This window comes from Oncorhynchus clarkii, chromosome 17 (genome assembly GCF_045791955.1).
Source record: "Oncorhynchus clarkii lewisi isolate Uvic-CL-2024 chromosome 17, UVic_Ocla_1.0, whole genome shotgun sequence".
NCBI lineage: Eukaryota > Metazoa > Chordata > Actinopteri > Salmoniformes > Salmonidae > Oncorhynchus > Oncorhynchus clarkii.
This window is the reverse complement of record NC_092163.1, coordinates 53,091,493-53,374,674: the sequence shown is the minus strand read 5'-3', so window position 1 is coordinate 53,374,674 and position 283,182 is coordinate 53,091,493. Positions and strand designations below refer to the sequence as shown.

The window sequence follows — 283,182 nt, the reverse complement described above, 5'->3', positions numbered from 1 at the left end:
GCTGCTGCTGGTGGAAGATGCATTATAAAACCAACACCCTTGCTCCTGAGCCTGAACCTGTGGCAAATAATGTTGGTTTTCCTCTTCTCTTTGGTTGTTATTAAATGCCACATAGCATAATCTCCCTTTCAAGTTACAGGTTTCCCATGAGACCACAACATGATAATAGAATATGATAGAATAAAATAATAACTTATTATTTATCCCCTGAAATACTCAGCACTAAGTGATGGATGAGAGACTGGGCATTTTCTGGTGGGCATCTCTTATCCTACGTTGTTCTCAGAACGCAACCAACTGTGTACATTTATGTTGAGAGCCTTTATCTGTATAAAGTTGCTCTGCATGGGTAAAGCAGTTTGCAAAGTGATAACATATGGATGCCCCCTCCTCTCCATGCTTCCTCCCCTTCATCTCCTCCCTTTTTCCAACCATGCCTGCCTCTTCTTTCTCCTCCCCTTCCCCTAGGCAGGTTGCATGAGCGTGGATGGTGGATGGGAGGTGTGCTTGCCACCAATGCTCTCTTGTGACTCGCCAATCAAAGTGGATATACCTTCTCCTACGAATGCTCCTTTCTTATTTCTCACATGCAGCTGATACCCCCTGCCGTAGGGAAGGCCGGTTCCCAAAAGCAACCCCAGGGACAAAAAAAAGGGCAGCCAACATTGTTCAGATGACAGAGCCAAGTTATAGCATCCCATGGTACACTGCGGTAGAAGTGTCACGGTTTTGTAGGACACTCATCCTTCATTGAGAATCTGGTCTACAGTCACCTCCTCATGGTCCAAACCGGTCACCAAAGTTCAAGCTGTGAAGTTCCTGTAACACCCCAAAATTAGGTTTCATTCAGGCATGAGAATTAATGATTGATCACATTTAAGTTTGTGTAACAGAGCTTCACATTTCCCCACTTGCGAGAATAAAAATAAAGGACTTAATTAACCCATCTGAATGGTCTGCATCTGAGCCCCAACAATTAGCCCACCTAATATCTGAGTCATCTCAATGTAATTTGCTGCATCCAGCCAGTAAGATAATGTCAGTGAACATTGGGTTGTATTTGGGTTGCAGTGATTCCTCTGTGCCAGCTGCCCTGGGGACCTGTGGGACTGTTGGCACAGCTGTGCTGCTGCCCTCTCTATTTAGCATGTGACCCACCAGTCCCATAAGGTTTAGAGCTGCTTGGGTACCAGCCTTAGTGGTCTACCTTCTCATTTCCAGTGATTCCCACAAATCCTTTCCTTCATCCTATCTTTTTTCAATGTATCATCAGTCATTGTCTATCTTTGTAATGTTTTAAGTCATTCTGTCCTGCCTTTTTCTTCAGATCTTGCCCTTGTCTTCCCTTTCTCTCTCCCTCTATTTTCATTCTCATCACCCCATTATCATTACCTCCAGTAGAATCTCTCTCCTCTATGTCTCTTGTCTTATAATAGATTGCAAAGTACCTCTCTCTCCTCTTGTCTTCAGTCCTCTATTTCTCCTGAAATCTCTTTATTTAAAGCCTCTCCTTAGCTGACGTCAGAGCATTCCTCCTGGGATTCAGCCCCACACGTTTCCACCCCTTTCCTGACACAACCATTCACCTTCAGTTGTCTGGACCCTCACGTTTTTTTTAATCTAAAGTGCTCTCGTTCACTACCAGCCCTATGTTTTTTCTTTTCGTTTTGTGTTCCTCCTCACACACTTCCTCTCACGTGCACCGGCACATTCTGCATCTGCGTCAGCGCATCCCTCCAGTACTTTTCCTTCACTGGAGTCTCATTTATATTCCTCCTCCATCCCTCTCTCCCTCCCTCCTTCCCTCCCTCTCTCACCTTGTGTTGCGTTGTCTGGGTCACTTTCAGCTGAAAAGCTGCAATAAAAGCTGCAGAGAAAAGCTGCAATAAAAGCTGCGTTATATATCCTCTTCTACAAAGACTAAAGTTCTCCCGCAGTCCCATCCTTTGCACTTAGCTACTCACAGAAGAAATAACATAAACAGCCACATATTCATAGTACTATCATGTTTATATGATTCACATGAGTAAAATGAGTACGTGCTATATTTTCTGAGGAGCACTTACTGAGATGCGAAGACCCTTTTGATCAAAGTGATTTAACCACAACAAGAGGAGATGGCAGTGTGCAATCAATACATTGATGTTCGAGGACCCTCAATGATACGAGTAGTAGGTGCTCTTAAGTCACCATTGACAAATTGATACTGTTGTGCATGATAAAAAAAGGTTGTTTTCAACACACTGAATGACATGGTCATTCATTATGCTGCTGTAGTAGACCTTGTTCCATGTCTGAAAGAACACACAGGTCTCTAACTTCCTGTCTACCCTACTCTTTCCCAATTTCTTCTTCTCTCATACATTTCTGTTTCCCAGCCTTTTGGCCAGAGCTCCACTGGTGTTGTGCAGGTGTTCAGACAGGGGAGAAAGTGGTCCGGGCTTTTTGTGTAACACCATCCTGAATTAGTGCTGGGCTGATGCTACTGTATGTCTGCGTGTGATACAGGCCTATGCAATATGTTATGATAAGCAATATAAAGCTTGTAGTCCTATATTTCCACAAGGAGTGCTTCAGGAGCTTGAGTGAGAAACAGTAGCCATGCTGCGACAGACAGATGTGTCCGACAGCGACGATCTTTCATGTATGAGTAATCGTTCAGACGTTACAGCCCATTACACAGAGTGACACTTGCCTGTTACTCTACTGTAATTACACTGGAGATTAGATAATCAGTCTGCAGTGTATTCAAATGGTCTATAGGTGTTTTACCAATGGTATAAAGTTTAAACATCCGACCAACCATCCAATCAATCAATCAAATCAATCAATCAATCAATCAAACAACCAATCCAAATCAACATTATTTGATCAAAGTAGTATTTTGAAGCAACCTGTTAAGAACATTTGGGATGCCAGCCATTGTATTTATCAGTTTTATTATCATGAGGCATTGTTTTGATGGAGTTCTGGTATAGGGATATTAGTGTGCACTATGTAAAGGGAGTGCAGGGAATCTGTCGGTGGGCTAGGGTGCAAGAGGTCAGGGCATGTTTTGACCCTGTCGCCATGGACAGGAATAGAAACTCATTCAATTGTGTTTTTGATCCTTATGAGATTTTCTGATGTCTAATTACACAAGTCAGTGTGTGTCACCTTGTTGCAGGTGTGGTCCATAGTGATCTTCACTGACCTTTTAATCACAGGGCTGTTGTAGCCATATCTGAACAGAGCACATGTGTATGAGCAGATGAAAGAGACAAGTCTATACCAGTCGATTGTTATTTTCATGTCTTGCTTGGACTTACAGTGGGGAGAACAAGTATTTGATACACTGCCGATTTTGCAGGTTTTCCTACTTACAAAGCATGTAGAGGTCTGTCATTTTTATCATAGGTACACTTCAACTGTGAGAGACGGAATCTAAAACAAAAATCCAGAAAATCATATTGTATGATTTTTAAGTAATTAATTAGCTTTTTATTGCATGACATAAGTATTTGATCACCCACCAACCAGTAAGAATTCCGGCTCTCACAGACCTGTTAGTTTTTCTTTAAGAAGCCCTCCTGTTCTCTACTCATTACCTGTATTAACTGCACCCGTTTGAACTTGTTACCTGTATAAAAGACACCTGTCCACACACTCAATCAAACAGACTCCAGCCTCTCCACAATGGCCAAGACCAGAGAGCTGTGTAAGGACATCAGGGATAAAATTGTAGACCTGCACAAGGCTGGGATGGGCTACAGGACAATAGGCAAGTACCTTGGTGAGAAGGCAACAACTGTTGGCGCAATTATTCGAAAATGGAAGAAGTTCAAGATGACGGTCAATCACCCTCGGTCTGGGGCTCCATGCAAGAACTCACCTCGTGGGGCATCAATGATCATGAGGAAGGTGAGGGATCAGCCCAGAACTACACGGCAGGACCTGGTCAATGACCTGAAGAGAGCTGGGACCACAGTCTCAAAGAAAATCATTAGTAACACACTACGCCATCATGGATTAAAATCCTGCAGCGCAAGCAAGGTCCCCCTGCTCAAGCCAGCGCATGTCCAGGCCCGTCTGAAGTTTGCCAATGACCATCTGGATGATCCAGAGAAGGAATGGGAGAAGGTCATGTGATCTGATGAGACAAAAATAGAGCTTTATGTCTAAACTCCACTAGCCGTGTTTGGAGGAAGAAGAAGGATGAGTACAACCCCAAGAACACCATCCCAACTGTGAAGCATGGAGGTGGAAACATCATTATTTGGGGTTGCTTTTCTGCAACGGGGACAGGACGACTGCACCATATTGAGGGGAGGATGGATGGGGCCATGTATCGCGAGATCTTGTCCAACAATCTCCTTCCCTCAGTAAGAGCATTGAAGATGGGTCGTGGCTGGGTCTTCCAGCATGACAACGACCCGAAACACACAGCCAGGGCAACTAAGGAGTGGCTCCGTAAGAAGCATCTCAAGGTCCTGGAGTGGCCTAGCCAGTCTCCAGACCTGAACCCAATAGAAAATCTTTGAAGGGAGCTGAATGTCCGTATTGCCCAGCGACAGCCCCGAAACCTGAAGGATCTGGAGAAGGTCTGTATGGCGGAGTGGGCCAAAATCCCTGCTGCAGTGTGTGCAAACCTGGTCAAGAACTACAGGAAACGTATGATCTCTGTAATTGCAAACAAAGGTTTCTGTACCAAAAATTAAGTTCTGCTTTTCTGATGTATCAAATACTTATGTCATGCAATAAAATGCTAATTAATTACTTAAAAATCATACAATGTGATTTTCTGGATTTTTTAGATTCCGTCTCTCACAATTTAAGTGTACCTATGATAAATATTACAGGAAAACCTGCAAAATCGGCAGTGTATCAAATACTTGTTCTCCCCACTGTACATGATGGTGCATGACAGAATACCCTCAGTGCTGTCATATAGGGGAGTAATAGAGCAGTACAGCATAACAATATTTCAAATTCAGTGCATTCAAAATGCATGTAAAGTCATATTGCAAAAAAATGGATGTAACACCGTGAAATATTGATTTGATGCTGTAGTGCTCCTTATTTGACACAGACTTGTTTTTGTTCTGAAAAGGACAGGCCTTAATCCAGCATCATCTTTCAAACACCAGAGTAATAATCAAATGTAGCCTCATGGGTGCCACTGACAGTAAAAACATCCCATAGTTCCAACTCCAGTTAGTTGACATTTCACCTGTAAGTGTTGTGTGCCTCATTTCACCAGTGATCGCTGGCTGCTGTGGTTGCTCCCTTTGAGAAGAGTGATTGCCTGGATGACGGGAGGAGATTTAAAACAGGCACATTTCCCTCTCATACATTCTTTATATAGAGCGTTAAGCCCATATTAACGCTGGGCTGTAGATTGCCATGCAGGGCTTGTCAGGCTATGTAACAGCCTATAGAAGAGATCCACCAGATGGTCTCCCAGAGAGGGGTTTGTAGAGCCCAGAGAGCAACAACACTGTCCTCTCCCTATTTTTTTTACACCATAATCTCCTTAAAACATTCCCATGATGCAGCCAGATATCACACAGCTACTAGGACTATCAATGTGATGTACATGGGAAAACAAATAGACATTTTGTTTATCAGGGCATCAGTGCCACATTGTATTGCTTGAGGGAAACTGCATTTTCTCTGAGCATTTAATTGGCATTCAATCTCTTCATCCAACAGTGTGACACCACCTGGTATAGAGGTCCTGGATGTCAGGAAGCTTGGCCCCAGTGATGTACTGGGCCGTACGCACTACCCTCTGTAGTGCCTTGCGGTCGGAGACCGAGCAGTTGCCATACCAGGTGGGGATGCAACCCATCAGGATGTTCTCGATGGTACAGCTGTATAACTTTTTGAGGATCTGAGGCCACATACCAAATCTTTTCAGTCTCCTGAGGAGGAATAGGCGTTGTCGTGGCCTTTTCACGACTGTCTTGGTGTGTTTGGACCATGATAGTTCGTTGGTGATGTGGACACTCAACCTGCTCCACTACAGACCAGTCGATGAGAATAGGGGCATACTCGGCCCTCCTTTTCCTGTAGTCCACGATCATCTCTTTTGTCTTGATCACATTGAGGGAGCTGTTGTTATCCTGGCACCACACTGTCAGGTCTCTGACCTTCTAATTTGTTACTGCACTGAGCAATCTAAATCTGGGCGATCTACATCAGGCAAATTTTTCACAAAACAAGGTCTGTTGGAACAAAATAACTAGCTGGCTAGTCTAACACAATACCCCATAACACCCCACAAATATAATCAGGTTTCTCCAGAGATGTTCGATCCGGTTCAAGTCAGGGATCTGACTGGGCCAGTCAGGGACATTCAGAGACTTGTCCCGAAGCCACTCCTGCAAATTCTTGGCTGTGTGGTTAGGGTCATTGTCCTGTTGGAAGGTGAGGTCCTGAGGTCCTGAGTGCTCTGAAGCAGGTTTTCATCAAGGATCTCTCTGTACTTTGATCCGTTCATCATTCCCTCGATCCTGACTAGTCTCCCAGTCCCTGCCGCTGAAAAACATCCCCACAGCATGACACTTGGCATTCAGGCCAAAGAGTTAAATCTTGGTTTCATCAGACCAGAAAATCGACCGAGGTCGACCGTTGCATATAATCGATGTGGTGCCTGTTAATTTATCATTGAATCACAGCCTACTTCTACTTCGCCAAACGGGTGATTTAACAAGTGCATTTGCGAAAAAAGCACTGTCGTTGCACCAATGTGTACCTTAAACATCAATGCCTTTCTTAAAATCAATACACAAGTATATATTTTTAAACCTGCATATTTACTTAATATTGCCTGATAACATGAATTTCTTTTAACTAGGAAAATTGTGTCACTTCTCTTGCATTCTGTGCAAGCAGAGTCAGGGTATATGCAGCAATTTAGGCCGCCTGGCTCGTTGCGAACTATGTGAAGACCATTTCTTCCTAACAAAGACCGTAATTAATTTGCCAGAATTTTACGCAATTATGACATAACATTGAAGGGTGTGCAATGTAACAGGAACATTTAGACTAATGGATGCCACCCCTACGGTTCCGTATTTCACTGAAAGAATAAACGTCTTGTTATCGAGATGATAGTTTCCGGATTCTACCATATTAATGACCTAAGGCTCATATTTATGTGTGTTATTATGTTACAACTAAGTCTATGATTTGATAGAGCAGTCTGACTGAGCGGCAGCAGGCTCGTAAGCATTCATTCAAACAGCACTTTCATGCGTTTTGCCAGCAGCTCTTCGTTGTGCGTCAAGCATTGCGCTGTTCATGACTTCAAGCCTATCAACTCCCGAGATTAGGCTTGTGTAACCGATGTGAAATGGCTAGCTAGTTAGCGGGATGCGTGCTAATAGTGTGTCAAACGTCACTCGCTCTGAGACTTGGAGTAGTTATTCCCCTTGCTCTGCATGGGTAACGCTGCTTCGAGGGTGGCTGTTGTCGTTGTGTTCCTGGTTCGAGCCCAGGGAGGAGCGAGGAGAGGGACAGAAGCTATACTGTTACACTGGCAATACTAAAGTGCCTATAAGAACATCCAATAGTCAAAGGTTGATGAAATACAAATGGTATAGAGAGAAATAGTCCTATAAATCCTATAATAACTACAACCTAAAACTTCTTACCTGGGAATATTGAAGACTCATGTTAAAAGGAACCACCAGCTTTCATATGTTCTCATGTTCTGAGCAAGGAACTTAAACATTAGCTTTCTTACATGGCACATATTGCACTTTTACTTTCTTCTCCAACACTTTGTTTTGCCATTATTTATACCAAATTGAACATGTTTCATTATTTATTTGAGGCTAAATTGATTTTATTGATGTATTATATTAAGTTAAAATAAGTGTTCATTCAGTATTGTTGTAATTGTCATTATTACAAATAAATGTAGAAAATCGGCCGATTAATTGGTATTGGCATTTTTTGGTCCTCCAACAATCGGTATCGGCGTTGAAAAATCATAATCGGTCGACCTCTAACTCCAATACCTTGACTTTGTTGTCCTTAAGCCATTTTGCCACAACTTTGGAAGTGTGCTTGGGGTCATTGTCCATTTGGAAGACCCATTTGCGACCAAGCTTTAACTTCCTGAATGATGTCTTGAGATGTTGCTTCAAAATATCCACATACTTTTCCTTCCTCATGATGCCATCTATTTTGTGAAGTGCACTAGTCCCTCCTCCAGCAAAGCACCCCCACAACATGATGCTGCCACCCCCGTGCTTCACGGTTGGGATGGTGTTCTTCAGCTTGCAAGCCTCCCCCTTTTTCCTCCAAACATAACGATGGTCATTATGGCCAAACAGTTCTATTTTTGCTTCATCAGACCAGAGGACATTTCTCCAAAAAGTATGATCTTTGTCGCCATGTGCAGTTGCAAACCGTAGTCTGGCTTTTTTATGGTGGTTCTGGAGCAGTGGCTTCTTCCTTGCTGAGCGGCCTTTCAGGTTATGTCGATATAGGACTCGTTTTACTGTGGATATAGATACTTTTGTACCTGTTTCCTCCAGCATCTTCACAATGTCCTTTGCTGTTGTTCTGGGATAGATTTGTACTTTTTGCACCAAAGTACGTTCATCTCTAGGAGACAGAACGCGTCTCCTTCCTGAGCGGTACCACGGCTGCATGGTCCCATAGTGTTTATACTTGCATACTATTGTTTGTACAGACGAATGTGGTACCTTCAGGCGTTTGGAAATTGCTCCCAAGGATGAACCAGACTTGTGGAGGTCTACCATTTTTGGAGGTCTAGGCTGATTTCTTTTGATTTTCCCATGATGTCAAGCAAAGAGTCACTGAGTTTGAAGGTAGGCCCTGAAAATCATCCACAGGTACACCTCCAATTGACTCAAATGATGTAATTTAGCCTATCAGAAGATTCTAAACCCATGACATAATTTTCCAAGCTGTTTAAAGGCACAGTCAACATAGTGTATGTAAACTTCTGACTCACTGGAATTGTGATACAGTGAGTTATAAGTGAAATAATCTGTCTGTGAACAATTGTTGGATAAATGACTCGTGTCATGCACAAAGTTGATGTCCTAACTGATTTGCCAAAACTATAGTTTGTTAATAAGACATTTGTGGAGTGGTTGAAAAACAAGTTTTAATGACTTCAACTCAATTCTACCGACTTCAACGCTAAATAGCGTTTCAATCGGTGACGTCACTTGCTCTGAGACCTTGAAGTAGTAGTTCCCCTCTGCAAGGGCCGCGGCTTTTGTGGAGCGATGGGTAACGATGCTTCCTGGGTGACTGTTGTTGATGTGTGCAGAGGGTCCCTGGTTCGCGCCCGGGTATGGGCGAGGGACGGTCTAAAGTTACACTGTTACACAGACATAAATCTCTCTGTTCAATATGATTTCTTGAACAGTTGTATGGAACATGGATGTTGTTTCGATATGACAACTCGTAGGCAAGTTCTGAGCTACTGAGCCTATTAAACTGGTCAGCTAAATTCTAGAATGTTTAGCAAGCTGAGTTGCTAGCTAATTTATCCTATTTAGCTAGCTTGCTGTTGCTAGCCAATTGGTCCTGGGATATAAACGTTGAGTTGTTATTTTACCTGAAATGCACAAGGTCCACTACTCCGACAATTAATCCACACATAAAATGGTCAACCGAATCATTTTTAGTCATCTCTCCTCCTTCCAGGCTATTTCTTCTTTGAACTTTATATGGCGATTGGCATCTAACTTTCATAGTTACCATGATGATGGACTGAACTCAGTTCATATTTCAATCATGGGTATAACCAATGAGGAGATGGGAGAGGCATGACTTGCACCGCATTCAGCATCACAAATAGAACTGACTTATATTTTAGTGCTTGGCAACGCAGACGCTCGTTGGGTGCAATAATTGAAGAACATGTATGTTTAAATTTATTTTGCAATTTCTTTAGCAAAATGTCATGCTAGCCAACGTTGCCTACAAGCAAGGGCGCAACTTTGGTTTTAGAAGTGGGGGGTTGTGACTTCCATCAATGTAATTGTCTGCATCATTTCCAATCCCCCATATATTATATTGTAAATTAATATATATATTTTTAAATATATTTTCCTTTATTATTTTTCCCAAACCCTACCATCCCTCCCCCAATTGGTGTAAACTAATGGACAACAACATGTAGGCTTCTACCTCCAGCTTATACATACTATACACATTTTGCAGACACAGTATATTTTACAATAGTTACATTTTGTTTGTTTTTAGTCCCATTCTTCAGCTCCACTCAAACCCTCCCATTTATCTCTGAACACCATCTGGTTTTTATTTCAATTTGCCATGTATTTTGCAACTGTGCTGTGATGTTTCACAAAAGTTCTGAACCTTTCTATTCTCATATATTCTACATATTGTAAATGAAAAATATAAAAAATGTTATTACTATATTATTGATCGATTGACTATTACTTTTTAAATCACCCGGCAGTGCTATTTGCAGAAGGGGACATAACATGGCAGGGGGTCTGGGGTCTTCCCATTTTTTGAGCATCTAAAGGACATTTCCTGCATTTCTACACAATCTAATACAATCCTTCTAGCCATCTCTATTTACAAAAATGTATAAAAAATGCTCACAATCATCAAGCTAGGTAAGAGGTTATTAAATATGTTTAAGTGATTGATAAGACTGAACTAGATCCATGATAATTCAATAATCAATATTGTGTTGCACATTTAACCAATAGCCTAACAAAAGAACAACTCTTACAAATGAAGTACTAAGACCACTTTTGATTGTCTTTAAGACATCCTTTATATAAAATTTCAGCCAGACCGCCCAGCCAACCTGAGCCACCTACACGCCCGACCCCCACCAGTCTAGTCAATAACTCAACTCTCTCCCCAACACAACTTCCTTCCCATATTTTTTTTATGTCTCAAGGGAAAGGTTTGAAAAACAAAAGTCGAATGAAAACAAACACACAGAAACAGTACACTCTCCATATAATTCATATCATAGGTCTAAAAGTGCTTTAGAGCTCTTTTTACTTGCACACAATATAGCTGGGTCACCCCGTCCTAACCCTAGGGGTGTATGGCCCTGTAGCGTCCCAACCCAACACACCCCAATCAGCTTTAGGATCTTAGTAAAACTTTCATTATTGGTGGGCGCCGGAGGAAATGGCTGCCATTTTACATCCACCTAACCAATTGTGCTATTGTGTGTGTTTTTTTAGTGTTATTTGTAACTTATTTTGTACATAATGTTTGTGCCACCGTCTCTTATGACCGAAAATAGCTTCTAGATATCAGGACAGCGATTAATCACCTAGGACTGGAAGAATACTTTTTCTTTAACAAGCCGGACGCGAAGAATTTACTTCATACACCCGACAAGGCCCTCATCCCTGTCATTTGCAGGAGAAAGAGACAGAGATATCAGGGACATAGGTCGAGGTGCCTTGTTAGGATCCGACGCTGAGTGGGTAATCTGCCTTTACCATCGGTCCTGTTAGCCAACGTACAATCATTGGATAATAAAGTAGACGAACTACGCTACAGCTGGCGGACTTTACACTGTATCGACAAGATAGAACAGCAGCCTCTGGTAAGACAAGGGGTGGAGGTCTATGTATACTTGTAAACAACAGCTGGTGCACGAAATCTAATAGTAAGGAAGTCTCATGATAAGCTGTAGACCACACTACTTACGAAGAGAGTTTTCATCTATATTCTTCATAGCTGTATATTTACCACCACAAAATGATGATGGCACGAAGATCGAACTCAATGAGCTGTATATGGCCATAAGCAAACAGGAAAATGTTCATCCAGAGGTTGCTCTCCTAATGGCCAGGGAATTTAATGCAGGGAAACTTAAATCCATTTTTACCTAATATCTTCCAGCATGTTAAATGTGCAACCAGAGGAGAAAAAAAAATCTAGACCACCTTTACTCCACACACAGAGACGCGTACAAAGCTCTCCCTTGCCCTCCATTTGGCAAATCTTACCATAATTCTATCCTCCTGATTCCTGCTTACAAGCAAAAACTAAAGCAGGAGGCACCAGTGACCTGGTCAATAAAAAAGTGGTCAGATGAAGCAGATGCGAAGCTATTGGGGATTCTTCCGATGGCATTGAGGAGTACACCACATCAGTCACTGGCTTCGTCAATTAGTGCATCGATGATGTCGTCCCCACAGTGACTGTACGCAAAAACCAGAAACTTTCTGTCCAAAAATGAAACAAAAAAATGTATCCATGCTTTTGTCACTATTAGATTAGACTACTGCAATGCTCTACTTCCGGCTACCCGGATAAAGCACTAAATAAACTTCAGTTAGTGCTAAACACAGCTGCCAGAATCTTGACTAGAACCAAAAAATGTGATCATATTACTCCAGTGCTAGCATCTCTACACTGGCTTCCTGTTAAGGCAAGGGCTGATTTCAAGGTTTTACTGCTAACCTACAAAGCATTACATGGGCTTGCTCCTCAGCGTTCAACACCATAATGCCCTCAAAGCTCATCACTAAGCTAAGGACCCTGGGACTAAACACCTCCCTCTGCAACTGGATCCTGGTAAGGGTAGGTAACAACACATCCACCACGCTGATCCTCAACACGGGGCCCCGCAGGGGTGTGTGCTCAGTTCCCTCCTGTACTCCCTGTTTACTCATGACTGGATGGCCAAGCACAACTCCAACACCATCATTAAGTTGGCTGATGACACAACAGTGGTAGGCCTGATCACCGACAACGGTGAGACAGTTTATAGGGAGGAGGTCAGAGACCTGGCCGCGTGGTGCCAGGATAACAACCTCTCCCTCAACGTGATCAAGACAAAGGAGATGATTGTGGACTACAGGAAAAGGAGAACCGAGCACGCCCCCATTTTCATAGACGGCGCTGTAGTGGAGCAGGTTGAGAGCTTCAAGTTCCTTGGTGTACACATCACCAACACACTATCATGGTCCAAACACACCCCTCAGGACACTGAAAATATTTGGCATGGGTCCACAGATCCTCAAAAAGTTATACAGCTGCACCATCGGGAGCATCCTGACTGGTTGCATCCCCACCTGGTATGGCTACTGCTCGGCCTCCGAGAGCAAGGCACTACAGAGCGTAGTGACTACGGCCCAGTACATCACTGTGGCCAAGCTTCCTGACATCCAGGACTGCTAGGTCCAAAAGGCTCCTTAACAGCTTTTACCCAAAACCATAAGACTCCCGAACAGCTAATCAAATGGCTACCTAGACTACATGCATTGCCTCCCCCCTCCGCCTATTTTACGCTGCTGCTACTCTCTGTTTGTTAGCTATACATAGTCACTTTAACTCTACCTAAATGTACATATTACCTCAATTACCTCGACTAACCGGTGCCCCTGCACATTGACTCTGTACCGGTACCCCCTGTATACAGCCTCAATACTGTTATTTTACTGCTGCTCTTTAATTATTTGTTACTTGTATTTTTCACTTGACATACTTTTCTTACAACTGCATTGTTGATTAAGAGTTTGTAAGTAAGCATTTCACTGTTGTATTCGACACGTGACAAATAACATTTGATTTGATTTCAGGTGTGTTAGGCCAAGGCCAGAGTGACAACAGTACAGCAGACCCCCAGGGCCAGGACTAAACAGCCCAGCAGCTAGGGATTGCCTAAATAGGTATCTCCCCTGACATGGCCATGTTTTCAACACAGACTATTTTTGTTGTACAGTGTTGTGTCTTTGGCTATGCCGGATGAAGTGATATAACATGCTATTCTATAAAATAATTTCTCCGGAAATAATATTACCTGATTGAGCTAATCATGTAAATGTAATTAACTAGAGAGTCGGGGCACCACAAAATAATATTTATAGAGCTGTTATCTTCCGAATAAACTCTTAAAGACCTAGTCATATTTTACATCAATAGTAGTCAATATTAATCCTCACCTTAATTCAGTCTCATCTGAAAGTTGTAAATTCTTGGTTATCTGCACGAACCACCCTGGCTAACAAGTTGAATCAGAAAAACAAAATTGGGTTTAATTATTTATTTGCTAAATACCTAACTAATCACACAGAATTACACATACACATAATTAATCATAACTTGATTACAAATTACTTCACAAAGGAAAACATCCCTAGCGGGCGGAACAGATAATGCAGCTGGTTACTACACAAAAGAAAAGGGGCTGGGTTTGAGTGAAAGAGCGGGAAGACTGAGGGACACAGGGAGAAGCTGTGCTATCGTAAATACAGTATCTTATGCATTCTAAATTAACGCCCATTTGGAAAAGGAAAATGCAATAAATATTTACCCTGAGCTGCGCTTCAGTAGGTTGGTGGTAAATGGAAGGCCGTGTTGCCCAACCGAGTCCTTTGTCCTTTGAAGAATGTCTCTGCTGGTAAATTGGATAAGTTGTAGTAACGTCGTTGTGTGGTAGACGGGATACTCTGTCTGTTCCTTCCTAACCTGCGTTTGCAGCTGCTGTTGCTAACTCAACGGCTAGGAGGTATCACTTCTGTAGTGAATAAGAGTTCAAAGTTCATACCATTCGCAACCAAAGCTCACGCTGATGTTGGCTTCGTTCTGTAGTTATTATCTGAACCATTCTGACATCGGACCGTTGTCCTCACATCCTCGGAACCGGAGGTTATATTGTCATCAAGGCTTTATATAGGAAGGGAGAGGAGGGCGTGTTAATAGCCCAACTTATGAAAACCCAAATCTAACATTTTAGAAGCTAAAATCACATTTCATCCCATCACGAATAATTTCATATTCAAACATTTAAATTGAACAACAATTCCATGTGAATCCGATAACTCTGATGTGTAGACTTTCCACTGTAGAGTTTATCTCATATTATTATTGATGAGAATCTCTCAGATGACAACCGAACTGACATCATATTCATTAAGTACCACCGCATATGTTCAATTGGTCGGATTACCAGAATATAGTTCATTTCCCCCCACCTTCTGAGATTCCCAGAATCTCTATGTTAACCAAGGTGTTTGTAAATGTAACATCAGTAGGGTAGAGAGAGGAAAAAGGGGGAAAGAGGTATTTATGACTGTCATAAACCTACCCCCTGGCCAACGTCATGACAACAGTATTCCATATAAGGCATCCAAACCTTATGAAAGTTGCACAGTATACCCTTAATCTTAAAACAAATCTAGTGATACTGTACATAACTTGACATTTCGTCCTTACATTGTGGAAGGATACATTGTGGAAATGCATTTATTATCCCCTATAAATGCTAGGTTACACAATTTATTCTATTAACTGTAACAATCTTAGGCGTAGTGGGTGCAGAGTCAGGTGCAGGAGGCAGAAAATTCTGAATAGCTCTTTATTCAGCACCGGGCAAAATAGTATATACAACGAAACTGAGTGTCATAAAACAAATGCCCAAAACAGGAACCAAACCAAGATCGCACTACCACACATACAAAGTGGGAATAAACAAGCTCTCATGAAGAGCAGGCGGGCCTACCGACTTAAATAGCCAAACTAAAAGTCTAAACAAGAAACAGGTGAAGCAAATCAGACCAAACCAACAGAAAAGGGAAAAAGGGATCGGTGGCAGCTAGTAGGCCGGTGATGACGACCACCGAGCACCACCCAAACAGGAAGGGGAGCCACCTTCAGTAGGAGTCGTGACATTAACAGTCTCCAGTATCAACATTTCCAAGCAAACAAAAACAGGGAGAAGGGAAAATCTGTAGAGATGCTGAGATAAAAGTACATACTCTTTGCCAGAATTCAGCCAGCCTTCACAAGACCACAAAATATGCAAAAATGTCCCCTTTTTTCCTTTACACATCCAACCGAATAATACAATTTCTGAGTGCATGATATTCTGTTTCACTGGCATATAGCATGTTCTATGGATGGTCTTAAACTGCAGCAATTTATGTCTGAGATTATCTGAGCATGACTGGGCATTCTAACATAGAGTGACTTTTTCCACATTTTGATATGTTACTGCCTTATTCTAAAATTGATTAAATTGTTTTTTTCCCCCCAACATCAATCTACACACAATGCCCCAGAATGATAAAGCAAAAACAGGTTTTTAATAATTTTTGCTAATATATATATTCTAATGGAAATATCACATTTACATAAGTATTCAGACCCTTTATTCAGTACTTTGTTGGAGCACCTTTGGCAGCGATTACAGCCTCAAGTTTTCTTGGGTATGACGCTACAAGCTTGGCACACCTGCATTTGGGGAGTTTTTCCCATTCTTCTCTGCAGATCCTCTCAAGCTCTGGCAGGTTGGATGGGGAGCATTGCTGCACAGCTATTTTCAGGTCTCTCCAGAGAAGTTTGATCAGGTTTAAGTCCTGGATCTAGCTGGGCCACTCAAAGACATTCAGAGACTTGTCCTGCGTTGCCTTGGCTGTGTGCTTAGGGTTGTTGTCCTGTTGGAAGGTGAACCTTCACCCCAGTCTGAGGTTATGAAAGCTCTGGAGCAGGTTTTCATCAATGATCTCTCTGTATTTTGTTCTGTTCATCTTTTCCTTAATCCTGACTAGTCTCTCAGTCCCTGCCACTGAAAAAGATCCCCACAGCATGATTCTGCCACCATCATGCTTCACTGTAGGGATGGTGCCAGGTTTCCTCCAGACGTGACACTTGGCATTCAGGCCAACGAGTTCAATATTGGTTTCATCAGAACAGAGAATCTTATTTCTCATGCTCTGAGAGTGTTTAGGTGCCTTTTGGCAAACTCCAAGCAGGCTGTCACGTACCTTTTACTGAGGAGGTGCTTCCGTCTGGACGCTCTACCATAAATGCCTGATTGGTGGAGTGCTACAGAGATGGTTGTCCTTCTGGAAAGTTCTTCCATTTAAGAATGATGGAGGCCACTGTGTTCTTGGGGCTTTAATTCTGCAGAAATGTTTTGGTACCCTTCCCCAGATCTGTGCCTCGACACAATCATGTTTCTGCGCTCTACAGACAATTCCTTCAACCTCGTGGTTTGGTTTTTGTTCTGACATGCACTGCCAATTGTGGGACTGTAGGTCTACCCAGCAATTCAAGATGGAACTTTGCATCATTCACTGAATATACTGCAAAATTCACCTGAGCTCCATAAATTGGTCTTCCCTGGCTGTCTGACCCTCTTGGGACCCCTGTCACCATCTAATCCTGCTAAGACATGATGAGCATAGTGTTGTGTACTGACTGCACTAGAGGGCTGCATTTCTGCAGGATACCAGAGATCATTGCGGCACAGTTAGCATTTTTCAAGCTGCAGGCGGGAGCGGGTGTCAGACAGATGAAAATATTTTTGTTGTCCCACAGATTATTTTGAAACGTTCCTCCTTCTGCTTTGTATGTGTTAGCGTACCTATCGTATTAAAAACATGTTTTTTTGCATTAGTCACACACAGAATTCGCTCATGTTCAAGTTCAAGTTCAAGTGCGCCTAGTATGTGTGGCGCTCAACCAACGTTAGTCGAAGTGCAATCATAAAATTGAATCATCATTGAAAAGGAAAAGGCACAATATAGTTTACTACATTGCCTAGAAATAGGTTTAAATGTTGATCACCCATATTTTTCTGTCTGAAAATCTTCCCTCTCCAAAAAGGTAGGCTATAAAAATAGATTAAGAGAAAGTGTAAGTCTCTCCAACTCTGCTCTCTTCAAACTACAGCTAGAATGTTGGCTGATATAGCCCAGTAATACAGATAGCCTAATATAAGGGCCATGTGAGAATCTATGGTCATTTTATTTTATTTTTGCACATTTGATATTGCCTATAGGGCAGAACATTGCTGGGACCCTGGCTGGCAAGTGAGCTGCATCACATATTGTATTGATTCATTTAACTAGGCAGTTAAGAAGACATTCTTATTTTCAATGACAGCCTAGGAACAGTGGGTTAACTGCCATGTTCAGGGGGAGAACGACAGATTTTTACCTTGTCAGCTCGGGGAATCGATCTTGCAACCTTTCGTTTGCTAGTCCAAAGCTCTAACTACTAGATTACCTGCCGCCATATGCCTAAAATAACATTGCGGGACTGCGGTTGGGTTTGGAACCATCAGAAAGAAAGCCAGCAGGTGCTGGCAGAGTGAGGTATGAAAAGCTGTGTCTGAGGGCGGGAGCTGGATGAAGAAATCAGTCCTGTGCAGACCTCTACTTTGCACCATGACAGCGAAGCCTGTAATTTTAGAGCTGTTTATTACAGTGTCAGTGTGAAAAGTAGGGAATTATCTAGGGAAACTGACAGATTAATAACATTAAATTTACATACTGAATAATACAACTCACATTGCACTGAAAAAATATAATTCTTCAATCATTTGGCTGATGGTTTTATTGTTTGATTCAATTCTAGTTTGAGGCAAAAAATAATAGCTAATGTGTAAGCCAACTTTTGGCCAGCTCTCTCTCTAATGGTACATCAACTGGCAAAAGCTTGCCAAGTTCATCTACTTCTGAAGCGTGACAAAACAAAGGCTACAAAACATTTCCATACAAACAACTTCTGTTAGATAGTAATAATAGCCACCTCATATCTGACAGATAACTAGAGGCTAGAGCTGAACTGGCTGTGGAAGCTACTCACTAGCGTAGCTTATTCATTCACCTCAGTCAAGACGGGATGAAACATTTGCTAACGTTACATGTCAGTTACAATACTAGCTCAGGGCAGTGAATAAACACTCGTATTGTATTTTTTCTGATAAGTTAAACAGCAGTTATCTTGCCAGCTACATCAGTCAACTAAAGAGTAGCCAGTTTCAGTTCTGCTTTCTTGTACAACTCAATGAAAGAGCTCAACACTATGTTCAACTCACCTGTGCTGGTCCAGCCAGCCTTCCAGAAGCTTTGACTTCACACAGCCTGTCAGCCCGCTCTGTGGTGTCTGTGTGGTCCTAAATCCAGTCGGATAAACACTCCGAACAGCCTACCTGATTGCTCGGAGGCGTCTGCATGGTCTTAAAGCACACCGTTGCAGTGTTTTGTATCACATTCCAATGATCAAATTTGGGGGACAAAAATGCAATTTCAGAATGTGGGGGGGACATGTCCCCCTCATCCTCAGTGGAAGTTGCGCCCCTGCCTTCAAGTGTGATCTGGGATTTCTATTGGATAAGCAGTTTTAGCCTATCTTCAGACTGTACTGTCTTTGCCAACATGATGAGATTATTATGGACAAAAGAGTGAGATTATTTATTGGAAAGGAGCATCAAGCTCATCACCTTGCACTTTCACTACCCTGTGAAGTTCATCATAATTTATTTCAGGCTTACCCTGGTGTAACGGTTTGATAACTGTGTAAATCTCTCTTGGCGAAAGTGGCATTTGTCAATATATTTGCCTCTATTTACCCTCCAAAAATGTAATTCTAATTATCTGCTAATGTGGCTATCATAAAGAACTACAAATGCCATGAAGATCTGGACGAGACTGCCGAATCGAGGCAAAGGTAAGAATCTCTGGATGAACTATCTAATGTTAGCTAAATTTGGTCATGAATAAATTGGCTACATTTCTTTAAATTGATATGAACTAATAAATACCAGGAACTTTATGTGAATTTTGCTAAACATGAATTTACCATTGATCCTGGTGATACCGTAAATTTGTTCATTCTAAAATCTGCGTAAAAACAATTGTTTTATGCGCATTTTCCTAACAGAGATGTTTCCATCAAATTGACATATAAAAATACCTTTTGCGGTTAAATTACCAAATAAAAAATACAAGTTAAGTGGGTTTCCATCGCATTTTGAACTCTACATATGGTTTTCCCCCCAAAATTTGGGGGGTTATATAGGAAGTGTGCCCATTATGGTATTAGCACGTGCGTTCTAGCCAACAGCAGATAGGGGTACAGTACTGTATCTGCACGCTGGTGGCTAGAGCGCAAATATAGCCTACAGGATGAGATTATCATGCACAAAAACACAAGATTATGTTTGTCTAACAGCAGCCAAGCTTTGATGATTATGTCACCAGAATAAAACCCTTGATATTTATTGGAAAGGAGCATCAAGCTCATCACCTTGCACCACCACCCTGTTAAGTTCATCATAAATTGTTTCATCTGTAGCATAATAAACTTTTTGCTTTTGACAAATTGTACTGGGAGGACCACACAACATGTCTTTGGGTAACCCCAAGTTTACTTTGATATGATGGTTATTATATCAATATTTGTGCATAAAAGCGTTGCCAACGACATTTCTCACATAATTTGTTTCATCGACACAAAGAGATCCCTACTTCTCATGGCATGCACTTTACTTGGATAAAAAAGGTTGGATGGTAACCTGGTTTAGCCTGTGTATGTTTGTCCTTCATTGGACCTTGAGGTGTGTCACAGGAAGTGAGAAAGAAATTACAAGGAGGCCGATGCCCTCAGTGTCCATAGCACTTTATCAGAGGAACCCCTCTGCCCCCTAGTGGTTATTGTGCTTCTCACATCCACCTGGCAAAAGGTTGCTTACGGCAAAAGGAGTAATGCAATTGTATTTGTATGTGAACCAGACATTTTACAATAATAAACTTAAAGTTTACAAATTTGCACAAATGAATGAAAGGGGGTAGATACTGTATCTCCAAAGGCCTGTTCTGTAGCTATAGTGCCTACCCCAACCTCCTGGTTCAACTGTTGCTGTAATTGAGGCATCTGTCTGGCTGTAATGAGGGCATATGACACTGTTATGAATAGGTTTCCTCTTCTCCGCCAGCTGCTCCTCATCACTCCTCCGATGTCTCTCTGGCAGTGCACCAGTACTGGTGCCAGTGACTTTGGCTGCAGCCGTACAGACAGAGAGATTGTGTCCCAAATGGCACCCTATTCCCACATAGTGCACTACTTTTGACCAGAGCTCTATTGCCCCTGGTTAAAAATAGTTCACTATATAGAGGATTTGGGACATAACTCAGGTTCTACCTAAGTAGGCCCCAGAAATAAATGTGCCAGTCCTTGTCAGTCGATTCAGGCCTCATCAACTCCTCTACCACTAACCAGTTCCACCTCGCTCTCCCCCATGTCTTTCATGACTTTGATTGATATTGTACTCTCTTTCACACTCTCTCAAAGAATTTACATCAGTATAGAGCAGATCACTATGAAAACATAAAACAATCTATAAGCTGAGTCTCATTGTAATGTTTTGTTACTACTTTTATTCATCTTATCAGTTTTTATTTTTAAAGCACACATTTTCTTTCATATTTCCTACCATATGCCTTAGCCTACATTCTCAGCCTAATTTTCAAAATCTTCACTAAACAATACAAAAATGTGTTGGAGTTTCTATGGCACAATCTTATTTTTAGCCTGTTGCATTTCCCTCTGATCCAAAAAGGATAGGCCTACTAAAGTATTAACATGTACGTGTCTCATACATAAAGCCTAAGAAAGTAGAGGTTACTGACCTTCCTCACTGTATTTTAGGCCCAGAACCGCACCCATACTGTGTTGAGTGACATGTGTGGAACCAATCGTTCTTCTCTACGCGAGCCGCATTCCACCAATCACCAAAGCTGGGCGGGACTTTTAATGCTGCTCTTCAACATGGCGGATATGTCGCCTATGAGTTGAATTTAAAGCACATTTTACTTACTTAAGTTAGAGACAAAAACAGTAGTAAGATTAAAATATATCGTTTTCAAGGCGGTAACTGCAGTCTAAAAATGAAAGGCAAGGAGCGGTCGCCCGTTAAAAAGCGCTCGCGGATTCTGGACGATATTCGAGACCGGGGAGGAAGCCACCCAACAAGTAAGAAAATGGGAACACTCTCGGCGGCAGGCAGCAACGGGAATAGTTCTGTCAAAAGTGGTGGTTCGGTAAAACGGAGTTTACCGTCTGAAAAGAGAGACTGTCGAGATTTAGACGGACATGTGTCAAATCGAACTGGGAGTAGCCATGGATATGCTAATACAACTGGTTCGAGTAGCAAGCTACACATTAGCATTGCTCTGGACCCCACGACAAGGACCAATTCTCGCGGGGAACCGCGGCCTCTTCCGAGTAACGAAAGTGAGTACAAGACTCTAAAAATTAGCGAGCTGGGCTCTCAGTTGAGCGACGAAGACATTGAAGATGGATTATTTCACGAATTTAAGAAATTTGGGGACGTGAGTGTCAAAATAAGCCGAGTTAACGACGAAAGGGTGGCATTTGTGAATTTCAGAAGGCCCGACGATGCTAAGGCGGCCAAGCACGCACGCGGCAAGTTGGTGCTCTATGACCGCCCTCTAAAAATTGACGCGGTGTACATGAACCGGAGGAGGAGCCGCTCCCCCATCGCAAAAGATCCATATGCAGGAGTTGCAGGACACAGACATTTGCATGTCCAAAGACCCCTTTCACCAACGGGGCTAGGATATAGAGATTTCCGACTGCAACAGCTAGCTTTGGGCCGCCTCCCCCCTCCCCCCTCCCTCCCTAGAGAACTGGAAAGAGAGAGGGAATTTTCTATCTATGAAGCCAGGGCCCGGCCACCCTTCATCCCTGACTGTGCAGCTTTCTGCGAGGAGGACCTCCTCTCCCCTGAAGATGATCAGCGGGCCAACAGGACGTTGTTTCTTGGCAACCTCGATGTCTCAGTGACAGAGAATGACTTGAGGAGGGTGTTTGACAGGTTTGGGTTGATCACAGAGGTGGACATCAAGCGGACATCCGCTCGCGGACAGAACAGCACCTATGGATTCCTAAAGTTCGAGAACCTGGACATGGCTCACCGTGCTAAGATCACCATGTCAGGAAAAGTGGTGTGTCACAACCCTATTAAAATTGGCTATGGCAAAGCGACACCTACAACCAGGCTGTGGGTGGGGGGTCTTGGCCCCTGGGTCCCCCTTGCTGCTCTGGCTAGGGAGTTTGACCGCTTCGGCACCATCAGGACTATAGACTACAGGAAGGGGGACACGTGGGCCTACATCCAGTATGAGAGCCTGGACGCTGCCCAGGCCGCTTGCTCCCACATGCGTGGCTTTCCTCTGGGTGGTCCTGAGAGGAGACTTAGGGTGGACTTTGCTGACACAGAGCTCCGCTACCAGCAACAGTACCTGCAGCCTCTCCCTCTGCCGCCTCACTTTGACCTAGTGGCAGACTCATTTGTCCACCGGCCCACCCTCGAGGCCATCAGAATCAGAGAGAGGAGCCCTCCACCCCCACTCCGCTTCAGGGAAAGGGAACTGTACAATGCAGACTGGGCTGGCCCAGCAGTCTGCGAGAGGGTGCGAGGGGCAGCTTTTGAACCCGTGGAGCACCTGGAGAGGCGTTCACGTGAACCCTGGTCTCTGGAACGGGAGCTGCAGAGCCGAGACCAGGCCCGAAAACGGCGCCTCTTAGAGGATGGGCGTCGCCCGGACCGCTCACCAAACAGCAGTGAACATGGGCGTCGTCGTCATGGCGCCTCTCTGGAGCACAGCCCTGGTGGCAGCAGCCGGGACGGGGGGCGCTACAGCCCCCCACGCTCCGATAGACCCTCTCCCGTCAGAGAGCAGCGGGCCAGCCTAGGCCGTGGCCCTGGGGACAAGCGGCTGCGGACAGACAGCCCAGCCTTACCAGAACGGGACCGCAAACGCAAAGCCAGTGACTCATGCACAAGCCCTGTAAAGAGGGAGGACCGCTCTGATCACCCCTCCTCTTCCATGTCCAGCCTGCAGTCTAAGCAGGGGGCCGGGGGGCAGAAGCTATGTCAGGCCTGGCATGGCGTGCTCCTGCTGAAGAACAGCAGCTTCCCCACCTCCATGCACCTGCTAGAGGGGGACTTAGCTGTGGCAGCCAGACTACTGGTGGAGAGCTCCACTGGTGGTCAGGTGTCCCAGCTAAAGATCACCCAGCGCCTGCGTCTGGACCAGCCCAAGCTGGATGAGGTGTCCCGTCGCATCAAGACTGCAGGCCCCAGCGGCTATTCTGTCCTCTTGGCTGTGCCCGGGAGCTGTGAGGAGGGGCCCCAGGATGTGGGAAGCTCCACCGAGAGGCCTCTAAAGAACCTGGTCTCCTACCTGAAGCAGAAGCAAGCAGCCGGCGTCATCAGCCTGCCTGTGGGTGGCACCCGTGACAAGGACGGCGCAGGAGTTCTTCACGCTTTCCCGCCCTGTGATTTTTCCCAGCAGTTCATGGATGCCTCAGCTAAAGCCCTTGCCAAAACCGAAGAGGACTACCTGGTGATGGTCATTGTCCGAGGAGCCTCATAAAATGAGAATCATTCATGTGTGATGCATTGGTAGCACATTCACACCCACAATGTGTTACGGGATTTAGCTGTCATTGAAACGGAACAGGGTGGGGTTGATAGCTTTCTGTCTTGCTACAAGTAGAACTTCTTGGCAGAACACAATGCTATACTAAGAGTAATTTGGTAATCAAAAATAACAAGCCTTTCAGATATTTTAAGTTGTCAACTCAGCATAGCATGCATTAGCATGTAGCCTGCATTACATTCTATTGGTGGTCTACTATTAATGTGAACAATTTAAATCACAAGAAGTGGATACATTTAATTGAAATTGGTTAAGTCAAAGTAGACTCACCTTTCTCTATTTCTGCAACTAATCTGTAAATCATTCATCTGTAGAGTAATTTATGCATTTTTGTGAATCACAACTACATTGGTTATTGCCTTTTTATTTGGAAAAAATCTGACATCCATTGTATTTGCAAACAATCATTTATCTGGTGTCAAAGTCTTGTTTGCTATTCATTGCAGTAGAACATAAAAGCATGTAAAGATTAATCTGAGATCTGAAAAAAAATCTTAACTACCCTTAGTTATCTCCTCATTTGAATTTCTTACACTTAGTCAGACTGGTAATAGATAAGCCATGCCATATTTTAAGAGCCCTGTGAAGGTGTGTAGTTGTAAGACGATACAGTTTTCCATTTCATTATCAATAATTTCTTAGTAAAATTGGCATCTGCTTTTGTTGATCAATAAGAATATACCAGTCTCTATCAAGCAGCCAATGTAAAAGGTTTTGAAATTCAGTTATTTACAGTTAAAACTCTACCTGGAATATTTTCAAATCAAACATTGCTGTTTGATAAGGTCTTACTTATTTGATCCATAGTTGGGACGATTTTTGTTATTTCTAATCGCCAAAGTGCTCACATTTTCACCTCCTGTATCACCGACTGTTGTCAGTGTATCTTTGCTTGGCACCAATAGCACTCACAGTTAAGTTTGAATTTTCAATTTTGGAAACAATATTTTGTGTGATACATTATAAGAGAATCTAGGATATCAGAGTTTGTTTTACAAGTGTTGCATTGCCCTGTTGACTATATAGACTAATAGTAAAAAAAAAAAACACAAAAAACAAGGCTCATAAGTTTCTTTTGAGTGGTCTAATTTAAAAGTGCCTATTAGTTAGGCAATATCCAAATATTGACTCTATTAGCGTAAATCCAGAATGGTTTTGATTGTCAACAGGTCTATGATCCTTGGGTTCATTCAATAGAGATGATGCCACACAAATTCCATAGAGGGTATTATTTTTTGACTAAATAAGAACTACCACTATTTTCCTGTGCCACTGAGGTCCTTGAGGTCAGGACGTTATCCTGTTTTTTATATTATGAGTAATGTTATTTCCAACAATCATCCCCACAGTTAAATGGTTGAGTTAAGTTTAAGTTAGTATTTTACTATACATAGTAAAGAAGGAAATAAAGCTTCTAAACCAAATGACGATGGCCCCTCATGGCAGTAATATGTGTCCCTTGATGACTTTCCCTTTTGGTTCTGAGAGAACTGTCTGGAAACCATTTAGAGACTGCCTAGCCTTCCAGAAAGCTAGGTGGAGCCATTTCACATAGTCTTTTCAGTTCCACAAACGTGCGTCAACAAGGTGAGAAGGAAAGTAGTTTATCTAAATGGAATTTCTCCAATGAGTTCAATCAGTTATGTCAAATGTATGACTCACTTTTGAAACAGGATACCTTTCTATTTCCTCTCAAGGACCAAGAGTATGTATGTCCCTAAAACATATATAGATTTTAACAATTGGTTTAGTTCAACAGTGTACTTAAATTCTGTTTAGGGTTAAACTAAGGATAAGGTTTGTTGACTGGCATTAAGCATATGTATCAAAATCTCTCCAAATACTACAGTGGAAGTTAATTTACATAATTGTTCATTTTCAATTTGGCCTTTACATTAATTGCCAACTTTATACTTGGGGAACTCACCAGTAGTGTTGTTAATGCCATAGCCTTCTGCTTCTACTTAGAATTCAAAGTGTATTGGCATTTTTACATATAAAAAAAAGACATTTTATTTAAAAATGTATTTTAAGTGAAATTGATTGTATAAAATTATTACTGTATGTATGTTATGGACACTTCAGATTTGAGCAAGGAATACCAGAGTGGATAACACCACCATACCACTGTTGGACACTGGAAAACACCATACGCAAAAATACTCCAGAATGCACAGGGGCAAGGGTCCTTTGCACAGTGGCCCTTTGTGCATTTCCTCAGAATTTACTGCTCGTTGTGTTAATGCTTTGTGATGCCATTTCCCGTGTTTTAAATGGAAAATATGCTTTGTGCTGTGTCCACCTGATTTTTGGAGAAAAAATGGAAACCGCAATTGCACATGCGCCTAAGACGTAGTTGTCAAAAAACACAAAGTGCAGCTTGCACTTCATAGATTTTGTTTCGGTATCAATAAATGTTCTCTTTCGTGGGAAAACAAATGTTTCTGCCTTGGAAGACGACTTTTGTGACCTTTTCTGTTGTGTTGCGAAGGAATTGTCTTTTGCACTTAACTCTGGCCCTGCCTGTGTGAAAAATGGGAACACCTTTCCAGACCAGAAAGGAAAAAGAAAAGTGTTGAGAGCAAGGGAAAGAGCTCAAATCTTTGTGTTGACATCATTGCTCACCATCATTGTTAACACTGCTTTTTGAAGAGTTGCTGATGTTCCAGCTGTTAATGCCCAAACCCCCCCCCCCCCCACACACCTTTTACCTGGCCATCATTACTGTGCCTTTGCTGAGATGTCCCTAGTGTCCCGTTGAAGTGGGAGTGGGGCCCTACTCCTGTGTCATCTCTGGTCCTCGTAGCCGTAGGTGATGAAGCTGTTTTCCAGTGAGCTGTTACAACGGGGGCTGGAGAGAGGCTCACCTCTTGCTGGCTGCTGCTCTGATGGTGGCGCTGTTGTCATCACCTTGGGCCACTGATCCAGTTGTCCCGGGTGTTCCACTGCTCTGCCCACCACACCTCCTGCTGTGTGTCACTTTAGCCAACAGCACACAGTTGGAGTGCCTGTCCTGTCCACTCAACTCTACTGACGAGAACAACCCTGCAGAGCTAGGAGGGTAATGCCTCAAGATCTGTTCCAGCTTAACAAGGAGCCATAGTTTTAATTATTTGTGTATTTGCCAGTTGCTTTGCTCTCCCTGCGTTGAAGCCTGCAGGAATAATATTTTACTGTGTTAGGGTCAGTTTACATTGGTACCCTACCATGGGATGGAGTGACTCGGCACCCAGGCTTTCCACAAACCACCATGTGCCACTCCCAGTGAAAGGAACCTCCCGCCCTGTGCAGGTATCGATGATTTGAATTTATTTAGTTCTAGAGTTTATTCTAAGTGAATATGAAATCAAAATGAAGAGACTGTCATTGGGCTGCCATCAGGGATCCAGAATCCACAGGAGGCACTGCCCAGTTAACAGTCGGCTTAGTGCCAGGATTCCAGGCCTGACTAGCATAGTTGTGGATTTGGTATGTAAACTTTGGTAGGAAATGCAAATCCTGCCTTGCGAGAGACCCACTGTGTGCCACACCCTGGACGGCAACACAAGGCTTCTCAGAGGTTTTGAGCTCTGTCTGTCTATGACAGGAGTGGGCACCTCCCTTCCCCCCACAGACACCTGTCTCTGCTCAGGTAAAGATTGCTGCCAGCCTGAACGACATACTTTGGTACGTATAAACAAAGAACAGTCTGATCCCTTGTTATGAACACCTGAAAATCATTTAATCTGGTATTGTGTACTTAGATGCATTCTATATATGAGGCAAGCAGATAAACCGTTCAATTAGTGATACCTGGTCCATAATAAATGTAATACCATACACTTGTATATATTGCACATAAACGGGTATAGACATCTCCTTAAAGCAATGCCATCAGTATAATAGCACTGGTTACAATTTATTGAAGTGTATTGCTCCATGATCATTTTGTTACACTTTCAAAATGTCTATAGGTCTGTTATACAATTCATTAACAGTGCGTTGTCAATAGTTTTTTCTCCCTGCATGCTGTTTTGTCACAGGCAAATTTAGATTCAAGATATTGCTTAACCAATAGAAGTCCCTCTGATGTGTATGTCACGTACCGGTAAGTTAAATTGAGTATGACGTTTTACTCCGTCAAGTGTAACTGGGGAGTGATAGAAAAATAGCTAGGTCAGGACTATTCCTAAAATCATACACACATCTAATAATATCCTCATAGGCTATATTGTTTTAAAAAATGGTAAAGTATTCAGATGTGCTATTTAACAGCATGCAGGAAGAACAACTGGTAGAGAACAAATGTTAGTTAAAATTAGAACTGCACATTATCAGGGGAGACAGGATCCATTTTGTTTAATGATATGAATGGGTAGGATAGTGTGTTCCCTGCTTATAATGAGTGGGGGAGTGACACACTCTTGAAAACATCAGCTTTTTATGTCTGCAGCATGAGCATAACATTCAGTTTAACAGAAATCTTAGTGATGGAAATATCTGATAACAGGTGCCTGAAGACCTGGTAGTATGCCTGATATGATCAATACTGCTTGTACAACTGCATAAAATGGCAGGGACACATGAAATAATCTCACAGTTGCATTTGACAGATTAGACACAAATGGAAGAACAGCAGCGGACTCATGCCCCCACCTCCAGTTGAGAATAGCAGAAAGGATAGACGTATAAATATACCATGAGTATTGATCATCAGTAGTTGTGTTATGTTGTCAGATCATGCAGCGCCCTTCTTCACTGATGATATTGAATGGGTTTTGATTAATTACTTATTTCACAGTAGATAATGTTGCCTTTGCATTATGAAGAGGTAAGTAGTGACTTTCTCTTAGCCATCACTAGTCCCAGGGGGCTATGAACAGCAAATGCGGTCGTTTAACCATTCACAATACGATTCTATAAGATTTAATCAGCTTTTTTTCTACTATATTATAACACTTAATATGTTTGATACTGATGGCTTTGGTTTATTTAGAACATATCCTTATGATATGTGATATTAAGTTGTTAATTTTTCTCCAGTACAATTTCAGGGGATATCGATGTTTGTATGACATGTTCAAATGGTTTAATGTGCTACATGTGTTTGTTGTTTCTCTGGCCAGTCTTGTCTTTGTGTTAAGGATGTGGCCCGGTTTCAGTCCTCAGCTCATCGATTAATCCTCCAGGAAACCGTTTGCAGCAGGTACTACATCATGCACTGTAGTAAATACACATTAAACCCATACTGCTGTATTATGACCTCCTTTTGTATTCCTCATGAAAGGAGTGAACAGGGATTAATCACGTTTGAGTTTCACAGGAGCAACATTCAGAAAAGGAGGAAATAAAGAAGCTTGCTCCATTAAACTTTCTGCTCTGGAAGAGTCATACAACCTGAAAACAGAACTTTAAAACTACACGGGTCAGAGTTTTACCATAATGTTTTATCTAATTAACAAACATCTGGTTGATACAGTATTAAACAAGGAATTCATCTGACAAGGGATCCACACGTTGGTGAGTACATGTTCTAATGCTGTCAGTGTTTACCATTTAATGTGCATTTAGCCAGAGTCATTATTTACTATTTGAGCTAATTGTAATTTGTACATACCACATTACGTTTCAATTAAAACAATTTGTATAATATTTTTTTAAATAAAGAGTCTTATTTTAAACATGGCTGTTGTTTTTTATTAAGTGTGTTCTCTTTTATTACTTTTGTACATTTGAAGATGAGGTTGAATGATCTAAAGTTATTACAGTTTTGTTGGCATTAAATACAATTTTACGAAATTATAAGACAGTGTACATTATGATGATGTCTGACTTTGTCCTTTAGAGGGCAGAGTTGTCTAAAGAAGTTTGACAATTACCTACATCACTTAGATCTTATTCAGATGCATGTGAAATATCAGAAACGTTATTACTGACATTATCGTGTTTAAAAACACTCTAATCAAGTGATAATCGAATCAAATTGGTGAGACGCGAACAATTCCCATCAGACTCAAGTATGCGGAAAGTACGCTCAGACCTTTATTTGCAGTCATTAAAGTCACTATTCTTTGTATCAAATGGCCATTCATAAATAATATGGATAATTGAAGCCATTAAACTAAAACACACTCATATGTTACATGCTCACATTCTGAAAAGTCAACAGCCCCATTTTACAGAAATCTTTGTGGGAAATGCTGAGTCATGACATACTGTTCCAGTTAATCTATGTGATTTATTATTAACCTGTAACAAGGTGTGACCTACATGTACTGTATATGCATTTTATTAGTGCAGATGTAGATTTATTGTATGCTTGTCTTTCTCATGCAGTTGACAACAGTACACAAATAGAAACACTTGCCACTTCAAATAATTCACGCTGATTGTACAAAACATTAGGAACACCTTCCTAATATTGAGTTGCATCCCCTTTTGCCCTCAGAACAGCCTCAATTTACCGGAGCATGGACTATACAAGGTCTCGAAAGGCCCATCTTGACTCTGAAGATTCCCACAGTTGTCATGTCATGTTGGCTGGGTGTCCTTTGGATGGTGAACCATTCTTGATTCACACAGGAAACTGTTGAGACTGAAAAACCCAACAGAGTTGCAGTTCTTGAAACACTCAAACCTGTGCGCCTGGCACCTACTACCATACCTCATTCAAAGGGACTTCAATCTTTTGTCTTGCCATATACCACACCTCTGGCATTATTGCTTAATTATAAACTGGGTGGTGACAGCCGTTGTATATCAGACCGTATACCACGGGTATGACAAAGCATTTCTTTGTTACTGCTCTAATTAGGTTCAAAAATAGCATGGATGGGCTGATGAGACAGTGGATTGTGCAGTCAGAACAGAGTAAATAGGCATTTTCCCAGGCAATCCGTGTTGCGTCACGCTAAGAACAGCCCTTGGCCGTGGTATATTGGCCATATACCACAAAGACCCGAGACGCCTTATTGCTATTATAAACTGGCTGCCTGACCTCCACTATAAATTGCATTTAGACATTATCTCACATTTCTTTTAGACTAACATTTCGTTTTCAACAGCGGAGATTTGTATAAACCTTGCAAATGTCAGAGAGACAGACAACTTTTTTCAACATTCAAATTCGATCTCCAGATGTCGCATAGTAATGAACTTGTCGGGAAGAGACAGACAGGCAGGCAGCTTTTCTCAGCCAGTCGAAATCATGAATCATTATTTTTTTATGGATATATACAAAGAACTATCAATCGAAAACAGCTAAAACGAAACGAAGTGCAGCTAGTTTGCTGTCTTTCCAGCTTCAGTTTGAAGTGATTGTGTTAGCTGTGTTGTTGGCTTGCTCCTCTGAATAGGTGTCCTGACGAGAGCACGTTTTCTACGCCAGTCGAAATCGCGCATCATCAGCTCATTGTTATGGATGTATGCAAATAAATGTCACTAGAAAACAGTTTAAACAAACGCAAATGCAGCTACTTTGCTGTCATTCTGTTTGCACTGTTTGACGTGACTGTAAGTTAGTCGCAGTTGGCTAGCATGCAAGGGATAAGAATGGTGCCAGTTAGTATGGCAATGGAACATTTAGAACGAACAACTGGGTCGCGTCCATAGATACAGAACAAAAAGACTGAAGTACTGGGTTGCTTCTCTGGCAACCGAACCAATTGAACGAAAGACCAGCCGGTTTGGGGACCAACACAAGATTTGTGTCGCGGTTATATCTTGTGGAAGGAGGAAATTGTATGAATACATTTAGCAACATTTTTTATGAAAATATGTAAATAATTATTTGAATATGGTAACCGGTTGTATAAAAGTGATAATGCCCGAGAAGCCGGTGTTTGGAGGATATATTGGCCCTCAATGAACACCCGTGCCAATATATCCTCCAAACAATGGCTTCTCCCTAACAAATACAGCCACATCACATTCAATCCCCTCAATTTATGCTGTTGAGAAAGGCTTGTACTTCTCATTCTTAAAATGTCACCAACAGCATTTTGAGTAGATGTGTGTGACTGCTTTTTCCCCAGATCTGTGACACCATATCTTTGGCCGGAGTCTGGTGGAGAACACTCATGCAGACATTACCATGGGATGGGATTATGAGTCTGGTCTTCCCCAAGCAGCTGTCAATTAAGGGAGGCACTCCTGTATTTGACAACATTTGGAAACATGGCAAGATCCCCCAAGACGTGTTCTCCATCTAACTGACCAAGTGAGATTTCCCTGGAGGACTGGGTTGTAGATGGCAGTTTGTTAATCCTGGGAGGAACCGACCCCTCCTACTTCACAGGAAGCATCCAATGGATCCCCATCTCTCAACCTACTGGCTACTGGCAGTATAAAGTAGACAGGTAATATTGTGGACGGCTAATGAATGAGTTTATGTGTAACAGAATAAAATATTATCATTGTCCCACAGAAGACACCAACCAAATTCAAACTCATTAAGGATGATCAGTCACTGGTGTTATGCATACTTTTGTTGTTGATGACTCTATAGAATAGTGACGCTATTTGTCTTAAGGTGGCAGGTAGCCTAGTGGTTAGAGCGTTAGGCCAGTAACTGAAAGGTTGGTGGATTGAATCCCCGAGCTGACAAGATAATAATCTGTCGTTCTGCCCCTGAACAAGGCAATTATCCCACTGTTCCTAGGCCGTCATTGTAAATAAGAGTTTGTTCTTAACGGACTTGCCTAGTAAATAAATATGTGCTCTGTCTGTTGCAGTACAATGGGAATACTGTGGCGTGTGCAGCTGGCTGCCAAGCTATGGTTGACTCTGGCACCACTGAGATCATCGGGCCTCCCAGGGATGTCAATGGCTGGGTGGGAGCATACAGGCAGGTTTCACATGATCTCAATCTTATAAATGAACACAGTTTTGTGATGGATATTTGTGTTATGTTTTTCATATGTATAATAACTGAAAAACCCATTTATGGTACTAATGTAAGTGGCTCAGCAAATTTCAGAAAATATTTAGGATACATTTCCTTACTACTTTACAGAGTATCGTGACATGCCTGAGATGACCTTTAACATCAATGGATTCAGCTTCACTCTCCCAGCATCTGCCTATTTTTCCATAGTAAGTATCGCTAAAATGTAGTGTAATGTTTCGTTTGAGCATATATTGAGCGATGCTCAATAAGAAAGCTTAAGCCACACTTTGGTACAGACCTGGCGCCAGAACGAATCATTTGGATGGGCCTTTGATTTCCATAGGGGGGAAAGTTTTTTCACGGGACCTCCTATGTGTGCACGTGCTAGCCCGTTTACAGTTTGTTATGCCTGTAACAGTAGCTTAAAAACCATAGGCAGCTTGTGAGTTTCAAGTTTAGGGAAGCGTACAATTTATCCTTCCATTTCTACTGATCTGCATGCCAGTTATTATTTTTATATGCACATTTTTGTGTAAAAGTTTCATTTCAATAATAACGTTTTCGTTTCTCAAAATCTTTGTCACATTGTTAATCATAAAAATCTGAAGTAAAATGATAAAAATCTAAAAGTTCAAATTAAACTATGGCGAGAGCACTAGCCCCTGCCCTAAACCTACAGTATTAGCCAATGTGTGTTGTTCAATGTCTACATTCCATGAGACTTGAAAAAAAAAAAAAGCATGCAGTGCTTGACAACCTGTTTATCCACTTGTCCTTCAGACGAGGAGGTGACTGAAAATGTTGTTTGATGCAAGAAACCACTTTACAAAATAACATTTATTATTATTCCCATACAATTATTACAGAGAATCAGACAAATTATGCTACGCTCTGCCTATTGGCTACTTAGTTTATTCAAGACTTTCTCAAAATACAACACATCCCTTTTGCGACATTAAAAGGCTCTTTATCTGATTACTTTTCCAAGATGGTGAGAAATGCACACATTTTGTGCTCTTGTAGGAAGCAACCACATTGTTGACTAGAAATGAGCTATAACTGGGTTAATAACTCACTAATTAGCTAAGAATATGAACAAATGTGTGCAAACGTGGCTACATGCAGCTTTCACTTTGATCTCAAGAGCATCTACTGGCAACCGATCATACTGTAGCCTAAACAGCCCAGTTCAAAGTGAATGGCACAGATCCATATATGGCAATGGCTATTTGCATATAGGCCTACTGCAGCTCTGATTGGTTATGGCACACTGGTCTGTGTAAAGTATGGGCCTGAGTGGTGCCTGTCAATGCAATAGAATCCTACTCCAATGCCTACAAGAAAATCTCTTGCACAGTTAGTTTTGCATACTAAATCTTGCATAGTTCATTTTGTTTCGGTATATTATGTTGAAAGTGGCTAATATTGCATTGATTCGATCACAATTCCCACAGTAGAGCAAAACGTTTATAGTGTTAACTAAAAGAGAATACTGTAGAAAGTTGAGTGAAGTTCAGTCTCGTGCTTCTCTGCACCAGCTCATATTTCTTCTGGTTGGCAGTCTGAGTGGAGCTGCTCGCCCGCATGCAGTTGAGGGAACATTGCCTTACAATGTTCTTGCCTTACAATGTTCCAGAGTGGCGCAGCAGTCTAAGGCACTGCATCTCAGTGCAAGAGGGACTCTTCCTGGTTCGAGTCCAGGCTGTATCACATCCGACCGTGATTGGGAGTCCCATAGGGACGAGCCCAGCGTCGTCTGGGTTTGGCTGGGGTAGGCCGTCATTGTAAATAATAATTTGTTCTTAATTGACTTCCCGAGTTAAATAAAAAATAATCATGCTGACCAGACCGCTCCTGCGCATGTTGATTTGTCCACCCACACCAGATGCAATCAGGACAAGCAGGTTGAAATATCAAAACGAACTCTGAACCAACTTGGGGACAGGTCAAAAAGTTTTGAACATTAATGGCAATTTAACTAGCAGGCTTGTTGTTGCTAGCTAAATTGTCCTGGGACATAAATATTGGGTTGTTATTTTACCTGATATGCAAGGTCCTCTACTCCGACAATTAATCCACAGATAAAATGGTCAACTGAGTTTCTTTCTACTAATCTCTCCTCCTTCAGGCTTTTTCTTCTTCTTCTTTGGACTTTATATGGAAGTTGGAAACCAACTGTAAGGTGCATTACCACTACCAACTGGACTAGAGTGTGGACCTCAATTAATCTTTCAATCACCCATGTGGGTATATGCTCCTAAAAACCAATGAGGAGATGGGAGAGGCGGGACTTGCAGTGCGTCAAATGTCACAAATAGAACCAAGTTCTATTTTAGCGCCTGGCTACGCATACGCTCGTTGACGTACTCAAATATTGTGGGTGCAATGATTGAATAACATGTATGTGTACATTTATTTTGCAACGCACGCGACACGAGTGGCGTGGTCAGAATCTCACATGCTGACCAGAGCACCCCCTCGCATGTGTCCGCCATCACGGGCATGTTCATTTTTGTCCACACACCAGACGCGATCAGAACACGCAGGTTGAAATATCAAAACGAACTATGAACCAACTATATTAATTTGGGGACAGGTCGAAAAGCATTAAACATTTATTGTAATTTAGCTAGCTAGCTTGCTGTTGCTAGCTAATTTGTCCTGGGATATAAACATTGGGTTGTTATTTTACCTGAAATGCAGGGTCCCCTACTCCGACAGTTACTCCACAGATAAAAGGGTCAACCGAGTTTGTTTCTAGTAAATGCTCCTCCTTCAGACTTCTTCTTCTTCTTTGGACTTTATATGGCAGTTGGCAACCAACTTTCAGGTGCATTATCACCACCAACTGAAGTGTGGGCCTCAGTTAATCTTTCAATCACCCATGTGGGTATATGTTGCTAAAAACCGTTGAGGAGGACATGGGAGAGGCAGGACTTGCAGAGGGCCAAGAGTCACAAATAGAACCAAGTTCTATTTTAGCGCCTGGCTACACAGGTGATTGTTGACATGTGGGTGCAATGACTGAATAACATGTATGTGCACATTTATTTTTGCAACGCTCGCACACCCGACATGAGCAGTGTGGTCAGCATGTCAGAGGTTCCTGCACCAGTGAGCTTCTGACGTTTCTACTGGATATATGGGATAATCAATCATGATATTTAGATTTTCCAAATACTGAGGAACTATCATTCGCAATGGACATAAATAAAACGGTACATTTTCTTAATTTTTCCTTGGCTTGTATGAGATGAAGAAAAAAATGAGTGGTGTACAAGTTAAGATAATCAGACATTGCCAAATGGATGCACCATATTTTCACCACAACCCTCTACCTTTCTCCTTGATGCAACATTTTAAGATCATACTCAAGACACATTATATTCACACATATTTTAGACGCTTTTCACTGACAGCCGCAACTCAATAAGCTAGACCTATTGCCAAGTGCACTACTCAGTTGGCGGGCTTCCCAAACACACTTGTGTTTTAAAATAATACACAGCTATTTAAAAAAAATAATAAATAATAATGATCGACTGTGGCTAAGTTATGTTCCCTGGGGAAGTATTTTGAATGATTTTATTTAGACAGGAGTAGTTGTATAATTTTGGCGAAATCCAGTATCCTAAAAGTGCACTGTGCACCCGCCACTTTCCTTTCCAAAACGCAAGAGGCTGAAACCAGAGATCGTTATATAAGATGCTCATGTCTCCGCTCTAAAAATGGAAGTCTTTGTCTCAAAGGCGGAAAGGAAGGCGACAAGCTTCGGCCTGCATATTATTCGATAGAAACGCATTGGGCCTATACTGGACAGATTTTGGCTAGAGTGTGCCCTCTCGCTTCGCCTCTTCCTCTCTGCTGTATGTAGCCTATGTACATAATCTGATGCTGTCTGGCCAGAAGTAGTATGACATGCCATAATCTTTTGGTCCAGACAGCATCAGATTGTTTGTCTCTGTCAAATAAATGATCAATATTTCAGTATTTTATTTGGACAGACAAGGAGATACGGTAGGGTGGGCCAGGCCCTCTAAGGCCCGCCCATAACTCCGGTCGCTCAATTTAAAATCACCACAATGTGCCAATGCTATTACTGAAATCTCTATTCCTTGTTGCAATGTAAGGACTCAACATTGTTAAGATCAGAGAGAAACTTTTCCACTAGCCCTGCTGCTATGTGTCCCCTGGCGACCGGTTCATACATAAAACATCCTCAGGCTGCAAAGATGTCGGTTTCCTCCTTAATACTTTTTTCCCCACCACCATGTGGAGTGGCTAATGTTACTTCCTGATGTTGCTGACCATGTTCAGGCAGGGGTAAACAACAGACCCACCCGGTGTGCAACATCCAGAAGTTGGTGGTGAAAAATATTATGCATATTGGCCTCCCGAATGGCGCAGTGGTCTAAGGCACTGCATCGCAGTGCTAGCTGTGCCACTAGAGATTCTCCCGCAACCGAGAGACCCATTGACCCATTGACCCAGTGTCGTCCGGGTCAGGGGAGGGTTTGGCCGGAAGGGATGTCCTTGTCCCATCGCGCTTTAGCAACTCCTGTGTCGGGCCGGGCGCAGTGCACGCTGACACGGTTGCCAGGTGCACGGTGTTTCCTCCGACACATTGGTGCGGCTGGCTTCTGGGATAAGTGGGCATTGTGCCAAGAAGCAATGCGGCTTGGTTGGGTTGTGTTTCGGAGGACGCACGGCTTGACCTTCGCCTCTCAATTGGATACCACGAAATTGGGGAGAAAAAGGGGTAAAAGTACAAAATAATAATAAGTTAAAAAGTTCATATTTTCCGATTTTTTTTCCTTCCACCCACAGACCATTAAATCGAGAAAAGGAGGAAACCGACGCCGTTGCAGCCTGAATGGAGGATGTGTTTCTGTACGAACCTGTCGCTAGGGGACACGAGTGTATCACCGTCTGGGCACATTAAGTCTAGATGATAGTGGACAATCACGCCCACTCGTGGCTGTCCAGGCTACTTTTCCACCTGCAGTTATACTCCGTTTTCTTCTCTCCAGTATGGCTCCAGTTGTAGTACTGGTTTTGCTTGGGACAATGATCAGTGGATCCTGGGTGAGGTCTTCATGAGGCAGTTTTACACAATCTTTAACAGAGACCAGAACTGTGTGGGCTTGGCCCAGGCTGAATCGTTCTGATATTTCTTAATTTGTTTATTTTTGGGGATTTGTGTGTATTGTTTTGTATTGTTAGATATTACTGCACTGTTGGAGCTAGAAACACAAGCATTTCGCTGCACCTGCGATAACATCTGCTAAATATGTGGATGCTGACAACCACGCTGGTGCCCCAACACCACACTGAGACCATGCCTGTCTGCATCTGACTCTCAAAGATTCACCAGGACCGACCATCATTATTCCAGTTCTGTTTACATCTGAAGTGAACTGCAGACAGGTAATGAAAAGTGAACAAGCTCCACTACTGTGCGATTATTCCAATTATGAGAATAAAACAAAGTTAACCTGTATCAGATTTGTGATTTATTAAGTCTATTGTGCTGTTTTGCAAATGTGGTAGTTTGACTATTGACATGGATTCTCGTTCAGATTAACCAGGTTGATTATGGGCCCATTCACAGTGTTAGACTGCATGTTCAGCTAAATCATTCACAATACAGTCCACTAGATGGCATGAAAACCCATAGACTCACAAATACACTATATTATCGGCAGTCATTTCATTAAATCAGGAGGGGGCTTACAGAGAAAGGATGAGTCATCTTCTGAATTCAGTCTACACACACACACACACAACTACATGCCAATCATTGAGCATCAGCAGGCACTGACTGCATGCACCATGCCATCTGTGCCTGCTCGAAATACAGTCATCTTAGATTCAGGTCGTTCTTACATTTCTGCTGCGGGTTGATTGGTTCTAATTATAAACTATGCTTGAATATCTACTACCACACCTCAATACTTCCTATTACTTAACTATTTGTGACAATACATATTGTACAGTATGTTACTGCAAGGCCGTAGACCTAGTTGAATTAAAAATGTGCAGGGATCTTCACATTTGTCATACACTCTCATCCAGAGTGTCTTACTGTAGTACATTTTCATACTGGTCCCCCATTGGATTTGAACCCACAACCCTGGCATTGAAAGAGCCATGCTCTACCAACTGAACCACATGGGACCTAAGCATCTAGCATCTGCTGACATATCACCCAGTTTAATCAAACCTGTCACTTCATTACAAAACCTGGATGATTTTGCTTTTGGTCAGCGTTGCTAAATCAGGGATTACGTCCCAAATAGCACCCTATTCCCTAACCAGAGGCAAATGGGCCCTCGTCAAAGGTAGTGCACTATATAGCCTTTTGGAATGAACCCAGGGTCTTTAGACTTCCCTCTCCAGTCCTCTTGAATCATTAATATAGTAGAAGTCTTCATTTACACTTTAGCAGTATTACATTAGCGGGTTCTGGCACACATGCCTTCATATTATAGAATCTAGATGGAAATATACCTTTACTTCTGCAGATATTGACACTTAATCCATAATGACATCGAGTACAGTAATTCAGATTGGTGATAAACACAAACCCACACAGAAAAACACTGTCCTTCCCTCAGTTTACCTGTAATGAAGTTACCTGTAAATGGCAAAAGGGATGTGATGGTGTGCACCTACAGCCACAAGACAGTGCCAAAGGTAAATGGTCCAAAAGAGGGAGAATAAAAAGCCTGCATCAAATGGTGCCTGAAGAAAGTAAACGGACTGCTCCTCCAGTGAACTGAGTTTTCACCTCAGTGATCCTGTGAGTTCTAACATTTCACCCCCTAGTGATCACAGTACATGTCATTAGGGTAATGTACTGTAGAAAAAGAAGCCAGTGGAGTGGCATGCCATTTGGGCCCGTGAGCAGGCCTGAATATCATGCTTCACTAACACTGGACACTCGCGTCACAATATCGCAAGGAGGGCTGTAATAAAGCATCAATTCTAGGCGATCAGATATTGACAGTAGTGGGAAAAGTACCCATGTGTCATACTTGAGTAAAAGTAAAGATACCTTAATAGAAAATGACTCAAGTAAAAGTTAGTCACCCAGTAAAATACTTGAGTAAGTTTTTGGTTTAAAAGTACATCTAATTGCTAAAATATACTTAAATATCAAAAGTAAAAGTAAATACTATAAATCATTTCAAATATTATATTAAGCAAACCTGAAAACATGATTTTCTTGATTTTTATTTGCAGATTGCCAGGGGCAGACTCCAACACTCATTTATAAATGAAGCATTTTTATATGGGAGTAAAAAGTAGATATTTTCTTTATGAATGTAGTGGAGTCAAAGTAATCAAAAATATAAATAGTAAAGTAGTAAAGTACAATAGTAAATAGTAAAGTACAGATAAACTACTTACCAAAAACAGTACTTACACAGTCGCTAGTGAAAGTCTACACAAGCCCTTGCACAGTCTTCACATGTTGCTGCATGTTGCCCTAAGAGTTGTGCAAAATTGGAAGAATATGATTCCAAATTATTCACAGCTGTAAAGGCTGCTATAGGTGCTTCCACCAAGTATTACCTCTGGGGTGTTAGGACATACGCAATCAATACAACATTTTGTATTTCTTAGTCATTTGGAAAATGTTCTATAAATGTTCTATAATGTGGAGCACATTGTATAGATCGATAGGAAAAAAATCTAATTTAATCTGTTTTTTTTAATACAATTTTAAGGCAGAAAAATGTGAAGACTGTGCAAGGGGTGTGTAAACTTCCACTAGGCACTGTAATAAGTAATTCAAAGTATTTTTACTTAGTTATGTGTCTCTTGAGTACTTCTTTCCAAGAAAAACACAGTATCATCACACTTCATGTTTTGGAAGTTTGAGGTTGTGAATACAGTTGACAGGTACAGTGGATGAACAGGAAGGCATTTGAGAGCATAGCAGAGAGATTCTGACAAAAGTCTGTCATTACAGATTAATGTCTTTGTACTTGACCCAACAATTCATAAGCAGTAAGTAGTAAGTAACACAGACGTACAGTAGGCAAACGCAGAACATCACAAGAAATGGCTACAACAAAGACACATAATACTTTTACACATGTATATAAACAGATAACATTTACTCAGCTGATTCCCTTTGTGAGTGTATAAGAGGTTACACACCGGTTACGCTTGAAATATTTTAACCAATCATTGCTTGGTCAGAGATGATACATTTTTCTTCAGGAGATTATAATACAGAAGAGCCAGAGGTCCAATAGCTTCTACCAGAAATGACCATGTCAATTGTCAAATGTAAGGGTCTTCAAAGCATAACAAGATTATAGGTTATGATAATATTCTCATATAACATTATCTGTCTTTAATTTACAATTCCTCTGCTAGTATGCAAAAGCACATACAGTATCTTGCAACATCTTTATATAATAATGTATACTGTAGGGATACATACTATTAAACATCTGATTAATAGATAGTTAGATAATGTATATACACATACATATGAAACTATATGACCCTGAGCAGGCAGAAACATAGACATGAATGGATTGCTTAAGAAAGTCTTGCTTCTGAAAATGTTAGTGGCACATGTTTTGTTGTGTGTGTTCAGTAACTGCTTTACTGTGAGTTAATAATGGGCCTTTCAGCTTATACTATAGGTTTGAGTATTTGGTCTTAAGAGGTGGGAGTCTGTCTTCAGAGATGTCCCTCTATAACAGCAGCGCAGTAAGCTCCTCCATCAAGGTACTGAAATTACGATGGCACCTGGTTTCAAGTTAAGAGGGCCAGAGATTCTCAGGTTGAAAAGCAGTTAGTCAAGGTTAGGTAATATCTAATGAAGTGTGTTAAGAAACCCCCATAGCATACAACTGGACTGAGTGACTAAACAGAGGTTCAGGTACAAAACAAGAGCTCAAACTTCATTGAGCTCAAACCTGATTTTCAGCTGGGTAACATTAGCATCTGACTGCGTCTTGACCATTTTTTCTGAGCTCATGGTGCTGGCATAATATCAATGACTTTTGTTTATATTATACCTCCTACATCAGTCCTTAATCTTAGTTGTGTCTGTTTAGCAATACAAGAATGACAGCAAAATATCTGTTGTTCCAGTGCTAAGAGTTGTGTTTCCATCCCAAGCTCAACTGTGGCAGGGGTGCTAAGTAGGCTAGCGTTTTAGCTGTACTACTGGCTGCTATTTCTACCATGTTTATAAGACAATCGCCCAGTCTGCATTTGTCCGTTTGCTTAGGGATTTGAACCCATGCCCAGAAGTACTCAGTGGATTTTCACAGCAACTCCCTTTGGTAGGACTCGGCCTGGCTGCAAACAAATATCCTTTCTGTCCCACACTGTCCCATTAGCATCCCCCCCCCCAATAATGACTAAGTGACAGAGACTATTATTAGCCTGGTGATCCAGGCGTCACAGCAGCACAGATGTATTGGAGCAATGTTGAGTCTATTCAAGTGAATACACTTCAATGCTGCTTCTGTTGGTTGCATAAATTCAGCTACAACTCATAACGTATTTGTGCCCCTTGTCACTGGAAAGAATCAACAATATTGGTATTCTAACACAAAGGGATGAAGCATTTGATGAACACATAGATTGCTACAGAATAAATTAGTGAGAATTAATCCTCATTTGGTTGAAAGTTCTTGTTTTATAAAAAGACAAGATAGTGTAATCCCACTACGTAAAGCTACTTACCCTATTGAATATCTACATATGGAAAATGGATAGCCTCCTCCTGCTTCATGAGCAAGTTACAGTCCTACTGAGGCAGCTCAGTCACCCATCCTCCACCCTCCCCCTAGTGTTTTTATGTGGAAGATCCTCCAGTTGAAGCGAAACACCATCTCACACAACAATAGGGGTGTCCGAGTACACAGAGCTCAGAGACTCTGCGTCTGACTTCCTTCTCTGTTCCTGCCTCCCTCTGTCCTCCTCCTGCCACTCCTCATCCTCCTCCCCACATGGGCTCAGTCGCCCATTCTGCTCCAGCAGGCCCTTTGGGTCCAGGTAGGTGACATGCCTGTTAAAGGGAGGCTTGTCAAAGGCACCCCCTCCACCTCCACCTCCGCCCCCCTCCGGGCCTGTGTCCTCATGGGTGGGAGAGACGCTAAGGATGGAGGAGTGAAGGCTGTCCCCCGGGGCTCTCTTGTCCAGGCCCTGGCCCGGGCAGCAGATGCAGCTGCAGGGTGTGAGGTAGAGGTAGATGAGCACCATCATCGCACTGGCCAGACAGCCCACCAATGTGGTGTAGGCCGTCTTCATGCCCTCCTGCCCTCCAGCCTGAGTGGCGTTGTGCACTAACACAGTCACATACAGGGTCTCGTTGAAGGATTCCCCCACTGCGTAACAGGTGTAGATCCCAGAGTCCTCTAGCGTGATGGGGCCGACCTGCAGGCTGCCGTCGCTGAGGACCCTGGAACTCTGGTTACCAGAAGACAACTGCACATTGCCTGGAAGGACCCAGCTCTTCAGCATGTACCTCTGCCTAGTGTCACAGCCCAGTCTTATGAACTGCTCAAGGTAGGCCTCCTCGTCTAAAATGGTCACTGCGCTGCAATTCAGATGGACCTTGTTCAGCTCCAGGGTGAGTGCCTTCTCCTTCTGTGTGCCTGGGAGGAGGCAGGTGTGGTCGTCTCTGAAATCAGTGGCAGAGCTAAGCTCCTGGCGGTGCCAGCGGGACAGCATGCTGTACAGCTCACAGCTGCAGGGCAGCGGGTTGTTGTGGAAGTAGAGGCCATTCTTGATCCAGGCAGGCAGGACCTGGAGCTCCTGTATGGGCAGCAGTTTGAGCCGATTAGTGGACACGTCCAACAGAGTGAGTTTCTCCAGCCGATTCCTCTCTTTGACCAGCTCCAGGGGGAAGCGCTGGATCTGGTTCTGACTGAGGTAGAGCTTCTGCAGGCTGTTGAGGCTGGAGAAGGCAGTGCGGTCAATCTGGGAGATGTAGTTGTTGTAAAGCAGAAGCACCTCCAGGTGTTCCAGGGGCTCGAAGATGAACTCCTCCAGAATTTTCAGGCCATTTGAGGACAGGTCCAGGTAGCGCAACCGTGTGACATATAGGAAGGCCTCGGAAGAGAGGAAGGTGAGGCCGTTGTGGCTGAGCAGGAGGCTGTGCAGCATGCTGAGCTTGACAGGGGTCCATTCAGCTTTCAGTTTACTGATTTGGTTGAAGCTGAGGTCCAGCACAGCAGTGTAGCGAGGAAAAGCCATGGGGATGCTGGTCAGGTTCATCTTGGAGCAGCTAACGATGTTGCTGGCGCACAAACAGGTTTTGTGGCAGGTGACAGATTTTGAGCTGGTTGTTGCTCCTGAAGGCAGTAGGAGACTCAGGACCAGAAGGGCAAAGAGCCCCTTAATAGACACTCCTTCTATGGCACAGCGGGAACCAGAGAGTTTGCCATCCACCATGTCAGGTGCAGGCATGGTAGAGGATGTTGAATGTATTTTTAGATAGGGAATCTTAGTCTTCACAATGCAGAATTTAGACTTCATATGACATACATCCTCAATCGGCCATGTGCTGAAAGAAAATATATTGGAGGTCAGCAGCACATTGCTTCCCTTTACCTTGATATTTGTAGTGTCCCCTGGCTAAAATTATGCCAACACCTAGCAATAACATAAAACAACCACATGACAGTCATAACTCACACACGTGGTCTGTCAAGCATAGTAAATGCGCTACTAAACGGTAATGGATGATCAGAATATCTTACCTGCACTTTAACCATACGCACATGGTAGACTTACCGGGGTGCATTGCACCACAGGACCGCTACAAGTTCCCATAATGAGTTGAACTTCATGCGTCTCAGAACAGATCTCTAATTTCTACGCTTGTTTCATTCACTAACTCATGTTCGACATTGAATACACTGCCTACATTACATCCTACATGTCTAGCCACATTAGCCACAAAAAGCACTGCCGATATCCTATTGCTAAAGAGGAGAGTAGGCTATATATTATTAATAAAGCCAAAACAATTTAAATACTTTTCTATTAGCTGATGCCATGCAACATAGTTTTATTTTCAAAACCTATAGAAACGTTCAACATCCAGGTGACCTCTGCCTAAAATAAATCATCCACAAGCATTATTTTACCTTCTGCTCCCTCTCAAGGCGTAAACTGAAGAAGATCAAAGGCGATATTAAGAAATGTCGCAGGTTTGTACAGCAAATGGACCCAGGACGTCGATGCAAAATAGTAGCCTACCAATTGGCTATACTTCATATAATAAGAAAATGCTATTCGAAGTGATTCTTTAAGAGCGGAGTAGACCACAGCCTATGATGTCAAGCCTTCTATGCCGTATCAGAGAGAGCGAAGCAGCAGCCTTCTGCCGGATGAAGAGCCTTCTGATTGATTACTGGGAGGGCGCTCACGCGATGCACTATTACAAACACAGCACCGACCTCGAGTCAAATCCGTTAGTTTCCACTCCAGTAGCTCAATGCAACATTTGTACGTATTATTATCAAGGAAGGTAGAGTAAAACGATTAAATACAGATTAGGATAAAGGGGTATTAAATTATATTTATTTAGGTTATTTAATTCCCTTCAGACTGTAGGTCTAATAACAGGTACAACATTTACACAGGTGTGTATAAATGTGGCCCCATTGTACTATACCAGTCAGCCTATTTTGGCTTCTTAACTTCGAAAATAGGTATTGCAATATGATGAGAAAAAAAGGAATGTCAACTGAATCAGAATGATAATCTGAGCTAACCTATAGGCCAGGGATGGGCAACCGGCGGCCCGCGGGGCTGCATGCAATGCTTCATTTGTAAATTGGGAGGTGCCTGAACAAAACGTGAGCTGACCTGGGGGGCTCTGAGGTATCGGAACGAATGAAAAAAACAAACAAAAAAACATTTATAATAAAGCATTGCACGCATGTCATTGCTTTTGCGTGCTGACATAGAGCAGAAGAGTAGAATGGCTTGCAGGAGATGCACACATGGGGATAATTAATTTTGGCCTAGGGTCCTGGAAAATGTTTGCCTTATATAAACGCATTAAATGCAATTCTACACAATTTTAGATTACTGGAGACTTTGGCAGAATATTTTTTAATACCTCACAAATTGAGAATCTGAGATGAATAAAAACGACCTTGTCTTGACTCCATCAATAGCCTTGGCCTAGGTGTGTGGAGACACATATTGTACAATATGAGGAGGAAATATAGTCCACTCATCCGCGATGGCCGATGCGCTCGTGCCAAAACCTTATCTCTCTCTTGTTTTACTTTGTAACCATCGTTTTACTTTTCCAGATTAGTCTTCTCTTTTCAGCAGAATCCATTTGCTTTCAAACCTGTGTTTTCCGCGATGTTTGGCTATTTGAAATATTGCAAAAGGCCTGTTTTGGCAACATGCTGTTCACTGACAGATTTGCCGCGCGTTCCAGGCTGTAGGCATGCCTTGTGATTGGGCTACACACAATCTGCAGCTAGGTTATTTTAAAATAATATAAACTATTGCTCCTCTGTAGCTAAATTATAGACCTACTCCCGGTGTAGTATTCTACATGATTTAATTTCTCAACAGACAGCAGTAATTCTATGACTTTGGCAAATATATTTCAATTTCTCAAGGGTGCTGCGGAACCTCCAGCCCCCTTCCCGCATCTACACTCAGAAAAAAAGGTTCCAGAAGGGTTCTGCGGCTGTCCCCATAAGATAACCTTTTTTTGGTTCCAGGTAGAACCTTTTTTTGGTTCCAGGTAGAACCCTCTTTGGTTCCAGGTATAACTTTTTGGGGTTCCATGTGAACCCTCTGTGGAAAAGGTTCTACCTGGAACTAAAGGGGTTCTTCTATGGGGGCAGCTGAATAACCCTTTTTGGTTCTAGATAGAATCATACACTCTTAGAAAAGGGGTGCTAAGGAATAAATGACGAAGTGCAGCGCTGGAGAGAAGATAATTACAGGAGTATGACTATCAAAGCAGAGAGATGGAGGGCGATCACAGAAAGTGAATATCATACTAGTTCTGTGAGATACAGGCGCGCTTCTCTCTCTCACCACAGCATTGGCAACGCATTGATCTATACAGGCTAATGTTGCGCAAACCATAAAACCAGGTAGGCCCAAGACGAATCAAGTCTTAGAATATCAGGCACATTTTCACATTACGTTTTTTAGGGGGAAGGAGAATAACAGAGAAGGCAACTTGTATTAACTTTGATTTTATTATATTTTTTACATTGCAAACAGGGACAATTATTTTTAATGCCAAGAGAGGTACTGATCCTGGCACATGGGTTCCGGAACAAAATGTGCCGGATCCTGTTCAGGCCGGATGCTGCTCGAATTAAGCACTGGCTGCATGTACCACCGTTTGAAGACCCTCGGATCAATAAAAAAAAAAAATAGAAACCGAATACTAGAATAAGGTGCAATTTCGAAATGTGGTTGTGCATCAGCAGTTTTTCTCTTATGTCAGTCACTAAACTATCCCATGTCAGCTAACAGTTTTATGATTGGTAAATTAGTCTAGCTGCCAGCTATTTCAATTGTGTAATTATCGTTGAATTACTGCTTGGGTGGCCCCCATTTATTTATACAGCTAGTCTCATTTCAGATATCATATTAAAAACTGGGTACAGAGGCCCATCAAAGTTAATATTTCATATCTTCTCCCTCCTTTTGCTGTATGGATGTGAGAATCTTATATTTCCATAAATTGATGTCATTGTGGTGTTGTTCTATTGCTAACAGTGAAGGCTTCTGAATAAACCTTGTTAGATGAGTTGTCCTCATTAAAACTGAGGAAGCGCGTTAGTAAGAGGATTGTGCTGCTCAGTTCAAAGCCTGAAGGATAACTACTGTCATATCTGTCCTCAGACCAGTGCTAATTTGATTATCAAATGACGCTTTTTCACATTCTGTGAGGTTCATAGCCAAAATGGGTCCTTGGGGGAGGTTTATCTCCATTGTACAGTGGGACATGCCCGTTTGTCCTAAGTGAAGAACACCTCAAAAATAGTCCAATAAAAAAGAGTTGTGCTTCCATTGCCTTTGAGATGAGACCTCCTCATTGTTAAATCCCCCTGAGCTCTCGCTGTCTGTATAGGAGCTGTCAAAGAGCAAGGTTATCACTATTATGATCCATTTGAACTGTAGATGCCCTGTATCAGGGGGAGTGATGTGTGTTGGTGAAGCAATATGTTGATTTAGGATTGCAAGGAGTGGAAGGTTTAATACAGAGGAATTACGGAGATTCACTGTTCATTGTTTAGCAGATTCAGAAGTGTGACATTAACCAAAGAGCCCTGGTTTAGATTGCATGCAGTTGGCACTCTACGTAGGATTATCCAGTACATTGCCCTGACTTTGGTAATTTACTATAGTGGGGATTTTTTTTATTTCATGTTGCTGAGGAAAAAGGTCTCACTTGAGATGAGTTGACACTACCTCTCTGTTAACTCTCAGCTCACATGGCACAAAAGATGTCACTTGAGCTTTCAGAGTGAAGAATGATGGGAACAGTCTACAGGGCCGGTTGCCATGGAAGCCAAGGTCAGTGATGACTTTCTGCTGCAGAGGCATTGAGGAGCGAGAGCAGAAAGGTGTGTGTGTCATAGCGTGGAAAAGTGACAGATTCTAGGGTCTGGGCAGGAATAGTGAAGTAGACAACAAAAAACATCATTTATTTAACTAAGCAAGTCAGTTAAGAACAAATTCTTATTTTCAATGATGGCCTAGCAACAGTGGGTTAACTTCCTTGTTCAGGAGCAGAACGACAGATTTGTACCTTGTCAGCTCGGGGATTCGATCTTGCAACCTTCCGGTTACTAGTCCAATGCGCTAACCACTAGGCTACGCTGCCGCCCCAGGCATGACTTTCAATAGTCAAGTTTCAACGCATCTTAATTCGTTGTCACAATTCAGTTAGAATGCTTCATTTCCATGTACAATTATCTCTTTACTTTTAACTCCATCGTTTCTCAGACTTAGTCATACAGCAAAATGTCCATTTGCTATGTGCTCTCATCAGACATTTCCCCATCATGCCTCTGGACTGCATCACTTCCTGTGAGAGGCCGACCTGGAACACAAAAACAGGGGGGTTTAAATACACAATTCAAAATCACATGATGCGTTAATCATCCAGTAGGAAGGCTTGACTGTTACACATGCAAAATAGTCACACCAATGACGTGTGTGTGTTTACTTGTGTGCAGCGCAGCGCAGTGCATCCACATGATATCTGTGTATATGTGGGTAATACTTATGTTATTGATTGTTAAAGGGAAGTATAATGCCAGGTGATGGGGGTGTATCCAACAATAGACCATGGTGCTTCTTCTTCTTTCTCCTTCCTCTGTGAAACACATGTGGATTTGTGTATTGTTTCTCTCTTTGTGAATGCATACTACAAATGGAAAGAGAGAAACGTGTGTGTACAATATCCACCATCTTGGTGCAGACTCACTCCCTCCCCCTACATGAAGCTTGATTCCTCCTCATCTCCAGTCACACATTACAGCACTCATCACATTATCCAAATATGACTCATGTATTATGGGGTGCATTCTAAATGATGAGTGTATTTCAGTCACCTCAATTTGATAATGGAAGTGGAGTAGTTGTCCATGTATATCACATTGACATTCTGGCTCAGAAAGGCTTTGAGGAGATGGCTGACATTTTCTTGGAGAACATGCTGAACTGTCAGTTCATCAGGACATTGCTAAGACACTTGAGTCTCTAGACTTGTCATGGACAAAGAAATTATTGTCTGGAAAAAGCCAACAGAGAGCGGTGGTTATTGATTACCTATGGTCACTTTGGATCACCTCAGTTAGGGTGTCTGTCTCTGCTCTTGAGTGAAGACTGTGGGTGGGTTAATATGTTACATCGGACATACTACTGCACTCTATGGATGCCACGCCCAATAATAACCTGCTGTCGGTCCTTGTAAGCTAAACAACACACACATTTTCAGTATGAGAATAGTAGAGATGTGCATCTTTCCTTTTCAAGACGATTTGATACATACACTATATATACACAAAGTATGTGGACACCCCTTCAAATTAGTGGATTTGGCTATTTCAGCCACACCCGTTGCTGACAGGTGTAAAGAAAAAAAAAAAAATCAAGCACACAGCCATGCAATCTCCATAGACAAACATTGCAGCGATTTGGTTGAAAAAAGTTTCTTAAACTGAACGAAACAGGGATAAACATACCTGAATTTGTCCAATTGAAACTAACATTTGATTGTCTGTCACCTTGATTACTCAAAATTCTCTCGACCTGTACACCTACATTGTAAACTTAGGCTAGGTTGTAGCAACCTCATGATGGGTACAGATAAAATTTGAGTATTGTGTAGTAGCCTAAACATATCTATGTTACATTGAGCTTGATGAATGGAAAATGAATGACAGTCAACCAATATGCTGTAATAGAAATTAGGCCATGTTCATAAAACATTTGTATCATACTTCCTCATCTTAAACGGCACTGACCACCACTGGGCCACAGATATTTCCTGGTGTTGTCGGCATGCAAAATTACTTGTAGGTCAATGACTGTCAACTCAGTTACATGTAGTTCGACATTGAAGGAGAGTACACATCAGTGGTCACAAAAGATGGGAGGTATTTTCGGAAGATAGAAAGAATGTAATGAGCAAAACAAATTTTGTGAACCGGCGATTCTTAACGTTTGAATCGATTTTCTGACCGATGCATCTTGCTACATTTGGATCGGTGCAGACTGATACACTTGTATCTTAAACATTTGAATCAGGGACTGATGCGTATCAGTGATTACATCCCTAGAATTGTATTGATTACTTGTCTTCCTAGCGTCACACCCAAAGTGTTTATATGTGTGTGATGGAGTCATGATATGAATCAATCTGATATTATTGAATTTACCATTTGTCTCTGTTCCTGTTGACAAGGACTCTGCCAAGGCCAGTGGTTCCTGCTGTTCTGTTCTTGTCCCTTCAGTGAACCCTCAGAGTGGAGTGAGGTAAGACAGAGGAGGTATCAATCTATTCTGTGCCAAGCACCTATGCTTACACAAATATAGAATATATTGAAAGAGAATTCACCGATAAATTGGTTCACATGGAAAACTAAAGGCATAGAACCCATAAATGACTTAAATAGGAAATACATGTATTTTCATGACAGCATTACAAATTAATGTTGGATTGACCAGTTTAGATATTTTCAAATACATGCAATTTAACAGTTTTATATCACAAAATGTTGATTTGAAATCTTTTGGGCATCAGATTAATCTCGATGGAATACTATTTGAGTCAGAAAATGATATTCATATGGTAGGTTAGCTATACAAAACCTTGCAGAGAGCCTATGCATCTGACATGAATATATTCCCCTGTAATAATGGTATTTTTTGTTTGATAATTATTGTGTTTTTTTCTGTTGTCTAATCTTGGTTTGTATGTGTTTGCATGGCCACATTGTGTGTGCTTTGTGAGTCTTCACATGTGAGAGGTATGTGTGTGTTGAGTACACACTGTTCTGAGCTTTAGGAGGAATCATTTATCACCCTCACTCTCATTACACAAGGTCCACATTGCATTGTGGGAAGGAGTAGTGCCACATTTATTGTGCTGTAAATTGAAAATGAAGGGTTGGATCTCCTTGGGTTTACAAGTCTATGGAGTAGCCTAGGTTCTAACACAGATCTGGTTATAACACACATATGAGTATGTCAGGTACTGTGAAAGGTTTATACTCCTGTCTCATTGCGATATAATGTGTGCAGCGTATCCATTTTACATGAAACCCTGACCATCCCCCACTAACTGAGACACAACTCGGATGCAGCTGCAGCTCCCTGGATATTAGCGTAAGATGTATGGCTCTTCTAATAGCAGTAATGAACCCTGACTGTCTGTCAGTGGGGTAATACTAGGACTAGAGACCGGGACACAAAATGACCCTCTCTCTCTCCCTGTGTCACTGTCACATGGCAGTCACAATATATTGAGTTATTATACGGATAATGGTCATTAACAGGCTGACAAGGGAAAGGTAAATCTATCAATAACCTTTGGGACCTCTAGGAACCTCTACGCTGCAAATGACATACTCTGAAGTGGTTAATTAAACACAATACATGTTAATAGAACTTCCAAAATAAAAAAAAATGCTGTGTAGAATGAATAAGATTGGGCATCAGTTTAGTCATCGGCTGGCCAGTTAGAGGAATCTGTGACCAAGGCTGTGGTTTGGAACAAAGAGTTACCCTAGTAATGGAATTCACCTCTTACTGTCACAACAACAGCCTGACAGCCAATGGGACATGGTGGTGTGTTATTTTGGAGGGGTATCAGGGAGAGGTGTCAGAGTGTTGATCCCATCCCATGGTTGGTTTTGGCAGCAGCCTTGAACATCTAACGTTCTCTGGTAAGTGATGGATGAGACTGGCTGGGCTGGGGTGGTGGCGGTGAAGGAGGCAGGAAAACAGGGTGGTAATACATCTCCCTGCCTAGCACTCCATCAGCCAAATGAGAAGTGACTCAGAAAACGGTGCTCTGCTGCTCACACACACACATCCCTATTCAAAGGTATCAAGGTGTTTTAGCAGGAGATGGTATAAATGTTTGATTTAGGTACTATTATAGATGTAGATACTATTTCTGCAGTACCCTATCCATTATAAAATGGTATACAAAAAAGTTATGATTTATGGTTTTATATAATTGTATTACATTATACAAATCAAATCAAATGTATTTATTTAGTCCTTCGTACATCAGCTGATATCTCAAAGTGCTGTACAGAAACCCAGCCTAAAACCCCAAACAGCAAGCAATGCAGGTGTAGAAGCACGGTGGCTAGGAAAAACTCCCTAGAAAGGCCAAAACCTAGGAAGAAACCTAGAGAGGAACCAGGCTATGTGGGGTGGCCAGTCCTCTTCTGGCTGTGCCGGGTGGAGATTATAACAAAACATGGTCAAGATGTTCAAATGTTCATAAATGACCAGCATGGTCAAATAATAATAAGGCAGAACAGTTGAAACTGGAGCAGCAGCACAGTCAGGTGGACTGGGGACAGCAAGGAGTGGGAGGGGGGGGGCGCCAACCCATACAGGATGACCACATCAGTGACTCAACCCACTCAGGTGACGCACCCCCTCCAGGGACGGCATGAGAGAGCCCCAGTAAGCCAGTGACTCAGCCCCTGTAATAGGGTTAGAGGCAGAGAATCCCAGTGGAAAGAGGGGAACCGGCCAGGCAGAATTAGCAAGGGCGGTTCGTTGCTCCAGAGCCTTTCCGTTCACCCTCCCACTCCTGGGCCAGACTACACTCAATCATATGACCCACTGAAGAGATGAGTCTTCAGTAGAGACTTAAAGGTTGAGACCGTTCCATAAAAATGGAGCTCTATAGGAGAAAGCCCTGCCTCCAGCTGTTTGCTTAGAAATTCTAGGGACAATTAGGAGGCCTGCGTCTTGTGACCGTAGCGTACGTGTAGGTATGTACGGCAGGACCAAATCAGAGAGATAGGTAGGAGCAAGCCCATGTAATGCTTTGTAGGTTAGCAGTAAAACCTTGAAATCAGCCCTTGCTTTGACAGGAAGCCAGTGTAGAGAGGCTAGCACTGGAGTAATATGATCACATTTTTTGGTTCTAGTCAGGATTCTAGCAGCCGTATTTAGCACTAACTGAAGTTTATTTAGTGCTTTATCCGGGTAGCCGGAAAGTAGAGCATTGCAGTAGTCTAACCTAGAAGTGACAAAAGCATGGATTAATTTTTCTGCATCATTTTTGGACAGAAAGTTTCTGATTTTTGCAATGTTACGTAGATGGAAAAAAGCTGTCCTTGAAATTGTCTTGATATGTTCTTCAAAAAAGAGATCAGGGTCCAGAGTAACGCCGATGTCCTTCACAGTTTTATTTGAGACGACTGTACAACCATTAAGATTAATTGTCAGATTCAACAGAAGATCTCTTTGTTTCTTGGGACCTAGAACAAGCATCTCTGTTTTGTCCGAGTTTAAAAGTAGAAAGTTTGCAGCCATCCACTTCCTTATGTCTGAAAAACATTCTTCTAGCAAGGGCAATTTTGGGGCTTCACCATGTTTAATTGAAATGTACAGCTGTGTGTCATCCGCATAGCAGTGAAAGTTAACATTATGTTTTCGAATAACATCCCCAAGAGGTAAAATATATAGTGAAAACAAGTCCTATATTATTCAATGATGTCATTAGAATGATGAAGATAAGGACAACAAAACTTATTTCATTTAACTGTTGAAAGCGAGGAAGGAATGAAGCAACAATAGCAATTGAAAGCGGAGGTAGGCTAACATATTCTGAAAAGGTGTATATATACACTGCTCAAAAAAATAAAGGGAACACTTAAACAACACAATGTAACTCCAAGTCAATCACACTTCGGTGAAATCAAACTGTCCACTTAGGAAGCAACACTGATTGACAATAAGTTTCACATGCTGTTGTGCAAATGGAATAGACAACAGGTGGAAATTATAGGCAATTAGCAAGACACCCCCAATAAAGGAGTGGTTTTGCAGGTGTCTGTCAGCGTATTGTCCAGAGCATGGAGGCGCTACCAGGAGACAGGTCAATACATCAGGAGATGTGAAGGAGGCCGTAGGAGGGCAACAACCCAGCAGCTGGACCGCTACCTCTGCCTTTGTGCAAGGAGGAGCAGGAGGAGCACTGCCAGAGCCCTGCAAAATGACCTCCAGCAGGCCACAAATGTGCATGTGTCTGCTCAAATGGTCAGAAACAGGCTCCATGAGGGTGTTATGAGGGCCCAACGTCCACAGGTGGGGGTTGTGCTTACAGCCCAACACCGTGCAGGACGTTTGGCATTTGCCAGAGAACACCAAGATTGGACAATTTGCCACTGGCACCCTGTGCTCTTCACAGATGAAAGCAGGTTCACACTGAGCACATGTGACAGACGTGACAGAGTCTGGAGACGCTGTGGAGAATGTTCTGCTACCTGCAACATCCTCCAGCATGACCAGTTTGGCGGTGGGTCAGTCATGGTGTGGGGTGGCATTTCTTTTGGGGGCCGCACAGCCCTCCATGTGCTTGCCAGAGGTAGCCTGACTGCCATTAGGTACAGAGATGAGATCCTCAGACCCCTTGTGAGACCATATGCTGGTGCGGTTGGCCCTGGGTTCCTCCTAATGCAAGACAATGCTAGACCTCATGTGGCTGGAGTGTGTCAGCAGTTCCTGCAAGAGGAAGGCATTGATGCTATGTACTGGCCCGCCCGTTCCCTAGACCTGAATCCAATTGAGCACATCTGGGACATCATGTCTCGCTCCATCCACCAACGCCACGTTGCACCACAGACTGTCCAGGAGTTGGCGGATGCTTTAGTCCAGGTCTGGGAGGAGATCCCACAGGAGACCATCCGCCACCTCATCAGGAGCATGCCCAGGCATTGTAGGGAGATCATACAGGCACGTGGAGGCCACACACACTACTGAGCCTCATTTTGACTTGTTTTAAGGACATTACATCAAAGTTGGATCAGCCTGTAGTGTGGTTTTCTACTTTAATTTTGAGTGTGACTCCAAATCCAGACCTCCATGGGTTGATAAATTTGATTTCCATTGATAATTTTTGTGTGATTTTGTTGTCAGCACATTCAACTATGTAAAGAAAAAATAAGAATATAATAATAAGAATATTTCATTCATTCAGATCTAGGATGTGTTATTTTAGTGTTCCCTTTATTTTTTTGAGCAGTGTATATACACGTCAGCCTACTAATTATACAAATAGCCCCTATTATATTTCAAAATTAAAATCAAATTCATTAACCTATACTTGTAACTTTTTAGGCTCCATGTGCTGCACCAGAATCACGTTCTCCCTCTGCTTTATCATGGTTTGAACGATGTGCGTAATTCCAGTCCATATAATACAGTATAATACAATACAGTACAGTAACGCAGTCCACACTCAAAAAGATTAGCCTACTGGAGCTAGTTTAATTTATTTATCCAAGAGAGCACATAGCTAGCTACATCTATGGGATTTTATGTTTTTCAGATGTGCATAATGTGCAGTAGCCTATATCATATATCTATTGGATAACGGCACAGTCATTTGGCCTTTTTTGGGCTTGGGATCATTAAATGTCTTTAATGTAGGGCTCATCAGGCTTAGGTAGCATCAGGTCAGAAGTACAGTACCAGTCAAAAGTTGACACACTAACTAATTTGTTGTGTCTTTGTAGGGCTTTTCTTTATTTTTACTATTTTCTACATTCTAGAATAGTGAAGAGATCTAAACTTTGCAATAACACATATGGAATCATGTAGTAACCAACAAAGTGTTAAAGAAATCTAAATAAAATTGTATATTTGAGATTTTTCACACTCTTGACATTCTCTCAAACAGAGAGGTGGAATGCATTTCAATTAACAGGTGTGCCTTCATAAAAGTTCATTTTGGAATTTATTTCCTTCTTAATGCGTTTAAGCCAATCAGTTGTATCCCCACTGTATAATGCTGAATAGTTTTGTTGATATATTTCAATGTTAAACAAATTATTTTAATCATTAACACTACAATTAAAATGGCTGCTGTAGTTGTGGCTATTTCCAGCAATGCAAAAACTGATGTCAAGGAAAATGAGAACTGGAGAGAGGTTGTGGGTCGAAATGCCCCAAAGGAGACTGTTTTACATATTTTTTATCATGGAGAGAGAAATCCTGACAAAGGAGGAGGCAATAGCCAACCCCATTAAGGAGGAGAAGCTCTACCACAGTCTCATACATGAAATTCATCCAAACCACTTGAGGTCAGTACAGAGAGTACGTGCACTCTGGCGTAAATATATTCTCAGTCAGGAAGCAAGGGCAAAGCTTCTGATCAGAGGAATAACAGTCAGAGAATAATCTGTTCAGTTTGAAGTCGCGCATGGCTGACTAGAACTCAATTCAAGTTACAGTTAAATAATTACCTGAATCAGCAGATGATAGTGTTGTGACTGAGTTTCTGGTGAAAGCTGGATGTAGGGTGGTGGGGAGAGTGATGAGGCGCATGATAAGATATAAGGGTCAATTTACAAACTGCTCCAATGGAGATGGTTTTGTACAGTTGAAGTCGGAAGTTTACATACACTTAGGTTGGAGTCATTAAAACTTGTTTTTTCAACAACTCCACAAATTTCTTGTTAACAAACTATAGTTTTGGCAAGTCGGTTAGGACATCTACTTTGTGCATGACACAGGTAATTTTTCCAACAATTGTGTACAGACAGATTACTTCACTTATAATTCACTGCTGTGGGTCAGAAGTTTACATACACTAAGATGACTGTGCCTTTAATGGCCAAGATGGTGAAGCAGTCAGACGTCTTTGTCCTCATCTTGGCCCGTGTATATATCTTTAATATATTTTTTCTTCACATATCTTTTTTATATTTTTCCTAAACCTCAACTTCAATATACTCTCCTGCAACCCGCCTCATCCAATGTGGTATGAATCTGCTATTTTCTAGTATTTTTCTTTACTTTCGAACCGGAATCCCCCAACAGAAGCTAGCCAGCTAACTAGCTACTAGCTAGTAGTCAGCTAACCAACAGCAACAGGCCCCTCCATCGCGACCTCCTCTGAATGCCCATTTGCTAGCCTGCTAGCCGCGGTCCGCTAGCTGTCTAGAGCATATCGGACTGTTAGCTGAATAGGTCCATTGGCCAATTTCTTGGGCCACAACACCTATTTTGCCAAATGGACTGGGCACCTTTAATACACGGAACCCTACTAATCCATCACGGCTGGTCAGCCGACGGAACCGCACGAGGAGGCTACAACAGACTTCTTCCGTTGCGACGTACCTCTAAGGCCCTTCTGCTAGCTTGCTAGCCCCGGCCTGTCTGAATTGCCAGCCAGCTTAACTACTCAGTGGACCCCTATGATCACTCGACTACGCATGCCTCTCCCTAATGCCAATATGCCTTGTCCATTGCTGTTCTGGTTAGTGATTATTGTCTTATTTCACTGTAGAGCCTCTAGCTCTGCTCAATATGTCTTAGCTAACCCTTCAGTTCCACCTCCCACACATGTGGTGACATCACCTGGTTTAAATGATGTTTCTAGAGACAATATCTCTCTCATCGTCACGCTATGCCTAGGTTTACCTCCACTGTATTCACATCCTACCATACCTTTGTCTGTACATTATGCCTTGAATCTATTCTATCGCGCCCAGAAACCTGCTCTTTTTACTCTCTGTTCTGAAGTTAATGGCCTTTAGCTGTATCCTTATCCTACTCCTCCTCTGTTCCTCTGGTGATGTTGAGGTTAATCCAGGCCCAGCAGTGCCTAGCTCCACTCCCATTCCCCAGGCGCGGAGTGGCAATCTACTGCAGAGATAGCCTGCAGAGTTCTGTCATACTATCCAGGTCTGTGCCCAAACAACTCGAGCTTCTACGTCTAAAAATCCACCTGTCCAGAAACAAGTCTCTCACCGTTGCCGCTTGCTACAGGCCACCCTCTGCCCCCAGCTGTGCCCTGGACACCATATGTGAATTGATTGCCATCCATCTATCTTCAGAGCTAGTGCTGCTAGGTGACCTAAACTGGGTCATGCTTAACACCCCGGCAATCCTACAATCTAAGATTGATTCCCTCAATCTCACACAAATGATCAATGAACCTACCAGGTACAACCCCAAATCCGAAAACACGGGCACCCTCATAGATATCATCCTAACCAACTTGCTCTCCAAATACACCTCTGCTGTCTTCAACCAAGATCTCAGCGATCACTGCCTCATTGCCTGCATTCTTAATGGGTCTGCAGTCAAACGACCACCCCTCATCACTGTCAAACACTCCCTAAAACACTTCAGCGAGCAGGCCTTTCTAATCGAACTGGCCCGGGTATCCTGAAAGGATATTGACCTCATCCGGTCAGTAGAGGATGCCTGGTTAATCTTTAAAAGTGCCTTCCTCACCATCTTAAATAAGCATGCCCCATTCAATTTTTTTTTAAACAGGAACAGATATAGCCCTTGGTTCACTCCAGACCTGACTGCCCTTGACCAGCACAAAAACATCCTGTGGCGTACTGCATTACCATCAAATAGCCCCCGTGATATGCAACTTTTCAGGGAAGTTAGGAACCAATATACACAGGCAGTTAGGAAAGCAAAGGCTAGCTTTTTCAAATGGAAATTTGCATCCTGTAGCACAAACTCCAAAAAGTTCTGGGACACTGTAAAGTCCATGGAGAATAAGAGCACCTCCTCGCAGCTGCCCACTGCATTGAGGCTAGGAAACACTGTCACCACCGATAAATCCACGATAATTGAGAATTTCAATAAGCATTTTTCTACGACTGGCCATGCTTTCCACCTGGCTACCCCTACCCCAGGCAACTGCCCTGCACCCCCCACAGCAACTCGCCCAAGCCTCCCCATTTCTCCTTCACCCAAATCCAGATAGCTGATGTTCTTAAAGAGCTGCAAAATCAGGACCACTACAAATCAGCAGGACTAGACAATCTGGAACCTCTCTTTCTAAAATGATCTGCCGAAATTGTTACAAACCCTATTACTAGCCTGTTCAACCTCCCTTTGTATCGTCTGAGATCCCCAAAAATTGGAAAGCTGCCGCGGTCATCCCCCTCTTCAAAGGGGGAGACACTCTAGACCCAAACTGCTACAGACCCATATCTATCCTACCCTGCCATTCTAAGGTCTTTGAAAGCCAAGTTAACAACCAGATCACTGACCATTTTGAATCCCACCGTACCTTCTCCGCTATGCAATCTGGCTTCCAAGCTGGTCATGGGTGCACCTCAGTCACGCTCAAAGTCCTTAGCAATATTATAACCGCCATAGATAAGAGCCAATACTGTGCAGCCGTATTCATCGACCTGGCCAAGGCTTCGACTCTGTCAAGCACCACATTCTTATTTGGCAGACTCAACAGCCTTGGTTTCTCAAATGACTGCATTGCCTGGTTCACCAACTACTCCTCTGATAGAGTTCAGTGTGTCAAATCGGAGGGCCTGTTGTCCGGACGTCTGGCAGTCTCTATGGGGGTGCCACAGGGTTCAATTCTCGGGCCGTCTCTCTTCTCTGTATACATCAATGATGTCGCTCTTGCTGCTGGTGATTCCCTGATCCACCTCTACGCAGACGACCCCATTCTGTATACTTCTGGCCCTTCTTTGGACACTGTGCTAACTAACCCCCAGACGCGCTTCAATGCCATTCAACTCTCATTCCATGGCCTCCAACTGCTCTTAAATGCAAGTAAAACTAAATGCATGTCTTCAACCGATCGCTGCCTGCACCTGCGCGCCCGTCCAGCATCACTACTCTGGACGGTTCTGACCTAGAATATGTGGACAACTACAAATACTTAGGTGTCTGGTTAGACTATAAACTCTCCTTCCAGACCCACATTAGCATCTCCTATCCAAAATTAAATATAGAACTGGCTTCCTATTTCACAACAAAGCATCCTTCACTCATGCTGCCAAACATACCCTCGTAAAACTGACCATCCTACCAATCCTCGACTTCGGCGATGTCATTTCCAAAATAGCTTCCAACACTCTACTCAACAAATTGGATGCAATCTATCACAGTGCTGTCCATTTTGTCACCAAAGCCCCATATACTACCCACCACTGCGACCTGTACGCTCTCGTTGGCTGGCCCTCGCTTCATACTCGTCACCAAACCCACTGGCTCCAGGTCATCTACAAGTCTTTGCTAGGTAAAGCAGTTCACTGGTCACCATAGCAGCACCCACCCGTAGCACGCGCTCCAGCAGGTATCTTTCACGGGTCACCCCCAAAGCCAGTTCTTCCTTTGGCTGCCTTTCCTTCCAGTTCTCTGCTGCCAATGACTGGAACGAACTACAAAAATCGCTGGAGCTGGAGACTCATATCTCCCCCACTAACTACAAGCACCACCTGTCAGAGCAGCTCACATATCATTGCAACTGTACATAGCCCATCTGTAAATAGCACATCCAACTACCTCATCCTCATACTGTATTTATTTATTTATTTTGCTCCTTTGCACCCCAGTATCTCTAATTGCACATTCATCTTCTGCACATCTATCACTCCAGTGTTTAATTGCTATATAGTAATTACCTCGCCGCTATGACCTATTTTATTGCCTACCTCCCTTTTCTTACCTCATTTGCACACACTGTATATTGCTCCAAAACTGCCATGAAAAGCCAGACTACGGTTTGCAACTGCACATGGGGACAAAGATCGTACTTTTTGGAGAAATGTCCTCTGGTCTGATGAAACAAAAATAGAACTGTTTGGCCATAATATCTACCAAGAGAATTCTCTTCGATTATAATCACAGCCGTATATATCCCCCCCCCAAGCAGACACATCGATGGCTCTGAACGAACTTTATTTAACTCTCTGCAAACTGGAAACGATTTATCCGGAGGCTGCATTCATTGTAGCTGGGGATTTTAACAAGGCTAATCTGAAAACAAGACTCCCTAAATTTTATCAGCATATCGATTGCGCAACCAGGGGTGGAAAGACCTTGGATCATTGTTACTCTAACTTCCGCGACGCATATAAGGCCCTGCCCCGCCCCCCTTTCGGAAAAGCTGACCACGACTCCATTTTGTTGATCCCTGCCTACAGACAGAAACTAAAACAAGAGGCTCCCACGCTGAGGTCTGTCCAACGCTGGTCCGACCAAGCTGACTCCACACTCCAAGACTGCTTCCATCACGTGGACTGGGAGATGTTTCGTATTGCGTCAGATAACAACATTGACGAATACGCCGATTCGGTGTGCGACTTCATTAGAACGTGCGTTGAAGATGTCGTTCCCATAGCAACGATTAAAACATTCCCTAACCAGAAACCGTGGATTGATGGCAGCATTCGTGTGAAACTGAAAGCGCGAACCACTGCTTTTAATCAGGGCAAGGTGTCTGGTAACATGACCGAATACAAACAGTGCAGCTATTCCCTCCGCAAGGCTATCAAACAAGCTAAGCGCCAGTACAGAGACAAAGTAGAATCTCAATTCAACGGCTCAGACACAAGAGGCATGTGGCAGGGTCTACAGTCAATCACGGACTACAGGAAGAAATCCAGCCCAGTCACGGACCAGGATGTCTTGCTCCCAGGCAGACTAAATAACTTTTTTGCCCGCTTTGAGGACAATACAGTGCCACTGACACGGCCTGCAACGAAAACATGCGGTCTCTCCTTCACTGCAGCCGAGGTGAGTAAGACATTTAAACGTGTTAAACCTCGCAAGGCTGCAGGCCCAGACGGCATCCCCAGCCGCGCCCTCAGAGCATGCGCAGACCAGCTGGCCGGTGTGTTTACGGACATATTCAATCAATCCCTATACCAGTCTGCTGTTCCCACATGCTTCAAGAGGGCCACCATTGTTCCTGTTCCCAAGAAAGCTAAGGTAACTGAGCTAAACGACTACCGCCCCGTAGCACTCACATCCGTCATCATGAAGTGCTTTGAGAGACTAGTCAAGGACCATATCACCTCCACCCTACCTGACACCCTAGACCCACTCCAATTTGCTTACCGCCCAAATAGGTCCACAGACGATGCAATCTCAACCACACTGCACACTGCCCTAACCCATCTGGACAAGAGGAATACCTATGTGAGAATGCTGTTCATCGACTACAGCTCGGCATTCAACACCATAGTACCCTCCAAGCTCGTCATCAAGCTCGAGACCCTGGGTCTCGACCCCGCCCTGTGCAACTGGGTACTGGACTTCCTGACGGGCCGCCCCCAGGTGGTGAGGGTAGGCAACAACATCTCCTCTCCGCTGATCCTCAACACTGGGGCCCCACAAGGGTGCGTTCTGAGCCCTCTCCTGTACTCCCTGTTCACCCACGACTGCGTGGCCACGCACGCCTCCAACTCAATCATCAAGTTTGCGGACGACACAACAGTGGTAGGCTTGATTACCAACAATGACGAGACGGCCTACAGGGAGGAGGTGAGGGCCCTCGGAGTGTGGTGTCAGGAAAATAACCTCACACTCAACGTCAACAAAACTAAGGAGATGATTGTGGACTTCAGGAAACAGCAGAGGGAACACCCCTCTAGCCACATCGATGGAACAGTGGTGGAGAGGGTAGCAAGTTTTAAGTTCCTCGGCATACACATCACAGACAAACTGAATTGGTCCACTCACACAGACAGCATCGTGAAGAAGGCGCAGCAGCGCCTCTTCAACCTCAGGAGGCTGAAGAATTTCGGCTTGTCACCAAAAGCACTCACAAACTTCTACAGATGCACAATCGAGAGCATCCTGGCGGGCTGTATCACCGCCTGGTATGGCAACTGCACCGCCCTCAACCGTAAGGCTCTCCAGAGGGTAGTGAGGTCTGCACAACGCATCACCGGGGGCAAACTACCTGCCCTCCAGGACACCTACACCACCCGATGTCACAGGAAGGCCATAAAGATCATCAAGGACATCAACCACCCGAGCCACTGCCTGTTCACCCCGCTATCATCCAGAAGGCGAGGTCAGTACAGGTGCATCAAAGCTGGGACCGAGAGACTGAAAAACAGCTTCTATCTCAAGGCCATCAGACTGTTAAACAGCCACCACTAACACTGAGTGGCTGCTGCCAACACACTGACACTGACTCAACTCCAGCCACTTTAATAATGGGAATTGATGGGAAATGATGTAAATATATCACTAGCCACTTTAAACAATGCTACCTTATATAATGTTACTTACCCTACATTATTCATCTCATATGCATACGTATATACTGTACTCTATATCATCGACTGTATCCTTATGTAATACATGTATCACTAGCCACTTTAAACTATGCCACTTTGTTTACATACTCATCTCATTTGTACATACTGTACTCGATACCATCTACTGTATCTTGCCTATGCTGCTCTGTACCATCACTCATTCATATATCCTTATGTACATATTCTTTATCCCCTTACACTGTGTACAAGACAGTAGTTTTGGAATTGTTAGTTAGATTACTTGTTATTACTGCATTGTCGGAACTAGAAGCACAAGCATTTCGCTACACTCGCATTAACATCTGCTAACCATGTGTATGTGACAAATAAAATTTGATTTGATTTGATTTGAACATCGTTATGCTTGGAGGAAAAATGGTTAGGCTTGCAAGCCCAAGAACACCATCCCAACCGTGAAGCACAGGGGTGGCAGCATCATGTTGTGGGGGTGCTTTGCTGCAGGAGGGACTGGTGCACTTCACAAAATAGATGGCATCATGAGGGAGGAAAATTATGTGTATATTGAAGCAACATCTCAAGACATCAGTCAGGAAGTTAAAGCTTGGTCGCAAATGGGTCTTCTAAATGGACAATGACCCCAAGCATACTTCCAAAGTTGTGGCAAAATGGCTTAAGGACAACAAAGACAAGGTATTGGAGTGGCCATCACAAAGCCCTGACCTCAATCCTATAGAAAATTTGTGGGCAGAACTGAAAAAGCATTGGCGAGCAAGGAGGCCTACAAACCTGCTTCAGTTACACCAGCTCTGTCATGAGGAACATGCCAAAATGCACCCAACTTATTGTGGGAAGCTTGTCGAAGGCTACCCGAAACGTTTCACCCAAGTTAAACAATTTAAAGGCAATACTACCAAATGCTAATTGAGGGTATTTAAACTTCTGACCCACTGGGAATGTAATTAAATAAATAATTCTCTCTACTACGATTCTGACATTTCACATTCTTAAAATAAAGTGGTGATCCTAACTGACCTAAGACAGGGAATTTTTACTAGGATTAAATGTCAAGAATTGTGAAAAACTGAGTTTAAATGTATTTGGCTAAGGTGTATGTACTGTATTTGTTGAAGCAGCACCCATCATTCCTGTAGCACGGTCTGTAAAGATCTTAGTATTTTATGATGGACAAGGTCCTGCGCGTAGACAGGACTGGTGTTACGTCCATCGTTAGAAGGAGACCAAGGTGCAGCATGGTCGGCGTACATTTGACTTTATTTTCATATGACACCCCCCCCAAAAAATAAAAATAAATAAAAATAAAAATAAAAAATCCAAACAAACGTAACGTTCTGCAGGCTCCACAGCAACTATGCAAAAACAAGATCCCACAGACTCAGATGGAAAACAGGCTGCCTAAGTATGATTCCCAATCAGAGACAACGATAGACAGCTGCCTCTGATTGGGAACCATACCCGGCCAACAAAGAAATAGAAAACTAGAATGCCCACCCAAATCAGACCCTGACCTAACCAAATAGAGAAACAAACAGGCTCTCTAAGGTCAGGGCGTGACAACTGGCTGATACAATCCGACGCTAGATGGGGTCAGGAGATAGTAGAGTACAGTCCTACTACATTGGACAACATAAGGTGCATAGAGAGAACTTTTTCACACTATGTGCAGGACAGCAATCCTGTCCCCATGAGTAGGGCAGACGTATCACATATCTCAGCTGAAATGACAGAAAGTGAGACTGAGTTTTATTAAGAGGATAATTCCTCGGCTCCCAAAGACAAAGATAGAGTGAATGAAACATTGGAGTTGGTACCTGGTGAGCCAGAGTCTACAACAGTGATCTCTCATTCCAAGAAAACTAAGAAGAATTAGAAGAAAAATGCTAAAAAATGAAGCTGGGAAAGTGGCTTCTGAGACCAGTGACAATCGTAATCCAAGGTAATGTATTTCTGATCAATTTGATGTTATTTTAATGGACAAAAAATTTGCTTTTCTTTCAAAAACAAGGACATTTCTAAGTGACCCCAAACTTTTGAACTGTAGTGTAAATAAATTATCTCCCACTTGCTTGCCCACAAGTTAGCATTCAGATGATACAGTTCTGTATGTACACAAAAAATAGACAACTAGTTGATAGCCTGTTTGCATGTACTTCTCTAAGAAATCCATTGATTATTCCCAACGAGCTGTTCTTGTTAATGGGGAGAATCTGAAAGTTGTGTCTAACTTCAGGTATCTCGGCGTCATTTTAGACTCCAACTTGACGTTTAAGAAACATGTGAAGAAGGTGGTTAACACGGTCATGTTTGGATTATCCAACTTTAGGTTTATAAGACCTTTCCTTCCTCTGGAGGCCGCCAAACTATATAGTTATCATGCTATGATCTTCTCACAGCTGAGATATTGCCACACAAGTAGGAGCTAATATTCTGAAACCAATTGAATCACTCTACAAACAAACACTTAATTTTTTGGACAACAAACCGAACAGTTACCACCATGGTCATATAGTTTACAAACGTACTTTATTTAGTGTGGACAGCTTTTAGCAGTATGTAGATGCATTGTCTTTAAGATCCTACATGGTCTTGCCCCTCCACCCCTATGCCGGCATATCATGCTCAAAGAAAGCACCTCAAGGATAACAAGGGCAGTAACTAGAGGATGAATATGGTTTCTTGCTTGGACTTCAAGACAACTGGAACGTTCGATAGGAACATTTAGGCCTTTCAAATTCTAACACAGAGTAACTAGCGTTGCCATTGTTTTTCAGACAGGGATGTTATATTAATGATACAATTGTTATCTTTAGTGTTGATAAGCCAATGGATGTGTAACAAAAGCAGGACCCACAAGGAAACTCACACCTGCCCTGCACTATCATTACAGGGTTGCAGCATAACCGCGAGTGGCAGCCTTACTCCTGGAGTCTCTTAGCAGCTATTTTTAGGTCATAAAAAAATAAGTAAAACTAAATAGGTAACCATTTTCAGACCTTTACACTTTAGTTAACAGACTTGGATGAGTTAAGGTGGGTAATATATTTTCTTTATTTTGACTATTTTCTACATTGCAGAATAATGGTGAAGACATCAATAATAGTGAAGACAAGCATTTCACTGTAAGGTTGTATTCTTCATGAATGCCATTTTGGACATGTCAGACAAATCTAATAAGACCAACTACAATCCACACACACTCAAGGCTCTCCAACATATACTCTCTGACTACAACCTCATTGATGCCTTGTGAGCAAATAATCCGAAAACAAGAGTATACTTTCTACTCAAGAAGCATTAAAATCATTCCCACAAATCGATTTCATACTATTATCTATACCTCTAATTTCTTTAATCAATAAAAAATGTTTAGACGTATGAACTTGTCTGGCCAGCATGCTTACTACTGCCAACTTCAAATCTTAGAATCTACTAAGTGCCACAAGAAGTGCCACAAGATGGCATTTCACTGTTTCATTACTACAAAATCTTGCGTTCTATGATCAATTTGAAATTGAATAAAATTAATTCACAATGACGTATAAAAATGTATTTGATGACCCCCGGATTCTATGGGATGTCACCAAAGGTTTTATTAAAAATAAGGCAACTGCATTTGCATCTGGGTTGAATAAATCACAATTACAAAGCATTCTCAACATACACTCTTTTTAGACCAGGTTGTCACGGCTTGACCTTAGTTTTCTTTATTATTTTGGTTAGGTCAGGGTGTGACGAGGGTGATATATGTGTTTTTGTCCTGTCTAGGGTTTTTGTATGTTTATGGGATTGTTTCTCATCTAGGTGTTTTTATGTCTATGGTTGCCTTGATTGGTTCTCAATCAGAGGCAGCTGTTTATCGTTGTCTCTGATTGGGGACCATATTTAGGTAGCCATATTCCTTGAGTATTTCGTGGGTTATTATTCTGTGCCTGTTTCGGCACTCGTTGTATGTAGCGGCACATTCGTTTTGTATAGTTTGTTAAGTGGTCTTTGTTCATTAAAAGAAGAATGTATTCTAATCATGCTGCACTTTGGTCTCCTCTATACAATGAACGTGACACAGGTAGCTATTACTCTTTCCAAGGTCAAGACCGAACTTCATTTATTGATAAATCACAGAGCAGAATTTGCCACCCATCGAGTTGGACTCAACCATTCTTTTCAGCAAGCTATGTAGTAATAATGATAAATTAGCTGATATAGCAACTATTGAATTATAAATGGGAATTACTATCCGAACCCAAATGACTCAAATTCTCCCGCTTCTATAAAGAACTGTACACCTCCAGTGCTTAATCCGTATATTGGGAGATGCGGGAACAAAAAGTGAGCCGAGAGGGGGCTGACCTGGGGGGCTCTGAGGTACCGGAACACATGTCAAAAATTAAATCACCTTTATTATAAAGCAATGCATGCTTATCATCGCTTTGCGTGCTGGAGATTAGTTGAGAGCCTCTTGCAGAAGATGCACACATAGGAGAAAAACAATTAAGCCTAGGATCTGGGAAAAATGTTGCCTTTTATAAACACATTTCATGCAATTCTACATCATTTTAGATGACTGGAGACTTCAGCATAATCTTTTTTAATACCTCACAAATTGGAGAATCTGAGATCAATAAAAATGTCATTGTCTTGAATCCATCAATAGCCTAGGCCTAGGTTTGTGGAGTCACACATTGTACAATTATAAGGAGGAAATTATAGTCCTAATAAAGCTTTCCAGTTTCACTGACTCCCCCAATGATGTGCAGCTCACTCACCCTCGATGGCTGATGTGCTTGTGCCAAAACAAAATGCTCTCTTTTACTTTGTAAAACAATTCTCCTTATGATTGGGCTTCACACAATTTGCAGCTAGGCTATTCAAAAATGAAATAAGCTATTGATCCTCTGTAGCTAAATTATAGACCTACTCCTGGTGTAGTATTCTGAATTACTTCATTTCTTTCTGAACAGACAGCAGTAATTTGATAACTTTGGCAAATGTATTTCAATTTATCAGGGGTGCTGCGGCACCTCTAGCATCCTTCCGCTTGCTACACTCAGAAAAAAGGGTTCCAAAAAGGTTCTTTGTCTGTCCCCAATGGAGAACATTTCTGGGTTCCATGTAGAACCCTCTTTGGAAAGGGTTCTACCTGGAACCAAAAGGAGTTCTCCTATGGGGACATCCGAACAATGCTTTTTGGTTATAGATAGCACCTTTTTTATATAAGTATGATTCTAAAGGAAATAAATTATGAAGTGCATACAGGAGAGATGAGAATTGCAGGAGCATGTCCATCAGAGCATAGAGAGAGATCATATAAAGTGACTCTCATTCTAGTTCTGTGAGAGATACAGGCGCACGCTTCTCTTTCTCGCCACAGCAATGGTCACAAATTGGCTCTATACAGGCTATAATGTTGAACAAACCATAAACCCGGGCCGGCCCAACACAAATACATTTTTAGAACATCAGGCACGTTTTCACATTACGTTTATTAGGGGGCAGGATAATTAGAGAAGGAAACTTGAATTAGCTATGATTTTATTATAATGTTACATTGAAAATGGTGACAATTATTTTTCATGCCAAGAGGTACTGATCCTGGCAAATGGGTTCCCGAACAAAACAGTCCGAAATTGTAAGGTGCCAGATCCTGTTCCGGCAGGATCAGGCTCAAATTAAACACTGTACCCTCTGATTGTAAATCCACCACAAGCCAGACTAAGTTCTTTCTAAAATAATTAAGAACTCTTCTCTCAACAAAGATGCTACCTCGATGGGAGCCCAAATCTCTCTCAATGAACTCAAATGGACATTGGATTGCATGAATAAAGGCAAATCACCTGTATGGGATGGTATTCCTCATGTTTCATGAACTGAAATAAAAAATCCACTAAATTTTCCATACGCACAATAAGCTTTTCTCTAAAATGTTGTGCACAAATTTGTTTACGAACCTGTTAGTGAAGCATTTTTCATTTGCCAAGATAATACATCCACCTGAAAAGTGTGGCATGTCAAGAAGCTGATTAAACAGCATGATCATTACACAGGTGCACCTTGTGCTAAGGACAATAAAAGGCCACTCTAAAATGTGTAGTTTTGTCACACAACACAACGCCATAGATGTCTCAAGTTGAGGGAGCGTGCAATTGGCATGCTGACTGCAGGATTGTCCACCAGAGATGTTGCCAGAGAATTGAATGTTCTCTACCAATGTTTTAGAGAATTTGGCAGTACGTCCAATCTGCCTCACAACCGCAGACCACGTGTAACCACACCAGCCCAGGACCTCCACATCCGACTTCTTCACCTGTGGGATTGTCACCCGGACAGCTGATGAAACTGAGGAGTATTTCTGTCTGTAATAAAGCCCTTTGTAGGGAAAAACTAATTCTGATTGTCTGTGCCTGGCTCCCCAGTAGTCGGGGCCTGGCTCACAAGTGGGTGGGCCTAAAGCCCTCCCAGGCCCACCCTGGCTGCAGGATGGGCCTAAAAGCCCTCCCATGGCTGCACCCCTGCCCAGTCATGTCAAATCCATAGATTAGGGACTAATTAATTAATTTAAATTGACTGATTTCCTTATATGAACTGCAACTCAGTAAAATCTTTTAAATGATTGGTTTTTGCATTTATTTTTGTTCAGGACAAATTGTTGGAATCAGTTAAGTCAACTATTACTCTAAATTATTAACACAGCCATTCACAAAGTTTCATTGTCGAGAGATGTGAATAAGGCAACTCATTTCACTTTTATTTAAATAAGGTCAGGATGCCACCTAGTGTTCTCACTCTTTGATAAACATATGTTAAACTGTTTTCCAAAATGTTGTCATCCTGTCTCGAAACTTACTTACCCAAATTAGTCTACTCTGGACAAAAGCAGGTTTGTTCAAAAACCTTTATCCTCAGATAACCTCCGACTATTACATATCTTAAATGCTTCATCAGAACCAACAGCTCATTGGGCTCTTATCTCTCAGTGCAGAAAAGGTTTTGGTAGACCAGAATGGACATATCTCTGGTCTGTCTTGGAACTTATGAGAATTGGCTCCAATTTCATTAGTATGATTAAAATGCTATATGCCAATCCCTCAGCCAAAATTATAACAGGCAATATCTGCTCTGTTCCCTTCAGAATCACTAGAAGCAGAAGACAAGGTGATCCAATTTCGCCTTTGCTATTTTATTATCCATAGAACCCCTGGTCCAGGCAATTCGTCAATCGATTTCCCTAAAATCTACTGAGCACTTCATCTCATTATACGCAGACAATATTTTACAATATCTAGACAATTAATCTCAAACGCATTGAAGATCATAGATAGATTCAGTTTCATCACAAATTACAGCCCTACTGCCTCTCACGACCCTGGTGGAGGACTCCATCTGTACTTATGTAATCCCAATTGTTTCCCATTGTAAATACTGTGGAGTAAATATATTTCCTTCCTTAGATAAAACCATTGACCGAAACTTTAATAGAACACTGAAATCAATGCAAACCGACCTCAGATGGAATAATATCCCAGTTGCTTTAACAGGCATATATTTTGTCAAAATGAATATGTAGTTCAATGCTTCCCATGGCTCCCCCCCATCTGGCTATTGGGATAAGATTCACAGTGTTGTTTAAAAATGTAAACTCAGCAAAAAAAGAAACATCCTTTTTTCAGGACCTTCTTTCAAAGATAATTAATAAAAATACAAATAACTTCACAGATCTCACTGTAAAGGGTTTAAAGACGGTTTCCCATGCTTGTTCAATGAACCATAAACAATTAATGAACATGCACCTGTGGAAAGGTCGTTAAGACACCAACAGCTTACAGACGGAAGGCAATTAAGGTCACAGTTATGGAAATTTAGGACACTTAGGACATGAAAGAGGCCTTTCTACTGACTCTGAAAAACACCAACGGAAAAGTGCCCAGGGTCCCTGCTCATCTGCGTGAAAGTGCCTTAAGCATGCTGCAAGGAGGCATGAGGACTTGCAATAAATTGCAATGTCCACACTGTGAGACGCCTAAGACAGCGCTACAGGGAGACAGGACGGACAGCTTATCATCCTCGCAGTGGCAGACAACGTGTAACAACAGCTGCACAGGATCGGTACATCCGAACGTCACACCTGCGGGACAGGTACAGGATGGGAACAACAACTGCTCCAGTTACACCAGGAATGCACAATCCCTCCATCAGTGCTCAAGACTGTCCACAATAGGTTGAGAGATTCTGGATTGAGGGCTTGTAGGCCTGTTGTAAGGCAGGTCCTCACCAGACATCACCGGCAACAACGTCGCCTATGGGAACAAACCCACCGTCGCTGGACCAGACAGGACTTGCAAAAGGTGCATTTCACTGACGAGTCGATGGTCGGATTCGCGTTTATCGTTGAAGGAATGAGCGTTACACCGAGGCCTGTACTCTGGAGCGGGATCGATTTGGAGGTGGAGGGTCCATCATGGTCTGAGGCGGTGTGTCACAGCATCATCTGACTGAGCTTGTTGTCATTGCAGGCAATCTCAGCGCTGTGCGTTACAGGGAAGACATTCTCCTCCCTCATGTGGTACCCTTCCTGCAGGCTCATCCTGACATGACCCTCCAGCATGACAATGCCACCAGCCATACTGCTCGTTCTGTGCATGATTTCCTGCAAGACAGGAATGTCAGTGTTCTACCACTGCCAGCAAAGAGCCCGGATCTCAATCCCATTGAGCACAACTGGGACCTGTTGGATCGGAGGGTGAGGTCTAGGGCCATTCCTCCCAGAAATGTCAAGGGAACTTGCAGGTGCCTTGGTGGAAGAGTGGGGTAACATCTCACAGCAAGAACTGGCAAATCTGCTGCAGTCCATGAGGAGATGCACTGCAGTACTTAATGCAGCTGGTGGCTACACCAGATACCGACTGTTACTTTTGATTTTGACCCCCCTTTGTTCAGGGACACATTATTCCATTTCTGTTAGTCACATGTCTGTGGAACTTGTTCAGTTTGTTTCAGTTGTTGAATCTTGTTATGTTCATACAAATAGTTACACATGTTAAGTTTGCTGAAAATAAATGCAGTTGACAGTGAGAACATCTCTTTTTTTTGCTGAGTTCATATGACAAGTTAAACGATCCTGGATAAAATGAGTGGGAAAGACGTAAGAGGGCTATCCATACCAAACTTTAAATTGGCATTAGCATTTCGCCCCATCCTAAATTGGTTTAGACATTATTCTTCTACCACCTGGCTGAGTAGAGAGGGAAATATGTATCCTATTGCCAAGGAAGAGGTGGTCTTCACTGATATCCCTTAAACAATGTATACTTACTAGTAGAAGTTATAACAGAATTATCGACAGTGAGAATGAATGGTGCTAGTCATGGAACAATTGAGGCGTGGACAAATATACAGTGCCTTCAAAGTATTCACACCCTTGACTTCTTCTACATTTTGTTGCGTTAGAGTGTAACGATATTCGTCGTCGTCAGAAGAGGAATCATCGGACCAAAGCGCAGCGTGGTAAGTGTTCATGCTTTCTATTGGAACTGAACACTATAACAAAAATAACAAAGAGAATAACCGAAACTGAAACAGTCCTGTAAGGTACTAAACAGAAATTAACTACCCACAAAACATAGATGGGAAAAAGCTACCTAAGTATGGTTCCCAATCAGAGGCAACGATAGTCAGCTGTCCCTGATTGAGAACCATACCTGGCCAATGCAAAAAAAAATACAAAACATAGAAAAAGGAACATAGAATGCCCACCCAAATCACACCCTGACCAAACCAAAATAGTGACATAAAAAGCTCTCTAAGGTCAGGGCGTGACAGTACCCAGAACATATAGGCTTGTCCACGAGCACAATATTGAATATTTTGGCCAAAATATTTTATTTACACCATCCCAGCAGCTCAAAAGACTCAGGATGGAAGTACATTTTCTTAGAAATATAACTTTGCTCTGTGCTTCTCCGAGCATGCAATTCGTAGCCCATAGCCTATGGATGAATTGATTGAGACCACACTAAATAGCCTACAAGCGCACTTGATATGTCCGCCCAGCGGAGAAGATGAGGGGCGGAAACTAATTCTAAAACACTGAAAAATATTGAATTTCATCAATTACATGACCCTCCCCTGGACTAGATTAAACATTTCTAAAAATCTCCCCCTGACTGAAATGTAAAAAACATGACCCTCCCCCATTTTCCTCCTTTTCCCCATTATGTAAATTTCGAACCATCCCTAATGAGCTGCCTTAAGTCTCTGTCATGCTCTCTTTGTTATCGAATGGACCCAAGCACCCAAGTCAACATGGGAATGAGATTCCGTTTAGGGCAACCAGACACCCAAACTGCCAGCTACACGTAGACATTTGGATTAGCCAATTATGGGACAACTTAATTGGGATGCCCACTTAGGAAAGTCCTCGCCAATGACTGCCTTTGATATAGGAGAGATCAGGTAACACTCAAGGAATGAATCTGTCAATGATTTGTTTACCCAGTAGAATACAAAGCCTGCTGCTTGCAATTCTCTTATGACATAGTCAAACACACTGGTTGTACAACAGCCTTTTTTCTTGGACAGAACATATGTATGATAAGTGTACTAGACCTGACTTTGTCTGACCTCATCTGTGTTAAAATAAGAGACCTAATTATAAACACAGTGGGAAAAACAGCTCATAAAACATAAGTAGCTGTTGAACGGCAAGAAAATGGTTTGATTATACGGCCACACAGTCTTCATGCTCTGACCTAACCCTTTTGAAGGCTGTTTTACATTTGTTCTTCCTCACCCTGTGGGCTGTGGGGGATCAGTATCATATTCAGTCATCAGACACTGTATGGAACCTTCTTTGGAAGTTGATATGTGATATGTAAGAGCCAGACTCTGATTTCCTTCCTCCTTGACCTTCTCCTCCTCTTTCTCCCAGAGAGAGAGGAGATCCATTCTAACTATATTAGTTTGTCAATTAGGATAAATGCAACACTTATTTCCTTTCCTGCCTCTTGTTATAGTGCTCTTGAGTCTTGTGTCCGGAAATTCTTTATTGCCCTGTTTGGTCACACTGAAGAAAGAGCATCTGTTCTTTTCATGGGAATTCAAAATGTTTCTAAGAAAAATATCTGAGAAGAGATCAAAGCATCTCTCTCTCGATTAGCTTTATTGGCATGACGTAACAATATACATATTGCCAAAGCTCTCTCTCTCTCTCTCTCTCTCTCTCTCTCTCTCTCTCTCTCTCTCTCTCTCTCTCAACAAAACAAATACCCTTGTATTACAATGCACTTTTTGAATTGTTTAGTAATTCATAAATCATATCTTACAGTCTAAACAAGCCAGGAAGCTGTTCTTTTAAATCAGTCATTATGCAGTTCACTGATGTCACTGGCCCCTTTGTGTGCGTGTGCGTGCGTTTGTAAGGTTATGTTCAGTGCAATAATTGGTCTTCCTGGTACTGTTGTGACACCTCTTGCACTGCGATGCAGTGCCTTAGACCGCTGAGCCACTCGGGTACCCTTAAACAAGGCACTTAACCATAATTTGATCCAGGGGTGCCGTACTACTATGGCTGACCCTGTAAAACAACACATTTCACTGCACCAGAATGTGACAATAAAAAAAAACATGAAATATCTAAGACTGTAATACCATTCTCCTGTAATAGGCAAAGTTAACAGCTTCTGTAGAGTTATAAGACACTGCCACCCCCTGGTCATTCACATGAAGACTTGAAGTGTAACAATCTACATCTAGGCGAATTGAATGAATAAGGATTTTATCAGTCAATTATTATTTCAGTAGGCCACAAAGGCCACGGCAATGGAACACAAAGGCCACGGCAATGGAACACAAAGGCCACGGCAATGGAACACAAAGGCCACGGCAATGGAACACAAAGGCCACGGCAATGGAACACAAAGGGCAAGGCAATGGAACACAAAGGCCACGGCAATGGAACACAAAGGCCACGGCAATGGAACACAAAGGGCACGGCAATGGAACACAAAGGGCAAGGCAATGGAACACAAAGGGCAAGGCAATGGAACACAAAGGGCAAGGCAATGGAACACAAAGGCCACGGCAATGGAACACAAAGGCCACGGCAATGGAACACAAAGGGCAAGGCAATGGAACACAAAGGGCAAGGCAATGGAACACAAGGCGCCTCGATGCGACACTTTAGCCATCCATCCTTTGAGCATTTCATCATGCAATCATTCTCTCAGTGAATGTTGCTCAATAGCATGTCTATAGGCTAACCATTCTTATAGCACCACCACTACTAAACACTGCCACATTATTCTAGATATTTAGATTGCCAGATTGGTGAATACAGATTGGTGAATACAGCCATAGCAAAACGGCTGTCAGCTCAAGAGGTTTTAATGGTTTAGGTGTCTAGTATCCACACAGGCTGAATATCAGCTCTGACTTTAACACTTTCATCAACCCTCATTAGGTATTAGTGCTTGGTTGATGGTTTGAAGGGTTGTGTGTGTGTGGTGACAAAGTCTTGGTCAACAGTGAGGTAAGACCCCCTCTGTCCCTGACTCCCTGGCAATTCACATCACAGAGCCCTTATCTTTGACTACTTCAAAGGACCACAATTTTACTTGTGGTCTACCATGGGGGTGGTGGAACAGATCAAGTGATATGTGTACATGTTGGTGTGCAAGAAAAAGTATCTGTTCATGTGTCTCTGTCCATATAGTGTTTCTGTATGTTTCACCAGTACAGTTTATATGCTGAGTGTACAAAATATAAGGAACACCTGCTCGTTCTATAACAGACTGACCAGGTGAAAGCTATGATCCCTTACTGATGTCACCTCTTAAATCCACTTCAAATCAGTGTAGATGAAGGGAAGGAGACAGGTTAAAGAAGGATTTTAAGCCTTGAGAAAATTGAGACGTGGAATGTGTGTAGTGTTCCATTCAGAGGGTGAATGGGCAAGACAAAAGATTGAAGTGCCTTTTGAAAGAGGTATTGTGGTAGATGCGAGGCACACTGGTTTTAGTGTGTCAAGAACTGTAGCGCTGCTGGGTTTTTTACGCTCAACAGTTTCCTGTGTTTATGAAGAATGTTCCACCAACCAAAGGACATCCAGATAACTTGAAAAAACTGTGGGAAGCATTGGAGCCAACATCGGCCAGCATCTCTATGGAATGTTGTTGACACCAGTAATTATGCTGCAATAGTTCATGTGTCGGTGGGCTAGGGTCAGTCTGTTGTATCTGGAGAATTTCTCCTGTCTTATCCGGTGTCCTGTGTGAATTTAAGTATGCTCCATCTAATTCTCTCTCTCTCTTCTCTCAGAGGACGTGAGCCCTAGGACCATGCTAATGCCTGATGACTCCTTGCTGTCCCCAGTCCACCTGGTCATGCTGCTGCTCCAGTTTCAACTGTTCTGCCTGCGGCTATGGAACCCTGACCTGTTCACCGGACGTGTTACCTTGTCCCAGACCTGCTGTTTTCGACTCTCTCACTACCGTGCCTGCTGTCTGAATGATCGGCTGTGAAAAGTCAACTGACATTTACTCCTGAGGTGCTGACCTGTTGCACCCTCTACAACCACTGTGATTATTATTATTATTTGACCCTGCTGGTCATCTATGAACGTTTGAACATCTTGGCCATGTACTGTTATAATCTCCACCAGACACAGCCAGAAGAGGACTGGCCACCCCTCAGAGCCTGGTTCCTCTCTAGGTTTCTTCCTAGGTTCCTGCCTTTCTAGGGAGTTTTTCCTAGCAACCGTGCTTCTACATCTGCATTGCTTTCTGTTTGGGGTTTTAGGCTGAGTTTCTGTATAGCACTTTGTGACAGGGCTTGATAAATTCATTTGATTGACTGATTGACCTTGTAGTGTGTCCATGCCCCGACAAATTAAGGCTGTTCTGAGGGTAACGAGGGGGCAACCCAATATTAGGAAGGGGTTCCTAATGTTTTGTACACTAAATGTGTATACACTGTCATGACGTTGGCCTCTTTGGGTATATCAAGCCCCATCCCCCTCTCCCTGCCTCCCCCTTTCCTCCTTCAACCAGGTTGCTGTGGTCAGAAAGACGTCGTAAATTCCTGAGGATATCCTCATGGACACACAGTATAGAGAGAGTAAATTTTCATAGAGAACAAAGCAATTCCTTCCACCTCACAGAACTTGAGGTACGAACAAATTTCATGTTCCGGAGAAAGTATAAAAGATCGGTGAAGAATCCAGCTACGAACTGGTCCGTTTGACACAACTTGGGGAAGCTCATGGGAGACGGTGTGGCCACATTACCATAACTCTGTTTATATAATAGCCTCTGATATGAGGTTTACATCTAATTGTTGTATAAGATGAATGAGTGAGTATGATACCGTTTGTAAAATTGTGTAATATGATTTTGGACTGTTTAATGAAGGAAAACTCCAATCCCCTTTTTGAGTTAACTAAATCAGAGGACCGCCCCTGAGCCCAGTTAGGGTCAGACATCCTGGGACAGCCCTTTTCTGCCTTCCGAATAAAACCACCAGTCGGGTTTTCGATCAGCAGACCGAGCTTACCTCAATTACGAGATGGCTAAACGTTGCTGACCATGTTTCTCTCAATCACGGGAGTACAAAGGTTGTAGACCATTGCTGAATCTTTTAACCATACCACGTGGTTAAACTCTTAGACTATTGATACCGACAGAATAAGAACAAGTCTTTGATATGAATTACTAGTCTGCAGCTAGGAATTCAGTATCATTGAACGCGAAGAACGACAACCGCCGAAACATTCATTCTATAACAAATGAATGAATGTCACTCTGAACTATCCCCTATAACCACGACGGAGAGAGACGGACAATTCTACAAAAGAAACAAACTTTTCACCAGCGATCAAGACGACACACTGAGCGTAAATATATATATATATATTGATTGCAATTGTTCCGGAATGAGTGAGCGTTCATGTGTAAAGGATTAGCATTTCAATTGATAAAATTATCACTTTGTAGTGACTTCTTAGTCGACCCCAACTTCCCCTTTTGTCTAACAAGCCGACATAGCCCACTAGGGCACATTCTCCTATCATTACATTTACCTTGTTTGTTTATGCATTTCTGTGAATTACTTAGTTAGTAGTAAATAAATGATTTAAGACAATTGATGTATGGATGACTCATAGTGAAGACTGGGTTCGTGCAGATAACCAACAATTTACGATGTTTGGAATGAGACTAACGTGAGGTAAAGTCAAAAATTCATTAATTCGAAGACTAATTGATCAGATAAAATATCTGAAAAGTTATTTTAGGAAATGATAACTTTAATCTGAATATTTTTCCTTGGTGCCTCAACTTCCAAGTAATTACGGTTACATGATTAATCAGTATAATCGCGTAATACTAATTACAGAGAATCTTTGATAAAAACTATAAGTCTTCAGTTAATGATAGTAAAGACACACACACACACACACAGGGTATTCGGAAACTATTCAGACCCATTGACTTTTTCCACATTTTGTTACATTTCAGCCTTATTCTAAAATTGATCAAATTGTTTTATTTCACTCTTCAATCTACACACAATACCCCATAATGACGAAGCAAAAACATATTTTTATTTATAAAAATGTGAAACAAAAATATCAGATTTCATAAGTATTCAGACACTTCACTTTGCTGAAGCACCTTTGACAGCAATTACAGCCTTGAGTCTTCTTAGGTATAACACTACCAGCCTGATACACCTGTATTTGGGGAGTTTCTCCTATTCTTCTCTGCAGATCCTCTCAAACTCTGTCAGGTTGGATGGGGAGCACCGCTGCACAGCTATTTTCAGGTCTCTCCAGAGATTCTGGCTGGGCCACTCATGGATGTTCAGAGACATGTCCCAAAGCCACTCCTGCGTTGTCTTGGCTTTGTGCTTAGGGTCGGTGTCCTGTTGCAAGGTAAACTTTTGCTCCAGTCTGAGGTCCTGAACACTCTGGAGCAGGTTTTCATCAAGGATCTTCTCTGTTCATCTTTCCCTTGATCCTGACTAGTCTCCCAGTCCCTGCTGCTGAACAACATCCCCACAGCATGATGCTGACACCACCATGCTTCACTGTAGGGATGGTGCCAGGTTTCCTCCAGAAGTGACGCTTGGCATTCAGGCCAAAGAGTTCAATCTTGTTTCTCATGGTCAGAGTCCTTTAGATGCCTTTTGGCAAACTCCAAGCGGGCTGTCATGTGCCTTTTACTGAGGAGTGGCTTCCGTCTGGCCACTCTACCATAAAGGCCTGATTGGCGGAGTGCTGCTGAGATGGTTGTCCTTCTGGAATGCTCTCCCATCTCCAGAGAGGAACTCTGGAACTCTATCAGAGGGACCATCGGGTTGTTGGTCACCTACCTGACCAAGGGCCTTCTCCCCCGATTGCTCAGTTTGGCCGGGCGGCTAGCTCTAGGAAGAGTCTTGGTGGTTCCAAACTTCTTCCATTTAAGAATGATGAATTCCACTGTGTTCTTGGGAACCTTCAATGCTGCAGACATGTTTTGGTATCCTTCCCCGGATCTGTGCCTCAACACAATCCTGTCTCGGAGCTCTACGAACAATTAATTTGACCTCATGTCTTGGTTTTTGCTCTGACATTTACTGTCAACTGTGGGAACTTATATAGACAGGTGTGTGCCTTTCCAAATAATTTCCATTCAATTGAATTTACCACAGGTGGACTCCAATCAAGTTGTAGAAACATCTCAAGGATGATCAGTGGAAACAGGATGCACCTGCGCTCAATTTCGAGTGTCTTAGCAAACGGTCTGAATACCTATGTAAATAAGGTACTTTTGTTTTTTATTGTTAAGCCCTATTTGGTAAAAGACCAAGTCCGTATTATCGGAAGAACGGCTCAAATAAGCAAAGAGAAACAACAGACCATCATTACTTTTAAGACATGAAGGTCAGTCAATACGGAAAATGTAAAGAACTTTTAAAGTTTTTCAAGTGCAGTCTCAAAAACCACCATACACTATGATGAAACTGGGTCTCATGAGGACCACCACAGGAAAGGAAGACCCAGAGTTACCTCTGCTGCAGAGGATACGTTAATTTAGAGTTAACTGCACCTCAGATTGCAGCCCCAAATAAATGCTCCACAGAGTTCAAGTAACAGACACATCTCAACATCAACTGTTCAGAGGAGACTGCGTGAATCAGGCCTTCATGGTCGAATTGCTGCAAAGAAACCACCACTAATGGACACCAATAAGAAGAAGAGACTTGTTTGGGCCATGAAACACGAGCAATGGACATTAGAACGGTGGAAATCTGTGCTTTGGTCTGATGAGTCCAAAATTGAGATTTTTGGTTCCAACCTCTGTCTTCGTGAGACGCAGAGTAGGTGAACGGATGATCTCCACATGTGTGGTTTCCACCGTGAAGCATGGAGGAGGAGTTGTGATGGTGTGGGGCTGCTTTGCTGGTGACACTGTCTGTGATTTATTTAGAATTCAAGGCACTGTCTAGTATGCTTCAAGGCCCTTTTGAGATCATCAAACAATGTTTGAGAGATGAATGATTATTGTTGGACCCGAATCAATTAGCGCATGACAAGTTAAGTAGTCCTCCAGGACTGTTTCCAGGTATGGGCGTTTAGATTTGTGTTTAGTGGACATATTCCCCACGAAGTGGAGTGGTCGTTCGACGTGATGTGTCATTTCTGTTCGAGGTGAAAGCAGATCAACTTTTAGGGATTTTGAGTGGGCTTGGCTTTAACGAAGCGTTTGACCTTTTTCTTCCTTGTAACGTCCTTGCTATGGGTGTTACTTCCTGCAGACCTGGTGTCGGGTAATTCCCCGTCTAGTTATCTTTTACCCTTCTCTCCAAAATGTCTCGCTTTAGTTCTTCACGTAGTGGAACTTCTGGAGAACATTGGTCTACGTTTTGATCGTCCTTCAACCCTTTGTTACCCGTGTGACCTGACTTTTTGTGGGTAGGGTGCAGGAGCGTAGCGAACAGGTCGATTGTAGCAGTAGTCGTTTTGATGGGGACGTACTTTACAGTTATTTAGACCGTGGAGGTTATTGGAATCGTGGTTTCGTGGTAGAAACCATTGTTGTGAGTCATCTCTCAACTCTCCAATACCTGATAATGCACCCTCTAACTGGAGTGAGTGCTCCAGGTCAAACTTCAAAACCGAGTGGTCAGGGCTCTTAGCGTTGTGAACGTTTGATGCCTCAAAAGCTGTGCTTGCAAGCTCTCTGAGTTTTAAGATAGGCAAGTCAACATGGCTGCAGGGCCCAAGTAGGTAATGAAGGTGGGATACTTGTTCGACAGAAACATTTGTTTAAATGGTAACAGCTCTTCCATTCCTGTTTCAGTGAGTAGGCCTTTCGTTCAAAGTATTCCGCGCCAAGCGGGCGGAGAGCATTAGCTTCCTCCTGTGGTGAAATTCGGGCCCAAAGGCCAAGAGGAGAAGCCAAGCTTTGGCTTTGTTGGTCAAGAGGCACCATATTACTCAGTGCCAAATGGCCAAGAGGAGAAGACTGAGGGACACATGAGGGTGGTAATTTGCCTGTTGTTTTGGCTTGACCCAGCTTGGAATAAATACATCTCATTTGGAAACTTTGCTCTCTGCGCCTGACACCACACCCACCACTCCTAGCTATCGTGACAATCATGGTTTGCAGGTAGAGGTCTTGAGTACGGAGCGAGAGATTCAGTGATGAGATTTCCTCCGCTTGCTTAGAAATCAATATTTCCATCTTCATCACTTGAGTTCTTGAGTTCTGCTGGTTTGTCATCCAACTTAGTCATTGTGTTCATTAACTGATCGTCTTTGGTCTGCAGCATGTTGAGTAGAACATTGTTACTTTGAGTAGTGTTCAACAAAACTGCATGCATGTTATCAAGTTGAGCGCACCTGTTTGTAGATAACTCGTCAGATTTATCTAGTTTGGCGTGGACATCATCATATTTAGTTTTGGCTAAATTGAGTTGTTCCTGCAGCATACGATTTGTTCCTGTAGAAGATGATTTTCTTGAAGAGTTTGTGTTTGTTCATCATAATAAGTTTTTGCAATTACATTTAATTGTTCAGTTTTCAAACGCAGTTCCATAGCTAGCAGAATTTTTCCCTTTTCTGCATTTGTCTTTGGTTTCCCGGTTCTCTCCACCTGTTCCTTTCTGTCTACTGTTACCTGCTCGTGCTTCAGCTGTGCACTGCGGTATTGGACCAATGCCAATCTCGGATGGTAAGACATCAGGGCTAGACTGGAGAGAACCTTTAAGAGGCCTGCACCCTATGGTTGATTTTGGAGAGCGTTGTTGTCTTCTGTTATTCCACTAATGGCATAATTAAGGTTGGTATCGCTGCTGAGGTCAGAGATCAATCCATTTATGGGTGGAGGTTCACTAATTAGCGGGAGAGTGGGGACTACCCCCTCTGATAGCTTGCACATTATTAGAACATTAGGAAAAACATTTTTCCTTTCAAATTTTCCAAAGTTTGGTTTTGGAATGCGTTGGAAGCTGCAAAGACGATTTTAATCTATTTATAAACATTAAATGAACCCTCAATACTGTACCAGTAATGTGGGAGTTGGACATGAATGAATTTGCAAAAGCAAATGATAATGATTAATCATAACTGGATAGGCTATCTGGGAATTAAACTTTACTTAACCTGGGAAGTTGGTTAATCTAGGTTACTATAGCAAAGTTTCAAATGTCTCATTTAATTGGAAGAACCTAGAAAGATATGTTCGACAATTTAACTTATTAATTTGAATGAGACGATGATATCCAAGCAATTGGGATTGTTTGGATTATCATACAAGTAGTTTAAATGTTAGAGTACATTCACCACTAGGTTCACTTCTCCCTAAGGCCGAAGCCACATGGGATTCCAGCTGGAGGCGGGACTTCCGTCATTACTGGGGTTTACTGAATGTGCTTTGCAAAGTAGATTTTACTGATTGATATACTTTAATGATAAATCAAACCTGTATAGGCTGTTTGGGAATTCAACTTTAAATGAACCTGAACCTTGTTGATCTAGGTTAATGTGAAAAGTTTAAATTGTCACAATGTATAAAACCAATCAATTTGGATATTATTTAAAAGATCCACTTGAAAGGTAAATCTGGCAATTTCACTTGTTAGTTCAATTGAATGAGACATCGATATCCAATCAATTGATTGGCTGGATATCCTAAATAAACCTTGTTAAACGTGATCCACATTTGTGTGTCACCTAATTCTTTTTTTTCAGGAAACGTACTGGCGATTCTTCACCACGAGGGGGTTACTGATAGCAGAAAGCTGAAATCAAATGGAAGTGCAAAGGGCAGGACATCCGTCGCGCAAGCCGGAGGAATTTCAACGTAACACAGGAAAAAGAAAAATGCAGTTTTCCCATTGTTAGCTGTAGCATCTAGTGCTAAGCTAATCCTACTTTGTACAGGAATCTCACTTCCAAGCACAAAATAGGGTCCCCTTCACCATGGAAAGGAGGGTTTTACCAGTGACGTCTCACATTAACCCATTCGGCATACTTTGCTAGCATTATGTTGACCGGAGCGACACGGTACATAAATACAGATACTCCTGTGGCCTACGCACACTGGCTTAGTGTGGTAGGCACACAGAACTTTGGCTCGGTCACCGAAGAGATCTCTTTAATTTCTAAAATTATTGGCTCTATGCCCTTGCTCTAGAAATGTATATTGACCGACAGAAATAGTACCGTTTGGCCTAACGGACTAAATCTGGAATTTACAACTCATTGCTCTGACGCTAACGACACATTACTCAAATGGAAACACACACAACCAATATCTGTATACAATGCAGTCTGTTTGTACAATTATTTTTGCACAATTGATATATATATAATTCAAAAGCAAAGTCCAATTCTATCTTAGATTCTTAGATATCTTAGATTAGGATGCTGGCCTGTTATTTTAAATGGACCAACAAAAAAAGCTTTTCTTTCAAAAACAAGGACATTTCTAAGTGACCCCAAACTTTTGAATGGTAGTATATATATATGCTTGCGTGAACAAGAAGCTGGTTCACATTTTTTGCATGCATGAGTAGCCCTGTGTGTTACATTCATGTTTGAATGTGTTTTTTTGTTTGTGCAAGTAATTGTGTTTTGGTATAAGTAATTGCAAGATTGTATTTATGAACGCAGTGCATATTTGTGTGTGCGTATTTATGGCTGGTTATTATTGTCTGTGGGGGCAGTGGGGTTAGCATGCTGGCCTTAGCTATTTCTGACTGGGAATGTGAAGTCTATTTTCAAGGTTGTCATGGAAACCATTGTATTTGCAGTGGCAGTGATTGGTGCTGCCAGGCGAGCAAGAATCTGCTATTTCTGTCATGAGTCAACACCTGACACACACACACACGCGCATGTACAAATGTACACACTCATGTGCATGTACATGCATGCACACACGCACAGACACACACAATCACATACTTTATCTTCCTCACACACCTTTCTAGAACAGCCTTATTTTTTAAATCTCTCTCTCCATCTTCTCTTCCAACAGTATTAGAAATGGCCATAAAGCCTGTGTCACTACTGTGAAACCGTATCTCTGCAGCATAGTGCTGTTGGTGTGGTGAGAGGACACAGTGTCTGTATCTGTGCTCTGGTCCAGCCTGGCTTGTTTTGTGTTTAGAGTGATGACATGATGAAAGTCGTTCAACAGGAAGAGAGACGGGTGCAACCATCATCAGATGATTAGATCACATAATTATGTTAGCATCGGGTTATTATGACAATGCAGAACATTATGATGCATTTCCATTCTGTTGTCATCAGAGGATACAAGGCTGAGCATTATATGAAATGTAAAAGTAATATCAATTGATTTCAATATGATCCGACCTTTGCTAGCAATAGACTGGTGTCATCAGTGCCATGATTGTACCAGCCAGAGAACAAATTCAAATTTAGGGGAGTTGAAAACTGGGGTGCGAATTATATAAATGCTAATGTGCATGAATGACCATCTGCATCCTTTAAACGCAAATGAAAAGCACTTAGAACCCAGCAGCAGCTGTAGACTCATAGCATTGAGAAATATTGCCTGGCAGGGTCTCCATTTCATTGTCTCCCATAGACAGTGGAGTGGAGATGATCTGGCAGTGCAATGAGAGGGAGTGTTTATGAAAACGTCCATCAGCCACTGTCTTCCTCATTTCAGCGAAGATCACCGTGGCAACTTGAGACTAATGCTGCTGTGTTATCCCAGTATGATGGTCTGGGTGGAATGGGTGCTGATGCCTTAACTGAGGACCTGAGCTAATTAATGCCTCTTTGTCTCAGTTGAAACCATAATGTGAGAGGAATCAGAGATTGTTATTGGTAGATGCATTTAACTTATTTATTTCCTTTCTGGCTTCTGACTTGTTTATTGATTGGTTTAACAAATAAATGTATATGTTCTTGTGTGCTGGCCTCCTGTTAACCTTGCTCTCTCCATTAGGAAAGTTATTTGGGATGGCTCATCTCTACTTCCATTAGCTTGTAAGAAAGCGTAGATTTGCTCAAATGTGAAGAAAGGCTGGATGACAGACAAGGCGAAGACAACTGTAATTTGAGGATTTAACAGACAGAAACCTGTGCACAAGTGAGAGTGGTGTTATACTCAGAAGAGTTTGCAACAATCTGCCCCTCCAAGGCCAGGAAGCTTATTAAATACCATCCTATCACTGTTCGTTCTCCAAGTCCCTGGGCACTGGTCAAAATATTAATCAAGGTTGTTGTCGAGACTACTTGGGTCAGTGTGAATCGTATATATTAGCCATATCTACCATTTCAAACCACCAGTGGCTAAATGTGACTTGAGGGGGGGGGGGGGTCATTGGACTTGGGGGGAGTACCAGGTTCCACTTTATGGTGATCTTCACACTGATTCCTTTTCCCTCTGTAATTATCGAAACATTTATTCACAAGACAGGTTGAGTAAATGTTTATGGGGCATGTGGGTATGTGCCATAGAGGTGTGTTTGAATGGGATTGACAAACCATGAGAGAGGTGACACAGCAAAAGGTCACCTGGAGGTCAAGAGGTCAAAGACTCTGGGCTAAGTTCTTTGTGTAATGGAGCGTTTATGAAAAAAAAAACATTTTTATTTTGTCCTGAGAAACAAAACAAAAACCCAACATCTAAATAAGCCATTCTGTTTTTCTTTATTTATATCCATTCATTTAACATTTAACCCTCTGTATGCAAAATTTAAAAAAATGATAGCCAAACTTCAGGGGCACTAAGACCCAGCAGAGAGAGTGGCTCTGGTCCTATGCCTGTGCCTCTGCCTCCCTCTCCATCTCTGCAGTCACTGTGTGTGAGTGTGCAAGAGAGAGGGAGAGAGTGAGTTTATATGTGTGTGAGTGTGCGGTTTACATTAGCAAGTAGAGGGAGACAACATTTGCTCCTTTTCTTTTTTCTCTCTCTCATCCCCTTAAATCTATCACTGTCAACACAGCTACCCTCATCCGGAAAATAACCGAAAGACGAGGCAAAGGCAGAGGAGGACAAGAAGAGCAGTCTGATAAAGAAGGGGAGTGCCATAGCAGCAGTCAGCACCATACACAACGCATGCGGCTGACTGATGTCTATCCTGCATCCCAGCACTGGGAGCTAACCAACCAGCTTAATATCCTTAAAGAGCAGAGAAGAACAGACAGCAGGCTACATCATCACAAAACCTGCTGATCCAGGTACACTGTGGGTTTCTGTCTCTCTCTCTGTCTCTCTCTCCGTCCCTCTCTCTCTTTATTTGTAGTTCTATCTTCCTCCTCTAGTCCTCCTTGAATGTAGAATATATTATGTGATCCAGTCTTGATACTGTAACATGGTGTTGTAATGTTGGGCATGGGTTGGTCCCTTTAGACTGGGAATGTAATAGATGTGTTGTACACAGCACTGGAAAAGGGTGCCTTTAGAATGACACTCAATCCTATGTGTTCCTGCCCTTTCCCTTCTTCTTCCTCCTCCTCTTCATCCTCGTCCTTCCCATCCTCCTCATCCCCCACTCCGATACAATGATAATTGATTTTCTTCCATACTCTGGGACTCTTTTTTTCTCAACAATATCACATACAGTTTAGGCCTATGTCTGGTCTTGATATGTGCTGTAGGTCTGGTCTTGATATGTGCTGTAGGTCTGCTAGCACATATCAAGACCAGACCTAGGCCTAAACTGTATGTGATATTGTTAAGAAAAAAGAGCCCCAGAGTACGGAAGAAAAGCAATTATCATTGTATTGGAGTGGGGGATGAGGAGGATGGGAAGGAAAGGGATAAAGAGGAGGAGGAAGAAGATGAGATACATGAGATACTGTGTCAGGAAGTACGACTGTGCTAAATGGATACAATCAGAATTATTAGGCTACAACTCAGCGTAACCACAAACTTAGAAGACAACCAGAATAACAAGAATATTAAATTCATGAATGAAATCAAAGTGTATTGGTCGGTTTTAGTAGCAGGTTTCATAGCTGAGGGCTGTGGGTGTGGCCAAAGTTGACAGGTGTGCTGAGTTGAGTCTGTCACTCAACAGTCAAAGTGGGGGGATTGCACAATGAGGGACTTCAATTAAGTGCACCGGGCTATGGCCGGTGACGTGAACAGGCTAAAGTGGTGAGGGAGGAATGCCCTTCTCAAATCTAACAGTAATCTGTGCTGCTCTGTTATGTTGTCAACAAGGCAGGCTGCATCATTCAGAAACATTTTCAATTAAATAAATGTTTTAAAATTCAAACAAATTTTCATTGGGAAAGCTGATAAAGCTTTATTATCAAAGCAATCACCCTTGCATGTGAAAACACAGAATCCTATTAATTACTCCACATGCTTAACCTAGGCCTACATCACTTTTGTTTTGAGCCAACTTCGCCGTCGGCCCACACAGGGCACCTGACTCAAGCCCAGGAGGCAGCCCGGTTCCAAAATGAATGCAATCAACGCTAACCCGGTTCAACCGGGGCAGGCCTGGGGCATTAATCAAATAAAAATAGTGCACTTTTCTGACAATGGAAGACTCTAATGCACCATCATATGTTGCTGTATAAATTGATTGGAACTCCCACTGGGAGGTTTATTTGGGGAAAATAGTGTTTATTAAACACTACAGGGACATTGTGGCTTGACACTAAACAGGAGCCATAAAGCCATGGGTGTGGTTTACTCTCTTATTCAATCTCAAAATGTTGCATAGTGGTTCAATTTACACAATACACAGAGATTGTCTTCAACATGTTGAAAACACATTGCAAAATGTCCTCTCCTTTCATCAGGAATTCATTAGGAATTAGTCCCTTCAAACACTGGTTTTGGATTAATGTATTGCCTTTGGATTAGTTTCCCACAGATTTGAGTTGATAAGAATTTGACAAACTGTCACCCTAATGAATTAATCTTAAAATAATACTGGTTGCCATAGAGCTCTGACAGAGTTTGTGTTAGGATTATCTCATAAAACCACGTCCATCTGCAGAAAAACAGTTACATTGTTCTATTGTCCTGTGTCAGCCATTGTGAATTGCAGTAGCTAATGTCCTTCATCCTACTTCTCTGTTCCTAGGAGAAGGCCTGCATTTCTGAGGAGGTTATTAAGGGAGGTTGAGCATTCCCAGGATGACCCAGGCTAACAGGCCCCTTTTACAGAGCTGCTGCTATCTGACCTCCTCCCAGACTGGGCCTCTGGTTCCTGGCCCTGCTCCCTGGCTGTGAAGGATGGGTGATGGGCCTGTGATTGACACCCTCTGTCTACCTTGTCCCGCCATCCGATGGAGCCGTTGTGGAACTCCTCCCTCCCCTTCTCACAGCCCATGCCCAACACCTCAGCCTCTGAGTCACCGGAGAGCGGGGCTTTGTCCCAGTCACTAGCACTGCTCGCCATGCTGCTCATGGACCTGCTGGCCGTGGTGGGCAACGGGGCCGTAATGGCTGTCATCGCCAAGGCCCCACAGCTCCGTAAGTTTGCCTTTGTCTTCCACCTGTGCCTGGTGGACCTGCTGGCAGCCCTGGTGCTGATGCCCCTGGGCATGCTCTCAGGCAGGGCCTTCTTTGGCGAAGCCCTGTGCCGGAGCTACCTCTTCCTCAGTGTGTGCCTGGTCACCGCCGCCATCCTCTCCATCTCAGCCATCAACGTGGAGCGCTACTACTACATCATCCACCCCATGCGCTACGAGGTGAAGATGACCCTGGGCCTGGTGGCCTCAGTCTTGGTGGGGATATGGGTCAAAGCCCTGGCCATGTCAGCCCTGCCGCTGCTGGCCTGGGCCTTACAGGGCGGGAGGACTCCTTTTCTGGAGGGTGTTGGAGTTGGGGGAGGGGGTGAGGGTGTCCCCTCACCCCCAGCTCAGAGTCACAGGCGCTGCTCCTTGCACTGGACGGGGGGTGGGTCGAACCGCATGGCCTTCATGGTCCTGTTCACGTTAGTGTACTTTCTGTGCCCGCTGCTGGTCATCCTGGTGGTGTACTGCAGTATGTTCAAGGTGGCGCGGGTTGCGGCAATGCATCATGGGCCTCTGCCCACCTGGATGGACACGCCCCGCCGCCGGCGCTCTGAGTCGCTCAGCAGCCGCTCCACCATGGTGACCAGCTCAGGAACGGGCACGGGGACAGGGGTGGGGCGCGACACCCCTCACCGCACATTCGGAGGGGGAAAGGCGGCAGCAGTTTTAGCAGCAGTGGGAGGACAGTTCCTGTGCTGCTGGTTGCCCTACTTCTCCTTCCATCTGTACTCAGCTCTGGCCTCTAGCCCTCCAGCCACGCTGGCCCCCCTGGAGGAGGTCGTCACGTGGATCGGCTACTTCTGCTTCACCTCCAACCCTTTCTTCTACGGTTGTCTGAACCGGCAGATCCGCGAGGAGCTTGGCAAGCATGTGCCTTGCCTGTTTCGCCGGGCGACAGAAGAGGAGGACCGACTGCCCAGCCGTGAGGGATCCATAGAGGAGAATTTCCTGCAGTTCCTCCAGGGCACTGGCTGCAACCTAGATCCCCAGGACTCCCACAGCACCTCCAGCCCCAAGGGAGAGGCCTGCCGGCCCCTGGCCCAGCCCCCTCAACCCATTCCTATCGACTTCCGCATCCCAGGACAGATTGCAGAGGAGACCTCAGAATTCCTTGAGCATCACCAGATTAAAAACAACCATATCTTATCAGACAGTTAGGTTTTGTATTTATTTGATGTAAAAACCAACACAAAAAGTTACTTGGATAACAATTACCACAGTAACATAACCACACTCTGGTTTACGTCACAGAGTATTACTACACAATGTTTTGATATTTTCTTTTGATTATATTATTCTTAAAACTCAAAAGTTGTGCAATGGGAAATTGACTGAGAGTTTTGTGGAGTCTGTATTGTCCTGGATCACTTTTTGCAGCTTCACTTTCCATTCTGTAAATGCTGTAATGCTATGGAATTGATCTTCTTTGAGTAATGTTCCCATTGGAATCACTTGCTGGGAAAGGGTCGTGGCATTTTTGGGAGAAAGACAAAATGGCACAACTGTAGCTGCAGGGAACAGGCTAAAATTGCCAGTGATGCCGATATTGGTGTTGTTTGTTAGAATGAGTTTTAAAGATGTAATTCTTTACATACATTTTTTTTCCCACAACGCATTGATAGGGCCAGTATGTTATTAATACAGATATCCCGGTAACACTTTATTTGGATAGTCCATTTGTAGCTCTACAGGCTATATACAGACTATCAGTAACATTTAAAGTAGCTATCTACTAATCTTAACTCTTATCCTAACCCTAAACTTAACCCTTAGCCTAACCTTAACCCTTATTCTACACCTAACCCTAACCGTATCCTTAGCAAGCAGTTGCTTATCAACAGATAGTTTGTTGATAGTATGACCAGGCTATCCAAATAAAGTGTGACCATTATCTCTTCTGAGAATTTCCTTTTGGATTTCAAACCAAACAAGCCCTTGAGCAAAGAGGCTATAGATGACTTTCCTTCTATTAGCATACCTTAAACCATATCAGGATCTATGACTTTCAGAAGACATCCACAAAAAATGTATCTAATATTTAATACTGGCAGATCAATTACTTTTTGAGGAACTGATTTATGACAGCTTATTTATGTAAGCTGCAGAACAAAGACACCAATGTTGGAGTGCAGGAAGTCATGTTTGAAAATAGGAAGTTTTCCTGATCCCTTTACCTCTGTAAAATATCATGACACGGATGTATAGTAGACAGTGAGTGAGTGGTCACCATGTCTCTACGATAAAGATAAGTTGTGCCTTTTAGAGATGATGACAGAGCTACTGTACCGTAATTGTGCCCTGGTTCTGAAGAGGATGCAGGTAGGGTATGAAGTAAGAAGTACCATGGATCAGCCACCTGTTGTTGATAGGTAAACCTCTGAGCAGATACACCCCCCTCTCTGGTGCTTTTCCTTAACACATCATCTGTGTTTTCCCATAAGCAGACCAGGTTTGTTGTGACCACAGTGAGGATGTAGGCAATCTTTTCTTAACTCCTCCTAAACTACTTCTGGTCTGTCAGAAAATTACATTTATGTATCATCTATCTACCATTTAGATAGTACAGTACCCCTCAAATTGACATGGGAAGGTGTTCAGTACATTGGCAGACGTTCAGTTAAGGCAGGAGTATTTTTGTTAACTGATGCACTACATTACATTTCTATACAATTAAGATTTTGACAGATGTCGTTCTACAAATGTAGCTGTGTTTTATGTTTGATTAAAAAAACTAATAGTGAGTTCAACTTAAGCATTTAATTATTGCAAATTATTTATTATTATTAGGTATTATTGATTACTGTATCTTTTGTGATTAATTAACAAAAGACAATGGTGTATTCAAATGGTATACAGTAACTGTCTTTTCAGTGTGTGTTGATTAGCTGTGGAGCAACAGGTTGGAGAATATAATAAACCTAATTATATTTAACAGTCCTGCTCCTCAGGGTTCTCTACCTCAGATACAAGATTGATTTCATTTGAAGGTCAGCACGCAATGTATCGATAGAAAGATATTGTGTAAGTCATGCCACATATTTTTTACTCTATGCTCCCTGGGTTGCTTTCCTTCTGCAGCTGGACAAGGCTTTGTCTGAGAGGCTTGATATGACGCCTGCTTTACGTCTGCTCTCTCTGGTGTCACATTGTGAGGGAATTTAGAGTCGTTTGAGTTGCCCAGAACAGTACTGGACACTTTGAGGTATCATCAGCCCTGTGAAACCATAGACGGTTAACGCAAGAGTACAAAATTAAACATTTTCTTTCTGGCTTCTGACTCATTTATAGATTGTTTTAACAAATAAATGTCTGATATCTTTCTATTTTGGACTTTATGTTTGAATGTGTGCAGGTCTACTGTTAACCTCATCTCTATTTCCATTAGCTTGTTAGGAATCATAGATCTATGTGACGAAATGCTGGATGAAAGACAAGATGAAGATGATTGTAATTTTAGAGGATTTTAGAGGAACAGACCTGTGCACAAGTGAGAGTGGTGTGATACATAGAAGAGCTCACAACAATCTGCCCCTCCAAGGCCAGGAAGCTTTTTAAATACCATCCTATCTCTGTTCGTTCTCCAAGTTCCCGGGCACTGGTCTAAACATTGATCAAGGTTGCTGTTGAGACTACTTGGGTCAGTGTGAATTGTATATTAGCCATCTCTGTCATTTGGGAGTCACCTGCAGTATCGGGATTTACTTTATGGTAACTCCTAACCTCAGAGAGGTCACTAAGGGGCTGAGTTCAGACTTAAAGTGGCCCCAGGAATGTAGTTCTTAACAAGCTGCTGGGTGGAGGGATACTTGAATCGCTCTGTTCCACCCACTCGCTCATCTTTTTCTATACTGTATATGGTAGGTGCCCCTCAATGCTTTGATATACCATTGAAAGAGGGGGAGATATGCAGTTAAAATACTCTAACCTCGGGGCAACATTTCAACTTCAAAGCCAGTAATCTGACCTTCAGGTAAAAGAAAACAGAAAAACAGTCACAAAGGGCACGATGGATACGTTCACATTTCACTCATTATATTTTGAGAGTGATGGATAGACAGTGTGGAGGACAGGGTTTACCAGCATAGGACAAATAGATACTGTTGAAATAATCAGCAGTAACACAATTTACAGTGTAGGAAAGAATATATTATTCTTTAGTTGCAATTAACACTAGAGTGAACGCATCAAATAAAGAGTAGAGTGAACTTCAATGGATAAATCTGATTCTATTGAAGAAGTGTAATACTATGCATGAGATGCCCTGTAGTTTTTTTTACCACTGTCTTGCTGCTGTGTGAACATACTACATTTATGTTGAAAGGCCTCGCATCACACCTCATCCTCAGGAAAGGGCCTCAGTCAACCCACCCCCAGCTTCTCCAGGCTCTGCCATTCCCATGGCAACATATAACCACTGACATTTCTCAGTAGTGGGGGTGGTGGGAGGAGCTTCTCCTGTTGGAATCGTTCACAAGACCTGATCTTTTCACAACCACCAATGGCTAGAGTTCTACATGAAAGCACATTCAGGTTCTGTTGGTTACAATTGTCATTAGTTGTTTGCACTGTACGCACAGTAGTAAGCATAATGGATGTTCAAAAAATAGTAAACGAGTCCAGCTACCCACATGAAAAAATGCTACAGTTTACTACAGAATTCTATAGTAAACTGTAGTATACTATACTACTTACTATAGAATATTGTAGAACAGTTGAAGTCGGAAGTTTACATACACTTATGTCATGACGTTGGCCTGGGGAAAGGGTTATGACAGTCATAAATACCTCTTCCCCCCTTTTTCCTCTCTCTAACCTACTGATGTTACATTTGCAAAACCCTTGGTTAACATAGAGATTCTGGGAACATCAGAAGGTGGGGGGAAATGAATTATTTTCTGGTAATCTGACCAACTGAACATATGCGGTGGTACTTAATGAATATGTGTCAGTTCGGTTGTCATCTGAGACATTGTCATCAATGATAAGATTACATAGAATTGGAATGGAAATGGCGCCACACCAAACTGGAAGTCTTCCGACTAGCTTGGAAAGACAGTACCGTGCAGTATCGAAGAGCCCTTACTGCTGCTCGATCATCCTATTTTTCCAACTTAATTGAGGAAAATAAGAACAATCCTAAATTTATTTTTGATACTGTCGCAAAGCTAACTAAAAAGCAGCATTCCCCAAGTGAGGATGGCTTTCACTTCAGCAGTAAGAAATTAATGAACTTCTTTGAGGAAAAGATCATGATTATTAGAAAGCAAATTACGGACTTTAAATCTGCGTATTCCTTCAAAGCTCAGCTGTCCTGAGTCTGCACAACTCTGCCAGGACCTAGGATCAAGAGAGACACTCAAGTGTTTTAGTACTATATCCCTTGTCACAATGATGAAAATAATCATGGCCTCTAAACCTTCAAGCTGCATACTGGACCCTATTCCAACTAAACTACTGAAAGAGCTGCTTCCTGTGCTTGGCCCTCAAATGTTGAACATAATAAATGGTTCTCTATCCACCGGATGTGTACCAAACTCACTAAAAGTGGCTGTCGGAAAGATATCAGTTTGTCTCTGTGAATGGCTTGTCCTCTGACAAATCAACTGTATATTTCGGTGTTCCTCAAGGTTCCGTTTAAGGACCACTATTGTTTTCACTATCTATTTTACCTCTTGGGGATGTCATTCAAAAACATAACGTTAACTTTCACTGTTATGCGGATGACACAGCTGTACATTTCAATAAAACATGGTGAAGCCCCAAAATTGCCCTCGCTAGAAGCCTGTGTTTCAGACATAAGGAAGTGGATGGCTGCAAACGTTCTACTTTTAAACTCGGACAAAACATAGATGCTTGTTCTAGGTCCCAAGAAACAAAGAGATCTTCTGTTGAATCTGACAATTAATCTTAATGGTTGTACAGTCGTCTCAAATAAAACTGTGAAGGACCTCGGCATTACTCTGCACCCTGATCTCTCTTTTGACGAACATATCAAGACTGTTTCAAGGACAGCTTTTTTCCATCTACGTAACATTGCAAAAATCAGAAACTTTCTGTCCAAAAATGATACAGAAAAATTAATCCATGCTTTTGTTACTTCTAGGTTAGACTACTGCAATGCTCTACTTTCTGGCTACCCGGATAAAGCACTAAATAAACTTCAGTTAGTGCTAAATACGGCTGCTAGAATCCTGACTAGAACCAAAACATTTTATCATATTACTCCAGTGCTAGCCTCCCTACACTGGCTTCCTGTCAAGGCAAGGCCTGATTTCAAGGTTTTACTGCTAACCTACAAAGCATTACATGGGCTTGCTCCTACCTATCTCTCTGATTTGGTCCTGCCGTACATACCTACACGTACACTACGGTCACAAGACGCATGCCTCCTAATTGTCCCTCGAATTTCTAAGCAAACAGCTGGAGGCAGGGCTTTCTCCTATATAGCTCCATTTTTATGGAATGGTCTGCCTACCCATGTGAGACGCAAACTCGGTCTCAACCTTTAAGTCTTTACTGAAGACTCATCTCATCAGTGGGTCATTTGATTTGAGTGTAGTCTGGCCCAGGAGTGTGAAGGTGAACAGAAAGGCTCTGGCGCAACGAACCACCCTTGCGGTCTCTGCCTGGCCGGTTCCTCTCTCTCCACTGGGATTCTCTGCCTTAAACCCTATTACAGGGGCTGAGTCACTGGCTTACTGGTGCTCTTTCATGCCGTCCCTAGGAGGGGTGCATCACTTGAGTGGGTTGAGTCTCTGACATGATCTTCCTGTTTGGGTTGACCCCCCCACCCCCTTGGGTTGTGCCGTGGCGGAGATCTTTGTGGGCTATACTCGGCCTTGTCTCAGGATGGTAAGTTGGTGGTTGAAGATATCCCTCTAGTGGTGTCGGGGCTGTGATTTGGCAAAGTGGGTGGGGTTATATCCTTCTTGTTTGGCCCTGTCCGGGGGTATCATCGGATGGGGCCACATTGTCTCCTGACACCTCCTGTCTCAGCCTCCAGTATTTATGCTGCAGTAGTTTATGTGTCGGGGGGCTAGGGTCAGTTTGTTATATCTGGAGTACTTCTCCTGTCTTATCCGGTGTCCTGTGTGAATTTAAGTATGCTCTCTCTAATTCTCTCTTTCTCTCTTTCTTTCTCTCTCTCGGAGGACCTGAGCCCTAGGACCATGCCTCAGTACTACCTGGCATGATGACTCCTTGCTGTCCCCAGTCCACCTGGCCGTGCTGCTGCTCCAGTTTCAATTGTTGTTTAATTTAATTGTTTGAATATGAAATTATTTTTGATGGGATGAAATGTGATTTTAGCTTCTAAAATGTGAGATTTGGGTTTTCATAAGCTCAATCAGTGGCCCGCCCCTGTGAAGGGACATGGGCTATTAAACTTTTCAAACACGCCCTCCTATATAAGCCCTTGACGACAATATAACCCCCTGTTCCGAGGACGTGAGGACGACGGTCCGATATCAGAATGGTTTAGATAATAACTACAGAACGAAGCCAACATCAGCGTGAGCTTGGGTTGCAAATGGTATGCACTTTGAACTCTTATTCACTACAGAAGTGATACCTCCTAGCCGTTGAGTTAGCAACAGCCGCTGCAAACGAGGGTTAGGAAGGAACAGACAGAGTATCCCGTCTACCACACAACGACGTTACTACAACGTATTCAATTACCAGCAGAGACATTCTTCAAAGGACAAAGGAATCGGTTGGGCATCACGGCCTTCCATCTACCACCAACCTACTGAAGCGCAGCTCAGAGTAAATATTTATTGCATTTTCCTTTTCCAAATGGGCGGTAATTTAGAATGCATAAGATACTGTATTTATGATAGCACAGCTTCGCCATTTGTTCCTCAGTCTTCCCGCTCTTTCACTCAAACCCAGCCCTTTTTCTTTTGTGTAACCAGCTGTCATATCCGTTCCGCCCGCTAGGGACGTTTTCCTTTATGACGTAATTTGTAATCAAGTTATGATTTAAATATGTGTATGTGTAATTCTGTGTGATTAGTTAGGTATTTAGTAAATAAATAATCAAACCCAATTTTGTATTGCTGATTCAACTTGTTAGCCAGGGTTCGTGCAGATAACTAAGAATGTACAACTTTCAGATGAGACTGAATTAAGATGACAATTAATATTGACTGCTATTGATGTAAAATATTACTAGGTCTTTAAGAGTTTATTCGGAAGATAACAGCTCTATAAATATTATTTTGTGGTGCCCCGACTCTCTAGTTAATTACATTTACATGATTAGCTCAATGAGGTAATATTAATTACGGAGAAATGATTTTATAGAATAGCATGTCATATCACTTTATCCGGCATAGCCAAAGACACAACATTTAGGTTGGAGTCATTAAAACTTGTTTTTCAACCACTCCACAAACTTCTTTTTAACAAACTATAGTTTTGGCAAGTCGGTTAGGACATCTACTTTTTGCAATTGTTTACAGAGATTATTTCACTTATAATTCACAGTATCACAATTCCAGTGGGTCAGAAGTTTACATACACTAAGTTGACTGTACCTTTAAACAGCTTGGAAAATTCCAGAAAATGATGTCATGGCTTTAGAAGCTTCTGATAGGCTAATTTACATAATTTGAGTCAATTGGAGGTGTACCTGTGGATGTATTACAAGGCCTACCTTCAAACTCAGTGCCTCTTTGCTTGACATCATGGGAAAATCAAAAAGATATCAGCCAAGACCTCAGAAAACAAATTGTAGACCTCCACAAGTCTGATTCATTCTTTAGAACAATTTCCAAATGCCTGAAGGTACCACGTTCATCTGTACAAACAATAGTAAGTATAAATACCATGGGACCGCGCAGCAGTCATACCACTCAGGAATGAGACACGTTCTGTCTCCTAGAGATTAACGTACTTTGGTGCGAAAAGTGCAAATCAATCCCAGAACAACAGCAAAAGACCTTGTGAAGATGCTGGAGGAAACAGGTACCAAAGCATCAATATCCACAGTAAAACGAGTTCTATATTGACATAACCTGAAAGGCCGCTCAGCAAGATAGAAGCCATTGCTCCAAAACCGCCATAAAAAAAGACAGACTATGGTTTGCAACTGCACATGGGGACAAAGATCGTACTTTTTGGAGAAATGTCCTCTGGTCTGATGAAACAATAATAGAACTGTTTGGCCATAATGACCATCGTTATTTGGAGGAAAAAGGGGGAGGCCTGCAAGCCGAAGAACACCATCCCAACCATGAAGCACAGGGGTGGCAGCATCATGTTGTGGGGGTGCTTTGCTGCAGGAGGGACTAGTGCAAAATAGATGGTGTCATGAGGAAGTAAAATTATGTGGATATATTGAAGCAACATCTCAAGACACCAGTCAGGAAGTTAAAGCTTGGTCACAAATGAGTCTTCCAAATGGACAATGACCCCAAGCATACTTCCAAAGCTGTGGCAAAATGGCTTAAGGACAACAAAGTCAAGGTATTGGAGTGGTTATCACAAAGCCCTGACCTCAATCCTATAGAAAATGTGTGGGAAGAACTGAAAAAGCGTGGGCGAGCAAGGAGGCCTACAAACCTGACTCAGTTACACCAGCTTTGTCAGGAGGAATGGGCCAAAATTCACCCAACTTATTGTGGGAAGCTTGTGGAAGGCTACCCGAAACGTTTGACCCAAGTTAAACAATGTAAAGGCAATGCTACCAAATGCTAATTGAATGTATGTAAACTTCTGACCCACTGGGAATGTGATGAAAGAAATAAAAGCTGAAATAAATCAATCTCTCTACTATGATTCTGACATTTCACATTCTTAAAATAAAGTGGTGATCCTAACTGACCTAAGACAGGGGATTTGTACTAGGATTAAATGTCAGGAATTGTGAAAAACTGAGTTTAAATGTAGTTGGCTAAGGTGTATGTAAACTCCCGACTTCAACTGTATACTGTAGAATACTATAGCAAATACTACAGCATTATCCTCACAAAAAACACTGTAGTAAATACTACAGTAACACAAAAACACTAATGTCCACAAAAACACTAATGTCCACAAAAACACCACGCTTTTTAAACTATAATAAAATCTACAGTATTTAGTTTTCATATGCCCTACCCAATCTCCTCCCCCAAATCACAGTTTGTTCCACCCATAAGTGAGAAACCTACATGCCAAGTATACACCATGTATTGTGTTCCCTACAGGTTATAGAAAAGAGTAGATCTGAACTATCCATTCAGACCCCAGTCCTACCTACAGGTTATGGAAAATGTGCTCTTTTAGTATTTCTACAGAAGGTTTCCTGAAGGAGAAAGCCTCCACTTCTATGTCAAGGATTAGAAATCAAAAACACTATAGTAAATACTACAGTAATGTCTGCAAAAACACTACAGTAAATACTACAGTATACTACAGTGCTCAAAAAACACTACAGTAAATACTACAGTAAACTACAGTCCTCAAAAAACACTACAGTAAATACTACAGTATAGTACAGTCTGCAAAAACACTACACTAATTATTATAGTATATACTACAGTTATTTTACTACATTATTTGAACTATAGTTTACTGTAATACTGCAGTATATACTACAGAGGGGTTGGGTGCTATGTGTTAGTTTTAAGCATTTTTTTAGGGACCCCTGAAAACTCGAAATTCTCCTAGACCCCCTGGTTGAGAATCACTACAATCAATTACTGATAGATATTAACTTCATTTCCCAATAGCCCGGCAATTATTTTCCTCAATTTCCGCGTCACGTGGCTCTGAAAGTAAACATATTTTGCTCTTCTGCGTTATTGTAGGACCAGACAAGTTAGAACAGTTAACAGACAATAGTATTTAGAAGTGTGTGAGTATTTTGAGTCACTGTCAAGGGTGTTTAGATTGTAGCTATTTATTTTTAGTGAAGTTATAACTCAGCTATCTAGCTCAATTTTTACACAGCCAACGCAACGCGGAAAGAACATACAGGTAGTAACGTTATAAAGTGAAGTTTCTAGCTAGCCAATTAAGTTAATGTGGTAACTAATGTTAACTACTTAATTTCTTCGTAGGAATTTTGAATTTCTTGCTCTTCTATCAAAAGTATTCGGCTTCCTCCATGTGCATAGAAAAAGCTAACACATATTTATTTGTATGGTTAACGTGCCAGTTTCACGGCCAACGCCTTTCTCCCTTCCTTTTTTCTCATGCTCGTCGTCGCACACATTTCGTTTGAAAATGTGTCGTAGTTGACAGAATTCTGCGTCAAGCGCTTGACAGACACAGCAATACAATTGTGTAGAATTAGGGATGACATTCTTTCTTTTTTACTGAACACCTTCGTTTTTTCCATTTGGTCGGCTTGTCAAAAGCCAGGTAGATTATAAGAGACATTTTCATAGGTTTTACCTGCTGGGATCAAAATGGGTTGCACACTAAGTGCCGAAGATAAAGCTGCCATGGAGAGGAGTAAAAATATTGATCGGAATCTGAGAGAAGCTGGCGAAAAGGCATCAAGTGAAGTCAAACTGTTGCTTCTAGGTGAGTGTTCATATGTGACTGACATTCGCAGCTAGTATATAAATTATATGAGATCTGGAGAGGGTGTCTAACTGATCGAATTACTGTTATGTATGGCTCATGACTAGCTTTCGAAAACTCTTCTGTAGTTAGGGTTTGAGGTTACATTCGGCCACATTTGGCTCCGTGTGAACTACAATTCCGACGCTATGTTTTAACATGTTGAAAAGTCAATAATCATCGCTTTCAAACCGGTTTTCGAGACATATGCTTTGCCCCTTATCGTTCATATCAGTAATTTAAAAAATACCCCCCCTTGCACACATTTGTTTGAGCTAATTATCGCAAGTGGCCACCTATGGCTTTCATAAACAAGAGATGTAACATGGAGATATGGCCGTGTGGGAACACGTTGTTTGAAACTTTTTTTTCCTGTTTTTTGGAAATGATTTCTCGCTAATTTAAAAAAAAATATGTTCCTTATGTTTCCAAAAACATACCGCAAGTGTTAATGTTTAGAGCAAGCGTCTGGGCTCTTAACAAAACACCCCCAGTCAGAAGATACTATGGTCAATAGGCGCTAAAGCAGTTAGTCATGGCCTACCCAGTGTTCATAGATGCTATCTGGCAATGGTTATGGTGGAACCTACTTTACTCAAATGAAAGCTGTCATTACAATTCAGTCTTCCACAGACTGTATTAAAAAAACACTTTAGCGTTCATGCTTATGATGTAGCCTGATGTTTTCCCCTATATTCTCAGGGCAGGTGCAAAGGCCCCAAAACAGTAGGGGGTTGTAGAACTGTCACAGATGGAATCAGCTGGTTCTGAGCTCTGACTGTGCATGTTTATTGTTGTATCTCTACACATTTAGTAGAGCTAAGGATTTGAAGCTTCTCCTGATCTTATGTCTCCTTTCTTTGCCTCTAAACATTCCACTTCAAGGTGCTGGGGAGTCTGGGAAAAGCACAATTGTAAAGCAGATGAAGTGAGTACATGTTTCAACCGTTTTGTGCACACCCAAAAGAAAATAAGAAACTAGCATTCTGTTTACACCTTTTGACCGATTAGGAACCCATGTGAAGTGCTGTATCAGCTATAAGCCTTTGCAATATGATGTTATCTATGTCACGAGGCCTAGATTAGATGTTGACCGCAAGCACCAGTAAGATGCGCATGTTAACCTTCTCTTCCTGCCCCCAGAATTATCCATGAGGACGGGTACACACAGGAGGAGTGCAGCCAGTACAGAGTGGTGGTTTACAGCAACACCATCCAGTCCATCATCGCCATCATCAGAGCTATGGGCAGGCTGGGCATAGACTTTGGGGACACAGCACGATCAGTGAGTCAGCTTGAAGATTATTTTACATTCCAGTGCTCTTAATTAGTTTAGTAGATTATGTTAGATTCATTTACTATTGTTTCCTTGTAAAATGCCATAGTAAGTGTTGTTTCTATTTATGTTGTTATGACTACAAGGAAGTACATATTTCACAAGAACAGTGTACAGAATGATCTACTGGCTGCAGTGACATTTTGTTCCAAATTGTATTCATCACATGCTTCATAAAAAACAGGTGTGGACTAACACTGAAATGCTTACTTACGGGCCCTTCCCAACAATGCAGAGAGAAACAATAGAAAAGTAAAACACGTAATAATACAGTGAGAAATGGCTATATACAATGAGTACCAGTACTGAGTCGATATGCAGGGGTACGAGGTAATCGAAGTAGATATGTGTGTATGTATATGTATGTATGGTAAACAGTAGCAGCAGTGTATGTGATGAGTCAAAAAAGTTAGTGCAAAAAAGGCTCAATGCCGATTGTCCGGGTAGCTATTTGGTTAACTATTTAGCAGTCTTATGGCTTAGGGGTAGAAGCTTTTCAGGATCCTGTTTGTTCTAAACTTGGGGCATTGGTACCGCTTACCATGCGGTAGCAGAGGACAACAGTCTAGGAACAACATGTATGGTCAGCATGTGAAGTAAATCACTTGAAAACTGACTCTGCACCGAACATGTTGATTTGGGAGTAGGGTTGGGCAGTATACAATATCCTGGTGTATTTTGAAATCCCATCAGTAAAAAAAAAATGTATATACATTTGAATATTAGTACTTTGTTAAATAAATACCTTCTGTCAACTTGTGCACTAGGTAATGAATAAAGCAGACCGTGTTAATAATTTTGCCTGTTAGATTATTTTTCATTATTAAGCTTACTGGTACTAGTTTCACAAAACATATGTTTGAGCCAGTCACATGTGTTTGTTTACAAAGAAACACAACTAGCAAAATGGGCCCTGTCAAAATGGGTACTGTCACTCTGGTAGCGCAACTTAAGTGAGGTGATCAAGTTGCAATTGTATGAAATTCACTACTGTTTCCCAGCTATATATCGTATTAAGTTAACTATCAAATTGTGCCAAATAAAGTGTCCCCAGTTGGGTTTAGCTAAGTGGCTAATGTTAGCTTGCAAGCTCAAGCTTCTTGGTAGCTGCAGGAGAGACAATCCCCTCCTGGATTAAGATCCCTGCTGTTTAATATTTATTTTGTGCGTGCTGCAAACTACGTTTTGAGAGGCTTTGAGATACTGGGTTTTCTTGGTAGTAAATGTTTCCATGAGCTTGTTAGCATTTACCAAGCATCCACTATGGGGATTCCTTAGTACTTGTTAGCATTCTGGTAAATTATGATTTTTGTGGGGGGGTGATAGCGCCCCCTGTGTGCACTACCAGTAATACCATATATCCCAGGACAGCGCAGGCACAGTATGGAAAACTGTATTCCGTCCAACCCTATTTGGGATTTACATTTTTCTGTTGTCATACTGTGTTTCCACGATAGACGAGCGTTGTTGTTTCCTGTTGGTAACTGTGGTTTTCTTTGTTTTGCTGTGTCTCCAGGATGATGCCCGCCAGCTTTTTGCCTTGGCCAGCTCTGCAGAAGAAGGGGTCATGACCCCTGAACTGGCTGGGGTCATCAAGAGGTTATGGCAGGACGGAGGGGTCCAGATCTGCTTTGGCAGGTCTAGAGAATACCAGCTTAACGACTCCGCCTCATAGTAAGAGCATTACAAATCTCTGCTCTAACACAACTTGAATCAAATATTATAACGACTAGAGAACCATTATGACTGATTTGAGGAATATTGGTTATCCTCAAACATGAGAAGCGAGACTGTAATCCAATTGACTGTAATTCATCCAAGGTTAGGGAAAGCCTGATGATCTGAAAATAATATTTGAGTTCCAGAAAATCATTGGAAATAGGGAGAAGTGTAACGAACTTGTACCTAAGGTCTTATGTGACATGTTAATCAGGAGGCTGCGGCCTGGACTAATTTCGTATACATTGAAATGTTTTTCTGTTTTCCACTGCCTCTGTTGGCGCTTGCTTTTCAAAAAAATGTACTGTACTATCAACAGGCTACAGATTTAGTATTTATTAGATTCCCCATTAGCTGCTGACAAGGCAGCAGCTAATCTTCCTGGGGTCCAAACAGGAATTAAACAATAGCCTACATCATAAATAAAATAGTACATCAAACTAGACATTGCATTATACATACAGTATGTACATTACTTCAAATTTACATTATAAAATGTACAATACAACAATACACTATTACAATGTGTGGGTGTGTGAAGAGTATGCCCGGCACAATGACCGTATTATGGATGAAGACCGTCATGAAAAAATGAACGGCAGAACTGTTTAACACTTGAATCACTGGTGTTAGAATCGAGGCTAACGAGCAGTCATTACAGTGTAATAAATACATTTAATATACAGTGCATTCAGAAAGTACCCCTTGACTTTTTTCACATTTTGTTACGTTACGGCCTTATTCTAAGAAAGCCATTCGGCATGTACTTGGTGTCCACGTCAAACTAAAACTTAATTCCAAACTTGTCGGGTTTACTCGCAATATATTGCGCAAAGCAACAAGCCTTTGTTGTGAACAATTGTTAATCAATAGGGATCTTCTCTCCTGGTTTGCAATGCTGTTCTGTACAAACGTCAGATACCATGGCACATTTGTCTGTTTAGATTTCTCGTTTCTGTGTCATCAAAACGGAGGTAATGCATGATCTCTCTGAAGCGATCATGTTACATGATTTGCTGATGTTTTTGCTTGAGCTGTATGGCCTGCCCTCTGTGATGACATTTTGTGCTGATAATCGGCCGTAGCTAGTTCTTCCAATGTTGGGAGAATGGGTGGAGGAGGAGGATCAATGGGGGGGAAGACCATAAAACAAATGACATGCCCTCCGAAAATTTGTTATAGCTCCAGTTCTGTATGTGATATTATGATTCTAACAACGGCAGTGTGTTATTTAGAAAAGTGAAGGACGGAGGCTTGACTGAGTAATTTAATTAATAAGCAGTCAAAATGACTGCTTTAGCAGATCTAGTGTTAAGTATAATTTAGATTTTTTTTATTTATTTTAACGAGCAGCTGACTGAAAAGAGGGTGGCCGGGCATTCGTGTGGTTGAGTCCGTTTCTGCGGTAACGTGGACTCTAACAACGTGACTAAACTTTGTTGCTCCTTGCTGAAACAAGCAAGATGTAGAACACTAAGGTAACCTGCCTAAATTGTAGAACACTAAGGAAACCCGTAGCACTCATGTCCGTAGCCATGAAGTACTTTGAAAGGCTGGTAATGGCTCACATTAACACCATTATCCCAGAAACCCTAGACCCACTCACTCCAATTTGCATACTTCCCAAACAGATCCACAGATGATGCAATCTCTATTGCACTCCACACTGCCCTTTTCCACCTGGACAAAAGGAACACCTACGTGAGAATACTATTAATTGACTACAGCTCAGTGTTCAACACCATAGTGCCCTCAAAGCTCATCACTAAGCTAAAGATCCTGGGACTAAACACCAACTGGATCCTGGACTTCCTGACAGACCGCATCCAGGTGGTAAGGGTAGTTAACAACACATCCTTGATTCAAGTTCCTTGGTGTCCACATCACCAACAAGTTCTCTTGATCCAAACACATCAAGACAGTTGTGAAGACAAAGGCTATTCCCCCTGAGGAAACTAAAAAGATTTGGCATGGGTCCTCGGATCCTCAAAAGTTCTACAGCTGCAACATCGAGAGCATCCTGATGGGTTGCATCACTACCTGGTATGGCAGCAACTGCTTGGCCTCCGACCAGAGGGTAGTGCGTACATCACTTTGGCTAATCTGCCTGCCATCCAGGACCTCTACACCAGATGGTGTCAGAGGAAGGCCCTAAAAATTGTCAAAGACCCCAGCCACCCCAGTCAGACTGTTCTCTCTACTACCGCATGGCAAGCCATACCGGAGCGCCAAGTCTAGGACCAAAAGGCTTCTCAACAGCTTTACCCCCAAGTCATAAGACTCCCGAACAGCTAATAAGATGGCTACCCAGACTATTTGCATTGTCACCCCCCCCCCCCAAACCCTCTTTACGCTGCTGCTACCCTATGTTTATCATATATGCATAGTCACTTTAAACATACATTCATGTACGTACTACCTCAATTAGCCCTCACAAATGACCCCGCACATTGACTACCCAGACTATCTGCATTGTGCCCCACCACCCACCAACCCCTCTTTTACGCTACTGCTACTCTCTGCTCAATTAGCCCGACTAACCGGTGCCTGTATATAGCCTCGCTACTATTATAGCCTCGCTACTGTTATTTTTCACTCTTTTTACTGTTGATTTTTTAAATTTATTTTCTTATCTATTGTTCACCTAATACCTATTTTTTAAACTTAAATGTCGTTGTTGGTTAGAGCCTGTAAGTAAGCATTTCACTGTAAGGTCTACTACACCTGTAGAATTTTGCGCATGTCTGCATCAGCACACATAGAAATAGAATGATGGCAGCACATGCATATTTTTTGCTTTTATATACAGTACCAGTCAAAGTTTGGACACCTACTCATTCAAGGGTTTTTCTTTTTAATATTTTCAACATTGTAGAGTAATAGTGAAGACATCAAAACCTTGAACGAACACAATCATGTAGTAAGCAAAAGAAGTGTTAAACAAATCAAAATACATTTTATTTTTGAGATTCTTCTATGTAGCCACCCTTGGCATTGATGACAGCTATGCACACTCTTGGCATTCTCTCAACCAGTTTTCTTGGAACCTAAAATCTCAAATTTGGACTCCTCAGACCAAAGGACAGATTTCCACTGGTCTAATGTCCGTTGTTCATGTTTCTTGGCCCAAGCAAATCTCTTCTTCTTATTGGTGTCGTTTAGTAGTTGTTGTTTTTTGCAGCAATTCGACCATGAAGGCCTGACTCACGCAGTCTTGAGCTGTTCTTGCCATAATATGGACTTGGACTATTACCACCCCTACCTTGTCACAAATGTGTTATTTTATAGCGTTGATGTCTTCACTATTCTATAATGTAAAAAATAAAGAAAAACCATTGAATGAGTAGGTGTGTCTAAGCTTTTGACTGATACTGTGTGTAATATATAGATATATTATTTAAAACATATTTTATTGCACAGGAGACACCTGTCTGAATTGTGCCTGTCTCAGTGGACTAATCCATTGAGGAGGCTGCTGGAATGCCATGGTCCAAGAAGGGAGTGTGGCTAAGATGCACAAGGCACGTCTCTCTCCATAATGCTCTCTGTCCCGCCATTTCGTGTGCATTCGTTGTTTTGTAACTTCATTGTGTGAATTGTATGCCTTTTGATTGTTACTGTCTATCAATTCCCTATTTACATATATCACCAGTAGTAGCCTACATTTACCGCTAATTCTGATAATTTCTAATCTACAATGTTTGTTTGGTTATGGTCATTTCTGTTTAATGCATTCAATATTATTAGTTGTTTACCGTTCATTGTCAGAGTGGACACGAATGCAGAGCTCACGCGTGTGAGAGTTTGATTATTTCATTCTATTTACGAGTTTATTTTATATCAAATTATTTTGGTTATTTAGCAGACTTTTATATATTTTTATTTATCTGTTGTGAATGACTATTTCCTCAATGTATTTAAAATATTTCCAGCTCTCTCTCTCCCTTTCAATAACCACTCGGCATGAAAGAGAAAGGTTTTAATGATCTGATCCAGTGGAAATATAATAAATACTTCTTATCCCTTGCACAAATAGCCTACAGCTTGGTCTGTCCTGAACTCACTGGCACCTGAATTTTGTACATTTTCACCCCAAATTCTTATTATCGAAATGCCTCTCAGGTCATTTGAATAGGTTTTTCTAAGTAAAATGTCATTTATTTCTATAAAACGCAAAATATGTTCTCCATAAATCAAAACATTTATACTAATTGAAGTTTACATTATAATATTTATTACGTTAAGTGTCTAACTTTTTTCAAGTTGCTGTAAAACTAATCTTTATCATTTTATTCACGCATCATGTAGAGGAGCAGTCCTTAGATGAGCAGAAGTTCATTTAATTTCTTCACTTATATGCCTTCAGAATGAGAATCTTATTCTCAAACACCCCCTTTATGACTCTTGACATACCGAAATGACAAAATCTCAAATTGGGAAAACTTACCATACCAACATGGAGCCATGAATGGGGCTTCAGCAATGTGGTCTTTTTTTTGTGTGCTCATTATAGTGGCCGTCTCTTATTACTTGTAGATTGAGCTACTGGCCTCTAATTACCGAAACACACTTCTCATTACCGCATATTTTTTTAGGTCCGTTTCAGTAATGATATCTTTCATTTCAGCAAATTATAATAAGCTAATTCTAACATATAGTTTGCTGTGCTGGTAACTTTATTTACTAGGACCACTCCTTTACATCTATTGTATAGCATTTTTGTTAAACATCCGTTATTTGATTAAATAGGGGTTGTCAATTAAAAATTGTGTTTATACACTCATATTTCTTAACTTAAGGCCACAATCTGGAGTTTGATTCCGCAAAGCGCAACCCGCCGTCCAGGCTGTATCACATCCTCGCTGTGATTGAGAATCCCATAGGGCAGCGCACAATTGGCCCAACCTCGTAGGTCGTCATTGTAAATAAGAATTTGTTCTTAACTGACCAGCCGAGTTAAATAAAAAAATGAATGTACTTTAAAGGAGGACATCCCCCATTTTGACGTGTACCTGTACCTTTGTTATGACAAGCCTAAGTAAGTTTAGGAGTAAAAATTTGTATAACAAGTCACATAAGTTGCATGGACTCTGTGCGCAATAGTGTTCAACGTGACTACCTCATCTCTGTCCCCAACATATACAATTATCTCTAAGGTCCCTCAGTTGAGGAGTGAATTTCAAGTACAGATTCAACCAAAAAAGACCAGGGAGGTTTTCCAATGCCTCGCAAAGAAGGGCACCTATTGGTAGATGGGTAAAAATAAAAAAGCAGACGTTGAATATCCCTTTGAGCATGGTGAAGTTATTAATTACACTTTGGATGGTGTATCAATACATCCAGTCACCACAAAAATACAGGCATCCGGAGAGGAAGGAAACAACCCCGGGATTTCACCATGAGACCAATTGTGACTTTAAAACAGTTAGAGTTTAATGGCAGTGATTGGAGAATTGAGAATAGATCAACAACATTGTAGTTACTCCACAATACAAACCTAATTGTCAGTGAAAATAATTTAAGGCTGTACATAATAAAAATATTCCAAAACATTCATCCTGTTTGCAACAAGGCACTAAAGTAATACTGCAAAAATGTGGCAACGCAATTCACTTTTTTTCTTGAATAATAACTGAATGGAGCTAAGCACAGACAAAATCCTAGAGAAAAACATTTCCACTAGAAACTGGGAGATGAATTCACCTTTCAGCAGGACAATAGTCTAAAACACAAGGCCATATCTACACTGAAGTTGCTTACCAAGAAGACAGTGAATGTTACTGAGTGGCAGAGTTACAATTTTGACTTAAATCTTCTTGAAATCCATGGCATGACTTGAAAAATGCTTGTCTCGCAATGATGAAAACAACCAATTTGACAGAGCTTGAATAATTTTGAAAATAATAATGGGCAAATGTTGCCCAATCCAGGTGTGTAAAGCTCTTCGAGACTTACCCAGAAAGAATCACGGCTGTAATCACTGCCAGTGGTGATTCTAACAAGTATTGACTCAGGGGGTTGAATACATTCTAATCAAGATAGTTCCTTTCGAAAGTGTTCAGACCCCTTGACTTTTTACACATTTAGTTACGTTACAGCCTTATTCTAAAATTTGTGATTTAAAAAAAAATGTCCATCCACATACAATACCCCATAATGACAAATGAACAGAAATACCTTATTTACTTAAGTATTCAGACCCTTTTCTGTGAGATTCGACATTGCGCTCAGATGCATCCTGTTTCCATTGATTATCCTTGATGTTTCTACAACTTATATTGATTGGACATGATTTGGAAAGGTACACATCTGTCTATTATAAGGTCCCACAGTTGACCGTGCATGTCGGAACAAAAACCAAGCCATGAGGTCGAAGGAAGTCTCCGTAGAGCTACGAGACAGGGTTGTGTCAACGGATCTGGGGAAGCGTACCAAAACATTTCTGCAGGCACCTAAAGGGCTCTGACCATGAGAAACAAGATTCTCTGGTCTGATGAAACCAAGATTGAACTCTTTGGCCTGAATGCTAAGTGTCACGCCTGGAGGAAACCTGGCACCATCCCTACGGTGAAGCATGGTGGTGGCAGCATCATGCTGTGGGGATTTTCTTTAGCAGCAGGGACTGGGATTCTAGTCAGGATCGAGGGAAAGATGAATGGAGCAAAGTACAGAGATCCTTGACGAAAACCTGCTCCAGTGCTTAGGACCTCAGACTGGGGTGAAGGTTTACCTTCCAACAGGACAACAATCCTAAGCATACAGCCAAGACAACGCAGGAGAGGCTTTGGGACGTCGCTGAATGTACATGAGTGGCCCAGCCAGATCCAGGAAATTAACCCGATCGAACATCTCTTGAGAGACTTGAAAATAGCTGTGCAGCACCGCTCCCCATCCAACCTGACAGAGCTTCAGAGGATCTGCAGAGAATAACTGGAGAAACTCCCCAAATACAGTTGTGCCAAGCTTGTAGCATCATACTCAAGGCTGTAATTGCTGAGTAAAGGGTCTGAATAGTTTATGTAAATGTCATATTTCAGTTATTTAATACATTTCAACATTTTTCTAAAAACCTGTTTTTCTTTGTCATTATGTGGTATTGTGTGCAAATGATTTTTATTTAAAAAAAAATAATTTTAGAATAAGGCTGTAATGTAACAAAGTGGAAATAGTTAAGGGGTCTGAATACTTTTCAAATGCACTGTGTTCGTGTTTTATTTTACAAATGTTCGATTTTTTTTCTTCCACTTTGACATGAGTATTTGGTGTAAACAATTTAAAAAAATACAATTAAATTAATTTTCATCCCACTTTGTAACACAACAAAATGTGGAAAAAAACAAGGGGTGTGAATACTTTCTGAAGAAACTGTATTTAGAAGTTTTAGGCATATCATGTTGTGCCATTTGCCTGTAGAATCCCATTCAATTTAGAAATGCATCTAAAATACATTAGAACCACACATCCATGTCCTAATACATCAATATTACCTGTAAATTCCTAAATTCCTTTTTTTTAAAGGCACATTTTTATGCTGAAGTGACCTGTTGAAAATACATGCACGTAATTACAGTACTTATCCTAAAATAATGGTATTTAGTCAGTTGCATTAAGATCAGTGATTTTAGATTTATGCAAGTCATTTGGGATTGACAAATGAAAGTTTGATGTTTTGGAATACTGAATCTCTAATAGAGCTCAGTACAGTTTTTGAATGGTAAACTAGGAAACGCTCATTACCCAAACATGCATTCTCACAAACCTGCTTTTCTGTAATGCACCAATATTTTGGAAATATTAGGAAAAATAAAATGTTTGCGTTTCGTAATTTTTGCTTAATCTGATAGTGTGCCTTTTTGTTATTTTTATCCAAGTATGTGTACATAAAAATAACAAGTAATTATTACCAAAAAACTATATTCAGGAAAGGTTGTGTTATGAGAAATTACTAAGTACATGTTAAGTGTCATGTTTAACTCAGGCTTTTTCATTAAGTTAGCGATGTTAAAACTTATTAGAAAGGGATTTGTTTTATCTTTTTGAACTTAATGATAATTCTTGCTAGGGTAGTTGTGGACATTGTGGTAAAATGCATAATATATGTGCAATAAACATAACAATGATTATGAAATAGATACATACAGATCCTAATCTTAGTGAGCCAAGAGGAATTATGGTGGAAAATATTTTGTCAATTTCTTTTGGGTCAAGTGTCAGTTTTGTGAGAATTTTCCATATAATTACTCTGAGTTTGTTTTGGGAATAGTTTTCTTTGTTTCTTTGTATTCCTCCCATATTGGCTTAATTTGTTCACTTGCATTGTTGTTCACATCCATGGTTGATCCAAAACCAGAACTTCTATTACATGTGTTAGCTCATCAATTTGAAATGGCATTATCCAACAATTGGTAACTAGTAGTGTATGTAAGTAATTCATGTTAAGTCAGTTTCCTTTTCTTCCTCTTCAGTTACCTGAATGACCTGGACAGGATATCCCAGCAGAACTACGTGCCCACGCAGCAGGATGTCCTGCGCACCAGAGTCAAGACCACCGGCATTGTGGAGACACACTTCACATTCAAGGACCTCTACTTCAAGTCAGTAAGCTGTTAACACAGCACTCCGTGCGCCGACTTACACTAATAATACCTGAGGACCTTCGTCCCTACAGTTAGTGATTCACTATTGTAGAAAATCGCAAAGCTGTCTGTACAACCCCCTAGTGACCACAATTTACTGTAGAAGTGTTGTCTTTCTCTCTCCCACTCATTCCCTTTTTTTTATGTCCTCTCTCTTCTCTCAATTTCTCATGTTATTTCTCTCTGCCTGAATCTCTGTGGCTGCAGGATGTTTGATGTGGGGGGTCAGAGGTCTGAGAGGAAGAAGTGGATCCACTGCTTCGAGGGAGTCACAGCCATCATCTTCTGTGTTGCGCTCAGTGACTATGACCTGGTGTTGGCTGAGGATGAGGAGATGGTGAGTGGGACAGGGCATAAACTCTAGATCTATAGTCCTGTGGTAATGACATGATACTCTTTATCAAAAGAAATCGCCCACACGCTAACCCTAACACTGCTCATCTCTCCACAGAACCGTATGCATGAGAGCATGAAGCTGTTTGACTCCATCTGCAACAACAAGTGGTTCACGGGCACCTCAGTCATCCTCTTTCTCAACAAGAAGGATCTGTTTGAGGACAAGATCCAGAAGAGCCCCCTCACTATCTGCTACCCAGAGTACTCCGGTACATATTTAACCCTTTACACTCATTGGAATTGGCCTGTATGGATAGGGATACATTTAAATGTTTCTTACAGAATAAATATGAAAAGCCTATGCACAACCATTTAAACAATTGAAAGGAAACAGTTTGTAGATTATGGAAAAATTATTAGACTAAAGGTAGGGACACAACAGTTCACCTGACACAAGACTGAATTCTAACAAGCCGCTGTTGATTTGATGTGCGTTATACATTTTCTGTACTTTTCGCCGCATTTGTGGAGAGTACATTCAGTAACATGATAAGAATATTCCTGGAAAATGTGGGGTAGATACAACACAAAACAAAAATACAATTGTTTGAGTGAGAGGACTAACTGGCGTCTCCAAGTGGCCACACAACTCTCCAGAGTGTGCACAGTTCCTAAGTCATTCGAGTTGTGGCTGAAAGACGACGTGAATAACATACAGCTGGCGAGTTATATACTGTATCGGCAGGATAGAACCGCAACCTCTGATAAGGCAGGTGGTGATGGTCTATGTATATTTGTAAACAACAGCTGGTGCATGATATCTAAGGAAGTCTCGGTTTTGCCCACCTGAGGTAGAGTATCTCATGATAAGCTGTAGACCACACTATCTACCTAGAGTTTTCATATATATTCTTCGTAGCTGTCTATTTACCACCACAAACCGATGCTGGCACTAAGATTGCACTCAATGAGCTGTATACGGCCATAAGCTAACAGGAAATGCTCATCCAGAGGCGGCGCTCCTAGTGGCCAGGGACTTTAACGCAGGGAAACTTATATCCGTTTTACCTAATTTCTACCAGCATGTTAAATGTGCAACCAGAGGGGAAAAAACTCTAGACCACCTTTACTGAACACACAGGGATGAACACACCTCGCCCTCCTTTTGGCAAATCTGACCATAATTCTATCCTCCAGGTTCTTGCTTACAAGCAAAAGCTGAAGCACTAGTGACTCGGTCAATAAAAAAAGTGGCCAGATGAAGTAGATGCTAAGCTACAGGACTATTTTGCTAGCACAGACTGGAATATGTTCCTGGATTCTTCCGATGGCATTGAGGAGTACACCACATCATTCACTGGCTTTATCAATAAGGGCATCGATGACATTGTCCCCACAGTGACTGTACGTACATACCCCAACCAGAATCCATGGATTACAGGAAACATCCGCACTGAGCGGATGTTTCGGTAGATCTGACGCTTTCCAGGAGCAGGACTCGAACCAGGAAGCTTATAAGAAATCCCGCTATGCCCTTCGACGAACCATCAAGCAGGCAAAGCGTAAATACAGGACTAAGATCGAATCAAACGACACCGGCTCCGACTCTCGTCGGGTGTGTCAGGGCTTGCAAACTATTAGACTACAAAGGGAAGCACAGCAGCAAGCTTCCCAGTGACACGAGCCTACCAGACAAGCTAAATGACTTCTATGCTCGCTTTGTGGCAAGTAACACTGAAACATGCATGAGCGCATCAGCTGTTCTGGACGACGTGAGTAAGACCTTCAAACACGTCTACATTCACAAGGCCAGATGGATTACCAGGACGTGTACTCCGAGCATGCGCTGACCAACTGGCAAGTGTCTTCACTGACATTTTCAACCTCTCCCTGTCTGAGTCTGTAATTCCAACATGTTTCAAGCAGACCACCATAGTCCTTGTGCCCAAGATCACTAAGGTAACCTGCCTAAATGACTATCTACCCGTAGCACTTATGTCTGTAGCCATGAGTGCTTTGAAAGGCTGGTCATAACTCACATCAACACCATTATCCCAGAAACCCTAGACCCACTCCAATTTGCATACCGCCCCAACAGATCTACAGGTGACGTAATCTCTATTGCACTCTACACTGCCCTTTCCCACCTGGACAAAAGGAACACCTATGTGAGAATGCTGTTCTTTGACTACTGCTCAGCATTCAACACCATAGTGCCCTCAAAGCTCATCACAAAGCTTAACACCCTGGGACTAAACACCTCCCTCTGCAACTTGATTCTGGACTAACTGATGGGCCGCCCCCAGGTGGTAAGGGTAGGTAACAACACATCCGCCACGCTGATCCTCAACATGGGGGCCCCTCAGGGGTGTGTGCTCAGTTCCCTCCTGTACTCCATGTTTACTCATGACTGCATGGCCAGGCACAACTCCCAACCAGCATTAAGTTTGCCGATGACACAGCAGTGGTAGGCCTGATCACTGACAACGACGAGACACCTTATAGAGAGGAGGTCAGAGACCTGGCTGTGTGGTGCCAGGACAACAACCGCTCTCTCAAGGTGATCAAGACAAAGGAGATAATTGTGGACTACAGGAAAAGGAGGACCCGAGCATGCCCCGATTCTCATTAACGGGGCTGTAGTGGAGCAGGTTGAGCACTTCAAGTTCCTTGGTGTCCACATCAACAAGCTATCTTGGTCCAAACACACCAAGACCGTTGTGAAGAGGGCACGACAAAGCCTTTTCCCCCTCGGGAAACTAAAGAAATTGGGCATGGGTCCTCAAATCCTCAAAAGGTTCTACAGCTGCACCATCGAGAGCATCCTAACTGGTTGCATCACTGCCTGGTATGGCAACTGCTCGGGCAACGACTGCAATGCACTACAGAGGGGAGTGCGTACGGCCAGTACGTCACTGGGGCCAAGCTTCCTGCCATCCAGGACCTCTGTACCAGGCGGTGTCAGAGGGAGGCCGTAAAAATTGTCAGACTCCAGCCACCCTAGTCATGGACTGTTCTCTCTGCTACCGCACGGCAAGCGGTACCGGAGCGCCAAGTCTATTTCCAAAATGCTTCTTACCAGCTTCTACCCCAAGCCATAAGACTCCTGAACAGCTAATCAAATGGCTACCCAGACTATTTGCATTGCCCCCCCTCCCTCTTTTACACTGATGCAACTCCATGTTTATTATCTATGCATATTCACATCAACTGTATGTACATGTCGGTAGAGTTAGTCAGAAGTTTACATACACCTTAGTCAAATACATTTAAACTCAGTTTTTCACAATTCCTGACATTTACTCCTAGTAAAAAAATAAATATATATTTTTTTAAAGTCTTAGGTCAGTTAGGATCACCACTTTTATTTTAAGAATGTAAAATATCAGAATAGAGGTTTATTTATTTCAGAGTTTTATTTCGCTCATCACATTCCCAGTGGGTCAGAAGTTTACATACACTCAATTAGTATTTGGCAGCATTGCCTTGGGTCAAACGTTTTGGGGAGCCTTCCACAAGCTTCCCACAATAAGTTGGGTGAATTTTGTCCCATTCCTCCTGACCGAGCTGGATGATAGCGGGGTGAACAGGCAGTGGCTCGGGTGGTTGTTGTCCTTGATGATCTTTTTGGCCTTCCTGTGACATCGGGTGGTGTAGGTGTCCTGGAGGTCCAGTAGTTTGCCCCCGGTGATGCGTTGTGCAGACCTCACTACCCTCTGGAGAGCCTTATGGTTGTGGGCGGAGCAGTTGCCATACCAGGTGGTGATACAGCCTGACAGGATGCTCTCTATTGTGCATCTGTAGAAGTTTGTGAGTGCTTTTTGGACAAGCCAAATTTCTTCAGCCTCCTGAGGTTGAAGAGGCGCTGCTGCGCCTTCTTCACCACGCTGTCTGTGTGGGTGGACCAATTCAGTTTGTCCGTGATGTGTACGCCGAGGAACTTAACTTACTACCCTCCACTACTGTCCCGTCGATGTGGATATAGGGGTGCTCCCTCTGCTGTTTCCTGAAGTCCACTATCATCTCCTTTGTTTTGTTAATGTTGAGTGTGAGGTTATTTTCTCCGAGGGCCCTCACCTCCTCCCTGTAGGCCGTCTCGTCGTTGTTGGTAATCAAGTCTACCACTGTAGTGTCGTCCACAAACTTGATGATTTGAGTTGGAGGCGTGCATGGCCACGCAGTCGTGGGTGAACAGGGAGCACAGGAGAGGGCTCAGAACGCACCCTTGTGGGGCCCCAGTGTTGAGGATCAGCGGGGTGGAGATTAGATTGTTACCTACCCTCACCACCTGGGGGCGGCCCGTCAGGAAGTCCAGTAACCAGTTGCACAGGGCGGGGTCAAGACCCAGGGTCTCGAGCTTGATGATGAGTTTGGAGGGCACTATGGTGTTAAATGCTGAGCTGTAGTCGATGAACAGCATTCTCACATAGGTATTGCTCTTGTCCAGATGGGTTAGTGCAGTGTGCAGTGTGGTTGCGATGGCGTCGTCTGTGGACCTATTGGGGCGGTAAGCAAATTTTAGTGGGTCTTGGGTGTCAGGTAGGGAGGAGGTGATATGGTCCTTGACTAGTCTCTCAAAGCACTTCATGATGACGGAAGTGAGTGCTACGGGGCGGTAGTCATTTAGCTCAGTTACCTTAGCTTTCTTTGGAACAGGAACAATGGTGGCCCTCTTGAAGCATGTGGGAACAGCAGACTGGGATAAGGATTGATTGAATATGTCTGTAAACACACCAGCAAGCTGGTCTGCGCATGCTCTGAGGACGCAGCTGGGGATGCCGTCTGGGCCTGCAGCCTTGCGAGGGTTAACACGTTTAAATGTTTTACTCACGTCGGTTGCAGTGAAGGAGAGTCTGCAGGTTTTGGTAAAGTTATCTAGTCTGTCTGGGAGCAAGACATCCTGGTCTGTGACGTGGCTGATTTTCTTTTTGTAATCCGTGATTGACTGTAGACCATGCCACATACCTCTTGTACTTCCGGCGCCGACAGAGATGGCCACCTCGCTTCGCGATCCTAGGAAACTATGCAGTGTTTTGTTTTTTTACGTGTTATTTCTTACATTGGTACCCCAGGTAATCTTCGGTTTCATTACATACAGTCGGGAGGAACTACTGAATATAAGAGCAACGTCAACTCACCATCATTACGTCCAGGAATATAACTTCCCCGAAGCGGATCCTGTGTTCTGCCTTCCACCCAGGACAATGGATCGGATCCCAGCCGGCGACCCAAAACAACAAAGTCGTAAAGGGGGCAAACGAAGCGGTCTTCTGGTCAGGTCCCGGAGACGGGCACATCGCACACCTCTCCCTAGCATACTACTTGCCAATGTCCAGTCTCTTGACAACAAGGTTGATGAAATCCGAGCAAGGGTAGCATTCCAGAGAGACATCCGAGATGCAAGGGTAGCATTCTTTGCTTCACGGAAACATGGCTCACTCGAGAGACTATCGGAGTCGGTGCAGCCAGCTGGTTTCTTTGCGCATTGCGCCGACAGAAACAAGCACCCTATGATTAACGAGATGTGGTGTGATCATAACAACATACAGGAAATCAAGTCCTTCTGTTCACCTGACTTAGAATTCCCCACAATCAAATGTCAACCGCATTATCTACCAAGGGAATTCTCTTCGATTATAATCACAGCCGTATATATTCCCCCCCAAGCAGACACATTGATGACCCTGGACAAACTTTATTTGACTCTATGTAACCTGGAAAGCACATATCCTGAGGCTGCATTCATTGTAGCTGGGGATTTTAACAAGGCTAATCTGAAAACAAGACTCCCTAAAGTCTATCAGCATATCGATTGCGCAACCAGGGCTGGTAAAACCCTGGATCATTGTTATTCTAACTTCCGCGATGCATAGAAGGCCCTCCCGCGCCCTCCTTTCGGAAAAGCTGACCACGACTCCATTTTGTTGCGTCCAGCCTACAGACAGAGACTAAAACAAGAAGCTCCCGCGCTCAGGTCTGTTCAACGTTGGTCCGAGCGAGTTCATTAGAAAGTGCATTGACGATGTTATACCCACAGCAACGATTAAAACATTCCCAAACCAGAAACCGTGGATTGATGGCAGCATTCGCGCGAAACTGAAGGCACGAACCACTGCTTTTAACCAGGGCAAGGTGACCGGAAACTTGACCGAATACAAACAGTGTAGCTATTCCCTCCGCAAGGCAATCAAACAAAGTAGAGTCGCAATTCAATCAGAGGCACTGAGTTTGAAGGTAGGCCTTGAAATGCATCCACAGGTACACCTCAGAATCTTCTAAAGCCATGACATCATTTTCTGACATTTTTCCTACCTGTTTAACGGCACAGTCAACTTAGTGTATGTGAACTTCTGACCCACTGGAATTGTGATACATTGAATTATAAGTGAAATAATCTGTCTGTAAACAATTGTAGGAAAAATTACGTGTCAATCAAAAAATAGATCTCCTAACCGACTTGCCAAAAACTATAGTTTGTTAACTAGAACTTTGTGGAGTGGTTGAAAAACGAGTTTTATTGACTCCAACCTAAGTGTATGTAAACTTCCGACTTCAACTGTATTACCTCAATTACCCCGACTAACTGGTGCCCCCGCACATTGACTCTGTACCGGTTCCCCCTTTTATATAGCCTCGCTATTGCTATTTTACTGCTGCTCATTAAATATTTTATACTTATTTTTACTTATCTATTTTTTACTTACCACGCATTTTTCTTAAGTACATTGTTGTTTAAAGGCTTGTAAGTAAGCATTTCACTAAGGTCTACACTTGTTCTATTTGGTGTATGTGACAAGCAACATTTGATTTTCAAAGCACTTTTATGACTCAAAGAAGAGTCTTCAACTAAGGTGTTTTTTTTTTTTAGATATCCTAGCTATGCAGTTGAGGAACTAGAGCAAGCACACTTGTAGTTTTTGTTTGGAACACATCCCTGCATCCCCGCCATCACACAATTACTGTTGTTTATGCAACCCAAAAACGATCCATTATGAATCACAACGGTGCTCAAGTTCACAACGGCTGTCTGTCAAAACCTATACAGCACTGTGAAGCACAGTCTGAGCACTGATGTCATGTTTAGCGTGTTACTGTGCAGCCACTGCGTACCAATGTTAAGGCACTTATCAGTACCAAAATCTTCCATTTTCCATTTGTGTACGAGTGTAAAGGGCTACTAATACAGTCTTTGACATTTCAGAGATATACAGGTGGATATTTAGGAATCAGCATCCTATAAAACAGCACAAAGCACAATTTCCTGTGTGATTGTTATAGTAACCGCAGTGCATTTGCACACAGTGGATTCTTTTTTGAGATGTTTGAGGAATGAGTTATACCTCTATTATGAAATATTAGCTTGTGCAATATGGGAGGAGCTTCATGGCACACTTTGCTGAAGCAGGATATTTGAGTTTAGCAAGTTTTTAGTCTATAGTAGGAAATGACTAGTTTGCTCAAAGCAATGTATTAATTAAGTCACACATATATTGCATGTCCTTGTGAGAATAATTGCATAAATTATATTGAAAACATATTCCCCTCTGCTCTAGGTTCAAACGTATTCAAAGAGGCGTCAACCTACATTCAGTGTCAGTTTGAGGACTTGAACAAGCGTAAGGATACAAAGGAGATCTACACCCATTTCACTTGTGCTACTGACACTAAGAACGTGCAGTTTGTCTTTGACTCTGTCACTGACGTCATCATTAAAGCCAACCTGAAGGAGGTCGGCTTGTACTGAGACTCCTGCAACATCATCTGTCTTGTCATCATCGGGGCTGGAGTGTTTAGGAATCACACATTTACAGGTGTAAATCAATCATTGCCTTTTTGACAGTTAGACCATATACAGGATGGGTTTTTAGACCATAAACTGTTGCCATAATGTATGAATCCTTGGATATTTCAAAACAAGATTACATGGAGCACTTATGTGGTTTTGGTTTTCTATCTTTTTGCTCTTATGGATTCCTTAGCTATGGACTGATTTTCTGTAAAATGTCTTTAAAACATTCTGCACTTTTTAGGCTTTCAGCATTCACTGTAAAGGGTTCAAATGTATTAATTACATTGTAAATGTTGAATAAGGGATCACAACTATTATGCATTTTCTAATTTTGACAACTTATCTTTATAACTGTATACACTGAGGGTACAAAACATTAGGAGCACCTTCCTAATATTGAGTGCACCCCCTTTTGCCCTCGGAATAGCCTCAATTTGTTGGCGTATGGACTCTACAAGGTGTTCCACATGGATGCTGGCCCATGTTGACACCAATACTTCCACAATTGTCAAGTTGGCTGGATGTCCTTTAACCTTTAAGTGATGGGCCATTCTTAATACACACGGGAAACTGTTGAGTGAAAAACCCAGCAGTGTTGCAGTTCTTGGCACACTACTACCATACCCTGTTCAAAAGCACTTAAATATTTTGTCTTCCCATTCACCCTCTGAATGGCACATAGACAATCCATTTCTCAATTGTCTCAAGGCTTAAAAATCCTTCTTTAACCTGTCTCCTCCCCTTCATCTACACTGATTTGAAGTGGATTAAACAAGTGATCAATAAGCGATCATAGCATTCACCTGGTCAGTCTGTCATGGAAAGAGTAGATGTTCCTAGTGTTTTGTACACTTAGTGTAAATGGTCATTGCTCAACCTAAATTGTTGTTGTGGAATTGTGTCCTCTAGTGTTAATCAGTATTCTCGTGGGGATTTTAATGTGCTGAATTCTGATTGTTTTAATATATCACCATTCAGATCGTTACATAACACTGAAGTATTATACTAGCTCTTAGCAGACTGTAAGACATCACTTAATGTTTTAAAACCACTTTTAAAGAAAACATTTTTTTTTTTAATGGTTGCCTTAACTTGTTTTATGTTATTTTGGATATAACTATTTTGTATAAAGATTATTATGGCCTTTCGCTGAAGACAATGGCCTTAATATAAGCTAAAAGTATTTGCCTGGAAGCCATTTTAAATGCTCCTCCTTTTGAAAACATGCTTTTTATTTTTTATTTTACCAGGTGAGTTGACTGAAAATATATTCTTATTTATAGCAAAGGCCTGGAGAAAGTTACAGAAGTTCAGAGGACTAATTCCCCCATTATGTCGATCACAAAAGTTGTTTTGTTGAGATCACGAGAAACTATATAAATGGGAGTAGACGTATTGATTAACAGTATGACTGAGGTGGCAGAGCCCACAGTGGATCAGCGCATACATTTTTTATGATTGCTACACTAAAGGATGGTACATTTAATACTAACCTCATGCTTTCATTTGTGTTTTGAGCTCATTATCCGTTTATAAGTTAGCTTGATAACATTCTATGTTACCTTGAGCTAAAAGCTCATGTGGCAGCTAAGCCCTCATGGTGCATTTAAGCCCTGAACGATGCCTGACAGGCACCTCTGTCTCCCAGGCTGTATGCCACATCAAAGACCACAGCCAATCGCATGCAAGCAACAATGCAGCTAACTTGGCTAGTCTTGTGAGCGAGTTAGCTAGGTAGTCTTGTTATCTATGCTGGTTGTTAGCTTGCATAACTGACGTGTGTATAATTGTAAGGGGCACTTTGTTTTATGGATAATATTTACCATTACAGAGTGGGTGAGCTCTAATCCTGACAGGCTGATCAGATTCAAAAGTAGCCTCAGTCTGAAACATCAGGATGCTGACTTGTAGGTTGTTTCATAGATAAAACTCCTTCTGTTTCATAGGTGAAGTTCCTTGCCTGCAGCAATTGGTGCATAATGCATATGATCAAGAGTGGGTGCACTCTATTCCTGGCCAGCCGATCAAATTCAGTAGTAGTGTCTGAGGCTGATCAGTCAGGATGCTGCCTTGTAGGCTGTCTGCAAGGAACCTTACATATGAAACCGCCTACAAGGCAGCATCCTGATTTATCAGCCTCTAAGGCTGAAATTGAATCTGATCAGCCTGTCAGGAATGGACGTCACTCACTGTAAATGTTATATTAAATTACCTTTTTATAATTATACACATCAGTTATGCAATATAACAAGTTAGGTAGCTAGCTAACAGGACTACCTAGCTAACTAGCTAGCTCACAAGACTAGCCTAGTTAGTTGCGTTGTTCCTTGCATGAGATTGGCTGTGGTCTTCAGGGGGGCACGCAGCCTGGGAGATGCCGCTGCCTGTTAGGCAGCATTCAGGGCGTAAATGCCCCGCATTACCTTCAACGCAGCCACAGGGCTCCTTGATAAGGTGGCTATCGTGCATCTGCACATATGAATGGATGATGTGTGCTACTTTTGGTGATCTCGACAAAACAACTTTTGTTATGTAGAAATCATGAGATAAATACATAAGTCATGATCTCGGCATAAGGAGGGAATTGTATTTTTATTCATATGTCCTCTGGGCTTCTGTAGAAAGTTACAAAAAACATGAATAAAAATACATAGTTAACCTACAAAATATATAAGCAAGCAAAAAACAATTGCTATTTGGACATTTGAACAGTTGTCTAAATTGAACGAATGTTCCTTGCATTAAAATGGAATGTGGCCCAAACTTGTCTTTTAATTATTCAATAGTGTCAATTACAATCATAAGATTGTAAAAGACTTGACTTATTATACCAGTAATTATCATAGTGTCATAGAAATGTTTGTTTGCATTGTATATCTCTCCACAAGGTTATATGAGTCAGTGGTTGACAACACCACCTGCAATGGGGGTTATGTCATACAACACACATTTAAGTCTTAGGCCTAACAAAGTTAATTTATTGTTTAACGGATGCCCCGTTTCACATTTCATCCCCAAAATGTTTTGGGGTGGGACAATTGGGCTCCCGAGTGGTGCAGCGGTCTAAGGCACTGTATCTCAGTGCTAAACGCGTCACTACAGTCCCTGGTTCGAATCCAGGCTGTATCACATCCGGCCATGATTGGGAGTCCCATAGGGTGGCGCACAATTAGCCCAGCGTCGTCCGGGTTTGGCCGGGGTAGGCTGTCGTTGTAAATAATAATTTCTTAACTGACTTGCCTTGTTAAATAAAGGTTAAATACATTTAAAATTGTGATTCATATGAATTTAATATTTTAAATGATTCACTTTGCCCTTGTAGTATTCGATTCGGTTGAAGCGTGGTTAATCGCAAACAGTAATTTTAGGAAAAAAGATGACCTGTAGCCTTCCTTTTGGATTATGTGCTTGACTTGGACAGGAGTTCACCGGAGCTGAGCTGAGTACCAGCACCTCAAATGTTCTAATGCTTGAGCTCTTGTTCGTCTTTATAGAATTTTAGTTCAATAGTATTGTAGGTATCCTGCACCTAAATGGTAACAGTCCAAGTCGAGCATTCATTATGTGGCTACAAAACTTAACATCAATGTAGTTCATTAGAGGGGGACCCTGACCAGGACTCAAACTGTGGTCCCTGTGAGTGTGAATTTCAAAACCATTATACAAAAAGGCAAACTGTCTTGGTAAGGTGTTTGTATTAATGTTGTTTTTTTTTATTTTTTACAAGGGGTTGAAATTTTATTTTACATGTTCATATTTTTATTTGCTCGCTCACCTCACATTTTTTTTAAAAGTATTCCTTTAAACAGTAAATCAACTTTGTGTGACCTTTAGGTCATATCACATATCTTTGTAAAAAAAAATACAAAGAATGATGACATGCAGAAATGGCAGTTGCTATGTATACATTTTTATTTTGAATGTTTATCTTTCACAAGTCAGTTACAGGTTCATTTGTCAGTAGTCAAAATGGAATATACATGCACATCACTAAACATGTCACTGATGTTGAACATTTTCATAACGTATTTGAATATTAATGTTTAAGGTCCCCTATTTACAAAATACATTGCTAACTTGTTTTGATGGTACTTTTTTCTTAAATTTCAGCTATTTGAACTCGCTGATTGAAATTAGCTGAATAACTTTTTACTGTGTTACATCTGGTGCGAAACAGTAAGCATATCCAAACAGAACTAAATATAAACATTAAAAATCATTGGGCAAGAACAGTGTAATTGGAAAGGACTTCACTCTGACCATGTTGAGTAAGATGGATCTCTTCAAAATGTATCCTTTCATAAGTTTATCAATTGGATTCCATGAGCAGCTTTCTACACTTTCTTCAACACAAACCATTTAAGAGCCAGAAATAACCCCAGAATATCTAATAAAGTACCTATATCAAACGTGTTCATTCGGTTGTTCTTCTGACTTCTTATCCACATTTCCATCTAAAGGACATCGTCCACATTGTCTCCGTGAGGAACATGTCGCCATCTTTGTTCGATTTGTTGGACATGTGTGTTGACTCCCTTTGGAGTAAGTTAGGGGCTGTTTTCTTAGTATTTGCCTTCATTACCCATAATTTAGGGTGTTGGGAGTTAGGAATGAAGGGATAGTGTAGAATTGAAGAGTCTTATGACATTACAAAGCCTTCTGTTGTGCCTTCTGTTCCTACTGCTCAACTTCAACATGAATCCAAATGAAGGGAAGAGGGGAAAAATACAATCTGTGAGGAAGAAAGTTTTTTTTTAAATTAGGCAAAAAAAAGAACATAAAAGAATAAGATGCTGAATTCCAAATTGAACCTACCCTTGAGGCACTTTAAATCTGAAAAGATTGGATGGGTGTATCCATCATGGTGAAAATTTCACCTAGTCTGAGGCAAGTCTATTATCTGATTTGTCCAAATCTAGTAGAAGTGTCTGTACAGGCTAGGCCTCGATTTGGAATTCAAGAACCAACGCAATAACTACTGTACCTCTTTGTGTATCTGCTTAGAACAGACCGCAAGATTTTAGGTTCTCTTTGATAATGATGTCTGTCACGGCTCCGAACACAATCTCCACGTTCTTTGTATCCGTGGCGCAGGTCAAGTGGGAATAGATTTCTTTGACACCCTTCTTCATGTTCAGCTCCTCAAACTGCTTCTTGATGTAGTCACTGGCATCATCATATGTGTTGGGGCCTAGTGGTAGAGAAAGTGGGCAGCTTATAAAGTGGTTCTTATTTGTTTAAAGTTGTAGGTGATGAAATTGACAGTACCTATTCTGTTTATCTTGCTGCTACTTCATATTGCAGAAGAAGAGACAGAACGTTTCCATCATTCCTGCTCGTGGGAAATCGTACTATGCTGTTTTTACTTGTGGTTACTCTTACCATCGTAGTCGGGGAAGCAGATGCTGAGGTGGACCTTTTTGATCTTCTCTTCAAAAAGATCCTTCTTGTTGAGGAAGAGCACAATGGAGGTGGTGGCGAAGAACCTGTGGTTGCAGATACTGTTGAACAAGTGGAGAGACTCATGCATACGGTTCTGTGGAGAAGTGTACAAAAGTTAGGTTAAGTGCCAACAATCTCTGTTTCATCAATCCTCCCTCAGGCTGGATTAGTATAATAACTACTCTAAACCAAAGATATGATCTTGCTTCCTATTTTGGGCCCTTGACTATCACACAAACACAACTCTACATGTCTTCTGTGCTTGAACTGGGGTGGTGGTATCAGGCATAGGACTGTGACGCAATCATAATGTTTAGTCATCTGAGCTATGTCCTTAGGGACTTTAACATGTGATGGGATAGTAGAGTTATTTAACCTTGTGACTGAATAATCCATTGTTTACTTCAAAGTCAGACTGGAGAAAATACTCTTCAGTTAGAATCAGAAATCATGATGCTCTTTCAATCTTACCAAATGGATCACAGCATTAAAAAGAGAACTGGAAGTAAACAGTACAAAAGTACAGAATTTGGGCATAAAAGGCCACAACTGTTACAAACTAATGGACCTTTCAGAGGTCAACTGTAGAACCAAACCCACCACTTCATCGTCCTCTACGAGCACCATGTCATAAGCACTGAGGGCTCCGCAGAAGATGATGCAGGTTACACCCTCGAAACAATGGATCCACTTCTTTCTCTCCGACCGCTGGCCGCCCACATCAAACATCCTGTCAGAAGAGAGGTTAAAGAAGTGAGATGTTAACATCTGACTGTACAGACTTAACCGGTGATTGTGCAAAATCAAACCCAAGATCAAAGGGAATTAACACGCTACAAGGATGTATGGGAGATCCACTATTGGCCGCTTGTGGTCTCCCATGCTTGGCAAACATTCCCTCACCTGAAATGCAGCTCTTTGCAGGAGAACTGCTCCTCGATGATACCGGTTGTCTTGACTCGAGAACGCAGCACGTCTTGCTCATTGGGCAGGTAATCAGACTTTGTGATTCTGTCCAATTCTCCAAGGTAGCTGTTTAGCGAGATTTCAGTTTAGCATACATCCATACCCCCAGACCCACATAATCACTCTCACACGTACCAGCAAAGATATGACTGTCATGACAGACTATAACAGTTGCTGTGACACTCACTAGCCAGCAGAGTCATTGAGCTGATACTCGGCTGCTCTCTCGAAGGAGGCCTGGACACCACTGTCACTCCACAGCCTCTTGATGACATCAGCCAGCTCAGGGGGCATGGAGCCCTCTTCAATGGAGTCTGACAGGTTGGACAGCTTCTGCCCATCTTCCTGCACCATGAAGTCAAATGGTGAGTTTTACCGCTACTAAAACTTAAATTTCCTTCCATTCTAAAGTAGCTAATTCGCTAAGCTAACAATGTATTATTGTTCTTTCTATTGGAATAACGTGCAATTACCGAAACTTCTGCTGGTGTGTCAATGTCTATCAGTGTGTGTCATTGTCTGTTTGGAGGATCAGAAGAGGTTAAAGATGCAGAGTGGGACTCACACTTCCTTTTGGTGATCCAAAGTCAATGGACAGCATCTCCATGCCTCTGATGATGGCCAGAGCAGACTGCAGGATGTTACCATAGATGATCGCCCTGAACTCCAATTGTTCTTCTTTGGTATAACCACCTTGATGGAGAATTCTACCCAACATAAGAGGAAGAAAACAGTTGGGTTGTAATTATAGTTTCAAATACAACTGACATTATGCACTCCCCTACGTATTTATTTGGACAGTGAAGATAACTTTTCATTTGGCTCTACTCCAGCATTTTGGATTTGATATCAAATGTTATATATGAGGTGACAGTACAGAATGTCACTTTTTAATTGAGAGTATATTCATACATATCTGGTTTACAGTAAAGAAATGAAAGCATGTTATGTATCTAGTCCTCCCATTTGATGGTATTTGGACAAATTCACTTATATTGACCACATGTTACTTGTGTCTTTACAAACTTGTTGGATACATTTGCAGTTTGTTTTGGTTGTGTTTTGGATTGTTGTGCCCAAAAGCAATGAATGGTAAATAATGTATTGTGTCATTTTGGAGTCACTTTTATTGTAAATAAGAATATAATATGTTTCTAAACACTTCTACATTAATGTGGATGCTACCATGATTACGCACAATCATGAATGATGAGTGAATAATGATGAGTGAAAAAGAAGCATAAATATTATTCCCCACCAAAAATATGAACCTTCCCTGTTATTGGTAATGGCGAGAGGTATGTTTTGGTGGCATGATCTTTGTGCATCTGTAACTCTGACACACAACCAAAACAAACTGCAAATGCAAGTTTGTAGTCACAAGCTTAATGTAGTCATTGCGTGCTAGGAATATTGGACCAAATGCTAAACTTTTGACTAAATGCGATACACTGTAAGTGAATTTGTCCAAATACACTACATGACCAAAGCTGGTCAAACATCTCATTCCAAAATCATGGGCATTAATATGGAGTTGGTCCCCCCTCCCCTTTGCTGCCACAACAGCATCCACTCTTCTGGGAAGGTTTTTCCACTAGACGTTGGAACATTGCTGCGGGGACTTCAATTCAGCCACAAGAACATTAGTGAGGTCAGGCACTGATATGGGGGGATTTAGGCCTGGCTTGCAGTTGGCATTCCAATTCATCCCAAAGGTGTTCAATGAGGTTGAGGTCAGGGCTCTGTGCAGGCCAGTCAAGTTTTTCCACACCGATCTTGACAAACCATTTCTGTATGGACCTCGCCTTGTGCACAGGGGCATTGTCATGCGGAAAGACGAAAGGGCCTTCCCCAACTGTTGCCTCAAAGTTGGAAGCACAGAATCGTCTAGAATGTCATTGTATGCTACAGTGTTAAGATGTTCCTTCACTGGATCTAAAGGGCCTACCCCAAACCATGAAAAACAGTCTCAGACCATTATTCCTCCTCCACCAAACTTTACAGTTGGCACTATGCATTCGGGCAGGTAGCATTCTCCTGGCATCTGCCAAACCAAAATCTGTTTGTCGGACTGCAAGATGGTGACGCGCGATTCATCACTCCAGAGAACGCGTATCCACTGCTCCAGAGTCCAATGGCAGCGAGCTTTACACCACTCCAGCCGACGCTTAGCATTGCGCATTGGGATCTTAAACTTGTATCCGCCTGCTTGGCCATGGAAACCCATTTCATAAGCTCCCGACGGACAGTTTTTGTGCTATTGTTGCGTCGAGAGGCAGTTTGGAACTCTGTAGTGAGTGTTACAGATGATTTTTACACGCTTCAGCACTCTGCAGTCCCGTTCTGTGAGCTTCTGTGGCCTACCACTTCGCGGCTGAGCCGTTGTTGCTCCTAGACGTTTCCACTTCACAATAACAGCACTTACAGTTGACCATGGCAGCTCTAGCAGGGCATACATTTTACGAGCTGACTTGTTGGAAAGGTGGCATTCTATGACGGTGCCGTGTTGAAAGTAACTGAACTCTTCAGCAAGGCCATTCTACTTCCAATGTTTTCTATGGAGATTGCATGACTGTGTGCTTGATTTTATACACATGTCAGCAACAGGTGTGGCTGAAATAGTCAAATTCAGTCATTTGAAGGGGTGTCCACATACTTTTGTGTGTATATATAGTGTACTTATGAAACCTTCAAATGTGGGGACTCGATACATAAAGTGCATTCATTTCTAAAAAGGTATGAAAATACCTGAAAATAAAAGGTGAAATCCTGTACTGCCGCCTCATATATTTAAAATGCTGGAGTATAGAGCCAAATTAAACGTTTATCTTCACTGTCCAAATAAATACACTGCTCAAAAAAATAAAGGGAACACTTAAACAACACAATGTAACTCCAAGTCAATCACACTTCTGTGAAATCAAACTGTCCACTTAGGAAGAAACACTGATTGACAATACATTTCACATGCTGTTGTGCAAATGGAACAGGGGGAAATTATAGGCATTTAGCAAGACACCCCCAATAAAGGAGTGGTTCTGCAAGTGGTGACCAGACCACTTCTCAGTTTCTATGCTTCCTGGCTGATGTTTTGGTCACTTTTGAATGTTGGCGGTGCTTTCACTCTAGTGGTAGCATGAGACGGAGTCTACAACCCACACAAGTGGCTCAGGTCGTGCAGCTCATCCAGGATGGAACATCAATGCGAGCTGTGGCAAGAAGGTTTGCTGTGTCTGTCAGCGTAGTGTCCAGAGCATGGAGGCGCTACCAGGAGACAGGCCAGTACATCAGGAGACGTGGAGGAGACCGTAGGAGGGCAACAACCCAGCAGCAGGACCGTTACCTCCGCCTTTGTGCAAGGAGGAGCAGGAGGAGCACTGCCAGAGCCCTGCAAAATGACCTCCAGCAGGCCACAAATGTGCATGTGTCTGCTCAAACGGTCAGAAACAGACTCCATGAGGGTGGTATGAGGGCCCGACGTCCACAAGTGGGGGTTGTGCTTACAGCCCAACACTTTGCAGGACGTTTGGCATTTGCCAGAGAACACCTCTCTGCTCTTCACAGATGAAAACAGGTTCTCACTGAGCACGTGACAGACGTGACAGAGTCTGGAGACGCCGTGGAGAACGTTCTGCTGCCTGCAATATCCTCCAACATTACCGGTTTGGCGGTGGGTCAGTCATGGTGTGGGGTGGCATTTCTTTGGGGGGCTGCACAGCCCTCCATGTGCTCGCCAGAGGTAGCCTGACTGCCATTAGGTACCGAGATGAGATCCTCAGACCCCTTGTGAGACCATATGCTGGTGCGGTTGGCCCTGGGTTCCTCCTAATGCAAGACAATGCTAGACCTCATGTGGCTGGAGTGTGTCAGCAGTTCCTGCAAGAGGAAGGCATTGATGCTATGGACTGGCCCGCCCGTTCCCCAGACCTGAATCCAATTGAGCACATCTGGGACATCATGTCTCGCTCCATCCACCAACGCCACGTTGCACCACAGACTGTCCAGGAGTTGGCGGATGCTTTAGTCCAGGTCTGGCAGGAGATCCCTCAGGAGACCATCCGCCACCTCATCAGGAGCATGCCCAGGCGTTGTAGGGAGGTCATACAGGCACGTGTAGGCCACACACACTACTGAGCTTCATTTTGACTTGTTTTAAGGACATTACATCAAAGTTGGATCAGACTGTAGTGTGGTTTTCCACTTTAATTTTGAGTGTGACTCCAAATCCAGACCTCCATGGGTTGATAAATTTGATTTCCATTGAGAATTTTTGTGTGATTTTGTTGTCAGCACATTCAACTATGTAAAGAAAAAAGTATTTAATAAGAATATTTCATTAATTCAGATCTAGGATGTGTTATTTTAGTGTTCCCTTTATTTTTTTGAGCAGTGTACATACCAACAATCACTAGTGGCAAGAACTGGTACTTGTTGCATGTTTCAGCAAGTGTTTTGTTCTGTAAGGGTACATGTCAATTGCAGCCACCACAATCTATTATATTATGGTTAATTATGTTGTGATTATGAGCTATTAACTTAGTCCATCTTGTTGAACACCCAGTTTACACCTTTTAGAGTGATGTTACAGTATTTGAACAAGGTTGCCTGCATGTGAGTGAGGAGGAATGAGAGATACAATGCATTTGTTTTGTTATACTTACTTCATCTGCTTAACAATTGTGCTCTTCCCAGACTCACCAGCACCTGGTGAAACAAATTAAGAAGTAGATATGTTACAAGGGCTTTCCCATGTTGGGGCAGCAGGGTAGCCTAGTGGTTAGAGCGTTGGACTAGTAACGGGAAGGTTGCAAGTTCAAACCCCCAAGCACAATCTGTTGTTCTGCCCCTGAACAGGCAGTTAACCCGCTGTTCCTAGGCCATCATTGAAAATAAGAATTTGTTCTTAACTGACTTGCCTAGTTAAATAAAGGTACAATTTTTTTTTTTTAAATGTACAAACACATCATCATCATTCACCCTGTAGTTTGGTTAAAGGGAACCCAAGGGCCGAAACATAGCATGAGCAAAGAGATTCATAATGATGGCACATAGTGAAAGAGGAACGTCAGCAGTTGCCCCTCCCCTCCACTGCCACAGATCCAGTGCTTTTAGACACACACACAAGCATTCAGTGGTGTTGCAAAAGTGACAGTTACAGTTCTTTCACATCCGTTCTATCATGATCTTCTGTTTTGTGTTTAGCTTTGTTTCTGCATGTTGTTGTTGCATTTGTACCATTGCATATCCTATAGGACATTTCCCATCACACACTACACTAACAGCTTAGCCCATTTCTCTGCATGAACTGTAACAACAAACTTAGTTGGGGAGGAATAGGAACAGAGTAAACAAGTTCTGGGCCGTAGGGCAGACTTAGATGAGCAGTGAATTTTAATGTAATAATACCAGTAAGCAAATTTCACTCTGGGTTTATATCAAATGAGATTGTCACCACGAGCTGATTTGTTGTTCCACACGCCACCTCAAGGGGGCCATCTAAGATTCCTGACTATTTTGAATTGGGCGTATGAAAGGGTTAATGGCTAATGTGATTGACATCTGTCCCAATGGTTTAGCAGAGGCCAGTGACCTTATTAGCTCAGGCCTAAATGGAGGGATTTGAGAGGCCTTGGGTAAGGAGGCCTGAGGTTGAAAAGCCTCTCAGAGGATTGTCCGATAAGCGAAGACGTCACTGCTCTGTCTTCTTGACCTCATGTCAGTTATCACAACTGTTTAATTTCTGCAGGATGGTTGGTTTTCCTTTACACTCTGTTGCTGATTCTTCTCTTACTTATGTGTAGGTAAAGGTTTAAGGCATTAACCAGAAGTCTCCCAGTAGGCAAAATTATGTTGAAAAGACGTTTTTTCCAGACGTTGAAGTTTGGTACATTTTAGGTTCTGAACAAAGGATAGGCAACTTTGATGGGGGTGGGGGACGCCAGGAAAACTCCTCATGAGGAGCCGCAGTGGCTCGCGGGTCTGTGTACCAGCATTCATACCCACACATGTAGTCAGAGCCAGCCCTATAGCCTTTTGGGGGCACTAAGTGGAATTTTGTTTACCTCTCCACCTTGTGAGCAAAACATTTTAGTGGACCCTCTCTTGACAGTGTAGGGACAAAATTGAGTTAATTTCCTGCAATTCTACACAGTTTGCCATGGGGCGGAGATATATTTTTGCAGTTTTACAGCATTTATTTTGCAATTATACACGTTGCCATAGAGTGGAGAGCCATTTTTCCATTTTTTAAAATATTATATCTGAGTGAAAGTGACTAACAAAATCAATGAGGCCCGTCGGTCGGTAATTCGACCATGATTACTACGTTTAGATAGCCGGCTAGACTAAAATGTTTAGCTAACTGAGTGACTCTCAGTGACTGACATAACAATAGGAAAACTCTGATGCACAACCAAATTTCAAAATTGCATCTGTATTCTACTATTAGGGCAGCAGGTAGCCTAGCGGTTAGAGAGTTGGGACAGTAACAGAAAGGTTGCTGGTTTGAATACGAGAGGTGAAAAATCTATGTGCCTTTGAGCAAGGCTCCAGGGGTGCAGTACTACTATGGCTGACCCTTTAAAACAACGCATTTTACTGCACCTATCCAATATATGTGACAATAAAACAGCCGGTTGCCCATCCTTTAAATAAAAGGTGAAAATATGTTTTTTCCTGACGTTGAAATCAGGTTAATTTTCAGTTCTGAATGAAAGTTGAAAAGTTTAGACACACCGACTCATTCCAGGGTTTTTCTTTATTTGTACTATTTTCTACATTGTAGAGTAATAGTGAAGACATTAAAACTATGAAATAACACATATGGAATCATGTGGTAACCAAAAAAGTGTTAAACAAATAAAAATATATCTTATATTTGAGAGTCTTCAAAGTAGCCACCCTTTGCCTTGATGACAGCTTTGCAACACTATTGGCATTCTCTCAACCAGCTTCATGAGGTAGTCACTTGGAATGCATTTCAATTAACAGGTGTGCCTTGTTGAAATGTAATTTGTGGAATTTCTTTCTTTCTTATTGCATTTGAGCCAATCAGTTGTGTTGTGCCAATGTAGGGGTGGTATACGGAAGATAGCCCTATTTGGTAAAAGACCAAGTCCATATTATGTCAAGAACAGCTCAAAAAAATCAAAGAGAAATGACAGACCATCATTACTTTAAAACTTGAAGGTCAGTCAATCCGGAAAATGTCCAAAACTTTGCAGTCGCAAAAACCATAAAGTGCTGTGATGAAACTGGATCTCATGAGGACCACCACAGGAAAGGAAGACCCAGAGTTACATCTGCTGCAGAGGATAAGTTCATTAGAGTTACCAGCCTCAGAAATTGCAGACCAAATAAATGTTTCACAGAGTTCAAGTAACAGACACATCTCAACATCAACTGTTCAGAGGAGAATCAGGCCTTCATGGTCGAATTGCTGCAATGAAACCACTACTAAAGGGCAATGGACATTAAACCGGTGGAAATCTGTCCTTTTGGTCTGATGAGTCCAAATTTGAGATTTTTGGTTCCAACCGCCGTGTTTTTGTGAGACGCAGAGTAGGTGAACGGATGATCTCCACATGTGTGGTTCCCACTGTGAAGCATGGAGGAGGAGGTGTGATGGTGTGGAGGTGCTTTTCTGGTGACACTGTCTGTGATTTATTTAGAATTCAAGGCACACTTAACCACCATGGCTACCACAGCATTCTGCTGCAATACGCCATGCCATCTGGTTTACACTTATTGGGGAAATCATTTATTTTGCAACAGGACAGTGACCCAACACACTCCTCCAGGCTGTTTAAGGGCTATTTGACCAAGAAGGAGAGTGATGGAGTGCTGCATCAGATGACCTGGCCTCCACAATCACCCAACCTCAACCCAATTGAGAGGGTTTGGTATGAGTTGGACCGCAGAGTGAAGGAATAAGTGCTCACCATATGTGGGAACTCCTTCAAGACTGTTGGAAAAGCATTCTTCATGAAGCTGGTTGAGAGAATGCCAATAATGTGCAAATCTGTCATCAAGGCAAAGGGTGGCTACTTTGAAGAATCTAAAATCTAAAATATATTTTGATTTATTGAACACTTTTTTGGTTACTACATGAATGTTATTTCATAGTTTTGATGTCTTCACTATTATTTACAATGTAGGAAATTTACAATGACAAATTTCCACTGCACAATGAAGTAAGCATTATATCACAATAATTATTTTAAAATCCATAAAGGAAAGAGGAGCCAACTGAAGATCAAAAGCTTTAAAACTGGCAACGACGATGTTCAAAGTTAGTCCTAAGACCTAACTCTCAAGTCCTCCTGAATGGCTCTTTTGATGTTGTCAGCACAATGTGTCGATAATGAAAGGTGGCTGGCTTTTACTGATTGGCTCTCCTTTGTGTCTTTCTCACAAACACCCACAGTCACACACTGCCCCTGAGCTCCACCCCCTTCTATTACAACAGTTGGATTTTCAACAAAAAAACATTTGAGAGAACCAATCAAACCCGTCACAGATTTTCTGAACAAATATTGCATTAACAAATGTTAATGTGTGTCACAACTCTTCCTGCGCTGTGAGTGACATGGGTCAAGTCAGCCAGGCTAGTTCAAAGTAGTCCAACCAATGGAATTATCCAACAGACCACTTCAACTACAATAACATTCTTAGCAACAGTTACAGATCTTTTTTTTGTTGTCGCTATGATTGTGATATGTTGTTGTTTATCTACCTTGGTTGAATGCACTCTGCATAAGAGCGTCTGCTGAATGGCCAAAATGTAAAAACAAACACTTGCAGACTTTGCTGGGTATTATTCTAATAAACTCTGCACCCAAACAAATACAAATGTGAAATCTGAACAGATAGATGTTTAGGTTATGTTTCAGGAGCTTGAACAGCCCAGTACAGCAAAGTAGAGTACAGTATGGTACAGGACAGTAGTTTTATTCAGTAGAGTACGGTAAAGTAGGGCACAATGCAGTACAGTTTAATTCAGTAGAGTACAGTTTAGTTCAGTAGAGTACATTAGAGTAGAGCGCATTATACTGTACTTTGCTGTTCTGAACTTTACTGTACTTCACTCTGCTGTGCTCTATTGTACTGTACACTATACTTAGATGTTATCTATTGTACTGTAATGTACTGTAATGTACTGTGCTCTACTGTACTGTGTTGTCCAAACTTGTGAAATTTGGTTAAGATTCAGTCCAGTCCGACGTTGAAATCAAGGCTGTTCGGACCACACAAAGTAAAAGACCGCCGGTCCGGACAGGACCAAAACAAGATGTCCAAAAAACGTGTGTCGGTCTGTGCTTAGGGGACTGTCTCTGCAACACAACTCCACTAATCCATGCTTTATTTGTGCCAAATGGCTGTAAGCAATTGCCTCTCTGATTTCATAGTTGTTTTGATGGTCTCTTGAGGTTCCATGTTTCCCAAAAAGCCAAATATATTTTAATCCTGTAAAAACACTTCACCATCAATTTTGTTGTAAAACTGCTTTAGATAAACAGAGACCTAGTTTAAACTCATACCTAACTCTTGAATCCCTACCTCCCAATGAAAGAAAAGACCGTAATGAGCTGACACAGAAATAAACTGTTGGCCTAATAATACTGTAAATACTAATCTGTCATTGATACCTGAAGCATCTCTCAACTTCAGCTTAGAACCAGAAGATGGCACCGTGTATCAAATAAAGTGGCTCACCCATGAAGCTACAGAAAATGTCCTTCTGCCAAGGCAATGTTCAATTGCTTATTTCTTTTTAAGCAAGAGTTGAGTAGTCACTGTTCTTGCACCCAAGACACACATCATACACTAAGCTCTGACAGCAAATGTTGTTGAATATGACAAAAGTAATACAGATGTTTCACATTTCATTCAAAATACAGAACAACTCTGTGTTTAGTAATTGTTACTCCATAGTTCTGCCAGAGAGTTGGCTGTGTTGCATCTGTGTTGTGTTCTGCAGGAGCAACAGGAGACATGAGGTTTGATGGCATTAAATTGCTGTTTTTCGTCCACAGAGCCTCAACTCACAATGTTATGGTTGCAGTACTGCCAACTGGATTGTGGGTCAGTCATTTCACAGGACTTCACTTTTGCAATGTGTCAATATTTGACCAATTGCTTCAGCTGCCACAGTATCTCATTTGTTTAGTTTAAAATGTGGACCATGGCCCCTATTTACTGTTAGTGAGGGGTGTAGACAGGGGTTATGGTGTATAGGATGTAACATCTGCAGCTTTGAGCTGTTGTAAACTCAGGTGGATGTTCTGGCTCCATTATTGTAAATGCATGATCTATGGCCCAGATAGTAATTGGCTCTTGTAATTTATCCTAATGAGCTTTGTTGCTGCTAGCTCTGGTTACTCTGATGGTTGACCCAACTGAGTTTCTCTGGAAGTCCTCTGTTGACTCTAGTCCTCTGTTGACTATAGTCTGCAACCTTTTAGTGGCTTGGTACTTGTTGTATTTGGCTCCTCAGAATTGCAGTATTGATGTATTTGGCCCTTGTCAATTAGCTTGGCCCTTACTTTTTTGTCTCTGTGACATTATTAATTAGCATTTGATTATGCATTTTTTAAGGTGGGGCCATGTTGTAACCCAGTGCTAGAGAAATGATTACAGGGAGTCTAAGTGGCAGGAAAGAAAGCATAATTGGGTTACCATGATCCTATGAGAAAAGCTTACTAAATCCTGCCCCTGAACTCTCACAAAGCTATTTATAACCAGAGCTCATGACACGTATCTACGGCTCATTGTTTTACATACTCTATTGAAAAAATGCATCTGATATGTCAACATTCATAACCTTGGCCACTTATACAGAAATATATAAATATATAAGCCTGGTTTCATAACCTATGAAGACAACATAGGGCTCTTCCAATCCTTTCAGAACCAAACATTACCACTAATCTGATTCCTTGCTAGGTAGTGCTCCATATTTTACACTTTCCAGACCTTTCTCAGAATCAAAATGTATTTTGATGTCACTAATATAGAAAAAGACTTACAACTTCCCTTCTAGTAGCCTAGTTATGAATCAACACGTTCCATTTCAGGGGAACTTACTCACCTATTAACTTTATTGCTGCTGAGAAACATTAAATTATCCCATACACCCTATACTACAGTAACGACTGTCATACAGATTATGTCAGTATGAGAGAACTTGTTGTTTCGGTCAATAGAAATGGTATTGCCTTTTACTATGTTGTTTTTTTACACCTCTGACCTCACAAGCTCATGATTTCTCATCTCAGTCTTGAGGTAACAGCAGCAGCCACTCTGGGCTTATCTGATTTAATGTAAGCTACTTTCAGCTTGACATGTTTATCTGTTTGCATCCATTATAGTGACATGGGTCACGTTGAATGTGCAAATATAGTAAATGTGCAAAGACAGAACACCAATACAGTATATAACAGATTATGAACTACTTTAATAACTTTTACTGTTAAACTCTTTTCATATATACCGGAGACTTAGATACAATGTCAGGATCAACGCTAGAGTCCTGATTGAATAGCCCGTTTTTTAATGTACCATTTCAGCATTGGCAAGTTTCCACAAGTCTGGAAGTGTTACACAAATGGAAAAGCGTATTACATTTATCCAAATTCTGATAATTTCAGAGGTGCTTCCCACAAAAGCCTCTATTTAGCTACTGAAAATGTTCCAGAATGACCTTGAGAAAAGAGCTCCACCGATCAAGTGACCATATCAAAGTGTTAAAGACTTCACAACAACTATGTCAACTTCACCAGTGAATATTCACAACTGTTGTCATTAGTGTAACCTACCAATGTAAATCTTATATTATGCTTATGCTCATAAAGGTTTGCTATGGCTGATGCTTAAGCTCATACAGGTTGGTATGACTGCCTCATCGCAAAAACTCAAATGTTTACATAATGTAAACTTAAACTATTTGTAACTTTTATTGCTGTGAAATTTCCAATACAATGCCCCCCCACTCCGACAAGAAAAAAAGCGGTGTGACCATTTCTCCAAAAACAGGGCACATACTGTAGTTGCATACTTTCTCATGCTAACAGACCATAAGCCAGTTGAGTGTTCCATTCTACTTTTCTGCACTTTCAGAAGAAGCCCCACAAGCACAACAGCTCCTTACCAAGCAGCAGAAGCTTGACTGTCTTGGATTCTTTGTCCGCATCCTCCGCCAGCTGCTTTTCCAGCTCCTTGGACTTTGCGGCTAATGCCTTGTCTTCGACACTTCCTCCGGCTCCCATTTTTTACTTTTTTTTATCACTCTTTCAAGCCAAGATCCTGTGTGGTACGGAAATGCGGCCGGCCGCTCCCGGCGTCTGAGGGGTACACTGGGAGACCGGGACAGAGGGAGGCAGAGGTGGGGGCTGGGAACAGGGGATCCTGGCCTCAGTCCGTGGTTGGTGACTGGAGGAAGAGGGCACCGGAGATGTATACTGACACACAGTCAGACAATCACTGCTTGGGGACTAAGTGAAGCTGTCCTCTCTGGTGTTAGCCCTCCCTAATTCCCCTACGCTAAACCTGACATCTTGCCGTCAGGTTGGGATTGGGTAGGGCTTTTTCTGGCGTTCCCATGGGAACCGTTAGATCCAATTAGGATGAAGCAGAGGGCAAAAGTGAAGGTTAAAAATGGCAAACTCCATTGGATTTAGAAAGAGATGGGTGGATTAGAAATAGAGAACATATGGATGTTCCAAGTTGACTTCCTCTTGCACAATTTAGCTCGCCCAGCTTCTGTCAAGTATGACTCAAAAATAGATGGTGTCAAGTGTTCTTTTTGTTCCATGGCCAGTGAAAATTGGCATGCAAATCTGAGCCATGAATATACGTTATTTGTCACTTTGTGATTTGACTGTGAAAGCCGTGTGATCATAAGGCATTTCTACAACGTAAGACCTTATCTTTGTGACTATGCTGGTGAAGGATGGAGAGTTTAACAGGCATCAGGTCTCGTTTCCTGGCACGGGTTGAGTGATCCGTTGAGGATAGAACGCATTAAACAACAGTGTTGCCTTTCTGGTCAAGCTCTACCACTTACAATAAATCATACGTCACTGGCCTTTTGCACTCAGATGAGGAGAGAGACAATGTGAACAGAGGGAGATTTCACTCATCTCAGAAAACTGTGTCATGGGTCAGCACAGAGATTTACTGTACTCAGCAGTGTGCCTTCTGTGCTTGCATGTGCCTAATTGATAGATCTGTTCTTTATAGATCTATTTTGTCAGGAATTTTCATCTCCAATAACTTTGCATGTAGTGAACTCCAAAGTGGATTACCTCTGCGACAAAACAAAAGAGCCATGAACAGCTAGCTACTGTTTGACTGGGCTTGGTTGTAACAGAGTAACAAAGGCCATTCTAATGTAAAAATGCTTTATACACCTGATATAGCGTTTCATACTTTATATGAACAAACTCAAATGGAGTGGCGCTGTAGTTGTGGTTAACCAACTAGGTAGGTGGCTCTAACTGTGCTGAATGAAGACAAAAAGCCAGATATTGGCCCTTCCACCTGCAGATACTATGAGATTGCTCAACGTGCAGTGAAAGAGAGAAAAAGAAAGATAGAGAGATTGGTCTCATGGCTAGAACCGGGTTGCTAATTAGGGCATCCTCCAATTCCGTTGTCCCTTTCTAATTCTGACCCTTCGATCTTTGACTATATGCTACCTACTTTATCATGGGATTGGCCTGGTGTAGCTGATCTGTTGACAAGATTATCCAGAGGCCCCTGTTAAATCTTGGGCCACAGCTTAGGCCAGCAGATGGCCACTTACTGTGAGAGGGGCGCTGGTTGAGAGGTGCTGGGGTGTGCAGTGCAGTGCTGGTGGTACAGTAGCAGGGAACAAGTGTAATGATACTAGTCCACCCCTCTTTCAGAATAGCTCTTCCCTCTCTGCTCACCTGAGTGACTAGTCGGCCAGTCAGACCCTTGAAAGTAAGTAGGAAGTAAGAGGGTGATTGGATAAATGCACATCCAACTGTCCCCAGAACACTGTTCAGTATGAACTACTTGAGTTAATCTGAGAGTGACTGAGGTTGACACTCTAGACAAGTTTTAAATATGTTCATTCACATCTCATCCAACTCTTGGATGAAAAAAGTGTGTCACTATGTGCAGGCTACAACATATATAGACTATAAATAGACAATATTTTGTGTGTGTCTTTCTGCCCTACTTGTATAAGTGGGAGAAATGCCTGGGAAAGTATTACAGAGCCTTTAAGTGAGTGAGGAAGAGTGGATGAATAAACTTTCTTACTATTCTAGCCTCAGGATTCTGGCCTCATTCTGTGCAATATGAATTACTGTCCATCTGAGGGCGTTTGAGGTGGATTGAGGTGCAGCGATGTCATCCATTGGCAGCTTTATATCTGGCACACCTGACTCGTGGTTGTGTATTCTACATCACTATTAACTTTTTTTTTTCTTCTCGTAATTTTTTCTTCTTATGTTTTTTACCCCGTTGTCTCCCCAATTTCGTGGTATCCAATTGGTAGTTACAGTCTTGTCTCATTGCTGCAATTCCCGTACAGACTCGTGAGAGGAGAAGGTTGAGTGCCTTGCGTCCTCCGAAATCAACCCAACCCAGAAGCACTGATTCTTGACACAATGCCCACTTAACCAGGAAGCCAGCCACACCAATGTGTCAGAGGAAACACCGTACACCTGGCGACCGTGTCAGCGTGCACTGCACCCGGCCCGCCACAGGAGTCGCTAGTGCGTGATGGGACAAGAACATCTATGCCGGCCAAACCCTCCCCTAACCCGGACGACGCTGGGTTAATTGTGCGCCACCCCATGGGTCTCCCGGTCGCGGCCGGCTGCGACAGAGCCTCGACTCAAACCCAGAATCTCTAGTGGCACAGCTAGCACTGTGATGCAGTGCCTTAGACCACTGTGCCACTCGGGAGGCCCACTATGAACATTTTAAGATATTTTGGGGCATACTGCAATTATATTTTATCCAGGTATGGTCATGCGAAATTGTCCAAGACCCCATTGAGGTGTTTGGCAGGCATATTGGGAAAGTCTTCTGTGGGTTAATGAGTGAATTCTGTGATGACCCTGTATCTACAATTTTTTTTAAAGCCCTGTTCTAGCTGTTTGTGTGAAATCTGGTGCCTCTATCATCAAAGTTACAATCCAAAAACAGCTGCCCCATGACATGGAATTTTATGGCTAAGCTTCCAACATTCTAATGTCAATGGCACAATATGAATAATTTTTAAACAATAGTTGTAGCTGATGCTTTGAAAATTGGTTATACATTTGGAAAGTATTCAAACCACTTCACTTTTTCCACATGTTGTTACATTACAGCCTTATTCTTTTTTTTTCTTTTTTTTTTTACCCCTTTTCTCTCCAATTTCGATCTTGTCTCATCGCTGCAACTACTCAACGGCCTCAGGATGCGAAGGTCGAGTTATTCGATATGAGACATGACCCGCAAAACCCCTCTTCTTAACACCTGCCCGCTTAACCCGGAAGCCAGCCGTACCAATATGTCGGAGGAAACACTGTCAACTTACAACACAGGTCAGCCTGCAGGCGCCCGGCCCGCCACAAGCAGTTGCTAGAGCACGATGATCCAAGCAAAGCCCCCCCGGCCAACGCAGGAGTGGCTTCGGGACAAGTCTCTGAATGTCCTTGAGTGGCCCAGCCAGAGCCCGGATTTGAACCCGATCAAACATCTCTGGAGCGACCTGGCAGAGCTTGAGAGGATCTGCAGAGAATAATGGGAGAAGCCCCCCAAATACAGGTGTGCCAAGCTAGTAGCGTCATACCCAAGAAGACTCATGGGTGTAATCGCTGCCAAAGGTGCTTCAACAAAGTACTGAGTAAAGAGTCAGAATACTTATGTAAATGTGATATTTCCTTTTTTATTTTCTTTATATAAATTGAGGAAAAAAACGATTTAATCTATTTTAGAATAAGGCTGTAATTTAACAAAATGTGGAAAAGGTATAGGTGTCTGAATACTTTCCGAATGCACTGTATTATATATAACATGAAAGCTAATGTCATAACCTTTCAGAACCACTTATCAAACAAAGTTTAAAATGTATCAGCATTTTTGTTTTAAAGCCACGGACTACTAGTAGGACTACTTGACTTCTGACCTGTGCACAACTAATTAACACGGCCCCTTTAAAACTTTCTCCACTTTTTTCTGTATGTGATTTATTTTATTTTACATGACGTCAAAACCGCTAATACATTTCCCCGTCAAAAGTGCAGCCAAATGGTAATGTGTGCAGTTTTCAGTCACACACGAAACAAACAAAAACACACATCTTATTGTTTAGTTAACATAGCTATCTGATATGACATATACATTCGGTGGGGGAAATATATTTACTCAAGAAAATAGATGTGTCTATAGCTAGACAATAAATTCACATTTCTGGATATTTCCACATTCTCTTATGACTGGTCAGTTGGAGCTAACAAAACTAGCTCGCTAGCAAGCTAAGTTAGTTACCAGTGAGAAGTTGTTAGAAGGCTGTACTCCGGACGTCTGAGAAAAACAACAACTGTCAGCTACAGTAAGGTTACCAGTTGTTTCCTAGGGCAAGGCAAGCTACAGCGACTATCTGTATCACCTCTTCGAGCGAAGACTGGGGTCGCAACAATGGCAGGTGGTAAGTAGATAGCTAGCTAAACCAGTGTTTTTCTAACCACGTGTTGATGTCAGAACTTATATGACCAATCCTCTTGAGGTATTTGGTATGTGACTTAATGTATTGTGGCTAGCTAAACAATGTAAAATAAACAGTTCGTTATTTTCATGAGTACAGTAGTAGCTAAGTTAGCTTATAAATGTAAAAGATCTAGAGAGCCACATTGGACAGAACAGAAGCTGTTAACGTTATTTGTAAATCAAATGTGTGGCACACTTAGCTACCTGGACAGCGCAGGACAGTTGGCTTATTACATGATTGTAGCATTTCTATACTGTCAGTATTTGACTTCAGCAGTACCAAGCCATCACATATTGAAGTTGCATTGTTTCAGTAAAAGCGTTACTGCAGTGCACCCATATCAGTAATTGAGGATTTTTATGAGAGTTGATTTTCTTGTAGTGACTAGACTGTTATGCATGGATATGTACACTGATACACAATGACAGTAGTAACTCATATTGAACGTTTAGCTACAAACGCTGGTGTAACAGTGGAAAAACACTGCCGACTTTGCACTCAGTCTGTCTATCATCTCTAGGCCTCAGTGTTATGTCACTGGTACAAGGGAGGTGAAATTAACTTATTTTCAGGAAAAGGGGGGCTGTAATTTTACATGACTGACTCAGGGTGAGGGCGGTGTGCAGCTCTGCAAACAAATCTGCAATACCCTGAGCTTTGCAGAAAAAAAACAAGAAGAGCCAGCAGTCTGGTCTCAATTTTACTGCTAGGGTGTCCAGGAAGGAAGCCTGACCGGCAGAGCCTGAAACAAAAGCACAGAAGAATGAGTAAGAACCTGAGGAATTTCCCAACAACAATCTTCCCATTCTTGGGGTAAGGGCTGTAAGATTGCGTTGCCATCATTTGTCTTGGTTGCCTGTCATAGACTTGGGGCTTTTTGGTAAAGTTTTTTTTTTCCCTGGGAAAAAAAATGTAGGCCTCAATTTTTAGTGGTGTAGCTGCACCACAGAGAGGGCGAGAAGTCAGTCCTCAAACTTCTTATGGCTGGAGGCAGTATTGAGTAGCTTGGATGAATAAGGTGCCCAGAGTAAACTGCCTGCTACTCAGTCCCAGTTGCTAATATATGCATATCATTAGTATATTAAAAAACATATAGAAAACATTCTGGAGTTTCTAAAACTGTTTGAATGATGCCTGTGAGTATAACAGAACTCATATGGTAGGCAAAAACCTGAGAAAAAAATCCAACCAGGAAGTGGGAAGGAATTCTCCGGTTGGAACATTATTGAAGATTTATGTTAAAAACATCCTAAAGATTGATTCTATACACCGTTTGACATGTTTCTACGGACTGTAACGGAACTTTTTGACATTTCGTCTGCTCCTAGTGAACGCACTTCGTGAGTTTGGATTTGTTTAGTTATTAAGAGTATTTCTGTAAATTTATGTGGCTCTCTGTAAAATCACCGGATGTTTTTGGAACTACTGAACATAACGCGCCAATGTATACTGAGATTTTTTTTATATAAATATGAACTTTATCGAACAAAACATACATGTATTGTGTAACATGAAGTCCTATGAGTGTCATCTGATGAAGATCATCAAAGGTTAGTGGTTCATTTTATCTCTATTTCTGATTTTTGTGACTCCTCTCTTTGGCTGGAAAAATGGCTGTGTTTTTCTGTGACTTGGCTCTGACCTAACATAATAGTTTGTGGTGCTTTCGACCGTAAAGCCTATTTGAGATCAGACACTGTGGTGGGATTAACAAGAAGTGTATCTTTAAAGTGGTGTGAAATACTTCAATGTTTGAGGAATTTTAATTTTGGATTTCTGTTGTTCTGAATTTGGCGCCCTGCACTTTCAATGGCTGTTGTCATATCAATCCCTGTAGCGGGACCTCAGCCCTAAGAAGTAAAACAGTTTTTTTTTAAATGGGTCAGATTTATTGGAATTTTGCAGACAGCCTGCAGTAGTTGTTTTTGTCTTCCACTGAAACCACCCTTTTACTGTGTTGGCAGTTGTGGCCACACAGTCTGAATGATATTTTTATGTATATTTTACAGTTGTATTGACAAGTGACTGTAAAATTATAGATTGTCACATACATTTATACAAACCTGATGAATTGTGTGTATTAGTTTAGGTGTCAGCAATTGCGTGTCAAGTCCAAAATGTCTATCAGAGGTAAACCTTGCATCAAAGTTGGTGAAGATATGGGATACTGATTTTCACTGAAGAACGTTATGTCCTTTGATGTAGTTGTGTCTTCATACCACTAGATGGTGGTCTTTACTTAGTATTCCCTCAGTATATCATTACCTCAGTTCCAGTGAAATGCTTACCTACGGTCCTTTTCCAACAATGCAGAGTTAAAGATAAAGATAAAATATATAAAAAATTGTGACACGAGGAATAAATACTTAGGCTGTCAAACAATTAAAATAATGAAGATTGAATGGCATGGCTGACCTTGTAAAACAACACATTTCATTGCACCTATCCGGTGTATGTGACAGTAAAACATGATTATTAATCCCCCAAAAATAGTTGCTCAAATGTTGCCCTAAAGAAAGATTTTTCAATTTAAAAAGCAGTACATTGAGTTACAGGTATATTATGCTTTGACTGTAAGGGCCAGAAACACAAAATGATTTACATCAGAATGTTTTAATAGCATTTTCACCATAAACAACACAAAAGTCACTATAACATACAGCTAGCTGTAAATGCTCCTAATGTTTAAGTAGGCCTACTCCCTCCTATCAAAGTTCTTAAGATTAACACTTGTGTACACACACACACACACACACACACAACCACACACAACCACACATACACACACACTTTAAGTACTGTTAAAGCTTCAGGAGCTTCAGGTGTTCTAAATGAGTGTGCCAAGAGCTAGCTCTATTGATACAAATAACTTTTAAACTTGTCCAACAATGTTATGAAAACACTGTAACTATCTGTGCTGTTCAGATAACTTTATACATATAGGAGGCTTACACACTCTCCCTCCCTCCCACACCCTCTCTCACTTACACCCGCTCTCACACACACACACAATCATACACACCCCACTCTTTTATTTGTATTTTTTAGGGGATAGATCAGCTTTAATATTGCAGATAGATTGTAGCTTCCACCATAAACACCCCACTCTTGCATATGCAGCCTACATTTGAAGCATCTTTGAGTAGCCTATTCCATTTCAGCATCTTTGAGTAGCCTATTCCATTTCAGCATCTTTGAGTAGCCTATTCCATTTCAGCATCTTTGAGTAGCCTATTCCAAACACTTGTCAAGTTACCAGGTTGCTAGCTAGCTATAACTTTGACATCCCTAGTGAATACACAATGAATAAATAATAACAATAACGAGTAAAAACTACATAGTCGATGGAGTACCAGTAACGAGTCGATGTACAGGGGTACGAGGTAATTGAGGTATCTATCAAATTGTATACAATTTTATGTCACATTTTTGGGGCCTTCCTCTGACACCACATGGTATAGAGATCCTGGATGGCAGGGAGCTCGTTCGCACTACCCTCTGTAACGCCTTGCGGTCGGATGTCAAGCAGTTGCCATACCAAGCGTTGATGCAGCCCGTCAAGATGCTCTCAATGGTTCAGCTGTATAACGTTTTTGAGGATCTGAGGGCCCATGCCAAATCTTTTAAGCCTCCTGAGGGGGAAGAGGCGTTGTCGTGCCTTCTTCACGACTGTGTTGGTGTGTCTGGACCATGTTGATTCCTAAGTGATGTGGACACCAAGGTACTTGAAGCTCTCGATCCGCTCCACTACAGCCCTGTCGAGGTGGATGGGGGTGTGCCCTCCATTTCCTGTAGTCCACAATCAGCTTCTTTGTCTTGTTGAGGGAGAGTTGCGAGGATAACAAAAGACTCCACTATGCAAGTTACCATTTGAATAGAATGTTAATGATGTCACTGTGACAACTGTTGATAGATGTAGCTGCTAAATTTTCTCTGGCTATCTACTCCAATTATAGAGCACTCTCGTCTGCGTGTGCCAGAGCGCAGAATAACTGACGAATTTCCGAACACTCAACACCCGTTGAATATGGCTGGTGTCAGTAAACATTGGCAAAAAAACTTACATTGTTGCCAGCAGCACAGTTGCAGTCACCAACACTCTAGATAACATACAAAAACAGCCTAACCAGCTCTGTTAGGGTGAGTACAATGTTCAGAGTAAGCTGTTCTCTCATTTGTGTCTGGAAGTAAGCTAGTTAGCTTGGGTGCTTGACTTCTGTTAGGACAGAACGCTCAGATCAACCCTTAGAGATAGGTGGAGCTAATGCTTAAGAGGGTGTGAATGATGCTGAAGGGGTATAGACAAAGAAGAGCTCTCCAGTAGGTGTACCAAAACATTCAAAAGCCATTTTCTCTTTCTTTTTTGTGCAAGTTCTCCCACTTAAAAAGATGAGAGGCCTGTAATTTTCATCATAGGTACACTTCAACTATGACAGACAAAATTAGTAAAAAAATCCAGAAAATCCCATTGTAGGATTTTTATTGAATTTATTTGCAAATTATGGTGGAAAATAAGTATTTGGTCAATAACAAAAGTTTCTCAATACTTTGTTATATACCCTTTGTTGGCAATGACAGAGGTCAAACGTCTTCACAAGGTTTTCACACACTGTTGCTGGTATTTTGGCCCATTCCTCCATGCAGATCTCCTCTAGAGCAGTGATGTTTTGGGGCTGTTGCTGGGCAACACGGACTTTCAACTCCCTCCAAAGATTTTCTATGGGGTTGAGATCTGGAGCCTGGCTAGGCCACTCCAGGACCTTGAAATGCTTCTTACGAAGCCACTCCTTCGTTGCCCGGGCGGTGTGTTTGGGATCATTGTCAGTGTCATGCTGAAAGACCCAGACACGTTTTCACTCAAAATCTCACGGTACATGGCTCCATTCATTCTTTCCTTTACACGGATCAGTCGTCCTGGTCCCTTTGCAGAAAAACAGACCCAAAGCATGATGTTTCCACCCCATGCTTCACAGTAGGCATGGTGTTCTTTGGATGCAACTCAGCATTCTTTGTCCTCCAAACACGACGAGTTGAGTTTTTACCAAAGTGTTCTATTTTGGTTTCATCTGACCATATGACATTCTCCCAATCTTCTTCTGGATCATCCATATGCTCTCTAGCAAACTTCAGACGGGCCTGGACATGTACTGGCTTAACCTGTTGCGACGACCAAACCCGGATCCGGGATTCTATTTATAGACCTAAGCTCATTACCATAACGCAACGTTAACTATTCATGAAAATCGCAAATGAAATGAAATAAATATGCTATCTCTCAAGCTTAGCCTTTTGTTAACAACACTGTCATCTCAGATTTTCAAAATATGCTTTTCAACCATAGGAAAACAATCATTTGTGTAACAGTAGCTAGCTAGCGTAGCATTTAGCGTTAGCATTAGCGTTAGCATTTAGCAGGCAACTATCACAAAAACAAGTAAAGCCTTCAAATAAAATAACTTACCTTTGAAGAACTTCTGATGTTTTCAATGAGGAGACTCTCAGTTAGATAGCAGATGCTCAGTTTTTCCAAAAAGATTCTTTGTGTATTAGAAATAGCTCCGTTTTGTACATCACATTTGGCTACCAAAAAAAAAAAAAAAAAAAAAAACGAAAATTCAGCCCTCAAAACGCGAACTTTTTTCCAAATTAGCTCCATAATATCGACTGAAACATGGCAAACGTGGTTTAGAATCAATCCTCAAGGTGTTTTTCCACATATCTCTTCAATGATATATCCTTTGTGGAAGCCTGGTTTCTCCTTGCTCTCAAATGGAAAAATAATTGCACCTGGCTTTTACGCTCCAATTTCGACGCAGGGACACCAGGCGGACACTTGGAAAATGTAGTCTCTTATGGTCAATCTTCCAATGATATGCCTACAAATACGTCACAATGCTGCTAACACCTTGGGGGATGAAACAGAAAGTGTAGGCTCATTCCTTGCGCAATCACAGCCATATAAGGAGACAATGGAAAACAGAGCTTCAGAAATTCTGCTCATTTCCTGGTTGACGCATCATCTTGGTTTCGCCTGTAGAATGAGTTCTGGGGCACTTACAGACAATATCTTTGCAGATTCTGAAACTTCAGAGTGTTTTCTTTCAAAAACTGTCAAGAATATGCATAGTCGAGCATCTTTTCGTGACAAAATATCGCGCTTAAAACGGGAACGTTTTTTATCCAAAAATGAAATAGCGCCCCTAGAGATCAAAGAGGTTAAGCAGGGGGACACGTCTGGCACTGCAGGATTTGAGTCCCTGGCGGCGTAGTGTGTTACTGATGGTAGGCTTTGTTACTTTGGTCCCAGCTCTCTGCAGGTCATTCACTAGGTCCCCCCGTGTTGTTCCGGCTTTTTTGCTCACCGTTCTTGAGATCATTTTGACCCCACGGGGTGAGATCTTGCGTGGAACCCCAGATCGAGGGAGATTATCAGTGGTCTTGTATGTCTTCCATTTCCTAATAATTTCTCCCACAGTTGATTTCTTCAAACCAAGCTGCTTACCTATTGCAGATTCAGTCTTCCCAGCCTGGTGCAGGTCTACAATTTTGTTTCTGGTGTCCTTTGACAGCTCTTTGGTCTTGGCCATAGTGGAGTTTGGAGTGTGACCGTTTGAGGTTGTGGACAGGTGTCTTTTATACTGATAACAAGTTCAAACAGGTGCCATTAATACGAGTAACGAGTGGAGAACAGAGGAGCCTCTTAAAGAAGAAGTTACAGGTCTGTGAGAGCCAGAAATCTTTCTTGTTTGTAAGTGACCAAATACTTATTTTCCACCATAATTTGCAAATAAATTCATCAAAAATCCTACAATGTGATTTTCTGGATTTTTTTCCCTCTCATTTTGTCTGTCATAGTTGAAGTGTACCTATGATGACAATTACAGGCCTCTCTCATCTTTTTAAGTGGAACTTGCAATTGGTGGCTGACTAAATACTTTTTTGCCCCACTGTATGGCCCTGCTGACAGCTGGTGATTTATGACCTTGTGTTGAAGGGGAGAGAGGCTGATAAGATCTCAACTGGGGATTTGGCTGACTGAAGGCCCGTTTGACAGAGAAACATCAGATTTATGTTCATGAATTATGAAAAATATTAATAACCTTCCACCTATGAGGCCACTAGAGGGTACTTTTGGTCACTGACTGCAGGAAAATACAAGGTCGTGCACGAGCAATGAGGATGATTTCAATTGGTATTTATGGTGTGCTTTTTCCGCAAAGTTTTTTTGAAATCTGACACAGCGTTTGCATTAAGAAGTCTATCTTTAATTCTGTGAATAACACTTGTTTCTTATATCAGTGTTTATTATGAGTATTTCTGTAAATTGATGTGGCTCTCTGCAAAATCACTGGATGTTTTGGAAGCAAAACATTACTGAACGTAACGCGCCAATGTAAACTGAGATTTTTGGGATATAAATATGCACTTTATCGAACAAAACATACATGTCCTTTGAGTGTCATCTGATGAAGATCATAAAAGGTTAGTGGTTCATTTTAGTGATTGATTAATTAATTAATTTTCTGCTTTTTGTGACTCCTCTCTTTGGCTGGAAAAATGGCTGTGTGTGTTTTTGTGACTTGGCTCTGACCTAACATAATCATATGTTGTGCTTTCGCTGTAAAGCATTTTTAAAATCGGACACGATGGGTAGATTAACAAGAAGTGTATTTTTAATTTGGTGTATTCACTTGTTAATGTGTGAAAGTTACATATTTCTAAAAAAATATTTTTGAATTTTGCGCGCTGCCTTTTCAGTGGAATGTTGTCGAGGGGTGCAGCTAGCGGAACCACTAGCCATAAGAAGTTTAATTAACAGGTCAACATTCACAAAGCCATGGGGCCAGACGGATTACCAGGATGTGTACTCAAAGCATGCGTGGACCAACTGGCAAGTGTCATTCTCAAAACCTTTGGCCACAACTGTATATACAGTGTATGTGGATACCCCTTCAAATTAGTGGATTTGGCTATTTCAGCCAAACCTGTTGCTGACAGGTGTATACAATTGAGCACACAGCCATGCAATCTCCATGCAATGCAATATTGCACTTGTGATTTCATGAATATGAATATTCTTTAGTCATATTATTTGACTGTTGCGCTATTCATCGGTTTCTAACGAAAATGATCTCGCGACAGGGATGGGTAGCATCAAGAAGTTAAAGATGTGTGGGTTTTTGGTAACGGAATTACAAGGCACAAGGCAATATTTGTTAAATTTACAGAAGGAATATAATTTGATATTATTGGCACCTGTCTTTTCTTCAACGTTATAGTTTTTTTTAATGTATTTCTAATACCCTTTAAGTTTTTTTTCCTGGTAGATGTTGTCTAAGATTCCTTTTCTATCTGTTTGACCAGAAATCAAAGCCTTTGTTTATTCCTCATTTCTAGGATATAAAATGATTGAAAGATTTATATTCAGTACCAGTCAAAAGTTTGGATTCATCTACTCATTCCAGGGGTTTTCTTTATTTTTACTCTTTTCTACATTGTAGAATAATAGTGAAGACATCAAAACTATGAAATAACACATTAATCCTGTGTTAAACAAATCAAAATAATATTTTATATTTGAAATTCTTCAAAGTAGCCACCCTTTGCCTTGACGACATATTTGCACACTCTTGGCATTCTTTCAACCATCTTCACCTGGAATGCTTTTCCAACAGTCTTGAAGGAGTTCCCAAATATGCTGAGCTCTTGTTGGCTGCTTTTCCTTCATTCTGCGGTCCAACTCATCCCAAACCATCTCAATTGGGTTGAGGTCGGGTGATTGTGGAGGCAGGTCATCTGATGCAGCACTCCATCACTCTCAATCTTGGTCAAATAGGCCTTACACAGCCTGGAGGTGTGTTGGGTAATTGTCCGGTTGAAAAACAAATGACGGTCCCATTAAGCGCAAACCAGATGGGATGGCGTATCGCTGTGGTAGCCATACTGGTTATATGTGCCTTGAATTCTAAATAAATCAGTGTCACCAGCAAAGCACCATCACACCTTCTCCTCCATGCTTCAGGGTGGGAACCACACATGTGGAGATCATCTGTTCACCTACTCTACATCTCACAAAGACACAGCGGTTGGAACCAAAAATCTCAAATTTGGACTCACCGGACCGAAGGACAGATTTCCACTGGTCTAATGTCCATTGTTCATGTTTCTTGACCCAAGCAAGTATCTTCTTCTTATTGGTGTCCTTTAGTAGTGGTTTCTTTACATCAGTTCGACCATGAAGTCCTGACTCACGCAGTCTCTTCTGAACAGTTGATGTTGAGATATGTCTGTGACTTGAACTCTGTGAAGCATTTATTTGGGCTGCAATTTCTGAGGCTCGTAACTCCAATGAACTTATCCTCTGCAGTAGAGGTAACTCTGGTTCTTCCTTTCCTGTGGTGGTCCTCATGAGAGCCAGTTTCATCATAGCGATTGATGCGACTGCACTTTAAGAAACTTTCAAAGTCCTTGAAATGTTCCGTATTAACTGACCTTAATGTCTTAAAATAATGATGGACTGTCGTTACTCTTTGTTTATTTGAGCTGTTCTTTCCATAATATGGACTTTGTCTTTTACCAAATAGGGCTATCTTCTGTATACCACCCCTACCATGTCACAACACAACTGATTGGATCAAACGCATGAAGAAGGAAAGAAATGCTACAAATTAACTTTTAACAAGGCACACCTGTTAATTGAAATTCATTCCAGGTAACTACCTCATGAAGCTGGTTTAGAGAATGCCAAGCGTGTGCAAAGTTGTCATTAAGGCAAAGGTTGGCTACTTCGATTTGTTTAACACTTTTTTTGTTTCTACGTGATTCCATATGTGTTATTTCATAGTTTTGATGTCTTCACTGTTATTTTACAATGTAGGAAAAAGAAGGAAAAAAAATCTACATAAGAAAAACTCTGGAATGAGTAGGTGTGCCCAAACTTTTAACTGGTACTGTATATTCAGTGTGTCACCCAATTTGATGTGCTCCTATTAATTTCACATGTTGGTGGTCATGGGTTCTTTTAGGTGCAAATGTTCTCATGCGTACTGTATTTCACTTGAATTGCAGTGCAGCCTTGATAACCTACCATTCTATTTTAAGGATTTGCTATTTTGCTTGTCTTTTATGGATTTATTATACCTTTTCTAGGGCAGGCGTTCCGCTAGCGGAACCCCTCCACAACATTCCGCTGAAAAGGCACCGCGTGAAATTCAAAAATATTTTTCAGAAATATGTAACTTTCACACATTAACAAATGCAATAGAGCAAATGAAAGAGAAACATCTTGTTAATCTACCCATCATGTCCGATTTAAAAAATGCTTTACAGCAAAAGCACAACATATGATTATGTTAGGTCAGAGCCAAGTCACAAAAACACACACAGCCATTTTTCCAGCCAAAGAGAGGAGTCACAAACAGCAGAAATATAGATAAAATTAATCACTAACATTTGATGATCTTCATCAGATGACACTCATAGGACATCATGTTACACAATACATGTATGTTTTGGTAATGTGCATATTTATATCCAAAAATCTCAGTTTACATTGGCGCGTTACGTGCAGTAATGTTTTGATTCCATAACATCTGGTGATTTTGCAGAAATACTCATAATAAACATTGATAAAAGATACAACTGTTATTCACAGAATTAAAGATAGACTTCTCCTTAATGCAACCGCTGTGTCAGATTTCAAAAAAACTTTACTGAAAAAGCATAATCTGAGAACGGCGCTCAGAACCCAAAACAGCCAGAGGAATATCCGCCATTTTGGAGTCAACAGAAGTTAGAAATTACACCATAAATATTCACTTACCTTTGATGATCTTCATCAGAAGGCACTCCCAGGAATCCCAGTTCGACAATAAATTACTGATTTGTTCCATAAAGTCCATAATTTATGTCCAAATAGCCACTTGTTGTTAGCGTGTTCAGCCCAGTAATCCATCTTCATGAGGCGCAGGCACTTCGTCCAGACAAACAATCTAAAAGTTCCGTTACAGACCTTTAGAAACATGTCAAAATATGTATGGAATCAATCTTTAGGATGTTTTTAACATAAAACATCAATAATGTTCCAAGAAAAGCACTGGAACGAGAGGTAACTCTGTCGGGAGCGCGTGTCATGAGACCAAGGCACTCTGCCAGACCACTGACTCAAAGAGGTCTCATGAGCCCCACCTTTATAGTAGAATCCTCATTCAAGTTTTAAAGACGGTTGACATCTAGTGGAAGTGCAACTTGATCCATATCTCAATGTGTATTCGGTAGTCCAAGCTTTGAAAAACTACAAACTTCAGATGTCCCACTTCCTGGTTGGATTTTTCTCAGGTTTTCGCCTGCCATATGAGTTCTGTTATACTCACAGACATCATTCAAACAGTTTTAGAAACTTCGGAGTGTTTTCTATCCAATACTAAGAATAATATGCATATATTAGCATCTGGGACAGAGTAGGAGGCAGTTCACTCTGGGCCCCTATCTCAAAAGAGTTTACCAGGTAGGCCAGTTGAGAACATGTTCTCATATACAACTGCAACCTGGCCAAGATAAAGCAAAGCAGTGCGACACAAACAACACAGAGTTACACATGGGATAAACAAATGTACAGTCAATAACACAATAGACAAATCTACATACAGTGTGTGAAAATGTAGTAAGATTAGGGAGGTACAGTAAGGCAATAAATAGGCCATTGTGGCATAATAATTACAATTTAGCATTAACACTGGAGTGATAGATGTGTAAGTAGAGATACTGGGGTGCAAAGGAGCAAAAAAATAAATAACAATATGGGGATGAGGTAGTTGGGTGGGCTATTTACACATGGGTTGTGTACAGGTGCAATGATCGGTAAGCTGCTCTGACAGCTGATGCTTGAAGTTAGTGAGGGAGATACGTCTCCAACTTCAGTGATTTTTGCAATTCGTTCCAGTCATTGGCAGCAGAGAACTGGAAGGAAAGGCGGCCAAAGTAGGAGTTGGCTTTGGGGATGACCATTGAAATATACCTGCTGTAGCACATGCCACGGGTGGGTATTGCTATGGTGACCAGTGAGCTGAGATAAGGTGGGGCTTTACCTAGCAAAGGCTTATAGATGACCTGGAACCAGTGGGTTTGGTGACGAATATGAAGTGAGGGCCAGCCAATGAGAGCATACAGGTCGCAGTGGTGGGTAGTATATGGGGCTTTGGTGACAAAACGGATGGCACTGTGATAGACTACATCCAGTGTTGGAGGCTATTTTATAAATGACATCGCCAAAGTCAAGTAGGGGTAGGATAGTCAGTTTTACGAGGGTGTTTGGCAGAATGAGTGAAGGATGCTTTGTTGCGAAATATGAAGCTGATTCTAGATTCCATTTTGGATTGGAGATGCTTAATGTGAGTCTGGAAGGAGAGTCTAACCAGACACCTACTGATTTGTAGTTGTGTGAATTCAGACACGTAGGTATTTGTATCTGTGTGAATTACTCAGTCTTGTGTATCTTATTGCTGATAGTTATTTGGTTACAATATTGGTTGATGTTGACATCAACATTTTCTGTAAACTACATTACATTATCCATTTTTCTCTGGCACTCGAATGAGGTAATACGTCTTTCATTGCTTGCACGTCTCAGTAGCTTGCAGGACACGGGACATGAGGGTGATTTGGTACTAGATCACAGTTTGTTGACATGGCAGGAAGTTTGGAGCATGTCATGGACTGCTGAGTTGGCCTGCCTGCCTGGGAAAGGTATCTGGCTTCTGCTCTGTTGTCACAGGATATTTATAATCCATAATTTCGGGCATGCAGAATTTCAGGAAAGCAGCTTGTGAGCCCACTAGTCTGCTTATAAGCACTCTGTGCTGGATGTTCCTACATCACCTTTAATGATCTAATTTGTCTTTCAGCTGTGTCCTCCATTAATTTTTTGGGTGATTTGTTAATTATCTGATCTACAGTGCTTGATTTGGGATGAAAGAAGTGCAGCAGTTGTCTTTTTCCAAGTCTGTCCATTAGACTATGTTCACCGAAATTCATTACTGACATTATTCTTTAAAGACTAGGGCTGGTCGGTATTACGAATTTTAGAATATACTGGAATTGATGCACGGACCAGTTTGGGTTTTTACTTTATCTTCTGTAACAGTATTTGAATGTTTGGTTTGTTGAATGTGATATGCCGTCTGTAATGTACATTTTTATAGTTTCATTTTGTGTTTCTTACGTCTGCAAACAGCTAGTTTTTCTTTTCTTAGGGCGTAAATTGGGCGTAAATCTTGTTAGCCGCTAATTGTTAGCTGTTGGTGCTAATCACTAATGAGGCTGCAATGAAAACTAATGGGACTGTAGAAACTGTGTTGGTATCAAAAACTGGGGTGTGAATTACATTCTATTCAAGCGTTGATTGACATGGTAATGGCCCGATAGTATTGGAGAAAAGTTGAAAACACGGATTCTGTTAAATTGTGACGTGTCATGACGTAACGTACAGTACGCATAGTGCAACTCATTCTGTGTCATACAGCCTTTCTCTAACAGGTGTGCACTTCTCTCGCAGATTATAAACAAGAAAGGGACAGGGTAAGGGGGATATCTAGTCAATTGTACAACTGAATGCATTCATCACTGCAAGCCATCATGACTGTCAAAAGCCGTGACAGCCGCTGTTTACTTTTGAAGATAACTTTAGCTCCGCCCTAAAAAACTGATTTCAAATTCAACACAAACCTTCAAATAGGTATGTAATGACACATTATATAAACTCTATATAGTGTTTTTAAAAACACTATATAGGTGAAAACACTTATAGAGAGACGTTGTGGAGACTTGGAGTGGTTGTTCCCCTTGCTCTGCAAGGGCCGTGGCTCTTGTGGAGCGATGGGTAACGCTGCTTCGAGGGTGGCTGTTGTCGATGTGTTCCTGGTTCGAGCCCAGGTAGGGGCGAGGAGAGGGACGGAAGCTATACTGTGCCTATAAGAACATCCAATAGTCAAAGGTATATGAAATACAAATCGTATAGAGAGAAATTGTCCTATAATTCCTATAATAACTACAACCTAAAACTTCTTACCTGGGAATATTGAAGACGCCTGTTAAAAGGAACCACCAGCTTACATATGTTCCATGTTCTGAGCAAGGAACTTAAACTTGAGCTTTTTTACATGGCACATATTTCACTTTTACTTTCTTCTCCAACACTTGGTTTTTGCATTATTTAAACCAAATTGAAAATTTATTTGAGGCTAAATTGATTTTATTGATGTATTATATTAAGTTAAAATAAGTGTTCATTCAGTATTGTTGTAATTGTCATTATTACAAATGTATATTTTTTTGTATCGGCCGATTAATCGGTATCGGATTTTTTGGGGGGGTCCTCCAATAATCGGTATCGGCGTTGAAAAATCATAATCGGTCGACCTCTATTTACAATGGTATTCATGTTACAGTGGAAATATATATTTTTGGGGGGCGCTAACATAAGGTCAATTGTATGTTACAGCGCAATGAACAAAAGTGCATTAGCTAACTATAGCTAGCTAATAAATGTACTGAGTCAGAGCAAACGTAATTAGCTATACAGCCTGATAATACCAGTGATGGTGTAGACCTAAATCAGCATGTTGTTTGTGCAATAGTATCTTCTAAATCAGTATGTGAAGCAAGAATATGTTAGCTACATGAAGAAGTTAAGAGAACATTCAATGTAGCCAAAGATTATAGGGTCGCCTAGGAAACCGTTATCAACACTTTGGTTTTTACACTGCCACAATAACTCCTCCCTGGCATTTTTATTCATTGTCATGTCAAACAACAATGTATTCAAAGTGCCCACTATTATATTCTAACTATAGAATTAGAATAATAATTATATTTCCATGATTCCAACAGTTCACCCAAGTGTTTTGCTCTAAATCGCAAGTCAAATCGCAATTGCAACAGTTGGTTAAAAATAAGGCCTAGATTATTTGCCCATATCATGCAGCCCAATGTGGAAGTGTGGAAATGATCTGAAATTAGTGCAGGAAATGCAGAAATGTATAAAAAATACTGAAAATGATTTTGGGTTGAATTGAACAATATAAAATTCAGAATGGAGAAAGACCAGTTGAAATCACTTAGAATGTACAGTGCATTAGGAGAGTATTCAGAGTCCTTTAATTTTTTCCACGTGTTGTTACTTTACAGCCTTATTCAAAAAATGTATAATTGTTTTTTTCCCTCATCAATCTACACACAATACCCAATGGCGATATATTACATTTACATATGTATGCAGACCCTTCACACAGTACTTTGTTGAAGCACCTTTGGTAGCGATTTCCGCCTCGAATCTTCTTTGGTATGATTCTACATGCTTGGCACACCTGTATTTGGGGAGTTTCTCCGATTCTTTTCTGCAGATCCTCTCAAGCTCTGCCAGGTTTGATGGGGAGCGTTGCTGTACAGCTATTTTCGGGTCTCTCCAGAAATGTTTGATCTGGTTCAAGTCCAGGCTCTGGCTGGGCCACTCAAGGACATTCAGAGACTTGTCCCAAAGCCACTCCTGCGTTGTCTTGGCTGTGTGCTTATGGTCGTTGTCCTTTTGGAAGGTGAACCTTCCCCCCCAGTCTGAGGTCCTGAGCACTCTGGAGCAGGTTTTCATCAAGAATCTATCTGTACTTTGCACTGTTCATCTTTCCCTTGATTCTAACTAGTCTCCCAGTCCCTGTCGCTGAAAAACATCCCCACAACATGATGCTGCCAACACCATGCTTCACCGTAGGGATGGTGCCAGGTTTTCTCTAGACGTGACACTTGGCATTCAGGCCAAAAAGTCCTTTAGGTGCCTTTTGGGAAACTCCAAGCGGGCTGTCATGTATCTTTTGCTGAGACGTGGCTACCATACATGCCTGATTGGTGGAGTGCTGCAGAGATGGTTGTCCTTCTGGAAAGTTCTCCCATCTCCCCAGAGGAACTCTGGAGCTCTGTCAGAGTGACCATCGGGTCCTTGGTCACCTCCCTGACCAAGGCCCTTCTCCCCCGATTGCTCAGTTTGGGCTGGCGGCAAATTCTAGGAAGAGTTTTGGTGGTTCCAGACCTCTTCCATTTAAGAATGATGGAGGCCACTGTGTTCTTGGGGACTTTCAATGCTGCAGACATTTTTTGTTACCCTTCCCCAGATCTGTGCCTCGACACAATCCTGTCTCAGAGACCTACGGACAATTTTTTTCTACCTCATGGCTTGGTTTTTGCTCTGACGTGCACTGTGCAACTGTGGGACCTTATATAAACAGGTGTGTGCCTTCCCAAATCATATCCAATCAATTGAATTTACCACAGGTGGACTCCGATCAAGTTGAAGAAACAGCTCAAGGATGATCCGTGGAAACAGGATGGATCTGAGCTCAATCTTGAGTCTTATAGCAAAGGGTCTGAATACTTGTAAATAAGGTATTTCTGTTTTAAGTTGGTAATAAATGTGCAAAGATTTCTAAAAGCTTATTTTTGCTTCGTCATTATGGAATATTGTGTGCAGATTGCGGAAAAACATTGATTTAATCAATTTTAGAATCAGGCTGTAATGTAACAACATGTGGAGAAAAGGGAAGCGGTCTGACTACTTGATATCACTGTTTGTGTTGCCACCCTAGAGTCCCACACTACTCATAAAGCAAATTTATAACTATTTTTATTATTGAAAAACATAAAATACCGTTATACCGTCCAATTGTTTTAAAATACTGTGATGTGATATTTTGGCCATATTGCCCAGCCCTAATAGAGACCTTTTAAGGGTTCATACACATTTTCCATGACTTTCTATGACTTTTAACCACATTTTCATTACTATTATTATAGCCTACATGACAAGGTAAGCATTATTGACACTGCAAGGCTGCTGTCTGGTCCTTTTTAGGCTGCTGTCTGGACCTACCATCTGCTGTTGTGCCCTTGACCCAACACAAAGTAGACCTGCACATGTTGTCAACATGTGGTCAACCCTCCATCTGGAGAGCTCCTGGGTGTCCAGGCTTGGCTTTTGAAGCACCTAAGTCTGCTTATAAATGTCCTGATGAGCACCTTATGTTTAGGCTACAATGTGGTTAGACCAGGGCTTGAACAAAAGCCTGCACAACCTGTAGCTATCTTGGAGGATGGTTGCCAGACTTGATATGAAAGCTTGCACAATTACAACCAATTACTTTTGGTTTTATGAAATGATTCCCTCTTTCAATGAATCAGGGATTAAATGGACAAGGAAAGGTAGGTTACTTCAAAGCAAGGTATCTAACCAGACATGTTTATATACAGTGCCTTGCGAAAGTATTCGGCCCCCTTGAACTTTGCGACCTTTTGCCACATTTCAGGCTTCAAACATAAAGATATAAAACTGTATTTTTTTGTGAATAATCAACAACAAGTGGGACACAATCGTGAAGTGGAACGACATTTATTGGATATTTGTTTTTAACAAATCAAAAACTGAAAAATTGGGCGTGCAAAATTATTCAGCCCCCTTAAGTTAATACTTTGTAGCGCCACCTTTTGCTGCGATTACAGCTGTAAGTCGCTTGGGGTATGTCTCTATCAGTTTTGCACATCGAGAGACTGAAATTTTTTCCCATTCCTCCTTGCAAAACAGCTCGAGCTCAGTGAGGTTGGATGGAGAGCATTTGTGAACAGCAGTTTTCAGTTCTTTCCACAGATTCTCGATTGGATTCAGGTCTGGACTTTGACTTGGCCATTCTAACACCTGGATATGTTTATTTTTGAACCATTCCATTGTAGATTTTGCTTTATGTTTTGGATCATTGTCTTGTTGGAAGACAAATCTCCGTCCCAGTCTCAGGTCTTTTGCAGACTCCATCAGGTTTTCTTCCAGAATGGTCCTGTATTTGGCTCCATCCATCTTCCCATCAATTTTAACCATCTTCCCTGTCCCTGCTGAAGAAAAGCAGGCCTAAACCATGATGCTGCCACCACCATGTTTGACAGTGGGGATGGTGTGTTCAGCTGTGTTGCTTTTACGCCAAACATAACGTTTTGCATTGTTGCCAAAAAGTTCAATTTTGGTTTCATCTGACCAGAGCACCTTCTTCCACATGTTTGGTGTGTCTCCCAGGTGGCTTGTGGCAAACTTTAAACGACACTTTTTATGGATATCTTTAAGAAATGGCTTTCTTCTTGCCACTCTTCCATAAAGGCCAGATTTGTGCAATATACGACTGATTGTTGTCCTATGGACAGAGTCTCCCACCTCAGCTGTAGAACTCTGCAGTTCATCCAGAGTGATCATGGGCCTCTTGGCTGCATCTCTGATCAGTCTTCTCCTTGTATGAGTTGAAAGTTTAGAGGGACGGCCAGGTCTTGGTAGATTTGCAGTGGTCTGATACTCCTTCCATTTCAATATTATCGCTTGCACAGTGCTCCTTGGGATGTTTAAAGCTTGGGAAATCTTTTTGTATCCAAATCCGGCTTTAAACTTCTTCACAACAGTATCTCGGACCTGCCTGGTGTGTTCCTTGTTCTTCATGATGCTCTCTGCGCTTTTAACGGACCTCTAAGACTATCACAGTGCAGGTGCATTTATACGGAGACTTGATTACACACAGGTGGATTGTATTTATCATCATTAGTCATTTAGGTCAACATTGGATCATTCAGAGATCCTCACTGAACTTCTGGAGAGAGTTTGCTGCACTGAAAGTAAAGGGGCTGAATAATTTTGCACGCCCAATTTTTCAGTTTTTGATTTGTTAAAAAAGTTTGAAATATCCAATAAATCTCGTTCCACTTCATGATTGTGTCCCACTTGTTGTTGATTCTTCACAAAAAAATACAGTTTTATATCTTTATGTTTGAAGCCTGAAATGTGGCAAAAGGTCGCAAAGTTCAAGGGGGTCGAATACTTTCGCAAGGCACTGTACTTGTACTTTTACTTTTGAAACTTAATTATATTTTAGCAATAACATTTACTTATGATACTTCAGTATATTTAAAACCAAATGCTTTTAGACTTTTACTCAAGTAGAATTTTACTGGGTGACTTTCACTTTTACTTTAGTCATTTTCTATTAAGGTATATTTACTTTTGCTCATGACAGTTGGTTGCTTTTTCCACCACTGCTTGCAAGTTTTATTTTGAATTGGTGTTCAAAATAAGTTTAGTTCGTCTGTCTGTCATTATCTTATACCTGCTGCTGAAATGTCACGCTCTCTCTCCTCAGGCAACGGCCCACTGGCACACACAAACACACACTGAAGTGTCATTCCGATGATGGCTGATATGTAGATGTTTAAGTGATTGATAATATTTAAGTGTGCCTTCATGAATTACATTGACAAAAAATATTAAACTAATTTCCATAACTTTTCATGACCTTTACAAACTCTCACTTGACAACTTGGAACAGCGCATCATACTTATTCAGGCTGATGAATGTCCACTCTTTATTGCTATTCAATGCAGATTCCGCCTTCATTCCGCTTTGATCAAACTTTATTACCTCGGTGTGTGAAAACTAGGACAGCGATAGGCTACTTTGTTTTATAGATGAGCCAGTACGCAATTCCCCAAAAATTAGAAGTGCCTGAACTCCGCTTCGGCCCAAGTCGAGCACTGCCGATCTAAGATATTTGTCATCGATTTCTATTTTTAGAAGACCGGAAAAACGTTCTGTCGTGTGCTCTCGATGGTGCTGCTGTCCTGTACCATGTTTGCTGTGGTGTAGTTGTGTGTCTCACTCAGGGCCTGCTGCCTATCACACTTACTGCGCTGAAAACTCTGAACTGCAATGCCCTCCTCCACCGTTGTCTTTCTCCGCATTGGCTCTCGGCAGCTCGTTCCACGGTTGCTGGGGCAACCGAGGAGGATGCGACCCAGCGTGGCAGGGCGAAGCCTTGGGCTGCGTTGTGTCCGGGCCCCGTGTTGCCTGACCTGGGGCTAGGTGGGGGGAGGAGCCAGCCCTGCAGATGGGTTTCCACAGGCCCTGCATGGGCCTTGCCGTCCAGCTGCAACAAAAGCCCCCCCTAATGTTAAAGCTAGCGCCAGCGTCACAGCTGCGCCTCTCTGCCTCTGCCGGCTGTTCTGCAGCTCTGCCTCACTCTGCTTTGGCTGTCACAGGAGCACAGGCAGCAAGATGTCATCCTCCTCCAGCGAGGGCCAAGGGAAGCCCAAATCCCCACTGCGCAAGAGGGGGAGTCTGCAGAGCACCACCAGCCCTGGTGAGTGGAGGGGTACGGGTGCAGTGGGGTCCCAGAGAGGGGAGTAAGGGAAAGCGGGGGTTAAACGGGAGGAGTTGGAGGTGTGGATTTGCATTTGGAGTCGAACGGACACATATGCTAGTGCAGTTGTGTGAAGGCACTCAATGTTATTACAGTAGAATGGGAAAGATAAAGAAAAACTGTGGAAATATGAATTTTCCTTCTCTGGTAGTCCAGTTTTTGGGGGATTCATTTGTTGATTAGGTCTATTATCTAATGGGAGTTTTGCATGCACTTTCAATTGTCCTTTATTTCACTGACTGTGTGAAGAGGATGTTGGACTGTAAAAGGGATTTTTTTCTTTCTACATTTTTCTCCCATTTGAAAGCAACCATGCTTAGTTTATGCATGGTTAATCATGGAATATGGTTTGTTTGATTGTTTCTAATAGTCCAATCAAGGTTGTTAATTCACCAACAGCTAAACATTTTGATCTACAGCAGGAGGTCAACAACATTTTATTTTATCAGAGCGTTAAAGCTAGAATCCTTATTGGTGAAACTGCCATGCAATATTACAACAACAAAGAAGTTACTGCCAACTACAAACTCTGTTTTTTTCACTCGGACATCATTGCTTGCGCTATCGAACAGCAGAAAATGTACTGCACAGTGGAGGCTGCTGAGAGGAGAATGGCTCATAATAATGGCTAGAACGGAATGAATGGAATGGCATCAAACACATGTATTTGTTACCATTCCACTAATTCCGTTCCAGCCATTACCACGAGCCCGTTCTCCCTAATTAAGGAGCCACTAACATCCTGTGGCACTGCCATTTTTTTCCCCATGAAGCTCCTCACCTCTGCTTCTTCAACAAAACAAAAACAATATATTTGAGATATTCGACAAGCATGTGTCCACATGCTTTTGATCGTATAGTGTATTTTCCCCATTTCAGTTTTGGCCTTTGGAACTGTGAAAGATAGTATCAGCTGAGAACGTTTGAGGAGCACAGATAAGTAAACAATAGTCAAGTTTTGCATCGGTCAAACTCATGTCAAATTGAATCACTCACTCCACTCTGTGTGGCCAGTATGGTTTATTAGAGGACAGCTTGGCTGGAAATGGGACAGAACAACTTCCAGCCTCTCCATATATCCACCCAGTGGGCTTGGATAGGGCACAGCAATAGGGCCCATTTATTTCCTATATCTCATCACAGCCCTCACCATGACAATGGCCCCTTTGGCTGTTTGGCCAAGCCATGCTATGTCACACACACAGGGGAATTTTTATGTAGAAGAACTGAGAAGCTCAGACATTCTACTCCAAAATGAATGGAAAATATAGTTGCAAGCAGCCATGCCGAGGTTCAAGCTTTGGCCCAATAGCGCCACCATCGGGACAAATTCCACACATTTCCCTAGGATGAGCTACTTCTGTACTACTTGCCATGCTTGCCAAATATCAGAACTCCACATCGAACAGATCATGCAATATGCTTTTAATGTATTTTGGACCAATCTTGACAGTGTTTGGAACATGTGTACCAAGTAGGGTTTGGTGATATTACGATAGTATTGATATCGAAGATGATTGGCAGCCATTGTTGATGGTGACGACACCGTGATGTGACACATTGCAGTAAAGAGCTGACTGGGCATCCCACAGCAGGGCCATGCCAAGTGGCCTATTCCTTTGCTATAGCCTGCATAAGCTATTTCAATACATAGGTTGTAACCAATTTGCAGAATGTGTGACGATGTAGACAGAGCTAAGATTTTCACCAAAGAAGCGCAAAATATCCATTGAGGAAATATGTTAGATTTTTTTCCCCCCCTCAATGTCAAAAGAATCTGGGCCATATAGCCAAAGCCCATTTAGATTTTTTTTAGACCGGACACTCCGGTGTCTAATTATTTAAAAAATATATATTTTCTCTCCATTTTATATGAATACGACTTTGAATACGAGTTTTTATGCATGCTGGCTTTCTCCCATCGCACTACTTCTTGATCAAACAATGAATTCATCTAACAGAGTTCTCAGAATGTTTTAAGTTGTTTGTGAATAACCTAAAAACATGATAGGCCTAAGGTAATAATGACAAAGGTAGAACAAACAATAGCAAGATATTAAAATATAACGAGTAGTGAGATGATAGCTTTCAAAGTTTGCATTTTCAATCACTTGTTATTGCGCCACCATATGGCCAATTGGCATGGCATTGCATGAAAGGGTGTGGCCACAGAGTTTCTAAACCGAGAGGGGCAACATCGCAAGACTTCCAGGAACGCTTGCGAAACAGACCAAGCAGACCAGTTTGGGGTTTGAGAAGTCAATGAGAGAAGTGAAAATAATTCCTTAGTTGTTAATTTTCTCAGAATCTGAAGGCACAACCTAGATTCAAACCAATGTCTTAAGTAGTTGAACATGTTATTACTCCAACTTTGTGAAAGTGACAAACTGACACATTTTCGTCAAAAACAACATTATATCGAATTAGTGCCTTTGATGGCCTACACATGGGCAGTTCGGAGCAAGACGTCTGTTAGACCTGATGACCATGAGCTTATCTAGTTATCGCTTACGAGTGTGATCGGGATTTCTAGGGAGAAACCACTTCTCCAATATCTTCATACTGTACTGTCTTTGGTGTGGCCCTTGGCCCTTGCACCCTCCTACGCCTTACCATCTCATTGGAATTTGCATATAAAAAAGAAAATTGGCAGAACCGGAATAATAATAACCAATGCCAACAAATACGAAGATGGGAACCAATATACACAGGCAGTTAGGAAAGCAACTCGCCCAAACCTCCCCCATTTCTCCTTCACCAAAATCCAGATAGCTGATGTTCTGAAAGAGTAGCAAAATCTGAACCACTACAAATCAGCTGGGCTAGACAATCTGGACCCTCTCTTTCTAAAAGTATCCGCCGCAATTTTTGTAACCCCTATTACTATCCTGTTCAACCTCTCTTTCGTATCATCTGAGATCCCCAAAGGTTGGAAAGCTGCCACGGTCATCCCCCTCTTCAAAAGGGGAGACACTCTAGACCCACACTGCTACAGACCTATATCTATCCTACCCTGCCTTTCTAAGGTCTTTGAAAGCCAAGTTAACAAACAGATCACCGACCATTTAGAATCCCACTGTACCTTCTCCGCTATGCAATCTGGTTTCCAAGCTGGTCATGGGTGCACCTCAGCCACGCTCAAGGTCCTAAACGACATTATAACCTCCATCGATAAAAGGCAATACTGTGCAGCCGTATTCATCGACCTGGCCAAGGCTTTCGACACTGTCAATCACCACATTCTTATCGGCAGACTCAACAGCCTTGGTTTCTCAAATGACTGCCTTGCCTGGTTCACCAACTACTTCTCAGAGTTCAGTGTGTCAAATCGGAGGGCCTATTGCCGGACATCTGGCAGTCTCTATGGGGGTGCCACAGGGTTCAATTCTCGGGCCGACTCCCTTCTCTGTATACATCAATGATGTCGCTCTTGCTGCTGGTGATTCTCTGATCCACCTCTACGCAGACGACACCATTCTGTATACTTCTGGCCTTTCTTTCGACACTGTGTTAACTAACCTCCATATGAGCGTCAATGCCATACAACACTCCTTCCGTTGCCTCCAACTGCTCTGAAATGATCACTGCCCGCACCTGCCCGCCTGTCCAGCATCACTACTCTGGACGGTTCTGACTTATGTGGACAATTACAAATAGCTAGGTGTCTGGTTAGACTGTAAACTCTCCTTCCAGACTCACATTAAGCATCTCCAATCCAAAATGTAATCTAGAATTGGCTTCCTATTTCGCAACAATGCATCCTTCACTCATGCTGCCAAACATACCCTCGTAAAACTGACTATCCAACCGATCCTTGACTTCGGCGATGTCATTTACAAAATAGCCTCCAACACTCTAGTCAGCAAATTGGATGCAGTCTATCCGTTTTGTCACCAAAGCCTATATAGTACCCATCACTGCGACCTGTATGCTCTCGTTGGCTGGCCCTCGCTTCATATTCGCCGCCAAACCCACTGGCTCCAGGTCATCTATAAGTCTTTGCTAGACCTTATCTCAGCTCACTGGTCACCATAGCAGCACCCACCCGTGGCACTCACTCCAGCAGGTATATTTCACTGGTCACATATTGGACCATGCATATAGCCTATGCATGGTCCATATTATCAGGTACACTATTATCAATAAGCATTATCACCTGTAGCCCATCTGATGCAGCATAGTCGCTATAAATACAGTGGGGCAAAAAGGTATTTAGTCAGCCACCAATTGTGCAAGTTCTCCCAGTTAAAAAGATGAGAGAGGCCTGTAATTTTCATCATAGGTACACTTCAACTATGACAGACAAAATGAGAAAAACATTCCAGAAAATCCCATTGTAGGATTTTTTATGAATTTATTTTATTATTTGCAAAAAAAAAGATCACAAGAACGGTGAGCAAAAATCCCAGAACCACACAGAGGAACCTAGTGAATGACCTGCAGCGATCTGGGACCAAAGTAACAAAGCCTACCATCAGTAACACACTACGCCGCCAGGAACTCAAATCCGGCAGTGCCAGACGTGTCCCCCTGCTTAAGCCAGTACATGTCCAGGCCCGTCTGAAGTTTGCTAGAGAGCATTCGGATGATCCAGAAGAAGATTGTGAGAATGTCATATGGTCAGATGAAACCAAAATATAACTTTTTGTTAAAAACTCAACTCGTCGTGTTTGGAGGACAAAGAATGCTGAGTTGCATTCAAAGAACACCATACCTACTGTGAAGCATGGGGGTGGAAACATCATGCGTTGGGGCTGTTTTTCTGCAAAGGGACCAGGACGACTGATCCGTGTAAAGGAAAGAATGAATGGGGCCATGTATCGTGAGATTTTGAGTGAAAACCTCCTTCCATCAGCAAGGGCATTGAAGATGAAACGTGGCTGGGTCTTTCAGCATGACAATGATCCCAAACACACCGCCCGGGCAATGAAGGAGTGGTTTCGTAAGAAGCATTTCAAGGTCCTGAAGTGGCCTAGCCAGTCTCCAGATCTCAACCCCATAGAAAATCTTTGGAGGGAGTTGAAAGTCCGTGTTGCCCAGCAACAGCCCCAAAACATCACTGCTCTAGAGGAGATCTGCATGGAGGAATGGGCCAAAATACCAGCAACAGTGTATGAAAACCTTGTGACGACTTAGAGAAAACGTTTGACCTCAGTCATTGCCAACAAAAGGTATATAACAGTAAGTATTGAGATAAACTTTTGTTATTGACCAAATACTTATTTTCCACCATAATTTGCAAATAAATTCATTAAAAATCCTACAATGTGATTTTCTGGATTTTTTTTCTAATTTTGTCTGTCATAGTTGAAGTGTACCTATGATGAAAATTACAGGCCTCTCTCATCTTTTTAAGTGGGAGAACTTGCACAATTGGTGGCTGACTAAATACTTTTTTGCCCCACTGTAAATACACTGAAGCATGGGGTTGTCCATTTGCATGTAGCCTTTTGGGCTAATCATTATCTAGATCCCAAATGTGATCTTTTAACTAGTGAGCATCCTATTGGTACATTTTATGCATAAACACAGTGAATAATGTTGGCCTACCTGTTAGGGTAACTTGGGGTAAACCGCCACCTGGGTAACACACCTGTACTTCTCACAGTAACCACTTCATGTCACCCCCCCCCCCCCCCCCCCAACACTTTGGTTGCCACTAATCTTGCTCAACTAAAAATATCCAAGAAATGTAAGTCAATACCCCAAAAAGATTCTGAAGTATGGTCGTGTTTTAACATAAATTACCCTACAATTGACGTGTTAGATTTAGCTCCACTCTCCGCTAGGCACTCACAGCGAATTGCAAAGCGGTAAAGTAACCATGCCACTGGTAAAAACTCAGGGTTTGAAAATTGTGCAGTTTACACATATTTAGGAGTTTAGAAATAAATAATGGAAAGCTGGGATCCCCCTCTTTTTAACAAATACCATTAAAACGGCTGTTGTCCCCATGAATGCAATAATTTCTGTGCATGAACTGCTTGTCAGAATGCATGTTTCCCTCCCTATGGCACTCTTTACTTGAATGCACTTCGAGAGGAATATTTTAGATAAAATGTTCTACTATGGGGTTGTCTGATTTTTCTAGTCATTACTTGTTTTGTTTGCAGAGAAAAAAGTTCATGTGGACTGTTGTAGCATCTTGAAAATGTGCCTCGGTTGAAATATTTGTTAATGTTCCATATTGTGGGTGCGTGGCGGCAATGATTTTGCCATAGCGCAGCGCCACATCTTAAATGACTGCAGCAGACACACTGCTTCATGGACTCCTGAGTGATGCAGCGGTCTAAGGGACTGCATCTCAGTGCAAGAGGTGTCACTACAGTCCTTGGTTCGAATCCAGGCTGTATCACATCCGGCCGGGATTAGGAGTCTCATAGGGCGGCACACAATTGGCCCAGTGTCGACCGGGTTTGGCCGGGGTAGGCCGTCATTATAAATAAGAATTTGTTCTTAACTGACTTGCCTAGTTACTATACCGGAGTATGCAGTGTACACAAGGGGTGCTATTTTTTCAACAACAAAAAAAGGATTAAAAAAAAGTTTAATATGTAGAAGGGTTCTTGATCCAGGAGGGGATTGATTGTCTCTGCTGTAACCAAGAAGCTTAATCTTAAAAGCTATCTACTTAGTTAGCAAGTAATCAAACCAAATGCATTGCTGGAGCCCTGAGCTGGAGATAACTATCTGTGATGTGCCAAATAAATTAACTAATCCAAGATAAATTAGCTTTAGGGCGCCCCAAACTAAAAATGTATAGTTTTATTTTTTGTTGTTGACAGTATTGAAAATCATACTGTCGGTAATTCAAAATTCACCAGGATACAGTATATGTTATACCGCCTAAGCCTGCAGTACATGACACCAACTTCATTGTTATTGAGTGAAATTGAGTTAAATTTCATATGTTAAGTTTCAAATTGATCAGTACTTGGTAGGCATTTTAAAGCAGTGAAGCATGGTTATCTACACACAACATAAAGAGTGAAGTCAGCACTCAGCCAGCACTTACAGTAGCCTACACAGAAACTCTGTGCCAAGAACCCTGGCCAGTTAAACAATTAACAACTCATACTGCTGTGTGTATGCTGTTGTCACCAGAGCATCTATTTTCCCCAGCCTCAGAATGTACCATCCTATTAGCCAGCATGAATGTTGGATGGCTAGAGAGATGCAGCCAGGTCAGTGGATCACAGAGGCAGTAACTCACAAGGAAACTCAGGCTGTGGTGTGTGCGCACTGTGCTGAGGTAGCCTGTCTCTGCTGCAGTAATAAATAACTTAGAGCTCTCTCCTCCAGTGCAGTCATTTAAGTCCCCTTGATTAGCCGCTTGGCTGAGCCCTTTCCCACCCTCTGCCATAGGAGGCACATCCACCCATTTTAGAGCTTCACACACCAAATAACTATCATGGTGAAGGGAGGTACACACAGCATCTAGTTAGGGAGATCTTAACTGCCATATTACTACAATAAAGGATGCACACATGCAGTTGGACCTTAAACAGTTTTAGGTGCCAATTGATTGTTGTGGAAAACACACATAATGTTACTTTATAGGCCACACTCTGCCCCCCCCTATTATGCTTTGCAAGATGTCATTATTTAAGTGCTTTTTGGTTTGATACAAATATTCACAGGCGTACTCATGTTTTTTTTGTAGCTAGGCCGAAAATTATTGGATAAGATTTGTTCTGATGGTAAAGCCCTTCTGCTGTTTACATGTAGTTTTTCTATGTCTCATGAATCCCTAGCCTACATACTGCCTGAATGCAGCTGCCTTCCACTGGGGCCTCATCAGACCACTGCAGCACATGACGCCAGCAGATATCTGGATTCAACCAATAAATATACTGTATGAAGTGATTTACAGTGCATTCGGAGAGTATTTAGACCCTTTGACTTTTTCCACATATTGTTACGTTATAGCCTTGTTCTAAAATTGACTAAATTGCTTTTTTCCCTTAGCAATCTACACACAGTACCCCATAATGACAATGCAAATACAGGTTTTTAGAGATTATTGCAAATTTATTAAAAATGAAACTGATATCACATTTACACATTTACATTTGCTCTGTTCATCTTTCCCTCGATCCTGAGTAGTCTCCCAGTCCCTGCCACTGAAAAACATCCCCACAGCATGATGCTGCCAACACCATGCTTCACCATAGGGATGGGGCCAGGTTTCCTCACAATCCTGCGTTGCTGTACAGCTATTTTCGGGTCTCTCCAGAAATGTTTGATCTGGTTCAAGTCCAGGCTCTGGCTGGGCCACTCAAGGACATTCAGAGACTTGTCCCAAAGCCACTCCTGCGTTGTCTTGGCTGTGTGCTTATGGTCGTTGTCCTGTTGGGAGGTGAACCTTCCCCCCAGTCTGAGGTCCTGAGCGCTCTGGAGCAGGTTTTCATCAACTTTTCACTGTTCATCTTTCCCTTGATTCTAACTAGTCTCCCAGTCCCTGCCGCTGAAAAACATCCCCACAACATGATGCTGCCAACACCATGCTTCCCCGTAGGGATGGTGCCAGGTTTTCTCTAGACGTGAAGCTTGGCATTCAGGCCAAAAGGTCCTTTAGGTGCCTTTTGGCAAACTCCAAGCGGGCTGTCATGTACCTTTTACTGAGAAGTGGCTTGTGTCTGGCCACTCTACCATAAATGCCTGATTGGTGGAGTGCTGCAGAGATGGTTGTCCTTCTGGAAAGTTCTCCCATCTCCCCAGAGGAACTCTGGAGCTCTGTCAGTGACCATCGGGTCCTTGGTCACCTCCCTGACCAAGGCCCTTCTACCCCGATTGCTCCGTTTGGGCTGGCGGCAAATTCTAGGAAGAGTTTTGGTGGTTCCAGACCTCTTCCATTTAAGAATGATGGAGGCCACTGTGTTCTTGGGGACCTTCAATGCTGCAGAAATGTTTTGGTACCCTTCCCCAGATCTGTGCCTCAACACAATCCTGTCTCGGAGTTCTACGGACAATTCCTTTGAACTCATGGCTTGGTTTTTTCTCTGACATGCACTGTCAACTGTGGGACCTTATACAGACAGGTGTGTGCCTTTACAAATCATGTACAATCAATTGAATTTACCACAGGTAGTCTTCAATCAAGTTGTAGAAACTTCTCAAAGATGATCAATGGAAACAGGATGTATCTGAGCTCAATTTTGAGTCTCATAGCAAAGGGTCTGAATACTTATGTAAATAAGGTAATACATTTGCAAAGATTTCTAAAAACCTATTTTGTCATTATGGGGTATTGTGTGCAGATTGATGAGGAATAAGGCTGTAACGTAACAAAATGTAGAAAATTGGATGGGGTCTGAATACTTTCCGAATGCACTGTATATAATGTCCTACAGTATTTCCCCAGGGGGCTGGGGGAAAAAAAACACTCCAGCATATCATTACTCTCCCCCTGTTGTCATACACTTCCAGCTTTTTAAAAGCAGCTGTGGGATCGAATTAGGATTTTTATTTGGATGGTTTTTGCTTTTGTCATCTCCGGTTCCATTGTTTTAATGTTCACATTAAAAACACACTAGCCTAATTCTCATCGTACTATGGTTTTAAATATTCAAATCTGTTGTTGTTACGTAACGTCCCAACACCTCATTTTTGTTAGGCTTATAGTGATGACCAGTTTATGGTAGGTTAACATTAATCATTAAAACCTAACTAACCATCACTAAGCAAACCCTTGGTTATCAGTAGAGCTGTTGGTGTCCCTTTCTCCTCTCCCTGGCCCTCTGGTCTCCATACTGTAGTGTACCGTACAGTATAACAGCTTGTTTATCACCCCATGGACTTTGACCTACTACAAGGATGTGCCCCTCTCTCCTAGCTCAGTAAGAAAGGAAGGATAGAAACGTGATTGGAGAATCAGGGAGTGACTCCCACTTTTAACTCCTCTGCATAAATGCCAGTGTGTGTTTGTGTAACAGCGTGTGTTGAAAAGTGACATAGTAAGTGACAGTTTTTTATTGCCACGGAGAGGCACTGTAGCGCAGTCTTCGTTGTGACTTAACAGTTTAGTTTGTGCAGTTTCTTACCCTAGCTATCGAGAACTTTCTGTCTCTCACGATTGGAGCAGTGCTGTTGTGACAAAGGGTCTTCCACAAAGAGATAAGGTAGGACAAACATTATTATATATTTTTCCTAACAAAGCAACACATAGGCTATCTATGATACATTAATTTATGATGGAATCTTGAACTGTAATATAGTTTGCCCTGGCTTGACATCATCAATGTGTTTGCTGTCATGGGACTGATCCTTTGTGCATGTTCAAATCATCTATAAGTGGCTTTGTTAAGCTTCACAATCAATTGTATATACTTATGGATGATTTGGACATGATGTGCGAAAAATGCTTATCGGTCCAATGACTTGAATGGTATTGTGGCACAAATATTCATGAACCCCTTGAGTGATTGATTGATTGGTTGAGCCTTCTTTAGTCGCTCTGAGCCCTTACCAAAACACAAAACATAGCAGACAATTTCTCTCGCCTAGTCGGATCTGAAACCCCCTTTTGCCCTCAGAACAGCCTCAATTCTTCAGGGCATGGACTCTACAAGGTGCCGAAAGCGCTCCACAGGGATGCTGGCCCATGTTAACACCCAATGCTTCCCACAGTTGTGTCAAGTTGGCTGGATGTCCTTTGGGTGGTGGACCATTCTTGATCACACAGGAAACTGTTGAGCGTGAAAAACCCAGCAGCAATGCAGTTCTTGACACAAACTGGTGTGCCTGGCACCTACTACCATACCCCGTTTAAAGGCACATGAGTATTTTGTCTTGCCCAGTCACCCTCTGAATGGGACACACACAATCCATGTCTCAAGGCTTAAAAATCATTATTTAACCTGTCTCCTCCCTTTCATCTACACTGATTGAAGTGGATTAAACAAGTGACATCAATAAGGGGACATAGCTTTCACCTGGAATCACCTGGTCAGTCTATGTCATGGAAAGAGCAGGTGTCCATAATGTTTTGTAATCTTCAGAAATGACTTAGTCCAAACAAAATAACTAGATCTTTACAATTATGGTGAAACTTCGAGGATTTATTTGAATAAGTTGGTTGAAATCTTCCTAGAGTTGACACAGTGTTGACGAAATGCTGAATTTTGGCACTTTAGCAAGCCTTTATTTATATTTAAAAAAAATCAGATTTATTGAATTATTGATGTGGTATATATTAAAAGGCACTTAATTTAATTAAAATTCAATATTGGTTCATCATTTCCACTTAAAATATCAAAGGGACACAAAAGACACCCTTTTCGTGGAATGACCCATTTACCCCCTCACAATAGAAGTGTACAATAGAATTGGGACATTTGTTAACTTACAATGTCCTGTACATCAACTCACTTACTCAATCACTTTTCCACCTATTCACTCATTCTTGCACACTGACTCACACAGGGGTGGGATATCACGTTTACTGCTCCTCACTCAGCTCACTGAGTAAACTGAACATTCCTGCAAGCCAAGGGCAGTTGTGGTCAGGGTCATATATCAGATACCCACTGTGTGGAGAGTCAGATTCTCTATAATACAGGTCAGGACTCTGTGAATGTGTATATTTACGGTACATGAGTGACAATTAAAAGCATAGGTGTTGTTTCCTGTTTGTGTCGCCTTCCAATGTGTGTTTGTGTCCCTATACTGCTGTACTGTGCTATCTGCCAACAGCACAGCCTCTAAATCAGTGCCCAGCCAGTCCTGCCAAGACTGAGCTGCCTCATAAACATCATCCATCATTGGAGAGGCTCTGAAAGACCGCAGATGATTGAGTTGGGGGGTTAAACGGGGGTCAAGGGAGACCTCTCTTAGCCCTCCTAGTCGAGATAAGGAGTTGTTTACAGCCCCTCTCTCTGATCTCAGACACATTCAGGAATGACCCTGCCGCCAGCTCAAGGTGGCCGGCTGAGCTGAATGGTTTAATATCCTGAGTTAAGAGCTATGGCGCAGTGTACGTTATGTGTAATGCGACTCTGGGCTGGGCTCTCTCTTTGCTATATTCAGATGCTGTGAGAGCTGGGCTAATTAGCATTAGTGGCTGGTGAGTGGTGGAGTGAGGGCTGGATCATAAGAGATGGGAGGGAGAAGAGGAGCAGGGACTCTTGGGTAGCCTGGGACAGTAAGCGTGTGATTTTAGGGGAAGCGTAGACGATAGGGGTGTAACGGTTCACCAAACCCATGGTTTGCTATGTATTGCGGTTTTGGGTTCACAGTTCGGTTTCGGTACAGCGGGAAAATTAAATGCCATTCCAATGTTCAGCTTTCACAATGTTCAGCATTGTCTTTTGTAACCGGATTCTTATGTTGGGGCTCTCAAGTTTCCCCTCTAATGCTGCGTTTGTAACCATGTGGGAGGTGGGAATTTACCGGTTGTGAAGTCGTAAATACCAGTTCAAATGAAATTTTATTGGTCACATATAGAGGTCGACCGATTATGATTTTTAACACTGATACCGAATATTGGAGGACCAAAAAAATCCGATACCGATTAATTGCCCGATTTAAAATAAAATAAAATGTATTTGTAATAATGACCATTGCAACAATACTAAATGAACACTTATTTTAACTTAATATAATACATCAATAAAATCAATTTAGCCTCAAATAAATAATGAAACATGTTCAATTTGGTTTAAATAATGCAAAAACAAAGTGTTGGAAAAGAAAGTAAAAGTGCAATATGTGCCATGTAAGAAAGCTGATGTTTAAGTTCCTCAGAACATGAGAACATATGAAAGCTGGTGGTTCCTTTTAACATGAGTCTTCAATATTCCCAGGTAAGAAGTTTTAGGTTGTAGTTATTATAGGAATTATAGGACTATTTCTCTCTATACCATTTGTATTTCATTAACCTTTGACTATTGGATGTTCTTATAGGCACTTTAGTATTGCCAGTGTAACAGTATAGGTTCCGTCCCTCTCCTCGCTCCTCCCTGGGCTCGAACCAGGAACACAACGACAACAGCGACCTGCCTCTCTCTCGTTGCACTCCACAAGGAGACTGCCTGTTATGCTAATGCAGTAAGCCAAGGAAAGTTGCTAGCTAGCGTTAAACGTATCTTGTAAAAAACAATCAATCATAATCACTAGTTAACTACACATGGTTGATGATTACTATATATTATCTAGCGTGTCCTGCTTTGCATATAATCTGACTGAGCATACAAGCATCTAAGTATCTGACTGAGCGGTGGTAGGCAGAAGCAGGCGCGTAAACATTCATTCAAACAGCACTTTCGTGCCTTTTGCCAGCAGCTCTTCGTTGTGCGTCAAGCATTGCACTGTTTATGACTTCAAGCCTATCAACTCCCGAAATGAGGCTTGTGTAACCGAAGTGAAATGGCTAGCTAGTTAGCGCGCGCTAATTTTCGTTGTGTTCCTGGTTTGAGCCCAGGGAGCAGTGAGGAGCGGGACGGAAGCTATACTGTTACACTGGCAATACTAAAGTGCCTATAAGAACAGCCAATAGTCAAAGGTTAATGAAATACAAATGGTATAGAGGGAAATAGTGCTATAATTCCTATAATAATTACAACCTAAAACTTCTTACCTGGGAATATTGAAGACTCATGTTAAAAGGATCCACCAGCTTTCATATGTTCTCATGTTCTGAGCAAGGAACTGAAACGTTAGCTTTCTTACATGGCACATATTGCACTTTTACTTTCTTCTCCATCACTTTGTTTTTGCATTATTTAAACCAAATTGAACATGTTTCATTATTTACTTGAGGCTAAATTGATTTTATTGATGTATTATATTAAGTTAAAATAAGTGTTCATTCAGTATTGTTGCAATTGTCATTATTACAACTAAATTTAATGAAAATCGGCCGATTAATCGGTATCGGCTTTTTTGGTCCTCCAATAATTGGTATCGGTGTTGAAAAATCATAATCGGTCGACCTCTAATTCTTAATATAATCTTGTCTTTACATATACTAAATAATGTGTTAAATTTGTTTTGATTTAGAATAGACAATTATCATGCACCTGTCTCTAAACGGGGGAAAAAATATATGTCATCTATGCACTTAAATAGCAAATGGAGGACGCTTTTCCTGTGGTTCATTTTCATGCCAGCCAGGTAAGCTATACTCCTGTTGTAATGCGAAGCAATGTGCTTAATATTAGGAAAGTTGAGATATACAGTGCCTTGCGAAAGTATTCGCCCCCCTTGAACTTTGCAACCTTTTGCCACATTTCAGGCTTCAAACATAAAGATATAAAACTGTATTTTTTTGTGAAGAATCAACAACAAGTGGGACACAATCATGAAGTGGAACGACATTTATTGGATATTTCAAACTTTTTTAACAAATCAAAAACTGAAAAATTGGGCGTGCAAAATGATTCAGCCCCCTTAAGTTAATACTTTGTAGCGCCACCTTTTGCTGCGATTACAGCTGTAAGTCGCTTGGGGTATGTCTCTATCAGTTTTGCACATCGAGAGACTGAAATTTTTTCCCATTCCTCCTTGCAAAACAGCTCGAGCTCAGTGAGGTTGGTTGGTTCTTTCCACAGATTCTCGATTGGATTCAGGTCTGGACTTTGACTTGGCCATTCTAACACCTGGATATGTTTATTTTTGAACCATTCCATTGTAGATTTTGCTTTATGTTTTGGATCATTGTCTTGTTGGAAGACAAATCTCCATCCCAGTCTCAGGTCTTTTGCAGACTCCATCAGGTTTTCTTCCAGAATGGTCCTGTATTTGGCTCCATCCATCTTCCCATCAATTTTAACCATCTTCCCTGTCCCTGCTGAAGAAAAGCAGGCCCAAACCATGATGCTGCCACCACCACGTTTGACAGTGGGGATGGTGTGTTCAGCTGTGTTGCTTTTACGCCAAACATAACGTTTTGCATTGTTGCCAAAAAGTTCAATTTTGGTTTCATCTGACCAGAGCACCTTCTTCCACATGTTTGGTGTGTCTCCCAGGTGGCTTGTGGCAAACTTTAAACAACACTTTTTATGGATATCTTTAAGAAATGGCTTTCTTCTTGCCACTCTTCCATAAAGGCCAGATTTGTACAATATACGACTGATTGTTGTCCTATGGACAGAGTCTCCCACCTCAGCTGTAGATCTCTGCAGTTCATCCAGAGTGATCATGGGCCTCTTGGCTGCATCTCGGATCAGTCTTCTCCTTGTATGAGCTGAAAGTTTAGAGGGACGGCCAGGTCTTGGTAGATTTTCAGTGGTCTGATACTCCTTCCATTTCAATATTATCGCTTGCACAGTGCTCCTTGGGATGTTTAAAGCTTGGGAAATCTTTTTGTATCCAAATCCGGCTTTAAACTTCTTCACAACAGTATCTCGGACCTGCCTGGTGTGTTCCTTGTTCTTCATGATGCTCTCTGCGCTTTTAACGGACCTCTGAGACTATCACAGTGCAGGTGCATTTATACGGAGACTTGATTACACACAGGTGGATTGTATTTATCATCATTAGTCATTTAGGTCAACATTGGATCATTCAGAGATCCTCACTGAACTTCTGGAGAGAGTTTGCTGCACTGAAAGTAAAGGGGCTTGATGATTCATGATTGTGTCCCACTTGTTGTTGATTCTTCACAAAAAAATACAGTTTTATATCTTTATGTTTGAAGCCTGAAATGTGGCAAAAGGTCGCAAAGTTCAAGGGGGCCGAATACTTTTGCAAGGCACTGTAAAAATAAAAGGCCTAGCTTATAGAAAGCTGATAGGATCCTCCTCTTTTTAATAGAAGCCAACACTCTGTTTTCTCACGCAATTTCATAGCCTATAGAAATGTTGCGCAACATGAGCTCATGGCTCTCATTAAGTGTTTGATTCGATTTTCAATTACATTTGCATTGATGTCAGAGTGATTAGAGGGACACTAGAGTGCAGAGTACCAGGCAGTTAGCAAATTTGGCCATCTGCAGCATCAGAGCTTTGAGAAGCCTTATTACCGTAACTAAACGGCCATGTGGAATTTGACTGCCTTCATGACTCGTATTCCCGCCCGTGTGGCGGGAATACAGTCACCGTAAGAGCCCCAATCACATACATATATTTAGCAGATGTTATTGTGGGTGAAGTGAAATGCTTGTGCTTAAGAGCTAGAAGCAGAGCTGTCATGTCTGTGGGCACCATCTTGCTCAAACCCAGGATGCATTGATGTGATTTGAAATCGTTTAGAAATGCTGATTGGCTAATGGTGAACAATATGTAAACTAAAAGTACAGCTATCATGCTTGTAAGCAAATTATAGAGCTAAAAAAAACACGTGAATAGATCATCTTTTGTTTTTGCATTTAATTGCAGAAAATGCTGTTGTACAAGCCATTTCCATAATAGGGGATGCCAGAGGTCACCATGTGGGAGAAGTGGGTGCTCAGGATGAGAGACGAGTTTCCCACTAGTAATTACACGTTTGAGGTAGGGCTGGGCGATATGGCCTAAAAGTAATATATTTTTTAATATCCATTTTTTTCAGAGGTTTGTATAATTCACAATATATATTAAAGTTAGTGATGGAGATTACATACACTTAGGTTGGAGTCATTAAAACTTGTTTTTCAACCACTCCCAAAAAATTATTGTTAACAAACAATAGTTTTGGTAAGTTGGTTAGGACATCTACTTTTTGCATGACACAAGTCATTTTTCCAACAATTGTTTACAGACAGATTATTTCACTTATAATTCACTGTATCATGGATGTTGACCGGGGTATGGGTAGCCAGGTGGAAAGCATGGCCAGCCATAGAAAAATGCTTATTGAAATGGTCAATTATTGGGGATTTATCGGTGGTGAAAGTGTTTCCTAGCCTCAGTGCAGTGGGCAGCTGGGAGGAGGTGCTCTTATTCTCCATGGACTTTATAGTGTCCCAGAACTTTTTGGAGTTTTTGCTACAGGATGCACATTTCTGTTGAAAAAGCTAGCCTTAGCTTTCCTAACTGCCTGTGTATATTGGTTCCTAACTTCCCTGAAAAGTTTTATATCGTGGGGGCTATTCGATGCTAATGCAGTACTCCACAGGATGTTTTTGTGCTGGTGAAGGGCAGTCAGGTCTGGAGTGAACCAAGGGCTATATCTGTTCCTGTTTTTTTTAACGGGGCATGCTTATTTAAGATGGTGAGCAAAGCACTTTTAAAGAATAACCAGGCATCCTTTCCTGACAGAATGATAAGGCTGTAACGTAACAAAATGTGATGAATATTCTTTCGAACGCACTGTACGCAAGAATCGGAATGCATGATTTGCCATCAGTACTTGAAAACTTGTGAATAAAACAGTAAATACATTATGCTCCGTACATGCATACGATATGCTACAATAGAAACGACAACACAATATACAGAAAATAAGGCACTTAATAGGAATGCACAAGTTAATATTTGTCAGGAGAACAATAATGAAGGCAATGCGAGCGCCAGCCAGAAAATGTGCCAGGGAGAAAAAGTTTGTGCAAGAGTGTGCAAATGTCTATATACTTGATCTGGGGAAACACTGGGGGGCTCTCGTCGGAGAGAGAAGTTTTGTCCTGCTCAGTAAAGCCTTGAACATAAATTGTCCGCAACAGTGAAATGGGCTACTTCTATGTGAATTAATGAGGAGGCGGAACATACCTCAATTCAAACTGTTGTTAGAAAATACAACTTTGTTAGAAAATAATTTGAATATTGACAAGTTGAAACATAGCCTATAGATAATCAGCAGGCAATATACTGTACACAGGCACCATTTTTGATTCCACTAAATGATGCAAAATTATCTTATAAGCATGACCAGTCAAATGTATTTACATCCACTGGTGTTTCCATCAATGAATAGACTAGAAAGCATTATTTTGCAATGGGCGTTTTTTGTCTTCTGGACAATTGGATCACGTCAATTTTATTTATCGGCTTTCCTATTTATTTATTTTCGGACAAAAGCCAGCTATTACCGGCTAACGGAAACCCTCGGACAAATATACACTGGAGTTGCTTACCAAGACGACATTGAATGTTCCCGAGGGGCCTAGTTACAGTTTTGACCTATATCAGCTTGAAAGTATATGGCAAGACTTGAAAATGGCTGTCTAGCAATGATCACCCACCAACTTGACAGATCTTGAAGAATTGTATATATTATACAATCCATGTGTGCAAAACTCTTAGACTTACCCAGAAAGACTCACAGCTATAATCGCTGCCAATGGTGATTCTGACATGTATCGACTCAGGCGGTTGATACTTATCTAATCAAGACAGTGTTTTATTTTTTATGAATTTTGTACAAAATGTTCTTCCACTTGGACATTAGAGTATTTTGTGTAGATTGTTGATAAAAAATGACAATTAAATCCATTTTAAATGACACTTTGTAACACAACAAAATGTAGAAAAAGATCAAGGGTTGTGAATACTTTCTGAAGACAATGTATGTACACTACATGATCAAAAGAATGTGGACACTTGCTAGTCGAACATCTCATTCCAAAGTCATGTGCATGAATATGTAGTTGGTCCCCCCCTTTGCTGCTATAACAGCCTCCACTCTTCTAGGAAGGCTTTCCACTAGATAGATGTTGGAACATTGCTGCGGGGACTTGCTTCCATTCAGCCACAAGAGTATTAGTGAGGTCAGGCACTAATGTTGGGGATCGATTAGGCCTGACTCGCAGTCAGCGTTCCAATTCATCCCAAAGGTGTTCAATGAGGTTGAGGTCAGGGCTCTGCAGACCAGTCAAGTTCTTCCACACTGATCCCGACAAACCATTTTCCTTGCTTCCTCGCTTTGTGCACGAGGGAATTGTCATGCTGAAACAGCGAAGGGCCTTTCCCAAACTGTTGACACAAAGTTGGAAGGACAGAATAGTCTAGAATGTCATTATATTTTGTAGCATTTAGATTTCCCAAACTGAAATTAGGGGGCCTAGCCCAAACCATGAAAAACAGCCCCAGGCTTGTGTGGCCTACCACTACGAGGCTGAGCCGTTGTTGTTCCTAGAAGTTTCCAATTCACAATAACAGCACTTACAGTTGACCAGGGCAGCTCTAGCAGGGCAGAAATTTGACGAACGGACTTGTTTGAAAGGTGGCATCCTATGACGGTGCCACGTTAAAAGTCACTGAGCTCTTCCGTGAGGCCATTCTACTGTCAGTGTTTGTCTATAGAGATTGCATGAATGTGTGCTAGATTATATACACCAGTCAGCAACGGGTGTGGCTTAAGCCAAATCCACTAATTTGAAGGGGTGTCCACATACTTTTTGTGTGTATATACAGTAACAGTCAAAAGTTTGGACACACCTACTCATTCAAGGGTTTTTCTTTATTTTTACTATTTTCGACATTGTAGAATAATAGTGACAACATCAAAACAATGAAATAACACATATGGAATCATGTAGTAAGCTAAAATATGTTAAACAAATCAATATAAACAGTTGAAGTCGGAAGTTTGCATACACTTTTGCCAAATACAGTTAAACTCAGTTTTTCACAATTCCGGACATTTAATCCTAGTAAAAATTCCCTGTTTTAGGTCAATTAGGAATGGAATCATGTAGTCACCAAAAAAGTGTTAAACATATTTTAGATTCTTCAAAGTAGCCACCCTTTGCCTCGATGACAGCTTTGCACACTCTTGGTATTCTCTCAACCAGCTTCATGAGGAATGCTTTTCCAACAGTCTTGAAGGTGTTCCCACATATGCTGAGCACTCGTTGGCTGTCTTTCCTTCACTCTGGGGTCCAGGTCATCTGATGCAGCACTCCATCACTCTCCTTCTTGGTCAAATAACCCTTACACAGCCTCGAGGTGTGTGTTGGTTCATTGTCCTGTTGAATAATAAATGATAGTCTCACTAAGCGCAAACCAGATGGAATGGCGTATCGATGCAGAATGCTGTGATAGCCATGCTGGTTAAGTGTGCCTTGAATTCTAAATAAATCCCAGACAGTGTCACCAGCAAAGCACATCTCACCTCCTCCTCAATTCTTCATGGTGGGAACCACACATGCGGAGATCATCCGTTCACCTACTCTGCGTCTCACAAAGACACGGCGGTTGGAACCAAAAATCTCAAATTTGAACTCATCAGACCAAAGGACAGTTTTCCACCGGTCTAATGTCCATTGTTCGTGTTTCTTGGCCCAAGTGGTTTCTTTGCAGCAATGCAACCATGAAGGCCTGATTCACACAGTCTTCTCTGAACAGTTGATGTATCTGTGACTTGAACTCTATGAAGCATTTGTGACACGCCACCTGGATTTGGACTTACAGTGCCTTGCAAAAGTATTCGGCCCCCTTGAACTTTGCGACCTTTTGCCACATTTCAGGCTTCAAACATAAAGATATAAAACTGTATTTTTTTGTGAAGAATCAACAACAAGTGGGACACAATCATGAAGTGGAACGAGATTTATTGGATATTTAAAACTTTTTTAACAAATCAAAAACTGAAAAATTGGGCGTGCAAAATTATTCAGCCCCTTTACTTTCAGTGCAGCAAACTCTCTCCAGAAGTTCAGTGAGGATCTCTGAATGATCCAATGTTGACCTAAATGACTAATGATGATAAATACAATCCACCTGTGTGTAATCAAGTCTCCGTATAAATGCACCTGCACTGTGATAGTCTCAGAGGTCCGTTAAAAGCGCAGAGAGCATCATGAAGAACAAGGAACACACCAGGCAGGTCCGAGATACTGTTGTGAAGAAGTTTAAAGCCGGATTTGGATACAAAAAGATTTCCCAAGCTTTAAACATCCCAAGGAGCACTGTGCAAGCGATAATATTGAAATGGAAGGAGTATCAGACCACTGCAAATCTACCAAGACCTGGCCGTCCCTCTAAACTTTCAGCTCATACAAGGAGAAGACTGATCAGAGATGCAGCCAAGAGGCCCATGGTCACTCTGGATGAACTGCAGAGATCTACAGCTGAGGTGGGAGACTCTGTCCATAGGACAACAATCAGTCGTATATTGCACAAATCTGGCCTTTATGGAAGAGTGGCAAGAAGAAAGCCATTTCTTTAAGATATCCATAAAAAGTGTTGGTTAAAGTTTGCCACAAGCCACCTGGGAGACACACCAAACATGTGAAAGAAGGTGCTCTGGTCAGATGAAACCAAAATTGAACTTTGTGGCAACAATCCAAAACGTTATGTTTGGCGTAAAAGCAACACAGCTCATCACCCTGAACACACCATCCCCACTGTCAAACATGGTGGTGGCAGCATCATGGTTTGGGCCTGCTTTTCTTCAGCAGGGACAGGGAAGATGGTTAAAATTGATGGGAAGATGGATGGAGCCAAATACAGGACCATTCTGGAAGAAAACCTGATGGAGTCTGCAAAAGACCTGAGACTGGGGCGTAGATTTGTCTTCCAACAAGACAATGATCCAAAACATAAAGCAAAATCTACAATGGAATGGTTCAAAAATAAACATATCCAGGTGTTAGAATGGCCAAGTCAAAGTCCAGACCTGAATCCAATCGAGAATCTGTGGAAAGAACTGAAAACTGCTGTTCACAAATGCTCTCCATCCAACCTCACTGAGCTCGAGCTGTTTTGCAAGGAGGAATGGGAAAAAATGTCAGTCTCTCGATGTGCAAAACTGATAGAGACATACCCCAAGCGACTTACAGCTGTAATCGCAGCAAAAGGTGGCGCTACAAAGTATTAACTTAAAGGGGCTGAATCATTTTGCACGCCCAATTTTTCAGTTTTTGATTTGTTAAAAAAGTTTTAAATATCCAATAAATGTCGTTACACTTCATGATTGTGTCCCACTTGTTGTTGATTCTTCACAAAAAAATCCAGTTTTATATCTTTATGTTTGAAGCCTGAAAAGGTTGCAAAGTTCAAGGGGGCCGAATACTTTCGCAAGGCACTGTAACTCTACAGGATTGGTTTGTCCCCTACGGGACGGTTGAGCTAACATAGGCTAATGCGATTAGCCTGAGGTTGTAAGTAACAGAACATTTCCTAGGACATAGACATATCTGATATTGGCAGAAAGCTTAAATTCTTGTTAATCTAACTGCTCTGTCCAATTTACAGTAGCTATTACAGTAAAATAATACAATGCTATTGTTTGAGGGGAATGCACAGTTATGAACTTGACAAGTTATTAATAAACCAATTAGGCACATTTGGGTAGTCTTGATACAAAATGTTGAACATAAATGCAATGGTTAATTGGATTAGTCCAACACTTTGCACATACCCAGCTGCCATCTAGACCTGACCTAAAATAAATAATGGATTTATTGTGATGTATATTCAGTTAAATTGAGACTTTTTTTAAATGTAGATGTTTCAAAGGCGCGCATCAGCGGCTTGTATATGTGGAGGCCTCGAGATGCTAAACGTGTTTATGTAAATTGCAGTCAATTATTGTGAGACTGACAATCTTTTGCATGACAATAACTGGCTGTCAAAATGTCATGATTGCCACAGCCCTTCTCACAACTTGCTTTAATTTCAGGTTTGATCATAGAAGCATTGGGAGTAACATAAGACCATAGTAGCCTATACAGTTTTATATATTTTATGATGCCTCTTGCACTGAGATGCAGTGTCATAGACCACTCCTGCCACTCGGGAGCCCACAGTTGGATGCTACTATTAAATGTTTTGAAATCCCGTCTTCGAAAAAGCTGAAGGATCTTGACAGGCACACCTTGGCAAGGAGTCATTTCAACATTTCGTGTAGAACAGAAGTGAAGAGTTTCTGTCAGACAAGCCCTCCGTCATTCCTTTGTTGTGCAAGCCCCCATCCCCCCTGTCCATACTGATTGGCTCATCAATAAGTGAACAAGCCCCAGAGCAGGAGGTTCTCCTCTGTGTCTCACTCTTCCTTTCTTTCATTTCACTAACTCTCTATCCATTTTTCCTAATGATTTCGCCTTTGCTATCCTCCTCACTGTTATTTTTGCTTTTTCTCTCTTTGTACTCTGTTCCTTGTCTCTGCCTCTCTTTTGAGTTATTACTCTCAGTAATGTGACATTATGTAGGCCTATTGTCAACAGTGACAGTAAAACTAACAACTAACATGCCCTGTGTATACTATCTTCATGAAATCCAGCCACTAAAGGCCTGCCCTATCACTCAACCATCATGAAGCTACTTTCTTTGAGCATGTTTATTTTCAGTGGGGTGAGATGGGATGCTTTGCTTGCTAGTGCTTACTCTCTTTTTGCGTAAATACTGTGTTTCCTTCTGCTATGGCGCATTTTCTGCACCAATAATTAACAAGGATTTATGGAGATGTGGTTTTGTTGGCCCAGCTCTATTGCATCACAAGCTACGCCCTCTAACCACACAGCGAGAGGGGCGTATTGTATCCCCGTATCCTGTGCGCTCCCAATGTCACGTGCCAAGGATGTACGTCATGGGAAAGTTTGGAAGACCAGTACTGTGTGTGTGTGTGTGTGTGTGTGTGTGTCTGAAAGTTTGAGGAAAGGCATATCTAGGTCAGCTTTCTTTTTCAGTTAACATCTGGTGCATTCTGGAGTAGGGATTTCAGTGGAGGGTTGTGAAGGGTTTGGGTGAAGAATCCTGTTTTAGTTTAGAAAAAGGACAATTTCTAGTATTGTCAACTTTGTCAGATCTTCACACAGATGACAATCATCAAGCCCTCAATGTCCTATCTCGTAGTGTGTCATAACTCATAAAATGGGTTTCTCAGACAATATTTTTCTCTTGTATCAAGAGTAATTCAATAAAATTGAGTAATCAGTTGACTTAGCAACCAGTGTGAAACCAATCTCCCAGATATCAGATTTATATTGCATTACATAACACAAGCCAGATTAGGGTCACCCTACCTGTGTTACCCCCAGAAGAACTGAAAAAAACAGTACCTTGTAATGCTATGATTTCACTTGGAAAGGCCCATCACTGCCTTTTAGGGATGTCGTTTTACGACGACATGATTCAGTGCTTCAGTGTGTGTCAGTGTGACATAGACCTGGAGGAAACAGTAAGAGTTTGGGTTCTGGCAGGACAGAACATGACTCAAGCCAGTTATTGTAGGTTAGCTCAACTTTTGTGCAATTATATGTATTTATACTTGCAGGTTTTGCACAAAAAACAGGAACTGTCCGGAACCCCAGACCCTTGTCTAGACGTGTTGTTTGTCTGGTCTGTGCCTGTGTCTCTCTGCTTAGGTTTATATGCTTATCTGTGGGGATTGTGTGTGTGTAGGGCAGGGGGGTCAAACTCATTCCCTGGAGGGCATAGTGTCTGCAGGTTTTCTATTCAATTAAGCCCTAGACAACCAGGTGTGGGGAGTTCCTTACTAATTAGTGACCTTAATTCATCAATCAAGTACAAGGGAGGAGCAAAAACCTGCAGACACTCGGCCCTCTTTGGAATGAGCTTGACACACGTGCATTAGGGGGCCCACCCACGGTGCTCAGAATGACAGGAATCACATTTAGATTGTGATAATGCATCTTAACAGAACATGTTACTCATGTAATGAAGCAGCCAATAAAACTTCATTTTCAAACATTTGCCAAAATGCAATACCTGGGAAAACACCATTCAAAACAGCGCACCTGACAGTGGTTCCATATGTGGCAGAGATGAAAATCTATGGTAGAAACTTAGAAAGAAGGGAATCTAAAGATGCAACAACTATTATCGGTTTCAAAATGGATGTTTTGAGAATGGATACTGCCTCCTGCTCACATTGTAAAGTGGTGGGTGACACACTGATAGCCTGTTGCCTGCACTTGAATAGGGAATAGGAAGTGAGCTTCAATTACCAGTTGAGAAAAAAAAAATAGCAGCTCTTTTCAATCGTGCACCAAAACAGTTTTTAACATGCGATTGCATTTCGAATTCTTATGAATGGGCTTATAAAAGCATGTTTTACTCCAGCAGCAACCAGCTGAGGAGCTGCAGGAGAACTCCTGATCAAAATTGTCTATGTATGCTGTGCGCGTGTGATAGTTGTGTTGGATAAATAAGATACATGATGACTAATGAAAATACACACAGGCCATTTTAATTTCACTAAATTCAGCCAATTAACCTATAGACCGATTAGCATGACGGTCAGATATATTTACATCGACTGGTATTTCCATCAATGAATAAAAAGCATTCTTTTGCGATCAGATTTTGGCCTGCTACAGTTTTATTTATCGGCTTTTCATTTTTTTAATCTGCCAAAAGCCGTTAAATAGAAACCCTGGTGTGTGTGTGACCTTGTGTCTTCCTTCTCTGCTATGAGTGGAATTTCCATCTGTTGTCATTTTCACTCCCGTCACTTAGTCCTTAGCTTCTCATTCTAACAAGATTCACTACATGCTTATACTCTTAGCCTTGCCTAAAGACAGGTCAGATAATAAAGGGGTGAGAATAGAAAGACTCCTACAGAGTTCCAGCAGTGTTCTAGGGAGGGATGACCCAGCCTGAAACAGGCTTCCCTTTAACAGCAGTCATGTGAGGAAGGAAGCAAGAAATACCCACTTCCCCCTGCCTGCTGGCCTGCCTGGCTCCTTACAGGCTGCATTAGAGCAGAGGGCTGTCTAAATACTGGTGTACAAGTGTACTCACTCCTATCCCATCATATATACTGTAGACCACTGTGTAGAGTAAGCTACAGTACCAGTCAAAGTTTTGGACACACCTACTCATTCAAGGGTTTTTCTTTATTTGTACTATTTTTGACATTGTAGAATAATAGTCAAATAACATCAAAACTATGAAATACCACATATGGAATCATGTAGTAACCAAAAATATGTTAAACAACTCAATATATATATTAGATTTTAGATTATTCTAAGTAGCCACCCTTTGCCTTGATGACAGCTTTGTACACTCTTTGCATTCTCTCAGCCAGCTTCATGAGGAATGCTTTTCCAACCGTCTTGAATGAGTTCCCACCTATGCTGAGCAGTTGTTGGCTGCTTTTCCTTCACTCTGCGGTCCAACTCATCCCAAACCATCTCATTTGGGTTGAGGTCAGGTGATTGTAGAGGCCAGGTCATCTGATGCATCACTCTCCTTGGTCAAATAGCCCTTACACACCCTGGAGTTGTGTTTTGGGTCATTATCCTGATTAAAATAAATGATAGTCCCACTAAACACAAACCAGGTGGGATGGCGTATCGCTGCAGAATGCTTTGGTAGCCAGGCTGGGTAAGTGTGCCTTAAATTCTAAATACATCATCGACAGTGTCACCATCACACCTCCTCCTCTTCCATGCTTCACGGTGGGAACCACATATGCAGAGATAATCTGTTCACTTACTCTGCGTCTCAGAAAGAGACGGCGGACTCAGACATTTGGACTCATCAGACCAAAGGATAGATTTCCACCGGTCTAATGTCCATTGCTCGTGTTTCATGGCCCGAGCAAGGCTCTTCATCTTATTGGTGTCCTTTAGTAGTGGTTTCTTTTCAGCAATTCGACCATGAAGTCCTGATTCACGCAGTCTCTTCTGAACAGTTGATGTTGAGATGTGTCTCTTACTTGAACTCATTTATTGAAGCATTTATTCGGGCTGCAATCTGAGGTGCATTTAACTCTAATTAACTTATCCTCTGCAGCAGAGGTAACTCTGGTTCTTCCTTTCCTGTGGTGGTCGTTGTGAGTGCCAGTTTCATCATAGCGCTTGATGGTTTTTGCGACTGCACTTGAAGAAACTTTCAAAGTTCTTCAAATGTTCCATATTGACTGACCTTTATGTCTTAAAGTAATGATGGTCTGTCTTTTCTCTTTGCTTATTTGAGCTGTTCTTGCCATAATATGGACTTTTACCAAAGAGGGCTATCTTCTGTATACCGCCTCTACCTTGTCACAGCACATCTAATTGGCTCAAACGCATTCAGAAGGAAAAAAAGCTGTCATCAAGGCAAAGGGTAGCTACTTTGACGAATCTCAAATATAAAACATATTTTGATTTGGTTAACACTTTTTTGGTTACCACATTATTCCATGTGTGCTATTTCATAGTGTAGATATCTTTACTATTATTCTGCAATGTAGAAAATAGTAAAAAATAAAGAAAACCCTTGAATTAGTAGGTGTGTCCAAACTTTTGACTGGTACTGTATATGGAAATTCTAAAAGGTGTTCACTGTTCACATTTGCAGAATCTTAAATATAAGCTATGTACACATTCCGGCACTATAGGCTACTTTCTATTCATGCAGACTAAACCAAATACTCATGAATGTAAAGAACACAAAGAAACAAACTACTTTCATATAATTTAGGCTACATATGAACACACAGCATGCGGTAATGCTGTGATGAGTATGGGGAGGGAGATAAACTGAAGAGGAGGAGAGAAGGAGTGGTGAGAGAAACCCATCCTTCTCCATTTTACAACACAATGAAGTGGTGCAGCCCGTCTCCCACCCCTTTACGCCACGTGGTACGATCCAGACCAGTGTCGGAGGTATTTAAATCCTGGAGCCTGAAGCTTGTGCTGTTCGTGTACAGAAAACCGTCCTAATCCAGGAAGCAGCACAGACACAGAGACAGAGAGGAGGGGGGAAGGAGAGGAAAAACATACTCAGTGCAAAACGTGACCGAGAGGGAAAAAGAGACCGTGATAAGAGGATCAGAGAGCGAGAGAAGACACAGTGAATCCCGCTGCTGCAGCATATGTGAGGGTGAGGGCACCCTGTCGCTCTCTGTCATCACTCTCTCTCCACGTCTTCTGTGTCGGCGGGGGAGGGAGCAGCAGCCGTCCTGTCCCGGGCCTGGTGGCATGTCCCAGCATCCCACAGGCGCTCACGCAAGCCCACCGCACGCACCTCCACCACGACCGTGAGGTACTTTAACCGCAACCACACCAAGAGAGATGAGTCTTGTGTTTATGTTCCCTCAGAGTGATGATGTAGCCAGCTATCTTATCCTTAGTGAATAACATGGCCATGTTGTTAGTGTGCTAGTTGTGTGGTGGAGTCAGTTTCTATATTGTACCTTGCTCCACTACTTCTGAGACAGGAGCGGGATATACACACATACACATTGAAAACACAACACACATGGAGGCACCATCAGTCGATAGAGCAGGAAACTGCCCGGCCGGTCTGTCGCTAGTATTGCCGGTCTCAGTCTCTCGACTGGGGTGACGCTGTGTGTGACTCCACAGGGCTGTATGTGTTTTGGTGACGGTAGATCTCCTAAGAGAGATCTTAGTGACCTGTGTGTGATGACAGCTGATATTCGTGACATAAGTAAAGTTGCAATGACCTTTCAAAAGTCCTCCATTCATGTAACGATCGTCGTTGGTGGAAGGAAGAGTGGACCAAAGTGCAGCGTGGAAAGTGTTCATGATATTTATTTTCAAGAAACACTCAAACAAAAATAACAAATCCAAAAACGAAAGCGAACAGTTCCATCAGGCACAGACACTAAACAGAAAATAACACCCCACAAATCCCAAATGAAAAATAACAACTTATATATGATCCCCAATCAGAGACAACGATAGACAGCTGCCTCTGATTGGGAACCACACTCGGGAAAAAACAACAAAGAAATAGAAAACAGATTTTCCCACCCGAGTCACACCCTGACCTAACCAAACATAGAGAATAAATAAGGATCTCTAAGGTCAGGGCGTGACAGTACCCCACCCAAAGGTGCGGACTCCGGCCGCAAACGTGAACCTATGGTGGGCACATGTAGATGACATGTTGTCTTTATATGTAGATTATATTTTGGTTTTATATTTCATATTTGATTGATGATTAGGCCTATGACTTTTGATTCCACTTTGGCTACCTTGCACCATATTGCCCTCTCTTGCTATATCTTAAACTTTATGCCCTTGTGCAGATCTTCTCTCTAAACAATATTCATGATAGTTTGAATGAGTTGAGTAAACTACACTGTTGTTAGCTTCTCAGTCTGTACTGTACTGTCCCTGGAAGACTCTCCACATAGTTCACCTAGATCCAGTCCACTTTGTACCACTGGTCAACTAATCATCCAAACCTCTGATTAGTGAATCAGGTGTGCTGGTGGTGGAATACATGACATGAACTGGTTAGGGGGAGGACAGGTTTGAGAAGATAAAGACTAAATGGACTTTTCTGACCAACATCCCATTGACAGCCTGTCTGGCCAAAACTTAAAACGGACTCTAACCTAACCTAGAGACAGCAGGTGTGGTAGAGAGAGAGAGAGAGTCGAAAACCGCAGGTCCGGGACAAGGTAGCACGTCCGGTGAACAGGTCAGGGTTCCATAGCCGCAAGCAGAACAGTTGAATCTGGAGCAGCAGCACGACCAGGTGGACTGGAGACAGCAAGGAGTCATCAGGCCAGGTAGTCCTGACGCATGGTCCTAGGGCTCAGGTCCACCGAGAGAAGCGAGAGAGAGAGAGAGAGAATTAGATAGAGCATACTTAAATTCACCCAGGACACCGGATAAGACAGGAGAAATACTCCAGATATAACAAACTGACCCTAGCCTCCCGACACATTAAAGTATTGCAGCATAATTACTGGAGCCTGAGACAGGTGGGGTCTTGTGACACTGTGGCCCTGTCCGACTAGTTCCCCGGACAGGGCCAACCAGGCAGGATATAACCCCACCCACTTTGCCAAAGCACAGCCCCCACACCACTAGAGGAATATCTTCAACCACCAACTTACTACCCTGAGACAAAGATTTCCCCCACGGCACGACCCCGAGGGGGGCGCCAACCCGGGGGGGCGCCAACCCGGACAGGAAGATTATGTCAGAGACTCAACTAGGCGTTGACCGATTTATGATGTTTCAACGCCATGCTTCACAGTATGTATGGTGTTCTTTGGATGCAACTCAGCATTCTTTGTCCTCCAAACACGACGAGTTGAGTTTTTACCAAAAAGTTATATTTTGGTTTCATCTGACCATATGACATTCTCCCAATCTTCTTCTGGATCATCCAAATGCTCTCTAGCAAACTTCAGACGGGCCTGGACATGTACTGGCTTAAGCAGGGGGACACGTCTGGCACTGCAGGATTTGAGTCCCTGGCGGCGTAGTGTGTTACTGATGGTAGGCTTTGTTACTTTGGTCCCAGCTCTCTGCAGGTCATTCACTAGGTCCCCCCGTGTGGTTCTGGGATTTTTGCTCACTCTTCTTGTAATAATTATGACCCCATGGGGTGAGATCTTGCGTGGAGCCCCAGATCGAGGGAGATTATCAGTGATTTTATATGTCTTCCATTTCCTAATAATTGCTCCCACAGTTGATTTCTTCAAACCAAGCTGCTTACCTATTGCAGATTCAGTCTTCCCAGCCTGGTGCAGGTCAACAATTTTGTTTCTGGTGTCCTTTGACAGCTCTTTGGTCTTGGCCATAGTGGAGTTTGGAGTGTGACTGTTTGAGGTTGTGGACAGGTGTCTTTTATACTGATAACAAGTTCAAACAGGTGCCATTAATACAGGTAACGAGTGGAGGGCAGAGGAGCCTCTTAAAGAAGAAGTTACAGGTCTGTGAGAGCCAGAAATCTTACTTGTTTGTAGGTGACCAAATACTTCCACCATAATTTGCAAATAAATTCATTAAAAATCCTACAATGTGATTTTCTGGATTTTTTTTCTTCTCATTTTGTCTTTCAAAGTTGAAGTGTACCTATGATGAAAATTAATTTAATTTTTAAGTGGGAGAACTTGCACAATTGGTGGCTGACTAAATACTTTTTTGCCCCACTGTATATCCACATAATTTTCCTCCCTCACGATGCCATCTATTTTATGTAGTGCACCAGTCCCTCCTGCAGCAAAGCACCACCACAACATGATGCTGCCACCATGTGCTTCACAGTTGGGATGGTGTTCTTTGGCTTGCAAGCCTCCCCCTTTTTCCTCCAAACATAACAATGGTCATTATGGCCAAACAGTTAGATTTCTGTTTCATCAGACCAGAGGACATTTCTCCAAAAAGTACAATTTTTGGTCCCATGTGCAGTTGCAAACAGTAGTCTGGCTTTTTTATGGTGGTTTGGAGCAGAGGCTTCTTCCTTGCTGAGTAGCCTTCAGGTTATGTCGATATAGGACTTGTTTTACTGTGGATATAGATACCTTTGTACTGGTTTATTCTAGCATCTTCACAAGGTCCTTTGCTGTTGTTCTGGGATTGATTTGCACTTTTCCCACCAAAGTGCGTGACAGAATGTGTCTCCTTCCTGAGCGGTATGACGGCTGCGTGGTCCCATGGTGTGTATATTTGCTTGTTAGGTCTGTATTGTTTGTACAGATGAACATGGTACCTTCAGGCATTTGGAAATTTGTATTTCAAGGTACGCCTTGAAATACATCCACAGGTAAACCTCCAATTGACTCAAATGATGTCAATTAGCCTATCGGAAGCTTCTATTGCCATGACATAATTTTCTGGAATTTTCCAAGCAGATTAAAGGCACAGTCAACTTAGTGTATGTAAACTTCTGATCCACTGGTATTGTGATACAGTGAATTATAAGTGAAATAATCTGTCTATAAACAATTGTTGTAAAAATTACTTGTGTCATGCACAAAGTAGATGTCGTTACCGACTTGCCAAAGCTATAGTTTGTTAACAAGAAATTTGTGGAGTGGTTGAAAAATGAGTTTTACTGACTCCAACTTAAGTGGGTTAGAAGTTGACATACACTAAGTTGACTGTGCCTTCTAAACAGCTTGGAATATTCCAGGAAATGTCATGGCTTTAGAAGCTTCCGATAGGCTAATTGATATCATTTGAGTCATTTGGAGGTGTACCTGTGGATGTATTTCAAGACCTACCTTCAAACTCAGTGCCTCTTTGCTTCACATTATGGGAAAATCTAAAGAAATCAGCCAAGACCTCGGACAATTGTAGACCTCCACAAGTCTGGTTCATCCTTGGGAGCAAGTTTCAAACGCCTGAAGGTACCATGTTTATCTGTACAAACAATGGTATGCAAGTATAAACACCATGGGACCACGCAGCCGTCATGCTGCTCAGGAAGGAGACGCGTTCTGTCTCCTAGAGATTTTATTTTTATTTTATTTTTTATTTCACCTTTATTTAACCAGGTAGGCTAGTTGAGAACAAGTTCTCATTTGCAACTGCGACCTGGCCAAGATAAAGCGTAGCAATTCGACACATACAACAACCCGGAGTTACACATGGAATAAACAAAACATACAGTCAATAATACAGTAGAACAAAGTAAAATAAAAAGTCTATATACAGTGAGTGCAAATGAGGTAAGTTAATGAAATAAATAGGCCATGGTGGCGAAGTAATTACAATATAGCAATTAAACACTGGAATGGTAGATCGGCAGAAGATGAATGTGCAGTTAGAGATACTGGGGTGCAAAGGAGCAAAATAAATAAATACCAGTATGGGGATGAGGTAGGTAGATAGATGGGCTATGTACAGGTGCAGTGATCTGTAAGCTGCTCTGACAGCTGACGCTTAAATCTAGTGAGGGAGATGTGAGTCTCCAGCTTCAGAGATTTTTGCAATTCGTTCCAGTCATGGGCAGCAGTGAACTGGAAATGAATGAGATGAAAGTGCTTTGGTGCGAAAAGTGCAAATCAATCCTAGAACAACAGCAAAGGACCTTGAGAAGATGCTGGAGGAAACAGGTACAAAGGTATCTATATCCACAGTAAAACGAGTCCTATATCGACATAACCTGAAAGGCCGCTCAGCAAGGAAGAAGCCACTACTCCAAAAGCGCCATAAAAAAGCAAGACTACTGTTTGCAACTGCACAATGGGGACAAAGATCATACTTTTTGGAAAAATGTCCTCTGGTCTGATGAAACAGAAATAGAACTGTTTGGCGATAATGACCATCGTTATGTTTGGAGGAAAAAGGGGGAGGCTTGCAATCCGAAGAACACCATCCCAACTGTGAAGTACGGGGGTGGCATCATGTTGTAGGGGTGCTTTGCTGCAGGAGGGACTGGTGCACTTCATAAAATAGATGGCATCATGAGGGAGGAAAATTATGTGGATATGTTGAAGCAACATCTTAAGTCATCAGTCAGAAAATTAAAGCTTGGTCACAAATGGGTCTTCCAAATGGACAATGACCCCAAACATACTTCCAAAGTTGTGGCAAAATGCCTTAAGGACAACAAAGTCAAGGTATTGAAGTGGCCATCACACAGCCCTGACCTCAATCATATAGAACATTTGTGGGCAGAACTGAAAAGTGTGTGCGAGCAAAGAGGCTTACAAACCTGACTCAGTTACACCAGCTCTGTCAGGAGGAATGGGCCAAAATTCACCCAACTTATTGTGGGAAGCTTGTGGAAGGCTACTCAAAACGTTTGACCCAAGTTAAACAATTTAAAGGCAATGCTGCCTAATACTAATTGAGTGTATGTAAACTTCTGACCCACTGGGAATGTGATGAAAGAAATTAAATCTTAAATAAATCTTTCTCTCTACTATTATTCTGACATTTCACATTCTTAAAATAAAGTGGTGATCCTAACTGACCTAAGACAGGGAATATTAACTCAGATTAAATGTCAGGAATTGTGAAAATCTTCCGACTTCAACTGTATATCAATTGGTCGTTTTCTTTCACTCATGCTTTAAACTGTGGAATATCAACAGTTACAGCAAACTCTACAAGTAGATCTGGGAAATATCAGGGAGTGGGTTTTCAGGAACAAACTTGTTTTGAACGCCAAGAAAATCAAGGTTATGTTGGTCTGTTCCACCAGGAAAAGGCCAACACAGCATGGGGATGCAATTAAGTATGGGGGGAGTACAAATTGAGGAAGTGGCAGAAACCAAACTACTTGGGGTTACACCTAGACAATTGCTTATCATGGTCATTTCAAATAACTCATCTATGTAAAAACAATTAATGTAAAAAAATTAAATGCATGCATGATCAGAAGGATAGCTAAATATTTACCGGGAAAGCATTAATTGAGAGTCAGGGGAAATACTGTTCTGTGGTCTGGGGACATGCATCAGCAAGGGAAATTAGGAGGCTGCAGATTGCACAGAACAAAGCAGCAATGATTGTTTTAAGGTGATGTGATTATTATGTTGTAGTCATGCACAATGCTCTTAGTTGGTCATCATTCAACAAGACAATTGAAAAAAATATGCTTATTTTATTTCACAATGTACACCATTTAAAACGGCTTAACTCCATTCACATCAGTATTCAATTGGTAAGAGACAGACATCCAGTCAATACTAGGAATAGATTGTTCACCATCTGTGTTATCCCAGCAGAAAAGAGAAATAGGCAAAATAACATTTTGATTCAGAGCAATAAAGAAATATAATCATTTTTCTGAGCAAACCAGAAACCTTTCAATATATACATTCAATCAATACTTTAGAACCTTTTAAATATAAAACATTGGAGGTTGTGCAGGACTATGGCAGATGAAGGAAGCAAACTATCATTTCAGATTGTTAAAGTATTTATCTGGTCAATATGTCAGTGTATTATGCCTGTTGTGTGTAACAGTGTTATATGTGATTTGTATTATAAATTGGATTTTAATGTTTAAGGACATTTGGAAGATTAGTCCAAATGAGGACTAAAAGAGATCCTAATAAAATAAAATCCTCTTGCGTTGTGAATGAATTAGATGAGGGTATCTGAATTTACAGTCATATCACTGTTTATTCTGTGCATCATACTTTTTACTAGGACTATATCGTAGTTTGCATGAAGCACAGTAGTCTATTTTTCTGCTTTCTGAGATCACTATAGCTCCTTTAAAACTAGCCCCTCTCTGTTCTTATCCAGAACAACCACTAACTAGGCTTTGAACTGCTGTATAGTGTTGTGTGTTCTAAATCAGGGTCACCCATATTACAACTCCTATCCTCTGGGCCACTGTGTCTGCAGTCTGCACTAGTTTTATTACACCATTACTTTGTAGTAGCCCACCACCCCAGTGATGTACAGTGCATTCGGAATGTATTCAGACCCCTTAACTTTTTCCACATTTTGTTACATTATAGCTGTCACGAGTTACTAAGAGTGGAAGGTAGGAGTCAGGCTCAGAGAACAGAGGGTTCAATAATAGATTATTTATTTCTCCGGCACAAAAAAGGGTCACGCCAAACACAGGGCGCAGAAACACTGACCAGCCCAAACACACAGGGCAAAATGATCCGGAGAAAAAATACATCCACAACCGACAGCGAACACAAAATAATCACCCACAAACCTAAGCGGGCCTAACAGGCTTAAATAGACCAGAAATCAAGAAACACAAAAGAAACAGGTGCAACTAATAAGACTTAACCAACAGACAAGGGAAAAGGGATCGGTGGCGGCTAGTAGACCGGCGACGACGACCGCCGAGCACCGCCCGAACAGGCAGGGGAGCCACCTTCGGCGGGAGTCGTGACAACAGCCTTATTCTAAAATGGATAAAATAAAATAAAAAAATCCCAATCTATACGCAATACCCCATAATGACGAAGCGAAAATAAATTGAGATTTTTTTTGCAAATGTAATTAAAAAAAATAAAATAAGTATATATATAATAATATACAGTTGAAGTCGGCAGTTTACATACACCTTAGCCAAATACATTTAAACTCAGTTTTTCACAATTCCTAACATTTAATCTGAGCAAAAATTCCCTGTCTTAGGTCAGTTAGGATCACCACTTTATTTTAAGAATGTGAAATGTCAGAATAATAGTAGAGAGAATTATTTATTTCAGATTTTTTCTTTCATCACGTTCCCAGTGGGTCAGAAGTTTACATACACTCAATTAGTATTTGGCAGCATTGCCTTTACATTGTTTAACTTGGGTCAAACATTTTGGGTAGTCTTCCACAAGCTTCCCACAGTATATTGGGTGAATTTCGGCCCATTCCCCCTGACAGAGCTGGTGTAAATGAGTCAGGTGTTTAGGCCTCCTTGCTCGCACACGCTTTTTCAGTTCTGCCCACACATTTTCTATAGGATTGAGGTCAGGGCTTTGTGATGGCCACTCCAATACCTTGACTTTTGTTGTCCTTAAGCCATTTTGCCACAACTTTGGAAGTATGTTTGGGCTCATTGTCCATTTGGAAGACCCATTTGCGACCAAGTTTGAACTTCCTGACTGATGTTGCTTCAATATAGCCACATCATTTTTCTTCTCATCATGCATTCTATTTTGTGTAGTGCACCAGTCCCTCCTGCAGCAAAGCACCCCCACAACATGATGCTGCCACCCCCGTGCTTCACGGTTGGGATGGTGTTCTTCGGCTTGCAAGCCTCCCCCTTTTTCCTCCGAACATAACGATGGTCATAATGGCCAAACAGTTCTATTTCTGTTTCATCAGACCAGAGGACATTTCTCCAGAAAGTACGATCTTTGTCCCCATGTGCAGTTGCAAACCGTAGTCTGGCTTTTTTATGGCGGTTTTGGAGCAGTGGCTTCTCTCTTGCTGAGCGGCCTTTCAGGTTATGTCGATATAGGACTCGTTTTACTGTGTATATAGATCATTTTGTACCTATTTCCTCCAGCATCTTCACAAGGTCCTTTGCTGTTGTTCTGGGATTGATTTGCCCTTTCGCACCAAAGCACGTTCATCTCTAGGAGACAGAATGCGTCTCCTTCCTGAGCTGTATGACGGCTGCGTGGTCCCATAGTGTTTATACTTGCGTACTATTGTTTGTACAGATGAACGTGGTACCTTCAGTCGTTTGGAAATTGCTCCCAAGGATGAACCAGACTTGTGGAGGTCTAGAATTTTTTTTCTGAGGTCTTGGCTGATTTATTTAGATTTTCTCATGATGTCAAGCAAAGAGGCACTGAGTTTGAAGGTAGGCCTTGAAACACATCCACAGGTACACCTCCAATTGACTCAAATTATGTCAATTAGCCTATCAGAAGCTTCTAAAGCCATGGCATGATTTTCTGGAATTTTACAAGCTGGTTAAAGGCACAGTCAACTTAGTGTATTTAAACTTCTGACCCACTGGAATTGTGATACAGTGAATTATAAGTGAAATAATCTGTCTGTAAACAATTGTTGGAAAAAGTTACTTGTCATGCACAAAGTAGATGTCCTAACCGACGTTCCAAAACTAGTTTGTTAACAAGAAATTTGTGGAGTTGTTGAAAAACAAGTTTTAATGACTCCAACCTAAGTGTTTGTAAACGTCCGACTTCAACTGTATATATACCTTATTTACATAAGTATTCAGACCCTTTGCTATGAGACTCGAAATTTAGCTTATGTGCATCCTGTTTCTGTTGATCATCCTTGAGATGGTTCTACAACTTGAGTCCACCTGCGGCTCACATCTTTCTAAATGAGGTCCCACAGTTGACAGTGCATGTCAGAGCAGCAACTAAGCCATGAGGTCGAAGGAATTGTCCGTAGAGCTCTGAGACAGGATTGTGTAGAGGCACAGATCTGGGGAAGGGTACCAAAAATTGTCTGTAGCATTGAAGATCCCAAAGAACACAGTGTCCTTCATAATTCTTTAATGGAAGAGGTTTGGAACCATCAAGACTCTTCCCAGAGCTGGCCGGCTGGCCAAACTGAGCAATCGGGGGAGAAGGGCCTTGGTCACGGATGTGACCGAGAATCCGATGGTCACTCTGACAGCGCTCCAGAGTTTCTCTGTGGAGATGGAAGAACCTTCCAGAAGGTCAACCATCTCTGCAGCACTCCACCAATCAGGCTTTTATGGTAGAGTGGCCTGATGGAAGCCACTCCTCAGTTAAAGGCACATGACAGCCCGCTCGGAGTTTGCCTAAAGGCACCTAAAGGACTATCTGACCATGAGAAACAAGATTATCTGGTCTGATGAAACCAATATGTAATTATTTGGCCTGAATGGCAAGCGTCACGTCTGGAGGAAGAAGGCTTTAACAACAACAAAAAACTTGTATTATTTTTCTTAATCTTTTATTTTAATTGTATTTTTTTTTAAATGTATTATTATTATATATTTTAACTTATTTTTTAAAACTTTTTTTAAGCCTGTCACATCTGTGAATGTGGAATGTGTTTTGTTGGTTGATTGAAAAACAAGAAAACTTAATAAAACTTAAACTTAAATTGAAAAAAAAAGAATAAGGCTATAACGTAGCAAAATGTGGAAAAACTAAAGGGGTCTGAATACTTTCCGAATGCCCTGCCGACCTAGTGTTGTTCGTATGAGAGAGCCTGCAGTAAACACTTACAATGGGCCTGTCTGCCTGTGGTGTTGTGAAAGTGTTGCGTTTCCCCTCTGATATAAAATATAATAAATAAAGTCCCATAAATTACAAATATAATACCAAATCCCGTTTAGGGGACGTAGTACAATCAAGTGTGCTGAGGTGGTAGTACCATCAACCACTGCAGTCCTGTCTAAATCTGCCTACTTAGACATGTTGCTTTACCCCAGAAGTCTAGCAGCATAGTTGAAGGCTTTCAGTTCCAGTAGATGTCAGTGGGTTGCTTTGCTTTAGTCTCCCAGTAGGCCTAGTTCTGTGATGAGATGCATGTGATGACATGTATTATCTGAAATAGTCCCATAGAATTATACCTACGGAGGAGCGGCTTCTATGGATAAACTTTGAATGTCTTTGAACTTCAGAGTTGGCTTAACGTTGGACCAGGGAAGCTAGCTAGCTGACAAGCTTGTGTGTGCAGAACGGCACCAGAATTAAAAACACGTCTTACCTTTTTGTATTTAATAAATCCAATGTGAAATGTGATAACTATAGTATGCCTAACTAGCATTGAAAAAGTGAATCCATTCTTCTCGAATTAAAAATCTCACTCCCTATCTTCTGAATCACACTTGTAGCGTCAGTAGGCCACAGCTATGCTTCACTGTGGGAAATCCATTGGAGAGAACATCATGATGATACGAGTATTTTGATAGAATATAGTTTATTATCATTGAATAAATGTAATGTGCATAGGGTGAATCTGACTGTGCTGATGATGACATAGTGGCCATGCTTAGCACTACTGAATGAGCCCGTTGTATTAATATGATACATGGAGGAATGGTACTGTTTGTGTTTAGCCTTATTCAATAATACTGTGTATTACAGAGTACATATGACTGTAGTGTGGTGGTGATGATACTGACATGAATGGACAGTCACTGTAATGGAGGCCAGAGTCTGTATGTCTGTGTTTGTGATGAGTCCAGTTGCTCTGGCATCTTTCATGGGGTGATTAGGCGTAGCAGAGCATGCTGTGGGACACACTCATTTACAGGGCTTGTCTGTCTTAAAATGTAACCCTCTGCATCTCAGGAGTCCCCTCCAGTATAAAGGCCTTATGGGATCATCATGCCAAAGCAGCATTCTCTGAAAACACACACACACAGTTTAGCAAACTATCACGTGGCTCTTGAGCTCATCGCTCATCTTTTGGTTACTAATCTCTCTCTCTCTCTCTGTATTCAATGGGACATACACAGTGGGGTCTTTGTTCTCTGCCTGCCTGCCTGCCAGTGTAGTGTGTACTCTCTCACCCAGCAGCGTCCGTCTCAGGGGAAGGTTCTGTTATTGTGCTCCTCCCCTCAACCTCTCCTCCCCTCTCTCCAGACCAGGTCTCCATGGCAACGGGTGTCTGGCATCTGACAACATTTATCTTGTTATTGAGCATCCATCTGAATGACCCTTAGGGTGGGCTATATACCACAAAGACTACTGCCACACACACAGACACCACTCCTCCTGCTGCTGCCTGACACACAATGCAGTGGGCAGCCAACAGAGACACGGCTCAAAGGGCCAGCAGTGCTGTGGAGAGACTAACACACCACTGAAGCTGTCATACTGTAGGGAAGCTCCTCTGTGCTGTATGCAGAGCACAACACTGCTGCTGAGAGACGAGGCTGTAGTTGAGAGAGAAGAAGGCCGGAGTGGAGTATACTAGTGTAGTCCCATGTTGGAGGTGATGGCACAAGAGTTGTGGCTGTGAAATATCAGACAGTGTTTAAATGTTGCAAATCCATGCAATAACAACTCACTCCGTCTGCCTCTCCCTCCCTGTTGTTTAACTTTGTTTTTTTCTTTTTTGTTATGTTTATTATTTGTTGTTTAACACTGCCTCTCTCTCTCTATCTTCCTCTCCACCGCTCTCCCTCCATCTAGATCTGCGTGGTGTAGCAGGGCAGGCCAAGCCCCTGAATCCTCAGCGCTCCCTCCCTGGGACACCCATCAGTCACACACTCAAACACTTCCCCATCAACCTGCGTACATCCATGGACGGAAAGTACAAGGAGATCGCTGAGGTGAGAGCACAGTGACACAGTGGTGTCAACAGTGGTGTAAAGTACTTCAGTAAAAATACTTTGAAGTACTACTTAAGTAGTTTTTTGGTGTATCTGTACTTTACTTTAGTATTTACAGTGGGGCAAAAAAGTATTTAGTCAGCCACCAATTGTGCAAGTTCTCCCACTTAAAAAGATGAGAGGCCTGTAATTTTCATCATTAGGTACACTTCAACTATGACAGACAAAATGAGGGAAAAAAAATCACATTGTAGGATTTTTAATTAATTAATTTGCACATTTTGGTGGAAAATATGTATTTGGTCAATAACAAAGTTTATCTCAATACTTTGTTATATACCCTTTGTTGGCAATGACAGAGGTCAAACGTTTTCTGTAAGTCTTCACAAGGTTTTCACACACTGTTGCTGGTATTTTGTCCCATTCCTCCATGCAGATCTCCTCTAGTGCAGTGATGTTTTGGGGCTGTTGCTGGGCAACACGGACTTTCAACTCCCTCCAAAGATTTTCTATGGGGTTGAGATCTGGAGACTGACTAGGCCACTCCAGGACCTTGAAATGCTTCTTACGAAGCTACTCCTTCGTTGCCCGGGCGGTGTGTTTGGGATCATTGTCATGCTGAAAGACCCAGCCACGTTTCATCTTCAATGCCCTTGCTGATGGAAGGAGGTTTTCACTCAAAATCTCACGATACATGGCCCCATTCATTCTTTCCTTTACACGGATCAGTCGTCCTGGTCCCTTTGCAGAAAAACAGCCCCAAAGCATGATGTTTCCACCCCCATGCTTCACAGTAGGTATGGTGTTCTTTGGATGCAACTCAGCATTCTTTGTCCTCCAAACACGATGAGTTGAGTTTTTACCAAAAAGTTATATTTTGATTTCATCTGACCATATGACATTCTCCCAATCTTCTTCTGGATCATCCAAATGCTCTCTAGCAAACTTCAGACGGGCCTGGACATGTACTGGCTTAAGCAGGGGGACACGTCTGGCACTGCAGGATTTGAGTCCCTGGCAGCGTAGTGTGTTACTGATGGTAGGCTTTGTTACTTTGGTCCCAGCTCTCTGCAGGTCATTCACTAGGTCCCCCCATGTGGTTCTGGGATTTTTGCTCACTGTTCATGTGATCATTTTAGATTTTAGATCGAGGGAGATTATCAGTGGTTTTATATGTCTTCCATTTCCTAATAATTGCTCCCACAGTTGATTTCTTCAAACCAAGCTGCTTACCTATTGCAAATTCAGTCTTCCCAGCCTGGTGCAGGTCTACAATTTTGTTTCTGGTGTCCTTTGACAGCTCTTTGGTCTTGGCCATAGTGGAGTTTGGAGTGTGACTGTTTGAGGTTGTGGACAGGTGTCTTTTATACTGATAACAAGTTCAAACAGGTGCCATTAATACAGGTAACGAGTGGATGGCAGAGGAGCCTCTTAAAGAAGAAGTTACAGGTCATTGAGAGCCAGAAATCTTACTTGTTTGTAGGTGACCAAATACTTATTTTCCACCATCATTTGCAAATAAATTCATTAAAAATCCTACAATGTGATTTTCTGGATTTTTTTCTTCTCATTTATGTCTGTCATAGTTGAAGTGTACCTATGATGAAAATTACAGGCCGCTCATCTTTTTAAGTGGGAGAACTTGCACAATTGGTGGCTGACTAAATACTTTTTTGCCCCACTGTATATTTTTGACAACGTTTACTTAACTACATTCCTAAAGAAAATGATGTACTTTTTACTCCATACATTTTCTCTGACACCCAAAAGTATTCATTACATTTTGAATGCTTAGCAGGACAGGAAAATGGTGCAATTCACACACTTATCAAGAGAACATCCCTACTGGCTCTGATCTGGCGGACTTACTAAACACATGCTTCGTTCGTAAATTATGTCTGAGTGTTGGAGTGTGCCGCTGGCTATCCGTGATTTTGAAAAACAAGAAAATGGTGCTGTCTGGTTTGAATTTGAAGTTATTTGTACTTTTACTATTACATTTCCTTTTGATACTTAAGTATATTTAAAACCGAATACTTTTAGAATTTTACTCAAGTAGGGTTTTACTGGGTGTCATTTACTTTTACTTTAGTCATTTTCTATTAAGGTATCTTTCCTTTTACTAAAGTATGACAATTGAGTACTTTTTCCACCACTGTCAAGCACTTTCCAAATACGTGTGTGTGTGTGGTGTGTGGTGTGTGTGTGTGTGTGTGTGTGTTTGCGTGCGACTGCATGTGTTGGATGTTTGTGTCGGTGTTAAATGTTCATGATGTTTATGTAAGTTTGTGTATTGTAATGTTAAGTAAACTCTTCCTGTGTGTGTAATGTGTGTGTGTTCTAATGTTTATTTGACTCTCTGTGTATCTCTCAGGAGCTGTTCACTCGTAGCCTGACGGAGAGTGAGATGCGCACCGCTCCTTATGAGTTCCCTGAGGACAGCCCCATCGAGCAGCTGGAGGAGAGACGCCAACGCCTGGAGAGGCAGATCAGCCAGGACATCAAGTAGGGACACACACAGCAGCAGACATGCACACTCACATACACACCAACACAACTCCCCCGTACACACCCAAACACCCTCCATATACCCACAGGCACACAAGCACCGTCAACAGCTTCCATCATGTCGCTTTTAAGCAGGCCAGCTGACTAACATAAGTAAACAGCTAATGGAGTCAGTCAGTAGCATTCGCATCCTGGTGTTCCAGCCTGTTCCACCCACAGGAGAAGGGGGGGGGGGGGGGTTCTGTCTGGGTTGATGGGGTGTGATGGCCTGTGCCACTGAGCCAATCTCAGGGGGGATCTGACACACTTAGGCATCCTTGCTCCACTCACCGCAGCAGGGTCATGTGACCAAGGTATACCAAGGTATACTGTCTGTTCCACTGCTAACTGATCATGTTTCTCTGTTTGTCCCATTTCATCTGACCACCCTTCACACCCTGATCCCCTTTGTGTGTGTCATGTGCGTTACTGTTGTTCTCTTGTGTGTTTTGTTTGTGTAACTGGATTTGAATCCTCTCTGTCTTTCTTTCTGTGCTTGTGTGTTTAAATGTGTGTATGTGCCGCCCCCCTCCCCCTTCCTTGTGCTTTGTCTTACCTGTACCCCTCTGACCTGGCCTTGCTGCCATGCACTCCGCACCACGCCAGGCTTGAGCCAGAGATCCTGCTCCGCATCAAACAGGAGTTCATGAAAATTGACAGCGCTGCCGACCTAGAGTGAGTGAGCTGTACTTTCAGTCTCTCTCTCTATCTTTTGCCTTTTCCTAACAATCTTGTGAATGCATAAGTTAAAGTTTTTACCTGTACGTATGTACAGTCCTTGGCGCTCATTTTCTGAAGAGTTTAATTTTAAATGTATCATTTTGTTATATATTGAGAATGTTCCACTCCAACAGCAAAATATGAGTTCCCTGTGTGCTGCCCCCTACTGATGATGTATAGTCATCACAGGTGATGTTGAGTCATTTTATTTATTTAACCTTTATTTGACTAGGCAAGTCAGTTTAGAACAAATTCTTATTTACAATGACGGCCTACCCCGGACAAGGCTGTGCCAATTGTTTGCCGCCCTATGGGACTCCCAATCAAGGCTGGATGTGATGCAGCCTGGATTCAAACCAGGTACTGTAGCGACACCTCTTGCACTGAGATGCAGTGTCATAGACCACTGCGCCACTCAGGAATCCCTCTGAGGTGCAGGGCTGATATTCAGTCCAAAAAGATCATGAAACAACTTATTTCTTCAATAACATCTCAGTAGTCTGTTACACTTTAATAAAGTACTGCAAATTACTTTAGAAGGTAATCTTATTAATAATTCTATTGAGTGATGCCGCGTAAAACAATTGGTGAATTAGCCGCCTCCTGTAAGGCTGTATCTGTATAGCAAACGTAGCCTATCTGACAAGGATGTCGGTGTTGTAGCATGCCACCAGCATATCTCCTTCTCTCTCTCTCTGGTGCTAGGCCAAAGGTTATCTTCCTTTATACAGTACCATTCAAATGTTTGGACACACCTACTCATTCAAGGGTTTTTCTTTATTTTACTATTTTCTACATTGTTGAATAATAGTGAAGACATCAAAACTATGAAGTATCACATATGGAATTTTAAAAAAGCATTACATATATTTTTGATTTTAGATTCTTCAAAGTAGCCACCCTTTGCCTTGATGACAGCTTTGCGCACTATTGGCATTCTTTCAACCAGCTTCATGAGGAATACTTTTCCAACAGTCTTGAAGGAGTTCCCACATATGCTGAGCACTTGTTGGCTGCTTTTCCTTCACTCTGCGGTCTAACTCATCTCATCTGATGCAGCACTCCATCACTCTCTTTCTTGGTCAAATAGCCCTTACACACCTTGTAGGTGTGTTGGAACATTGGGGTGGCAGGTAGCCTAGTGGTTAGAGCTTTGGACTAGTAACCGAAAGGTTGCAAGATCGAATCTCCAAGCTGTCGTTCTGCCCCTGAACAAGGCAGTTAACCCACTGTTCCTAGGCTGTCATTGAAAATAAGAATTTGTTCTTAAGTGACTTGCCTAGTTAAATAAAGGTTTAAAAAAAAAATCTAATTGTCCTGTTGAAAAACAGATGATAGTCGCACTAACCGCGCAAACCAGATGGGATGGTAGAATGCTGTGGTAGCCATGCTGGTTAAGTGTGCCTTGAATTCTAAATACTGTATATCACAGACAGGGTCACTGTGGGAACCACACATGCATAGATCATCTAGGGTTTTCACCTACTCTGTGTCTCACAAAGACATTGGTCACATTTGGACTCAAGGACAGATTTTCACCGGTCTAATGTCCATTGCTCGTGTTTCTTGGCCCAAGCAAGTCTCTTCTTATTGGTGTCCTTTAGTAGTGGTTTCTTTGCAGCATTTTGACCATGAAGTCCTGATTCATGCAGTCTCCTCTGAACAGTCAATTTTGAGATGTGTCTGTTACTTGAAACCTTTGAAGCATTTATTTGGGCTGCAATCTGAGGTTCAGTTAATTCTGATGAATTTATCCTCTGCAGCAGAGGTAACTCTGGATCTTCATTTTCTATGGCGATCCTCGTGAGAGCTAGTTACATCATAGCGCTTGATGGTTTTTGCGACTGCATTTGAAGAAACTTTCAAAGTTCTTGACATTTTCCGGATTGACTGACCATCATGTCTTAAAGTAATGATGGACTGTTGTTTCTCTTTGCTTATTTGAGCTGTTCTTGCCATAATATCGACTAGGTCTTTTACCAAATAGGGCTATCTTCTGAATACCAACCCTGCCTTGACACAACACAATTGGCTCAAAAGCATTCAGAAGGAAAGAAATTCCACAAATTAACTTTTAACAAGGCACACCTGTATATTGAAATGCATTCCAGGTGACAACCTCATGAAGCTGGTTGAGAGAATGCCAAGAGTATGCAAAGCTGTCATCAAGGCAAAGGGTGGCTACTTTGAAGAATCTCAAATGTAAAATATGTTTTGATTTGTTTAACACTTTTTTGATTCCATATGTGTTATTTCATAGTTTTGATGTCTTCACTATTATTCTACAATTATTCTCTAACCCTGAAGCTTATAAGAAATCCCGCCATGCCCGCCGACGAACCATCAAACAGGTAAAGCGTCAATACAGGACTAAGATTTAATTGTACTACACCGGCTCCAACGCTCATCGGATGTGGCAGAGCTTACAAACTAGTACAGACTACAAAGGGAAGCACAGCCGCGAGCTCCCCAGTGACACGAGCCTACCAGACAAGCTAAATTACTTCTATGCTTGCTTCGAGGCAAGTAACACTGAACCATGCATGAGAGCATCAGCTGTTCCGGACGACTGTGTGATCACACTCTCCTTAGCCGATGTGAGTAAGACCTTTAAACAGGTCAACATGGATTACCAGGACGTGTAGTCCGAGCATGCGCTGACAAACTGGCAAGTGTCTCACTGACATTTTTAACCTGTCTATATCTGAGTCTGTAATACCAACATATTTCAAGCAGACCAACATAGTCCCTGTGCCCAAGAACACTAAGGTAACCTTCTCAAGGACTACCGACCTGTAACACTCTGTAGCCATGAAGTGCTTTGAAAGGCTGGTCATGGCTCACATGAACACCATTAAACCCAAGACCCACTCCAATTTGCATACCGCCCCAACAGATCCACAGATGATGCAATCTCTATTGCACTCAACTTCTTTGACTACAGCTCAGCGTTCAACACCATAGTGCCCTCAAAGCTCATCACTAAGCTAAGGACCTTAGGAATAAAACACTTCGCTCTGCAACTGGATCCTGGACTTCCTGGCAGGCTGCTCCCAGGTGGTAAGGGTAGGTAACAACACATCCGCCACGCTGATCCTCAACACTTGGGCCCCTCAGGTGCGTGCTCAGTCCCCTCCTGTACTCCCTGTTCACTCATGACTGCATGGCCAGGCACGACTCTAACACCATCATCAAGTTTGCCGATGACACAACAATGGTAGGCCTGATCACTAACAACAATGAGACAGCCTATAGGGAGGAGGTCAGAGACCTGGCCGTGTGGTGCCAGGACAACAACCTCTCCCTCTATGTGATCAAGAAAAAGGAGATGATTGTGGACTACAGGAAAAGGAGGACCAAGCACGCCCCCATTCTCATCGACGGGGCTGCAGTGGAGCAGGTTGAGAGCTTCAAGTTCCTTGGCATCCACATCACCAACAAACTATCATGGTCCAAACACACATAGACAGTAATGAAGAGGGCACGACAAATCCTATTCCCCCTCAGGAGACTGAAAAGATTTGGCATGGGTCCTCAGATCCTCAAAAGGTTCTACAGCTGCACCATCGTGAGCATCCTGACTGGTTGCAACTGCTTGGCCACTTCAGAGGGTAGTGCGTACAGCCCAGTACATCACTGGGGCCAAGCTCCCTGCCATCCAGGACCTCTATACCATGCTGTGTCAGAGGAAGGCCCTAAAAATTGTCAAAGACTCAAGCCACCCTAGTCATGGACTGTTCTCTCTGCTACCGCACGGCAAGCAATACCGGAGTGCCAAGTCTAGGTCCAAGAGGCTTCTTAACAGGGCTACCCAGACTCCTCTTTTACGCTGCTGCTACTCTCTGTTTATTATCTATGCATAGTTACTTTAACTCTACCTACATGTGCATATTACCTCAATTACCTCAACTAACCGGTGTCCCCACACATTGATTCCGTACCTCCTGTATATAGCCTTGCTATTGTTATGTTACTGCTGCTGTTTAATTATTTGTTAGTTTTGTTTTCTCTTTTTTTTCTAAAAACTTCTTAAAGCATTGTTAGTTAAGGGCTTGTAAGTAAGCATTTCACTGTAACCTGTTGTATTTGGCGCATGTGACACATTTGATTTGATTTGACAATGTAGAAAATATTAAAAATAAAGAAAACTCTTTAATGAGTAAGTGAGTCCAAACCTTTGACTGGTACTCTATGTATATTTGATATAGGCTTGAAGTCATAAACAGCGCAATGCTTGAAGCATTGCGAAGAGCTGCTGGCAAACGCAGTGAAGTGCTGTTTGAATGAATGCTTACGAGCCTGCTGCTGCCTACCACCGCTCAGTCAGACTGCTCTATCAAATCATAGACTTAATTATAATATAATAACACACAGAAATACGAGCCTTAGGTCATTAATATGGTCAAATCCGGAAACTATCATTTTGGGGAAAAAAAAAACGTTTATTCTTTCAGTGAAATACAGAACCGTTCCGTATTTTATCTAATGGGTGGCATCCATATGTCTAAATATTGCTGTTACATTGCACAACGTTCAATGTTATGTTATAATTACGTAAAATTCTGGCAAATTTGTTCGCAACGAGCCAGGCGGCCCAAACTGTTGCATATACCCTGACTCTGCGTGCAATGAACGCAAGAGAAGTGACACAATTTCCCTAGTTTAATATTGCCTGCTAACATTTATTTTAACTAAATATGCAGGTTTTAAATAAAAAAAATAGACTTCTGTGTATTGATTTTAAGAAAGGCATTGATGTTTATGGTTAGGTACATTCGTGCAACGATTGTGCTTTTTTCGCAAATGTGCTTTTGTTAAATCATCCCCCGTTTGGCGAAGTTGGCTGTCTTTGTTAGGAAGAAATAGTCTTCACACAGTTCTCAACGAGCCAGTCGGCCCAAACTGCTGCATATACCCTGACTCTGTTGCACAGAACGCAAGAGAAGTGACACAATTTCCCTAGTTAAAAGAAATTCATGTTAGCAGGCAATATTGACTAAATATGCAGGTTTAAAAATATATATACTTGTGTATTGATTTAAAGAAAAGCATTGATGTTTATGGTTAGGTACACATTGGTGCAACGACAGTGCTTTTTTCACGAATGCACTTGTTAAATCACCCGTTTGGCTGTGATTCAATTATAAATTTGCAGGCACCGCATCGATTATATGCAATGCAGGACAAGCTAGATAAACTAGTAATATCATCAACCATGTGTAGTTAACTAGGGATTATGTTAAGATTGATTGTTTTTTATAAGATACGTTTAATACTAGCTAGCAACTTACCTTGGCTCCTTGCTGCACTCCTTCCTGTAATGTAATCGGCCATGATCGGTGTCCAAAAATGCCGATTACTGATTGTTATGAAAACTTGAAATCAGCCCTAATTAATCGGTCGACCTCCCTGTACATATGTCCAACTAAACCTGCCAATAAAGTATTGATTCATATATTTTCATAGGTGCTTTGCAAAACTATTTACATGAGATTTCTATTTCCCTACGTCATACCTCAACCCCATGCTCTCTCCTATCCTAATCTTTTCTTTACCCCTTCTCTCTCCCTGTAGGTTTATGAATGAGCTGGGTGGTGTGGACAGGACGGATGATGGCTGGATGAAGGAGAGAGTATTACCGATGGAGCGAGAGTACCAGCGTGTCTCAATATCAGGGGAGGAGAAGTGTGGGGTGAGAGCCGCTGACTAAACAACTTGATATAATAAATCCAGTCACAGTCCATCCTGATCAGTGTTTTATCATGCAGTGGTTTCTCATTCCAAGTACTAGTTGGTTGGTCTCTCAGTGTGCCACATGCTTACTGTGAAAGGTAAACCAATTCAGTCAACAAGTCTATTGAGGTGGGTTTGGTAGTGCTTGGACTTATTTATTTAGGCAGTTGGATATACAGAGGAAGTAGTTCAGAAATGAGAGCCTGGACCGGGTAGTGAACCCCGGTCTCCAGTGGGGACAGCATGTTGTCTAGAATTGTGCAATTGTTACCCACTCAGCCACACTCTTAATCAATGTAGACTATGCCTGACTTGTACCGTTCTGCCCTGACCAGGTGCCCTTCACAGACCTGGTAGATGCAGCTAAATGTGTGGTAAAGGCCCTGTTCATCAGGGAGAAGTACATTGCTCTGTCCATTCAGAACTTCTGTAAGACCACTGCCCGTGAGCTGGGAGAGCTGGGAGAGAAGCCCCTGGACCTACGCATCTATGAGGAGATCCCTGAGACCCCCGTTGATGCAGGTATGACATACTCACACACCTGACACATTTGGTATGACACAAACTGAGACACACAGGGCATAGCTGTAGGGTTTCTGCCCCTTTCTTCTTTAGCAAATGAGTTACTTTGTGAAATTGTAAATGAAAATGAAGTTGTGATGTATAATAGTATGGTGAACTTTTCTCCCTTCCCCGCTGTCTCCCACAGATGCTCCAGTCCACCCCCCTGTCTCAGAGACTCACCCCTATGAAAACCAGGACACCAAGAACATGCCTGCAGACACAGGGTACAGCTGTAAGATGGTGGATGGGGTCATGCATGTCTACACCAAGAAGAGCCCCATGGAGAAGTGGGTTTGTGTTTGAGTCTGCTTGTTTTCAGTTTTTGGTGTAAAGTGTGTGATGGGCTAGTCTGCTTCTACGTGTGTGTAAGAGAGAGTGTGTAACCGAAATTCTCCATCCTCATTTCCAGGAGTACAGAGTTGGACCTGCCTTACCCAGACCTGAAGGAGTACATCGCTGACATGAATGTCATGATGGCTCTCATCATTAACGGACCAGTGTGAGTGTTACTGGTTACTGGCCTTACAGTTAACATTAGTCACATCTGTTGTCTCATTAGTATCTGTGTATGTCAAAACTGTGCAAATTCTGTGTACACATGTCAAGAGTGAGACATATATATGTGTGTGTGTGTGTGTGTGTGTGTGTGTGTGTGTGTGTGTGTGTGTGTGTGTGTGTGTGTGTGTGTGTGTGTGTGTGTGTGTGTGTGTGTGTGTGCAGAAAGTCGTTCTGCTACCGCCGGCTGCAATACCTGAGCTCTAAGTTCCAGATGCACATCCTGCTGAACGAGATGAAGGAGCTGGCAGCCCAGAAGAAGGTTCCTCACCGCGACTTCTACAACATCCGCAAGGTGACACACAACAACACTGACACCACAACACTACAGCATCCAACAGCTTCTTAATCTACAACATCTCTATAAAACCTGCAAAGTGTTCAATATCAGTTAGTCACTCCACATTGTTGGAGTGAAATATATCTGGAAGTAGTCTCCCACTTTTTCCTTGGTGTAGTGACCAATGAAGATACACCACTGCTAAGTGCTAACTAACTCAGGCTTTTTGTTTTGTCTTTCTGGCATCCATCCTCAACATCTCATTGTTGTTGACCCTGTCTCTCCCTCTTCCCCCAGGTGGACACCCACATCCATGCCTCATCTTGTATGAACCAGAAGCACCTGCTGCGCTTTATCAAGCGAGCCATGAAGAAGTACCCTGGGGAGATAGTCCACATGGAGCATGGGCGGGGACAGACCCTCATGGAGGTGTTTGAGAGCATGAACCTGACTGCCTTTGACCTGAGTGTGGACACACTGGACATGCACGCGGTGAGGAGCAGGGGAAGAGGGGAGGGGGAAAGAGAATTGTTAGAGAGGGAGGGGTAGGAGAATTGTTTAAAGAGGGAGGGGTAGGAGAATTGGGGGAAGAAGAGTGGCATCGTAAGTGTCACCTATCTATTCTCAGGACCGCAACACGTTCCATCGCTTCGACAAGTTCAATGCCAAATACAACCCCATTGGAGAATCCATCCTGAGAGAGATCTTCATCAAGACAGACAACCACATCGAGGGCAAATACTTTGGCCACATGATCAAGGTCTGAAACCATCCCATGCTACCTTAAACAGCCATACAAACAGTGGTGTTTGTGTTAGTTCACCCCACATAGTTATGCACATTGATATTAAGAGAAAATGTGGCCTTGAAGTCTTAATTCACAGACATTAATACAATGATATTGATGTCTCTAATGCGTTGTTGGTGTTCCATCAGGAGGTGATGGCTGACCTAGAGGAGAGTAAGTACCAGAATGTGGAGCTGCGTCTGTCCATCTACGGCCGCTCCCGGGACGAATGGGACAAGCTGGCCCAGTGGGCCGTCAAACACCAAGTCTACTCTGACAACGTGCGCTGGCTCATCCAAGTGCCCCGCCTTTTGTGAGTAGTACCTCTACCTACTACAGCATCAACAAAGCAGTTATACACATCTACCTTTTATCAGCTTTTCTTGGACGTAAACCTCTCCTTGTATTTGTGACAAGTATTATCTTTGAATGAATACTGTGAATGAATGTGAATGATAATAATCTTCCATATGATTAACCCTCCTCTGACTGCAGTGATGTGTACCGCACCAAGAAGCAGCTGGCTAACTTCCAGGAGATGATGGAGAACATCTTCATGCCTCTGTTTGAGGTCACCATTAACCCCCGCAGCCACCCTGAGCTGCACCTCTTCCTCCAGCATGTGAGTCACTCACATAGCACTACAGTCAACAAAGTAGGATTCTCCCCTTCCCTACACCTAACATATCCAGACACTTGAGATGCATTTTCTTCCGGTCAGAAAGGACTTAGGGCCCCACCTCATTCATACACTCCAGGTACTGTTTTACCGTAACTTATTGTTGTATAACTAACTGTATGTTGTCAGGTGGTGGGCTTTGACAGTGTGGATGACGAGTCCAAGCCGGAGCACCACATCTTCAACATGGACAGCCCCCTGCCAGCCGACTGGACAGAGGAGGACAACCCTCCCTACTCCTACTACCTCTACTACACCTACGCCAACATGGCCGTGCTCAACCACCTGCGCAGGTACCAGGCTGCTTAACGAACCTCAGCACAAAGACGACTTTAAAAAATAAATAAAGGCCCAGTGCAGTCAAAAACTAGATTTTCATGTGTTTTATATATACACTACCGTTCAAAAGTTTGGGATCACTTAGAAATGTCCTTGTTTTCTCAATTAAAATAACATCAAATTGATCAGAAATACAGAATAGACGTTGTTAATGTTGTAAATGACTATTGTAGCTGGAAACGGTAGATTTTTTTTAATGGAATATCTACATAGGCGTACAGAGGCCCATTATCAGCAACCATCACTCCTGTGTTCCAATGGCACGTTGTGTTAGCTAATCGAAGGATGCTGGCCTTGTAGGCAGAGTTGCAAAGAAAAAGCCATATCTCAGACTGGCCAACAAAAATAAAAGATTAAAATGGGCAAAAGAGGAACCCTGCCTAGAAGGCCAGCATCCCGGATTCGCCACTTCACTGTTGACGTTGAGACTGATGTTTTGCGAAAACTATTTAATGAAGCTGCCAGTTGAGGACTTGTGAGGCTTCTGTTTCTTAAACTAGACACTAATGTACTTGCCCTCTTGCTCAGTTGTGCACCGGGTCCTCCCACTCCTCTTTCTATTCTGGTTAGTGCCAGTTTGCGCTGTTCTGTGAAGGGAGTAGTACACAGCGTTGTACCAGATCTTCAGTTTCTTGGCAATTTCTCGCATGGAATAGCCTTCATTTCTCAGAACAAGAATAGACTGACGAGTTTCAGAAGAAAGGTCTTTGTTTCTGGCCATTTTGAGCCTGTAATCGAACCCACAAATGCTGATGCTCCAGATACTCAACTAGTCTAAAGGCCAGTTTTATTGCTTCTTTAATGAGGACAACAGTTTTCAGCTGTGGTAACATATTTGCAAAAGGGTTTTCTAATGATCAATTAGCCTTTTAAAATGATAAACTTGGCTTAGCTAACGCAACGTGCCATTGGAACACAGGAGTGATGGATGTTCAAATAAAATGTATTTGTCACATACACATGGTTAGCAGATGTTAATGCGAGTGTAGCGAAATGCTTGTGCTTCTAGTTCCGACAATGCCGTAATAACCAACGAGTAATCTAACCTAACAATTCCAAAACGACTACCTTATACACACAAGTGTAAAGGGATAAAGAATATGTACATAAATATATATGAATGAGTGATGGTACAGAACAGCATAGGCAAGATGCAGTAGATGGTATCGAGTACAGTATATACATATGAGATGAGTAATGTAGGGTATGTAAACAAAGTGGCATAGTTTAAAGTGGCTAGTGATACATGTATTACATAAAGATGCAGTAGATGATATAGGTAACAGTATATACATATACATGTGAGATGATTAATGTAGGGTATGTAAACATTATATTAAGTAGCATTGTTTAAAGTGGCTAGTGATATATTTTACATCAATTTTCATCAATTCCCATTATTAAAGTGGCTGGAGTTGAGTCAGTGTGTTGGCAGCAGCCACTCAATGTTAGTGGTGGCTGTTTAACAGTCTGATGGCCTTGAGATAGAAGCTCTTTTTCAGTCTCTCGGTTCCTGCTTTGATGCACCTGTACTGACCTCGCCTTCTGGATGATAGCAGGGTGAACAGGCAGTGGCTCGGGTGGTTGTTGTCCTTGATGATCTTTATGGCCATCCTGTGACATCGGGTGGTGTAGGTGTCCTGGAGGGCAAGTAGTTTGCCCCTGGTGACGCGTTGTGCAGACCTCACTACCCTCTGGAGAGCCTTACGGTTGTGGGCGGAGCAGTTGCCGTACCAGGCGGTGATACAGCCCGACAGGATGCTCTCGATTGTGCATCTGTAGAAGTTTGTGAGTGCTTTTTGTGACAAGCCAAATTTCTGAGGTTGAAGAGGCCTTCTTCACGACGCTGTCTGTGTGGGTGGACCAATTCAGTTTGTCCGTGATGTGTATGCCAAGGAACTTAAAACTTACTACCCTCTCCACTACTGTCCCATCGATGTGGATAGGGGGGTGCTCCCTCTGCTGTTTCCTGAAGTCCACAATCATCTCTTTTGTTTTGTTGACGTTGAGTGTGAGGTTATTTTCCTGACACCACACTCCGAGGGCCCTCACCTCCTCCCTGTAGGCCGTCTCGTCGTTGTTGGTAATCAAGCCTACCACTGTGGTGTCGTCCGCAAACTTGATGATTGAGTTGGAGGCGTGCATGGCCACGCAGTCATGGGTGAACAGGGAGTACAGGAGAGGGCTCAGAACGCACCCTTGTGGGGCCCCAGTGTTGAGGATCAGCGGGGTGGAGATGTTGTTACCTACCCTCACCACCTGGGGGGCGGCCCGTCAGGAAGTCCAGTACCCAGTTGCACAGGGCGGGGTCGAGACCCAGGGTCTCGAGCTTGATGACGAGTTTGGAGGGTACCATGGTGTTAAATGCTGAGCTGTAGTCGATGAACAGCATTCTCACATAGGTATTCCTCTTGTCCAGATGGGTTAGGGCAGTGTGCAGTGTGGTTGAGATTGCATCGTCTGTGGACCTATTTGGGCGGTAAGCAAATTGGAGTGGGTCTAGGGTGTCAGGTAGGGTGGAGGTGATATGGTCCTTGACTAGTCTTTCAAAGCACTTCATGATGACGGAAGTGAGTGCTACGGGGCGGTAGTTGTTTAGCTCAGTTTCCTTAGCTTTCTTGGGAACAGGGACAATGGTGGCCCTCTTGAAGCATGTGGGAACAGCAGACTGGGGTAAGGATTGATTGAATATGTCCGTAAACACACCAGCCAGCTGGTCTGCGCATGCTCTGAGGACGCGGCTGGGGATGCCGTCTGGGCCTGCATCCTTGCGAGGGTTAACACGTTGAAATGTTTTCCTCACGTCGGCTGCAGTGAAGGAGAGTCCGCAGGTTTTGGTTGCGGGCCGTGTCAGTGGCACTGTATTGTCTTCAAAGCAGGCAAAAGTTTTATTTATTCTGCCTGGGAGCAAGACATCCTGGTCCGTGACGGGGCTGGATTTCTTTTTGTAATCCGTGATTGACTGTAGACCCTGCAACATACCTCTTGTGTCTGAGCCGTTGAATTGTGACTCTACTTTGTCTCTATACTGACGCTTAGCTTGTTTGATTGCCTTGCGGAGGGAATCGCTACACTGTTTGTATTCGGTCATGTTTCCGGTCACCTTTCCCTGGTTAAAAGCAGTGGTTCGCGCTTTCAGTTTCACACGAATGCTGCCATCAATCCACGGTTTCTGGTTTGGGAATGTTTTAATCGTTGCTATGGGAACGACATCATAAATGCACTTTCTAATGAACTCGCTCACCGAATCAGCGTATTCGTCAATGTTGTTGTTGGACGCAATGCGGAACATATCCCAGTCCGCGTGATCGAAGCAGTCTTGAAGCGTGGAATCAGATTGGTCGGACCAGCGTTGAACAGACCTGAGCGCGGGAGCTTCTTGTTTTAGTTTCTGTCTGTAGGCAGGAAGCAACGAAATGGAGTCGTGGTCAGCTTTTCCGAAAGGAGGGCGGGGGAGGGCCTTATATGCGTCGCGGAAGTTAGAATAGCAATGATCCAAGGTTTTACCAGCCCTGGTTGCGCAATCGATATGCTGATACAATTTAGGGAGTCTTGTTTTCAGATTAGCCTTGTTAAAATCCCCAGCTACAATGAATGCAGCCTCAGGATATGTGGTTTCCAGTTTGCAAAGAGTCAAATAAAGTTTATTCAGGGCCATCGATGTGTCTGCTTGGGGGGGAATATATACGGCTGTGATTATAATCGAAGAGAATTCCCTTGGTAGATAATGCGGACGACATTTGATTGTGAGGAATTCTAAGTCAGGTAAAGAGAAGGACTTGAGTTCCTGTATGTTGTTGTGGTCACACCATGTCTCGTTAATCATAAGGCATACGCCCCCGCCCCTCTTCTTACCAGAAAGATGTTTGTTTCTGTCGGCGCGATGCGTGAAGAAACCAGCTGGCTGCACCGATTCCGTTAGCGTCTCTCGAGTGAGCCATGTTTCCATGAAGCAACTGATGTCCCTTGATAATTGGCCCCTGTACGCCTATGTAGATATTCCATAAAAAAATCTGCCGTTTCCAGCTACAATAGTCATTTACAACATTAACAATGTCTACACTGTATTTCTGATCCATTTGATGTTATTTTAATGGACAAAAAAAATAATAATTCTTTCAAAACAAGGACATTTCTAAGTGACCCCAAACTTTTGAACGGTAGTGTATACTGAACAAAAATGTAAACATGTATAAAGTGTTGGTCCCATGTTTCATGAGCTGAAATAAAAGATCCCAGAAATGCTCCATATGCACAAAAAGCTTATTTCTCTCAAATTTAGTGCACAAATTTGGCTACATCCCTGTTAGTGAGATTTTCTCCTTTGCCAAGATAATCCATCCACCTGACAGGTGTGGCATATCAAGAAGCTGAACAAACAGCATAATCATTACACAGGTGCACATTGTGCTGGGGAAAATAAAAGGCCACTCTAAAATGTGCAGCTTTGTCACACAACACAATGCCACAGATACAGTGCCTTGCGAAAGTATTCGGCCCCCTTGAACTTTGCGACCTTTTGCCACATTTCAGGCTTCAAACATAAAGATATAAAACTGTATTTTTTTGTGAAGAATCAACAACAAGTGGGACACAATCATGAAGTGGAACGACATTTATTGGATATTTCAAACTTTTTTAACAAATCAAAAACTGAAAAATTGGGCGTGCAAAATTATTCAGCCCCCTTAAGTTAATACTTTGTAGCGCCACCTTTTGCTGCGATTACAGCTGTAAGTCGCTTGGGGTATGTCTCTATCAGTTTTGCACATCGAGAGACTGAATTTTTTTTCCATTCCTCCTTGCAAAACAGCTCGAGCTCAGTGAGGTTGGATGGAGAGCATTTGTGAACAGCAGTTTTCAGTTCTTTCCACAGATTCTCGATTGGATTCAGGTCTGGACTTTGACTTGGCCATTCTAACACCTGAATATGTTTATTTTTGAACCATTCCATTGTAGATTTTGCTTTATGTTTTGGATCATTGTCTTGTTGGAAGACAAATCTCCGCCCCAGTCTCAGGTCTTTTGCAGACTCCATCAGGTTTTCTTCCAGAATGGTCCTGTATTTGGCTCCATCCATCTTCCCATCAATTTGAACCATCTTCCCTGTCCCTGCTGAAGAAAAGCAGGCCCAAACCATGATGCTGCCACCACCATGTTTGACAGTGGGGATGGTGTGTTCAGCTGTGTTGCTTTTACGCCAAACATAACGTTTTGCATTGTTGCCAAAAAGTTCAATTTTGGTTTCATCTGACCAGAGCACCTTCTTCCACATGTTTGGTGTGTCTCCCAGGTGGCTTGTGACAAACGACACTTTTTATGGATATCTTTAAGAAATGGCTTTCTTCTTGCCACTCTTCCATAAAGGCCAGATTTGTGCAATATATGACTGATTGTTGTCCTATGGACAGAGTCTCCCACCTCAGCTGTAGATCTCTGCAGTTCATCCAGAGTGATCATGGGCCTCTTGGCTGCATCTCCGATCAGTCTTCTCCTTATATGAGCTGAAAGTTTAGAGGGACGGCCAGGTCTTGGTAGATTTGCAGTGGCCTGATACTCCTTCCATTTCAATATTATCGCTTGCACAGTGCTCCTTGGGATGTTTAAAGCTTGGGAAATCTTTTTGTATCCAAATCCGGCTTTAAACTTCTACACAACAGTATCTCGGACCTGCCTGGTGTGTTCCTTGTTCTTCATGATGCTCTCTGCGCTTTTAACGGACCTCTGACTATCACAGTGCAGGTGCATTTATACGGAGACTTGATTACACACAGGTGGATTGTATTTATCATCATTAGTTATTTAGGTCAACATTGGATCATTCAGAGATCCTCACTGAACTTCTGGAGAGAGTTTGCTGCACTGAAAGTAAAGGGGCTGAATAATTTTGCACGCACAATTTTCAGTTTTTGAATTGTTAAAAAAGTTTGAAATATCCAATAAATGTCGTTCCACTTCATGATTGTGTCCCACTTGTTGTTGATTCTTCACAAAAAATACAGATTTATATCTTTATGTTTGAAGCCTGAAATGTGGCAAAAGGTCGCAAAGTTCAAGGGGGCCGAATACTTTCGCAAGGCACTGTATCTAAAGTTTTTGGGGAGCGTGCAATTGACTGCAGGAATGTCCACCGGAGCTTTAGCCAGAGAATTTAATGTTAATTTCCCTACCATAAGCCGCCTCCAACGTCGTTTTGAAGAATTTGGCAGTACGCCCAACTGGCCTCACAACCGCAGAGCACATGTAACCACGTCAGCCAGGGACCTCCACATCCGGCTTCTTCTCCAGCTGGATCGTCTGAAACCAGCCATCCGGACAGAAGATGAAACTGCGGAGTATTTCTGTCTGTAATAAAGCCTTTTTGTGGGGAAAAAGTCATTCTAAATGGCTGGGCCTAGCTCCCCAGTGGGTGGGCCTATGGCCTCCCAGGTCCACGCATGGCTGCAACCCTGCCCAGTCATGTGAAATCCATAGATTAGGGCCTAATTAATTAATTTCAATTGACTGATTTCCTTATATGAACTGTAACTCAGTAAAATCCTAAAAATTGTTACATGTTGCGTTCATTTTTGTTCAGTGTATATATACACGCTATGAGGTTGGAATAATACTGTACAATTGTGGAAATTATGATAATGCCCTTTTATTGTAACAGCTGCTTGAAAAGGCTGTCTGAAATTTCAACTTGTTTGGTGTGATGGAGTTTTGATCTGCCTGGTGACATCACCAAATGAATGAATAAATTAATGAATAGACCAATAAGAAACAGAGTTCCTAACCTCTCTGCCAATAACAATAACAGCTAGCTTTCAGTGTTCTTCTCCCCACTCCCAGACAGCCCTAGCAAGATTCTTGCTTGAGAAATTGCTCTTTGCTAAAAAGCTATTTTGGTTTCTTTTTTACCATGAAAATAATCACAGTGAGGTTCTTAATTGTTACCCAGAAATTATTTGATATTGAGATAAAAACGGCTGCATTGGACCTTTAATAACATAAATGATGAATGAGTCGCATGAAAACATTAAGGATTGTTAATGAATATACTTTATGAAGCTAATATGTGTTTGCTTGTGACATGCAGGAGGCGTGGCTTCCACACGTTTGTGCTGCGCCCTCACTGCGGGGAGGCGGGGCCTGTCCACCACCTGGTGTCGGGTTTCATGCTTTCAGAGAACATCTCCCACGGGCTGCTGCTCAGGAAGGTTAGTCAGCACACACGTCGTCTCCCATAGCGACGCCACACTACCATGGCAACAACACGACTGACAGATAGTAGAGTTCAGTTCATAGGTGACCTCTGAAGGTTTGATTGATTGATTTATTAAATTATGTCTTGGTTTTGGGACTTTGCTCACCAGGTTACTTCAGCAAATTTAAGAGAATTCAGAAGAACAATCAGACACTTTCCCCTTGAATACTGCAGTTGTGCATTTAACAAGATAGACTATATCATATGGCATCTCTTTCCTCCTCATGTCCCCAGGCACCAGTGCTGCAGTACCTGTACTACCTGGCTCAGATTGGCATTGCCATGTCCCCCCTGAGCAACAACAGCCTGTTCCTCAGCTACCACCGCAACCCCCTGCCTGAGTATCTGTCCAGAGGCCTCATGGTCTCTCTGTCCACTGACGACCCCCTACAGTTCCACTTCACCAAGGTCAGTGCACAGGGGAGTGGTGTCAAGACACACACACACACATACACAAACACACACAGAGGCAAAACAATTCACACTACAACTGCAATGGTGAGTCAGTACAGTCAATCAGTACAATTCATTGAATGTTTCTTTGTATTTTGTGTGTGTTTGTCCTCAGGAGCCTCTGATGGAGGAGTACAGCATCGCCACACAGGTGTGGAAGCTCAGCTCCTGTGACATGTGTGAGCTGGCCAGGAACAGCGTCCTTATGAGCGGCTTCTCCCACAAGGTATCTGCTTCCTCTCCTCTCATCCACAGCCATTTTGTGCCAAGTGCTCTGCTCTGATCTTCTTTCTTATCTCCAGGCAAAAAGCTACTGGCTTGGGCCCAAATACAGCAAAGAGGGCCCGGAGAGCAATGACATCCGTCGCACCAACGTCCCGGACATCCGCGTGGCATACCGCAGTGAGACCCTGCTGGAGGAGCTCAACCTCATCACCCACGCTGTGCGCACCAAGGAGCTGGACAACATCGACGAGGAGGACACCCTCTCCATGGCTCCCATCGGGGCAGAAGGACGCTAAATCAACAACTCCTCTCTATTGCTCCCTGGATAGGTTTTATTTCATATTGGAGGAGATTTTCTGATCTTCGATCTGTTCCTGGGTCACTTCCTCTGTCACTTTTATCTCCTGACCCTCCATACATTCACACCCCAAGTGATTTCCTTTGTCATGTGACCCTGCATGGGAAGGAAGATCCCACAGTTTGCCTGTGATTTAATGACATGTTTGTACCCATCACTGATATATCACACACACACACACACACACACACTTATTGCGGTTTTCCTGTCCTAAAAGCTGCTTATCTTCCATCACACAGTGATGCTGCTTTAACCTTAACATCTAGTGTAATATTAACATCTAGTGTAATATTAACATCTAGTGTAATATTATCATCTAGACATCTAGTGTAATATTATCATCTAGTGTAATATTAACATCTAGTGTAATATTAACATCTACTGCAATATTATCATCTAGACATCTAGTGTAATATTATCATCTAGTGTAATATTAACATCTAGTGTAATATTAACATCTAGTGTAATATTATCATCTCGTGTAGTATTAACATCTTGCATAATATTTTCATAATGGTTATAACTTTTGAAGTAGGAAAACAGATACAACTTAGCAGCAATATTATGAGTGTATTATCCATGGGTCATCTTACCTCACTACACAATGCATAGGTTCCACACTACATTGTTCCAACAACACCTGTTCCGCACTGAGAGGAACAGTCGCATGTAACTTAGAGATGCATGGAAACCATGGTAACACTTTTCTAAAGTACGGACGTACTGAGTTTAAAAAACAAACAAAGGACCAAATCTGCGTGGTCTAGAAGCAGAAGTTGTGCACAATTCCAGTTTGTGTGTGCTGCTGGGTATCTGCTGGCTTTCATCTGTTTCTGGCTTCAGGAAGTTTCTAGTGCTTTAATAGCTAAAGGAGTCCTCTCAGCTAGTCTCCGTGATCTAAATCAGCTCTAACTAAAAAGCAAGCAGGACATCCAGCAGAGACACTGCAGCAGCCCTCAGGACATGGAGCTGTGCTGTGACTGTGGTCTACTGCAAACATTCCATTCAATTAACTTTAAGATATATGTTATTTTCACATTAGTTATAGAATATGCAGCCAAAAAGAGTCGATGTATACTATTCCAGTACAGATGCATGATGTGTACAGGGTATATATATATATATATACATACAGTGGGGCAAAAAAGTATTTAGTCAGCCACCAATTGTGCAAGTTCCCCCACTTAAAAAGATGAGAGAGGCCTGTAATTTTCATCATAGGTACACTTCAACTATGACAGACAAAATGAGAGAAAAAAAATCCAGAAAATCACATTGTAGGATTTTTAATGAATTTATTTGCAAATTGTGGTGGAAAATAAGTATACTATGTCGGTTATTAGTTCATTGTATGCAGTGCCCTGTATGCTCCATACCAGACTTACCAGTGCCTTTTGATTTTAGGCACTAGCTAGCCTGTCACAGTCCAAGCTGTTCTCATGTTCTGCTGCAACGCCTCAGTCCTCATCACCAACAACAACAACAACCGCAGCATCTGTTCTCTTCATGCATTAGCATTTTTGCTGAACTAACATCAAGATGATGCCATTGGGACTGAAACCATGCAGCATGTTAAAGTACCTTCTCCCTTACCTACCCAGACCTTCCAGTGAAGTGGAAGAAACCGTTTTACCAATGCTCTGCTTTGGCTGCATTTCCACCGTGCATCTTATGTTGTGAATGCCTGCATGGAGCCCTGCAACAGGAGTGGCTGAAAAGCTGTTTAAAGTGAGATGTAACGTGAAAAAGCAGCACATGAGAATCCAAGTAAGCTGAACGACTGTCATGTATGAAGTATGTGTGCAGTCAATGATTGTTGTTAGTTTGAGTTCTGCAAAACAAACTCATTCAGCTTGTCATCCCTATGGCAATGCTCAAACCGTGCAGGGACACGTTTGCATGGTTGTCATCGGGAACAAATGAGCTCATCCCCACCACCATGGTTGTCATGGTCACCAAAACAAGTACACACCTATCCCCATTATCTTGCCCAAAGACAAAGAGCCTCTTCTATGCCCGATTCAAACTGTGGGCATTCATCTTGGATATTGTTATAACTGTTCTAATTGTACACTCCTATTAGATGCCAAGACTGTTCCAGTGGAATAAGTGGGCCCAAGTTGTAAATGTTCACCATGCATTGCATACCATATCTACCAGGCCATTTTAAAAACTTAAGATCTAAGCGTGATATATACAGTAAGGCCTAGATTCAAGCAGATCAAGTGTTAACCGGCGACAGCCGACACACACATAGCTGATGTTTTGGCATCGGAAGTGGAACTGCGTTGGAGCTGTCAAATCGGTGAGCAGCTGCTCTTTATCATTGTCACGAAGCCACACCCGTCCCACTCTCGTTAAGTTCAGAACAAGAAAGTGTAGTCTATATAGAAATAATGACGCACAAATAGAAAATCATCATCAAGGTGTAGATTATATCTCACATTCCAGTGTTCTAACTTCTAAACAAGGCTGCATGGGATTTCTCTTAATGTGACTCCGTGCAGCCAATGGCAATGTCCGCTTTAGCAATAATGCCAAGAGCCGCTTGTGGATTTGACAGCTCTAACGCAGTTCTGACACCGGTCAAACAACAGCTATGCGGATGTCGGCTAAAGCGGATCTAATTGAATAGACCCTAAATATTTGAGAAACCAGATATTTTAGGAGAAATTGTATGCATTAATCTCAATCCTGGGATGCTGATCTGCAGCTCCTCAACAGTGAGGTGTTTCACTGTGAAGGGGTGGCATGTGTTGGACATATTGAGTTGAGTTGGCCTCAGAGTTGAATTTAATATATAAAGTGTATTTTTCTTAAAGGCTATAGAGATAAACTGTTTATATAAAGAGTATATCAATATTTAGATTGCAAACTTTGTTTCGTTGCTGTAGATCATTATAAACTGGGGTTATTAAAGCTGAAAGATGTATTTTGTTATCATAATTATTGGCCTTGACTTTCACAGAATTTTACAATTGGACTTTTGTCCAAAGTGACTTACATTTTACATATGTGTGGTCACAGCAATCAGACCCACTACCTTGGCCTTACAAGCGCCATTATCTACCAACTGAGCTACAAAGAACCATGTATATTCTTTTCTTATTTGATATTTTCATTGTTTGTTTTTCTGGTTGATTGTTGTGTTAGGACTGTTGAACTCGGTTTAATTTAGCATGTAGCTCTGTCTCAATAGAGTATCGAGTGAAGGTGATCAAGTTAACCAGGGTCATTTGGAAGGGTCTTCAGAAATGGTAGTACCAAGAGCCATATTGGGTATCCATCCCTGCCATTTATCTCAACCAGAGCTGCCTATGTAATCTGGCTATACATTCCCACCAAAACACCCACTCAGACATTGTAATCCTTCCCACAAACATACAGCCATAGACTGGACCGTTGTTACTCTTTGATTGATACAAACAAGGCTTTTAAGACAACCAACAACCATTTACTATAGCTTTTGATTTGATTCTTTAAAATAGTATTTTGCAGGGAATTAGAGGATGCATGTATAATTTAAGGGTTTATGTCTCCGTGTGTAGAGTAGGATGTGTGTAATTGTTGATAAAGGATCAGACATCCATTTTCAGGTCCAGGTATGGCTCACTAAGGGACTCAACGACACAGTTTCCAGTTCCGTTGACCTTACCTTTTCATTTCCATCCATCCATTAAAGATTGTCCATCAGAGTTCACATATCTGTTCTGTCAAACCTCACCAACTCCTGTTGTTTGTCTCTATCTGTACAATCAGTTTAGTTCCTTTGTTTGTTTATAAAATACAATGCTAGGGAACCTATTGGTTCTACTGTAGCATACCATAACTCAGAGACCATATGTTGTATTCTCAAACTTCACTAAACACAGACATGTAATTCTGTCCCAATCGAAAGACCACACAAAGTTCAATGCCGTTTTGAGTCCAAAATGCTGTTCTCTTGCAACGGGTTTCAGTAGTGCAAAGAGTCTTGGGTAATAGTAATAGACACTGTGTTGTCATCACAGAACACAAACCAGTTAATCAGTCAATCCTCACACTGCGAGTTTAGTTCTTTGTTCAATCGATTTTCTCATTGAAGAATTGCCTAGTATTCTTTTCACTTCATAATGTTGAATTCAAACAATTAGATTTTCACTTGTGATTATTTTGTGCTCAATTCATGTTTTCCTTATTAGACATTTTCATGTTTTTACATGAAAGGTTCTCTGCACGTTTTTTATATTGACATGGTTTTCATTGTCTTTTTATTTGTTGGATTTAGGGCTCTGTTCAATCTGTGTTGCTGAAGTGTTACAGATTGCGTGATATCAATTTAAAGGTCATATCTGATTGAGCTGACATATGCAGTGTTTACTGTGAATGCAGTCTCCGCTTACGCAGGAACATTACCTTTACATTTCAATCACGCTGTAACGCTGCAACGTGGATTGAATAGAGCCCTTAGTGTACTGTAGTCACTATCATGGCTTTAAATGAATGCCAATGTTTTACAGACTATGGTATAATGTCTGATGATTGAAATAAAGCATGTTTATTCATCTAATGTGTTGTCTGGTGTCATACATTTTTTTCTTTAATGAGTCAGCTTATTGACTCATTTAGTCAACTAATATAGTTGATTTACAGTCAAAAGTTTGGACACCTACTCAAGGGTTTTTGTTTATTTTTACTATGTTCTACATTGTGGAATAATAAGACATCAAAACGATGAAATAACACATATGGAATCATGTAGCAAACTAAAAAAGTGTTAAACAAATCAAAATAGATTTTAGATTCTTCAAAGTAGCTACCCTCTGCCTTGATAACAGCTTTGCATACTTTTGAAATTGTCTCAACCAGCTTCATAAAGAATGCTTTTCCAACAGTCTTGAAGGAGTTCCCACATATGCTGAGCACTTGTTGGCTGCTTATCCTTCACTCTGCGGTCCAACTCATCCCAAACCATCTCAATTGGCTTGAGGTCGGGTGATTGTGGAGGCCAAGTTATCTAATGCAGCACTCCATCACTATCCTTGGTCAAATAGCCCTTACACAGCCTGGAGGTGTGTTGGGTCATTGTCCTGTTGAAAAACAAATGATAGTCCCACTAAGCGCAAACCAGATGGGATGCCGTATCGCTGCAGAATGCTGTGGTAGCCATGCTGGTTAAGTGTGCCTTGAATTCTAAATAAATCACAGAAAGTCACCAGCAAAGCACCCCCACGCCATCACACCTCCTCCATGCTTCATGGTGGGAACCACACATGCAGAGATCATCTGTTCACCTACTCTGCGTCTCGTAAAGACACAGTGGTTGGAACCAAAAATCTCAAATTTGGACTAGTCTAATGTCCATTGCTCATGTTTCTCGGCCTAAGCAATTCTTCTTATTATTGGTGTCCTTTAGTAGTGGTTTCTTTGCAGCAATTTGAGCATGAAGGCCTGATTAAATCAGTCTCCTCTCAACAGCTGATGTTGAGATGTGTCTGTTACTTGCACTCTGTGAAGCATTTATTTGGACTGCAATCTGAGGTGCAGTTAATTCTAATGAAGGTATCCTCTGCAGCAGAAGTAACTCTGGGTCTTCTTTTCCTGTGGCTGTCCTCTTGATAGCCAATTTCATCATAGCGCTTGATGGATTTTGCTGCTTTATGTCTTAAAGTAATGATGGACTGTCATTTCTCTTTGCTTATTTGAGCTGTTCTTGCCATAATATGTACTTGGTCTTTTACCAAATAGGGTTATCGTCTGTATATCACCCCTACCTTGCTCAAACGCATGAAGAAGGAAAGAAATTCCACAAACTCACTTTTGAACATATTTTGATTTGTTTAACACTTTTTTGGTTACTACATGATTCCATATGTGTTATTTAATAGTTTTGATGTCTTCACTGTTATTCTACAATGTAGAAAATAGTAAAAATAAAGAAAAACCCTGGAATGAGCAGGTGTGTCCAAACCTTTGACTGGTACTGTACTGTATGTGGATAGACAGTTCCAACATTGAGATACATGCTTAGATTATAGAGACTGACTTGATTTGATATAATGTGATTTACTCATTGAAGTGTACATACATAGCACTACCGAAGTAAAATATATGTCAGTTGATTACATTACATCAACAACACGATACTATACAGAAAAAGTATTGTAACACTTAACATTAATTTATGCATGTAGAAATGGTGACTTTAATAAAATCCTCAAGATCAATCATAGAATCAAGTGGCATCAACACTGGTTTTATAGAATACATATGGTTAAATATAGTACTGAAGTTAACAGCTGACACAGAATATATATATATATATATATAGAGAGAGACTCTTTCTTTAAATATTGGATTATTAAATGGAACAAAAAAATATAGAGTTTTGATACTTCCACGCTACATACTTTTAAATAAACTCAGCTTACTCAGTGTTTTCAGTAGTTATAATCAGAATTTTTCTATTGCACAGCGAAAAGGGATAAAACTTAAAAGTCACGACACATTTGTGACTCTCTGGTCCTCCCGTCTCCTCCCCTCCTAAGGCTCTATGGGCCTTACCTCACTGGCAAGCTGGAGTGGAAAGAAAAAAACCAAGGTCAGGAATAGGACTGGGATTTAGAAATCAGCTTGTTACATGTCATGTACAATAATATAAATCAACAGTTGTACAGTTAAAGCCAGGGTGGTGTGGGACCTACAGCCATGGTAGACTTGATGTTCTGGAGCTGGAAGAAAACCCGCCCCCCCTCCTCAGGACACACTATCTTCAGCTCTTCTCTCGTCATCCCCAGGAGCATAGAGCCACTCAGCACACCCAGACAGCGCACCGTGCTGATAGACAGAGAGAGGGAGGGAAGGAGAGAAAGTGAAGGAGACATTTTTACAAATCTGGGAAAAGAGAATACTTATCCTGTCATTTCTCATACTCACTTGTGATTGACTACAGTCGTTGTAAATTACATGTATGCCTACAGTGATCACTAAGCTATAACTATTGTGATTGGGAGTTTGAGTGCTCTTACATTTTACTGAAGCCCTTATACTCTAGCCAGGCCTTCACTTGGTCAGGCTTGGACCTCTTGGTTAGGGAGGGAGGACCACTGGTTTCCTGACAGGGGGGATAAGGTCTCTATAATGACATACTCATACAGTAAACACCATACACATGGAGCATACACAGCAGGCTTTCCAGTATGAAGTTTTGCTGAGTGTTGGGGTATCTTGCCTGCTTTTCCTGCTCCTTGTCCTGTGACTCCAGTACATTGTTGGGTATGAAGCCCTCCTCTCCTCTGTCGCTCCTTACTCGCCACCATTTCTTTGACATGTCCAGTAGCTGTGGATGCACAGAGGACATACTGTACACACTCTTGTGTCAAAACCTCCTATTGGGCGGGCGGGCAGACAGACTTCAGAGTGCTGTTAACATGTAGTAGTGTTGAGTAGGCTCACCTGAACCACCTCTCCCTTGGAGATGCTCAGCTCTCTGTTGTTCCTTGCCGTGAAGTCATACATCACACGCATGTAACTGGAGTTTGGCACATCTGGACTGAAAACACATACATAGATCTATAGACGCACACAGACCAGCATGTATCCATAATAATTTCATGGCTTTTAAATTGTATATAATACTTTGATAATGCATACCGTGATGGTGGAGGCTTGAATGGGGCCGACCTCTACAGGGGAAAAGTTTGGAAGAACTTATTGAATAAAACCTTATTGGAATTACCCAGCCGGTACAGAACTATAAGATGCAGCTCACTGGGCAAATACCTTTTCAGTGGTGGAGCGTGGACTCTGACTCTGACTCTGTTTCTGACTCTGCTGCCCTCTCTCAGGCTCTCTCCCTGGGAAAGAGCGGGTCAACTCCAGGGGCTGCCAACCATCATAGAACTCCAGAGTGTAGGTAGGGATGTCCTCATCATCCTCTAGCCATTTTGTACTGTTAAGACATCAGGGATACAGGGAGCCCTTGTCAAAATGTATGGAAGTACACAGAGCACCACTGACTGACAGTAACTCCCCATTCCCAGATACCCATTGTTGAGTGGTGTGGTGCATGTGTCCCACCTGGGGACGTTCCAGGCGTCTCCCAGCGACTGCCACAGCTGGTCCTCCTCAGGAGTGGCCTCCTCACTCAGCAGACGGATACACTCAGGCTTTAGCAGGGGCGCCACAATGGTGGGGGGCAGCTCCTCAGGGCTGTGGGACACCACCTGGAGAAGGGAGGGGGTAGCGGTAGGCGGTCAGGTAACTGGGTTTTAACTGTTTTAGCAGTTGATTCTACAGCAGCACTTGCCACTAAGGGTGGGAAACAAGCCTTCTGAACTCATTGATAGGAAGATGTATCATGTACTGTCAATTATTTTAGGCTGGTTCAAAACACTACTTTGAAAATGGTTCATGGGTGGGTCAAGAGCTGCGTAGAAAACAAAGATGGAGTAAGCAGTAGGAGTAACTTACAAATGCCAGGGTGGAGAAGAGGCAGTGGACAAATTCCGGAGCACTGGGATGACTAATCTTTCCATTGAGCTCCCCCTGTCCCAGTGAACAGACCAAAGGTACTTGATTAAGCTCTCAGATTAAATGACTAGCATGTATTACATCACGAGTGTACAACACAACAAGCAAAATAGCTGAGATATTTTGATACACACCAGAAGGTTGAACCCGCATTTGATTTTCTGGAGACAGGTTTCAAATTCCTCTGGTGGTGGCATGCCTTTAATGCCTTGGAAATGAAACAAAAAACAAATGGCATCAAAATACAAAAACCTCAGATCAGTTTCCCCACTGCCACTGCCGTCTTGCACCTCAATGTGGGATATCCCCAGGGGTTCAGGTGGGGGAGCCAAGATAAATGTTAAGGTTATTCCAAATTAAAGGCTCTGCATGGTCAATCCGTTGTCTGCAGAAATCAGTGTATTCATACCTCTTGTGCTTCACAGAGCAGAGCAGTTGAGTTTGTGTTTATACAGGACTTCCCGCCCCCAACATACCGCCCCCACCTACCGTCAACCAATCATGTCATTGCAGAGCTATACGGAGCCCTCTGCTTTGTTACAAAATGTGGGAGATCCTTACTTTGGTTTATCATACCTTTAAATGTATACCCGTACGGTATCTCTGGCTCCACTGGTGTAGCCTTCTTTGGAATAAGGAGAAACACACACCTTTATCCTTATTCTTTTTCTTTTTCTTCTTCTCGGCTTTGGCTGCTGCAGCAGCGACTTTGCCCATAAAGATCTCAATGTCATTGAAAATATGATTCACGATGTCCTGTAGAAAAACAAAGAACATGTTATACAATATCCATATGCAAACCACTACATTCACCTTAAAGGGCAAATCTGCAGTTGCTACATCAATTTCTGGACTTATGATATATATATCTATTGATTCTTGAAGAATATCATTTACAAATGCCTCATGAGCTTAGTTCAACTGCCGCACCCCTTCAGGACCCACAATATAAGCTTGTTACGCCAATGTTTTTAAACAAAATAAATGTAAACAAACACTGTATGGCCTCAAAACATGCTTAAAACTATTATTTTGATATCACGGATGGACAGTCCTTGCATCCATAGCTCTGTCTATGAATTTGAGAGTGGTTACTTTTCTCCCACCCCATCCATCAGCTTTTTACAGGAACAGTGGCAGGACAAATGCATTGTTATTGTTTCAACTGCTGATTGCCCCTTTAAGCTAAAATCCACAGTACTGCTAACATTAATAATATAATGATAGAGGCAGAGCACTGACCACATTCCTATTAGTCTCTGTGTATGGGCGTGGAGGAGAGACAAGGGCTGGCTCAGGCTCAGGCTCCTCCTCCATAAAGAGGTGTTGAACTGGGGTTTCCTTCCTGGGAGGGAGGGGCTCTTCTCTGGGCATGGGCGGTGTAGGCGTAGGTACAGGTGTAAGATCTTCATCTATTGAACACATAGGAGTGAAACAGGTTGGTTTCCCACTTCCCATAGATTTAGAAATACAGTATTTATTGTTTTCAAGATATTTGACCAAACAAACCTTGACTAAAGCTATTTATCTGTCATTAACACAGGAAACAAACCCTTGAGCTAATAGTCTCAGTTTTTTTTTTTTTTACAGTGATCTAGGCAAGCCCATCTGACCTCACAAGTTACAACCTTAGTCCTCTTGATCAATGGTTTCCTATAACTACTTTGGGTTGGAGTATGCCATTGTTTTACCATAGTCCGGAGCGCTCCATTGAGCTGAGGGATCTTCGGGAGGAGTCCATTCTCTCTGCTCAGTTGGTGGGTCAGCATTCTGAAGATTCCTAACAATTTGATGGCCAGCCATAACTTCCAGATTGCTCCTGCTAGAGATAAAAAGAGGGTTACCCAAAGAAAATGAGCACATACTAAGGTAAGCTACACCGTTTTAAAAGCACTGTTGTTGTTTTGGACTGTTTTGTTGTTACCTGTTGTTGCTGTGATTGTTAACGTCATCTCTCTGGTGAGGGAACACTCTCTCTAGGTCCCGTTTTATGAAATCGGCCTGAAATAAATCACTAACATCCATTTGCACAGCCATTTTGAAACATGAGAGAAACATAATGGTCCTAATACAGTCTGGAGACAGGTTCAGGGATGCATAACATTCTCCTCACCCTGAGGTCCTCACACTGGAAAATGAAGACACTGGTGGTCCTCTTGCTGTGGTCCTTGACGGTCGCAGTCAGCAGGGAGTTGTACACACAGCTGTCCATCACAGCCTTTAGCTCCGTGATGCTGCTCAGAGCCAGGGACTCCAGCTCCTCCTGAACCCCACACAGGAAGAGGGGAGAGGGGGAGAGGGAGAGAAAATAGTAGGTCAGGAATCAAAAACCCCTTGGATTTCTTCACATTTTGTTGCGTTATAAAGTGGGATTGAAATAGATTTGTTGTGATTTTTTTGTCATTGATCTACGCAAAATACTCCATAATGTCAAAGTGAAAAGCAAGTTACACATACTTGTACAAATGTACAATTGTTAAATAACTCAAATATAGTAGTTGCATAAGCATTCCCCCCTTTGTTTAGGCAAGACTAAATTAGGGCTTTATTCAATACACATCGCGGAAGTTCAGCGTTACAGCGTGAGTGAAATTTAAAGGCTTTAGAGTAGACTACATTTACAGTAAAAGCTGCATGTCGGCTCAATCATAAAATTACCTGTTCATATCTATTGCGGAATCTGTAATGGTTCAGCATTACAGATTAAATACAGCGCTTAGTTCAGGAGTAAAATGTTCCTTAACAAATCACATAATAAGTTACATGGAGTCACTGTGTGAAATAATAGGGGTTGACATGATTTTTGAATGACTACCCCCGCCTCTGTCCCCCATACATACAGCATCTGTAAGGTCCCTCATTCAAGTATTGAGTTTAAAGCACAGATTCAACTACAAAGACCAGGGTGATTTTCAAAGCCTCATAAAGAAGGGCAGTGATTGGTAGATGGGTAACAATAAATATATCAGACATTGAATATCACTTTAAGCATGGTCAAGTTAATAATTATGCTGTGGAGGATGTATTAAACCCCCCAGACACATCAAAGATACAGTCAACCTTCTGAACTGAGCTGCAGGACAAGAAGGAACTTGTTCAGGGATGTCACCATGAGGCCATTGGTGATTTTAAAACAGCTACAGAGTTCATTGGCTGTAATGGGAGGAAATTATGACCTAAATGGCAGAGTGGAAAGATTCAAGAACAATGCAAATATACAGAATAAACTATGCCACAAGGCACTAGAGTAATACTGCAAAAAATATGTTTGGTGCAAATCCAACACATCACTGAGTAACTGCCTCAGTGATGGTGGCTACATCATGGTATGGATATGCTTGACATTGGCAAAGACTGGGGATAAAAATTAAATGGGATAAAATAAATGGCATGGAGATAAATGTAAAGGGCTTAATATGGTTTTATTCCAGCCACTAGGTGGTACTCGGATGAAGCCCATGGGGAAATAAAGAAGACAATATTATAATCTCATAGAAAGGGAATACATTTGGAGGCACTGCTGAGATTTATTTTCATGTTAGCACCGGCTCCTATTCTTTGAACGGACAACGAGTGAGAGACGTTGGGAGAGTAGCTAGCCAGCTAACGTTAGCGGGCTGACCACCAAACGGATTGGAGCTATCTTGCCATTGCCTGCATTGTTGTTGTTGCCACGTGAGTAGGACAATATGAGTTGAGAGGGAAACGTTGTTGGAGAAAATCGAACAGAGTTTATGGACTTTAAGTGAAGACAATTGTTGTTGTCGAATAGGAGGTGTAGATGACTCTGCAGTAAAAGGAAAGAGCCATTGCACATTACTGCGCAAACTGATTGAGGATTACTGTGAGAATGAGGATTTAATGGAATCAGAGGATGAGAGAATGTCTTGGTAGCTTCAACCGAAAGAATAAATCAAAAGAATATCGGACTCGGAGGATGCTGCGAAAGGTCTGCCGACAAGTTCCAGCCATTCAGTGCCAATGACGCAAATGGACAGTGAACCCAGCGGAGAGAAAGGAGCTGCGGCAGGACGAAAAGAGGTGGGAGGGCCTCCTCAACTCAGCTTCAACAGCCTAGAACATCAGATTGAAAATGGACTGAGAAAAGGATACAGTGAATTAGAAATGATAGAAGCAGTAATCAAAGCTGTGAGCCCAGGGTTTAAGATGAGGAGTTATCTGGAGGGAAAAACAGACATGACACTCTACACTCTAGGGCACATCTTGAGGACACATTATGCAGAGAAGGATGCTACTCAAATGTATCACAAGTTGACTAAAGCAACACAAGAGCCGGGAGAGTCTGCCTTGGACTTCCTAGTCCAAGTCTTCGACATGAGACAGAAAGTGTTATTAGCCTCAGCTCGTGCCCAGTCAGGACAGGAATATGGCACAGTTAGTCAAGAGCCAATGCCTGCAGGCCATTGTTATTGGATTAACAAATGGTAACATCAGGGCAGAGATGAGCATCTCCAGAGTATTAAATGCAAATGGCCAAGGGCAATGAAACCGAACGCATGCAAAAGGCCAGGATTTCACGTAAGTTCACACCCATATGAGTTAATGCAGTACAGAGTGAGGATAACGGGGAGGAATGTGCACAGGCAGAGCCCCCACTGACCACTGTCCGAAAACAAAATAAATACAATCCCCTCCTGAGTAAAAATTGATGAAGCAATCAAAGAACTGACCTGTCAGGTAGCATCATTAGCACAGTCAGTACAGGGACAGGGTGACAGTTCAACAGAAATCGCTACAATAGAAAATCAAATACAACCAACAGAGAAAAAAAAAATGCAAAAGTTGTTATGGACTGGTCAACAGACTTGCCAGCATTGCTACAAAGACTCTATTCAATCTGCATCAGCACTCAGAGTACACAGAGGAATGCTTGCTCACAGCATGCAGACGTGACATTGTCAAACAAAATGGATTCGTCCCTGTATCCCAAGAGAGGCCCCCTTCAATGACGAAATTGTGGGCCTGGACAAACAAAGTCAAGTCATGAAAACATCAAATTGCCCATCTTGAAAAGTTGAAATTGCAGTAGTGAATACTACCAAACATGACAAACAGGGATAGGAACCTAACAGAGAGTGGTAGCGTGTCACCCAGTTCCTGTGCCCAGTGGAGAAAAGGTTACTGTAGCACAGACTCATGACAAATCCCCACTGGAGCCTGGCCCTGACACCAGTCACATAGAGTGGTGGGACACACCTGTAAATGTACAGCACTTGAGCCAAGAACAACAAGAATTAGTCAAACAGATGCTCAGATAGGAATCAGCCATTTTTGCCTAAGATGACATGGACATAGGGTGCATTGAAAATCTCCAAATGCCGATAACCTTGACTGATAACATACCAGTGGCAGAGGTTCAATGGTGTGCCACGCCCCTTGTATGCTGAGGTGAAAAGCCAACTCCAGGGGCTCCTGAATAAAAACTTAATCAGGATGTCAACATCATCATTACCATCACCTCTGGTCTGTGTACGGAAAAGGATGGGTGTTTAAGACTTTGTGTTGATTACAGGGGATTGAAAAAGAAGACTGTTCTAGACAGGCATTCCATACCCCGTATACAGGAAATACTTGATGGTTTAGGAGGAAACTCATGGTTTACAGTTTTAAAGGATAGGCATACCACCAAGGCCTTGTGGGAGAGGAGTCCAGAAGATACACTGCTCCTTGGGCCTTATGTCAATGGAACAGAATTCCCTTTGGCTTATCAAACAGTCCCTCTGTCTTCCAACGAAGCATGGAGGAAAGTTTAGAGGGTATAAGAGATCTGTATACCATATTTGGATGATGTGCTTATTTTTACGTACTCAGGCAGCAAAATCAATGGGGTATTAAACTCAGGGCTGATAAGTGTGACCTATTCAAGATTGAGGTCCATTATTTAGGAAAAATTATTTATACTAATGGTTACAGAATGGATACTAAATCAATTGTAGCAGTGCAATAACTGGGAAACATGTGAGAGAGCTGGGGAAACTACTGGGGTTTCTAGGGTACTACATGGGCTGAAAGTGAGAACTTCTCACAACACGCAAAATGTCTCTATGACTTACTAGCAGTGAAGTTGGAGACCCCAGCATCTGGGAAGTGAAGGACCTAGATAGCTATGCGGCCGGGACAGGCTCTGCTCCACCAGAAAGTTATATGGGAGGATGCCCACCAGAGAGCATTAGAACACTTGGTGAGTGTGTTGACTAATCCACCTGTGCATGCTTACCCAGATTTCAAGGCCTCTGAAGAGGGATTGGGAGGTGTGTTATACCAACAACAAAGTGGCAAACTGATTCATTGGATATTGCTCCAGCACTATCACACAAGCAGAGAGAAACCATCACCTTCACTGGAATTCTTGGCCCTAAAATGGGCAGCGACTGAGCAGTTCCGAGATGACCTATTTTATGCTCGCTCTGTGATAGTGTACAGGGATAATAGCCCCTTGACATAGGTACTAACTACAGCGAGACTGAATGCCACCGGTCATCACTGGGTGGCGGAGCTGTCAGACTTCAATTGCACACTGAAGTAGTGTCCTGGAAAGGTAAACATTGACGCAGACTTTCTGTCACGCTCTCCTTTGCATGCTGAACATTACATGGAAGAATGCACCGAGAGACACTCACCTGAGATGGTAAAAGCAACACAGTAATGTTCAGCCACAACAGCATGACTGTTAAACTTGGATATCCGCGGTCACACTAAGGCCATCAGTGCAAGAGGAGCTGTCATGGTGGGGGGGGAACAGTTACAGACCGGCAGTCTCCACACCATCTCATGCAGGCTCAGTTAAAGGATGCGGCTGTATCTGGAACCTTGGAACGATAAAGGCAAAGGACTAAGCCTAAACCAACAGAATGACAACAAGAGTGATGCGAAATCACAGTTACTGCAAGAGTGGAACAGGCTCCATATCTCACCAGAGGGATTACTACAAAGGAAAACAACAAAAAGGACACAAATTGTTGTACCAAGTCAATACATAACACTAATTTAATGAGTACTTTCACACTAAAATGGCCCGTCTAGGAACAGAAAGAGTGTTGAACTTAGCACGAGAACAGAAAGAGTGTTGAACTTAGCACGAGAACAGAAAGAGTGTTGAACTTAGCACGAGAACAGAAAGAGTGTTGAACTTAGCACAAGAACAGAAAGAGTGTTGAACTTAGCACGAGAACAGAAAGAGTGTTGAACTTAGCACGAGAACAGAAAGAGTGTTGAACTTAGCACGAGAACATAAAGAGTGTTGAACTTAGCACGAGAACAGAAAGAGTGTTGAACTTAGCACGAGAACAGAAAGAGTGTTGAACTTAGCACGAGAACAGAAAGAGTGTTGAACTTAGCACGAGAACAGAAAGAGTGTTGAACTTAGCACGAGAACAGAAAGAGTGTTGAACTTAGCACGAGAACAGAAAGAGTGTTGAACTTAGCACGAGAACGCTTTTATTGGCCATGTGTTCAACATGACATTGAACACTTTATCACAAGTGTGTAAATGTATCAAACACAAGAAACCCAGTGTAATAACTAGGGCCCCAATGTAACATGTACAGTCTACAGCTCCTTTCCAGATGACTTCAATTGACTATGAGCATGAGGAGAAAAGTAGAGAGGGCTATGAGTACATTTGAGTTATTTTAGATAACTTTACAAAATGTGCACAAGCCTACCCCACCAGAAATGAGTCAGGGAAAACTGCACCAAAAAACCTTGAGAGATTTTCCCCACAGTTTGGCTTCAGAAATTTGAAAAGAATAATGGGCAAATGTTGCACAATCCAGGTGTGTAAAGCTCTTAGGGACTTACCCAGAAAGACTCACAGCTGTTATCGCCGCCAAAGGTGATTCTAACATGTATTGACTCGGGGTGAATCCTTCATTCATTTTCTTTTTTTTATATATAGAATATTTCTTCCACTTTGACATTACAGAGTGTTTTAGGTAAAAAATGAAAATTAAATCAATTTTAATCCCACTTTGTAACACAATCAAATGTAATGAAATCCAAGGGTAGTAAATACCTGTGACACCTCCTGTATGATCTTTCTCTAATCTACAACACTCAATGTCTGTTAGTAAACTGTGGGTATAGCTATGCTCATCCAATGTTTTATTGCCAAGTATAAAGTGTGTGCACCAACCTTAGTCTCGATGTCTGTTAGCAGCAGGTTCCCATCCCGCACCTCCAGGACCATGTCCTGCCCCCAGACCCGGCCCATCCCATCCAGCAGCTTTAGCCTCTCAACACAGTCATTCACATCACACACCTCCCTACCATCCAGGTCACAGGTGAACAGATGCTGGAGAACAGACACACACAGGGGTTATACATGCATTTGGAATCACAGAAAAAGCTGCATAGCTATTGTGATCAAACGCAGATCATTATCAATGTAAATGATTAGCATAGTACAATCACTATATTGGATTAACCAAAACAATACCTCTACTCTGTACTGGAATTTGTTCATCATCTTGGTGATAGAGTCCGCATACTCCTTCCTCTGCACTGATGGGGCACATGGGATGATTAACATCTTATGCATAGTTGCGTTTCACAAAACATTCACCTATAATAAACAATGCTTTAGGTAATCAGTTTCAACTGCTCCAGGTCAATATTATGGTTTTCTCTTTACTTACTGTATATTGACTTGGCACTTGGTATGGACAAATTTGATATCTGTGATAACCGATCATCCACTGAAAGACCACTGCCACAAGAAAATTGAGAAAATAGCATAATAGAGATTTGATTTCAGAGACTAAATATTCAAGAGTAAACAAGAAATAAACACATACAAATAGGTTATAACTACAGTGCAAGCTCCAGAGAACACCTACTTGGACTGGACGGACTGGACAGATCCTGCGTAACTGCTAGAGTCCAAGCCATAGGGACTGTACATCCTGGAACCCCTGGGTCACACACCTGTAACATGAGGAGACAGAGATACAGAAAACACACACAAACATTTCGGCACAAATATCAACCACAAGAGCATAATACAGTGATAACTACTGCTGCCAACATAACTGGTACTTCACCTACCTTATTGGCCAGTGATACAGTAACATAATAACAATCACCTACCATTGTTGTTATTATCATGAGTTATTATACAGGATGTGTTATGAATAGGGTTGCAAAGCTACCGTTTAATTGACAGGAATCTTCAGTTATTTTAGCAAATAACAGGTAATATATGACAATCGATGGTAACTTTGGTCATTTATACTTGAATAACTTTTAAAAATCTATTCATACATTGTATTATTTTATTTATATCTGTGTCCATACTGTCCTAGAGTTTCTAGTGGATAGACCATATGGTTAAAGAGAAAATTAGGAAGCCTAATTAATGAAAAAAGCTTCTAATCAACAATGGCATTATTAACTCTCCAATGATTGACTTTTTTCACAACTGCCATCAGTTTGGCGCTAAAATATTTACAACAAAGACATACTAACGTAGCAACAACAAAAAAAAGTGTGGAAAAATATATATAATGAATATTTCATGCTGAAACCCTCATATTAAACACCAATGGTATTCACTAATTTGATGGTTTATATTTTGGATGTTTGACAGCTTTGTCATTCTATTATTATACCTTTATCATATTATTTGATTATTTGATATATTTTACATGTGATGAGACCACACCGAGGGCCAGAGATAATTGCAGACACCTGTAATAATCTGAAGTACCCAAAAAGGCCACTAGATGTCATCTGATAAAATAAAAACCTTGAAAGTTACCAAAGTTTGGTAACAAAGGTTTCCAGTAATATACCCTCCCTTTGAAAACCTAGCTATGAATGAGTAACATTAGTGTCCAGAGCTGAGCTGAAGCATGATGACAAACCTCTTAGTCATCACACCTCAGAAACCCTGCGCTTAGTCAGTCATTATGTTATAAAAGGCTGTATAGTGGACTGTAGTCAAACACAATGCAAATAGCCCGGGTAGTGTTGGGGTTCGTTCCTTGTTCCTTGTCAATCATTGGCTCATGGGGAAATTAGCATTCAGACAATATCTTTAATTAAACAAATCAAAAACCTTTATTAATGCAATTGCAAACAGAAGTTGAAAACAGGAACATAGCACGCATGTTTCCGAGTAAGTTCTGCAAAATAGTTAAAGGTCCAAGTTATTTTATTATGCCCGAAGTCCAGCCTTAGTGATGTCACGGCCTACGTCATTACCTTCTACTCATGAGACCAAGCCCATGCATACACAGCAATACAAACAAGAGTTTCAGTGCTATCTAAAGGCTCAGCAGTAAATGTCCATTCTCCAAGTTGATTTATAGTGGACTGTCTGACTAGTCTCTTATCTCTTTCACTCCCCTGCAGGGTTCTTTCTCAGTCACACATCTCTCAGTTTCTTTATAAGAGGCAGAGACTAGAAAAGACTGTGGAACAATATTAAACCTTATAATTAATATATATATTGTTAATCTGTAGTCTAGGACCCTATAAATGTAAGGAGGGAGGGGTCTTATGACCCTTCCCCTTCTATTAATACAACATAAGCATAACCAATTATTATAATACATCAAACATTCGGTACAGCCCCTATCATGACCCCAAGGTGAACCCAACAGTAGCCATTTGACTACCTGTTCAGGAGTCTTATGGCTTGAGGGTAAAAGCTGTTGCGGTAGCAGAGAGGACAGTCTGTGACTGGGGTGACTGGGGTCTTTGACAATTTTTAGGGCCTTCCTCTGACACCGCCTGGTATAGAGGTCCTGAATGGCAGGCAGTTTAGCCCCAGTGATGTACTGGGTCATACGCACAACCTCTGTAGCGACTTGCGGTCGGAGGCCGAGCAGTTGCCGTTCCAGGCAGTGATGCAACCAGTCAGGATGCTCTCGATGTTGCAGCTGTAGAACCTTCTGAGGATCTGAGGACCCATGCCAAATATTTTCAGTCTCCTGAGGGGGAATAGGTTTGGCGTGTGATGAGAATGGGGGTGAGAATGGGGGCGTGCTCAGTCCTCCTTTTCCTGTAGTCCACAATCATCTCCTTTGTCTTGATTACGTTGAGGGATAGGTTGTTATTCTGGCACCACCCGGCCAGGTCCCTGACCTCCTCCCTATAGGCTGTCTTGTCGTTGATCAGGCCTACCACTGTTGTGTCGTCTGCAAACTTAATGATGGTGTTGGAGTCGTCGCTGCCCATGCAGTCGTGGGTGAACAGGGAGTACAAGAGGGGACAGAGCACGCACCCCTGAGGGGCTCCATTGTTGAGGATCAGAGTGGCAGATGTGTTGTTACCTACCCTCATCACCTGGGAGCAGCCCGTCAGGAAGTCCAGGAACCAGTTGCAGAGGGAGGTGTTCAGTCCCAGGATCCTTAGCTTAGTGATGAGCTTTTAGGGCACTATGGTGTTGAACACTGAGCCGTAGTCAATGAATAGCATTCTCACATAGCTGTTCCTTTTGTCCAGGTGGGAAAGGGCAGTGTACAGTGCAATAGAGATTGCATCATCTGTGGATCTGTTTGAGCGGTATGCAAATTGGAGTGGGTCTAGGGTTTCTGGGATAATGGTGTTGGAGTGAGCCATGACCAGCCTTTCAAAGCACTTCATGGCTACGGGTCTGTATTCATTTAGGCAGGTTAACTTAGTGTTCTTGGGTACAGGGACTATGGTGGTCTGCTTAAAACATGTTGGTATTACAGACTCAATCAGGGACATGTTGAAAATGTCAGTGAAGACACCTGCCAGTTGGTCAGCACATGCCTGGAGCACACGTCCTGGTAATCCGTCTGGCCCAGCGGCCTTGTGAATGTTGACCTGTTTAAAGGTCTTACTCATGTCGGCTACAGAGAGCGTGATCACACAGTCATCCAGATCAGCTGATGCTCTCATGTATGCCTCAGTGTTGCTTGCCTCGAAGCGAGCATAGAAGTGATTTAGCTCAGCTGGTAGGCTCGTGTCACTGGGCAGCTCGCGACTGTGCTTCCCTTTGTAGTCTGTAATAGTTTGCAGGCCCTTCCATATCCAACGAGTGTCGGAGCCGGTGTAGAATCTTAGTCCTGTATTGATGCTTTGCCTGTTTGATGGTTCGTCGGAGGGAATAGCAGGATTTGTTATAAGCTTCCAGGTTAGAGTTCCGCACCTTAAAGGGGGTAGCTCTACTCATTAGCTCAGTGCGAATGTTGCCTGTAATCCATGGCTTCTGGTTGGGGTATGTACGTACAGTCACTGTGGGGACAACATCCTTGATGCACTTATTGATAAAGCCAGTGACTGATGTGGTGTACTCCTCAATGCCATCGGAAGAATCCCGGAACATGTTCCAGTCTGTGATAGCAAAACAGTCCTGTAGTTTAGCATCTGCTTCATTTGACCACTTTTTTATAGACCAAGTCACTGGTGATTCCTGCTTTAATTTTTGCTTGTAAGCAGGAATCAGGAGGATAGAATTATGGTCAGATTTGCCCAATTGAGGGCGAGGGAGAGCTTTGTAAGCGTCTCTGTGTGTGGAGTAAAGGTGATCTAGAAAATGTTTCCCTCTGGTTGCGCATTTAACATGCTGATAGAAATGAGGTAAAACTGATTTAAGTTTCCCTTAAAGTCCCCGGCCACTAGGAGCGCCGCCTCTGGGTGAGCGGTTTCCTGTTTGCTTATTTCCTTAGTCATAGCCTAAATCATGTTTAGTCATTTACAGTATATTAGTTGTGCCCTATTGCAATTTTTCCCAATGGACAACAACTTGAAACCAAAAACCTCAATGCTCTTTGAACTTCTGTGATACCTTCATTTATATGATTGAGATGTGCAAACACACATGAACAGTGTAAACAACAAAACTCCATTACATTTCCCATCTGCCCCACCGGTTGAAACAAGAGCAACGCAAGCAGCTGAAAATGTTGCTATTGTTTTAAGTAAAGTCAATGATTGAACAATTAATCCGTGACAAATGTTAGAGGATGGTTTATCATGGTTAAACTATGGATTGACAGCAAGGAACACATCATATTTTTCAGTCATCAATTTCAGTCTTTATTAGGGCTAGCTACATAGTTTAGAAATAATTCAACTTACAGCAGGGGAAAGGACCCTATACGCAGTAGAAATAAGTACTCACACCCTAGTTCAGCTAAAATAAAACTAAATGTTTCAATCAGCACCATATATTTAATAGAAATGTACAGCTCTGTATCCTATTGGCTGGGTTAACCAGTGTCTCCCTCTAATGAATTACACACAATAATAACAAAAGTCAGTCTTGTAATAAAGTCGGTAATAGAATTCTAAATTCAGCTCAAAGACTTTACTTTTCAGACTAATTGCTTTTATGTAACACTGGAAAACACTCATTGCCCTTTTCATCATGTAAACATTAGCCGATCAACCCCTCAGCAGGAAGTACACTGAAAAAAACATAGGCCTACCTATGGTTTATCGATGTTCGAGGTACCTTACCTGTTGTGTCCGGCAATGTATTTTCTGTGTTATTTATGGATAAATCTATTTCTCTCTTCTCCAGATACCGTTCATATTCCAGGCCTGGGGTTTCTATTGCGGAACTCTGAACAAATACTACCAAGACTTCGTCATAAAAGACAGGGGCAAAGTCCAGATTCAAAAGTGCATTGATCCATAGAACTGAAAGCATCCAATAAGGGTGTTACTGTTCAACTGAGTGTCAAATTCCTTATGGGAGAAGATGCCAAAATCGTAGTAATTTATACTCAGGTCCAGGGCAAGGGTTGTGGGTGTGCCTGGTACTCAGGACGGCATCCCCACAGAGCAAAGGTCTCTGACAAGGAGGGATCCTGGACCCTCCCATACAAAGTCCTGTAAATCACTCCTGTTATCAATCTGTTGTCAGTATGTTAGCTACAAGTTATTCAGACCCATTCACTTTTTCCACATTTTGTTACGTTACAGCCTTATTCTAAAATGTATTAAATAAAAATGTTGCCTCGTCAATCTACGCACAATATCCCATAATGACAAAGCAAAAACAGGTTTGTATAACTGTTTACATATTTATTACAAATAAAAAACTGAAATACCTTATTTACATAAGTATTCAGACCCTTTGCTATGAGACTGGAAATTGAGGTCAGGAGAATCCTGTTTCCATTGATCATCCTTGAGATGTTTCTACAACTTGATTGGAGTCCACCTGCGACAAATTCAATTGATTGGACATGATTTGGAAAGGCACACATCTGTCTACATAAGGTCCCACAGTTGACAGGACATGTCAGAGCAAAAACCAAGCCATGAAGTCAAGGGAATTGTCCGTAGAGCTCTGAGAAGGGATTGTGTCAAGTAACAGATCTGGGGAAGGGTAACAAAATATTTCTGCAGCATTGAAGGTCCCCAAGAACACAGTGGCCTCCAACATTCTTAAATGGAAGAAGTTTGGAACCATCCTGGAGCAGGCCGCCCATCCAAACTTAGCAATCGGGACAGAGCTCCAGAGTTCCTCTGTGGAGAAGTGAGAACCTTTCAAAAGGACAACCATCTCTGCAGCACTCCACCAATCAGGCCTTTATGGTAGAGTGGCCAGACGGAGGTCACTCCTCAGTAAAAGGCACATGACAGCCCACTTGGAGTATGACAAAAGGCACCTAAAGAACTCAGACCATGAAAAACAAGATGAAACCAAGATTGAATGCCTGAATGCCAATTGTCATGTCTGGAGGAAACCTGGCACCATCCCTACGGTGAAGTATGGTGTAGGCAGAATCATGCTGTGGGGATGTTTTTCAGCGGCAGGGACCGAGAGACTAGTCAGGATCGAGGGAAAGATGAACGTAGCAAAGTACAGAGAGATCCTTGATGAAAACCTGCTCCAGAGCGCTCAGGACCTCAGACTGGGACATCAGACTGAGGGGAAGGTTCACCTTCCAACAGGACAATAACCATAAGCACACAGCCAAGACAACACAGGAGTGGCTTCGGGACAGATTTCAGTTTTCAAATTTTTATCTATTTGCAAAACTTTCTAAAAACCTCTTTTTGCTTTGCCATTATGGGGTATTGTGTGTAGATTAATGAGGATTATTTTGTTTTTTTTATCAATTTTACAATAAATAATAATAATAAATGTGGAAAAAGTCAAGGGGTCTGAATACTTTCCAAATGCACTGTACATCAGAGTCAGTTGAGAACAACCTGGAATTGGGAAATGTGGCTCAAAGTTTGTATATATTCTAAACAAATACCTTCAAATAAAATGTATTTGTCACATACACATGGTTAGCAGATGTTAATGTGAGTAATGCAGTAATAACCAACGAGTAATCTAACCTAACAATTTCACAACAACTATCTTATACACACAAGTGTAAAGGGATGAATAATATGTACATAAAAATATATGAATGAGTGATGGTACAGAGCGACATAGGCAAGATGCAGTAGATGGTATCGAGTACAGTATATACATATGAGATGAGTAATGTAGGGTATGTAAGCATATAAAGTGGCATTGTTTAAAGTGGCTAGTGATACATGTATTACATAAAGATGGCAAGATGCAGTAGATGGTATAGAGTACAGTATATACATATGAGATGAGTAATGTAGGGTATGTAAACATTGTATTAAGTGGCATTGTTTAAAGTTGCTAGTGATACATTTTTTACATACATTTTTCAATTATTAAAGTGGCTGGATTTGAGTCAGTATGTTGGCAGCAGCCACTCAATGTTAGTGGGGGCTGTTTAACAGTCTGGTGGCCTTGAAATATAAGCAGTTTTTCAGTCTCTCTGCCCCTGCTTTGATGCACCTGTACTGACCTCGCCTTCTGGATGATGGCGGGTTGAACAGGCAGTGGCTCGGGTGGTTGTTGTCCTTGATGATCTTTATGGCCTTTCTGTGACATCGGGTGGTGTAGGTGTCCTGGAGGTCAGGAAGTTTGCCCCCGGTGATCCGTTGTGCAGACCTCACTACCCTCTGGAGAGCCTTACGGTTGTGGGCGGAGCAGTTGCCATACCAGGCAGTGATACAGCACGACAGGATGCTCTCGATTGTGCATCTGTAAAAGTTTGTGAGTGCATTTGGTGACAAGCCGAATTTCTTCAGCCTCCTGAGGTTGAAGAGGCGCTGCTGCGCCTTCTTCACCACGCTGTCTGTGTGGGTGGACCAATTCAGTTTGTCCGTGATGTGTACGCCGAGGAACTTAAAACTTACTACCCTCTCCACTACTGTCCAATCAATGTGGATAGGGGGGTGCTCCCTCTGCTGTTTCCTGAAGTCCACGATCATCTCCTTTGTTTTGTTGACGTTGAGTGTGAGGTTATTTTCCTGACACTACACTCCGAGGGCCCTCACCTCCTCCCTGTAGGCCATCTCGTCGTTGTTGGTAATCAAGCCTACCACTGTAGTGTCGTCTGCAAACTTGATGATTGAGTTGGAGGCGTGCATGGCCACGCAGTCGTGGGTGAACAGGGAGTACAGGAGAGGGCTCAGAACGCACCCCTGTGGTGCCCCAGTGTTGAGGATCAGCGGGGTGGAGATGTTGTTACCTACCCTCACCACCTGGGGGGGCGGCCCGTCAGGAAGTCCAGTACCCAGTTGCACAGGGCGGGGTCGAGACCCAGGGTCGAGACGCTGGATGACGAGTTTGGAGAATGCTATGGTGTTAAATGCTGAGCTGTAATCAATGAACATCATTCTCACATAGGTATTCCTCTTGTCCAGATGGGTTAGGGCAGTGTGCAGCGTGGTTGCGATTGCGTTGTCTGTGGACCTATTGGGGCGGTAAGCAAATTGGAGTGGGTCTAGGGTGTCAGGTAGGGTGGAGGTGATGTGGTCCTTGACTAGTCTCTCAAAGCACTTCATGATGATGGAAGTGAGTGCTACGGGGCGGTAGTCGTTTAGCTCAGTTACCTTAGCTTTCTTGGGAACAGGAACAATGGTGGCCCTCTTGAAGCATGTGGGAAAAGCAGACTGGGATAAGGATTGATTGAATATGTCCGTAAACACACCAGCCAGCTGGTCTGCGCATGCTCTGAGGACGCGGTTGGGGATGCCGTCTGGGCCTGCAGCCTTGCGAGGGTTAACACGTTTAAATGTTTTCCTCACGTCGGCTGCAGTGAAGGAGAGTCCGCAGGTTTTGGTAGCGGGCCGTGTCAGTGGCACTGTATTGTCCTCAAAGCGAGTAAAGAAGTTGTTTAGTCTGTCTGGGAGCAACACATCCTGGTCCGCAACGGGGCTGGTTTTCTTTTTGTAATCCGTGATTGACTGTAGACCCTGCCACATACCTCTTGTGTCTGAGCCGTTGTATTGCGACTCTACTTTGTCTCTGTACTGACGCTTAGCTTGTTTGATTGCCTTGCAGAGGGAATCGCTACACTGTTTGTTTTCGGCCATGTTTCTGGTCACTTTGCCCTGGTTAAATGCAGTGGTTCGTGCTTTCAGTTTTGCGCGAATGCTGCCATCAATCCACTGTTTCTGGTTTGGGAATGTTTTAATAGTTGCTATGGGTACGACATCGCCGATGCACTTGCTAATAAACTCGCTCACTGAATCAGCGTATTCGTCAATGTTGTTGTTTGACGCAGTGCGGAACATATCCCAATCCATGTGATCGAAGCAATCTTGAAGCGTGGAATCAGATTGGTCAGACCAGCGTTGAACAGACCTGAGCGCGGGAGCTTCCTGTTTTAGTTTCTGTCTATAGGCAGGGAGCAACTAAATGGAGTCATGGTCAGCTTTTCCGAAAGGAGGGCGGGGGAGGGCCTTATATGCGTTGCGGAAGTTAGAATAACAATGATCCAGGGTTTTACCAGCCCTGGTAGCACAATCGATATGCTGATAGATTTAGGGAGTCTTGTTTTCAGATTAGCCTTGTTAAAATTCCCAGCTACAATGAATGCAGCCTCAGGATATGTGGTTTCCAGTTTGCATAGAGTTAAATAAAGTTTGTTCAGGGCCATCGATGTGTCTGCTTGGGGGGGGGAATATATGCGGCTTTGATTATAATCGAAGAGAATTATCTTGGTAGATAATGCGGTCGAGATTTGATCGTGAGGAATTCTAAGTCAGGTGAACAGAAGGACTTGAGTTCCTGTACGTTGTTATGATCACACCACGTCTCGTTAATCATACCCCCCCACCCCTCTTCTTAAGCTTGGGCTTATCACTTGCCACAGTACCACTACATTCTGCAGACCTACAACTCTCCCACACCACATCTCAAAATGTGAGTTTCCTACCACTGTCACTTCTCTTATGCTTTTCCCATTTGTGATGCCAGTGTGAGGATGCAATGTGAGGGGTCATTATAGAGGAACAGCAGTGTGGTTTCTCTCATTTCCTGTTGAAAAGAGAGTCAGAAGTAACAGTTAGTGAATTCAAAGAAGACAGACGTTGAGACGATAGAGAGACAATAGGCTGTTAGCTTCATTGAATGTGTTCAGGTTTGTTTTTGCTACTCCTATGATCACACTCACAAGGCTTCATGTTTTGTGATTTTGGTCATGTATCTGCCTCCTGGTGTTTCTGATGTTGTTAGTGATCCGTCTCTCAGCTTTGAGTCAGCAGGCTTCTCAGCAGCCTTCCCGTACACTTCAGCTAGTTTCTGATTATGGTGAAGCTTCACATACATAAAGTAGGACTTTATACCGCAGGTGTTTGAATGTCACGCTTCATTTCTTTAATTTAATTCATACCGAAAGTCATGCTTTCTTTCTTAATTTATCTCAGCTCAAAGCTAAATGCACTGCATATATGAGAACCATATATACACATTAGCCATGTGACATAATAATACACATGACCTGTATGACATAATAATGCACATTACCTGTATGACATAATAATGCACATTACCTGTATGACATAATAATGCACATTACCTGTATGACATAATAATACACATGACTTGTATGACATAATAATACACATGACCTGTATGACATAATAATGCACATTACCTGTATGACATAATAATACACATGACTTGTATCACATAATAATACACATTACCTGTATCACATAATAATACACATTACCTATATGACATAATAATAATACACATTACCTGTATGACATTGTGTTATTATATGTCTGTTATACACAAATACTGGAATATTTGGTTTTGTCAAACACAAAAAAGGTGTGTCACAGTTGGAAAACTGTTTCATCAGGCATCGTGGATCACCTCACCACCACAAGGGAGTGGAGGGCAAAACAAAACAGGGCATCATCACTCTGGCTTCTCACAGACATTCTCTCACACTTCACAGAAACCAACACTAAGGAAGTGTATGGATATCAGAGATAGAGGTCAAATATAGAACTCTTATTTTGGTATTTCAATTTCAACATGTGTTTTTGGCTTTGAGTTTGTTGGTGAACTTCATCGTCTTCCTCTTTCCCTGTCAGTAGTTCAACAGGAGAAGAGTGGCCTAGTAAGCAATCAGCTCCACCAAATGAATGCTTTCTGTCAGACAGAGTAAGCACAGTAAGCGACTGACCTTTACATGAAGACACTAATCTGTTGAACTGCTTATCTGTCATGTATAACACTTTGACCTCTGACCCCCACTCCCTATCATTCACAGGCATGGCTATATCACCGTGAATGGGGCAGTAAGTAACTCTGATGTACTAGATCTCTGTACTAGATTTCAATGTATTTTTCTCATTCAAATATGAGCCACAGCAATGAGTCACAGTTTCCATCTACATTATCATTCATCATTCTGACAAAACACATCACTATCAGTTGTGTTGCATAGCAACGTACAGTTGATGTTATGATATTTGAACTCTTGTGGGTGTATGAGACATACATGGTTCACCACCCATAATAACAATATACTGTATATGATCTCCCTCCTTGCTCCACGTTGGGAATATACTTTATGCTTATTGTGAAAACGCCCTCCCTCTCTCTCTGTCTCTCTCTCCGTCCTCTATCTAGGACCTCCTTCAACTTGCAGAGTATGTACAGGTGTGGAATCCTGCTCTGCTGACTCCTTACTAATGCAAAGAAGCTAACATATTTGAATCTAGAATGACAATCCATATAATTGAGACATACCTTTTAGTCCGAACCTCAACATCACTTGTATTATGGTGTATCTCTTTCCATAGGAGGCTCTGTGGCAAGAGGATTCTCTGAAACAGAAGCTGTCTCTACTGCAGCACACCACCTCTACTATACTGCTCTCACAGGACAATGTCTGGAAGGTTAGGACCTGGATCTCTTATACACTGATGTGATGTCCACAAATGTCCCTCTACCTTTGCCCATGTCACAATCATACTCATGTATGCACATTGAATTACTGTATTTCTGTACCATATTCTGTTTCATGAAGGGACTGCCATAAAGTTTGGACAGTAGGTTAATGTTCTGAGCAACTGTTGTGTTGTGACATAGGGTCCTTAAGGTGTCTGGTCCATCACTTCTCTAAATTAGGTAATACTGTGTTTGGTTCAGTGATCTAGTTTAAGACAGGCTGTGGTTTCAGAGACGAGTTCACAGCGTTTCCACCATTATTCTACTGGAGGAGCTGTGGTCTGTGGTATTTTGTGTGTCTACCCTGCATTGTGTCACTGAGAAGCTGATAGAGAAACACGAGAAGTGTACAGAGAGAAATGAAATGGCACAGGAGGCGTTTGCCACCATCTACTAGTTGTTATCTGCTTTTCGGTCTTTCTACCTGACTGTCAGTATGTTTCATCTCTCTCACACGTCTCATCTTTCTCTACCCTCACAGATCTGTTGTAAAGAGGACAAGATGAAGGGAAAGATTTGGGCACTAGAGTCACAGCTGAGGATCTGTGGACAGGTGTGTTCAGGAACACCGTCTGTACCTATTACTTACAGTATATGGCTCATACAAAATCGCCACCAGGCTGAAATCACAAAGAGCAATCATCATTTTGCTGTCTAGGGATGGAGCCAAGATGCTACTGCTACAGTCAGAGCAGCAGAGGCAGGAGGTGGAGGAGATGGCTGTAGCCGTGCTCCAGAGGGTCACTGACCAGACTAACAAGGCCCAGGACAGGGCTCACAGCCTGGAGGTAAGGGGTCAGACAGGGCTGCATTCTGGATCACGCAAAATAGCACTGTGTTCTATTACAGTCAATGATTAATTACATTTTTGTGACTCCATTTGAGAAATAAGAGATTTCGAATTAATAAGAAGGGACATCTTAGGACAGTTTCACCGCATGTGTATTTTGTGTGTCCCCAGATGGCACTGCAGTCAGCACAGGTTCAGTCATCACAGTGGAGAGAGCGCTATGAGGAGGAGAGGATCAAATGCACCCAGATGAGGAAGTCTCTGGTGCAGAACATAGACAATATAAACATATTACAGAGCCAGCTCGAGGTACACACACACACACATATATATATGTATTTCTGGATTGAATGGGCAAATGACATAACACAATAATATATGCCTATAAAGTATCTAAAAGCTGTCTTCGGATATCAAACAGCATTACAGATAAGTATGAAAACAGTTACACATGTCAAAATGGGGGATATCCTCCTTTAAATGGCGGGGTTGCTCTTTGCTGAAACAAACTCCAAATTATGGCTTTAAGTAAATTAAATGGGGTTTATTATTTCTTGACAAATCTTTCTTAATCAAATAACTGGTGTTTAAAAAGTCATAGATGACTTATCCTAGTAAATAAGTTCCCAGCATAGCACACCCATTGACTATACATTAGAATGACCGTATTATCATTACCGATATTATGGTTCTCATTACCGAAATGGACCTGAAAATAACATGGTATTGAGGAATGTGTGTTTTAGTAATGAGATGCCCTTAGTTTAATGTGCAAATAATATGAGACAGACATTATGAGTCAGCAAAAAATTGACCCCACCACTGAAGTCTATTCATGCTACCATGGTTGTAAGGTTATGGTCCTCTGACTTTTTTCCAATTTGGGCTTTTTAGCCGTTTCGGTAATGAGAAGGTCAAATGGGGTAACGGGGGTGTTTGAGTATAAGAACCTCATTCTGAATGCATATAAGGGAATATATTAAATTATCTTGTGCTCATCTAATAACTACTCCTCTAGATCAGTGGTACCCAAACTGTGGGATGCGCCATGTTGTATTAGCAAAAAGGCACAAGCCCATAGTTTGTGTTACAATGTTTGAGTCACTCAAATATCACATAAATACACATTAGACATGGCAAAAGGCATAGCAAAATGTATAGAATTGCAAGAGAATTAGCTTTAAAATTGCAAAATGTTCTCATAACAAAATATGGAGAATTGCAGGAAATAAGCTTTAAAACCTGGAAAAACATTGCTTGTGCCCATGGAAATAGACGTGGGGGGCGTGGGATGTTCCCATTGCCTGATTGAAAATGTTTGGGAATCCCATGGGTGAATTTATAAACTATTTGGAGTTTTTACAGGAACTTGAAAAAGTGTTATGTTGATGACAAATGTTCACAAACACTGTGTTTTTACATAATAAATATTCCAGTTTAATGTTATTATAGTTAAAACTACTATATAATAGTTTAATATTAAAGTTAAATTAGTATAGCCTTATTATGATTTATGGACACACTTTTTGTGTTTTATTCAAATAAGCTGGGTTTCTCTAAAGTAAAATTGCATAAAATTACACGAGAATTGAATCCGGACGCTGTCACGTTCTGACCTTTATTTCCTTTTTTAAAAATGTATTTAGTATGGTCAGGGCGTGAGTTGGGTGGGCAGTCTATGTTTGTTTTTCTATGTTTTGGGGCATTTCTTTGTTTCGGCCTAGTATGGTTCTCAATCAGAGGCAGTTGTCATTAGTTGTCTCTGATTGAGAATCATACTTAGGTAGCCTGGGTTGCACTGTTTGTTTGTGGGTGATTGTCTATGTTGATGGCTTGTTTCAGCACAGTCCATATGATTAGCTTCACGGTTGTTATTTTGTTTACTGGTTTTGTATAGTTTTCAGTGTTCAGTACTTTCTTTATTAAAGATTTACCATGGACACTTACCACGCCGCATATTGGTCCTCTGATCCTTTTCGCCTCTCCTCTTCAGATGAAGAGGAGGACGACCGTGACAGACGCATTTTGGTAATGATAATTTGGAGTGAAAATGTACAAACTTTAGGCGAAAATGTACCACATATTTAAAATAAGACACCGTGCCATAAACTAGGCATCTTAGTCTTTAGAATGTTAGTCGACTTTTGCAGATCCATCATTGTTTTGTAACTCAATTTGCTACTGACATGGTTAAAACTGGTTTCATGAGAATCCCCCCCCCCCCACACACACACAGCACTGACCTGTTGTTAGAGTGACATAAGATATCTACATACAGTACCATCATGTATTTCCCTGTGCATCCATCCAGGGAGTGATAGGACAGGAGGCCCCTGAAAAGCCAGCTGCTGCAGCACTGAGGCTGAGCTCCATCTTAACATGAGCCTTCTAGAGCACAACCTGCACACCTGCAGCAGGAAGACACCAAGAAACAGCAGGAGATTGTCAAAGGACGGCAACAGGACTCCGTAAGTGTAGTATATTACACACCCACTTGCAGAAAAAAACTGTTGGATTGTGTTACTGTAGTAGTAGGTAAAGGAGTTTCAACTTCTATTTTAACCATGATATTTATTGGTCTATAAATGTGTTAAACTCATCACTAGAGCATCCCTTAGATGAGCAGATTCATCCAGCTATGTCACACCACAGCAACATAAAGCAAAGCATGATGGAAACCAACATCCATAGGTGAGGTCCGAATATGTCTACAATTCACTTTCTCATCTTAGTCATGTCAAACCCAGAGCACCAGCGTATCAAATCAATTTATATAGCCCTTCTTACATCAGCTGATATCTCAAAGTGCTGTACAGAAACCCAGCCTAAAACCCCAAACAGCAAGCAATGCAGGTGTAGAAGCACGGTGGCTAGAAAAAACTCCCTTGAAAGGCCAAAACCTAGGAAGAAACATTTATGTCAATGTTTGTCAACCTGGCTTCATGCTGTATGTCTCCAACATGTTTATTGGCTCTGCTTGCTTTTAGTCCTATATTATCTTGATACTGATGGAATCGTCCTTTTTTTCCAACAAGAGACGCTGTTGTCCCTGGTTTATCCTGCTGTCTCTGTTCCTGGTAGTCACGTGGCAGCCATTTTGACGTTGTTATTGGCCGATATCCCCACAAGAAGGAAACAGCTGTGGGACCTTTACCAAGTACTTCAAGAACACACAGAGAAGTATCTCTATGACATTACCTCAGCATTGCCATAGGCCCATATGACAAGACCTGGGAACTGGACAAAACTCTGAAGAACTTGCTCTGAGAGTTTTGGGAAATATGTTTATTGCATTTTACTTTTAAATGTTTTCTGTATAGCTCAGTCAACATTATAGCGAAGGATATTTAGCATCCATTGAAAATGTAATCTTGAAGTAAATGTGTATTTCTAATGCATTTTATGGTTACTGCATCATGTTCATGCATATGTGTTTCATCCTTCTATAATAATCAAATACATATGGTGTCAGTATATTAACACACAACCACTTTAATAACTAGACAGTAAAACTGACAAAATACCAGTGAATAAAACACTTGCAGGTATAACTGTCAATTTGAATGAAACCCTTTTTCATTACTGAATACATTTCATTTCGGATTCCCTTCATTTAAAAAAAATCTGATCACTTGCCTAGTTATGGGCGTTTTTCAAAATATATACAAATCATTAGGATAAAAGGTATTGAAAAATGAAATGCTATCTAAGCATAAGACTCCATTTACTCTCAAAAGTGCAGCGACACCACTTATACTAATTTCATGGACCAAAACATATGGTTTAAATTCCATAAAATTATAAATGGAGGCTATACATGGTGATAAGGTCTATCAGAAAATAAACAATCCATTTGGTTCACCGAATCCTCTACCTTGACCTGATCTTATCTACTAGTATTAGCATAAACAAACCAGTAAAGGGTATAGGATATATCTTGCAGGAACAGTTAGAATGGATCTCAGCAGTCATGATGAGATACAAATGTATAATAACCAATAGAAAGGAAATAACTATTAAAGTGTGTATCATAAAAGTTCACATAATGGATTAACCACTTGCATGTTTTTTCTCCAAAAGAAAAAAATATATAAATATCTGCCTTTAGCACTCAAACATATTCTTCATGGGTTAAATACAGGTAGTAGACAAAATGACATGAGCAACAAGGACCAGGACACAGCTTGATAACTGACTGGTATTTTGTAACATGGGGTCAAGGGTTATGCCTGTAACTCATTGACTATGTTCAATGTTGCCTTGCAGCTGACAGGACTTTTGCCCATAATGCCATCCAATGCTCCTCTAATTCTGCCTATATTGAGTACAAGGCCACGGGGCTTTACAACTGCAGACAGACACTATCCATGTTTTACTGACTGCCACAGTAGTAGTCTTACAGTGCCTGTTTAGCAGCATTTACCACAATATATACATGGCTCCTCTCAGAGAACATAATAGCAAAAGAAAGGGAAAAGGCTAAATTGAATCAATCCCTCTCCCTTTTCCTATTCGGATTAACAGCCTCTATAAACATAAGTACTAGCTTGCTGACGACAGGTCTTCACATAACCCAGCAGTAGAGGCAGCAGTAAGGAGACAGTGTCCAGACAGAGCTGTGTATGAGACTGACTGGCCTGGTAGGGCCATGGTGGACTGGGTAGCTTCACTGGGCGTGCAGGGCCTGGGGCAGGCTCATACCAGCCCCCAGGGGCAGAGCCTGAGGCCAGCCCTCCTGGCCCTGGTGGGTCTGCAGCAGGCGGTACAGCTGCTTCAGGTGGGTAACGATGTTGTCCTTGATGTCCGGGATGGAGATCTGCAGGCGGACGCTGCCGCTGTCGAAGGAGCGCATGCAGTCACCTGAGAACATCTCAGTGATCATACGTGCTACCACAGGGATGATCTGGGTGGGAGCAGAGGGCCAAAGACGAGTCAGTTACAGTGAAGGGACTCAACAGCAAAACACAAATGTTAAAACAATGAAAAACAAATGTTTCATTCGTTTTCTATGAATCATTGCCTGCACCGTCTCATACCTGCACCATGATGAGCTTCCTCTCCCTGGGTCTGCTGTCAGGCCACTCCTCTCCAAAGCACAGGTTGATGTCGAACTGAGGAAGGCTGGCCGACTGGCCCCTCTGATGGGCTATTACACCTGCACACATCAAACAATCACAAACAATCACATCACATAGCAAACTTTAGAACACCTTCCTAATATTGAGTTGCATCCCCTTTTGCCCTCAGAACAGCCTCAATTCGTCAGGGCATGGACTCTACAAGGTGTTGAAAGCATTCCACAGGGATGCTGGCCCTTGTTGACTCCAATTCTTCCCACAGTTGTGTCAAGTTGGCTGGATGTCCTTTAGATGGTGGACCATTCTTGATACACACAGGAAACTGTTGAGCATGAAAAAACCAGCAGCGTTGCAGTTCTTGACACACTCCAACCATTGTGCCTGGCACCTACTACCTAATACCTGTTCAAAGGCACTTCAATATTTTGTCTTGCCCATTTACCCTCTAAATGACACACATACACAATCTTTGTCTCAATTGTCTCAAGGCTTAAAAATACATATTTAACCTGTCTCCTCCCCTTCATCTACACTGATTGACGTGGTTTTAACAAGTGACATCAATAAGGGATCATGGCTTTCACCTGGTAAGTCTGTCAGGGAAAGTACAGGTGTTCCTAATGTTTTGTCCACTCAGTACATGCCCTACTATCACACTACCTCCTAAGGGCCCAGCCTAATAGAATATATAAATATCGATAAGCAAGAAGCTTTGAGAAGAGTGGTATAAAACATTGTTGCTGTAAGAAGGTTAGAGTCCATCTATGCTAAAATGGTCAGTAGGATCGGAGTCAGTACTTACCGCTAAGAAACGACTCCAGACAGAACAGCTTAACCTTCCTCTGCCTCTCTATGAGGTTGGGTGCATTGGGGTTGGGTGCACAGGGGCCTGACCAGTACACCTTGCACTGGCAGAGGCGGACGGCATAGATGTCATGGCCACTGACCTCCAGGATGAGGCCTCGGTCCATGACGTCCAGCAGGCGGTTGGTGAAGACCCTCTGCTTGTCGTTGGCGATGTGCTCGGTAGAGGGGAACCTCAGCTGCTCCAGGCTGATAGGGCCAAACAGCTCTTCCTGGTTGACCATGGGGCCCAGGTCCCCGTAAAACAGCCTGCAGCCCTGGGGATTACTGACTGTCATGGCTGGACACACCTCCTTACCCCGGTACTGGAACTGCACCTCCAGGTCTGTCACTGAGGGAGAAAGAGACAAAAAACACATGTAGATTTAATAAGAGAGGTACTCTTATTAGTTGGTCTGTATTAGTAAACTCCTGTGATACTATATACAATCAATGTATGCAGTCCTATATTTATCTAATGGAGGAGTTAGTGTGTAGTAGTGTACTCACTGGGCAAGGAGCTGATCCACATCTCTGGCGAGGCGAACATCATGTCAGGCATGGGAGGGGAAGGCATGTCAAGTGGAGGAGGGGGCGCCATCTCCTCAGGGGAGGGCTGCATCTCCACATCCAAAGGCTCCTCTTTTGGCCACGGCTTAACCTCCTCTTTGGGCCACACTTCAACTGATGGGGGGCAGCTGGGGGGGTGGAGGGGTGATACTGACCCCGGAGGAGACCACATTAGAGTGGGGCTGGTGCCTGGTCGTTACAGGGGAAAACAAAGCATGATTAGATGACATGTCAAAAACAATACAGGGATATTGATATCAAAACAAGGGGTAAGACAGACAAAAGGGCACTAGGCAGTTGTTTTTGGACCAAGCAAACTGGAAAACATTATCTGGATGCTAGATCTGATCTGTTGTGTGGTTTAGGACAAATGACATGGTAAACATCACAGAAAAACAGTATTAGTGAGGGACAAATAAGAGAGATAAGAGATAATTGACATGACTAACCATTGGATGTTGGATAAGGAGGAAGGGGCTCTGGAGTATCTGGTTCATCTTCATCACAGTCATTTGGCGTCCAGGACCCAGAGTCTGAGGATCCTGATGTGAGAGAGATGAAGAGAAAATGAAAAAAGAGCAAGGGATTCCAAATCCCAATCTAAGCTTCAAAGCTGCTACCATTGGCCATCATTTTAAATAATAAATTGTTCTTAACTGACTTGCCTAGTTAAATAAAATGTTTTTTTTAAATACATAAAATTGACTAACATCATTGTTGTTAAACTGTACTTTAAAAAATGTCAATTAAAGTAATTCAAGAGTTTTTCTTTATTTTTTACTATTTTCTACATTGTAGAATAATAGTGAAGACATCAAAAGTATGAAATAACACATATGGAATCATGTAGTAACCTAAAAAGTGTTAAACAAATCAAAATCTATTTTATATTTGAGATTCTTCAAAGTAGCCAACCTTTGCATTCTATCAAGGAGCTTCATGAGGTAGCAGAGGTAACTCTGGGACTTCCTTTCTTGTGGCAGTCCTCATGAGAGCCAGTTTCATCATAGGGCTTGATGATTTTTGCTACTGCACTTGAATAAACTTTCAAAAGTTCTTGACATTTTCCAGATTGTTACCTTCATGTCTTAAAGTAATGATTTGCTTATTTGAGCTGTTCTAACCATAATATGGACTTGGTATTTTACCAAATAGGGCTATCTTCTGTATAAAAACACTACCTTGTTACAACACAACTGATTGGCTCAAACACATTAAGAAGGAAAGAAATTCCACAAATTAACTTTTAACAAGGCACACCTGTTAATTGAAATGCATTCCAGGTGACTACCTCATGAATTTGGTTGATAGAATGTCAAGAGTGTGCAAAGCTGTCATCAAGGCAAAGGGGTGGTGGCTACTTTGAAGAATGTCAAATCTAAAATATATTTTGATTTGTTTAACACTTTTTAGGTTACTACATGATTCCATGCGTGTTATTTCATAGTTTTGATGTCTTCACTATTATTGTACAATGTAGAAAATAGTACAAATAAAGAAAAACCCTGGAATGAGTCGGTGTGTCCAAACTTTTGACTGGTACTGTATTTGTATGTCATCCATGGACATTTACCTGGGTTACTGAGGGGCTGTGGGATGTCACAGACATCGTAGATCTTCAGGGGGTTCATGGGGACTTCTTTGGTGCCATCGTAGACAAGGTTGAACTCTCTGCTCTTGTTGAGGGCACAGCGGAGCTGGGCTTTCCACTTGGCAGGGTCAGGGTCATCAATACCCTCCTGGAACTTTCCTGTCTCCACTGCCCAGGCCTGATACAAGGAGAGAGGGGACAGATGAAGAATACCTTTTTTAAGTAATGTTTTACATTTTTTTTTATTCTGAGCAGTAGATCTCAGCCTGCATTTTGACTCAGAAAGTGATCTCAGCTCAGAAAAGGTTGGTGACCACTGACCTACATGTATTGTTTCACAAGCTGTAACAGATATCTGCTTTACTAACCTTAAAGATTGTGTTCTCTTCCTCATGCTGGGGGGTGTGGCGCGTAGCGTGTTTCCAGGGGACCCTGAAGCGCTTGTTGTCTCGATCGATCCACACCAGACCTGGGTAGAGCCCACTGTCCACCTGGGCCACTAGCCAGGGCTTGAGCCGAACACGCCGTGGGGTCACCGCCATGCTTTCAATCTGGGGAGGAGGCCACCATGGGAGGGTTAGATATCTACTATCCATATGGTATACTTATATGGATATCCTGACCAAGATATTTAAAAACGTTAAAAAAAACGTAAAAACGTAAACGTAAACTGTACTAAGAAAACAGTGAGCTGTACGGTCATGATTTAGCTGGCACATCTTGATTGAGGCAGGCACTCACATGATGACCAAGATTACATGGCTATCAAGATTCAAAACAGACTTGGGCCACTAAGTACATAATCATGGTTGGTTTTATGATACTCCTGTTGTGTCTGCAGGACATGTTTCACAGGTCTGTTGAGTATGGAAATAAAGCCATGTCCAATGTTCCTACATTAACTTACCCAAAAACCATAACCATAAAATGACATTTACAGTAAAGCAATGACTTTACTGGCTTTTGTTGTGATAAACCTTTGACTTTTGTTGATGCTTAGTTGCAACCCCTCGCTCGCTCTTACTGTAAATTTGAGCAACATATGAAATACCAGTAAAATAGGCTACTTTTCACGGATAAATTGTTAGTAATGATTTCTAATAACCATCTAGTTACGAACTTTAAACTATTTCAAGGTTGCAAACTAACTAAATGTAGGCGGCCGCTGCGAAACGTACCTGCAGTTGAACGTGACCAGGAAGTAGGCTACTTTCTATCCGGGAGAAAGTAGAACCTCAATCAATTTCAGGGAAATATTATTCTCCAAAACGTTGGAATTTGTATGTCCTTGGCAATCCAGGTAAAAGTAGACTGTATGACTCACGTATACTTCTTAAGCATGCGAGAACAATTCTGATAATCTTGTCCCCATTAGTTCAGGCCACCCCTTTTCGACTCCCTTCCCGAAACTCAGGTAGAGCTGTGACGTCACAGACGTTTCATTCTTGGCACCCGGCACACCTTTCCAGCTGGTGAAAAAACCCAGCTTACTTTCGGTGGAGCCTTCTTGTGACCATGATGACCAAATGACTCACAATATTTGTTAGAATGTTGTTGCCATAGGTTCTTTAAATTAGCCATATAAAAACCATTAAGACTATTATGCTGTAAAATGATGTAATTATGTTTGTTGTTTTCAAAAGCAATTTGAAATAAGCAGTTTGGAGCGCAGGCATTTTATTATAGCCTAATTAAAATATGTTAATTTAGTTTTACGCATTTACCCTGTCATTGTAACAAGTACATTATGATAATTTCTACGATACACACTTGTTAATGGTGCAGTCACACCCAGAAACTGCCCACGGGCCTTTTCCCAATGTGTGCGTGCGAGCAGTCTTCACCGCACGAGGCGCTCTTGTCTTGAGGACTTCCCTGAAGTTTCCCAGTTTCCTTACGTGTGCATATATTTATAGGCCAGTGAGATCAGATAGCCTGTGTGTGTGTGTGTGTGTGTGTGTGTGTGTGTGTGAGAGAGTTTTCAAGATTAAGGATTTAAGACTGATGGTCAATTGAAAATACAACTGAAAAAGCATTATTAGCAAAGAACACATTTTGCCATTCAATTGAAAATATGTGTTATTTACTTTATTCAAACATGTGAAGTCTATACAATATTTTTTTGTTGGTATTTTGCAATTTAGCTTTGGATGTCATTACAGTGGTCTCAACCAATGACTGATAGGCTACAATTCTTCATATGTCAGGGTTGGTGGCAGGTGAGGGACATCCCATGTTTTTGATGTTGCTCTGCACATAGTCTCAAAGCTCCTGTCTCTCTGTAATGCATTGAAATGGCCAAACAAGGAACAGATTGTTCAGGGCCAAAACATTTCACTGACATCATAGGCAATTGAGGTTGGCCTCCAAACCAAGTCTATTGTGTACTTTAGAATTTGAGATGGTGATACAGAAAGGGGAATCTCACCGAGAAACAGGGGCAAAGTGAAGCACGGGAACCAAATATTGGATTGTGTCTCTATTAAGAAATAGGCTACTTAAAACATGAAAACCATCTACAGACTATGCAAACACATTTTATCTAGATTCATGATGAAGTCAAGTCACTGAAGCCACTCACACAGTATGTCTGTTTAATTTCAGAGGTGGAATCAGAGAATTCCTCATGAATGCAATCACTCCAGACAACAGAATTGTACAAACAGATGTATCATACACACATATGATATGATTGTTCATAGACAAAATGTAATATTAGTTATTTACTTCTGATTGGTAAAGCAGTGCTACACATACTAACCATATATACAAGCAAGTGTACTTTGATTGGACATGGATGAGTACCCCACTTTTACAAAAGTTGTGTAGGTGACAACAGAGGCAGTCATTACTGTATGCAACATTTGGATACGCCCATGTAGGATAACGGGTTCAGCTCACGAAACAGACAAAAATGTTAAAATATACTAATATGATTGGTATACATTTTGGTTATCCCTCGCTCTCTCTGGGTCAAGTTTTTAACATTGCAACAAGGCCTAAAGAAAGAACCAGACCCCTAATGCTTTGCTTTTCTTGCTGTAGGTGATCTTTGTCTAATCAATGGATCCCCTCTCTCTATTCAATTAAAGAGCTTTATTGGCAAGGGAAACATATGTTTACCTTGCCAAAGCAAGTGAAATAAACAATAAAAAATGTACAGTAAACATTACACTTACAAAAGCTCCAAAAGAATAAAGACATTTAAAATGTCATAAATGTCTATATACAGTGTTGTAATGATATGCAAATAGTTCAAGTACAAAAGGGAAAATAAATAAACATCTCTCTGTCTCGTTAATACTTGACATAAGTCTGGATGCCATCCATGAACTCCTCCAGGGACAGCTCACCTGACAGACACACACACACCTTATTGATAGGCACATATACCATATCTACATGAAAGTCATGAAAAGTAAACACTGTGGCACTAATAGAATGTGGAACCTGTACATTGAGGCGAAGAATCTTACCATCTCCATTGATGTCGATCTTGTCAAACACAATGTTGGTAAAGTCCTCGGCTGACATCTCATACTTTACTTCATTGATGGCACGGATGGACTAGTATGGAAGCAGGATACTCACAAAAAAAAGGGTTGAGCCTTCTACAAAAAGGCTCCAAAACATTTATCAATGTACTGTATATGGCAACATGTATGCCTTTAACATTATATACTATACTCTAGTCTAGTTAAAATACTTGTGCTAAAGAGGGAGGCTTGCTCGGCTGGTGCTAGCACATGTGCAGATCAAATGCACCGCTGGAACGCAGATTAAGGTGTTCTAATAATTCTGAAGATTGCTCAGAAAACCAGCTGTTTTAATCTTGATTAAGATCAGCAGAGTAAGGTGTTGACATGACTATTGCATAATCTGCCTATTGCCATAATCAGTTTAATATCAAATTATTTGTGTGCATGTAAACATACTCAATGTGTCAGTTGAGTTTGGCTCCTTACATCCATACATTTTTGGGGATTGTGAATGGATTTTCCCGAATATATTCTGATATCCATAGAACACAGGTGTTGTCGCCTGTCTGTGTAAAAGGACTGTACTCAAGCATTGGCAAGATGGTGATCCCTGGATTTTCTTTCAGGTGGGATACGCCTGGGCAGAGTCCATTGAGGGAACTGGTTCAAACAGACGCCTCCTTGACAGGCTGGGGAGCAGTATTGTGGGGGAGGGCGGCCAGTGGGACATGGAGCCCCAGCTGGTCCAAACTCCACATCAACATGCTGGAGTTGAGAGCAGTTCAACTTTCTCCCACAACTGTGGGACAAACATGTGCTGGTACAGACAGCACCACAGTGGTAGAGTACATAATCCACCAAGGGGTTCTGGGTTCCATCCACTGCCACCAGATGGCATATACCCTTCTGCTGTGTCTACAGAATCTGGCCTCACTAAGAGTTGTACACCTCCCAGGGATTCTGAACACATTAAGGCAGACATGCTGTCCAAGGAAGGCCCTCCGGAAGGAGAGTGGCGCCTACATCCCAGAATAGTGAGTTGCATGTGGGGATTCTTTGGGGAAGCGGAGGTGGATTCGTTTGGCTCAGAGAGGAACCCACAGTGCCCCCTCTGGTTCTTGATATCCAACCCCCCCGGACCACTCAGTCTAGATGCCTTTGCCAACGAGTGGCTGAGAAAGAGGCTACACGCCTTCCCCCGGATCCCGCTGATTCCAGCAATTTTGGACAGAATCAGGGAAGCGAGCCACATGGTCCTTCTGATTGCCCCGAGATGCCACTGGTTCAGCACAATACTGTCACTCCTAGTGGGGACAGCATTGGAACTACCTCGGAGGCCGGGCCTATTGTCACAGGCGGAGAGCACATTGTGGAGGGCGGAGGGCACGAAAATTGTCTAATTTAGATCTTGAGCCCTCTGTTGTTAACATCATACAGAGTGACAGGACCCCCTCCACCACGTCAACCTATGACACGAGGTGACGGGTCCTGCCAGTGGTGTGCGGAGCAGGGGGTTGAGGCAGAATCTTGCGGCATAGGATCTTTGTTCCAGCTCTTGAGGTCTTTGTTTGATGCTGGCAGGGCTTTATCTACACTTAAGGTATATGTAGCAGCCATATCAGCATGTCATGATGAAGAGTAGGATGGGCCGCTTGGCAGCCACCCGCTCATGGCCAGGTTTCTTAAGGTAGTCCGTCGATTACGCCCCTCAAGAGCCCCCTCAGTTCCCAAATGTGATTTGAATCTGGTTCTTGGAGTACTATCCAGACCTCCCTTCCAACCAAAAGACTTGAAACATCTCTCTCTTAAGACAGCATTTCTGGTGGCCATCGCCTCTACCAAGAGGGTTGGCGAGCTCCATGCTTTGCCTATTAATAATGAGTGTTATCGGCTAGGGCCGGGTAAGGCGAGCGTTACCCTGCGGCCTAATCCCGCCTTCCTACCAAAGGTCCCGCCCCCAGGTCATGTGAACAGGGAAATGGTGCTAACAGCCTTATCCACCTCCATGCCCCCTGGGGCTCATGTTGATGTACGCACTCTGTGTCCTGTGAGATCCCTAAACAAGTACATGGAGCGGAATCAGGTGATCCGTCACTCTGATCAACTGTTTGTTTGCTTTGTAGATACAGGGAAAGCCTCTCTCAAAGTGGATTGTAGAAATTATCCTGCAAGTTGTAGTTTTGCAAACCGTTGCTATAGTTCAGGTATTGCATTACTTAATTTACTTAATTTTGAAATAACAATAACAAAACTATTAACTCGCTAGCCAGCTTGCATGCTCTCTGTTTTCCCACTCTGCTCTCCAACTTAAGCCACCCTCCCATTAGTTCCTTGAACCAACATTTCTTAGCACTACCATAACATACTTGATTGATTACATATGTCCTGAGACCTAAACTAAGTAAGATATGGTTTACTGTGTCATGATACTGAGAATCAAACTGAATAATAGCACCATTTTGCCACATAAATTACCCCTTTCTTTTCTATAGGTATGTTGGATGCTGCACTGGATTGAATCAAGGAGCTAGAGCCCCAAGTCCAACAGCTCTCTGTTCACCATCTCCAGCTCCAAAGATTCTGTGCACCCAATGAGGACTGAGGTTCTATACCCGGTTCCACTCAGAGGTCTTCATGGTGTTCTGGGAGTCCATTGCCCCCTCTGCCTCCAGGTTAATCTAGGCCCAGAAGGCTGGAATGGGAAGCGCATCACCAAGCCCCAACAGAAAGCTGCCACTCATTGGCAAGTTTTTTTCTTTACTGCTGTCGAGTAGCAGCTGGGCTGAAGGAGGTGTTGGCGGACATCTTTAGTGTGAGTGTCCCTACAGTGCTTTACTGCCGTCGAGTAGCAGCTGGGTTGAAGGAGGTTTTGGCGGACATCTTTGGTGTGAGTGTCCCTACAGTGAGCTGCGTTAAAATAACCTGGATCTATATCTTGTCTTGGGCTCTGTGCCCATTTGGATGTCCAGGAAGCAGGTGCAGGATACCATGCCTGACAAGTACAAGGTGTTCTGTCCAGAGGTCAGAGTTATCATGGACTGCACAGAGCTGAGATGTGCCAACCTCTCCTCTCTGACATTACAGTCAGAGACTTTTTCATCGTACAAAAACCACACCACCTTTATTAAGGGCCTGATTTGGATTGCACCAAGCTTATCACTGGATCCATCTCTGATCAGGAGATCACGTGTCTCTCTGGAATCCCCAAGCTGTTTGAGCCTGGTGATGGATGCATAGCAGACAAGGGGTACATCATAGATAGGATGCAGTCAGATGTGGGGGCAACACTCATCATTCCCCCAATCAAAAGAGAAACTGCTAACATGGAAGGACACTGAGTGAACACAAGCTATTTCGCATCTGAGAGTGCTAGTGGAGAGTCATTAGGAGGGTGAAGAAGTACCATATCTGGGACATGATTATCCCACTCATTCTGGCAGGCTCTGTCAACTGTGGACGAACTGCTGCTTAATGAACTACCAGGGCCCTCTGGATCTCAAGGGTGATAAGCAAATATGTGAAAATATGCTCAAGCAAGGCAGTGCAAACACACAATACAAATCAATGAGTGATTTAAGTTCAATTAATTTGGTTATTATAAATAACAGCTTTATACCTACATGTACATGTGTTTTTTTGTGATTATTATAAATTGATCTATTAGACAAGACATGAATTTGGGAAAATGTGTATATTGAATATGTCGTTTTTATGAATAAGATGGGTGTTTTGGGGTTTAGTGTTTGGATAATTCATTAATCTATTAGAGAACATCCTTTTTTAATTTAAAGATTTTATTCAATAAATACATTTGATTATTCATTCAGTGACCTGTTATATTAAGCCGGTCATAAAATAACAAATATCAAACAATTCAATTAGTTGAATCATTGCTTACATTTACATTTTAGTCATTTAGCAGATGCTCTTATCCAGTGACTTCCAGTAGTGAGTGCATACGTTTTCATTCTTTCACGACGTACTGGTCCCCCTGTGGGAATCAAACCCACAACCCTAGCATTGCAAGCGTCATGTTCAACCAACTGAGCCACACGTGATAGACAAACAAGATCACACAATTCATTCATTCAAATAATTTACTCTACATACAATTTTGATTAGTTAAATACATTACATTACATTACATGTACATTGCCTTGGGCAACAATGTTACAGTGGCCTGCCAAGTGGGATTGGCTCACCTGCTACACTACATCTTAAAGTACACATCCATGTAGGTGTAGAAGTAGTCAAGTTTCTCTCATCTCTGCTATCAAAGCATCATCTCTCAACTCTCTCTACTGTAATATCACTTCTAGTGCTTGTAACAAAGTCGCATCAATCTAAACCGGTTACAGCCAGTTGGCCCTGGACTTGCCAGTGATATTTGTGGCTGTGATTGAGCTTGGCCGGGCCATTGACAAACTTAATGTGCTTCGCATCAGTTACACTCAACATCAGGGCACTTGATCTCGGCTAGCCTGAAGGGTGGCGCTGCAGAAGGGTCATAAACTTTCCCGTCAGGGTATGCCCCAAGATAGGGTGCATCTGGGTTCACAATGAAATCACAAGGTTTGACCGAGACATTAAACAATTCAGAGTAGTTCTATAGAACCTCTGGCTCAAACCCCTTTCTCATAGCTTCGGTTTGCCGCTCACTTTTAAGCATTCTCATGGCTAGGGCATGGCGAGATGACACCCCACGCAAGTGGCATGCCTCACTAAACCGGGTAGCAGTCACACGTGGTTTCCTAATTTCTTCCATAGTGGATGGGCAGACTGCTCGACTGTGCCATTCTCAATAGTAGATGACAATGATGGTGGCTCCTTTAAGCTCTCCATGTTGTAAAACTGAGTGCAAGTAGGGACAAAGTTTAAATGACTGTTTATTTTACTGGGAGTTGGGGGAAAGCAGGAGCATCTGAATGCATTAGAATCTCTGGTGACAGTAAGGGGACACTGATATGACAGCACTGGACCAAATTGAGAGTAATTTCTTCCAATCCATGCAACACCTTGGCAATGACAGGCTGTGGTCTCATGCTCCTCAAACTTGGTCCAGCAGACAGCACTGTCATGTCAGGAAGGGTCCCTGAAACACAAAAAAGAAGCATAGACAAGAAATTAATGTCAGCCAAGATTGTAAACTTTAGCCAATGTGTGAGCGTAAGACAATTGTAACTCACCATGGATTCCTTGGTAAAGAGTGGATTTTATGCCACTCCTGCCTGATGTCCTTGGCTTCCTCACAAGCATTTCATCAGTGGGCTCCGGTCAAAAAAAATTAAGATTCAGGATGAATGTAAAACAATGTGCAGTAATATGAGTTTACAAAAATGCTAAATGTGTCTTCTCTATGACAATTTGAAAAATGATCTCAATTTCAAAACTTGGCCTGTGCCACGACTGCAGTACCCATGTGCAAGGCAATGGTGGTGGCACGGTCTTCAACCCCATTGTGGTGTAATGTGCAGTTTGAAAGAGTAGAGGCACCAGATTGCACAAAGCTCTCCCAGCTGCACATGAACAGAAGTGGTTTACAATGACGGGCTCCTTGGGTGCTTGCAATGTAGGGAAAAAATGTATCACATAGTTGTTCAAGAACAGTGTATGACATCTGCAGCAGCAAGGTCATGGTTCCTTCTCTTCAATTCTCACATTAAAATGGAACTGACCAACTGTAATAAAAGTTTACTATACTACATTTGAATGTTATGTTGACAACAATCAATTCATGTTTACTAGTAAGTTAACATTGCTACTCTTAACGTTACTGAGATTTGTCTAGCGAGCTACATTGCTAGCTAGAAACAAATAATAGATTACAGTGGCTGGACAAATAGTTAACGTTAATTAGTTAGCTAGCTACGTGTGACAAATATAAAGGCGTTGCAGTTGACGTATGACGCCTCCTGGTGGCCATATTGCATTAATTCTTCCGACAAATACAGCCGTGTGGATACCCCAAACTACATGATAACAGCAAAGATGTTTTAATTATATCTGTGATAACAGTGCCTAAAACGAGTTGATTCATTACCACGGTCATTTTCCGTGGAGTATCGGGCTGCTCTAACGAGGCAGGAAAGACAACGGGAAAAAATATGTTTACAGATTCCCTGCAATCATGAAACATTATAGGTGATATGAGAAGACTCAAGAACTGTCAGAAAAGAAGAAGAAACAAGTTTGCCAGTCAAGACCTGAACCCAGACAGCTGTCAGTACAGGGTCTGCTACAATCATTTCATCACTGGTAAGTCAAGTCTGATCGATTTCGAGTTTAGTTTAGCTGTTATGCTAACCAGGTGTTAACAACAACAGTGACCTAACCAAAATTTGCTAGCTAGCTAGCTAGAGATAGCTTGTAGACCAGCTAATGTTAATAGCATGTGTCACGAGATTATATATTTTTTTACCAAAGAAATGGATTGCATGCCTATCATCGCATGTGCAGACTAATGTAAGGCTACTATTCCTAATGTGATGAGTACATTGGATAGTGATAATTTAGGCTATCAATTTAAGCTATCAATAAGCAAGTAATGGCATAGGCTATATCAGAGATGTTTATTTGCTTTGCACAGGAACAATGTGGCCTTTGATAAACATTTCATGCAAATCTACTACACTTTATATGACCGGAGACATTAACATATGCTTTCTTTTAATACGATAGTAGCCTAGGCCTACTCTACTGACACTGACAACAGATCAATAAAAAAAACCTTCCCTTGAATGCAACCAATCTAGGCCGAAAAGTGGACCTGGCTAGAAGGGATCCAGTTTGTGTTAAATTAAGATCAAAAGTCTTTCTGGGGGTGCATTTTAGCTAACCCTAACCCTTTTCCAAACCTAATTCTCCTAACCAGCAACGTTAATTCTCCTAATCTGCTACGAAATATCAAATATTACTTAATTTGACAAAAGCTGGATCCCTTCTAGCCATGACCATGAAAATGGGAGACGCAAATTGTACAATATGACATCCATATAGCCTGGAGAACATAATTTTCCAAAAAACTCCAGTGGTTATCATATATTCACATAATAACCCATTGAGAATTTGTTGAACATTTTACTCATAAGAGGGAAAATATATGGAAATAGGACAACCTGCTGTGTGACTATTGGCTGTTCCAGCCCAACAATAGATTTAATCTTTATATGACACTAAAACACCTGTATGAATTAAACACAACCAAACACTTAAGTGATGGTACAGGTGCCCCGAAGAAGTGATATTTTAACATCAGAAGTGCTTTTCATTTGTTTATGTACTAATTGAGGTTCACCAGCTGACCTATCAAGTAGAGGTCGACCGATTATGATTTTTCAAAGCTGATACCGATTTTTGAAGGACCAAAAAAAAAAGCTGATACCGATTAATCGGCCGATTTAAAAAACATTTATTTGTAACAATGACAATTACAACAATACTGAATGAACACTTATTTTAACTTAATATAATACATCAATAAAATCAATTTAGCCTCAAATAAATAATGAAACATGTTCAATTTGGATTAAATAATGCATAAACAAAGTGTTGGAGAAGAAAGTAAAAGTGCAATATGTAACAAAGCTAACGTTTAAGTTCCTTGCTCAGAACATGAGAACATATGAAAGCTGGTGGTTCCTTTTAACACGAGTCTTCAATATTCCCAGGTAAGAAGTTTTAGGTTGTAGTTGTTATAGGAATTATAGGACTATTTCGCTCTATACGATCTGCATTTCATATACCTTTTGACTATTGGATGTTCTTATAGGCACTTTATTATTGCCAGTGTAACCGTATAGCTTCCATCCCTCTCCTCGCCCCTACCTGGGCTCGAACCAGGAACACATCGACAACAGCCACCCTCGAAGCAGCGTTACCCATACAGAGCAAGGGGAACAACCACTCCAAGTCTCAGAGCGAGTGATGTTTGAAACGCTATTAGCGCACACCCCGCTAACTAGCTAGCCATTTCACATCGGTTACACCAGCCTAGTCTCGGGAGTTGACAGGCTTGAAGTCATAAACAGCTCAATGCTTGAAGCACAGCGAAGAGCTTCTGGCAAAACGCACAAAAGTGCTGTTTGAATGAATGCTTACGAGCCTGCTGGTGCCTACCACTGCTCAGTCAGACTGCTCTATCAAATCATAGACTTAATTATAACATAATAACGCACAGAAATACGAGCCTTAGGTCATTAAGATGGTCGAATCCGGAAACTATCATCTCGAAAACAAGACCTTTATTCTGTCAGTGAAATACTGAACCGTTCCGTATTTTATCTAACGGGTGGCATCCATAAGTCTAAATATTCCTGTTACATTGCACAACCTTCAATCTTATGTCATAATTACGTAAAATTCTGGCAAATTAGGTGGCCCAAACTGTTGCATATACATTGACTCTGTGTGCAATGAACGCAAGACAAGTGACACAATTTCACCTGGTTAATATTGCCTGCTAACGTGGATTTCTTTTAGCTAAATATGCAGGTTTAAAAATATATACTTCTGTGTATTGATTTTAAGAAAGGCATTGATGTTTATGGTTAGGTACAGTCGTGCAACGATTGTGCTTTTTTCCCAAATGCGCTTTTGTTAAATCATCCCCCGTTTGGCGAAGTTGGCTGTCTTTGTTAGGAAGAAATAGTCTTCACAGTTCACAACGAGTCATGTTTGCAGGCAATATTAACTAAATATGCAGGTTTAAAAATATATACTTGTGTATTGATTTTAAGAAAGGCATGGATGTTTATGGTTAGGTACACATTGGAGCAAGACAGTCCTTTTTCGCAAATATGCACCGCATCGATTATATGCAATGCAGGACACGCTAGATAAACTAGTAATATCATCAACCATGTGTAGTTAACTAGTGATTATGATTTATTGCTTGTTTTTTATAATATAAGTTTAATGCTAGCTAGCAACTTACCTTGGCTTCTTACTGCATTCGCGTAATAGGCAGTCTCCTCGTGGAGTGCAATGTAATCAGGTGGTTAGAGCGTTGGACTATTAACCGAAAGGTTGCAAGATCGAATCCCCGAGCTGACAAGGTAAAAATCTGTCATTCTGCCCCTGAACAAGGCAGTTAACCCACCGTTCCTAGGCCGTCATTGAAAATAAGAATGTGTTGTTCTTAACTGACTTGCTTAGTTAAATAAAGGATAAATAAAGGTGTAAATATTTTTTGGGGCCAAATTGGTGTCCAAAAATACAGATTTCCGATGAAAACTTGAAATCGGCCCTAATTAATCGGCCATTACAATTAATCTGTCGACCTCTACTATCAAGACACCCATGTCGACTGGAATCCCACTGTGAAAATGAGCAATGCTGCAGAATCATCAGCTTCTACTTCTACTACTTCGTCCTTTTCCAGAAATGAAAGGAGGCACCCCTCAGTTTTACAAGATGGTTGTCATATGCTGTGCTTTGAACTTCCTGAATGATTATTTTGTGCCATTTGAGTAGAGCACCTTGTTGTCATGACAAAAGTGCCCCCTTAAACCGTATATATAAAATGTCATTTGGAACGTGTAAACAACTATTGTTTATGATATGGTAAACATACTGTACTTTAATAAATTGGCTATATATTGTATATGGGTGAAATTAAAAGTATGTTTTAATCTCTGCTTTGCCTAGCCCCATTGAATAAAAAGTAGTTCTTATAGCCCAACTATTTTATTTATTTTACAGTTTAAACACATTTAGCATAGACAATGTAATTGTTGTGGTAGTCTTAGGCAAACCATCTTCATTATCACATTAGCACCTCCAAGTGCCACTCAGACCTGGTAGAAATGTATCTGACATTGACCTTTGTGGTAGTAGTTGTGTTCATGTTTTAAGATAATCATCCCATAATTTCCTGCTTCCAGACATTTCACCAACTAGATTACAAGGGTTGGATTTGCACTGACCTATCATGTCAGCACAAGGCATGTACAAAATCCAGTATATTAATTAGCCCCAAATACATTGTCTACTGGTATTGTTTTTACAGGGTTGGCCTGCTCCAGTTGTAATAGGTTTATACATTGTGTGTGAGTTTTAAACTGTATTTTTGTTCACAAAATATGCTTACATAGGTACACTTATAATCCATGGTATTGAAGGATGTACCCTCATTCTCTCGGACAGTCATTGGGACCTCTTCATCTGCAGACAGGGTTTTTTAAGTCTCTCTGTACCTGAGGACAGAAAACATCAAAGAAACAGGCTACATTATACTCTACTTAGAAAGCACTGAATATTATGTTGCTATATATCTCTGTCCTTATAGTTTTTCTCCCTAGGGACTGTAACTGGAGAATATTTTCATAATGTCCTCCCACAAAGGTACAGTGCCTTGCGAAAGTATTCGGCCCCCTTGAACTTTGCGACCTTTTGCCACATTTCAGGCTTCAAACATAAAGATATAAAACTGTATTTTTTTGTGAAGAATCAACAACAAGTGGGACACAATCATGAAGTGGAACTACATTTATTGGATATTTCAAACTTTTTTAACAAATCAAAAACTGAAAAATTGGGCGAGCAAAATTATTCAGCCCCCTTAAGTTAATACTTTGTAGCGCCACCTTTTGCTGCGATTACAGCTGTAAGTCGCTTGGGGTATGTCTCTATCAGTTTTGCACATCGAGAGACTGAAATTCTTTCCCATTCCTCCTTGCAAAACAGCTCGAGCTCAGTGAGGTTGGATGGAGAGCATTTGTGAACAGCAGTTTTCAGTTCTTTCCACAGATTCTCGATTGGATTCAGGTCTGGACTTTGACTTGGCCATTCTAACACCTGGATATGTATATTTTTGAACCATTCCATTGTAGATTTTGCTTTATGTTTTGGATCATTGTCTTGTTGGAAGACAAATCTCCGTCCCAGTCTCAGGTCTTTTGCAGACTCCATCAGGTTTTCTTCCAGAATGGTCCTGTATTTGGCTCCATCCATCTTCCCATCAATTTTAACCATCTTCCCTGTCCCTGCTGAAGAAAAGCAGGCCCAAACCATGATGCTGCCACCACCATGTTTGACAGTGGGGATGGTGTGTTCAGCTGGGTTGCTTTTACGCCAAACATAACGTTTTGCATTGTTGCCAAAAAGTTCAATTTTGGTTTCATCTGACCAGAGCACCTTCTTCCACATGTTTGGTGTGTCTCCCAGGTGGCTTGTGGCAAACTTTAAACAACACTTTTTAAGGATATCTTTAAGAAATGGCTTTCTTCTTGCCACTCTTCCATAAAGGCCAGATTTGTGCAATATACGTTGTTTGTTGTTGTCCTATGGACAGAGTCTCCCACCTCAGCTGTAGATCTCTGCAGTTCATCCAGAGTGATCATGGGCCTCTTGGCTGCATCTCTGATCAGTCTTCTCCTTGTATGAGCTGAAAGTTTAGAGGGACGGCCAGGTCTTGGTAGATTTGCAGTGGACTGATACTCCTTCCATTTCAATATTATCGCTTGCACATTGCTCCTTGGGATGTTTAAAGCTTGGGAAATCATTTTGTATCCAAATCCGGCTTTAAACTTCTTCACAACAGTATCTCGGACCTGCCTGGTGTGTTCCTTGTTCTTCATGATGCTCTCTGCGCTTTTAACGGACCTCTGAGACTATCACAGTGCAGGTGCATTTATACGGAGACTTGATTACACACAGGTGGATTGTATTTATCATCATTAGTCATTTAGGTCAACATTGGATCATTCAGAGATCCTCACTAAACTTCTGGAGAGAGTTTGCTGCACTGAAAGTAAAGGGGCTGAATAATTTTGCACACCCAATTTTTCAGTTTTTGATTTGTTAAAAAAGTTTGAAATATCCAATAAATGTCGTTCCACTTCATGATTGTGTCCCACTTGTTGTTGATCCTTCACAAAAAAATACAGTTTTATATCTTTATGTTTGAAGCCTGAAATGTGGCATAAGGTCGCAAAGTTCAAGGGGGCCGAATACTTTCGCAAGGCACTGTACCTGCCCTATCCAGAGTAGCCTACTCTCCCTTCTCCGACAGCTGGAACTGCTAGCGAATCCTTTCACCCTCTTCCATTGGCTGTTACTGTTATAGCTAGGTATCTAGCCACAATTGCATTTAGAGTTACAACGATAAATACTTAAGATAGCTGGCTAACTAGATACTATGAAGCTAGCAAGCTGGTGTTATTTAATTAACTTAGCTAGATATACAGTATGTAAAGTTAGCTAACTAGACGAACAAGACGTTACGTAGCAGCTCATTTTAGTTAGCCTGAGGCAGCACACTAAGTTTCTGTAGCAAGCTAGCTAGCTAATAATACATAGTTTTAATCATTTTCAAAATATATTTACTCACTAGAATAGGTTCTCCCACTGCCTCCGTTTTCTGGGTCCTTAGAAAAATGAATTACTATAATGGTCAATGTTTCCAGTGGTAGCACAACCCAGCCAGCCATGTGAACAGTTGAAGGGCTTCCAACAGACTGACTTTGGTCTTTCAACATGGCGTCTGATGCGGTTGCTAGGTGATTTGTGACACAAAAGCAAGCCCTCTAATAAGTCACGTTAGCGCTAACCAATTTGGTAATGTCTTAGCTACTGTTAGCTTGCTAGCAAAGTTGGCTAGTTAGCTATCTATCTCAACTGGTCGCTTCAAGTACTAACTTACATTGATAGTTGAATATATATTGTTTGTGGAAGAACTTGTATCCTTATCAAGTTTAGATCTCTTCACCTGGGAATGTTCGTAAACGATATTAGCCACATCACTCATGGCAAATTGAGCAGTGACTGGGTAAACTCGATGTTCGAATTTCGAGACTACAGACGACAACCGGATATCGTCATACATTCCTTGTCGTGGGAGGACGTTTTCTATTGGGGGCGTGAAAAAAAGCCTCTGGATGTTGGCGGGAACTGAAACACGCTGTCGTACACGGCAGCCCAGAGCATCCCAAACATGCTCAATGGGTGGCATGTCTGGTGAGTATGCAGGCCATGGAAGAACTGGGACATTTTCAGCTTACATGAATTGTGTACAGATCCTTGCAGGATTCATCAGTGAAGAGAACACTTCTCCCATGTGCCAGTCATTGAAGGTGAGCAGACCCTGGTGATGACAACGAGCATGCAGATGAGCTTCTCTGAGACGGTTTCTGACAGTTTGTGCAGAAATTCTTTAGTTGTGAAAATCCACATCTTCATCAGTTGCCCGATGGCTGGACTCAGACGATCCCGCTGGTGCCAGATCTGGAGGTCCGGGCTAGCGTGGTTACATGTGGTCTGCGGTTGTGAAGCCGGGTTTGACGTAGTGCAAAATTCTCTAAAATGACTTTGGAGGCGGCTTATGGTACAGAAATTAACATTAAATTATCTGGCAACAGCTCTATTGGACATTGCTGCAGTCAGCATGCCAATTGCATGTTCCCTCAAAACATGAGACATCCGTGGCATTGTGTTGTGTGACAGAACAAATGCCTGTGTGAACAGAGGATAAGCTACCCCAGGGCCAGTCTTAACCTGGGGCTAAGATAGCCTGGGGATAAGAACAATGCAGCGTGAAAAGGCCTTTTGGGAATGGGAATGTGGGAACTGCCAAATGAGATCTGTTTCGACCAACCTGGTCTCAGAGGATTTCGTATTATTCTGTAAGTAAATCTGAGACACACCATAAAATGTTACATAGTATAGTATGCATTAATTTGTAGATGTACATCACCAATTTCGTATGATATGTTCCGAATTACAATTCGTAATATATATTACGAATTTGCAAAACATATAATATGTTACGAATTTACAAAACATATATGATATGTTACGGATTCTAGCTAGGTAGCTAACGTTAGCTAGATGGCTAACGTTAGCTAGGCTAGGAGTTAGGGTTAAGGTTAGGTGAAGAAGCTAAAAAGTACTAAATTCTAAAGTTATCCGTGATGAGATTAAAACTCACAACCTTTGGGTTGCTAGACATTCGTGTTATATGCCCACTCACCCACCCCGACCAACAACTCTACTTTAATTTTTGAATTAAAATTAAGTAACCATACCAAATGTAACATAATGGTTTTACTTTTACTAGTCTATGAGACCAGGCTATTTAAACACACTGCCCAAATGTCACTATGACAGAGCATCAAGGGAATGTATAAGGTCTTGTATGCTACATTTTAATATCAGTCATAACAATGAATATTCTTATCACTCATGATATAAACGTTTAACTTTGTTAGTCTATACAGGGCAGCTTTAGGCTACTGCATGTTTATTGTGAGGCCAATGCATAGCAGCTCCTCCACATGACTGGGTTGCTGGCAGGGATGCCGATGTGCCGGCGCTTGTGGTCCGTCTCCCTGGAGAAGCGGTAGCCGCAGGTGGGCTTCACCACTGTGTAAAAGGGCATCAGGGAGTTCGAGCCCACGTTGAGCTGAGGCAGGGGATCCGGGCTGCAGCGGGGACCACTGAATGGTTTGGTGGCATGGCCTGGGTGGGTCATGGGGGGCAGCAGAGCCCTCCCATGCTGTCGTTGCCGCCAGGAGAAGACCAGGAACTCCATCTGCTTAACCACCACTCTGCTCGTGCTGGCGTTGACAGGCACCAGGGTCTTCAGTGGGTTCCTCAGGACCTGAGGGGATCAAAGGCACAACTATTTTTTTTAAATAGCTACATATCCAGTATGGATTTATATTGATCAGAATGTGGGGAGGGTATGGCTATCCTAAAATATTTCAGGATATGATCCATTATTGCTGTGAAATGCTGATAAGAATGTAGTTAAGATACAGTACATTTGACATTTTAGATGGGTGTCCAACTGTTGACAGACAACATTAGTCAACATTAGTCTTCTACATAATACAGAATACGTCAGTGAGACGAATGACCAGCCCAGTATTTCAGTAAGCCTTAAAGTGTTTGTGTTATTGGTCCGTCTCCCCCACAAATCCCCCTCTCTCAAGATCCTCTCAATCAGCCCTAAGTGAACCATTCAGCTGTAAGTCTACAACAGTTGTTAAGTTACCTGAGACCTCTTTAAGGCTCCTCCATCTGGTGTCAGCTCCATCACGGTGGGAGAAAGTGGCTGAACGGTGACTGGACTGAGCAGAGACCGTGATGGGCGTCTAGCCTCAACTTCCCCTTCTTCTTTCCCCCACAAACAGAGACTGCCTCCTGGTGGCCCTGCATAGAGCTAATGAGGCCTCAGAATCAACCTCCAAAGGACTTGTGTTCTTGGGCCCATGATATCACAATGCAGTGTGGTGGCATCATCACAGACAGAAGCCTTGGCATCAATCCAACTCCCTTTGTGCATAGAATTAGTATGACTATAATTGACTAATCATTACCTAGTTCTATGGCCACAATGTTCCATACATTGAGTCAAACCACAATTCACTCTCTGTGGCCAAGTTTAAACTCCCCTACTGTGATAGTGCTTCGTTTAATCACTGGATATGTTAATTTATAGGATTATTAAATCAGACTTTTAATGTTTTGGCCACCAGATGCTAATTTAATTATGAGTAATCAGTAAGCTGGCTCATTCACAATTTTTACATGTCAGGACACTTATAAAACAATCAGGGTATAAATAATCAGTAAGAATGCAGAAGTTATGCAGAAGATATCATGCCATATCACAAACTGCCTTCCGTCATCACAGATAGGGATGTATAGTGTTATGACCAATATAAACAGGCTTTATAGGTGCGGGAAATTTCAACCATAACACAGAGATTTTAATAATGTCTCTGGTGTTCATATAATTTATTATTTCAATGAATTCCATTTAACTGTATCCAGAAGATTCTATAAGATCTGACATCCACAAAGACCATTACTCACAATTGTCAAACTATACTGTTCTGCAATCTGTCAGAATCTGATTAATAGAATCTGACTTCATTATAGGCATAAATCTGTCATATTGTTTGGCTTTGTTTTGTTTCTGGGAAAATGTCCTTTGCATTGAGCAGTGGAGGAAAAAGTGCTAAATAAACAGTAAAGTAAAGTACAGAAAAAAACGACTTCAGTAGTACTTCAAAGTAATTTTAATTAGTTACTTTACACCACTTACACTTAAGTAATTCAAAGTATGTCCAGAAACACTGCTGCTGGCGCTGCAGCTGATCCAGTGTTTCATGTCTTCCTTGATAGACTACACATAGCCGTGCTCTCAGAGCTGGGGGAGCATGGGTAGAGCCTTCCAGCACATTCTAAAAAATGTCTCAGCATTGGTCGACATGGTGACTTCCCATTGCGGACATAGAAACAGGACGTACCAGTCCAGCACTTGTCTCCAAGACAACCATAAGAAGGTGCTGCAGACAGTCCCTACTAATTGACTGCACTGTCTTACAAGAGAGATTACGTTTACCTAGAGGGACAAAAATACACTGCTCAAAAAAATAAAGGGAACACTAAAATATCACATCCTAGATCTGAATGAATGAAATATTCTTATGAAATACTTTTTTCTTTACATAATTGAATGTGCTGACAACAAAATCACACAAATTATCAATGGAAATCAAATTTATCAACCCATGGAGGTCTGGATTTGGAGTCACACTCAAAATTAAAGTGGAAAACCACACTACAGGCTGATCCAACTTTGATGTAATGTCCTTAAAACAAGTCAAAATGAGGCTCAGTAGTGTGTGTGGCCTCCACGTGCCTGTATGACCTCCCTACAACGCCTGGGCATGCTCCTGATGAGGTGGCGGATGGTCTCCTGAGGGATCTCCTCCCAGACCTGGACTAAAGCATCCGCCAACTCCTGGACAGTCTGTGGTGCAACG

General features: G+C 42.0%; 8 protein-coding genes, 1 long non-coding RNA gene and 1 pseudogene across 19 annotated transcripts; 5 read left to right on the top strand and 5 right to left on the bottom strand.

Annotated features, from left to right (window-relative positions):
- The first annotated feature begins 21,524 nt into the window (after window positions 1–21,524).
- On the top strand, window positions 21,525–29,747 carry LOC139371105 (RNA-binding protein 15-like). The gene is made up of 2 exons (XM_071111178.1): window positions 21,525–29,424; window positions 29,542–29,747. The coding sequence occupies exon 1, from the start codon at window positions 21,660–21,662 to the stop codon at window positions 24,171–24,173; it is 2,514 nt and encodes an 837-aa protein (XP_070967279.1). The 5' UTR covers window positions 21,525–21,659; the 3' UTR covers window positions 24,174–29,424; window positions 29,542–29,747.
- Window positions 29,748–40,329: 10,582 nt separating this feature from the next.
- LOC139369821 (amphoterin-induced protein 1-like) lies at window positions 40,330–45,446 on the bottom strand. The gene is made up of 2 exons (XM_071109095.1): window positions 45,237–45,446; window positions 40,330–44,650 (listed from the first exon to the last, which is right to left on the bottom strand). Exon 2 carries the CDS (start codon window positions 44,620–44,622, stop codon window positions 42,976–42,978), a length of 1,647 nt encoding a protein of 548 aa, XP_070965196.1. The 5' UTR covers window positions 44,623–44,650; window positions 45,237–45,446; the 3' UTR covers window positions 40,330–42,975.
- Window positions 45,447–89,501: 44,055 nt separating this feature from the next.
- Window positions 89,502–91,046, top strand: LOC139369820 (G-protein coupled receptor 61-like). Its single transcript, XM_071109094.1, has 2 exons — window positions 89,502–90,166; window positions 90,212–91,046. Exons 1-2 carry the CDS (start codon window positions 89,638–89,640, stop codon window positions 91,024–91,026), a joined length of 1,344 nt encoding a protein of 447 aa, XP_070965195.1. The 5' UTR covers window positions 89,502–89,637; the 3' UTR covers window positions 91,027–91,046.
- Window positions 91,047–100,628: 9,582 nt separating this feature from the next.
- On the top strand, window positions 100,629–125,444 carry LOC139371102 (guanine nucleotide-binding protein G(i) subunit alpha-3-like). 6 transcript variants are annotated; one of them, XR_011627205.1, is made up of 10 exons: window positions 100,666–100,830; window positions 101,214–101,382; window positions 102,307–102,349; window positions 102,565–102,706; window positions 104,274–104,431; window positions 112,942–113,070; window positions 113,320–113,449; window positions 113,564–113,717; window positions 121,002–122,678; window positions 123,403–124,508. XR_011627205.1 is itself a non-coding variant. In XM_071111175.1 (9 exons), exons 2-9 carry the CDS (start codon window positions 101,265–101,267, stop codon window positions 121,190–121,192), a joined length of 1,065 nt encoding a protein of 354 aa, XP_070967276.1. In that variant the 5' UTR covers window positions 100,643–100,830; window positions 101,214–101,264; the 3' UTR covers window positions 121,193–125,444. The 6 variants fall into 6 exon arrangements, 3 of the variants coding, with proteins under 3 accessions (XP_070967275.1, XP_070967276.1, XP_070967277.1); XR_011627206.1 differs by having other exon boundaries at window positions 100,668–100,830; window positions 101,218–101,382; XR_011627204.1 differs by having other exon boundaries at window positions 100,631–101,382.
- On the bottom strand, window positions 125,135–144,318 carry LOC139371101 (guanine nucleotide-binding protein G(t) subunit alpha-2-like). 4 transcript variants are annotated; one of them, XM_071111173.1, is made up of 9 exons: window positions 144,158–144,318; window positions 132,307–132,349; window positions 128,211–128,352; window positions 127,833–127,990; window positions 127,583–127,711; window positions 127,280–127,409; window positions 126,620–126,773; window positions 126,222–126,428; window positions 125,135–125,969 (listed from the first exon to the last, which is right to left on the bottom strand). In XM_071111173.1, the coding sequence occupies exons 2-8, from the start codon at window positions 132,309–132,311 to the stop codon at window positions 126,238–126,240; spliced, it is 909 nt and encodes a 302-aa protein (XP_070967274.1). In that variant the 5' UTR covers window positions 132,312–132,349; window positions 144,158–144,318; the 3' UTR covers window positions 125,135–125,969; window positions 126,222–126,237. The 4 variants fall into 4 exon arrangements, with proteins under 4 accessions (XP_070967274.1, XP_070967271.1, XP_070967273.1 ...); XM_071111170.1 differs by lacking the exon at window positions 144,158–144,318 and adding an exon at window positions 139,794–140,003; XM_071111172.1 differs by lacking the exon at window positions 144,158–144,318 and adding an exon at window positions 137,360–137,610.
- On the top strand, window positions 144,185–226,632 carry LOC139371100 (AMP deaminase 2-like). 3 transcript variants are annotated; one of them, XM_071111166.1, is made up of 18 exons: window positions 144,185–144,317; window positions 204,678–204,817; window positions 207,192–207,322; window positions 207,971–208,039; window positions 213,659–213,776; window positions 214,153–214,339; window positions 214,527–214,668; window positions 214,791–214,880; window positions 215,102–215,231; window positions 215,514–215,708; window positions 215,845–215,976; window positions 216,153–216,316; window positions 216,499–216,625; window positions 216,812–216,975; window positions 224,103–224,223; window positions 224,505–224,678; window positions 224,839–224,949; window positions 225,026–226,567. In XM_071111166.1, exons 1-18 carry the CDS (start codon window positions 144,308–144,310, stop codon window positions 225,242–225,244), a joined length of 2,424 nt encoding a protein of 807 aa, XP_070967267.1. In that variant the 5' UTR covers window positions 144,185–144,307; the 3' UTR covers window positions 225,245–226,567. The 3 variants fall into 3 exon arrangements, with proteins under 3 accessions (XP_070967267.1, XP_070967269.1, XP_070967270.1); XM_071111168.1 differs by lacking the exon at window positions 144,185–144,317 and adding an exon at window positions 145,064–145,190 and having other exon boundaries at window positions 225,026–226,626; XM_071111169.1 differs by lacking the exon at window positions 144,185–144,317 and adding an exon at window positions 192,087–192,433 and having other exon boundaries at window positions 225,026–226,632.
- A 4,834-nt stretch (window positions 226,633–231,466) lies between these two features.
- Window positions 231,467–247,387, bottom strand: LOC139369819 (epidermal growth factor receptor kinase substrate 8-like protein 3). The gene is made up of 20 exons (XM_071109093.1): window positions 247,273–247,387; window positions 242,676–242,763; window positions 242,475–242,545; window positions 242,276–242,340; window positions 241,973–242,131; window positions 235,931–236,080; window positions 235,742–235,818; window positions 235,509–235,639; window positions 235,060–235,229; window positions 234,468–234,573; window positions 233,952–234,025; window positions 233,758–233,832; window positions 233,365–233,510; window positions 233,068–233,236; window positions 232,939–232,970; window positions 232,741–232,837; window positions 232,517–232,624; window positions 232,314–232,399; window positions 231,990–232,122; window positions 231,467–231,861 (listed from the first exon to the last, which is right to left on the bottom strand). Exons 2-20 carry the CDS (start codon window positions 242,738–242,740, stop codon window positions 231,829–231,831), a joined length of 1,947 nt encoding a protein of 648 aa, XP_070965194.1. The 5' UTR covers window positions 242,741–242,763; window positions 247,273–247,387; the 3' UTR covers window positions 231,467–231,828.
- Window positions 247,388–248,612: 1,225 nt separating this feature from the next.
- On the top strand, window positions 248,613–259,119 carry LOC139369457 (TRAF3-interacting JNK-activating modulator-like; annotated as a pseudogene).
- Window positions 258,120–264,381, bottom strand: LOC139371098 (interferon regulatory factor 6-like). Its single transcript, XM_071111165.1, has 8 exons — window positions 264,110–264,381; window positions 263,300–263,482; window positions 262,914–263,109; window positions 261,790–261,882; window positions 261,281–261,529; window positions 260,730–261,122; window positions 259,886–260,004; window positions 258,120–259,752 (listed from the first exon to the last, which is right to left on the bottom strand). The coding sequence occupies exons 2-8, from the start codon at window positions 263,471–263,473 to the stop codon at window positions 259,516–259,518; spliced, it is 1,461 nt and encodes a 486-aa protein (XP_070967266.1). The 5' UTR covers window positions 263,474–263,482; window positions 264,110–264,381; the 3' UTR covers window positions 258,120–259,515.
- Window positions 264,382–276,081: 11,700 nt separating this feature from the next.
- Window positions 276,082–279,134, bottom strand: LOC139371099 (uncharacterized). Its single transcript, XR_011627203.1, has 2 exons — window positions 278,739–279,134; window positions 276,082–276,603 (listed from the first exon to the last, which is right to left on the bottom strand). It is a non-coding gene; the product is annotated as an uncharacterized lncRNA (long non-coding RNA).
- Between the last annotated feature and the right edge of the window lie 4,048 nt (window positions 279,135–283,182).

Coding starts and splice junctions, on each gene's coding strand:
- LOC139369819 (XM_071109093.1), bottom strand. CDS start 242,740: ATGTACAGTCCCTATGGCTTGGACTCTAGCAGTTACGCAGGATCTGTC. Junction 234,574..235,059: donor CAGAGACTAATAGGAATGTG/GTCAGTGCTCTG, acceptor GTTTTTCTACAG/GACATCGTGAATCATATTTT. Junction 234,026..234,467: donor GAAAAAGAATAAGGATAAAG/GTGTGTGTTTCT, acceptor TTCATTTCCAAG/GCATTAAAGGCATGCCACCA.
- LOC139369821 (XM_071109095.1), bottom strand. CDS start 44,622: ATGAAGTCTAAATTCTGCATTGTGAAGACTAAGATTCCCTATCTAAAA.
- LOC139371102 (XM_071111174.1), top strand. CDS start 101,265: ATGGGTTGCACACTAAGTGCCGAAGATAAAGCTGCCATGGAGAGGAGT. Junction 113,450..113,563: donor TGGCTGAGGATGAGGAGATG/GTGAGTGGGACA, acceptor ATCTCTCCACAG/AACCGTATGCATGAGAGCAT. Junction 113,718..121,001: donor CTGCTACCCAGAGTACTCCG/GTACATATTTAA, acceptor CCTCTGCTCTAG/GTTCAAACGTATTCAAAGAG.
- LOC139369820 (XM_071109094.1), top strand. CDS start 89,638: ATGGAGCCGTTGTGGAACTCCTCCCTCCCCTTCTCACAGCCCATGCCC. Junction 90,167..90,211: donor GAGGACTCCTTTTCTGGAGG/GTGTTGGAGTTG, acceptor CCTCACCCCCAG/CTCAGAGTCACAGGCGCTGC.
- LOC139371100 (XM_071111166.1), top strand. Junction 214,340..214,526: donor TGAGACCCCCGTTGATGCAG/GTATGACATACT, acceptor TGTCTCCCACAG/ATGCTCCAGTCCACCCCCCT. Junction 224,224..224,504: donor ACGGGCTGCTGCTCAGGAAG/GTTAGTCAGCAC, acceptor TCATGTCCCCAG/GCACCAGTGCTGCAGTACCT.
- LOC139371101 (XM_071111170.1), bottom strand. CDS start 139,911: ATGGGAGCCGGAGGAAGTGTCGAAGACAAGGCATTAGCCGCAAAGTCC. Junction 132,350..139,793: donor AGTCAAGCTTCTGCTGCTTG/GTAAGGAGCTGT, acceptor TTGTTTCACCAG/GTGCTGGTGAGTCTGGGAAG. Junction 127,712..127,832: donor CTCAATGACTCTGCTGGCTA/GTGAGTGTCACA, acceptor CTCGCTAAACAG/CTACCTTGGAGAATTGGACA.
- LOC139371105 (XM_071111178.1), top strand. CDS start 21,660: ATGAAAGGCAAGGAGCGGTCGCCCGTTAAAAAGCGCTCGCGGATTCTG.
- LOC139371098 (XM_071111165.1), bottom strand. CDS start 263,473: ATGGCGGTGACCCCACGGCGTGTTCGGCTCAAGCCCTGGCTAGTGGCC. Junction 261,883..262,913: donor ACAGCCCCTCAGTAACCCAG/GTAAATGTCCAT, acceptor CTCTCACATCAG/GATCCTCAGACTCTGGGTCC. Junction 259,753..259,885: donor GGAAGCTCATCATGGTGCAG/GTATGAGACGGT, acceptor GCTCCCACCCAG/ATCATCCCTGTGGTAGCACG.